At 41.9% G+C, this 252,085-nt stretch overlaps 5 protein-coding genes and 1 pseudogene across 25 annotated transcripts; 3 read left to right on the forward strand and 3 right to left on the reverse strand.

The window, feature by feature from the left end:
* Positions 1–23,025: 23,025 nt before the first annotated feature.
* On the reverse strand, positions 23,026–25,030 carry LOC112244909 (annotated as a pseudogene).
* A 1,087-nt stretch (positions 25,031–26,117) lies between these two features.
* Positions 26,118–31,091, reverse strand: LOC112244914 (C-C chemokine receptor type 4-like). Its single transcript, XM_024412804.2, has 2 exons — positions 30,963–31,091; positions 26,118–27,803 (listed from the first exon to the last, which is right to left on the reverse strand). The coding sequence occupies exon 2, from the start codon at positions 27,797–27,799 to the stop codon at positions 26,753–26,755; it is 1,047 nt and encodes a 348-aa protein (XP_024268572.1). The 5' UTR covers positions 27,800–27,803; positions 30,963–31,091; the 3' UTR covers positions 26,118–26,752.
* Positions 31,092–33,733: 2,642 nt separating this feature from the next.
* On the reverse strand, positions 33,734–46,614 carry LOC112228351 (C-C chemokine receptor type 5). Of its 2 annotated transcripts, none has more exons than XM_024393612.2 (2): positions 46,505–46,614; positions 33,734–35,205 (listed from the first exon to the last, which is right to left on the reverse strand). In XM_024393612.2, exon 2 carries the CDS (start codon positions 35,195–35,197, stop codon positions 34,136–34,138), a length of 1,062 nt encoding a protein of 353 aa, XP_024249380.1. In that variant the 5' UTR covers positions 35,198–35,205; positions 46,505–46,614; the 3' UTR covers positions 33,734–34,135. The 2 variants fall into 2 exon arrangements, with proteins under 2 accessions (XP_024249380.1, XP_024249371.1); XM_024393603.2 differs by lacking the exon at positions 46,505–46,614 and adding an exon at positions 38,660–38,809.
* On the forward strand, positions 42,527–105,058 carry LOC112228312 (protein cordon-bleu). Of its 9 annotated transcripts, XM_024393547.2 has the most exons (17): positions 42,527–43,017; positions 43,380–43,539; positions 64,545–64,760; positions 67,783–67,993; positions 69,858–70,086; positions 71,007–71,051; positions 71,642–71,730; positions 72,198–72,275; positions 76,428–76,601; positions 89,873–90,455; positions 95,261–95,416; positions 98,426–98,732; positions 99,516–99,637; positions 99,812–101,730; positions 101,858–101,977; positions 102,595–102,876; positions 103,397–105,058. In XM_024393547.2, exons 3-17 carry the CDS (start codon positions 64,552–64,554, stop codon positions 103,478–103,480), a joined length of 4,608 nt encoding a protein of 1,535 aa, XP_024249315.1. In that variant the 5' UTR covers positions 42,527–43,017; positions 43,380–43,539; positions 64,545–64,551; the 3' UTR covers positions 103,481–105,058. The 9 variants fall into 9 exon arrangements, with proteins under 9 accessions (XP_024249315.1, XP_024249288.1, XP_024249358.1 ...); XM_024393520.2 differs by lacking the exon at positions 43,380–43,539; XM_024393555.2 differs by lacking the exons at positions 42,527–43,017; positions 43,380–43,539 and adding an exon at positions 50,839–50,955.
* Positions 105,059–116,566: 11,508 nt separating this feature from the next.
* On the forward strand, positions 116,567–213,636 carry LOC112228363 (growth factor receptor-bound protein 10). Of its 11 annotated transcripts, none has more exons than XM_042310562.1 (20): positions 116,568–116,733; positions 117,535–117,618; positions 140,950–141,070; positions 141,338–141,397; positions 143,118–143,191; positions 152,560–152,656; positions 179,588–179,846; positions 181,298–181,430; positions 198,414–198,570; positions 201,709–201,824; positions 202,333–202,407; positions 203,736–203,873; positions 204,200–204,310; positions 207,287–207,382; positions 207,628–207,702; positions 208,009–208,125; positions 208,464–208,530; positions 208,645–208,732; positions 208,919–209,012; positions 209,200–213,636. In XM_042310562.1, exons 5-20 carry the CDS (start codon positions 143,189–143,191, stop codon positions 209,344–209,346), a joined length of 1,773 nt encoding a protein of 590 aa, XP_042166496.1. In that variant the 5' UTR covers positions 116,568–116,733; positions 117,535–117,618; positions 140,950–141,070; positions 141,338–141,397; positions 143,118–143,188; the 3' UTR covers positions 209,347–213,636. The 11 variants fall into 11 exon arrangements, with proteins under 11 accessions (XP_042166489.1, XP_042166496.1, XP_042166501.1 ...); XM_042310567.1 differs by having other exon boundaries at positions 152,563–152,656; XM_042310564.1 differs by lacking the exon at positions 141,338–141,397.
* A 1,675-nt stretch (positions 213,637–215,311) lies between these two features.
* On the forward strand, positions 215,312–237,133 carry LOC112228375 (aromatic-L-amino-acid decarboxylase). 2 transcript variants are annotated; one of them, XM_024393645.2, is made up of 15 exons: positions 215,312–215,507; positions 220,727–220,934; positions 222,013–222,126; positions 222,482–222,601; positions 224,767–224,901; positions 226,978–227,127; positions 227,458–227,524; positions 227,696–227,790; positions 228,574–228,641; positions 229,844–229,919; position 230,146; positions 230,968–230,987; positions 231,161–231,259; positions 234,148–234,249; positions 236,105–237,133. In XM_024393645.2, the coding sequence occupies exons 2-15, from the start codon at positions 220,734–220,736 to the stop codon at positions 236,303–236,305; spliced, it is 1,449 nt and encodes a 482-aa protein (XP_024249413.1). In that variant the 5' UTR covers positions 215,312–215,507; positions 220,727–220,733; the 3' UTR covers positions 236,306–237,133. The 2 variants fall into 2 exon arrangements, 1 of the variants encoding a protein (XP_024249413.1); XR_006080584.1 differs by lacking the exon at position 230,146 and having other exon boundaries at positions 229,844–229,915; positions 236,105–236,143.
* The last annotated feature ends 14,952 nt before the right edge of the window (positions 237,134–252,085 follow it).

A 252,085-nucleotide genomic window follows, 5' to 3' on the forward strand; every position in this document is an offset into this window, starting at 1 on the left:
GACAGTTTCCCTTGGACCTTTCCAACAGATGGTTTCCATAGGACAAGCAGTTTCCCTTTCGACATAATCTCCTCTACCTCTAAACACCATCATTGCACAAAGAATGAGTCCATGCAACGTTTATGTGACTTGTTAATCAAATGTTACTTCTGAACTTATTTAGGCCTGCCATAACAAAGGGGTTGAAAACTTTGACTCAAGACATTTCAGCTTTTCATTTTCTATTAATTTGTAAAAATTTCTAAAACAGAATTCCACTTTGACATTATAAAGGTATTGTGTGTGTAGACCAGTGACACAAAATCTCAATTGAATCTATATTAAATTCAGGCTGAAAAAGTCAGGTGTTGTGAAGGCACTGCATGTGGTGCGGACTTACCTAAATCTAACCTTATAATCATATCTGAGATAAACATGGTTGATAACATTATTGTTTGACAGTTGTAGTTGTTGGAATAGGACGTGTGAATAGTGTCCACAATAACTGGATGTTTCTCATCAGAATCAGATCTCTGTCGGTGATTAACAAGATATGAGAAAGAGTGGGTGTCTGAGTGGGTGTCTGTGATCTTATCTCCAAGGTGCAGGCGTTGTGCAGTCAATTTGCACCAAATATTATTCATTCAAATAACTAAACTGTTCTTTCCCCACCCTCTATTTCAACAGGCACTTCAAACCAAGGTCATTCCTGATTTTTAGAATGATTTTTAGAATGATTACCGATTCATGTAGGTGTGATGTAATGTACGTTTCCCTTTCAGACCACTCGGACTTAACTGTGATGTTTGATGCCGGAAAAGATCATAGATGTTAACCACATCCTTGGATTTGGCTGTTAAGGTCAAGTCATTTTTGTATTAAGTTTTTTAAAAACTCAGCAGCTGTCAATGAACTATTCATGTCCAAAATCATCATCATTATGAATTGATCTTCAATTATATGTTTCGTTCAGTTAACGTTGCTTATCTTGAAAAAAAGGAAATTTAACTCAATATTCTTGTAGCAATTTATCAAGTGTGGATGTTTTTTAAGTTGTACATTTGAAGGTTGTTTAGGGACAGGTTCTGTGTTTGTATTTAACTGAGTTATGGCACATGTTCTTATCAGGTGTGAAATCAACAGAGCTGTTTTTAGAGCGAAAGTAGCAGCTGCTTTGCATGCAACCACAGCTACTGAGCCATCGTGAGCAAGCTCAGGTTATCTTCAGAGATTTTATCTCAGTAGGTAGGCCGAATCCTGTTTTCAATGTTCATGCACTCACACGCACACACTGGCTTCCCCACTAGAGGGCATACTGAGCTGGTGTTTAATAAGTGCATCATGACAGTTCTGAACCTTGTGTCAGTCAATTACAGCAAGACGCTCTGGATGCTAACAACATATGGAAATCTTTATCATGTTGTATAGTTGCTGACCATGACCGAAATATATATAAATAAATAAACAAATCAAAATATATTTTATATTTCAGATTCTTCAAAGTAGCCACCATTGCCTTGATGACAGCTAAAATCAAATATATTTTGATTTGTTTAACACATTTTTGGTTACTACATGATTCCATATGTGTTATTTTACAGTTTTGATGTCTTCACTATTATTCTACAAATTGTCAAAATAAAGAAAAACTCTTGAGTAGGTGTGTCCAAACCTTTGACTGCTATTGTAAGTATTCAGACTAGGTCGACCGATTATGATTTTTCAACGCTGATACCGATACCGATTACAGCCAGAGGACTGAACACCCCTCATTGTCTGGTTCCGCTCTAGGTTTCTTCCTAGGTTCTGGCCTTTCTAGGGAGTTTTTCCTAGTCACCGTGCCTCTACACTTGCATTGCTTGCTGTTTGGGGTTTTAGGCTGGGTTTCTGTACAGCACTTTGAGATATCAGCTGATGTAAGAAGGGCTTTATAAATATATTTGATTTGATTTGATTATTGGTAATTGATTTTTAAAATATATATACAGTTGAAGTTGGAAGTTTACATACACCTTAGCCAAATACAGTTAAACTCAGTTTTTCACAATTCCTGACATTTAATCCTAGTAAACATTCCCTGTCTTAGGCCAGAATCACCACTTTATTTTAAGAATGTGAAATGTCAGAATAATAGTAGAGAGAATGATTTATTTCAGCTTTTATTTCTTTCATCACATTCCCAGTGGGTCAGAAGTTTACATACACTCAATTAGTATTTGATAGCATTGCCTTTAAATTGTTTCACTTGGGTCTTGGGATTGAGGTCAGGGCTTTGTGATGGTCACTCCAATACCTTGACTTTGTTGTCCTTAAGCCATTTTGCCACAACTTTGGAAGTATGCTTGGGGTCATTGTCCATTTGGAAGACCCATTTGCGACCAAGCGTTAACTTCCTGACTGATGTCTTGAGATGTTGCTTCAATATAGCCACATAATTTTCTTTCCTCATGATGCCATCTATTTTGTGAAGTGCACCAGTCCCTCCTGCAGCAAAGCACCCCCACAACATGATATTTTCAAGGTTGGAATGGTGTTCTTCGGCTTGCAAGCTTCCCCCTTTTTCCTCCAAACATAACGATGGTCTTTATGGCCAAACAGTTCTATTTTTGTTTCACCAGACCAGAGGACATTTCTCCAAAAAGTACAATCTTTGTCCCCATGTGCAGTTGCAAACCGTAGACTAGCTTTTTTATGGCGGTTTTGGAGCAGTGGCTTCTTCCTTGCTGAGCGGCCTTTCATGTTATGTCGATATAGGACTTGTTTTACTATGGATATAGATACTTTTGTACCTGTTTCCTCCAGCATTGTCACAAGGTCCTTTGCTGTTGTTCTGGGATTCATTTGCACTTTTCATGCCAAAGTGCGTTCATTTCTAGGAGACAGAACGCGTCTCCTTCCTGAGCGGTATGATGGCTGAGGTTTATACTTGCGTACTAAATCAAATTCAAATAAAATTTTATTTGTCACATACACATGGTTAGCAGATGTTAATGCGAGTGTAGCGAAATGCTTGTGCGAGTGTAGCGAAATGCTTGTGGCTATTGTTTGTACAGATGAACGTGGTACCTTCAGGCGTTTGGAAATTCCTCTCAAGTATGGACCAGACTTGTGGAGGTCTATAATTTTTTTCTGAGGTCTTGGCTGATTTCTTTTGATTTTCCCATGATGTCAAGCAAAGAGGCACTGAGTTTGAAGGTAGGCCTTGAAATACATCCACAGGTACACCTCCAAATTACTCAAATGATGTCAATTAGCCTTTCAGAAGCTTCTAAAGCTATGACATCATTTTCTGGAATTTTCCACGCTGTTTAAAGGTACTGTCAACTTAGTGTATGTAAACTTCTGACCCACTAGAATTGTGATACAGTGAATTATAAGTGAAATAATATGTCTGTAAACAATTTTTGGAAAAATGATGTGTCATGCACAAAGTAGATGTCCTAACCGACTTGTCAAAACTATAGTTTGTTAACAATAAATTTGTGGAGTGGTTGAAAAACTAGTTTTAATGACTCCTACCTAAGTGTTTGTAAACTTCCGACTTCAACTGTATATATATACGTAATAATGACAATTACAACAATACTGAATGAACAATGAACACTTTTATTTTGAACTTAATATAATACATAAATAAAATCTATTTAGTCTCAAATAAATAATGAAACATGCTGAATTTTTTTTAAATAATGCAAAAACACATTGTTGGAGAAGAAAGTAAAAGTGCAATATGTGCCATGTAAAAAAGCTAATGTTTAATTTCCTTGCACAGAACATATGAAAGCTAGTGGTTCAATATTCCCAGTTCTTCAACATTCCCAGTTAAGTTTTAGGTTGTAGTTATTATAGGAATTATGACATGTTGACTATTTCTCTCTATACCTTACGTATTTCATATACCTTTGACTATTGGATGGTATAATAGGCACTTTAGTATTGCCAGCCTAATCTCAGGAGTTGATAGGCTTGAAGTCAAACAGCGCTGTGATTCAAGCATTGCTAAGAGCTGCGGGCAAACGCAGTGAAGTTTAAATGAATACTTACGAGCCTGCTGCTGCCTACCACCTCTCAGTCAGACTGGTCTATCAAATATCAAATCATAGACTTAAATATAATATAATAAACACTGAAATACGAGCCTTTGGTCATTAATATGGTAAAATCCAGAAACTATAATTTTGAAAACAAAACATTTATTCTTTCAGCGAAGTACAGAACCATTCCGTATTTTATCGAATTGGTGGCAACCTAATGTCTAAATAATGCTGTTACAATGCACAACCTTCAATGTTATGTCATAATTATGTAAAATTCTGGAAAATTAGTTTGCAACGAGCCAGGCGGCCCAAACTGTTGCATATATCCTGACTCTGCGTGCAATGAACGCAAGAGAAGTGACACAATTTCCCTAGTTAATATTGCTTGCTAACATGAATTTCTGTTAACTAAATACAGTGCCTTGCGAAAGTATTCGGCCCCCTTGAACTTTGCGACCTTTTGCCACATTTCAGGCTTCAAACATAAAGATATAAAACTGTATTTTTTTGTGAAGAATCAACAACAAGTGGGACACAATCATGAAGTGGAACGACATTTATTGGATATTTCAAACTTTTTTAACAAATCAAAAACTGAAAAATTGGGCGTGCAAAATTATTCAGCCCCTTTACTTTATTTTTTCAATTTTTTACATTGTAGAATAATAGTGAAGACATCAACACTATGAAATAACATGTATGAAATCATGTAGTAATCATGTAGTAACCAAAAAAGTGTAAACAAATCAAAATAGATTTTAGATTCTTCAAAGTAGCCACCCTTTGCCTTGATGACAGCTTTGCACAGTCTTGGCATTCTCTCAACCAGCTTCACCTGGAATGCACCTGGAATGCTTTTGCAACAGTCTTGAAGGTGTTACCACATATGCTGAGCACTTGTTGGCTGCTTTTCATTCACTCTGCGGTCCAACTCATCCCAAACCATCTCAATTGAGTTGAGGTTGAGTGATTGTGGAGGCCAGGTCATCTGATGCAGAACTCCATTCCTCTCCATTACTCCCCATTACTCTGCAAACCAGATGGGATGGCGTATCGCTGCAGAATACTGTGGTAGCCATGCTGGTTAAGTGTGCCTTGAATTCTAAATAAATCACTAACAGTGTCACCAGCAAAGCACCATCACACCTCCTCCTCCATGCTTCACGGTTTGGAACCACACATCATCCGTTCACCTACTCTGCGTCTCACAAGGACACGGCGGTTGGAACCAAAAATCTCAAATTTTGACTCATCAGACTAAAAGACAGATTTCCACCAGTCTAATGTCCATTGCTCATGTTTCTTGGCCCAAGCAAGTCTCTTCTTCTTATTGGTGTCCTTTAGTGGTGGTTTCTTTGCAGCAATTCGTCCATGAAGGCCTGATTCACGCAGTCTCCTCTGAACAGTTGATGTTGAGATGTGTCTGTTACTTGGGCTTAAATTTCTGAGGCTGGTAGCTCTAATGAACTTATCTTCTGCAGCACAGGTAACTCTGGTTTTTCCTTTCCTGTGGCAGTCCTCATGAGAGACAGTTTCATCATAGCGCTTGATGGTTTTTGCGACTGCACTTCAATAAACTTTAAAAGCTTCGCACACCCCTTCTTTCTTGCCCTCCTACACGTATGCATATTCACCCTCCTTCACTCTCCCATTCATATGCAGACACATATACCCACTCACACCCTCTTTCCCACACACACACACACACACATCCATAGAACAATTATGACAATTATTGACTTACATGCTTTATTTCCTCTTTTATACTGTCTTTTCGTTGTCCATGTCAGTCATTGGCATCGGCTAATTTTAGCATTACTTCCTATAGAAGAACAGTTACTTCCTATAGAATAACAGTTACTTGGGGACAATAGAGTCGAGATTGTATTGATGGGAGGGGGAAGGAATGTTGTCTCAATTTACTATGAACTGGTCTTGGGCATCGCTGTATGTAGCCTAGTGTGCTTATCCGTTTTATCCGCTTCTGCCTCTCCTCAGTGCACTGAGCTCTCTTTCAACTGGAAATGTTTCCTACAATTGTTAAGGGTTTCATCAGCACGTGTGAACTCCATTATCTGTGTTCTCTTCCATACCCGCAGTACTGTTGGGAATCGGAGTTGAGAGTTAATTCATTTCTACTCCAGTGACTGTCTGATCGGAATGAATTACTGGCGGTTTTCCCTCAGCCTAGCAGACAGGTCCCAGACTAATAGAATGGACTGCTGGCGGTTTTCCCTCAGCCTAGCAGACAGGTCCCAGACTAATAGAATGAACTGCTGGTGGTTTTCCCTCAGCCTAGCAGACAGGTCCCAGACTAATAGAATGGACTGCTGGCGGTTTTCCCTCAGCCTAGCAGACAGGTCCCAGACTAATAGAATGGACTGCTGGCGGTTTTCCCTCAGCCTAGCAGACAGGTCCCAGACTAATAGAATGGACTGCTGGCGGTTTTCCCTCAGCCTAGCAGACAGGTCCCAGACTAATAGAATGGACTGCTGGCGGTTTTCCCTCAGCCTAGCAGACAGGTCCCAGACTAATAGAATGGACTGCTGGCGGTTTTCCCTCAGCCTAGCAGACAGGTCCCAGACTAATAGAATGGACTGCTGGCGGTTTTCCCTCAGCCTAGCAGACAGGTCCCAGACTAATAGAATGGACTGCTGGCGGTTTTCCCTCAGCCTAGCAGACAGGTCCCAGACTAATAGAATGGACAGATTCTGGACCTTAATCTCCTTTCCCCCTGTGCCCTCAGAATGTTGACTTTGATTTAAGATGACCATGCGAGGGTGTTTAGCGTTCTTCTGCTTCACGCTGATCCGATGGCATCACTGAAGATCCTGCGGTGATCCGTCCACGCCAAGCAGCTCCGACATCAGTTTGATCACATCCCCTTTTTCCTCGTCCTCCGATAAGGACAGTATTGTCATATGATTTTGTCTCGATCTGTTTTCTAGCTGAGCCAGTTAATGTTCTGAAGTTTAGACCTTTGTTTCCAGAAGGACAATGTTGTTGTCTTGTTCATCCATGCGCCCTCCATACATGACTGACAAGAGACTCTCCTTTCAAACAAATCTAGTTTTCAACAACATATTGTAGCAGTTTGTTTGTTTTGGTGAGCATTGAAAGCATTTTTCCCCTGGATATCATTCAGCAGTTCATTGCTCTCGATTTTAAAGGCTTAATTTAAACTGTTGTCTGGATTCTACATATTATCATGGTTTTGACGGTAGAAAACGGAGCAATTATCTCCCAATGTGTCCCATCTGTACGTGAATGCGCCAAAAGCCACACAAATTTAAAATGCAATGATATACAACCGATAAAATAAAAACATTGTGTGCCCACTCCCATATCGTGTCATGTTGTCTTTCATTGTGATTGTAACACATATACAGGTAGACCAGAGAAGACACATCACTGATTGGCAATTGACTGGCAACCTTAGAAGCACCTGCTGCTCACTGGTTGTTCATATACAAAAGTTGTTCCTGATTTTAAAAAAATGTTTACCTACACACCAAAGAAGGCTGTTAACCCAAAACATCTTTGTATGCTATCCTGATTCAGTAAAATGTTCTTAATTTTTAATAAGTCATCTTTATGCGGCATACTTTTGAATGCGGACCCATCACAATTTTTTTCCTTATCTGATGCTTTTTAGTGAAATGTAAATGTAAATGTAAAATTCTAGATTTGTCCTTTGTCGGTTAGGGTTCTTTGTTTGTTATCTGTAATTACATTAGCAGTGTCAGAGCATGACCTTCCCATAGATTTAAAAGCTCTGCCTGCAATTAGCTCTTTTTGAAACCAGTTCAGTAATGCTGCTTATTGCAAAACTGTGTAACAATGTTTATTTGGCACAATCCTCTGGCTTTGTGTTCCTTTATTTTCATTATCTATATTCAGCTTACACAAAACCGTCTGGCTGGCTCAACCCAAAAAATGTACCTTGTTGTCAATGATATTGTCATATGTGCGAAGTTGTAGTTTTATATCGCCAAGCAGGCCTGTCAACAGGAAGAGGTGAACAGCTATGTATCTGTGTGTGTTTAGGTCACTGGGCTGATTTAGACTGTAGCTACAGTCCTTGTAGTAGGTGAGCCTATTCTAACAGATCTAAGTATACCAAAGGACAGTTAATAATTTCTTCCTTTCAGGGCCAGTCCAGGCATAAGCTACATCAGCGGTCGCTTAGGGACCAAGGCCGCTAGGGGGCCCACGGCCATATATATATATATAGCATTCAGAAAGCGTCACATCTGACAAAACCTGGCACCCTCCCTACGGTAAAACATGGTCGTGGCAGCATCATGCTGTGGGGATGTTTCCAGCGGCATGGACTGGGAGATAGGATCAGTCAGGGTCGAGGGAAAAATGAACGAAGCAAAGTACAGAGAGATCCTTGATGAAAAGCTGCACCAGACCACTCAGGTTTAATCGTTCCCTTCCTGCCACAGCTTGGGGTGAAGGTTCACCTTCCAAGAGGACAATGACCCTAAGCACACAACCAAGGCAACGCAGGAGTTGCTTCGGGACAAGTCTCAATGTCCTTGAGTGGCCCAGCCAGACTAGAACCCGATTGAACATCTCTGGAGAGACCTGAAAATAGCTGTGCAGCAACGCTCCCTATCCAACCTGACAGTGCTTGAGAGGATCTGCAGAGAAGAATGGGAGAAACTCCCCAAATACAGATGTGCCAAGCTTGTAGTGTCTTACCCAAGAAGACTCAAGGCTGTAATCGCTGCCAAAGTGCTTCAACAAAGCACTGAGTAAAGGGTCTGAATATTTATTTAAGTTTTAGATTTTTAAAGCATTTGCCAAAAAAAAAAGCTTTGCTTTGTCATTATGGGGTATTGTGTGTAGATTGATGAAGAAAAACCCACAATTTAAGCCACTTTAGAATAAGGCTGTAACGTAACAAAATGTGGGAAAAGTCAAGGGGTCTGAGAGAGAATACAGTAGACGGCACACAGGACATCCTGACAGGAAGTTCTCACGTGCTCTAGGGAGTGCCCATATATGGGCATCCTGTTGTTCGGTTCTCACACTTTAGAGTGAGTGTTAATTTAAGCATATAGTGCATCTGTTCCTTTGAAGCTGTCATGATGATTGAGGTGTAGGGACCTTGTTGAACTGGGGGATGTGTTTGAACATTTCAAAGAGTATGGTCCCCACCCTGTTGTAGTGACCTTAGGGCTGTTGTCTATGAAACAGGAATGTCCGGGGGTATTGGGGGGCAGACGCATTATAAATAAACCCCAGAACACCACAAGCGACCATGATGAACCCCAGAACACTAAACAAGAAATTTAAAATAAATCCAGAACATTAAACAGCAAATTAAACATGTCTCCTAGGCCAATTGTAGATGTACTTTGTGCCTCGTGTCAAAAACACAATGACAAAAACATGGAGGACATTTTGTGTGAGGCCCCTGAATATTTTAAAGAGTTTTGAATATGAGCGATGGACATACATGTGTGGGTTACATATTCCAACCGGAGGATTCAACTGTGAAGATTTTCACAGACAGCGGTCACAGCCCCCTTTATCAAACAGAACCCGGGGGTTTTTCTGAGAGAATGGCTTAAGATACGGCTAGCACTATGTCAGATCGAACATTCCCTGAGTGATACATCTATGCCCCGGCTACGCATTGGAAGAGAATGTGTGCGGGCGCAATGATTTCAAGGCCATAAGAATCTCTTCATTGGTGTAAAGCCCCGACTCCAAAGTGACAATTTTAGCATGGGCCCAATATGATAGTTCAAATGCTACAAAATCAGTTAGTTAATATGTATTTTCCAAAGCTTGCAAGGATGTGAATTATTTTATGCCTGTCTTTAGCTTTAAGTGGGGCGATTATCATATATTCCTGGCCCTGATGAAACAGCTGGACAATCTTCTCCAAAATCGTGAACAATTACGCCGCTGGGCGCTTCTATCCTTAAGACATACCCAGGGTCTAAAGGCAACACGTTTGATCTATCCAGGGAATGAAAACTTACGGAACATGGAGTGTGCGGGATATCTTGTGAGCAAGAGAGCCTGTCCTGACGACGGTGAATTAGAGACAGATGGGTGTCTGGGCTAACCCTATAGCCTCCCCTTTTTCTGGAAGAAAGGAATAGTAATTTTTTTTAAACTAATTATAGCATGTTTTAAAAGGTCTGCACTAAATATTTAGAATTAAATAAAGGGTTTTAAAATTGTATCTCACCTTTTAACGAAAGTCTTTTCTCTGAGAAAATGTTTCAGGAAAGACGCGTGTGTGTGTTTCAAAACAATGGGATTTTCAGAAGGGGTGTGTCTGCAGTTTTAAAAACAATGTTTTTTTTATATGAATACATTCTTTACTACAACAGACAGTTATAAATATAAGCATTTAAAGGGTATTAAAGTGTAGTACTGTGCTGTAATAATATATACAGTGGGGCAAAAAAGTATTTAGTCAGCCACCAATTGTGCAAGTTCTCCCCCTTAAAAAGATGAGAGAGGCCTGTAATTTTCATCATAGGTACACTTCAACTATGACAGACAAAATAAGAAAGAAATTCCAGAAAATCACATTGTAGGATTTTTTATGAATTTATTTGCAAATTATGGTGGAAAATAAGTATTTGGTCACCTACAAACAAGCAAGATTTCTGGCTCTCACAGATCTGTAACTTCTTCTTTAAGAAGCTCCTCTGTCCTCCACTCGTTACCTGTATTAATGGCACCTGTTTGAACTTGTTATCAGTATAAACGACACCTGTCCACAACCTCAAACAGTCACTATGGCCAAGACCAAAGAGCTGTCAAAGGACACCAGAAACAAAATTGTAGACCTGCACCAGGCTGGGAAGACTGAATCTGAAATAGGTAAGCAGCTTGGTTTGAATAAATCAACTGTGGGAGCAAATATTTGGAAATGGAAGACATACAAGACCACTGATAATCTCCCTCGATCTGGGGCTCCACGCAAGATCTCACCCCGTGGGGTCAAAATGATCACAAGAACGGTGAGCAAAAATCCCAGAACCACACAGGGGGACCTAGTGAATGACCTGCAGAGAGCTGGGACCAAAGTAACAAAGCCTACCATCAGTAACGCACTACGCCGCCAGGGACTCAAATACTGCAGTACTAGACAAGTCCCCCTGCTTAAGCCAGTAAATGTCCAGGCCCGTCTGAAGTTTGCTAGAGAGCATTTGGATGATCCAGAAGAAGATTGGGAGAATGTCATATGGTCAGATGAAACCAAAATAGAACTTTTTGGTAAAAACTCAACTCGTCATGTTTGGAGGACAAAGAATGCTGAGTTGCAACCAAAGAACACCATACCTACTGTGAAGCATGGGGGTGGAAACATCATGCTTTGGGGCTGTTTTTCTGCAAAGGGACCAGGACGACTGATCCGTGTAAAGGAAAGAATGAATGGGGCCATGTATCGTGAGATTTTGAGTGAAAACCTCCTTCCATCAGCAAGGGCATTGAAGATGAAACGTGGCTGGGTCTTTCAGCATGACAATGATCCCAAACACACCGCCCGGGCAACAAAGGAGTGGCTTCGTAAGAAGCATTTCAAGGTCCTGGAGTGCCCTAGCCAGTCTCCAGATCTCAACCCCATAGAAAATCTTTGGAGGGAGTTGAAAGTCCGTGTTGCCCAGCAACAGCCCCAAAACATCACTGTTCTAGAGGAGATCTGCATGGAGGAATGGGCCAAAATACCAGCAACAGTGTGTGAAAACCTTGTGAAGACTTACAGAAAACATTTGACCTCTGTCATTGCCAACAAAGGGTATATAACAAAGTATTGAGATAAACTTTTGTTATTGACCAAATACTTATTTTCCACCATAATTTGCAAATAAATTCATTAAAAATCCTACAATGTGATTTTCTGGATTTTTTTTCTTATTTTGTCTGTCATAGTTGAAGTGTACCTATGATGAAAATTACAGGCCTCTCTCATCTTTGTAAGTGGGAGAACCTGCACAATTGGTGGCTGACTAAATACTTTTTTGCCCCACTGTATGTATATCAGATGTATAACAATTTTTGTGCATGTGTATAAAAACATTCTGGGTTTGTTATATATTGCGCTGTAAAATAGTTTGTACTAATTATAGCATGTTTTAAAATGTCTGTACTAAATAGTTAGAATTACATAAAGGGTTTTAAAATTGTATCTCACCTTTAAAACCTGGAATATCCGTCTCTCTCTCTCTCCCAGTGTCTCAGAAAAAGGCTTTCAGGAAAGACGTGTGTGTGTGCATATGCGTGTGGGCGTGTGTGTTTCAAAAACAATGTTTTTTTCCGGGGGTGTGTGTCTAAGTGTGTGCATGTCTCTGCAGGGGTGTTTGAAACAATGTTGGCACTATCGTGTCATTAGCACATAAGCCTCTAAAATCAGACTTTATTTCCCCCCCCGAGGATGTGGGGGCTCAAAAGTCAAACCCCACAACCAGAATAGAATAGGTCTAGACAACCCCCTAGGGTTTTAAAACAATGTTTTTTTCTAACCAATACCGGTACTCACGGTTCATTATGCATACTGGGTGTCTCTAAAAACAGCAGGTGTTACTTCCCCCGAGGATGTAGGAAGCAAAAGGCAATCCCACCATCCCGGCATAGAATAGGTCTAGACAACCCACTAAGCCTTAGCAAAGTTTTTTTTTAAATCAATACCGGTACTATCGGTTCATTTTGCATACAGGATGTCTCCAAAAAAAAACACTAAACATAATTAATTCCATACATTCTCAGTCTGTCAGGACACAGCGGCCCATCTGAAAACGATTTCCCTGCGTTTCTGCAAGCCTATACACATGGAGAATTTTGAAGGTGAGGTTGTGAAAATAATATATTCAATTTTGGGTGCGTTTGGTATTTTCTGGGAATTGTTTGGTATTACGAAATTACTGCACTGTTGGGAACTATCTCTCTCTCTAATATTAAAACGTTGGTATATATGTTTTTACAGATATTCTAAAACGGGTGGACATCGAATTTTCAGGTATGTATTTAAGTCAATTGCATGTATTTTTACAAGTTAAAATGTATATATTTCATATAAATATATGTTAATATTATCAATCATCTATAGGATACCCAACATTTACCCAGTTGCTACCTGGAATAATTTATTTGGATAATCCAACATTAGATGAGAAATCCGAGGTTCAACCCGAGACCGCATCTTCTTAACGCAGCCCGTCCCCATCAAGCTATTTTCCACGTAATGTCACACCCTGACCTTAGTATTCTTTGTTTTCTTTATTATTTTGGTTAGGTCAGGGTGTGACATGGGTGATGTATGTGTTTTTGTTCCTGTCTAGGGGTTTTGTATGTCTATGGGTGTTACTATTTTAGGTGTTATGTATGTCTATAGTTGCCTAGATTGGTTCTCAATTAGAAGCAGCTGTTTATCGTTGTCTCTGATTGGGAACCATATTTAGGCTGCTATATTCCTTGGGAAATTTGTGGGTTGTTGTGTGTGTCTGTCTGTCTTCACATCACGCTGCGCCTTACTCTCCTCCATTCAACGAACATGACACGTAAGTCCAAAAATAAAATCCATAATATTTATACATTAAAAACAAAGTGTGTACCCTATTTTAAAATATAATCTTGTGTTTACAGAGGACAGCCGAAATGTTTTTAAATGCAAAAACAAGCGCTTAAAAACCCTTTATGTAACATGGATCATTCCAGAATACCACAAGAACACACATGCTTAATTAACCAAATGAATGAGACAGGGCCAACATCACCCATAATTCTGACAGATGAAAACCTGTTATCGCAAATCCCAGCAGAACTCATATCCTTAATTAATCAAATGAATGAGACAGGGCTGACAGATGAAAACCAGTTATCGCAGATCCCGGTAGAACTCATATCCTTAATTAACCAAATTAATGAGAGCACAAGATCTTCACACCAGCCCACACACACACACACACCACCTTTAACTCCCATGTCTGAGGAGTCTGAGCAACAATACAATGTTTTTGAGGAATTGGAAAATTGTGTAATAAATCAGTGGCAATGGTATTGATAGAAGTGTTCAGGTTGTGTACCGAAATAAATTCAGCAATACAGAGATTCGACAGTTATTTTAATTTCACATGGATGATTCAGGACCTTGATTATGCTGTTTTTTATGTGATGTTGGATACTCTGAGCAAACTTTTAGAGAGTGCAGCAGATTTAGCCGAACCTCGTGATGTCTTACAGCTTGAAATTTGTGGAGATAACATGCAAAACACTGTCTCTTGTTTTACCCAATGGCGCAGCAGATCTTGAACAATTTATAGACCTGGTGGAATGACTTGTTCAATCTAATTTATCCATCATAGCTGATAGAACCCTCGAGCTCGTAGTGCAAATCGTACATCAACCCCTGGGTGGAGCGGGTCAGAGAAGTAAACTTGATAGTCTCATGCAATCAGAAATTATAAACAATAAAAGGGCATATCTCATAAACGTTCACAATCCTGGTAATCAGTTTTGCTTTGCAATAGGCCTAGCACATTTACTCAACCCTGGATGTGCTAATCTAGAGGCTTTACAAAAGGCTAGGGAGCTCCCAAATTCCGTGGGTCTAGGTATACGGGATGCTGTGGCTTTCTCTGACATAGTCAAATTTGAAAAATTTCTGAACATCAAGATTGTGGTTTTGTACCACAGTAGAGCTAATGCAGCTTTCTTGAAATTCCAAAACAAACCACAACCTCATCCTCAGATTCTGTACTTTTATGCGCAAAACACCCATTATTATGCTATTACCAACTTCACAGAGTTTTTAGGAGCGCCATGTGTGTCCATGTCATACAGGCTACACCCGAAACGGGGGGCACTCTTGTCGTTATAACTGTTTAGTATGTCTGGATGAAACATGTCCGATGCAACCCTTAAACCTAACACCTTGTGCGGATTGTCACCGCACATGTCGTTCGGCCTACTGCTACAAAAAACACACAATTGAAACATGGCACCTCAAGGCATGTAAATCTGTAAGCAGTTGTGACATCAACAAGAAATATCCAAATGCCACTGCAATTACAACCTTAAAATAGACAGCCCTACACCTAATGTGTGTGGAATCATACATTGCCCAATCTGTAAAGGGTCTTTGAAAAGCAGAGACACTGAAGTGGTTCAAGAAGTGCCACACGAGTGTTATATTCAGCCTTTGGCTGAAGATGAACATTCAGAGAAATATGTGTTTTATGATTTTGAGACTAATCAGCAATCAGGGGTTAATTTTGCCTATTTTTGTATCTACCATGACTTTCAAGGGTGAAAAGTGGTCGGCAGAGGGGCCCAATTGTGCACTACTCTTTCTAAAACCCTTCAGAAAACCCCAGTACAGAAACTTCACGTTTATAGCTCACAATCTTCTTTTGAACCCCCTGATACAACAAGGCGTTGCACCCAGTATCATAGCGCAAGGTAGTAAAATCTTGTGTTTTGTAGACCCCGCCTTCAACCAGCGATACATTGACAGTTTAAGTTTCTTACCCATGAGATTGGCTCAAATGCCTGAGGACTTGGGTTTTGAAAACTCTGTGAAAGGTTGGTTCCCTCATTTCTTCACATCTGAGAAGAATCTACATTATATTGGATCTTATCCCAGCCCCGAAATGTACGGTGTGATCAAATGTCTCCCAAAGAGCGAAAGATTCCTGACATGGTATGAGACATGTCATAGCACCTTTGATTTCCATAAAGAGATGGAGTCAAACTGTGACAATGATGTGGTTATACTTCATGAAGAATGCCTCAGATTCAGAGAAGAGGTCATCAAAGGTGCAGGCATTGACCCCTGGAGTTGTACAACTATTGCATCGGCATGAATGAAAACCTATCGTACACACTTTTTACCTCCAGCATCTATAGCTATTCCATCTCCTGACAACTACCGACGCCAATTCAAGTCATACTCTAGCGGGTCTATTCAATGGTTGGAGTACTTAGCCCTGGATAAAAACATTTTTATTCAACATGCTTTGAAAAGTGGGGAGAAGCTGTTTGGGCCGTATCACGTAGATGGATACACACCGATTGACGGTGTTGAGACAGTGTGAGTACAACGGGTGTTTCTTCCACGGTTGTAAATCTTGCTTTGTGCCCCAGGCCATGTGTGTCCTAACCCAAAATACTTTTTGGGATATGTACCAGGAGTTCCAAGACAAATTGGAATCTTTACAGGCTACTTATGCGTTGAAAGTGAATGTGATGTGGGAGCATGAGTGTACCGAAGTCAAAAAGTCTGATCCTCATGTTTGAGCTTACCAATGCTTTGACATTACTGTATGTAGCGCAACCCGATGAGACAATAGGATATGTAGATTTTACAACCCTTTATCTTCATGCAATGAGTTCCTCCTGCTATCCTATGCGGCATCCTGAAATTATTCACTGTGACTTTGACTTACCCCAAAACTATTTTGGTCTGATCAAGGCAACTGTTTACCCGCCCCGGGGTTTGTTTCTGCTGGTGTTGCCTTACAAGGGAACTCAAGGAAAACTTTTCTTTCCCCTTTGTCACACCTGCAGCGAAAACAACGACCAGAAAATGTCTTGTGATCATTCAGATCAAGAAAGAGCCCTGACAGGTGTATGGGTCATAGTTGAATTCTCTAAGGCTCTAGAGAAGGGGAATCGTGTGGCCGAAATCTTTGAAGTGTGGAACTTTTCCAGGAAATCAGACACTCTTTTTAAAGAGTACATCAAGACCTTCTTGAGATGCAAGCAAATGGCTTCAGGCTATCCTGCATCGGTCATAGATCAAGAGAGCAAAGACAAGTACATACAAGGTATACGTCTTGACCCTGACAGAATAGAGGTCAACAAAGCCAAAAGAAATCTGTCAATTGTACTTAAACTCACTTTGGGGCAAACTTTCCCAGAGAAGCAATATGCTAACAACGTTGATCATTAAAGACCCCGAATAATTTTTGGAATTAGTTTTTTCAGACCAATACGAAATTTCACATTTTTCATTCTTGAGTCAAGACATTGCCCTGGTGCAATGGAGATGTAACAAGAAGTGGGTTCTACCCCTGGGTAATGTAAATGTGTTTCTTGCAGCATTTACCACTGGCTATGGTCGACTTGAACTGTACACGCTCATGGAACAGTTGCAGAGGCGTGTTCTTTATCATGACACAGACTCTGTGGTCTATGTAAGCAAACCGGGTGATTGGAACCCCCCCTCTTAGCAACTATCTGGGTGGTTTAACAAGTGAACTCGAAGATGGTGACCATATCACAGAGTGGTCCTCCTGTGGTCCCAAAAGCTATGCTTTTAGGACTAAAGACAAGCACGTGGTGTTTAAAGCCAAAGGCGTGACTCAAAACTATGAAAATGCCCCACGTGTAAACTTGGAATCAATCAAACGCTTGGTCGAGGGGTTAATAAACGACCGGAATAATGAATTGGACATTTTGAGCTCCTACAAATAGATTGTTTCCATCTAAGGAATGCCCCACTTACTAAAACATTCCGGTTAGTCTATGACAAGGGATTGCTTTTACCTGACGGGACCACATTGCTCTTTGGCTACTGACTTAGGTTACAAGCCCCAGTGTGTCTTAAAGCTTAAGATATAATGGCTGCTGTAGAAGGTTTTGACCCCAGGTTGCAACTACTGTTTTCGGCCTTAATCGTAGGCCCATCCAATAGTGGTAAAACTTGTTTTGTAAAAAGTATTTTAGAGAATTATTAATGTGTTATCCCAGAAACCTGACAATATTGTGTGGTGTTATTCATGTTATCAACCTTTGTATGATGAGCTGTTGAAGAAAATAAAAATCAAGTTTGCTGAAGGAATACTCACATCCCTGTGTTTTTATGAGGTGGTAAAACTTCAATCTGCTGCTTTTGGACGATATGCTATTTGCAGGTAGCGAACATCCTGAAATTGCACGAGCTTTGACCCAATATACTCATCATAGAAACCTGTCCTTGCTTTACTTGGTGCAGAATGTGTTTCACCAAGGTAAAAATAGCCATACCATTAGTTTGAACGCCAATTACATGGTTTTGTTCAAAAACCCTAGAGACAAACTACAAATAAACACTCCAGCTCAGCAGATGTAAAAAAATCCTACTTTATGGAGAGCTATGAGGATGCTACTAACGCGCCATTTATTTAATTGTGGATTTAAAATCAGATACTCCTGAACACCTGAGGCTCTGAACAGGCTTGTTTCCGTGGGAGTGGCCGGCGGTTTACATTCCTAAAAAGTAACCGCTATGTCTCTGCATTTAAAAAGAAACCTGTCGCTCTTGAGAAGCCTAGTTGGAACTACACCTAAAGAACGGAAGGCCATCTTGGGTCACGGTTCTTCAAATCTCATATTATCCCTATGTGAGATTACTTTGAATCTTCTCAAAGGACGCATTCCACTCACCCTGACCCAATTAAAAAATTTGAGACAAAAGACCGCGATCAAACTCTTTGCCAATAAAAGGGTCAGTCTTCAAAAGAAAAGACATAAGATACAACAGTCTGTGGGTTTTCTTCTACCTTTACTAAGTATAGCCGTGCCCTTCATCACCAGCCTTCTTGCTGCCAGACGTGGGGTTGAACACAGAGTGTGATGGCAAATAAAATGTACTTGGTGCCTCAACAAGAGTTGGATAGACTTAAACAGCAATTACAGGGTCCTGAAAATATCAGACAAACAGCAGGAAATGACTTGGATATGGTCATGAAGGATATTTTGAACCAAAAAGGATTGAACCCCTATGATAAGGTCCAAAAATACACCTCTTGCAAAGGTATTTGGCCTTGGTAAAACAAGGTGAGAGAGAGACCAATCATTTATCGCTTTCCCAACTGGACCCTTTAAAAGATGACGCGCCTAGAGAGCCACGCCCCTGTAATGCCTGGACCGGCAATCTTACCGGTTGAAGATCAAATGCCTGTTGAAGATAACGTTATGCATGACATGTTGACACATGTTCCGGTATGTATCAGGAAAAACGTTAGATACATTATGAACAAGATAAAAGACTCAAAGGGGGCTGCTACTTGGAATGACAAAGGAGAGTTTATCTTTCAGGGTGCTGTTGTCAAGGGTTCTCATAGGATGGACTTGGTTAAAAGTACCACAGCAGCCCACAAGGTTGCTGATGACAGACCTTCCGGGTGGCTTCAGTTTCTTAAGGCCCTGGCAATCCTCAACATTCCCCTCACGGGGATACCAAACAATAAGCTTCGTCAACAGATTCAAACTTTAAAACAAAAACCTTCAACGAGCTACAGCACCACTAAAGATGTTCTAACAACCCCTCCCCCCTTTGGAAGGGCTGATGATAACTCATTTACACCCCTGAACGTCTCCGGACCTTTTCCTAATCATGATCTCTCTGGGTGGTTAGACTTTTGAATGACTTTTGAATGACTATGATTAAAATCAATACATTTTATTTGAAAAATGATACAATTTAACATTTGTGACATTCTTGAAACATTTGATGTGAGCATACGCCTTGATTACAGGGTCTTAAAGGACACATACTTGAACACTTTTTGTATTTTCTAACAAAACAATCATTACTTCTTAAATCATCATTATAAAGAGACAAAACATCTTCAAAAGAAACTCCACGGGCTCTTTGGCATAGGTAGAATACATAACCTTTCCACTACGTGTGGTCAACACTATCGTGTACTTGTTTGATGCTGTAGTAGATCTTTGATCTATTTTTGGTCAAAAACGGTTTAATATATTTGGGGAAATGTGAAAATCCGGGGGGAAAGCCGTAGGAATCAAAAGAAGTTGAGATTTTTCTTCCTCCTTCGTCTTCTAATGTCACAGCTAGCCAATGTATTTAACACACACACATGGACGCAGCGGTCAAAGGCACTGCATCTCAGCGCAAGAGGTGTCACTACAGTCCTGTGACACCCGGCATGTGTTTAGGATGGGTATTGACAATTTCAAAAATCCCCAGCATAAAAAAAAACTTTAATTTTCAACACTTCAATGCAGAGTATGTAGCTCTCTGTCGGGACGGACGTCAGGTCCCTGCTTTCCAACTGCAATTTAATAACAACATATCTGTAGAATCTATTCCTGGCTACTGGGAGGCATCTAAAATATCTCTCTCTACCTATTGTCAGAAATGATTTTGCAGAGGGTTACACATTCTATGCTTATCACCTGATGATGACACCTCAGGAAATCTGTCTGTGGTGTCCTAAGGTCACCTCAGGCAGGAAATCTGTTTCCGTACACCTTAAGCCTGCACAGTCAGCATGATTGTTTATGCATGCTCTGATTCACTCTTGGAAGTGAATGCCCGAAGTGGATTATTATTAATCAAGAATCGTTGAGCAAAGACATGAATACCCAAGAGCTAGAAGATCTCATGAGCCGCTTGATTGGAAAACAATTTTGCGGAGTGTGGGCTTGTGATGAATTACCTATTGAGAAATGACAGGAGTGACTATTGTAGTAATCATGGCCGAATACCGACCGGGCATGCAGGGCACTTGTCCAAGGGCTCTGACCTCCAGGGGGCCCCGATATTTTTTCTTAGTCATTCTCACTCAGATATCATATTAGCATGGCATAAGTCATTACAAAATGTGTAGAATTGCAGGACATTTGCTTTAAAATGCACTTTTCTTCTCTCTTCCATATGGCAAAGTGAGTAGAATTTCAAGAAATGTGTTATAAAATTGCAACGTTTTCTTTCTGCCCAATGGCAAAATAGCAGAAGTTGCAACATTTTCTTCACACACCATGGCAGAATGTGTAGAATTGCATGAAATTAACTTTTTTTAAAAATGGCTCCATGTTTTGGGGGCCACTTAAATGTTTTGTTGTGAGGTTTGGGGACTTGCAACTAAGTCTCGCTTAGGCCTCCCAACATGCTAGAGCCAGCCCTGTATTGTTTTGTTGGTTTAAGGCTGGTGTGTGCTTCTGTGCAGAGTGCTGTTTTAAGTATTAAATATCATAGCGGGTAAAGTAGACAAATGTGTTATAATCTAAATGTCTTCTGCATCCCCATTATAATGATCAATATAAAACATGTTACAATACTGCAGTGAATCACAATAGGATTACATTTTGTGTACACATTGTAAGGCACCAGCAGTGTCACTCTTTGTGGTGAGATAAGTTGCTAACAGAAGTAAGAGATATTGGTCTGTGGTGGCACCATCATCACCACCGACTCTCTTCTCTGTATACATCAATGAGGTCGCTCTTGCTGCTGGTGAGTCTCTGATCCACCTCTACGCAGACGACACCATTCTGTATACTTCCGGCCCTTCTTTGGACACTGTGTTAACAACCCTCCAGGCAAGCTTCAATGCCATACAACTCTCCTTCCGTGGCCTCCAATTGCTCTTAAATACAAGTAAAACTAAATGCATGCTCTTCAACCGATCGCTACCTGCACCTACCCGCCTGTCCAACATCACTACTCTGGACGGCTCTGACTTGGACAATACGTGGACAACTACAAATACTTAGGTGTCTGGTTAGACTGTAAACTCTCCTTCCAGACCCATATCAAACATCTCCAATCCAAAGTTAAATCTAGAATTGGCTTCCTATTTCGCAACAAAGCATCCTTCACTCATGCTGCCAAACATACCCTTGTAAAACTGACCATCCTACCAATCCTCGACTTTGGCGACGTCATTTACAAAATAGCCTCCAATACCCTACTCAACAATTGGATGCAGTCTATCACAGTGCAATCCGTTTTGTCACCAAAGCCCCATATACTACCCACCATTGCGACCTGTACGCTCTCGTTGGCTGGCCCTCGCTTCATACTCGTCGCCAAACCCACTGGCTCCATGTCATCTACAAGACCCTGCTAGGTAAAGTCCCCCCTTATCTCAGCTCGCTGGTCACCATAGCATCTCCCACCTGTAGCACACGCTCCAGCAGGTATATCGCTCTAGTCACCCCCAAAACCAATTCTTTCTTTGGCCGCCTCTCCTTCCAGTTCTCTGCTGCCAATGACTGGAACGAACTACAAAAATCTCTGAAACTGGAAACACTTATCTCCCTCACTAGCTTTAAGCACCAACTGTCAGAGCAGCTCACAGATTACTGCACCTGTACATAGCCCACCTATAATTTAGCCCAAACAACTACCTCTTTCCCAACTGTATTTAATTTTAATTAATTTATTTATTTTGCTCCTTTGCACCCCATTATTTTTATTTCTACTTTGCACATTCTTCCATTGCAAAACTACCATTCCAGTGTTTTACTTGCTATATTGTATTTACTTTGTCACCATGGCCTTTTTTGCCTTTACCTCCCTTCTCACCTCATTTGCTCACATTGTATATAGACTTGTTTATACTGTATTATTGACTGTATGTTTGTTTTACTCCATGTGTAACTCTGTGTCGTTGTATCTGTCGAACTGCTTTGCTTTATCTTGGCCAGGTCGCAATTGTAAATGAGAACTTGTTCTCAACTTGCCTACCTGGTTAAATAAAGGTAAAATAAATAAATAAATAAATAAAAATTCACATTTTCTAGCACTGACACATGGGAACATAGAGAAAACATCCAGGTCACTGAGTATATCTTGATTACATTATCTTGGAAGTACTTTAATTTGAATAATTTGCCTCATGCAGGAGGGGATGAAGTTACTGTGATACATTTATTTACATAGAATAAAAAGTATTACTGTATTTACATATGTGTGCTAGCAGATACCTTTTAAAAGAAAAGATAACTTTGCAAAATGTGCCAAAAACTTCAAATAGACATATGATACTAGAGACAAAACGCTATACAAAGGGAAATGAAATGGTTTGTGAAATTTATGATTGGGTTGATTTCTGTAAAATTCAACGCCCTGATGGGAAACTGAGTTGAGTGCCAATTTCCTGACTTCGCCATGCACCTGGATCAGAGCCTATTATTTTCGGATGATTGTATTTGACACTGGATTTGGTATTTACATATGTATTGGAATGAACAGTACATGTGATGTCAGATGTATTTGTCTTTACAGTTAAGTTTCTGTTCACACGGCAGTAGACCTCTCATCCACGCTGGTGGTTTGTGAGTAAATAGATCCTGTCCTCGAGGCTCTGAAGTCCCGGGGCAGGTAGTACTTCATGAACTGACACATCCTGCAGGGAGCCTTGTTTATCAGTCTTATGAGAGGCCTTCTAAACTTTTGCCCCACAAAAACACAGAGGATGGGATTCAGGCAGCTATGGGAGTAGGCCATGGCCTCTGTGATCTGTAGAGTGAGTCTGATGGCTTTGCTACTCTCACAGCTTGCGTAGACCTCACTTAACTCCAAGGCCTTGAAAAATGACGTCATGTTGTACGGAGTCCAGCAGCAGAATAAACACCACAACCACAATGAGAATGAGTCAGAAGGCTGCTCAGTACTCCATCCTCCAAAAAGCAGGCCATCAATCTGTGTGTAGCAGAACCCCATGATGACGAGGGGGATTAGCAGACCAAGTGTGTTCATTTTGAAAAGGGCAAAAAATCCCCAAGAGTGTCCATCATAGACAGGGTGACAATTTTCTTTCTCATTGTTTTTCTCCACTTTAAGAAACAGAACCTCAGGAAACGAGGCCAGGAATCCAGCCAGCCAGGTCACGACGACAGCAATGGCCCCATACTTCCGTGTTCTGGCTCTCATGGCGTAAACAGCATGGACCTGTCCACACTCATCAGGGTGATGAAGAAGATGCCACTGTAGAAGCCAAGGTGGTAGGTGCTGAGGACCACTTTGCACATGATGTCACCAAACACCCACTGGTGTCTAGCGTGGTGGGCCAAGAAAGGCAAGGAGCAGACCAGGAGCAGGTCAGCCAAGTCCACGTTCAGGAGACACATGTCGGTCATGCTACGTAGTCTCACCCCCAGCAGCATGACCCACATGACCAGAACGTTCCCCAGAAACCCCAGGGTAAAGAAGAGAGAGTACATCACTGGCAGGATGCTGGCTCCGTGTGCCTTGTACTTGCAAATGCCATCGTCTTTGTTATTGTAGTCATATGTGGTACTTCAAATGTGTCTGCAAAATGTGTGCTGTAAAAGATCAGACTATGAGAATGAACCAAGCACCAATGATAAGAATGAACATTCTTAAAGACACAATCTGAAAGTTGTGCTTATTATCAAAATGTGGTCCACCAACAGCAATATTTACAGTACAATGGAGTAAATGCACATAGAAATAAAGTACTATGAGAAATATTTCATTTTTAAAAAACATGATTGGACGTTTGGGGCAGAAATATTGTAACACCAATTGCACTCTTTCCTCAAAATGAGTGTTTCTAAAAGTCAAGACATGTTAGACCTTAACTTACCCATATGCATAACTGGATGAGTTCTCATATGCATAACTGGATGAGTTCTCATATGCATAACTGGATGAGTTCTCATATGCATAACTGGATGAGTTCTCATATGCATAACTGGATGAGTTCTCATATGCATAACTGGATGAGTTCTCATATGCATAACTGGATGAGTTCTCATATGCATAACTGGATGAGTTCTCATATGCATAACTGGATGAGTTCTCATATGCATAACTGGATGAGTTCTCATATGCATAACTGGATGAGTTCTCATATGCATAACTGGATGAGTTCCCATATGCATAACTGGATGAGTTCTCATATGCATAACTGGATGAGTTCTCATATGCGTAACTGGATGAGTTCTCATATGCGTAACTGGATGAGTTCTCATATGCGTAACTGGATGAATTCCCATTCTCAACCCTCACAGAGCTGAAGGGAATGGTTGTGGTGTTCCCCCTGAAATTCATTACCAATGATTTGAGCTTCTCAATTACAGGCGCATGTATCAATGGCCCATTTTGTACAGCATAAAATATGACATTACATTATTTACAGCAATGATGTAATTATTATAAGTTATGATAAATGTATTAATTGATGATACTATTAATATTCAAATAGTGCTATTTGTAAAATAAAAAATATAAAGTCCCACCCTGCCGTGGTGTGAACAGGATATCCAGTGATTTTCATCCCTGAAATAAAATGTAACAAATGACCACTGAAATTGTTTTGATTATTCATTGCTAATTACAGGATTGCAATTCATTTTATGAAAGTTGCTTACAAAGTTATGTAAAAAAATACATATTTTTAAATAACTTGAATGTTATTAGGCTGAAGTCTGCAGAGACACTATGTTGAAGATTCAAGATACTGTACATCACTATGCACAGCAGAGTAACTTTTGCAAAGCATCCTGAAGCCAACCCTCACATACAGTAAGCATAATATACTCACTGTTAATCTGGGTTGAGTTGTCTGTCTGAGGGTTATACACTCTGGTGTGACAGTAGTTCTGGGGCCTGCAGGGACTCGTAACAAGGTGGGCTATTAAGGGAACCTACGTCTGTTGGGAACCTACGTTCTCCAACAGATGTCTTTGGTGGGGGTGGTGTGGGGGTAAATGTGGCCAAACTCTACTGCTATGCTGAGTGCAGATTTAAATCCAAACGGAATGCATTTGTACCTGCACATCCCTGTGCATCATGAATGCTTGGACCACTACAGGAAGCTGGAGGAATCCATGCTGCAGGTTTAGTTTATGGAACACTGTAGACCCTTTTTTAAGATCATGAATGTATTATCTTATTTGAACAGAGGAGTGCCGCTTCTCCCAAAGGCTTGATCTGTGCTGCAAACATGTTCACCACCAAGCAGGATATCCTGTAGATGATGCGAACTCATAGAGCTGCTCAAACAACTAACTTTACTGCGAAGTGGTTAGCTGAAGACTGAATGCATTTTGCGGCCTGACTTAGAGATGCATTAGTTCTAGCATCATTGCTAGCATTCAATTGTCTAAATATGTTGACTGCTGATATAATTCTTGTCTTTGAACAATTGAAATAAATTCTATGATGACTAGATTGATATGTGAGTTTTCTGGATCAAAACAATTCTAAGTAAACCTACTGTAAAGAAGATTTGAACCTACTGTTGTAGCAGGATTGTTGTCTGTCTCATCTTTGAATTTAGCATCTTCAACTGAATAAAATAGCAAACTGGAGTGTAGGGGTGTACAGCAGCAGCATAAAATGACAACACAATGCTGAACAAATATGTTTGAGCACAACAAAATTCACAGGTTGATTTATTGAGAAAACTCTCCAGAAAGGAACACAAATGCCTACTCAGCCAACAAAAGTTCAAAATAATCCAAAAGGTAAAATTCTTGCCTCGAAGTCCAAGTTCAAGTTAATACCAAAACACGTCCTCAATCACAGGACGGTCAAAATTCTACCAAAATAATATTTGGCCAGAAAATGTAGCCAATGAGTAGCCAGATAGCCACTGGCCATCCAGTAGCAGTCCTCTGGCCACAACCCTGCACATGGTTGTGTTTTAATGTTATAACAAAAATGTGTGCATACAATAAGAATAAAAGTTGAGATAATCTCTATGCAAAACATATTGATATTATGCTGTAGCAAAATGTTGTGCAGGCCTGTACTGTACATGAAATACATACATGTGTAATCAAAACATAAACAGCCCATCACCCTTAAACAAATAGTCAGAGCTCATCAAAATACATTTAAAGTTAAATATTATACAGTTACACTTAATTTAAATGCAAGTCAGTGTTCAGAAGAATACTTCATTATTCCATACAAACAGAAATTGGTCTTCTGCTCAATGAAAAGGTGTCAAACAGGTTTTCAGCAGTGGAAGTATTGTCTGTCAGCAGTACAATCACACAGCTGTGTTAGAAGTCTCGTTTTCTGATCCTCTGCTGCTCACCATTGCATGTTTGCTGAGCTTCTTACACAGCGGATATCTAGAGAGCACAGTGCCCAAACACTTTCTGAATTTCTCTCCTACAAAAGCGTAGATGACTGGGTTGACACAGCAGTGAGCCAGAGCTATGGTCTCTGTCACCTCCATAGCTTTATCAAGCTGTGTTGAAGCCTCACAGCTATTCCCAATGTCAAACATCTGAAGGGTCTGGAGGAAAACCACAACGTTGTAAGGGACCCAGGAGACTACAAACACACCCACGATGGCGAATATCAGTTTCATGGCCCTGTCTTTTTTGGAGTTCCTTAACCTCTGTAGTACAGTGAGAATACTGATGTAACAAAAGACCACTATGGGCAGACATAGGACGAGCCCCACTCCGTTTTCACCAAAGTTCCGTAACAACTTCCATGTCTTCTCTGTGTCCTCTGGGTAAATCCGCTGGCAACTTGAACCACTGTCCTCGTCATCCTCCCACACTTCTGCTGCGAAGATAGCTTCAGGGAGAGCAGCGCCGATGGACGCTACCCAGACGATGATGCTCGCCAGCGCTCCGTAGCGCAGCGTCCTGGCCCTCATGGCGGCCACGGCGTGAACGATGGCCAGGTAGCGATCCACACTCATCAGGGTCACAAACAGGATGCTGCTGTAGAAGCCCACCTGGTAGACACCAGCCATGATCTTACACGGACTGTCCCCTACAAACTCATGACCCTGGGCGTGGTAGGCCCAGAGAGGCAGAGAGAGGGCGAGGAGCAGGTCAGATAGGGCTAGGTTCAGCAGACAGATGTCTGTCATTGTCTTCAGTTTCATGTACTTGAGGAGGACCCAGAGCACCAGACAGTTGCCTGTCAGACCCAGGGTGAACACCAGGTAGAAGAGAATGGGCTGGTAGTTGGACCCTTGGGTTAGACTGGTGCCAGTGCTACAGGGGCTGTTCATGTTGCCATAGTAGTCATCGCCACTGTAACCATCTGTGCTGGTGGCCTCGGTTGTATTCATCTTACTGAGGAAAAAAGGATGGTGTGAATTGTTAGTTAACAATCAATGCTGTATTGTGTGCATCCCATTGTCATGGCCCTAGTAGTAATTTAATAGGATCTCTATGTTATAAACCCTCAAAGTTCCAGAATGGGGTTAAAATGGCAGCCATATTGGTCAAGGAGACATCAGTCTAATTGGAATGAATGGCAGTAGAGGCATAATCCTGATTTTACATATGTGGAAATGTGATATCAGAAACGCATGTTCTAGGCATGTGATATTAGAAATGTGTAATATATATATTGTCAACCTAAAATATGAGCATATAATTATAAATGTAGTTTATACGGGTTTTATGTCAAGTTTCTGTATAAATTGCCTCTAAAATACACTGAGACCAGCCACCCGGACGGCTGATGAAACTGAGGAGTATTTCTGTCTGTAATAAAGCCCTTTTGTAAAAAAACTCATTCTGATTGGCAGGGCCTGGCTCCCCAGTGGGTGGTCCTGGCTCCCAAGTGGGTGGGCCTATGCCCTCTAAGGCCCACCCATGGTTGCACCCCTGCCTAGTCATGTGAAATCCATTATTTCAATTGACTGATTTCCTTATATGAACTTTAACTCAGTAGAACCATTGAAGTTGTTGCATGTTGCGTCTATCTTTTTGTTCAGTATGTATGTTAACAGACCATAAATGTCACTATAGAGGGTGGTGCGGAAAGCCCAGTACATCACTGGGGCCGAGCTCCCTGCCATCCAGGACCTCAATATGAGGCAATGTGAAAGGAAGGCCCAGAAAATGGTTAGACTCCAGCCACCCAAGCCATAGACTCTTCTCTCTCCTTTCGGCACACCAAGTGGTACCGGAGCAACAAGTCTGACAGCAACAGGCTCCGGAACAGCTTCTATCCCCCAAGCCATAAGACTGCTAAATAGCTAACAAAATGGCTACACAGACTATTTGCATTGACTCTTTTATTTTATTTACATTTTTGCACTGACTCTACACACTCACTCACACACACTCACACTGACCCGCCAACACAAGCACACACACCATTTGCTCAAACACACATATAACACGCACACACATTCATACCCACTCTATACACATGCACACAAATCAAATCAAATCAAATGTATTTATATAGCCCTTCGTACATCAGCTGATATCTCAAAGTGCTGTACAGAAACCCAGCCTAAAACCCCAAACAGCAAGCAATGCAGGTGTAGAAGCACGGTGGCTAGGAAAAACTCCCTAGAAAAGGACACACACTCACATAAAATCGTCATATACACTGCTGCTCCTCTGTTTATCATATATCCTGATGCCTAGTCACCTTACCCCGATACATACATGTATGTACCTCTACCACTCCAGTATACCTGCACATTGTATACTGTATATGGTATTGGCTCTGACCCTGTCTATAGCTTACTTACTTTCTCTTGTTCTTCTTATTTCTATTTCTAGTGTGTTTTTGTTCTACTTTACTTCATGTTATAGTACTACTGGTATCAATTACTGCGTTGTTGGGAAATAGCTTGCAAGAAAGGCATTTCACTGTACTTGTGCACGTGACAATAAAACTTGAAACAGTTTTTGTTTTCTTGGAAAGCTAGGAGTGCTATTATACGATACCATATCTGTACTTGTTGCATTTACAACTTGTCGCATTTACAACTTGTCTAAGTCCTATCATTAATTGATATCAGCCAGTGTATGGCTGTGTATTGACTGCATTGTTTGAATGGAATTTGAAAAATGTATGGAATCATTCCTCTAAAACTGTCTGGCTAGCTAGCTAACAAACAAACAAACATACAGTGCAGAAACATTCTTCAAATTCATTATTTTACACAATACCTTATCCACCCTGACCAAAATGACTGACTTTTATCCCATTATTTGAAGGTTAATGTTCATTCTAGTATTCTACTTCCTAATTCTATGCCTTTTTTTCTGAATGGTTACCTGCACACTGCCGAGATTATAAAAGCATATGTTACTTCAAATATTAATTTGTCACTCAACCCCCTACTTACACCATTATGGCATCATACTTGTATTACTTAATACTTTAGCAACATGTAATCTATCAGTTTCCACGGTAACTGTGTTTTAACTAATGATTATTTAAAATAAATTACAATGCTTTCAAATGAATCACAGTGTCACACCCTGACCTGAGAGAGCCTTTTTATGTCTCTATTTTGGTTTGGTCAGGGTGTGATTTGGGTGGGCATTCTATGTTTTGTTTTCTATGTTTCTTGATTTCTATGTTTTGGCCGGGTATGGTTCTCAATCAATCAATCAATCAATCAATCAATCAATCAATCAATCAATCAATCAATCAATCAGCTGTCTATCGTTGTCTCTGATTGGGAATCATACTTAGGTAGCCCTTTGTCCTTCCTTTTTGTGTGGGTAGTTAACTTTGTTAAGTTTCTTTTAAAATAAAATAAAATGTACGCTCACCACTCTGCACTTTGGTCTACTTCCAATGACACCCGTGACACAGAGTGTAATGATAAACTTTAAAACATTATGATGACTGATATGAAGATATATGTGTCATTCGAAACAACCTGTGGGAATTAACCTACTCTACATACTTGATGGAGATTACAAAGAAACAGCCCCTTATAATACATCTTCGGAAATCTTATGTCGTACAACAAGGCATTTATTACTGTCGTTGTCAAGGTTATGTAAGCTGAAGACTGACATTTGTTTGGTTCAAAGAACAACAGCTACAAAGCCTTGACACACTCATTGTTAATTTTAAAAGTTATTACCCCGTAGGGCCATATTAATGTACTAATACAATGTGTTCTTTAAAAAATATATATCTAAAAATTAAACATAACATTTTCAAAACCATACTTTTTCCCTCAGAATGTATGTATTGACAGATCCCAAAAAATGATTCAAGCACAGAACTGTAAATGGATCTAAAGACTATTTCTACATGCTCTTTAATCCTAACCCGAATCAAACCACAACCCATATGATCTCACACATCACCAACCACCACCACCTGCTAAATACTGACACCCCCTATTGACAGACCCCATTTTGTAGTTCCTGTGAGGCTAACACCCCTTCAGACTTTCTGTGCCTGCGTTGGCTGTATGTCTATAAGCAGGCTATGATGAAGTGAAAATGTATGTTATTTACCCCAGTCTCTTCTTTTCTGATGTACAGATTGAATGCTGTAACCCTCCCTCTGGTGATAACGTGTGTGCTGGTTGAAACAGTGTGGCCGGGAAACTACTCTTAGGTTTTGTCTACTCTATTCTTTTGTACCAATGACTGCAACTTTTTTCTAGTAAGGTGTGCTCTAGATAACTATATCTTTGCATTGCTGCATTGAGCAGGCTGAGGTGTGAATGTGGGTTTCCTGTAATGGCCCTCTAACTAAATGTCTGGGAATGAGTGTGGGTGAGGGAAACATCACCAAACATACAGATATCTGTCACGCATGTAGATGCTGCTTTGATCTGCTTTTCAGATGGAAAGATAGAACTGAAAAATGAATAGAGTACATAACATTTTAAAAGGTGCATTCTGTAACATTCATACATGGAAGTAGTCCTTGTGTGGGTTATGTCTGTAGTAGTAGAAGGAGGTTGAGGTTTAGAGAGGTAGGCTGGTAACCGAATGGTTGCCGGTTTGAATCTCAGGGCTGATGGGGAAATCTGGTGGGAGTGTGCCAGCAACCACAGAGTTGCTGACATCAGAACCTCATGTGCCGCCTGTTGCCGTTGTGCCCTTGAGCAAGTCACTTAATCTTTTACACGATTTAATGGCACTGCTCTGGGCTTTTTCCAGCCTCTTGTGCTTATCTTACAATAGTTTGCTTCCATATTGGATGAGATTTGACAATATGCGTTTCCTAGAAAGTTCTACAAAGCTATTTACTGTATGTAGAACTTTCTGGCACACTCCCACCAGATTTCCCCATCAGCCCTGAGATTCAAACCGGCAACCGTTCGGTTACCAGCCTACCTCTCTAAACCTCAACCTCCTTCTACTACTACAGACATAACCCACACAAGGACTACGAGAAGTAGCGGGCCGTTTACTTCCTTGACACTTCTGAGTCTCACTTCCTTATTTCATGTAAGCTATGTCAAGGCTATGTTCCTGTGTCGTTTTGGTGTGAAGTGATGTCTCTCTGTGCATGTAGATCAAGCTGAATAAGTCAACATCAAGTAAAAGGTACAGCGGGGAAATGTCACCATACAAGACTTTATTGATATTTTCTAAATGCCCGTTACATACAGAATTACCGTATACCATTAACAAACTGTCAAAAGTGTGGTTTGAAATAAAAAAGAAACATGTTATTGAAAAGAATGAAGACAAGGTAATCACAAATCCTATACAGTCATGTATACGGTATATAGTACGTAACATAACATTGTTAAGTGGCAGTGGTTTCATGCCACATACTATTGTGTTGTCTATTTACAAACCAGCAGTCTCAGCTTTTTTATTTGTCTATATTTTTTAAACAGACAGCAGTGTAGTGACACATTTTAGTCCCCCCCCCCCAAAAAAAAAACGCAGCGTAGCTTTGTGGTTAGCTTGTTAAAAAGCAGATACCCCATTCAGGTTTTTGTCACATTCTTAGATGAAAAAAACCTGTAATATACAAATATAACTAACTATATGTACAGTGCATTTGGAAAGTATTCAGACCCCTAGACTTTTTCCAAATTTTGTTACATTACAGTCTTATTCTAAAATTGATTCAATAGTTTTTCCCCCTCATCAATCTACACACAATACCCAAGAATGATAAAGCAAAAACTGCTTTTTATTGCAACAAAATACTAAAAGAAATGAAATATCACATTTACATAAGTATTCAGACCCTTTACTCAGTACTTTGTTGAAGAACCTTTGGCAGCGATTACAGCCTAGAGTCTTCTTGGGTATGACGCTATAAGCTTGGCACACCTGTATTTGGGGAGTTTTTCTCATTCTTCTCTGAAGATCCTCTCAAACTCTGTCAGGTTGGATGTGGAGCGTTGCTGCATAGCTATTTTCAGGTCTATCCAGAGATGTTCAATCGGGTTAGAGTCCGGGTTCTGGCTGGGCCACTGATGGACATTCAGAGACTTGTCCTGAAGCCACGCCTGCATTTTCTTGGCTGTGTACTTGGGGTTGTTGTCCTGTTGGAAGGTGAACCTTTGCCCCAGTCTGAGGTCCTGAGCGCTCTGGAGCAGGTACTCATCAAGGATCTCTCTGTACTCCGTTCATCTTTCCCTTGATCCTGACCAGTCTCCCAGTCTCTGCCACTGAAAAACATCCCCACAGCATGATGCCGCCACTACCATGTTTCACTGTAGGAATGGTGCCAGGTTTCCTCCAGACGTGACGCTTGGCATTCAGGTCAAAGAATTCAATCTTGGATTCATCAGACCAGAGAATGTTGTTTCTCATGGTCTGAGAGTCTGTCAGGTGCCTTTTACTGAGGAGTGGCTTCTGTCTGGCCACTCTACCATAAAGACCTGATTGGCAGAGTGCTGTAGAGATGGTTGTCCTTCTGGAAGGTTCTTCCATCTCCACATAGGAACTCTGGAGCTCTGTCAGAGTGACAATCGGATTCTTGGTCACCTCTCTGACCAAGGCCCTTCTCCCTCGATTGCTCAGTTTGGCCAGGCGGCCAGCTCTAGGAAAAGTCTTGGTGGTTCCAAAGTTCTATTTAAGAATGATGGAGCCACTGTTTTCTTGGGGAACCTTCAATGTTGCAGAACTGTTTTGGTACCCTTCCCCAGATCTGTACCTTGGCACAATCCTGTCCGACCTCATGGCTTGGTTTTTGCTCTGACATGCACTGTCAAATGTGGGACCTTATATAGACAGGTGTGTGCCTTTCCAAATCATGTCGTACCAATTGAATTTACCACAGGGGGACTCCAACCAAGATGTAGAAACATCTCAAGGGTGATCAACGGAAACAGGATGCACCTGAGCTCAATTTCGAGCAAAAGGTCTGACTACTTATGTAAATAAGGAAAGGAAAGGGGTCTGAATACTTTCTGAATGCACTGTACATATTGTCAATTTTTGTAACTTTTTTCACACTTCACACAATACCACATGAGGACTCAACTAACACTCTTTAAAGGTATCTATCAACAAAGGAATTGGAGCATGTAAAGATACAAAAGAGCAACTGATAACTACTGTATCTACTGTAAGCATAGATTCACAGCTAGGGTGGCCACACTTTCAAAGAAATCCTCCTTACATTTGTTTGTAGTTTTTCCTTGCATCTTTTACTGTCTTTTCCCTTCTCAAAGTTTGTATATTTGAATTGTGCTTGTATACAAGTCAATCTACATCAATCTTGTAGATGTTATTTCAGAAGACCTGGAATAGACTGAGCTTTTTCGTTCAGACAACTCACTAATATTAGGCCTGGAGAAGCACATTGGCATCCATTTTCTTAGTAACTTCAGGACAAGACTCATGAATTTCTGCCCTACAAAGGCATAGATGATCGGATTCAAACAACAGTGTGTGAACGCTATCACCTCTGTCCACTGCATTGCCAGGTCTATGTTCTTGTGAGTTGTACAGTCCCCAAAATAGCTTTGTTCCTCCAGATAACGCAGGAGAATGACCACATTGTATGGGGTCCAAAAGCAGAAAAAGACCACTACTATGATGATTATCAGTTTGATGGCTTTGTGCTTTTTGGTGGTTTTGATATTGACTAACATCGGAACGATTCTGCAATAGCAGATCACCATGACGGAGAGAGGGAGAAGTAGACCCAAGACATTCATCTCTAAATAAGAAACCTGGCGCCACATGCTACCGTCTGGATACTCTGGTTTACATGTTGTAAGCCCAGACTCATTATTTACTTTTGTGAAGATGATTGTAGGCAGAGAGGCACAGAGACTGAGAGCCCACATGAGCAGAGACAGAGTGACCCCTACTCTGACAGATCTGAGCCTGGCCATTTTGTGAGAGTGGACTATGACCACATAGCGATCCACTGTCAAGATCACCATGAAGAAGATGCTGCCATAAAACCCCAGCATGTACAGTCCGGTTACCAGTCGGCACATAAAGTCCCCCAGGAGCCACTCGGCTGCGGTGGCATAGTGGGACCAGAAAGGCAGGGAGATGACGAAGAAAAGGTCAGACAGAGCCAGATTGAGGAGACAGAGGTCTGTCATGCTTCTGGTCCTCCTAAACTTCACCAGGACATAGACCACCAGGCCGTTACCGATGACGCCCACGATGAAGACCAGGCTGTAGAATGTAGGCAGAAACACCCGTCCAAACGCCTTCACATTGGCATTGTTGCATGGCTGGCCCTCTGATGTATCTAACCCTTCTCCATCATCGTAGTAGGCAGAATAGTTATAATCTGTTGTTGGCTCCATATCCTTGTCTGTAGAAAGACAGAAATAGTATTGTTATTAGTCAAGGTGGTGTGCTTTCATTCAAAATCAACCTGAATTGTCATAGTGGCAATCTGCAGTTGCAAATAAATCTGCAAACAATCTGCAAAAAATAAAAAAGGAGCCACCCTGCCACTGTTTGGTTAAACAGCTGAGGGATGGGGCTGGACAAATGGAACCTACTAATTATAATAATCATTTTGGGGAAGGTGCTTATACTTGTCCTGTTACACACTTGTGGGAATTTACTTGTTCATCTTTGTAATGGAAATGTGTTTCTTGCATATGAAGTTGGGGCGGCAGGTAGCCTAGTGGTTAGAGCGTTGGACTAGTAACAGGAAGGTTGTAAGATCAAATCCCTGAGCTGACAAGGAAGAAATCTGTTATTCTACCCCTGAACAAGGCAGTTAACCCACTGTTCCTAGTCCATCATTGAAAATTAGAAGTTGTTCTTAACTGACTTGCCTAGTTAAATAAAGGTAAAAAAAAAAAAATCCTGACACACACAGGGAGTGGAGTCACGGCCAGGGTTCAACATTGTCCAGGGCCCCTGGAGCGATTGGGGTTAAGTGCCTTGCGCAAGGGCACTGTAATAGATTCTTAACCTTGTTGGCTCCATATACATACTGTAGCTATGGATGCAAGGACCATCCATGAGATCAATATTATAGTTTAAGCTATACTGTGTTTGTTTACAATTACATTGTTTACAAACAATGGAGTGAAACAATCTTATATTTTAGATTTCTATTGGTGTACAACAGCTTATATGAATGATAAATTATACTCTTTACAAATCAATGGTTATATATCATTAATTTAAATGTAAAAACAATCACACATTCCCCCTTTAAATTGTTCCTTTGAAATATTATCGCTGTACTGAATATTCATCAAAACAAACAAAACAAACACAAGTGTCATGCCCATTGGCAGCACAGGGGCACATGCCCTCTTTCCCGTTCCCTCAGATTTGTCCTGTTTTATGAAAAATGCAAGCAATTTTTTTGTTAATTTTCTTTGTTTGTTTTTCTGTAATACTACTAGCCACCTAGCAATTTTATGAAGTTGGGTTTAGCTAGTCCGGATAGGTTCCCAACCTCATAACTAGCTACCAAGAAGCCATTTCTGCCTATCAATCAGGTTAGAGTAGCTTGTCTAACTATCTTAGCTGGCATGTCTTCTGGCAAGGTTGGTACAGTGCCTTGCGAAAGTATTCGGCCCCCTTGAACTTTGCGACCTTTTGCCACATTTCAGGCTTCAAACATAAAGATATAAAACTGTATTTTTTTGTGAAGAATCAACAACATGTGGGACACAATCATGAAGTGGTACGACATTTATTGGATATTTCAAACTTTTTTAATAAATCAAAAACTGAAAAATTGGGCGTGCAAAATTATTCAGCCCCTTTACTTTCAGTGCAGCAAACTCTCTCCAGAAGTTCAGTGAGGATCTCTGAATGATCCAATGTTCACCTAAATGACTAATGATGATAAATACAATCCACCTGTGTGTAATCAAGTCTCCGTATAAATGCACCTGCACTGTGATAGTCTCAGAGGTCCGTTAAAAGTGCAGAGAGCATCATGAAGAACAAGGAACACACCAGGCAGGTCCGAGATACTGTTGTGAAGAAGTTTAAAGCCGGATTTGGATACAAAAATATTTCCCAAGCTTTAAACATCCCAAAGAGCACTGTGCGAGCGATAATATTGAAATGGAAGGAGTATCAGACCACTGCAAATCTACCAAGACCTGGCCGTCCCTCTAAACTTTCAGCTCATACAAGGAGAAGACTGATCAGAGATGCAGCCAAGAGGCCCATGATCACTCTGGATGAACTGCAGAGATCTACAGCTGAGGTGGGAGACTCTGTCCATAGGACAACAATCAGTCGTATATTGCACAAATCTGGCCTTTATGGAAGAGTGGCAAGAAAGCCATTTCTTAAAGATATCCATAAAAAGTGTTGTTTAAAGTTTGCCACAAGCCACCTGGGAGACACACCAAACATGTGGAAGAAGGTGCTCTGGTCAGATGAAACCAAAATGGAACTTTTTGGCAACAATGCAAAACGTTATGTTTGGCGTAAAAGCAACACAGCTCATCACCCTGAACACACCATCCCCACTGTCAAACATGGTGGTGGCAGCATCATGGTTTGGGCCTGCTTTTCTTCAGCAGGGACAGGGAAGATGGTTAAAATTGATGGGAAGATGGATGGAGCCAAATACAGGACCATTCTGGAAGAAAACCTGATGGAGGCTGCAAAAGACCTGAGACTGGGACGGAGATTTGTCTTCCAACAAGACAATGATCCAAAACATAAAGCAAAATCTACAATGGAATGGTTCAAAAATAAACATATCCAGGTGTTAGAATGGCCAAGTCAAAGTCCAGACCTGAATCCAATCGAGAATCTGTGGAAAGAACTGAAAACTGCTGTTCACAAATGCTCTCATCCAACCTCACTGAGCTCGAGCTGTTTTGCAAGGAGGAATGGGAAAAAATTTTAGTCTCTCGATGTGCAAAACTGATAGAGACATACCCCAAGCGACTTACAGCTGTAATCGCAGCAAAAGGTGGCGCTACAAAGTATTAACTTAAGGGGGCTGAATAATTTTGCACGCCCAATTTTTCAGTTTTTGATTTGTTAAAAAAGTTTGAAATATCCAATAAATGTCGTTCCACTTCATGATTGTGTCCCACTTGTTGTTGATTCTTCACAAAAAAATACAGCTTTATATCTTTATGTTTGAAACCTGAAATGTGGCAAAAGGTCGCAAAGTTCAAGGGGGCCGAATACTTTCGCAAGGCACTGTAGATTACTAAATGTACTGAATAAGACTCACATTAATTTACAGATTTTACCCAGATTTTAGCAGAGAAGCATATTTAGTTTGTTATACAGGCTGATTATACAGATTATGGGGCTGCTCTGACACCTTCAGGTGCTTATAGGTGTTCACTACACCGTCAAAGAAATCTAGAAAGTCATAGCCAGGGCTCTCCAACCCTGTTCCTGGAGAGCTACTGTAGGAGAGCTACTGTTGGTTTTCACTCCAATCCTAATCCAGGGCACCTGATTCTAATAATTAGCCGGTGGATAAACTGAATTAGGTTAGTTACAACTAGGGTTGTATTGAAAACCTAAAGGAGGGTAGCTCTCCAGGAACAGAGTTGGAGAGTCCTGTAAGTAGTCTATAATTCATATTATATATATTAACAAAAGTGTATTTAAATTGGGGCACAAATTGAGTACGGTAATCCAACGGCTATCTTTTTTAAACTCTATTCATCACTTCAAGTAATTATGTAATTTTTGTTCATGTTTTAATGCTTAAAATGTCACAAGCATAAATAATTGTTGTGTTACCTCTTAGAAATAGATATAGATTTATATCTTCAATAGGTTTCTAGATGTTGACAAAAAGTACTCACCAGGTATAATTAATGATCAATTAGCTCTTTGGTGTTTCTTCTCTAAGTCTCTTGAAGATGAATGTATTGTCCTGATGTACAATAGCCTATATTACTGCTGCTGCATCCCACCTCCCTTAGAAGGAGGTACTGTGAAAGTATTATAGTGAAGTTGGGTTTGTTTCATGCTGGTAATTTTAGACTCTGAGGTTTGGTTGTACACTGTTAGAAAAAAAGGTGCTATCTAGTACAGAAAGGGTTCATCGGCTGTCCCCATTGGAGAACCCTTTTTGATTCCAGGTAGAACCCTTTTTGTTCCAGGTAGAACCTTTTTATGTTCCATGTAGAAAACTTTCCATATAGGGTTATAAATGGAATTCAAAAGAGTTCTACCTGAAACCAAAAAGAGTTCCACCTGGAACCAAAATAACGTTATCCTATGTGGACTGCCAAAACACTTTTGGAACTCTTTTTTTCTAAGAGTGTAGTCTTTTGAACGTCAAAGTCAACACATGTCCTGATATGATCACAAGCAAACATGATCTGTTTGTCAGAGAGTAGAGCATGCACTTGTGGGACAAATGGTGTGGAGAGACCCAGAGCCATAGATAGAGATACAGTATATGGCGCTGGAGCAAACCCTCCACCCCAATTTGTCTCTTTTTTTATGTAATATATTCAAAAAAATATAATATGATTTAATTCCATACATTTTACATGATATGGGGAAAAAAAGTCAGCATGAGGCACACCATGAAGAGTGAAATACAGCGAAGTAGCCTTTTTATGTAGCAGTAGAGACTGTATGTAGCCCTTCCTGCAGTCATGATCGAGTGGCCTCATGGGTGAAATGTTATTAAAAAGTTTTATAAATACATAATTAATAAACATTTAAAAATGTAAACACAGAAAATCCGGTGTTTCTATGTCAAATTATTATATTTCAGTCCTCTGTGAAGTATATAAAGTGGAATATTGGGATGCAAACTCTAAATTATAGACACTTCAACTCTATATTTGTATTTTTGTATTTATTATGGATCCCCACCAGCAAAAGGAAGGCATGTCATACCATTTTAAACATTACAATACATTCACAGGTTTCACAACACACCGTGTGCCCTCAGGCCCCTACTCCACCACTACCACATATCTACAGTACTAAATCCATGTGTATGTACAGTGTGTATGTATAGTGCGTATGTTATTGTGCGTGTGTATGCATGTGTCTGTGCCAATGTTTGTGTTGCTTCACAGTCCCCGCTGTTCCATAAGTTGTTTTTTAATCAGTTTTTTAAAATAGAATATTCCTGCTTGCATCAGTTACTTGATGTGGAATAGAGTTCCATGTAATCATGGCTCTATGTAGTACTGTGTGCCTCCCATAGTCTGTTCTGGACTTGGTGACTGTGAAGAGACCGCTTGTGGCATGTCTTGTGGGGTATGCATGGGTGTCCGAGCTGTGTGCCAGTAGTTTAGACAGACAGCTCGGTGCATTCAACATGTCAATACCTCTCATAAATACAAGTAGTGATGAAGTCAATCGCTCCTCCACTTTCAGCCAAGAGAGATTGACATGCATATTATTAATATTAGTTCTCTGTGTACACATCCCAGGGCCAGCCGTGCTGCCCTGTTCTGAGTCAATTGCAATTTTCCTAAGTCCTTTTTTGTGGCACCTGACCACACGACTGAACAGTAGTCAAGGTGAGACAAAACTTGTACCTGTAGGATCTGCCTTGATGATAGTGTTGTTAAGAAGGGGGAGCATCACTTTATTATAGACAGACTTCTCCCCCATCTTAGCTACTACTGCATCAATATGTTTTGACCATGACAGTTTACAATCCAGGGTTACTCCAAGCAGTTTAGTCATCTCAACTTGCTCAATTTCCACATGATTTATTACAAGATTTAATTGAGGTTTGGGGTTTAGTGTGTGTTTTGTTCCAAATACAATGCTTTTTTTTTTGCCACCCACTGAAACTAACTGCAGCTTTTTGTTGAGTGTTGCAGTCACGTGGAATCACACTATTATCTGATTTGAAGTCACACAGTGACCTCCTGTGGGCAGAGTTTGTGACAACTTCATCACTATTCATTAATAACAGTATGATAATTACACCATACATGTTGTTAAGTGAACATGATTTCGTGCAATCCTCAAACAAATCGATCCATATCTGATCTGAAGAATAAAATCATTCCATCATCTTTGTGCAAAGTATCTAACACTAGAATTACATTATTATAAAGTTAGAAATATATTTTCAGTTTCTGTTCATTTGAGTTTTTTTATTTGAACAGTGAAATATCAATGTTCTCTAGATATTATTTTAAATGTAACCATTGCAACCGTTGCAGAAATATTGCAAAGAAGAAGTATTTTGTTGACACAGCTTCCAAAACGGGATATGACGTCAAGCATTTCATTAACTGTAAAACCACTCATGTCATCCACAGTGCAAGGTGTTCTACATTGGACGGACAAAGAGACGCCTTCAAGACCGCTTAGCGGAACACAAGTACGCCATACGGGTAGGCAATGAAGACTACCCCATGGCAAGGCACGACATGACAAGCTATGGGTATTGATCATGATCCGGCCTCAATTAGAAAAGGGGACCGTCTTAAACAGTTAAACCAAAAGGAAAGTTTTTGAATTTACAAACCACAGGCCACTAAATACCCTGGTTTAAATGAAGATATGGATTTACAAACCACAGGCCACTAAGTACCCTGGTTTAACTGAAGATATGGATTTACAAACCACAGGCCACTAAGTACCCTGGTTTAACTGAAGATATGGATTTACAAACCACAGGCCACTAAATACCCTGGTTTAAATGAAGATATGGATTTACAAACCACAGGCCACTAAGTACCCTGGTTTAACTGAAGATATGGATTTACAAACCACAGGCCACTAAATACCCTGGTTTAAATGAAGATATGGATTTACAAACCACAGGCCACTAAATACCCTGGTTTAAATGAAGATATGGATTTACAAACTACAGGCCACTAAATATCCTGGTTTAAATGAAGATATGGATTTACAAACCACAGGCCACTAAATACCCTGGTTTAAATGAAGATATGGATTTACAAACCACAGGCCACTAAATACCCTGGTTTAAATGAAGATATGGATTTACAAACCACAGGCCACTAAATACCCTGGTTTAAATGAAGATATGGATTTCTCACCCTTCCTGTAGGGTCGTGATAGGACCATTTGCTGTCATCTAGTGGACATTTTTCTCAATTGCCCTCAGCTATGTTTAGACTGCTGTTGTTCATGTTTGCTGTGTTCTAGTGTACTATGGAATATATTGCCTCCTTATTCTTGACACTTCTCCCAGTCATATTTAAGGTTAGAACTACCTTTCTAGGCATTCTGATAGTTCTAGCTTGGAGTTGAATTTTTTGATAACATAGCTACACTATTTCACTTTTTAATGTGCATAGTATTGCTTACTAGGTGTGTACAATCCATTTTGTGACCACTCCCTCTTCAAATTAGGGCTAATTGAAAAAGCTGTTCAAAAGAGGACATTGTATTATTTTTTTGTACTCCCTGACCATGACCAGGCCATGCAGCCGAAACGCATCGGATTTTTAAAAACCTTGTTTCTATTGAACATGCCATACAAATAAAGGAATTGTAATTAATTATATGAAGAGTGCTTTGGTGATCCTTTCTTTTTTGTTCTCTAGATATTCTTGAATGATCAGCAATTTGTGTAATGTACAGTAAGTGGGCTGTTTGTGGTGCGCAAAGAAAGGGGCGGGGTTTAAGTGAATAAGTTATTGCAAGGGATGCTGGGATCCAGGGTTTAAATTCAAATAGTTGGATTTTCAGTATGATGAAACTGAGTTTTATGGTATGGGCAACTATGACTTCTTCATTATCGATGCGTTCGCTTAACTCAATAGAAATAACCTTTTAATTAATATGCTCACCATGCCCAGATAGTGACACTTTACAGCCTGCCTACGAAATGGACTCATTCTTTCCACAGTATTACATTAAATTATTCCCAATTTACACCTTTATAGTAGCATAGTTTTATTAAATCGAGGTATAAACAGCGATCAAAACGTGAATGTGTTTTAAGTTAAATGTGGCTCTCAATAAATATACATATATTTTTTTATGAAAACTGTCGCGTTGTGTGCGTCCCAGTCCTACCGCTCGCTCGCCTTCTGGAGCTGGCAGTGAATTCCCAATGAGCATGATTGACGTTAGAGTGCTGACGAAGGCGGGTTTGGACTAGAACAGGGACAACAGGCATATACACGGATTATTCCAAAATCGCTTTGCAATTACCTGCTGTGAGAATATGAAAATGAATTGAAACAATGTTTGAGTCGACGTAAGTACACTATTCTACCTATCACATCCTGAAAGATTATGTGGTTACTTTGTGTCTCTGCGCTGCGACTTTTTGTTGTGTAGACAACTGTTACTATGTTGCAGGACTTTAGTCTGTCAAATTTCAGCAGTCACTTTTGTATGGACCAGTAAATCCTATTTTGCAATTGATGTGAAACTAATGTGTAATTCTTATTTTTAAATAGCCTAGCCTACTGACATTTTGTTTACTGTATTGTCGCCTAGAAGTAATCAAACAATTCTCAACTATTGTTTCATTAGAAAAATAGCACCCATATTTTGTTTAAGAATTATAAAATAACACTTTTGTTTTATCGGTTATTTGGATATCAATGGGCTTAGATATCAGTAGAGCTTTGGTGTCCTTGATGACAGGACAAAAGGAAAATATTGAGGATAGCCAAGCATTTACCATTGAAGTTGGATATTAGCAAAAACAGTCAGTGCCACATGCAGAAGTGGACTTTGGAGAGGTCAACACAGCCACAAAACCTCCAATAGGGTAAGTGAGGAATTTGAGGTTTCTAATAACTGTTGTTTGTCTTTCCCATTCCAAATATGTATGTGAATAAGTATTGTGTTTGAATAACTGTTTAAACAATCAAATTATCATAATATTGAGGAATGGTGATCAACTTGGTCATAAGGTCACTTGACACAAGAGAAAAATGGAGAAAGCCTATTTTCCACCTAGCAGGCCTTTGAGTTGCATGAAGCTCATTTGTGATCGGACAGTCAGTCTTTTTTCACCTTTATTTAACTAGGCAAGTCATTTAAGAACACTCTTATTTTCAATGACAGCCTAGGAACAGTGGGTTAACTGCCTTGTTCAGGGGAAGAACAACAGATTTATACATTGTTAGCTCAGGGATTTGATCTTGCAGTTGCAACCTTTCGGTTACTAGTCCAGGGCTCTAACCACTAGGCTACCTGCCGCCCCCGTTTTACATTCTTACTGTAGCTCTGTCAAATATATACTGAACAAAAATATAAATGCAACATGCAATGAAACATGGGACCAACACTTTGCATGTTGCATTTATGTTTTTGTTCAGTGTGTGTACATACATACATACATACATACATACATACATACATACATACATACATACATACATACATACATACATACATACATACATACATACACACACTAACGTTCAAAAGTTTGGGGGCACTTAGAAATGTCCTTGTTTTCCATTAAATTAGTTGCAAAATGAATAGGAAATATAGTCAAGATGTTGACAAGGTTATAAATAATGATTTATAGTTGAAATAATAATTGTCCTTCAAACTTTGCTTTCGTCAAAGAATCCTCCATTTGCAGCAATTACAGCCTTGCAGACCTTTGGCATTCTAGTTGTCAATTTGTTGAGGTAATCTGAAGAGATTTCACCCATTCTTCATGAAGCACCTCTCACAAGTTGGATTGTCTTGATGGGCACTTCTTAAGTACCATACGGTCAAGCTGCTCCCACAGCTCAATAGGGTTGAGATCCGGTGACTGTGCTGGCGACTCCATTATAGACAGAATACCAGCTGACTGCTTCTTCCCTAAATAGTTATTGCATAGATTGGAGCTGTGCTTTGGCTCATTGTTCTGTTGTAGGAGGAAATTGGCTCCAATTAAGCGCCGTCCACAGGGTATGGCGTTGCAAAATGGAGTGATAGTCTTCCTTCTTCAAGATCCCTTTACAAATCTCTGTACCCTGTACAAATCTCCCACTTTACTATCACCAAAGCACCCCCAGACCATCACATTGCCTCCACCATGCTTGACAGATTGTGTCAAGCACTCCTTTTCATTTTTTCTGCATCTCACAAATGTTCTTCTTTGTGATCCGAGAACCCCAAACTTAGATTTGTCTGTCCATAACACTTCTTACCAATCTTCCTCTGTCTAGTGTCTGTTTTTTTGCCCATCTTAATCTTTTCTTTTTATTGGACAGTCTGAGATATGGCTTTTTCGTTGCCATTCTGCCTAGAATGCCAGCATCCCGGAGTCGCCTCTTCACTGTTGACGTTGAGACTGGTGTTTTGCACTAGACACTCTAATGTACTTGTCATCTTGCTCATCTGTGCACCGGGGCCTCCCACTCCTCTTTCTATTCTGGTTAGAGACAGTTTGAGCTGTTCTGTGAAGGGATTAGTACACTGCGTTGTACAAGATCTTCAGTTTCTTGTCAATTTCTCGCATGGAATAGCCTTTATTTCTCAGAACAGTTTCAGAAGAAAGTTCTTTGTTTCTGGCCATTTTGTGCCTGTAATCAAACCCACAAATGCTGATGCTCCAGATACTCAACTGTCACATCTGCTCCTGCAACGCCCTCTACTGCTTATCCTGTGTCTCCTTGACCTGCCGCCACTCCTCCAGTACTCTCTCCCTCTGTGTGTGTGTGTGTGTGTGTGTGTGTGTGTGTGGAGACAGGTGTGCTGGAGTCAGAGCAGATCCCCACCAGCTGCAACCTGTTCCATAATCAAGACCTCTACATATACTCAGCCCTGCCACTTCCAGATTGTAATCTCTGCTCATTCTGCCCGCGCTGACTCTGGTCCCTGTCTCCAGTCCCACGTCTTGTCATTCTGCTACTCTGTTCTTGATTCCCCACTCCACTACTACCTTGGATTCCCTCCGGACCTGCTTACCCTGTCTCAAACCCTCTCGATCCAGCCTCAGCCTCCGCATCTGTTTTCCAGCAACCTGCCGGAGCTTCCCCTGACCTGCACTCCACCCCCCCGTGTTTCAATAAATACCTTGGTTACGTCATCCAGTCTCCTCATCTGAGTCTGCTCTTGGGTTCCTCTGTTCCACAACTAGTCTAAAGAAGGCCAGTGTTAATGCTTCTTTAATCAGAATAACAGTTTTCAGCTGTGGTAACATAATTGCAAAAGGGTTTTCTAATGATCAATTAGCCTTTTTAAAATAATAAACTTGGATTAGCTAACACAACGTGCCATTGGAACACAGGAGTGATGGTTGCTGATAATGGGACTCTGTACACCTATGTAGATATTCCATAAGAAATCTGTCATTTTCAGCTACAATAGTCATTTACAATATTAACAATGTCCACACTGTATTTCTGATCAATTTGATGTTATTTTAATGGACAAAAATGTGCTTTTCTTTCAAAAACAAGGACATTTCTAAGTGACCCCAAACTTTTGAACGTGTGTATATGTATATATGAGGCTATACTGTTACCTTTGTTGTTGTTGACTCCATATGCTGCAGCTCCTTCCCATTTGGTGAAGGCAACACAAAACATAATCTCTAAAACTGCTGTGCTGCACTTTCAATCTATCCTAATCTACACAATTACATCATACAGTGTAATGCAAATCTTCTTACAGATGTAAATCGGACACTTCAGTACTGGGCTTGTTGTATAGTTATTATTCTATATATTTTTGTGCAGAAACACGTTCTATCCTTCAGACGTCATAATGTGGTAGAATCTATTTACCTGTGTTGTTGTGGGAGGCTGATGTCCACAACCCTTATTACCTGCAAGTAAACCAAATCCTTTGTATTTTGCACCCATGGTCCTGCATCTCCTCCACCCCGCTGAAGGCTTTTATATAATCACCTCCTATGACATGTTGCAGAAAGCACATGATGAATAGTGGTTATTTAAAGACAGCAGTTGCTGAACATTCCTCTCTGCTCTGCCTGTCCCTCTGGAGACCAATGGTGCCATTTCCTTGGTTGTTCCCATTGACTGAACATTTTTCAAATCTGTTTTTCAAGTGATCACTGGCCAAGAAAAGCAGTAGTTGGGTTGTTCCATCGATTAGGTGCCTTTTGAGTAGTGTAACTTGGCAAAAACATGTATATATTTTTTTGACAACATTTATTTTCTGTCGTGAAGAGCACGTGTTTTTTTTAATAAAGTTGAACGTTTTCCCAACTTAGGGATAGGCGTCGCGTCAACGGGATAGTTGTAAATCATGCAGTGCCGTGTGTCACGAGCGCAGATTTTATAGAAAAAACAAATGTCGGTACATATGTCTTATATCAGCTGAAAGCTGAAATTATTGTTAATATAACTACGCTGTCCAATTTACAGTAGCTATTACTGCGAAAAAAAATGCCATGCTATTGTTTGAGGAGAGCTCCTAACAACAAAACACTTTTTTCACCGCGATGGGTTTGATAAATTCACCTCCTGAAGGTGAAATGTGTACTTACATTCTGAAATCTTGCTCTGATTTATCATCCAAAGGGTCCCAGAGATAACATGAAGTGTTGTTTTGTTAGATAAAATCCTTTTTCATATCCTAAAAAGGTCCATATAGCATGCACAATCGATTTTGTGTTTCCACTTATTCAATTTGCAAAGAAAGGAATCTGTGAAAATCTAACCGTAAATGTTGTTTCAACCTGTCAAATCACATTCGTATTTATTCCTCAGAGATCCTAGTACGTAACCAGACTTCACTATATCATTAGGGGTGTAGTATATCCTATAGGACACTAAATTTGGTCAGAGAGCGGCACCTTCATAGCACCCAATGACATCGGCGGTCTTCACTTGATTGGTGCTTATTTGACAAAGTTACAGTCAATCGGGGTCAAACGAAGCTAGCTAGATGGCCAATGAGCAGGGAAACCCTGTATCTGTCGCAAAATGTAGCCGCTAACCTTGTGCGACAGCAAGCCTTTTCCTTTTGGACAAAAAGTTATAAGAATATGGAGAGTTGTGAAAACTGGGTGTTTTGCAAATGTTGAACTTATAATATGGCTACTAATACTGGAAAAGCTAATTCAAAGTCCAAGTATACAGATTTGACGATATTCTTCCAGAAGAATGTAAATGTCTCCTTCACGATTTGCCCGAATGTACCTATGTGACTGCACACTAAATGTCAAGTAGTTTGCTCATACTTCAAGTTATCCGTCTGAAACTTTGCACATACACTGCTGCTGTCTTGTGGACACCATCGGAATTACAAGCAGAGTGATGGCTAGAACTGTTGCATTTCAAGGATGCTGGTAGGAAAAAAACGGTTGTATTTTTTTCTACCAGATCTATTGTGTTATATTCTCCTACATTCAATTCACATTTCCACAAACTTCAGTGTTTCCTTTCAAATCATACCCAGAATATGCATATCCTTGCTTCAGGGCCTGAGCTACAGGCAGTTAGATTTGGGTATATCATTTTAGGTGAAAATTGAAAAAAAGGGGGCTATCCCTAAGAAGTTTAAAATAAAGAAATTACTATCACTGATGCTCCCACATGACATTTTTGGCTGATACCGATATCTAATATTTTCCTTGCCAAAAAACCCGAAACCTTCCGGTTACTAGTCCAACACTCTAACCACTAGGCTACCCTGCCGCCCTGATTTAATATAACAGGTTTTTCAAGTTCAATATTTGTGCACAATTACTTATTTTGCGTCCCTTTCATATTTAAATAAAATATGAAAGGGACACAAAAGGCACTCATTTTGGGGAACGACTCACTTATTGGATTGATAATAATTTTTTCCCAATGGAACATGTCAAAGGTAGCACCTTTAGCTGTTGGTAAAATGGTTCTCTTTAGATTTACTATGACAACTGCCATTTGTTAGGGTGTTCTACTTTTGTCAGCTAATGTCATCACAGAGGCATTAACAGCTTTATTTTACATGGCAAGAACAAGAAGGAAGGTTTAAAGGGAAACGCAGCCCGTAAAACACTCACAGGGATGGAAGAATGTACCAAATGGCACCCTATTCCCTATAGAGTATAGTGCACTACTTATGGCTGGGCGATATGGCAAATAAATTATCACGATATCTATATATTTTTTCATTCGATAACGATAATTAACACGATATTAATCAAATAATGTTTAAAAGGTGCATATCTGCTTCAAACTCAAGAATGTCTGAACAAACCGTGGTTAGAGCATTGGGCCAGTAACCGAAAGGTTTCTAGATCGAATCCCTGAGCTGACAAGGTTGTTGTTGTTCTACCCCTGAACAAGGCAGTTAACCCACTGTTCCCCGATAGGCCGTCATTGTAAGTAAGAAGCTGTTATTAACTGACTTGCCTAGTTAAATAAAGATAATTTAAAAAAGTTATGTGAGCTACACATACAATTATACTTGAAAGAAAATTGTTCCATGTTTGCGGCCAGGGAGCAGGTACAGTTGAAGTTGGAAGTTTACATACACCTGAGCCAAATACATTTAAACTCAGTTTTTCACAATTCCTGACATTCAATCCTAGTAAAAATTCCCTGTTTTAGGTCAGTTAGGATCACCACCTTATTTTAAGAATGTGAAATGTCAGAATAATAGTAGAGAGAATGATTTATTTAAGCTTTTATTTCTTTCATCACATTCCCAGTGGGTCAGAAGTTTACATACACTCAATTAGTATTTGGTAGCATTGCCTTTAAATTGGGTCAAACGTTTTGGGTAGCCTTCCACAAGCTTCCCACAATACGTTGGGTGAATTTTGGACCATTCCTCCTGACAGAGTCAGGTTTGTAAGTCTCCTTGCTCGCACACACTTTTTCAGTTCTGCTCACAAATGTTCTATAGGTTTGAGGTCAGGGCTTTGTGATGGCCAATCCAGTACCTTGACTTTGTTGTCCTTAAACCATTTTGCCAGAACTTTGGAAGTATGCTTGGGGTTATTGTCCATTTGGAAGACCCATTTGCGACCAAGCTTTAACTTCCTGACTGATGTCTTGAGATGTTGCTTCAATATATCCACATCATATTCTTGCCTCATGATGCCATCTATTTTGTGAAGTGCAGCAAAGCACCCCCACAACATGATGCTGCCTTTCCCCGTGCTTCCCCGTGTTCTTTGGCTTGGAAGCTTCCCCCTTTTTCCTCCAAACATAACAATGGTCTTTATGGTCATTTTAGTTTCATCAGACCAGAGGATATTTCTCCAAAAAGTACGATCTTTGTCTGGCTTTTTTTATGGCGGTTTTGGAGCAGTGGCTTCTTCCTTGCTGAGCGGCCATTCAGGTTATGTCAATATAGGACTCGTTTTACTGTGGATATAGATACATTTGTACCTGTTTCCTCCAGCATCTTCACAAGGTCCTTTGCTGCTGTTCTGGGAATGATTTGAAATTTTCGCACCAAAGTATGTTCATCTCTAGGAGACAGAACGCATCTCCTTCCTGAGCGGTATGACGGCTGCGTGGTCCCATGGTGTTTATACTTGCGTACTATTGTTTGTACAGATGAACGTGGTACCTTCAGGCGTTTGTAAATTGCTCCCAAGGATGAACCAGACATGTGGAGGTCTACAATTCTTTTTCTGAGGTCTTGGCTGATTTCTTTTGATTTTCCCATGATGTCAAGCAAAGAGGCACTGAATTTGAAGGTAGGCCTTGAAATACATCCACAGGTACACCTCCAATTGACTCAAATGATGTCAATTAACCTATCAGAAGCTTCTAAAGCCATGACATCATTTTCTGGAATTTTGCAAGATGTTTAAAGGCACAGTCAACTTAGTGTATGTGAACTTCTGACCCACTTGAATTATGATTCCGTGAAATAATCTGTAAACAATTGTTGGAAAAATTACTTGTGTCATGCATAAAGTAGATGTCTTAACTTGCAAAAACTACAGTTTGTTAACAAGAAATGTAAAAGTGTATGTAAACTTCTGACTTCAACTCTACCTGGGGTCAATTAAATTGATAAGCCTCTTGAAACCTTCTTTTTCGACTGTGCAAATTGGTAGCATGTCCTTAGCAATGCAATGCATAATAGCATTTGTGATGTCTTTGTCTTTTCGATGTTTGATTGTAGGGCATAAACACTGTGTTGACTGCTTCGGGCAAACATCCCTAGATTGGCTGGTGCTTGAGGGGAGTTTATCAATACCGTTGCGCAAACTCAAACTTCCTGCATGTTCCAAAGAGTGACTTTGCTTCAGATGTTGAAAAAGGTTTGTCGTATTACCGGACTTCGTAGCCACCTGTCTACGGCACAATTTACACCGAACATTGTTCTGCTCTTCTGTCGGACTTCAAAATGCCAAACCACTTCCAAATTACTGAAACAGTTTAACCCTTTTTATCAATAGTTTCTTCGTTGTAAGCTGCTCCTTCTCTATGGCATCACGGACACTGTTTTCACCTACATCACTAATTTTTCGTGGTTAATTGTGGCTACTCCCTCACTCGAGATGCTATGTGTTTTTTTGTGGGCATATACCTCTCCATGTGCATATTGTCACTTCTCTGCACATTCCTGCTGCGTCACAGAGGTGAAATGGACTGCTGTACCTAATTATTCTATATCGACATTATCGAAAATGAATCTAAATGTTTTATATCGTTATTGCGGGAAGTAATTACCTCCAATAATTATTGCTATTGATTTATCGCCCAGCCCTATTTTGACCTATGGTCCCTGTCAAGGGACTAGGGTGCCATTTGGGACACAGTCCACTTCTGAGGAGATGAAATGCTCATTTTTGATACCTGGGTGACTAGATTTTGAAATCTGAGCAGGCAATTTTAGTGGAGGCTACTAAAGCACGATGTGGTTTCAAAGTGATGAAGGACTTTACCAAATGAAGCCCTGTAAAGGCCAGACAGGCAGATAACTGGCAGTCTGTAATTCATGTCTGAAGCTGTGTATGGACCCTGGTCAAAAGTAGTACACTACATAGGGATTAGAGTGCCACTTGGGACAACTTTCAGACACCCTGAGACGCCAGCCTTTTTAGCTTAGCTAGCCCAGAGAGCCTTGCTCTTCCTAGCCCTGCTCTGCTTTACTGTGCTATAGGACGTTATCGGGAGTTCAACCCTGATCACAACAGTATGTGTTTAATTTTATGTATATTTATTTTGCATATTATCATGTTGAAGATGACACAATTGCAAAATAGTCCCACTTACTATTTCGGTGAGTTTCAACCATGTGGATACTCCCTGTATATTGTGGCATACAGTTACAGTATAACTGCTCTGGAGTTGGCTTAAGTTTATTTGTTTCTCTGTTGTGTGAATTGGAGTATTGTGTGTGTTTTAGGGGCTATGAGCAGTTCCAGTCCCAGGTCTAAAAGGCTAAAGTGTACAGACCTAGGCCAACAGTCTTAATTAGCAGTGTGTGTGTGTGTGTGTTTACTACTGTAAATGCCTGGGCCTGGTGTTGTTGTCTGAGCTAAGGGACCATCTATAAGCATGTAGTAATGGGTCTCAGCCCAAATTGTCTCCAGATTGACGTGGGGTTTAGTTTAGGGCTCCCAGTTTCATTTGCCTGCCTCACAAAAGAGTTTGGTGCAATATAGCCTGGAAAATGCAGAATTCCTCAGTTGCATGCAGCTGTAATACCCAATGAACTATCTATTATTGCTTGTAAACATTTGAAATTTGAAATAGATGTTCATATTTTTTACCGTATGAAGTATATTACAGTCTGTATTTTAACATGTCCTTTTGCTCAAATGCTTTAGTGGCTTTTTGTTGTGGCAGAGTGACTACTCGCAGTGCCTGTTTTGAGTTTACAGTCGATTATATGGACCAAAGATCATCTAAAATAATAAGCCACTGTGCATCTTCACTTTGATTTCACCCTTTGACTGTCAACCATTTATTGTCTTATCACTATGTTGTCCATGCTTCTCTGTCTGTTCCCTGGTAATGTTACCTAAAATACACTCCCCATTAGCAGTAGAGAGTGTTGTCCTTAAGCACCAGCTACACTCCTGCTTGTCTCCCCAGACCAGACGGGCCTCAGACCAGCTTCAGAGACACACCCAGTGCAGTGGGTTGTATTTTTGGTCAGGTTCAAGTCTTAAAGCTTGTGGTCCATTAACATTTTGCTCACTAAGCAGTCCCCTGGCCCACCCTCATTTCCCTTACTTACATTTGTGTGTACAGATGTAGGATCTTAATTTGATCACCCTGTTGCAGGGGGACATTTAAAACATTTTTGTTTCCTTGAAGTTTTAAAAGTCTTCTCAAGTTTGTAATTTCCTCTTTGAAATGTCAGACTTGATTTTCCCTTACGAAATGTGTGTCAACTCCTACAAAAATGTTAATTCATTATAATCCACATAATAATTCACATTTCCTGTTGCTGCGGGATTATTTTCCTGCTGTAGCATACTGGCTCATTTATACTTTAGGTGTATCCCTGAAACTATAACCTGGACGTTTATATTGAGATGGTTTGAGGACAGGCATTTCTATTTGTTTTTCAAGAGAAGATCATTTTAAGCTTTTTGCAAGATGACAGAGAAGTGATGTATTGTTGGCGGTGGTATATGGCTGGAAATAACTATTCCTGTTTTACTGGCAATCGGGTTTTAAATGACCTGACTGCCTGGCACTAGTCTTTATAAATAGTTCTGACTGCCACCACACGCAGCAGATGAATTACTTCCATGGACTCTTCAGTGCACATGCTGTGTTGGGACCTGACCGATCTAGTTTTACTATTGTTTACGCAGTTACGACTTGTTTACGCAGTTTTGAAGAGAATATGTTTCAACTTATTGGTAGGTAACATTATAATCATGTACACACACACGCATACCAATTTAGGGAATTGATTGCTTTTAAATGTTATGTAGGTTATTGTAGTCAAGAGGGCAACATTTTTTAAGTGAGTCATTACTCTACAGCAGTCTGCTGACTAGTTGCAGTGTGCTCTAGTGAATGGTGGACATGAGGGGCTGTTTCAACACAAGTTGAGCACTAAGCTACAAGACCTATTTTAGGCCACTGTCAGACTGTGTAGTCTGAGGATTGTGTGGTAGGTGGGTTTGTGGTGAAGACTGATCTGTGTCGTGGTCAAAAGTTTTGAGAATGACGCATTCATTTCCACAAAGTTTGCTGCTTCAGTGTCTTTAGATATTTTTGTCAGATGTTACTATGGAATCGTGAAGTATAATTACAAGCATTTCATATGTGTCAAAGGCTTTTATTGACAATTACATGAAGTTGATGCATAGAGTCAATATTTGCAGTGTTGACCCTTCTTTTTCAAGACCTCTGCAATCCGCCCTGGCATGCTGTCAATTAACTTCTGGGCCACATCCTGACTGATGGGAGCCCATTCTTGCATAATCAATGCTTTGAGTTTGTGGGTTTTTGTTTGTTCACCCGCCTCTTGAGGATTGACCACAAGTTCTCATTGAGATTAAGGTCTGGGGAGTTTCCTGGCCATGGGCCTAAAATATCAATGTTTTGTTCCCTGAGCCACTTAGTTATCACTTTTGCCTTATGGCAACGTGCTCCATCATGCTGGAAAAGGCATTGTTCATCACCAAACTGTTCCTGGATGGTTGGGAGAAGTTGCACTCGTTCTTTATTCATGGCTGTGTTCTTAGGCAAAATTGTGAGTGAACCCACTTCCTTGGCTGAGAAGCAACCCCACACATGAATGGTCTCCGGATGCTTTACTGTTGGCATGACACAGGACTGATGGTAGCGCTCAACTTGTCTTCTCCGGACAGGCTTTTTTCCGGATGCCCCAAACAATCGGAAAGGGGATTCATCAGAGAAAATGACTTTACCCCAGTATTCAGCAGTCCAATCCCTGTACTTTTTGCAGAATATGGTGTTTTTCCTGGAGAGAAGTGGCTTCTTTGCTGCCCTTCTTGACACCAGGCCATCCTCAAAGTCTTCGCCTCACTGTGTGTGCAGATGCACTTACACCTGCCTGCTGCCATTCCTGAGCAAGGTCTGTACTGGTGGTGCCCCGATCCCGCAGCTGAATCAACTTTAGGAGATGGTCCTGGCACTTGCTGGACATTCTTGGCCTCCCTGAAGCCTTCTTCACAACAATTGAACCGCTCTCCTTGAAGTTCTTGATGATCCGATAAATGGTTGATTTAGGTGCAATCTTACTGGCAGCAATATCCTTGCCTGTGAAGCCCTTTTTGTGCATAGCAATGATGACGGCACGTGTTTACTTGCAGGTAACCATGGTTGACAGAGGACGAACAATGATTCCAAGCACCACCCTCCTTTTGAAGCTTCCAGTCTGTTATTCGAACTCAATCAGCATGACCGAGTGATCTCCAGCCTTGTCCTCTTCAATACTCAATACCTGTGTTAATGAGAGAATCACTGACATGATGTCAGCTGGTCCTTTTGTGGCAGGGCTGAAATGCAGTGGAAATGGTGTTGGGGGATTCAGTTCATTTGCATGGCAAAGAGGGACTTTGCAATTCATCTGATCATTCTTCATTACATTCTGGAGTATATGCAATTTGCCATCATACAAACTGAGGCAGCAGACTTTGTGAAAATTAATATTTGTGTCATTCTCAACTTTTGGCCACGACTCTACAGTACAGTTGAGACAAGCCCCCAAATATTAGGTTAGGTGTGGTAGTAATCTTGAGTTCATTAATGGCCATGTTCTTATATTGGCTGGTTTTGATGGTTGTGATTGTTATTTCACCTGCACAGTCACACTGTGGATGGCTGAGTCTGAGTAAGAGGAAGAGCAGCTGTTGGTTCTAGTGATGCTTTAGGTTATCATACGGTGATGCTAGTACGGACACTAGTTTTCCACTGTTTGCTATTTCCCCTTTCACACCTTTACTGCAGTAGCCTCTCCTTATTTAACAAATACCATAATCATATGTTAGTCTCATTCTGTTACTGGAAGTGTCTATGGCTAAAAGAGGAGTGGTATAATATTGTTTCTCTGAGTCCTTCCCTGCAGCAGAGCTTTGTTAATTGAGGGAGCTGCTTAGGGAGTATGGAACAAACTAATTGTTATTTCCTGCTGTTCTGTTCCCTCCCTCCCCAGTCCCCGGTGCTCAGTGCTCTACTCACCGTCTTGTGGGATAATACCCTCCACCAGGGATGGTTTCACACACACAGCAGCTGGTCTAGAGGGCCAGGTTATACAGCATAATCCTGGTCTGCATCTCAAATGGCACACTATTCCCTATATAGTGCTCTACTTTTGACCATGGCCCATAGGGCTCTGGTCAAAAGTAGTGCACTATATACTGTAGGGATGCAGATCTGGTGTATAGGGTAGGCTATACAGTATAGGCTTCTCTTGTTTGCACTGGCATGTGCAATCCTCGTAGATTAGGTTCTGTCTGGGATTGAGAGGGACTGAATCCTGTCCAGATACACGTGGAACACGGTCTCTATTAAAGGGGACAGGTCTTCTCATGACATGGGTCATGGCTAAGTGAGAGTTGTTAGTCTAAGACCATGGTCTGAAGCGGTCAGTGGATTAGAGCAGAGACTTAGTCTGCTTCCCAAATGGCAACCTATTCTCTACATAGTGCCCTACTTTTGATCAAAGCCCTATGGATCCTGGTCAAAAGTTGTGCACTATATAGAAATAGGGGCCCTTTGGGACACAGATGTATCTGCAGTAATATGGGATGCTAAAGAAATTACCCTATTAACTCAGCACTGCACCATCTGGCTTCAGAGGCTTTGTTTGGTCCACTCAGCCATGTGTCTTATCAGTAAACTAGTTTACTATAGTTGTATGTATTTGTTGTGTCAATAGCCTACTTCTGAAATGACTTCAGAACACTGCTGGTGCTCTGGTGTTTGCTCTATTTAATAGTTGCATTAAGACATTCCTGAGTTACTTTGAAGTGAGGATGCTTTGTCATTATTTGTTCGCTAGGTAGGCGGCATGCATACACACAAACAGTGTTATATAGCACCTAAAAGGGCTCTTCGGGGTGTCCCCATAGGAGAACCCTTTGAAGAACCCTTTTTGGTTCCGGGTTTGAACCCTTTTGGGTTCCATGTAAAACCCTACCCACAGAGGTTTTTACATGGAACCCAAAGGATCCTACCTGGAACCAAAAAAACAGCCAATGAACCCTGTTTTCTAAGAGTGTTTAGTTGAAGTGAATATGTTGGCTGTTTTTTCCTGTGGCTGTAATTACTTATGCGATGTCTCACCACTAGTCATACATAGACCAGGCAGCCCTAATCACCAACCAGTCAGGAGCAGATGACCAGGCCTAGGCACCTAGCTTACATGTCTCTGACTGCTGTGAAGGGAAGAGGGGTGGTGTCTGATTTTGTTACAGTGCGACAAGTGGTGCCTCTGCCTCTCCCTTAGGTGGATGTCAGAGAGAACGGCAGCCCAGAGATGCTCTTTTCTTATTCATGTATCTCTCTCTTACTGCCAATGAGTAATTGATCCCAGAAGGTACCTGTGTTAGAGCAAGAGGAGCTGAGTTCACTTGTTCCCCCAGAGATGTGGTTACAGTCAGTATAGTCCTGTCCCTCCCAGAACCAGCAGCTTTGGAACAGTCCAAGGCTAGCAGAGCCGGAGTATTCTGAGCATGGTGTGTGGGTGTGTAATGATAGAGCATGGCATTTGGGAAGAGGCTGTGGGGGGGCGGGGCGGGGCAAGAAGTGTCTGATGTTGGAGTACTCTGGACTGCAACGGAATATACCCTGTTACACCCTCTACATATTCTACAACCAAAACACCCACATTACCCTCCATAGTGACTCACCAGCTATCATTGTCCTAAAGGGTTCATGTTTTAAATCTATACGCAACAAAAATAATACACCCCAAAAAACTTGAGACACCACGAACCATGACCTAAACATAATGAAAACCGCAAGGCAAATAAACTCAGCAAAAAAAAGAAATGTCCCTATTTCAGGACCCTGTCTTTCAAAGATAATTTGTAAAAATCCAAATAACTTAATAATTAATGAACATGCACCTGTGGAACGGTTGTTAAGACACTAACAGCTTATAGATGGTAGGCAATTAAGGTCACAGTTATGAAAACTTAGGACACTAAAGAGGCCTTTTTACTGGCTCTGAAAAACACCAAAAGAATGATGCCCATGGTCCCTGCTCATCTGTGTGAACATGCCTTAGGCATGCTGCAAGGAGGCATGAGGACTGCAGATGTGGCCAGTAAATTGCAATGTCCGTACTGTGAGACGCCTAAGACGGCGCTACAACTGCCCGAGTTAGACCAGGAACGCACATCCCTCCATCAGTGCTCAGACTGTCCGCAATAGGCTGAGAGAGGCTGGACTGAGGGCTTTTAGGCCTGTTGTAAGACATCACCGGCAGCAACGTCGCCTATGGGCACAGACCCACCGTCGCTGGACCAGACACTGACGAGTCACGGTTTTGTCTCACCGGGGGTGATTGTCGGATTCACTTTTATCGTCGATGGAATGAGCGTTATACCGAGGCCTGTACTCTGGAGCGGGATCGATTTGGAGGTGGCGGGTCCATCATGGTCTTGGGCGGTGTATCACAGCATCATCGGACTGAGCTTGTTGTCATTGCAGGCAATCTCCATGCTGTGCGTTACAGGGAAGGCATCCTCCTCCCTCATGTGGTACCCTTCCTGCAGGCTCATCCTGACATGACCCTCCAGCATGACAATGCCACTAGCCATACTGCTCATTCTGTGCGTGATTTCCTGCAAGACAGGAATATCAGTGTTCTGCCATGGCCAGCGAAGAGCCCCGATCTCAATCCCATTGAGCACGTCTGGGACCTGTTGGATCAAAGGGTGAGGGCTAGGGCCTTTCCCCCCAGAAATGTCCAGGAACTTGCAGGTGCCTTGGTGGGAGAGTGGGGATACATCTCACAGCAAGAACTGGCAAATCTGGTGCAGTCCATGAGGAGGAGATGCACTGCAGTACTTAATGCAGCTGGTGGCCACACCAGATACTGACTGTTCCTTTTTGATTTTGACCCCCCTTTTGTTCAGGGACACATTATTACATTTCTGTTGGTCACATGTCTGTGGAACTTGTTCAGTTTATGTCTCATTTGTTGAACCTTATGTTCATACAAATATTTACACATGTTAAGTTTGCTGAAAATAAACGCAGTTGACAGTGAAAGTTTAGATGAAAATATTAATTGGCTTATGTTTTCATTTTAAAACCAATACAACCATCATCTACTTCTTGGTACATTATTATACAGATTTGACTTTAGGCTACCTGTTGGTGTTTTCCGTGTTACTGTTCTCAGAGAACTGTGTTTTGTATTGTAGTAGAGCCAAATAGAGTTTTAAATGGACACTTCAGAGAATTCACTGGCCAGGTTGTTATCCTCAGAAAGCCAATGAAGTCCTTGCCATCTCAGCAATAAAATAGGGTGGGCTTTAGTCTACCCTTCGAAGTTTGTAATTTGAGAGTGGGGGCATATGCTGAATTAGGAAGCTGCATGCTCTTAGTAACTGCAAACAAATGCCTTTGTGGAGCTCAAATGTCCCCTAGATGCATGTGGGTCATTCACTTTTTGCAGCATATGTCATAAATACCCAGCTGCCACCAAATAGAGAGCAAGTCTCTCTCTCCTAGTGGTGTAAATATAGGTTGCTATGAGAACACCATGGCTCCCAGAGAGCATGCTGCCATTGTTGCTCTGAGGAGTGGCTGAGGGTATTCACTGGCTGTCCTCTGCTCAATAAGGGGGAAACTCAAGTGACAACCGACAAGAATAGCATTGGTTCTAACGTGTGGAAGGGTTAAAGAGCTTCTTAAGGTAGTGTTTTCCCTATATTATTTTAGCAGAGGTAAAAATTTTCTCAATTGTTGCAACCGCTGCAAAAAATATGATGTAATTTAATATACAGTACCAGTCAAAAGTTTGGACACACCTACTCATTCCAGGGTTTTCTTTATCTCTACTATTTTCTACATTGTAGAATTACAGTGAAGACATCAAGACTATGAATAACACATATGGAATGATGTAGTAACCAAAAAAGTGTTAAACAAATTAAAATATATTTGAGATTCTTCAAAGTAGCCACCCTTTGCCTTGATGGAAGCTTTGCACACTCTTGGCATTATCTCAACCAGCTTCACTTGGTTTTGATGGCTTCACTATTATTCTACAATGTTGAAAATAGTACAAATAAACAAAGACCCTTTAAGTAGGTGTGTCCAAACTTTTGACGTGTGTGTGTGTGTGTGTGTGCGCGTGTGTGTGTGTGTGTGTGTGTATTAGTTAAAACATGTTTTGTACTTTTTACCCCTTTTTCGTGGTATCCAATTGGTAGTTAGTCTTGTCCCATTAATTTCCATATAGACTCGGTAGAGGCGAAGGTCGAGAGCCATGCGTCCTCCGAAACACGACCCTGCCTAGCTGCACTGCATCTTGACACACTGCTCGCTTAACCCAGAAGCTAGCCACACCAATGTGCCTCCACAGGAGTCGCTAGAGCACGGTGGGACAAGGACATCCCGGCAGGCCAAACCCTCCTCTAACCCGGACGATGCTGGGCCAGTTGTGCCCCGCCTCATCGGTCTCCCGGTCGCAGCCAGCTGCGACACAGCCTGGGATCGAACCCAGGTCTGTAGTGACTCCTCAAGCACTGTGATGCAGTGCCTTAGACCGCTGTGCCACTCAGGAGACTTTATATATATTTCTGCCGCGATTCTGCCGAGTTTTTAAATACATGTAGATCGTCGTCTCAATTACTGGAAGTCTATGGGAACGCTAGTAGCAATCCAGTCTATCATTGATGTGTGCTGACAGTCTCTCTTTCTCTCAGCACTTGGACACCTTCCAAATGAAGGCAGTTTTTTTCCCTCAGTCCTTAATCAATAGCTAGTCTGTTGTGGAATTAAAAGATCCCAAATGAGATGGCCAAAGATTTCTAAAACCAGATCAAGCTGCTTTAGCAGACAATAGGCACAATGGGGTGGACTACATAATTACCCAAAGAAGTAATTTATTTCCTGATATTTACTTGTTTATTCTCCTCTGTCCCTTCATATTATTATTAATACATTTTTAAATCAAATGTTCAATGTATATATTTTGATCAGAACTTTCATATTATTGTATGCTAAGAAAGCACTAATGTCAGGAAATAGATTATTAAGATTTTCCTTTATCTTACACACAGTACACAAATAGCAGTATGTTCCAATAGGATCCTAGTTCATATGTAGTATAGTATGTAGTTACTAATAATATGCAGGTATTTCATATGCTAATTATGGTCAGTAAAATAAATGTCTGTTGGAGTGAAATGGGTCACTTTTGTTTTATTACTCCGTAGTATGCCTAAATTCACAATTCCTACTTTTTAGAGAATAGTGCACCCATTGTTTGGGGCTAATCCCATTGTGTTGCATAGAACGGGCCATGACAGGTGTTCCAAATGGCACACTATCCACTTTATACTGCACTACTTTAGATTGTCCAGGGCCTATAGAGCTCTGCTCAAAAGTGATGCACCATGTAAAGATTAGGGTGCCATTTGGGATGCAGCTAGTGTTTCCCCTACCTTCAACTTCTAAAATGACAGGTCGTCATTGTGCGCGTCTCTCTTCATCAGGTCTAAACAGTCTCCTGCTTCTAATACACTACAGTCCCAAACTCTACTAACATATTCCACTATTTTAATAAGACCCAGGGAAGGAAGGAATATTTATATTTCCAGAATTATTTTGGCAGGATAACTTATGAACCTCATACTGTACAAGCTCTTATCAGTCTTTCCTTGCAGAGTTAGCCAGTGAGTTGTATCTCCCACTGACTCACTGCTCACTGAGAGCATTATTGATATGAACTTGAGCCTGTGGCAGAAAGAGCACAGAGGGGTTGACTTATTCTATCTGGATAGTTGCCTAGAGGGGAGCAGAGCCTTATTTGGGCCTTGGAATGTGAACAGTCCCATGCACACAGAGACTAATCTTGTAATCAGTCTAACACAACACCAGGGTAACAAATTGCCAGGTTATAGAAGTAGTATCTATTCACTGGTTAGCTAGATACCCTACAGCTACTGCAGTTCCTGTGCTGTGGGGCTTGTTGTGATGCTTACACACTCCCACTGGGTCTAAACAGCTAGGTTAGGTTTATAGCAGTAGTAGGCCACTCCTCTCAACACCTAGCTGGTTTGTTAGTCACTGGCTACTCCCTACTGTAGTCCCCTGTGCTGTACTGTTGGGGGATGTTGTTGACCATATCATAGTTACACTATCTCTGACAATCCCTACTGCAATGTAATCCTACAATAATTACAGCTGTATGTCTTTTTGGGTAAGTCTCTAAGAGCTTTGCACATCTGGACTGTACAATACTTGCCCATTATTCTTTAAAACATTATTCAAATTGCCTGTTGAAAATGGCTGTCTAACAATCATCAAGTCTTGCTATAGATTTCCAAGCTGATTTAAGTCAAAACTAACCGGGGTCACTCGGTTACATACAATGTTGTCGTGGTATGCAACTCCAGTGTAGATTTGGGCTACTCCTTGCCAATGACAAGCATACCCATAACATGATGCAGCCACCACCATATTTGAAAATATGAAGAGTGGTACTCAGTGACGTGTTGGATTTGCCCCAAGCATTACGCTTTGTATTCGGGACAAAAAGTTCATTTATTTGCTCAAAGGGATGTTACATTAAAAAAAAAAATTTTTACACCTCTACCAAACTGTGTCCTTCTTTGCTAGGCATTGAAAAACCTACCTTGTCTTTGTGATTTGTGTCTGTGCTTGAAATTCATTACTCGATTGAGGGACCTTACAGATATGAAATTAAGTTGAACCAACATGGAATAGACACTGAATTGACATTTGTGCCCTGTGGAAAGTTAGAAGTTATAAATCGTCCTCAGATTCTCATCAGATCATCCAAGAAACCTCCAAGGTAACTAGCTAGCTAGCTTGTAATCCTGAAAGTATAGCCAACCCTATTATAATTGTTAGCTAAGATACAGTAACGTTACGTTATTATTTTGGGGGTTAATATAGAATTGGCTGGTGATATCACTGAGCTCAAAGATAAAATGAAACTGTCCTCGATTTACAGCTGAGTTTCAAAGGAAGAGAACAATTACATTTTCATGCATTTTGGATTACAATGTCCTTTTAAAAAGTCACTAGAAGTGACCTTCTCACAGTCGTTCAACAAAATCTTGTATGTGTTTCCATTGGATTTTGTGTTCGGTTAAAAAAATATCTTGGGTTGATTCCTTTCATAACTGGCCAATGAAGTGGAGAGAGCAGACTGAGTGGTTCTGTGAAAGGTCCATTTGTAACCCAGTCACTGATTATCACTGAGGAAGCTGCACTTACCGCCCAGCTCAGTAACGGAGTTTCCTTCTCTCTTTGGGAGACTCTCTCTTTGCCCGAAAAGGTTCTTTGTGTGTGTGTGTGTGTGTGTGTGTGTGTGTGTGTGTGTGTGTGTGTGTGTTGGCTGACTCAATGGGTCCTGGGCTGGAGACAAGGACACACTAAGATCTGTCTTGAGCAGAGATGTGCAAGTTGTTGCCCCAATTTCAAACACACAGGTGCAGTGTCTACCTGACCCATTCATATTGGTATACCACACTACACTGGTTTTGATCATGAAGTTCTTTTCATTTAATCGCCCTCTCTGTAGTGTTTGGAACAATTTTATTTCAATGGTTCAATTGCTCTGTGGCGGTGTATGGATGCCGGACTTAGTTATTAATAATTAACTTAGGTGAGGTTAGAGTCTAAGCACAGTGGTTTGTTGAATGTTCACATGCATGCCTACTCTCCACCTTCAAAGAACAAGGTGTCTTCAAGGCTCCTAGAAGAGACCTTTTCCCTGTAGTCCTTGGGAAGGATTTATAAACATAAACACGGACTGATATACAGAACGCTTAATCAAAAGCCCAAGGACTGACTTGACGTGAGTGGTGCAGATTTATCTCATACTGTTGTTTGCTCAGTAGGGAGAAAGTGTGTAGCTATTCAACATACCTATAAGGGAAAAAGCATGAATCATTGTAAACTGTATATTATAGTCAAGATAATGGTGTGTGCTGAGACAAAGCTACAATTTCTTCCTCTGACATGTGTCAAATACTGTACATAGTCAGGTATAGTGAAAGTTAGGACCACTAATGATTTACATCATCTTCTCTCAAAGTCCTGCCATCAGTGCAGTTAGCGGTATGTATTTTGGTGCAGTGTAGCGGTGCTATATCTGTACTGTATAAAATAATTGTTCTATTTATTTGCACACAAGAAACTACAAAACAATATGATAAAAGTTTAAAAGGCAAATGAAAAGAGCATGTGCAGGAGGGGTTAAAAACCCAAAGGCTTGTGGAGCACCTCTTTTAAAAAAAAAAAGTATTTAAAACAAGATAACTGCGTTAAGTTTTTATAATAATGAACAAATCATGATAATGAAATTCCTTGGTGTCAGATTTGAATGGAACATCACATCAACACGGACCATTGTGACCCTGACAACCAATAAACAACCTTTACATATCTGGAGACAGACTTGCTTTTAAGTGATCTCTCTGAAAGACAACTTGCCATTCAAGTTGCCTCTTATGTTTGTTGTCACCTATCCCAGCGCAAAACGGCAAAGTAGTGCGAAATCTTGTCTATTCTATTTCGCTTTCACCATGATGACCAGACTGCCTTTTCTGGGAGAAAACATTAATTTCTCTAGGTTGCCACAATCAGGCCAATCTGCAAATGACAATTTTGCTCTAAAATATCTGATTGTAAAACTAATCTTAACCAAAATCTTAGCCATACCCCTAACCTTATGCCTTAACCTCTGTCTGTCCCCCAGGAAGAGGATGAAGTCCCGAGCCCCTCCTCCGCCCCCGGCCCCCGAGCCCGCCCCCAGGAGAATCTTCCGTAACGCCGTGCCTGATGGGGGAGGCTCAGCGCAGGGCAGTACGGGCAGCATGGTGATGGACACCAAGGAGAACATGATGAGGACCAGCGTAGACCTCCATATCACTCTGCCTCAAGGCTACCAGACCAGCAGCACAGTGGACGGCAGGTGAGAGGCAACACACGCACACACCAACACACACACACACACACACGTCACATATGCACACGTACACATTACCCCTTCGACCCTCAATTCACAGATTCTGTTATGTATGTGGATGTGGCCCTGTTTGGTATCTGATCAGAGAGGCCTTTTCAAGGTTCCCTCAGTGGCCCAGAATCAGTATGTGAGAAGCTGACCTGCCAGAGCCTCTCTGGCCTTAATGAGGGTCTCTCGCTCTTTCTGCTGGAGCAGTGAGTGAATCAGACCAGGCCATCCAGGACTCCAGCCCTCATGCAGAAAACAAGACAAGGGCCTCTGTTAATGCTGTTAATGAGTGGCATGTGAGAGTTTCTAAAAGTATTTTTTTTTTGTGAACCAATATTGGACAGTGGTCCCAGGTCTGTCTGAAGTCTTGCCAACTGCTCTGGACAGAAAAAAAACAGATCTGGGATCAGGCTCATACAGTGGTCGTCATCTCTCTCACTTGGGGCCGTCTTTTCCATTGCCTTTTACTCCGAGTGATGCTCTTTGCCAAGTAATTTGGGTAACACTTCATTTGGATAGTCCATCTTTAGACTATCAGTAACATTTCAACTAGCTATCTTTACTAAACAAAAATATAAACACAACATGTAAAGTGTGGGTCCCATGTTTCATGGGAAGAAATAAAATTAACATTTCTAATACGAACAAAAAGCTTATTACTTTCAAATTTAATGCACAAATTTGTTTACATTACTGTTACTGAACATTTCTCCTTTGCCAAGATAATCCATCCACCTGACAGGTGTGGCATATGAAGAAGCTGATGCTGGGGACAATAAAAGGTCACTCCAGAATGTACAGTTTTATCACCCAATACAATGTCTCAAGCTTTGAGGGAGAGTGCAATTGGCATACTGACTGCAGGAATTTCCACCAGAGCTGTTGCCAGAGAATGTTTATTTCTCTACCATAAGCCACCTCCAATATCGTTTGAGAGAATTTGACAGTAAGTCCAACCGGCCTCACAACCGCAGACCACATGTAACCACGCCTGTCCAGGACCTCCACATCCGGCTTCTTCACCTGCGGGATGGTCTATGACGAGCCACCCGGACAGCTGATGAGACTGTGGGTTTCATTTATTTGATTTAACTAGGAAAGTCAGTTAAGAACAAATTCTTATTTACAATTGAAGGCCTACCCCGGCCAAACCCTAACCCGGACGACGCTGGGCCAATTGTGTGCCGCCTTATGAGACTCCCAATCACGGCCAGTTGTGATACAGCCTGGAATCATGCCAGGGTCTGTAGTGACTCCTCTATCACTGAGATGCAGAGCCTTAGACCGCTGCGCCACTTGGGAGCTCCTTTCGTTTGCACAAACAAAGAATTTCAGCACAAACTGTAAGAAAGCGCCTCGGGGAAGCTCATCTGCGTGCTTGTCATCCTCACCAGGGTCTTGACCTGACTGGTTTTCTGATCCACATCCATTTCCTTATATGAACTGTAACTCAGTAAAATATTTTAAATTGTTGCATGTTGCATTTATATTTTTGTTCAGTATAGATTCACATGTTACTGAGCACAAATCACATCTCTAGCACTGACCTTGAACCTTATCTTAACCCTAAACTTAACCCTTATTCTTAACCTTACCCTAACCTTAGCATACAGTTGCTTATCAACAGATGGTCACACTATCTGTAGAGCATTTACAGATGGAAAAACTGGACAATCCAAATGAAGTGTGTGTAACCGTCATTTGATTTATGGGAAATCAGTTTGGCTGTCTAAGTGCATGATAAAGCCCATGGGAGTTTCATCCAGGTGTCATAAATGTCTTGTAATCACCTGGTTCATGTGTGCAGGAAGCAGTCAGACAACACCCTCTCCATTATGGTGTGTAAGGTTTTTGTCACACTGTTTTCATTATGTTAGGGAATATGTGTCAATGTGTTGTGTTTCCAGTGTCTTGTCAAAGCCTCATTTGCTAGCTAGATATGTTATTCTAAGAAGAAAGTTGTAGTATAAATGAATACATTGTTATTTTCAAATGAACCGTAACTCCCCATCCTACAGCTAATGTGTACTGCATTATGATGCAGTTGTAAGACTTGTGATGAGCAACCTTTGCCCTGGTATTTGTGTTGGTTGTTCAGAGCAGCCCTTTAGCACTTTGGTCATATGAGCAGTCTTCTCCCAGCAGGCAGTAGAAAGCATCCTTGAGTTTCTCTCTGTCCTGGATTGACAGTTACCCTTTGACACCTCGTCAGTTGATGTTCTGTATTACATGACAGTTCATATGATGCTCAAAAACAGAACATTGTATCAGGATTTATTAAGACATTCTACATTCTCAAGTGAAGGATTTGGGACACTGGCCAGTCGGGCTAGTAGACTGCAATTTTTACTAGCCCAGGTTACATTCTTCTAGACAAATTTGTGACATTTGATATTTGAAATCCAAAATGTCTCTTGCCTGATGGGCTAGTTTGGCACATTTTCTACTAGCCCCATGTGCAAAGTACTAGCCTCAGGCTAGCTTAATTTCCATCCCTGCATACATATATTATAGGTAGATCAGATGGGTCATTTATTGTCAATTGACTAAGGCTAGATTTCCTATCTGTAATTCATTTAAGTTTCTAAAACGTCACTAAGTTCAGATCATTAAATCAGCCTTTTATGTACCAATTTGCAGGCTTATCTAATGCTGTAAGCCGAGCGGCATGAGTGCCTGCCTTTGCATCACCCAGTGTAATTACAGCTAAAGGAGGTAACCCTATCTGTCAGTCAAGTCACATCCCAAACGGCACCCTATTCCCTATATAGTGCACTACTTTTGACCAGAACCCATAGCGGTCTTGTCAAAAGTAGTGGTCCTTGGTCAAAGAAGTGTTCTAACTAGGGAATAGGGACTTACCTTGGTCTACTTTGTCCCGCTCCGCTCTACTCTACTCTGACGAGCCTATGACTCTACCTTCACCTGGCTTCCTGTCTGTGACTCAGCCTGGCTTCCTGTGCTGCATTTACCTCTGCAGCAAAGCGCTCATGGACCTGTTGGTGGATCTGTGCAGCCGGTACCACCTGAACCCAGCCTATCACACCCTGGAGCTGCTGTCCAGCGAGGGCCTGTCCCTCGCCTTCAAACCCAACAGCCTGCTGGGATCCCTGGACGTTGTTGCCATAAGCATCAGGGAGAAAGTGTTGCAGGACAAAGTGGTGCGGAAACCTCCGCCTAAAGTGCCAGAGGTGAGTACCTACTGATCCTGACCCTGATATAGAGGTGTGTGTGTGTGTTTGTTTGTTACTGAGGATATGTAGCTGCATTGTGATTGAATAAGCAATTAGCTGTGTTTTATTGTAGCCTGATCCATAGTTTTTCTCTGTTTAGTCTTCCATGAATGCACATGTATGTAGCACTTCATGAAGTTATTGGAAACGAGTTTGTTCTGGTCTGGGCCTTTTGCTGTTGTTGTAGTGCACAGGTGGGTATCGTTGACTGTTTTTGGGATACAATGAAAAAGATGTTTTCAGCATTCATTGAACCTAACCTTTGACACCTGGGAAAGGTGATGTATGAATCTCTATGTAACCATTGCGATCGCCCTTCTTTACCTTTTGACACTAAATTGTTGCAGCAGGAAAGGCCACAAAACCTCGAAAGGGCTCATGCAAAGGTAGGCAGCAGGTGTTATAGAGCCAGTCTCTAAATCAGTGGGAGTATTACCGGCTCTCGGTGGCTGATTGAGTGTCTTCTCGCTCTGTCTCCAGTGTCTCCTACCTACCTACCTACCTAGCATGTGAATTTTTCATGAGAGCCTTACCTTTAGTTACCATGCATTATTTCTACTCTACTCTCAGGCCTCACTGGCCCTGGTGGCCCTGCTCCCCCTATCTCCCTTTGACCTCCCTTTGGCTGATGGTCATAGTCTGACACTATTTCACTCTGAGTCATCAAAACTGTGTGTAACACTTTACTTAAAACCAACTGGTATAATGCCTTATGATGTGCTTGTAATGCATTTTATGACTTGTAATAAGCATGTACAGTATAACCCCCCCCTTTGAAACTGAGTGGTGTAAATTTAAGTAAGCATACATAATAATCTATTGATTTCGATGTATGGATTTTTATGTATTCCACTAATGTGATAAATTGTTGCCTAAAAATATGCTTTGATTCTTTTTATAAGTTGCCTCAGTAAAGTATTAGCAAAGAGCCACACACAAAAACAGTTGTGCTTGTGATTGTTACACACTCTTGACTGGTAAGTGGTTGACATGATGTTTTCAAAAGGAGAGTCTTGAAGTCTGTACATTGTGTACTGGTGTGTGACTGTCATGGACTCCGTGATAACAGTATCTTTGTGGTATGTCCCAAATGGCACCCTACTTCCTATATAGTGCACTACTTATAGTGCACTACCAGATCCCTATGGGACCTTGTTAAAAGTAGTGCACTATATAGGGAATTGTGTGCGATTTGGGATGCAAGCTGTGTTCTTCATAACAACCACCTCAACCCTCTTAGTGCTTCTTGCACTGTTGTTATGATCCCTCTCTATGGGTACACCAAACACCCTGGGACTGACCAGTCATTGGCTGCCCACACACAGGCCCTCTCTGTCAGGCCTCGACTTGGCTCCCAGCCTCAGTTACCTCAAAGTGCTAGTCTTGAATGACCCCCAGTCCCACCCCCCTCCCCTAGGTCTGTCAACAAATGTCTACATTCTAAGGGAAAAGCTGAAAGTAAAGCATAACCTCTTTTAAGTGAGGTGGAGTGAAGTTTTTAGTTAATCATGGTTTATCCCACGAGTCTGACCCACCTTTTGTCTCTCCCTCTCTCTCAATATTTTCCATGCTAGTTTTTCCCATTGGATGTGTACTGCTGAGACCTTTTACTTTCAAGTCCCATTTAATTACTGGACTTAGACCTGGGTTCAAATTGTATATTTTTGAGTGTTTGATTGAGCCTGCCTGAAGTGCCAGATCGGCATGATTGCAGACAAGCTCAAGGTCAAACGAATACTATTTGAATCTAGGATGTTCTCTAATGCTCTCTAATACTGTACCCATCCATTGGCACTAAAGTCACTCTGTCTTCCCTGTAAAGAAAACGGTGCGTCTGGTGGTGAACTACCACAGGAGCCAGAAGGCGGTGGTGAGGGTGAGTCCCCTGGTGCCCCTGGAGAGCCTGGTCCCAGCCATCTGTGAGAAGTGTGAGTTTGACCCGTCCCATGTTCTGCTGCTGAAGGACAATGTCAGCAACCACGAGCTGGAGCTGGACAAGTGTCTGAGTGAGCTAGGCATCAGAGAGCTGTACGTACTGGACCAGACTCTTGGTAAATAAACCACCTTATACCCACATCTCCCTCTACCTCTTCCTGTAGAATGGTGACACATTTCTTGCCAACTCCTATGGTCATCCTATGGTCATTGGTACGACAATGATTATAGGAGTTGACAAGACAGCACAAACAGATCTGGGACCAGGCTACTCCACATCCTCACATGATACCTACAGTGTTAGCCTGGTCCCAGATCAAATCAAGTTTGTAATGTTAAGGAGTTGACATTGTAGCAGAAACAGATCTGAGATCAGGCTAACTGTACCAACCTATCTCTGTTAACAAACTGTTACTGTTCCTCTTATTCTTCTCAACCTATTTAATCGTATATTTAATTTGAGCTCTCTCCGTTGTTTTCTGTCACACTTTTAAACTCTGATTGCATCTATAATCAGCACTCACACATGAGATTGTTTTGAATCAAAGTAACATGCATTACTTTCTTACTGCAGCTAGCTACATCTGTGCCTGTAATGTTTACATGGAGTGTAATTCAGTCTGGGCCAGTTCATTTTATCAGGGTGGTGCTGCAGAATAAATAATAAGTGAGCTTATGTTTACATATTTGGTTAAATGAGCTTCGATAAGCACATTGCTTCCAGGGTGTGTACTCTGCCCCCTATGACTCTGCCCTTAGAGAGGCAATATAGACGGTTAGTCATTAGAACACTACCTACAAAGCCTAGTGAGACGTACTGATGCTCGAGTTAAACTAGAGACAGTTGTCAAACACCATAGTCAGTGTTGTTGGTAGTTTCACTGTTTCCATCTTTTCTGTTAGGGCGGGTGGGGGATTGCATTGCCAAGGACATCGGAAATGCTGCATAGTTTTGATAAAGAGAGAATCTTTTATAGTTAAGGATGGTCTGCATTGTTACGGGCCCTTAATGTTGAAATCCTGTGATTATTTCCAGTTCGTCAACCTAAAATGGCTTCTGCACCTGCTCTAAATTACTCAGGTATTGCATACTGTCTGTATGCTGCTGTATGCTGCTTATTGTTCCCATCCACAATGCTGTAGTGACATTACCTGTAGCTTAACAGTCACTTGTACAGTCACATTAACCCCGTTTTGCCGTTCCTTTTCTCCTCGTAGGACAAGCTCGCTTGTTTTGTTTGTTTGTTTGTTTGTTTTACGTATCTTAAATCAAATATAAGATACAGTCAATGTTATTTCCCTTTCCTTCTGGCTTACAGTGTGTTATGACTGTTTGTTAGATTTATTTTCAGAGGTTGAGGAATAGATGAACTGTCATATTGGAAAAGTTTAGTTGCAGTGCCATCTACTGTTGAAACTGCCTGATTGTAGAAAGAGGCTTGAGTGTGTGTGTTTATGGAGAATGCTTTTTGTTGTATGCATGGGTTAAACTTTTAATAACTGACATGGCTTGCGTAATGTGGTTTAGTAGTATAGTTCTAGCTGTGGTTTATTTCATTCCATTGGTTAATGAATGAACTGCATGAATGAAAGCCTATATTGTTAGCTCAGTGAGCCAACCCTTTCATTTCGGAGTGAACTGAAACCTATTGTCTGTCCATTCATTGTTAGAATACTTCCGTTCCAACACCTCAAGTGTCGGGGGGGCCGAGAAGAAAGGCCTGCTCGGATTCTTAAAGTTCAACAGAAGGAAATCAAAGGTAAGACGGCACAGTTCGCTTGTGTTCCAACAGAGTGACATTTAGCCCATTGGCTTGGCTAACTTAGCACCATAATACCATCTAGAGAATACTACAAGGCACCATGCATAGGCTACTCACTAAGAGTGTGTGTCTGCAGATCAAGTTGACTTTAAACTGCTGACTTACTACTACTATATGTTGAAATGCAGGAAAAGGAAGCATATTTTTTCTGTTTTTGATTGGAATAATTTGGTACTTAAATCTTCTACTTAAATAGCTACTGTTATTCTTGAGCTCAACATGATGGCTTTCCATAAAAAAATATTAGTCTTATAGATTTGACTGTCCCTGTGGAAAGGGTTTTTTAACCCTAGAGCTGTAGGAGTACTGCTATCATCTGTCAAATAACTCAAATAACTGCATGTCATGCTTGTATTGTAGTTGCATTCTGATGTATTGCATGTTAGATGTACATTCCATTTCAGACTGAAGAACAGTCACCTACTATGGACATGGATGGTCTTGATAATAATATTATTCAAAATACTGAAAAACACTACAATGTAAGTACTACTAACCCTCCTCTCCTCCTCCTCCTGAAATGTCTGGGTGTGGTAATTGACATCTTGCATTATATTTTCTTTCAATACTCCAATCTCATTCAATAAGTGCAATCGCATTCATTTTGCAGGAAGATAAATTATGCTTTTGAGTTCTATTCTCTTGTAGATGTTCCAAAACCCACCACCTTGCAACAGATAGTGTTTTATACCCCACAAAAATTAAAACACATGAGCTCAACTTTGGTTTTCTTTTCAGTAGGGTTGCAAAATTCCCATAACATTCCCAAAACCCCCAGTTTTTCCAGAAATCCTGGTTCTACAATTCCAAGAATCAGTTGGGAATAAGCAGGAAATCCAACTAGGATTTCTGGAAAACCTAGGAATTTTGGGAAAGCTACCATTTATTTTGCAACCCTACTTTTCAGCCTGTGCCTCCTCCTCTTGATATAGCTGATTTCATGAGAGCTGTTCTGCGTATGTACCACTAGAGGGCAGACTTGACAAGCTGATCCCATGTCTTCTAAATTACAGTCTTGAATTATTGCTTAATCTTTGATCAGCTTTACTCAGTGACACACATAATGCATTTAATAGTACATTTGTAATACAATAGTAGTTATAGCAGTAGGGCCGGTTTCTTGGGAATAGTTTTGTGCATGTGTGCTAAAACATTATATTAGAGCAAACATTGAACAGGCTATCTGTTTGGAAGGTAATTTAATCAGTTTTATACAATTACAGAGGAATCTATTACAGGCAGCCATCTGGGATACCCCTCAAATCAATATGGGTATTTTATTGGATTTCCCATAAGACCTTGGTGGATCTCTCCTGCTCATTTGAGTCAAGCCCCAGGGCGCGCACGCACACACACACACACACCCTCTGTGTCCTTAGTGATTATGTTACATCATCATACTGTACCTGGCTACATTTACTCTGATATCTGGATACCATTATTGGCCGAACAGATGGAAAGATTTGTTGAGGACTGTTCATAACAAAGACTGAAGTAGAACAGAATTGCATCTATGATACAGTGTACAGTCCTGCATTGGACAAACTGATGGACCGATATGTTGAAGACTGTGTACATTGTGTATGATCTAAAGGAATGAAAATGAAATGGATTTTTAATTTTTTTTTTATTGTATAGAATGATACTATTTCAGATCACATTTTATCCTTGGAGAGGACAATAAGGGCGTGTTGCTGCCTCTAAATCATCATAGATGTTTGGTTCTATCTGTCTCTACTCCACTTAAAATGCATTTCCACCTTGGATATGCATGAGTGATAGGCATTGTGGTTAGCTTTCAGATTTCCTCCAGCATGGAATTAAAGATGTTCAGGTGAACTTTTCCCAAACCTTAATAACAAAGAAAGGTCCAATAGCTTTTTTGACTCTGGTCTGTAAATGATTTAATGTTATATACATTCTGTTCCAACAGCTGAGTACAGCAACAGCACGGATCCCAATTCAAAGTTACCGTAGTCTCTCCCTAAATTCGGAACGTGTGTTCGTGTTTCATAATTGAACATGCAGTGGATGTACTGAGGGACTCTCAGAGAGCCGGAATATTAACAGTTTAGCCACACTCCTCCCTCAAATACACAGGCATTGAGCATGTTGCTCTACCAAGGAGAGGAGTTAACATCGAGATCCTACTACTACAAAGGGAAGCTTACTGGATATCCTATCTAAAAACATTGACCCCACGTGGTCTGAATATTGACTTTGATCTCAGGCCCTTCTTATGAACAATTCTCTCTTTTATGAACAAGTCGTATAATTGTATATATTCTTTCTACAGCTTATCAGCATACACCTAATATGTTCCCGCTGTTGATGATGATGCTTATTATGCATTAAGGTTGAACCAAAATATTACATGTAAAAAATACAAATGAAATCAGAAACAATTAAATATGTTAAATTGAATTAAACAATAATTTATGTTGATGCTAATATTGTTTGCAATATTCAATTATGTTTGCATATGATAACAATAGCATAATATATTTAATATGCCATAAACTACTGTTTTTTAACAGTTTCACTCAATTCATCTAATTAACATATTCATTATGACACACCCCTCACTACTGTCATTGGTTGCACTGTTTGTCTACATAACCTGGTTCAAGTATTCATGACATTACACTGAAGAAGGCACAGTGATGCAGAAACGTTGGTGATTTACCCAATAAATGACTGGGAGTTTATATATGGAGTGTGAGTTATTTTTATAGTTTATTCGCCGTTAGTCAGCACCTCCACACAAAATAATTTTTCTGGGTGTGTGCCAGCTCATGTTTTTTATTGGGTCTTTCATAATTGAACATGCCGTGGATGTACTGAGGGACTCTGTGAGCTGGAATATTAACAGTTTAGCCACTCTCACTTTCATGTGAGAAGGTCTCCATGAACACATTAGCGCAGTGTGAAAAGTTCATCAGGGGAGGAGAGGGTTGGCCGCTGGCCAAGAATCCCTCCCCAGTCCCTGCTGAACGCTGTCTGATTTCTAAAAATGCATTTCGGGCCCTTTCTCTCTAGTGGCATGGGATCAACCGGCAGAAGATTGAGGCTTTGGATTTACTGGAATATTTGCATGTATATGTACAGTAGCCTATATATAGGCAGCATCCAACAAAAGGGAATAGAGTAAAGTTGACTAATGCACTGTGTAGAGTATGCCATGGCATCTATCCTTGGGATGCAATTATGCCCATGTATGAATCATGTGGTTCTCTGTAGCTCAGTTGGTAGAGCATGGCGCTTGCTATGCCAAGAGAGTGGGTTTGATTCCTGGGACCAGCCATACGTAAAACATATGCAAGCATGACTGTAAGTCTCTTTGGATGAAAGCATCTGCTAGATGTTATATTATTTAGTCAGGAAGATCTAGTAGGTGGGAGAGGCACGTGTCTTAAGATAAGAGAAGATCAAAGTTAAACAGGATGTGAAGGTCATAAAGATGAATGGTGTAGACTTAGTTGATCCAGGCTCTGTTTTCTTAGAGCGGGGCAGCAGTAAATCTACTGCAGGATTCTAAGACTCCAGCTAGGTTTTTGTTACATACATATTTTTCTCTTTGCTCTACATTACTGTATAGTAGCTCTGTCTGCTTTTCCAAGCTTATGCAATATGCAAGCATTTGGCAACTCACATCTCCCTCAAAGCCACACTGCCTCTCCTTAGTAGACTAGAATAGTTTGATTGCGTTTGCCTGGTGTAATGGAACCAATGAAATAGTCCCAAAAGTTCAAACACTGCCCACCTGGCACTCCAGGCAGACTCAATCAAATTATGATAAATATTTGAAAGAAAACAAATACTATTTATGCCCAGGTCTGAATAACTTTTGAGTGCTTTTCTCTCCCTCCTGCACATTTTCCATTCATTCTCCCCACTGTGAGAAGTGCTTGGTTCACTGATTACCTCTAATGACTAGAACTTAATGTTTTAGTCATTTAAACTTTTTTTCATGACTACTTTGATCCTCTGCCCAGGAATGGTCTGAAATGCTGTGTCATTTTGACCTAATACGCTTTCCTTTCTTTTCTTTAAACCACCCCACTATCGTTTATAGATGTATATCTTTGTTCCTAGTTGTGCTACAGTACAAAGATACAGAAGCTTAGGACGTTTCAGATAGCCTGTACCCAGATCTGTTTGTGCTGTCTTGCCAACTCCTTTTTATGATCACTTGGCACGACATTGACAGTAGGAGTTGGAAAGGCAGTGCTAACAGATCTGGGACCAGGCTAAGTTTCAGATGCTTAGGAAAGCCTTTGATCATTCTTTGATCATCCCCCATTGCTCAGCAGCATCCCTCTCAGACAGACAGATGGTGTATTAGCGAGGCGAAGTAGCTACGGAATGGTAATAAAGCTGACTGCAGCTGTCACAACTGTCACAAAGCATCCTGATTCAGCAGGGATCTGAGAGCCTCCTCTTGCAGACTAGACTGTTGTTTCTTGGAGACAGACCCAACCCTAAGTTTTGCTTTAGCTTAATGTACCACTGCAATAACAGGCCATGATGAAGCTCTGCAGATATTTTACATTCAGTCCTTGGCCCTTGTTAGTCGGAGTCCCCAATGTGCGTGTGCGTGTATTTCTATATTCTCTCTCTCCCTCCTCCTCCAGGGCCTGTCCACGGTGTCCATCGTGCCCTGTGTGGAGGCGCGGCCCAGCACCCTGGGCCAGTCCCAGTCCGTCATGAACATCTCCAGGATGTCCCCCAGGATAGAGCTTAAGAAGAGGAGGGCCCCCCCGGCCCCCACACCCTGCCAGGGCTGCTACACACTGGAGGCCTACCAGGTGAGAGGGCAACACACACACACACACACACACACACACACACACACACACACACACACACACACACTTCAGGTCATGGTGACCTGTGTTTATATCAATTATTGCAACATTGGCTAAACATTTCCTTTAATCTCCTTGTGTTATTTGTGGATCTAATAGCAATAGTGGTAGTGTTATTTCTCTTCTCGTGGTGTTTTTGTGGGAAATGTTTTTTTTTCACCATGTTTTGTTGGCTCTAATGGGCTTCTCTCCTCGTTGGAGCGAATGGGGTTTGTCTGGAACTGTGTGTTGTGGTCATAGTGACCGTTACTAACAGGAACACACTGCTTAATCTGTGAAATGGATTACATTGTAAATGCCACCCTATTCCCTATATAGTGTACTACTTTTTACCAGGGTCTATAGTGCTCTGGTTAAAAATAGTGCACTATGTAGGGAATAGAGTGCCATTTGGACACCGACTCCTGTTGAGAAGCATAAGGTGTCCACACAGTATTCTGTGTACTACTCACGCTGTTCTTCCAATCAGGATTTAATTTGGGTTTATGTTGTCGTGGCTCCCAGGTTTTTTTTCTCTTTTTCTCTGTCTGTTATTATACCCTTTTATAGCGACAATTGATATCCTTTCAGACAATTCAATTAAGAGCCACATCAGAAGCGTTCAGTATTGTTTCCCTGACTACAATAAACGCAGCTGATTGATGTGCAGTTGTGTTGTTTTTATGCAGTCTTTTATGGTAGGGTAGCTAGATGTGTTTTCTTTTTCTAAATGTCTTGGTAAATCATGGTATTTAATGAACTTTAACATACTTTTTTAGGGTAGAGTGGTCTGCACGCAGGCAGCCAGGTTGCATGCAGGCAGCTCGAGATTATTTGATTGACAAGTAAAATGCCTGTTCAGTGGTGCATTGAAGCTATCTTGAGAAGGTTTTCGTGTCGGCATTTAAAAAGCCATAGCGTACCGTTACAGACAAACAAACATGCTGTAGCCGAGGTGCTTTCAAGGCGCCACATTCCATATGTCTGAAAAGGGTATTAGACACTGTTCAGAAACACCACACTGATGACGTCTTTATCAGTCCGTTCACCCAGAGATAAGCAACACTAGCTGGGCCGTGACTCGCTAGCACGGATGAGACAAAGCGTTGTGTTTGGAAGATGGCTGGCTGCATGTTGAGGCACATGGGCCCGATGTACCCTTTTGTGAGGGTTAGACGAGGACAGAGAGATCAGATGAGGACAGAGTGCCTGAGGGACGGGATGGCTGCTCTTAGGTCTCCTTTCCATGAGCCTGAGCTACTGGTAGGATGGCTAGTGTTGTAGTGATGACAATCTGTTCCCCTGCGGTATGACTACACTCTATATAGCAAAAGGTGCTATGTAGAACCTAAAAGGGTTATTTGGCTGTACCCATAGGAGAACCTTCTGAAGAACCCTTTTTGGTTCCAGGTAGAATCCTTTTGGTTCCAAAAAGGGTTCTCCCAGTCAAAACCAACTTTTTTTTCTAAGAATGTTAAGCTCGGAATTACCAGAGACCTCACGATACGATATTATCACGATGCTTAAGTGCCGATACAATATGTATTGCGACTCTAATGATTGGATATGTATTGCAATTCAATACTGTAATTTTAGATCAAATCATTGTTCCATATATAATGCTCACCATATGTCTGCTGCAGAGGGACAAGAGAGAGACACGAGAAAACAAGTTTTGATCAGTCATGGAAATAAAGGAGCTGAAAACAAATTGGCTTCCAATTTAAAAAATAAGATGGAGAACAAGGTATGGAGAAAAGACTGGAGATTTGGTGCAGGTACATCCAACTAGCACAAAAATAATATTGCGATATTGTCAAAAACAATATATCATCAAAAATAACATCCGTTTGGTAACTGTATCAACCCCCCCTCCCATCACTAGTTATAACCCTCTATTGATCTCAGTACAGTATCAATTTACAATCAATAGTCAAGCTCAAGGCCTTATTCAATCAAATAGCCAACTGGGTTTATCTGGGGTCAAGACAAAAAAAATGTGTACATCCCAAATTGCACCCTATTCCCTTTATAGTGCACTTTAAAGGGAATATGGTGCAATTTGGTACTCTATACATCTAACATGTTGTGCTGAAGGAGTGTTTAAAGCCTTTATTAGGCAATTAGCTGACATTATGATTTGGACAGGAGTAGGCTAACATGTTGACGATACGGCACATGCACGTGTGCGACGTTGCGCGCATGTTGATTTTGTCCACCCACACTGGACGCGATCAGGACACGCAGGTTGAAATATCAAAAACTCTGAACCAACTAAATTAATTTGGAGACAGGTTGAAAAGCATTAAACATTGATGTCAATTTAACTAGCTAGCTTGCTGTTGCTAGCTAATTTGTCCTGGGATATAAACATTAGGTTGTTATTTTATCTGAAATGCACAAGGTCCTCTACTCTGACAATTAATCCACAGATAAAAGGGTAAAAGTGTGTTTCTAGTAATCTCTCCTCCTTCAGGCTTCCTCTTCTTTTTTGGACTTTATATGGTGGTTGGCAACCAACTTTAATGTGCATTACCACCACCAACTGCACTGGAGTGTGGACCTCAGTTCATTTTTCAATCACCCATGTTCAATCACCCACACATATGCTCCTAAAAACCAATGAGATGGGAGAGGCGGGACTTGCAGCACATCACACGTCACAAATGGAACCAAGTTTTATTTTAGCGCCTGGCTACGCAGACGCCCATTGACACGCGTGAACATTGTAGCTGCAATGATTGCAGCGCTTGTACATGTGGCGCGAGCGATGTGGTCAGCATGTAAGAGGTCATGTTTAGAATGCCTTCTGTGACATGGCCTAGCCTGTCATCCTGAGCTGTCCGCTTCAGGGTTTGGTAATAGGTTTTACGCAGGCAGGCAGGCACACTTGTGTAAGCCTGTTTGGCATGCTGGAAAGGTAGCATCAGACTCAGGCTTATGCAACAGTAGTCTCTAGTGACAGACAGACTGTTAACGTAAACGCTGGTTTTGGTTCTGAGATTGCAGTAATAATGCAGCAGTGGATGAGGTGTGTTTTGGTGGCACAATATCAAATATGTATAAGTGGGGTGTTGTGTTTCCAGAGGCAGACAGGCATGAAATCAGCTTGACAGGCTCTTTATGCCAATGTTACTGTACATAGTCAGAGCACAGGTGAGGTTGAGGGTTCAACAAACGAGACAAAAGTTTGCTGTAAAAAAAATGGAATAATTTCAACAACTTTCTCTTGGATGAGATGGCATTAATGAACTCAAAAAATCAAATCAAATGTATTTGTCACATACACATGGTTAGCAGATGTTAATGCGAGTGTAGCGAAATGCTTGTGCTTCTATTTCTGACAATGCAGTAATAACCAACGAGTAATCTAACCTAACAATGCCAAAACTACTACCTTATACACACAAGTGTAAAGGGATAAAGAATATGTACATAAAGATATGAATGAGTGATGGTACAGAACAGCATAGGCAAGATGCAGTAGATGGTATTGAGTACAGTATATACATTTGAGATGAGTAATGTAGGGTATGTAAACAAAGTGGCATAGTTTAAAGTGGCTAGTGATACATGTATTACATAAAGATGCAGTAGATGATATAGCGTACAGTATATACATATACATATGAGATGAATAATGTAGGGTATGTAAACATATTAAGTAGCATTGTTTAAAGTGACTAGTGATATATTTTACATCAATTCCCATTATTAAAGTGGCTGGAGTTGTGTCAGTGTGTTGGCAGCAGCCACTCAATGTTAGTGGTGGCTATTTAACAGTGTGATGGCCTTGAGATAGAAGCTGTTTTTCAGTCTCTCGGTCCCAGCTCTGATGCACCTGTACGGACCTCGCCTTCTGGATGATAGCGGGGTGAACAGGCAGTGGCTTGGGTGGTTGTTGTCCTTGATGATCTTTATGGCCTTCCTGTGACATTGGGTGGTGTAGGTGTCCTGGAGGGCAGGTAGTTTGCCCCCCCCGGTGATGCGTTGTGCAGACCTCACTACCCTCTGGAGAGCCTTACGGTTGTGGGCGGAGCAGTTGCCGTACCAGGCGGTGATACAGCCCGACAGGATGCTCTCGATTGTGCATCTGTAGAAGTTTGTGAGTGCTTATGGTGACAAGCCAAATTTCTTCAGCCTCCTGAGGTTGAAGAGTCGCTGCTGCGCCTTCTTCACGATGCTGTCTGTGTGGTTGGACCAATTCAGTTTGTCTGTGATGTGTACGCCGAGGAACTTAACTTACTACCCTCTACACTACTGTCCCATTGATGTGGATAGAGGGGTGATCCCTCTGCTGTTTCCTGAAGTCCACAATCATCTCCTTTGTTTTGTTGACGTTGAGTGTGAGGTTATTTTCCTTACACCACACTCCGAGGGCCCTCACCTCCTCCCTGTAGGCCGTCTCGTCGTTGTTGGTAATCAAGCCTACCACTGTAGTGTCGTCCGCAAACTTGATGATTGAGTTGGAGGCGTGCATGGCCACGCAGTCGTGGGTGAACAGGGAGTACAGGAGAGGGCTCAGAACGCATCCTTGTGGGGCCCCAGTGTTGAAGCGGGGTGGAGATGTTGTTACCTACCCTCACCACCTGGGGGCGGCCCGTCAGGAAGTCCAGTACCCAGTTGCACAGGGCGGGGTCGAGACCCAGGGTCTCGAGCTTGATGACGAGTTTGGAGGGTACTATGGTGTTAAATGTTGAGCTGTAGTCGATGAACAGCATTCTCACATAGGTATTCCTCTTGTACAGATGGGTTAGGGCAGTGTGCAGTGTGGTTGAGATTGCATCATCTGTGGATCTATTTGGGCGGTAAGCAAATTGGTGAGGGTCTAAGGTGTCAGGTAGGGTGGAGGTGATATGGTCCTTGACTAGTCTCTCAAAGCACTTCATGATGACGGAAGTGAGTGCTACGGGGCGGTAGTCGTTTAGCTCAGTTACCTTAGCTTTCTTGGGAACAGGAACAGTGGTGGCCCTCTTGAAGCATGTGGGAACAGCAGACTGGGATAAGGATTGATTGAATATGTCCGTAAACACACCAGCCAGCTGGTCTGCGCATGCTCTGAGGGCGTGGCTGGGTATGCCGTCTGGGCCTGCAGCCTTGCGAGGGTTAACACGTTTAAATGTTTTACTCACGTCGGCTGCAGGGAAGGAGAGTCCGCATGTTTTGGTTGCGGGCCGTGTCAGTGGCACTGTATTGTCCTCAAAGCGGGCAAAAAAAACCTCGGAAGACCACTGAAAGGGAAGGGGGTTAGGTTAGAATAGTGATTGGTCTAAGAGACTTGGAGCCTACTGTAGGAACACAGTGTTGTACATGATCATTATAGTCAGTACACGCTCAACACATTTCTAATAGACATATATGGTTCCCTTTTTGGTGGCTTCAATCTGCTCACTCCAGGGTAGAGTTGCAAAATTCCAGTAACTTTCCAAAATAGCCAGGTTTTCCCAGAAATCCTAGTTGGAGAATTCCAGATTCCTTGCTCCTTTTTTTCTCTCCTGATGCTGGGAATCTTCCAACCAGGATTTCTGGGAAATCTGGGAATCTTGGGAAAGTAACCAGAATTTTCCAATCCTACTGTAAGGAGTGTTTATTCTTCTATGAATCTCGGTAGTTGACCTGATCTGTTCTCAAGTATTTAAATCAACGGTACAAATGTCATGGAGCCTACTGAATATCCTCTGTTTTTCTCTGCAGCATGGCTCTTAGTGATGTTGATGTATCGACTCCTGGCTTTGCTTTCAGGGTGGACCTGCCAAGCAGCCCCTGAGCAGTACAGTCTGAGGCAGCATCCCTATTGGTCCTGGTCAAAAGTAGTGCACTATATAAGGAATATGGTACCATTTGGGACGTAACCTCAGACTCCATCCCATCAGGGGGATAGCTGGCAGCACAGGCTAAGTGTGATTGATTGAGATGGCTAGCATTACCTGCATAAACCATTCCTTAGGGAGATGTCATAATTTGAACCAAGAGGGGTTTAGTCTTTCATAGCAATCCGTCATTGGCTTTTTGTACTGCAGCGATTTTAATCCACTTTAATGTAGCCTACCGTTTTAATCTGTTTTAGCAAGATACAAGTTGTCTGTTTACAATTTTGCAAGGTTTGGATATTTCTACATTGGGCTGATGGTACCATTCTCAGTAATAGTTGTGGTCCTTTTATTTATTTTTATTGAATTTGTGGGGAATCCTCCATGAAGGTTTTAATCAGTAGTGTTTTAAAATGTTCCACATTCTGTAAGGTCACACTTTTTGAAGGTCACACATGATTCCTTTAAGAGGAAGCTTGTGATCTGAGTCATATGTTTGCAATCCCTCAGTTAGGCCTACATGATTGCTACACAAGTAAACCATGTGGCTGCAGAACACTTTGAGTTAGAGTGAGAATGGTTGGTGTGGAAGCCTTAACTTACTCAACGCCTCTCTGAATTGGACTATTCAAGGGGCCTACCTTGGTTTTTCCACCCATCTGCTGACAACCTCTATTTCCTTTGTAAATTATATTCTATCACTTAAGGCCATGCAGTTTATTTTAGGTTGTGTTGTTTCACTTCATGCAAACTTGCTAGTGTATGTATTAGGCAACACTGGGGATGTTTCAGTGGGACAGTGGGATTTAAAATAAGTGGCAAACAGAAGCATGGGCAGCTCTAATAGTTTTGAGTGCAGATTTAGGGTGTGTCCCATATGGCACCCCATTCCCTATATAGTACACTACTTTTGACCAGAGCCCTGGTCAAAAGTAGGGCACTATATAGGGAAGTGTTTCCCAACCCTGGTTCTCGAGTACCCCCAACAGTACACACTTTTTATTGTAACCCTGGACAAGCACACCGGATTCAACTTGTCAAATAATCATCAAGACCTCAATGAGTTGAATGAAGTGTGTTTGTACAGGGCTAAAATGAAAAAGTGTTCTGTTGGGGGTACTTGAGAACCAGGGTTGGGAAACACTGATATAGGGGATAGGGTTCCATTTGGGAGTCTCTCTGTCATGCTCCTTTCCTCTTTCCTAAGGAAGAAAACTTTGTGTTCTCAGGAACAAAGGAAGAGGCCCCTAATGCCAAAACAAACAGCCCACTGGAACTGTGTAGTCTACCATCTCTCTCTCTGTGTGTGTGTGTGTGTGTGTGTGTGTGTGTGTGTGTGTGTGTGTGTGTGTGTGTGTGTGTGTGTGTGTGTGTGTGTGTGTGTGTGTGTGTGTGTGTGTGTGTGTGTGTGTGTGTGTGTGTGTGTGTGTGTGTGTGTGTGTGTGTGTGTGTGTGTGTCAATATAATGAAGTAGTGGTGGCGTCTTCTCACAGAGATGTTGTGGGGAATGTTGTTTTTTCACCATGTTATGTTGGCTCTAATGAGCTTCTCTCCTCCTGTTGGAGATAATGGGGCTTGTTTGGAGCTGTGTTTTGTGTTTCTGTTCACATTTAAATCATTATTATTTCCAAATCTCAGTCTCACAGTTAAGTTTTTGAAATAATTGTTTTGTATCTAAAAGAAAGACAAAAAACCTATCGTTGTTGTGGTTTTATGTTGGAATGTAATCTTAACTTTAGCAGACAAAGTAATATCCAGCACTGATAAAGATATAATGGAATATTTTCACTACAGTTGGCAGAGTAGTCCATTCTTTGTCTACAGTGGTACATTGGCTCTCTATTTGAAGTGGACTTATGCGATGAGCACTGATATACTTTTACTTTCAAATGGGTGTATGTGTGTGCATGTACTTGTGTGCACGTACTTGCAGATGTGTGTGTGTAAGCAAGCGTGCCCGTTTTTCTGTGTGTGTGTGGTCTGACCATAAAGAGACTTCTAAATTCACTGTGCCAGCTCTGGAGTGGTGTGCTGTGTTGAGTAATTCAAAAGCTGGAGCTTTGGCAGCCAGGGGACTGAGCCTGCATCCCCCTATTCACGTAATAGTGCACTACATTTGACCAGGGCCCATAGAGCTTTAGTCTAACGTAGTGCACTATGGGTCCCATTTGGGACATAGACCAAGTCAACCATTAAGGAGTGAGCTAGCATTCCTGCAGGATTAGGGGGTAGAAAAGCTATAGAAATATTTGACTGAATGACAGCATTGAATGGCAGCACATCAGTGTATAGTCAATGTGATTTGATACAGTCTGTGATATAGAGTCAGTAGAGCTGGGAGATGGGTTGTGCAAGTGGTAGGTAGGCAAGTCTGACTGGGTGAGAGAGTGCACAGCAGTTTGGGCATGGCTCATGGAAAATCACCTCAGGCTCGAAATTGTGATGAAAGTAGCAACAAGCCATAAATGATTTGTCAAAACGTTTTTAAATGTATCCCTTGAACGTGGTTGAAGTAAGTCAGAATGTCCTTTTTTATTTTTATATTCTAAGAAAAGGCATGTGGTGTTTCTCTGGGATTGAGTCATTGTGGTTGGAACGCTGTGTTACTTACTGCCCGCCACCTTGCACTTCTTTACAGAGGTAGAGTTGCGTAAACTCCCTGAACTGTGTATGCACCTCCACCAACTCCACCATCACACCACCGTTCATACTTGTCGGTCTCTGGCATACCATAGCATGTGGGGCAAAGTTGAAGCTGTAATGGAGGACTGACTGGGATATGAAGATGGATGTGCGTGTGTGAGTACGTATGTGTGCATGACCATGTGGGTGCACGTGTGTGACTGATTGGCTGCTCTTCAGAGTGAAAGACAATACAGTGCAGCTGAACGAAGCGACGGCGTCCTCTCACAGGCTGTAATCAGGCCATTCTCTATGAATGCTCCATACTACAGTTGTACTAGAGTGTAAACATACCAAGGGAATTGATTGTGTTGCTCAGCTATGGATTACTGTTTAAAGTGGCTGAGTGGTGTGCTTTGGGATTTAGAGGAGCCAATTTAAGTCTGGGGAACATGTACATAAGATTGGCCAAATGGAGACCAAAGCCTCCCTTGCTTAGTATATTTAATAACCCTGCATGGCAATGGTTTAGCTCCCGTCTAAATCTGATATATATGTTGGAAGCATAACGCCTGCAATATAAACCATTTGCACACACACTTTAGAGAGTGATGAATATTTCTCATTGGACCATACATTTACTGGATAGTTTTGAGACAGTGAGTTGTGTCAGGTCAACTTTGTGGATCTAATGGAGCGTGTAAGATGAGGAAGCATGGGGAGTTAGTCTGTCAGTGGTCGAGTGAATAGTAATACCAGGGTAATGGCTGTCTGTCTCTGCCATGAAGATAGAGGGCTCTGGATGACTACTTTACAATGGAGGTAGCATGGGCAGCCCCAGGGCTGTCACAGAGGATGCCATTTGGAAGGATAGAACGTGTGCTGTCTTTCCAGATCTATGGTCTCTGTACTGGAGGCCTGGGTCATTGAGTTCATAAACAGCTCACCAGTTGACATGCAGACAGATGACAGTAGTAGTACAGATGGTTTGTAGCAGGGGGGGGGACAATTTGTCAAAGAGCGACGGAAGCGCTGATCCATTTCATTCACATTTGAGGTACATTTTTTACTTCACCTTTGTACCATATTTGCACACGTTGCACACACACAAATAGAGTTGAGGCTGATGAAAATATATGGTAATTTTGTTCTTTACGAACTTGATCGGTGCTGTCACACACATTTAAATATTTAGACATCAAAGTTCACCCTTGCGTAGATGATATGTGCAACCATAGAAAAGGTGAGGAACGCCTTTGTGAAGAGGTTTATGCACTCCCGACCCCAACTCATGCCAACACCTTTTTGTTCAATGTAAGGCTTTAGGTCACACACATTACGGTCAAATAGGATTCCCATGCAATGGTTTGAAGTACCCGCCAAACACAGTTGGAAGTGTTTTTATGTCCATGCCTCCAGGATCAGAGAACAGGTTGAGGTACAGGGATCACACATTGTTTTGTTGTATAAGGAAGCAATAATATCCCTTTCAGTAGGAGCATACGACGCAATGGGGCTGCCCATGCTGTGCTGTCTTTCCAGATCTATGGTCTCTCTACTGGAGTTCATAAACAGCTCACCAGTTGACATGCAGACAGATGACAGTAGTAGTGGTAGTACAGATAGTTTGTAGCAGGGGGAAAATTTGTTGAAGATATAAGGAGGTGTTGACCCATTTTAATTAGGTCTGGGAATTGCCAGGGACCTCATGATACGTTATTATCACGATACGTAGGTGCCGATACGATATGTATTGCAATTCTGACTGTGGTTGCAGAATTTATCACAACATCATGATTCTATAGTATTGCAATTTGATATTGCGAATTGATGTTCACTATGTCTGCTGCAGAGAGACAAGAGAGCATGAGAAAATGTTTTTATCAGGCATGGAAATAAAAGTGCTGAAAACATGTTGACTCACTATTTAAAAAGAAGATGGAGAACAAGCTATAGGATGAAAAATACCGGCGTTTTGGCGCAGGTACAGCCGACTATTGCAAGCTAACGCTACCTAGCAAAAAATAAATAAATATATATACATATATTTATATATATACACACATACATACATATATATATATATATACACACATACATACATACACACACACACTACCATTCAAAAGTTTGGGTTCACTTAGAAATGTCCTTGTTTTTGAAAGAAAAGGACATTTTTGGTCCATTTAAAATAACATCATATTGATCAGAAATACAGTGTAGACATTGTTAATGTTGTAAATGACTATTGTAGCTGGAAACGTCTGATTTTTAATGGAATATCTACATAGGCGTACAGAGGCCCACAATCAGCAACCATCACTCCTGTGTTCCAATTGCACGTCGTGTTAGCTAATCCAGGTTTATCAATTTAAAAGGCTATTTGATCATTAAAAATCCCTTTTGCCATTATGTTAGCACAGCTGAAAACTGTTGTCCTGATTAAAGAAGCAATAAAACGGACCTACTTTAGACTAGGTGAGTATCTGGAGCATCAACATTCGTGGGTTCAATTACAGGCTCAAAATGGCCAGAAACAAAGAACTTTATTCTGAAATTTGTCAGTCTATTCTTGTTTTGAGAAATGAAGGCTATTCCATGCGAGAAATTGCCAAGAAACTGAAGATCTCATACAAAGCTGTGTACTACTCCCGTCACAGAACAGTGCAAACGGGCCCTAACCAGAATAGAAAGAGGAGAGGGAGGTCCCAGTGCACAACTGAGCAAGAGGACAAGTACATTAGAGTGTCTAGTTTGAGAAACAGACGCCTCACAAGTCCTCAACTGGCAGCTTCATTAAATAGTATCCTCAAAACACCCGTCTCAACATCAACAGTGAAGAGGCGACTCCGGGATGCTGGCCTTCTAGGCAGATTGGTGTGGTTGGCTTCCGGGTTAAGTGGGGCATTGTGTCCAGAACAATGTGGCTTGGTTGGGTTATGTTTCAGAGGATGCACGGCTCTTGACCTTCGCCTCTCCCGAGTCCATACGGGAGTTGCAGCAATGAGACAAGACTGTAACTACCAATTGGATACCACGAAAAATGTATGTAATGTGTTGTATTGGATTTGTCCCAAACATAACATTTTGTATTCAGGGCAGAAAGTTAATGACTATTTTAGAATTGAAGTTTTAATGTTGCTTTGCCACATTTTCTGCCGTATTACTTTATTGCCTTGTTGAAATCAGGATGCATGTTATGAAATATATGTACTCTGTAATGGCTTCCTTCTTTTCAACCTGTGAACTAGAACAGTATTGTGGAGTAACTACAATGTTGTTTATCCATCCTCAGTTTTCTCCTATCACAACTATTTTGAGATGAGGCTTATGCGCCCAAACTCACACAACACCTTTTTTGATCAATGTAAAGCTTTAGGTCACGCACAACATTACGGTCAAATAAGATTCACAGGCAACAAAGAAAACACCAGGTAATAAAAAACCTATGGGTCATGTTCAATTCTGATCTAAGTTTCGATTCACACATTAAGAATGTGACCAAAATAGCTTTTTACCACCTGAGGAACATTGCTAAAGGTGCGACCGTTTCTATCTCAGGCTGATACAGAGAGACTCATCCATACTTTTGTTACAAGCAGCTTGATTACTGTAATGCTCTCCTGTCTGGTCTGGCCAATAAAGTCACTGGTCAACTGCAAAACATACAGAATGCTGCAACATGGGTACTGCCCAAGACCAGACGGAGAGCCCACATAACACCCATTTTAAAGTCTCTGCCTCTGAGTTTTAGAATTCATTTTAATATTGTTCTATTGGTTTTTAAATCAATCCATGATTGTGCACCTCGGTACATGTCAGACATGCTTTTGAGTTATCTATCCAGTAGGTCCCTCAGGTCCTCTGGCACTGGCCTTTTAACTATCCCAAAGCCTAGGACCAAGATGCATAGAGAGGCAGCCTTTAGTTACTATGCCACCAGCCTCTGGAATAGCCTGATAGAGAACATGAGGTGGGCTGAAACTGTGGACATATTTAAAAGAGATCTTAAAACACACCTTAAACACACCTTTTCCTTAGGATGCTTTTTTAAGTGTTTCAGTTTTTATTGTTCTTTAGTTTCTATCCACTTATGTTTGTTGTGTAGTAAATATTTGTTTTTATTTTCATAGTTTTTTATTTATGTTTTTTCCTGTGAAGCGCCCTGTGTTGCAGTCATGTCTGAAATGTGCTATATAAATAAAGCTTGAATTGATTTGATTCCCATGAAAAGATTTGAAATGGCTACCAAAAATGTTTGAAAGTGTTTTTATGTTCATGCCTCAAGGATCAGAGGATATGTTGAGATTAAATGAGTCACACATTGTTTTGTTGTATAAGGCAGCAATAATATGTAACTTTTTGGCTGACCTGACCAAATTCACATAGAAATGTTAGTTATGTCATTCTCATTGAAAGCAAGTATAATAAGCATTTGATCTGTTCTATGTGCTCTTTCCATGCTTCCCATTCTTAAGTTTTTTTTTTGCATCTTTCACTTTGGGTTTTGTACACCAGCTTCAAACTGCTGGAAATACAATATTTTTGGTTATGGAAAAGATATTTCACATCGGTTTAGATAGTACAATGATTGCCTGTTTTGTAACATAAATTGAAATTAGGTGAACTATTAGAATTTTAGCAACCAGGAAATGGCGGCGCAATTTTGCACGGTGCACCTTTTAATAATGATAATGAGCAGTGAAGATGTCCAAGAATAAATTATTTATAGGGTATATTGTCACGGCTAGGGGGAGTTAAGCCCATGACTCATTCTCTCTCTCTCTCGCTCTCTCTCAGGGGGCTCCTGACTCAGAGAGTACACTGAGGAAGAGGAAGGCCCCGGCACCCCCTCCTACCCCTGCTACCTCTGTCACCCCAGCTCCTAGCACCCCAGCACCTCTCACCTCTGTCCAGATGGCCCCCTCTCCCTCCCCAGCCCCCAGCTCGCCTACCCCCAGCTTGCCTGCAGAGGAGGACTCTGGCTCTGAGCTGAGCAATGGGTCTGTCTACAGCAGTAGCAGTAGTGGGGTCGCCGCCGGCACCTCTGTCGCTGACACCTCAATGGCCGACTCTGATTCCGCCTCTAGCAGGGCTGATGTGTCCAAGCCCGGCCCTGATTCCACCCCCATCAACATTGCTGCCATGGCTGACTCCTCCCAAGATTCCGCCCCCAGGAAGGTTGACACCGGCCCCAGGAGCAAGACTATGGTCAATGTCGCCCCTACCAGCAAGATTGAAAAGGTTGACTCCGCCCCCAGGAGCAGCACTGCCAAGCCCACCCCCGACTCGTCCCGCAGCAACACACCGGAGGAGACCAGAGGAGAGTCTGCTCTTGGCCTGAAACTAGACGAGAAAGAGAACAACAGACACAGTGCCATGGGTCAGTATCATCAGTACACATATAGTCAATGTAAAGAGGCTGATTGAGTTCTCTCCCGTCAACCCGCAGGCTGTTCCAGTCAGTGTTCAGAGGTAGATGAAGGGACAGAACGTGCTTTGCACCATGTTGAGCACTGACTCACAAGATGTTTGTCATAGCAGTCATATAACAGTGTAACAACCCTGGCCTAGGTAGGCTCCTTAATGATCTCACCCAATTGGTTTAACCCAATTGGAGAACACCCTCAAGGATTGCTTCCACTTTTCACTATAATGGGTTCCCCTGAACCTGAACTGAGTCACTGGTGGTAGACATGATACCTGTACAGTCATTTAGCCAGTAGGGACCCAAGGCAGCATAAACTTTTTTTTAAACTATGTCACAGGACAGGAGTTGGCCGGGATTGCAGTGCTGCAGATTTGATTGAATGCCTTACGTTTTGTACAATCTTTCCTTAGTAAACCAGGTGAAATAGCATTGCTATTAGGCTCGCTATTCCTATTGATGCACTGTACTGTAGAATATGACATTTCTCCAGCCTAAAATAATCACTGTCCTACCTAATCTAACAAGGGAACAACATGCACAAGACTGGAGTTATATCGATTGCTTTACCCTCCATGTCTTTTCTTGAAACTAGTTGAAGTGGACCAGATTTATTTAGCTTGGAGAGGATGAGAGAGGTTGAGGGATGAAGTGTTTAGTGCAGTGGACGCACTTAAAGCAGACAGCTCTGGGGAGTTGATTTATAGACCTGGGTGTGCCTCCCTCCCCTCTGCTACTCCCAAGACACTATGCAGAACAAATAGACTTCTGCTGGGAAGACCCTGTCAGATCCACAGACCTTTCTAATAGACTTCTGCTGGGAAGACCCTGTCAGATCCACAGACCTTTCTAATAGACTTCTGCTGGGAAGACCCTGTCAGATCCACAGACCTTTCTAATAGACTTCTGCTGGGAAGACTCTGTCAGATCCACAGACCTTTCTAATAGACTTCTGCTGGGAAGACCCTGTCAGATCCACAGACCTTTCTAATAGACTTCTGCTGGGAAGACCCTGTCAGATCCACAGACCTTTCTAATAGACTTCTGCTGGGAAGACCCTGTCAGATCCACAGACCTTTCTAATAGACTTCTGCTGGGAAGACCCTGTCAGACCCACAGACCTTTCTAATAGACTGTCAGACCGACAGACATCTATTGCTCACAAGGCAGAACAACTAGACTTCCCCAAAACATAACAAAACAAATCATTATGTTCTGATCTGAAGTTGTATATTTATGGGTTGTACATCATCGGTTGTACAGTCTGTAAAATAAATAGATGACATGCATCAATTAGGGATGATGTACTACAGGGATTTTAGATGTTTCCCCTTATTTAACCCCTGTGGGCTAAAGATAATCATTGTTTATGTTCTATAATGTATGTGAGCGCAGTTGTTTCCTGCCTCTCCAACTGTGTGGAGAGAAAGAACCTCAGATATCTCTCTACTCTCTCACATGGCACACTGCTCCTCTGTGCTCTTTTCCTCTTTTCTTCTGTTCTCTTTTCGTCTGTACTCTTGTCCTCTTTTCGTCTGTTCTCGCTCTCGCTCTGCTTTGCTTCTTCTCTCTCACATCATAGTGAAAAAAATAGGTGGTTTTTCGATCGTTGATTCTCATCTTAAAATACATTTTCTGTCTGGAAAAAAACTGAGATTTCAACTCACTCAATTGGGGCTGTTTCATTCAATCCACCACCCACCCATTGTGTGTGTGTGTGTGTGTGTGTGTGTGTGTGTGTGTGTGTGCGTGTCCCCTCAGTGTTTTTAAAGGGCCTGCAGATCATCTGTTAGCCTCTGAAGGGTGTGTTTCTTACCCCACGTCTTACGTTATCTTCAGTGCTGACAATAGGGAATCTCTCATCTTAATCTGCTGTGTGCGTTTAAGTCCCGTAGCTAGGTACATATTTTTGTGGCGCTAGCTGTCACACCTGGAACACAGTCAATCATCTAAAGGGGCTGAGGCACAGAGTCAGTCACTCCAACGGCCAGCTCTACTCCTTGCAGTCCATCAGCTGCTGAGTAAGGGATGCGTGAGGCATACGTTGACATATTGCTCACATCGCTCAGCACTGGCTGCCATTACATCAGCCTGTTACTGGTTTTATCCCAAATGGCACCCTATTCCCTTATAAGGCACTATTTATGACAAGAGCCCTATGGGCCCAGGTCAAAAGTAGTGCACTATATAGGTAATAGGGTGCTATTTAGGACCAACACAGAGTTACACTCCCGTGGCAGGCCGTTCAGCTCCAGTCCACCCTTTGCCATCAGTATTTCTGTCAGATTTATCTGAATGTTTCTGAGTTTACTGCCGCTGTGTGCTCATACTATGTATGTGATCACTGATATGAGTCAAAGCAGACTCCCTTTTAATATGGAAATCCAAGATGACAATATTCTGAAAATCTATAGTTGACTAATTGTGATTATACACTTCTACATAAAACACCAGATATGGAGATTCTTGTTTTGTCAAGTTACCTACTGTTCTGAAACCCCCTGGATGTTTCGATTGATGCAACAGTCAGCATTTGAGCTGGCCACACTGTTTTTTCACAGAGACATTTTGCACAAACACAGTCCTTACAAAGTTATGTCCTAAATGTGACCCGTTTATTTTTGATGCAATGTTCAGACATTCACAGAAGTAGCGACAGCATAACACAATCATGCAAACCGGAACATGTAGGCTACATTAGTCCTAGTGCTAACAGAGGAAAGATTTGACGTAACACAAGCAGTCATATTTAGATAACAGAAACCACAATGTGAATTGGAATGCCCTAGAAATAACCATTTACAATTCATCACATAAAGGGTGAGCTCACCATTGATCTAAATAATTGAGTAAAACGCTTTCTAAAAATCTAATGTAATCCAACGATGGGTAGTGTGTGCACGCCACACTGTTTTGTTTTTTTTCGCGTCAACCAAAGATAATAAGAGGAGGCAAGATGAGTTTGGTCTGTTTGCAGTATGCATGTTGAAGGGGTCATGTTGTCTACGATCATTCACTTCCCTTCATTCAATTCCAGAAGTTTACTCAAAAGATTTGTGAACCATTCCTTCTCCTCATTATAACATATTTTGTCTGACAGATGTTTACGTGACACCCAGAATGCATTGTATAATGTCAACAAACATGGCATCACACATAGCTGGCAAATAGCTTAGCATTAGCTCATCATAATCAGTACAACCTTCAAAAAAGTATTTTACACACATCAAAGGTGTCCATTACAATCTATGCAATAATCGGAATGCATTACTTGTCACCAATACTTAAAAACATGAATAAAACTGTAAATACATTATGCTCAATACATACATACTGTATTTATTTTTAATTGTACCTTTATTTAACCAGGCAAGTCAGTTAACAAATTCTTATTTTCAATGACGGCCTAGGAACAGTGGGTTAACTGCCTGTTCAGGGGCAGGACGACAGATTTGTACATTGTCAGCTTGGGGGTTTGAACTCGCAACCTTCCGGTTATTAGTCCAACGCTCTAACCACTAGGCTACTAGGCTGCAGTAGAAAAGACAACACGATATACAGAAATCAAGGCACTTACTTTGATAGGAACGCACACATGTCCAAAGTTATTATTTGTAAGGAAAACAACAATGAAGGCAATGCGAGCGCCAGCCAGGAAATGTGCCAGGGGGAAATAGTTTGTGTAAGACTGCGCAAATATCTGCATATTTGATCTGTGGAAACACTGGGGAGGTGCTTGGGCTCTCCTCGAAGAGAGAGGTTTGTCCGGCTCAGTAAAGCCTCAAACATAAATTGTCTGCTACAGTGAAATGGGCTACTTTTATGTGAATTAATGAGGCGGCGGAACACACCTCAACTCAAACTGTTGTTAGAAAATCATTTGAAATTGACAAGTTGAAACAGCCTATAGATAATTAGCAGGCAGTGTGGGTTAACTGTCCTGTTGCGCATCAATCATATTTTGGAACAGTGCATTCTAACGTCGGGTGCATAACAAATCAGATATTTGGAACTCACGGGTGAAAATGTTAAAACTGCAACATTTTCTCTCAGCCTCATGGCAAAATGTGAACAACAGCATGAGATTAGCTATCAAGCAGCAACATTTTTCTCTGACCCATGACAAAAAGTGTGGAATTGCAGGAAATTAGCTTTAGAATTGCAACATATTCTCAGACTCATGACAAAATGTGTAGAATAGCTTTACAAAACGTGTTGAAATGCAGGAAGTTAGCTGTTTTCCTAAAAAACGAATCCGTTTTTCTAAAACGGGCCCCAAATGGGGTAGTCCGGCCCTGGCCTGGAGTGTTTTGTGAAGCTCCATTTCTATCTCCCTTAGCTGGAGTCTGGGGTATAGAGTCTGATGTGATCTCTGCTCTGCTCTGTTTAAGGGGCTCTGATTAGAGACTCTGATCAGCAAGCAACACAATTGCCACTGAGAAGCTTCCCTTCAAGCGAGTAGCTTTACTGTACTTTCCCCACATACATTAAGCATTATAAGCAGCTTTCAGTAATTTGTTAATGTAGCCATTCATTGATTGCCTTGTGTATTTTGTTTATTGTTTAATGTTTTCAAAAAAAGTAACTTCATTCTGCACAGTATGATGAACAAAGGCAATATTATTTTTAACAGTTGTATTTCCTGTTTTATTTTATTTGAATGATCATACAGAACTTGTGTTTTTCAATGAAACTTTCTCAAGCCGATTGATTTCCCCCATTCTAACACCCAGTGTTGCTGCATCCTTCCTTTTCTTTAGGTGCTGAGCATCCAGTGCCACTTAAACCTCTGCGAACCCCAGTACGGGAGCTCCCCCAGTTAGTCATCCCCTCACCAGAGCCGTACCCTCCCCCTCCCTCAGACCCAGACTCCCCCGATGCCTCACCAGAGAACCACATGGAGGAGGCCCCTCAGTGTAGGTCTTTCATCCCAGCTGACCTCTACTATTGGGCTGCCTTTCCCTCCGGCAGCCAGCCACTCTCCTTCCAACCTTCATGTCTTCCTCTAACTCCTCTCCTTTTTCAGTGCTGCTTCCCTCCCTGAACTTCATAGTTGTTCTTGAATGTCCCGCGTGGCTCAGTTGGTAGAGCATGGTGCTTGCAATGCCAAGGTTGTGGGTTTGAGTCCCAGAGGGGACCAGTACCATGTACTGTAAGTTGCTCTGGTTCAGAACTTCTGCTAAATGACTAACATGTTGAAATCAATCTCTGTGTGTATCACAGTTTTCCCTCTTAATGTGTAGTCCAGCTCATGTGGACATTCTATCCAGGCTTTCCACGTGGTTCATCTCCTTTGCAGTCAGTTAAACAGTTATGAGGCTGCCTTTATAACAGACAGGCTGATAGGCAAGCTGAGCCCAATGCTGAAAGTCAGTTGTGACAGTAAAGTTCCTTGTATCCCAAATGGTACCCTATTCTCTATATAATGCTCTTATTTTGACTAGGGCCTATAGGGCTCTGTTCAAAAGTAATGCACTATATAGGGAATAGTGTGGCATTTAAGACGCAACGTTAATCAACCTGTGAGGTTTTCATCCCATGTTTTTTTTTTTATCTCCTGCTGTCTGTAAAGGGCTGTGATTTATGTTTCTGTTGTCAGGCTGCGATAGCGGCAACTTCTTTCTCCAGGGCTCCAGAACACCTTTATCTATCCTGTCCTAGTTCTATCTTATGTCTTCTTTTCCCTCTCTCTGCCTCTCCCCTCCACAGTCTACTGCTGTGCCCCTGTCCGTTTCCCGTTCTCCAAGCCTCGGTGAACAGACAGACAGACTTCTCTGGCCTGCCGTCCTCTCACTGTCTTCCTCTCCTCCCTCGCTTCTTCTACACCTTCGTCTCTTCCTGCTGGACCTCTGCTCCTTCCATCCTTCTTATTCTGTTCTTAGAACTGCCCCTTGAACTGACTTTCTTTCCCATCTCTGCGCTTTCAAATCCCTCTTGTGGAATGGGGCTTCCTTTTCCTTGTGTTTGTGGCTTGTTTTTATAAATGTCTGTATATACAGTATAAACTATAAGCCGTTTTGTATTTCAGCTAGTTATACAGTGGTTGGTACAGTAGAGAACTAAGAGGAGATTGATGTGTGAGGGCTGATGGGGACAGGAATGTGTGTGTTCAGTAGGCTGTTTAAGTGCAGATGAGATAGCCATACATGTATTGAGCGTGGAGTGATTGATGGAGACATTTTGAAATGAGGGTATAAGGAAAGTCATACGATATCTCCAAATCAATGATTTGATGGTGGTGGTATAGATTTCTATATTATTGCTTAGTGTTTGTAATGGTTAGTATCTAGAAACCAGGCTGTTTTTTCTCTGCATGCTGATTGGTTGTCTCCATTAAGGAGTGACCAATAAATCAATTACACTTTTTATGTGGAGGGTTCATCCTTTGTTTGAGATGAACTCCTGGGACATTAGTTAGTATTAGTGGGTTTGTGAGAAGCAGCTTCACTGCGACAACATATCAGTGGTGAGAAGTTATGATAGCTATATAGAAGACACTCTTGTTTACATGTTTTTAGCTTTTAAGTTGGATGTGTGAGTGAGTGAAATAAATAACTATTCTGTATTGGCCTATCCAGATATTCAGCCCTCCTTTAAGTGCCTTTGTCAATATCAGCATTTATATGGGTTTTTAATTGTGTTATATTGTACAAAAAAGCACTTTAAAAACATGTTTATCATCACAAGTGCAAAATTAGCATGATAGATCATTGACATCAAGGATTTCCTTGAAATGGACAAGCATGAAAACATTAATATTTTATCATTTCATTTAACATTAAAGACTTTAAAGACCACTTGTTTATTGAGGCCATGAGGAAATTATTTGTGATTGGGATTTTGTTCTGTGTGTGCTGGTAATGTGGCTTAGTCTGTTTCAGTATGTTGTGGAAAGAGAGATGATAGATGTCTATGACTGGATGTGGGTGAGATTGTTACTGGCACAGAGAGAGAGTTACTGCCAGAGTGTCTTGACTTGGTTTGTGCATGGTTTGGGTTTATGTGATGGGAGCAAGCATGAGTTCATGTTTGTGTAAGATTTTGTTTTGGATAGGGATATGCTGTGCATGTGCTTGAGGTTGTGTGCGAGAGTGTTTTTGGCTGTTTTGGGTAAAGTCAGTGTGTGTCTGGTGATTAGGGAGAGTGTGTGTGTGCTGGCTGTGGTCGCAGCTGGCATGACTAAGCCAGTGCTGGGAAAGGGTTGGGAAGGCCACTGTGAGTCACTGGATCTCCAGGAACAGGCTCTCTTCACCATTACAGCTCTGCCTGAAGTTGACAGGCCCAGCTCTCTCTCACTCACTCACTCACTCACTCACTCACTCACTCACTCACTCACTCACATATTGGAGCCAAGGTCACTCAGGGGTTAGGGGGCTTTAAATCATCTCTCTAACAACTTCTCAGTGATGTGCTCTGCATGCTGGCTGGATAATACTGTAAACCTAAGAAATGGAATATACATTAATGCTCCTGCTTTTGGCTTGATGATAAGTGAGACGTTATACAATCTAAATGTTTTGCTCCAAAGCCAAGTGGGAGACCATTGGACTACGGTATATGATGCAACATGTCAATATCGTTCATGGGAAATACTGAGTACAGGATCATAAGGTTTAAGCCTGCCCATCAGCGTAGAGGTTTCATTGAGCCACAAGTGTGTGTGTGTGTGTGTCTCCGAATGTATGTCTAGCTAACATTGTATAATAATATTTCTCTCACTCTTCCCCTTCACTGCATCCCTCCTTTTTCATGCACATGTTGTTGCTGTGAACTGTTCTTCTCAATAGACCACAGATACCATTAACTATATTAGCTTATTTCGATTCATTATACAGCTTTCTTCTGTCAGTCGATAATACTGATAATAATACTGATGATTGTTGTTGATGATGATCATGTCTACCACCCCTCTACCCGGACCCCAGCTTGGCTGCACTCTCAGCAGCTCTCTGTGGCAGGACCCCAGACCCCAGACACAGAGGAAGAGGAGACTTTATCTATGGGCAGCAGTGGCAGCTTCCAGGATCAGGGCTATGCAGCCTCCGAGGGCATGGCTGAGGACTCTGGCCTGGTCAGCTCCCCCTCGGCCTCCGACACCACTCACCCTACCTCCCCTGACAGGAGCCTCTCCCTGGACTCTTCTGGCTCCTCTCACCCCATGATCCATCCCCTCACCAAGGACTGTTCTAGTGATAGTGATGAGGGCTGTGCCACGTGGGGCTCCAGACACAGGTACTCTAACTGTATTGCCACTCACCTGCTCTGCTCACTGCGTTATCATGGCAATGTTCAGGGTGCACACTTTCAATTATTCATTCTTAGTTATCCTACCCGTATGCACTTACTACTACTAGTTGCAGACCCTAGCTAAAGCTGCTTTTCTCATTGGAAGGTTACCTAGTCTTAGATGGCCCAGTCAACCAACGAGTCAGATCCTCCCTATGATTTACCTACTCCCTCCTCGCTCCCAGTTCTCAGTTCTGCCTCGCGTCTCTCACTAATTAGTCAGCTATCTCACGTCTCGCACGTTTCTGCACCGGCTTGTTTTTAAAGGCCTGTTTTACTGCGCCAACAGTGCTTCTTGACTGAGTCACTGCAGTCAACATGTGTTGAAGCTAAGGGGCTACCTTCCAAAGTCTGCAGCGTCACTTAAATCTGCTGGCCTCTAAAGTGAGGGCTCTGGGGTTTTTCTCAGGAAAATAGGCTCTACCTAGTATGCAGGAGGAGGGTTCTCTTTGGCTTGGCCAAGAAGAGCAGGGATATAACCCCCATGCCTTTTTTAGTTTAGAAAATAAACACATGAATAAAACAGAGGAATGCTCAGTGGACATCTTGAACTAAGTGTGAAAGAAATATAAACTCAAACACAAGTACTATGAATAAATATTTCAAGGGCAGCAGACTCCACCATCATCTAAATGTAACTTTCACATTTTTGAGTTAACTTGAGTTCTCCTTTTATGCTACCTGCAGAACAGTTCAAAACGTAACTTGTATTACCCCCTCCTCCCTTAGACACAGCAGTGATATCAGCCACAACGACAAAGCAGGCAAAACAAAGGACATCTATGACGAGGGCCCAGAGCTCACCGCTCAGCTCAACCAGACTCTGGCTGATCTGGATGCTGATCTAGCAAGTGAGCTTTCAGTAGAACACAAATTCAAAGAGAACATGTTTTATTGTCCATCAAATGCACATTAATGACATCCTGGAAACCACAATGTATGCACAGGACCAAAATAAATATTTGTTGTATAGTCAGTAAGGAGGCCGGCTAACACATGTATTTTCATTTGTCCATGTCACATAGATGCGGTTTCAGTGCAAGAGCACCCCTACGTGATGTCCACTGAGAGCAATGATATCCCAGTGTCTGTGGTGGATATGGAGGTCCCAGTCACAGCCATAGATGAAGTCCTGGAGGACTACGAGACACCGAGCATGACGCATCACCAAGCCACACTAATGAGTAGCTCTCAAACAACAGACAATAAAGACCTGAACCACAGTCATCATCATTCAAGTGTTGGTGGCATACAGAACATAAACAACAACGCCTGTACGTCTAACGGCTCCAGCAAAGTCAGCTCTGCTCAACCACAGCCCGCGCAGCGCCTCAAATCACCAGGGAAGAAGCTTGCCAATGGCACCACGGGGAAAGACCATACAGCAGTGGTCACTAAGACTAAAGTAGACGTTCAAAGATGGGAGTCCACTGAGGGAGCTGAGAGGAAAGCCTCACCTGTCAACAGCTCTCTCGCTGTCCCGAAGAGCCATTCCAAGTCCTCTGAGGAAGAGGTTCCTACCTATAGAGGTCACACTGCCTCACAGTCACAAATTAATATCACCTGTAGCCCAGTCTCTCGATTCGGTATGAAGACATTCACCATCGTTCCTCCCAAGCCATTAGTTGCAACCCAGCCTCAGAAGCCAGCAGAGGCCACGGCCACTCTGACAGCAGGTGCCATTAGAATTGACGATCAGGGTAACATGGTCAAAGTAGCCATTTCCCGAAACAAGTTTGGCGGTTCCTCTGAGTCTGGAATCAACAAAGATGACTCCGTCTCACCACTCCTGGGGAAAGCCAAAGCCTTCTGGACCTCCACGAAGAAGCAGGACACTTCTGCACCTTCGGTCCCCACTAGTAGAGGGCCTGTCCCTTTCACAAAGACCCAAAGCCCAGAGCCTGAGGTCCCTAAAACCACCCCACGGGTCGTAGCCTCTGACCCACCTGCAGCCAAGGCAACACCTAAGGCCTCTGAACCTGTAGCCAAGATGACACCGAAGGAAACATGCAAAGGTGTTGAGGTAACAAAGGACGTCTCACAGGAAGCAGAGGGCAAGGCCCCAGTTCCAGTTTCAGAGATGCCTGTGCAGCAGCAGCAGCCTATGAAATTCAACACTGGTATTCTCCAAGATCAGAAAAGAAACCTTTCTTTCCTCAAGCCGTCCAGGAGAACATCCAGTCAGTACGTAGCTTCTGCCATTGCTAAATACGCTGTGAAGCCCACCATGGCCAAAGCTGACAACATCCAAGAAGTAACAGCAGAGTTGTCTGTCCCCGTGAGAAAGCCACCTGGCAGTTACGGCTATCAGAAAGAGGGTCGATCCTTTCATGTAAATCCACAGCGGTCCTCTGGTACATCTACTACAGTGAAGAAGGAGAGCAGCTCTGGGTCTGGATCCTATCACGCCGGTGCTAAATGTTACCCTGACTACCTCTCAGCAGAGAAACAGGTAGTCTCTGGTGAGTCGACGCAAGGAGTGGACCGGAGTGGTTATAGGAGCAGTTCTACCCTGCAAGGTGGAGGAGGGAGCTCCAAGTCACTGGACTCTGATACAGTGGCCAATAACAATAAGCAGCATGGGTCCAACAGTCCCAGTCCCAGACAGCAGACACCGATTACACCCCCACCACCAGCACCACAATCCGCCACTAAACAGGTACCTGCCATCTCCAAGCCCTCGCAGGGTCCACCACCTGCACAGAGCAGATCAAAGACAGTAGGTCCAAAAGGTAATCCAGCCCTGGCAAAGAAGCCTGAACCACCGCGATTGGCTGCAGCTGCTGACAGCAACGACCTCCCAGAGCCCCAGCAGGTCAGTCTGTTTGGGCCGGTGAAGAAGTTCAAGCCTGTGATCATGAAGTCGGTCCAGATGGACACGTCGCTACACACCACTCTGATGTCAGCCATCCAGTGTGGGGATGGGAAGGAGAGGCTCAGAAAGGTGAGATAGAAAGACCGTCACGCTAACTTCACAAAGATCACTGTTTGTTTTGTTTTTTAAGTGGAAGTCTACAGCTACTTATAGGTGTAATGTAGGGATTTGGTTTCTATTTTCCCTGTCGGACTAGATATCGGACTCAAGTGCAAGCAGCACTTTGAAGAAATCGTCCTTCGTTGAGGAAGAGAATGAGCGATGTGCGCTACTGGCAGCCATTAGAGGCCAAAGTAACTCTGCAGGACTAAGGAAGGTAAGCTATAGCCAAGAGCCAGACGGGGTTTTGCATTGGTTTTGCATTGTCTTGACGTAGCACAGGGGATCTGTTGCATGCCACTGAATAGCTCATTTCAGGAGAACAAGCAGCACTATGTTTATTATATATGTGTCTATTTGCGTTCCTCTTGAATGTGATGTGGTTTGTTTTCATGTAAGGACCATGGTGAAATGAGAGGAGGAAATGTGTAGTTGTGAGGGAGGCCCAATGTGGTGAGCTCTAGAATGTTCCTGCCCAGCTCACCAGCAGGAATCTCAGAAATGTGCATTACTAAATCAGGTTCTCAGGGCAATAACGTGGAATTTAGGTTTGATAAAAAAGAATGGAATGTTTGATGGGAGTTCTTGATTCTATTCCTTAGCTACCTGTTAAATTCAGTTGGTGGAGCTAAAGTAGATCCAGGCTAGCGACAGCTTAACTTAGAGCAAAGCTGTTTGAAATGCCTTTTAACCTTTGTTTTGCTGCCTAGTAAACCACTGGGGTTAACAAGGTATAAGAGGGACGTTGAGTGTGTGCGTGCGTGCATGTGGAAGCAGCCGTCAAGTGGGTCTATGTATCTGGACTGCCATTGTTCCCCTCTCTACGCTCCACAGACCATATCCCAGGCTGCAGAGGAGCTTGACAAGTTCAGGAAGACTGAGGAGGAGAACAGAGCTCTGTGTGATGCCTTCCCTGCCATGCCTCCCCTTCCTCCATTTGTGCCTCCGCCACCTCCACCCCCCTCTATGCTCCCTCCTCCTCCTGCCCCTCCCTCCACTCAGCCCAAGCCCACAATGATGGGGGAGCCCCCGGGGGCTGGGGGGAATCCCGCTCTGGCCCGGGATGCAATGCTGGAGGCCATCCGATCTGGCTCTGCAGCTGAGCGCCTGAAGAAGGTAGAGTATCTTCTGTACTGCAGGATACCACACTAACAATACATTAGCAACTCCACAAAAGAGGGAGACTGTTATTGGGAGCGAGTTTAGTCATCAAGTTACAGGTTGTCAATTCCACGTTTTCAGATAGAGCAAATGGAGGTGATCATAAATGACCTTTTATGCATGCACTCACATGGGAACTCACCAGCCAGGCGACTACCTACCATTTCTCACCTAGTATTACCTTGTCTTTTGTTGCAACATGTCTGTGACGGAGCAAACAACTACTGGGAAACATTCTGTGCTAGCTGGAGACCAAGATTCCATCACGTATTTCCACAGTCTGTGGGGCTGTGCAGCTTGAGCAATGTATTGTTCCGTTAGATTAACCAATGAGACAAATACAATAACACTTCCATTCTTCACAAAATAGTCTACTTCTTGCATGATCTGAACTCTTAACTTTAACTCAATGTCAGGCATTTTTTAATTGGTACAAAAATAACACTGGTTTTCATGTTTCATCTATTTTATTCAGGTCAATGCCCCCACAAAAACAGTCCAAGTGAACGGTAGACTTGGTACTATACAAGCAGCATCATCGCTCTCACAAGGACAATAAAGAATCTTCCAGAATGATTCCAGAACATCTTGCAGACTGATTAGAATCATCATAGGCAGCCAAATAATATATGTTATCTTTCACCTTATTTATCATTGTCCTTATGTATATGTATCCAGTTATTTGTACTTTAATAGTTGCAATAATTGGAAAGATTAATCAATGTACAAAAGCATGTGCCAATAATTTTTGTTGCTTTGGAATATTTATTAGCTGCTCTTGCTGATGATAATAATCTTAGGAAATAATTTTTGTTCTTTTATTTTTTTAAACCTTTTAATACTTGTCCACATGGAATTGATGCCTCATGCTGTCTTACTGTCAGTGTTATATTTGATTATTACATATTATATATTCCATGTCGTAGGATGCAGTGGATCAGACTCCTTGATATATTGCAATGAGTAACAACGGCCAAGGATGACAAAATTTGGCTCCAAGGGACTCTCCTCTCCAGGTGGTGGGTGATTAGGTATGTATCCTAAATAGTACACTACTTTTGACCAAAGTCCTATGGGCCCTGGACAAAAGTAGTGCACTATATAAGGAATAGGGTACCATTTCGAACGCATTCTAGTTTATTTTGCAAAGCTCTGGGTATTTAGATCTCGTCTATGCTGTTGTTCAACCTTTACATGTTTTTATTCTTTGATTTATAATGCCTCTTAATATATTTATTTTAATCTTCAGAGAAAAGATTACTAACATATCCTTTCTTGACATTACAAAATCATTTTTGAAGCATTTCTGTTTGTGTAACTATTGGTGAATAATATCACCATGACTTAGTAAAATAGTTTACTAATCAATATATATATGAGTAACGAACAAGCGGTATGGGCTTTTACTCCATTTTCAGGAAAAAAGTCTGACTATTTGCTATGATTTTATTGTTTATTTAATCACAAACTGTTCTATGTTGTTTGCTGATCTGGTGTGCAGTACTGTACATGAGCTTGTCTCTCTAGGTGTTTTGTGGCATTACTATTGTAGTTGAAAGAAAGCAAAAGTGAATATTATAATATTTTATAAATGAAATACTATCAATATTGATCAGAACGACTATGATAGACTTAAAGGGCCACCCAGTGTAAAGCATGAAAATAGGGACCACGAGATTCTAGACTGGTCTGTCAAAAGATCTATTCATAGGTTGTCCAGTTCCTTAAAATTCAGTTTAGATGTTTACTTATGTTCTAGATCAGGGGTATTCAACTCTTACCCTACGAGGTCTGGAGACTGCTGGTTTTCTGTGTTACCTGATAATGAACTGCACCCACCTAGTGTCCCAGGTCTAAATCAGTCACTGATTAGAGAGGAACAATGGGAAAAAAACAAAGGAACTGTCTTTGAGGTCCTGAGTTGAGTTTGAGGCTAGAATGTTGTATATTTTGTAAACTACAGATCAATTATTACATGAATAAACTGTTGTTAAAATTGGAAATTAAACAGAATAATATGAATCCAATCAAATTGAGTTTTATAAGCTGTTGCTTTTTTGTGTTTTTGGAAGAATTTCACATTTTATTTGATCTGCAATTTTTTCATTTTTTTCAATAAATGATTTTTGTGACCATGCAACAGTTTTTTTCTTCTGTACATTGATCATGAATACTGTCTGAAGGTGCTCTTGAAATTACACTGTAGCTATAATGTAAGTACAGTGTAACTACTTGCAGTAACCCTAATCCAATCTAGGATTGGGGTTGCACATTTTGGGGAATATTCAGAGGTGAAAAGTTTCTGTGGGAATTAACGGGAATATATTGGAATTAACAGAAATATATGCTAATTAATAGTATAATATATTTATCATATCATATGGAGACAAACATAAACCTTATTATAAGTATACATAATTGCAAATGATTAAATCCTTCCAAAAGAAATGTAAATAACTAATTTGAACTTGAATTAAATCAGTTGTCTCTTCACAAGGGATGAATTCACTGACCAACAAAAGAAAGGGAATATTGAATGGCATCTCCCCAAAACGTTTTCAACATTCATCTAGAAACGAAAGCTTTGGTTGTCTTCCTCTCAGGCTTCCATGTCTTCTCCCTGGACCTCCTCAATGTCCACCTCTTGAACATCAGACTCTGAGGCCTCATCTTCACTGTCATTTTCCAAACTTGTTGAGGATGGCTCGTTGTCAGGCTCATAAAAACTCAAATTTGCCTGGATGGCCAACAATTTTTCAACCCTTGTATTGGTCAGCCTGTTGCGTGCTTTGGTGTGTGTGTGTTCCCAAAAAGGACCAGTTGCTCTCTGAGGTGACTGATGTTGGTGGGATTTGGAGGAGGATGGAGGCAACAGGGGAAAGAGCCTTAGATCCACAAAGTCCCTTCCACCAGGTGGCTGATGAGATATGTTGGCACGACTTCCATATTGCATCTCCATCCCAAATGCCTTGCTTGGAAGTGTACTTCGCCAGACTGCCAAGAACCTTGCCCTCATCCAGGCCAAGGTGGCGAAACATGGTAGTGATGACACCATAGACCTTGTTGATCTCTTGCAAGCATACTTGGGGTCCAACATGTACACTGCGGCGTGTATGGGCTTCAGGCAGAAGTCTTCACGCTTTTAATGTATTTCAGAACTGCAGTTTCCTCTGCTTGAAGCAACAGTGAAGTGGGCAGGGCAGTACGGATTTCTTCTCTTACATCTGCAAGCAGCGTCTGAACTTCAGACAAGATGGCATCGTCTCCCTCAATCCGTGCAATGGCAACTGCTATAGTTTTCAGGAGTTTCAGGCTGCTTACCACTGTCTCCCAAAATGCATCATCGAGGAGGATCCTCTTGATGGGGCTGTCCATATCGGCAGACTGTGATATGGCCATTTCTTGGAGAGACTCTTTCCCCTCCAGGAGACTGTCAAACATGATGACAACACTACCCCAACGTGTGTTATTGGACAGCTTCAATGTGGTGCTCTTATTCTTCTCACTTTGCTTGGTGAGGTAGATTGCTGCTAAAGCTTGAAATACCTAACCATTTCCTTGGCTCTCTTGTAGAGTGTATCCATAGTTTTCAGTGCCATGATGTGCTTGAGGAACAGATTCAATGCATGAGCAGCACAACCAATGGGTGTGATGTGAGGGTAGGACTCCTCCACTTTAGACCAAGCAGCCTTGATGTTCACAGCATTGTCTGTCACCAGTGCAAATTCCTTCTGTGGTCCAAGGTCATTAATGACTGCCTTCAGCTCATCTGCAATGTAGAGACCGGTGTGTCTGTTGTCCCATGTCTGTGGTCATGTAGAATACTGGTTGAGGGATGGAGATGATGTACTTAATTATTCATTGCCCACGAACATTCGACCACCCATCAGAGATGATTGCAATACAGTCTGCTTTCTCTATGATTTACTTGACCTTCACTTGAACTCTGTTGAACTCTGCAACCAGCAAATGAGTAGATAAAGCATGTCTGGTTGGAGGGGTGTATGCTGGGCAAAGAACATTCTGAAATCTCTTCCAATACACATTGCCTGTGAGCATCAGAGGTGAACCAGTTGCATACACAGCTCGAGCAAGACATTCATCAGCATTTCTCTGACTACGTTCCTCCATTGAGTCAAAAAACATCTGATTCTAGGAGGACCATGAGCTGTTGTTATCGATAAGGTATCTGATTCATCATTTTCACCTCGAATAGAAGTAGAGGGACTTTTGTCAGAGGTTGCTTGATGTGAGTGCTGAGAGAACTTTATGCACTTGGTCAGATGATTCTGCATCTTTGTTGCATTCTTCACATATGATTTGGCACAGTATTTGCAAATGTACACAGCTTTTCCGTGAAATGGAAAAGTCTCCACACATCAGATAGTGTTCGTGGCATTTTCCTGTAAAGAAAAAGTACAATTCCATGTACAGATAAATAGATAAGCAGTTAGATTAAACAACACCTTTTTAAGATAAATGTTTTAAAATGAAACGTATGGAAACAGTTGAATTAACACTCCTCAGATAGCAGGCTCAATCAAGCTAAAACCCACATGGTTTTAGCAAAAAAATTAGCAAAAACTAACAGAAATTGTTAAGTTAGAAAGGATTTAAACACACTTTGCTGTAGGCTACTACATACTAGTTAACAAAAAATATATATGTCATATAAAATGAACTTCCGGCGCCGACAGAGATGGCCGCCTCGCTTCGCGTTCCTAGGAAACTATGCAGTTTTTAGTTTTTTTACGTGTTATTTCTTACATTAGTACCCCAGGTCATCTTAGGTTTCATTACATACAGTCGAGAAGAACTACTGAATATAAGATCAGCGTCAACTCACCATCAGTACGACCAAGAATATGTTTTTCGCGACGCGGATCCTGTGTTCTGCCTTACAAAAAGGACAACGGAGTGGATCCCATGCAGCGACCCAAAAAAACGACTCCGAAAAAGAGGGAAACGAGGTGGTCTTGTCGTCAGACTCCGGAGACGGGCACACCGTGCACCACTCCCTAGCATTCTTCTTGCCAATGTCCAGTCTCTTGACAACAAGGTTGATGAAATCCGAGCAAGGGTAGCATTCCAGAGGGACATCAGAGACTGTAACGTTCTTTGCTTCACGGAAACATGGCTCACTGGAGAGACGCTATCCGAGGCGGTGCAGCCAGCGGGTTTCTCCACGCATCGCGCCGACAGAAACAAACATCTTTCTGGTAAGAAGAGGGGCGGGGGCGTATGCCTTATGGCCAACGAGACATGGTGTGATGAAAGAAACATGCAGGAACTCAAATCCTTCTGTTCACTTGATTTAGAATTCCTCACAATCAAATGTAAACAGCAACCAGGGGTGGAAAGACCTTGGATCATTGTTACTCTAACTTCCGCAACGCATATAAGGCCCTGCCCCGCCCACCTTTCGGAAAAGCTGACCATGACTCCATTTTGTTGATCCCTGCCTACAGACAGAAACTAAAACAAGAGGCTCCCACGCTGAGGTCTGTCCAACGCTGGTCCGACCAAGCTGACTCCACACTCCAAGACTGCTTCCATCACGTGGACTGGGATATGTTTTGTATTGCGTCAGATAACAATATTGACGAATATGCTGATTCGGTGTGCGAGTTCATTAGAACGTGCGTTGAAGATGTCGTTCCCATAGCAACGATTAAAACATTCCCTAACCAGAAACCGTGGATTGATGGCAGCATTCGCGTGAAACTGAAAGCGCGATCCACTGCTTTTAATCAGGGCAAGGTGTCTGGTAACATGACCGAATACAAACAGTGCAGCTATTCCCTCCGCAAGGCTATCAAACAAGCTAAGCGTCAGTACAGAGACAAAGTAGAATCTCAATTCAACGGCTCAGACACAAGAGGCATGTGGCAGGGTCTACAGTCAATCATGGACTACAGGAAGAAATCCAGCCCAGTCACGGACCAGGATGTCTTGCTCCCAGGCAGACTAAATAACTTTTTTGCCCGCTTTGAGGACAATACAGTGCCACTGACACGGCCTGCAACGAAAACATGCGGTCTCTCCTTCACTGCAGCCGAGGTGTGTAAGACATTTAAACGTGTTAACCCTCGCAAGGCTGCAGGCCCAGACGGCTTCCCCAGTCGCGCCCTCAGAGCATGCGCAGACCAGCTGGCCGGTGTGTTTACGGACATATTCAATCAATCCCTATACCAGTCTGCTGTTCCCACATGCTTCAAGAGGGCCACCATTGTTCCTGTTCCCAAGAAAGCTAAGGTAACTGAGCTAAACGACTACCGCCCCGTAGCACTCACTTCCGTCATCATGAAGTGCTTTGAGAGACTAGTCAAGGACCATATCACCTCCACCCTACCTGACACCCTAGACCCACTCCAATTTGCTTACCGCCCAAATAGATCCACAGACGATGCAATCTCAACCACACTGCACACTGCCCTAACCCATCTGGACAAGAGGAATACCTATGTGAGAATGCTGTTCATCGACTACAGCTCGGCATTCAACACCATAGTACCCTCCAAGCTCGTCATCAAGCTCGAGACCCTGGGTCTCGACCCCGCCCTGTGCAACTGGGTACTGGACTTCCTGACGGGCCGCCCCCAGGTGGTGAGGGCAGGCAACAACATCTCCTCCCCGCTGATCCTCAACACTGGGGCCCCACAAGGGTGCGTTCTGAGCCCTATCCTGTACTCCCTGTTCACCCTCGACTGCGTGGCCACGCACGCCTCCAACTCAATCATCAAGTTTGCGGACGACACAACAGTGGTAGGCTTGATTACCAACAACGACGAGACGGCCTACAGGGAGGAGGTGAGGGCCATCGGAGTGTGGTGTCAGGAAAATAACCTCACACTCAACGTCAACAAAACTAAGGAGATGATTGTGGACTTCAGGAAACAGCAGAGGGAACACCCCCCTATCCACATCGATGGAACAGTAGTGGAGAGGGTAGCAAGTTTTAAGTTCCTCAGCATACACATCACAGACAAACTGAATTGGTCCACTCACACAGACAGCATCGTGAAGAAGGCGCAGCAGCGCCTCTTCAACCTCAGGAGGCTGAAGAAATTAGGCTTGTCACCAAAAGCACTCACAAACTTCTACCGATGCACAATCGAGAGCATCCTGGTGGGCTGTATCACCGCCTGGTACGGCAACTGCTCCGCCCTCAACCGTAAGGCTCTCCAGAGGGTAGTGAGGTCTGCACAACGCATCACCGGAGGCAAACTACCTGCCCTCCAGGACACCTACACCACCTGATGTTACAGGAAGGCCATAAAGATCATCAAGGACATCAACCACCCGAGCCACTGCCTGTTCACCCCGCTGTCATCTAGAAGGCGAGGTCAGTACAGGTGCATCAAAGCTGGGACCGAGTGACTGAAAAACAGCTTCTATCTCAAGGCCATCAGACTGTTAAACAGCCACCACTAACATTGAGTGGCTGCTGCCAACACACTGACACTGACTCAACTCCAGCCACTTTAATAATGGGAATTGATGGGAAATGATGTAAATATATCACTAGACACTTTAAACAATGCTACCTTATATAATGTTACTTACCCTACATTATTCATCTCATATGCATACGTATATACTGTACTCTATATCATCGACTGCATCCTTATGTAAGACATGTATCACTAGCCACTTTAACTATGCCACTTTGTTTACATACTCATCTCAAATGTATATACTGTACTCGATATCATCTACTGTATCTTGTCTATGCTGCTCTGTACCATCACTCATTCATATATCCTTATGTACATATTCTTTATCCCCTTACACTGTGTATAAGACAGTTTTGGAATTGTTAGTTAGATTACTTGTTGGTTATTACTGCATTGTCGGAACTAGAAGCACAAGCATTTCGCTACACTCGCATTAACATCTGCTAACCATGTGTATGTGACAAATAAAATTCGATTTGATTTGAAATATATTTACCCCACCCAGTATTGCATTCAAAACTTACCAGAAAGCATGTAGTCCTTGGCTCAGACAGTGTAGTAGTGTGGGCTCAATAGCATCTCATTAGTGTGCAAGATCTTGAGAATCAGCTGAACATGTGATGGAAGAGTGCACTGCACATGTGATGGAAGAATGCACTGTGCATGCAGAGGGTTGCAATTCCATTGAACTGGGGATAGTTTAACCAAAATATGTCACAACAACTAGAATTGTCTTATGTGTATCCCACAAAAAAGTACTGTTATAAGTAAACTTTTTAAAATGAATTTAAGCAAAATTCCCCAAATTCCAGGGCTTAACTTCCCATGGAACATTTCCGTAAATTTACAAGAAAGTTTCCGACCCTTTGCAACCCTAATCCTAAATACAGTGTAAGTACAATGTAACAATGAGTTTGAACTCTGAACTCTGCAGGGGAACATTGTGTGTATATGTACAGTTGAAGTCGGAAGTTTACATACACCTTAGCCAAATACATTTAAACTCAGTTTTTCACAATTCCTGACATTTAATCCTAGTACAAATTCCCTGTTTTAGGTCACTTAGGATCACCACTTTTGTTTTCAGATTTCAGCTTTTATTTCTTTCATCTCATTCCCAGTGGGTCAGAAGTTTACATACACTCAATTAGTATTTAGTAGCAATTGCCTTTAAATTGTTGAACTTGGGTCAAACATTTCGGGTAGCCTTCCATAAGCTTCCCACAATAAGTTGGGTGAATTTTGGCCCATTCCTCCTGACAGAGCTGTTGTAACTGAGTCAGGTTTGTAGGCCTCCTTGCTCGCAGACACTTTTTCAGTTCTGCCCACACATTTTCTATAGGATTGAGGTCAGGACTTTGTGATGGCCACTCCAATACCTTGACTTTGTTGCCCGTAAGCCATTTTGCCACAACTTTGGAAGTATGCTTGGGGTCATTGTCCATTTGGAAGACCCATTTGCGACCAAGCTTTAACTTCCTGACTGATGTCTTGAGATGTTGCTTCAATATATCCAGATAATTTTCCATCCTCATGAAGCCATCTAGTTTGAAGTGCACCAGTCCCTCCTGCAGCAAAGCACCCCCACAACATGATGCTGCCACCCCTGTGCTTCACAGTTGGGATGGTGTTCTTCGGCTTGCAAGCCTCCCCCTTTTTCCTCCAAACATAATGATGGCCATTATGGCCAAACAGTTCTATTTTTGTTTCATCAGACCAGAGGACATTTCTCCAAAAAGTACCATCTTTGTCCCCATGTGCAGTTGCAAACCATAGTCTGGGCTTTTTAATGGTGGTTTTGGAGCAGTGGCTTCTTCCTTGCTGAGTGGCCTTTCAGGTTATGTCGATATAGGACTTGTTTTACTGTGGATATAGATACTTTTATTATACCTGTTTCCTCCAGAATCTTCACATGGTCCTTTGCTGTTGTTCTGGGATTCATTTGCACTTTTTGCACCATAGTACGTTCATCTCTAGGAGACAGAACTCGTCTCCTTACTGAGCGGTATAATGGCTGCGTGGTCCCATGGTGTTTATACTTGCGTACTATTGTTTGTACAGATGAACATGGTATCTTCAGGCGTTTGTAAATTGCTCCCAAGGATGAACCAGACATGTGGTCTACAATTTTTTTTTCTGAGGTCTTGGCTGATTTCTTTTGATTTTCCCATGATGTCAAGCAAAGAGGCACTGAGTTTGAAGGTATGTCTTGAAATACATCCACAGGTACACCACGAATTGACTCAAATTATGTCTATGAGCCTATCAGAAGCTTCTAAAGCCATGCCATCATTTTATGGAATTTTTCAAGCTGTTTAAAGGCACAGTCAACTTAGTGTATGTAAACATTTGACCCACTGGAATTGTGATACAGTGAATTATAAGTGAAATAATCTGTCTGTAAACAATTGTTGGAAAAATGACTTGTGTCATGCACAAAGTAGATGCCCTAACCGACTTGCAAAACTATAGTTTGTTAACAAGAAATTTGTGGAGTGGTTGTGAAATGAGTTTTAATGACCCCAACCTAAGTGTATGTAAACTTCCGACTTCAACTGTATGTATTGATCATTTGGTAGTGTAGCAAGCTCTTGAGTCATGGTGCAGCTAATCTAACATGCAGTAGATGTGTTTCTCATTTGGTTGTTGGCTGTGGTTATTGTTGTCCTTTTGAAATCTGGAAGCCAAACAGACCTCTTTCTTATGATGCCACCAGGCTTACATGTTGTTTTGAGAGGATTGCCACATCAGAGCTCTCCCAACTATTCCAAGCTACTTTGAACCATGACTCATCATATGGACATAACTGACATGTAACTTTACCTAAACTGTATTCCCTGACCCTACGTTTAGGTTTCCCCAAAAATCCTATACATGGCCTCCTGGGCCCTAACCTTTCAACGTTTGCAGATCTGAACAGTCTTGATAGGTATAATCAGGGTAGTGGTGGTTTATTACACTATATTGATTCCATCTTACAGATCTACACAGTTAGGGCCAAGGGGAATGGGTTAGTGAGAGAACTGAGATCGACAATGGGACCACAATGTCCCCTCGCTTCAGCTTCACAGGCTCCCTGCTATGCCTTGCCTGATCGATCTCTCAAAGGCCGGGCAGGCCCACAAAAAGTAGGTGATCTGGGGATTGTTTTTCTGTGTCTGCCATGCGATCCAGATTTCACTATCTACAGAGAGAGAAATGTTTCCCAAATGGCACCCTATTCCCTGTATAGTAAACTACTACCCTATGGGCCCTGGTTAAAAGTAGTGCTCTGTAAACGGAATAGGGTGTAATTTGGGACGCTGCCAGAGAGTGTAATCCTCTCCACACTGTAGGTCTGTAAATTCCTGCTGACCCACAGGCCCTCTGTCGGTCAGAATTCCTGCTCATTTGTGGCCATTCTATCTTACGAAACGAACTGCAGAAAGACAGAGTGCTTGGTTGGTTCCAAGCCAACCGCCGCCACAACCTTTTAATGCAGAAAAACAAATCTCTTTCTAAATCAAGACTTACTGGCAGCTCATGACACAGCATAGAAGAAGGTAGTGGTTAACTCACAGCATTCATGGTTGAGAAGGATGATGGCTATCAATACTTTGTTTTAACACCATTTCCATGTGTTACTTTTGCAAATAAGATTCCTGCAATATCACATTTTATTTATCACGTACACAGTTTTCATCAGGTATCAAATTTGCAGCGAAATGCCTGAACATCCTTGTAATTAAAAACTTGGGAAGAGCAAATGCAACCATGTTCACATCAGCCTCGCTCCCAAGATTGGCCAAAGTGAAAGCCTGTGACAGAGGTTATGTTCACATGGGCCTAATGCATGAATAATGTTACAGGGAGGAGATCTGATCCAAGGTGTGACTTGATGTTGTATGTGTACAATGCCCTTTTATATTGTGGGGTGTTTGGCAGGGTCGCCACTGTTGTTCTCTTCACCCAGACACTGCAGGTCCGGGACGGGTCCTTTGTCTTCCCCGCCCCGTCATTAGGCAGGCTCAACTGGGGAAAGTTCCAGACTTACAAACTTTTGCACTACAGACTCTTTTAATTATTTCCAATTTTTTGAGTTCATGCAGTAAATCATATTTTAGGTGTCTTACTAGAATAATCAGATTGATAAATCACATATTGTGGCATATTAATAGCACAATGGCCACATTTGCATAATTATATGAAGGAAATTATACTCACCACAAAGGTTAGTGCGGTAACATGTAACCCCCGTAGGCCTATTGCATGTAACCCCTGTAGGCCTATTGCAACACAGTGCTTGGAGGAGGAAATACCAAAACACTGCATAGGAGTAGGGAAAGGTAACTCCAGAGCATTGAACTCTTGATTAAACTTTTATGCAACGGGGCCAATAGGAGATTATGAAATTGAAAAACAACTGTACATTTTGTAGTGTACCCCAAAAGCCTACAGTTCCATATGATTTTATGTAATTCTATGGTGTATGCTTACTTCCGGACTCATTGATTTACAGTAGCTTGATGTAATAATGATATATGCCTTTTAGCAGACGCTTTTATCCAAAGAGGCTACAGTTCTGTGTGCATACATTTTTACATATGTGTGGTCCAGGGAATCAAACCCACAACCCTAGTGGTGCAAGCGCCACACTCTACCAACTGAGCCATACAGGACCACTATGTAAGTATCATATAGATTTACAGTTTGAAAAGCTACAAAATAGTGACACAATGGACCGAAATAAGGTTAGGCCAAAGGGCTAGAACTGAAATAAAACCTGAGCAATACTGTCAACTTTCCAGGGTCCCTGCTCCACTTCTTAGCACCCAAATGCTTACTCCAGGCTGAGACCTGAGACCCCGGGGCCTGATTTACATGGGAACGAGCATGGGGCTGTATCTACTGATTTTGGGAGAAGTTTGCTGTGGAAGTGTCTATTTTTGCAGCTGCGTGCTATGTCTGCAGACAGGACTTTTCAGCATGTCTCTCTCCCCCTCCCCCCCTTCACACACACACATTACATATTAATGTTTTGAAATGTATGTCAATTGTAAAGTATTTTATCAATAAAGTATGTTTCGTTATGTGTCGTATCCCAGTAAGACTAGCTGTCGCCATTGGCATCGGCTAATGGGGATCTAAATAACTCATCTCTCTCAATTCAAGGGACTTTATTGGCATGGGAAACATATGTCTATATTGCCAAAGCAAGTGAAATAGATAATACACAAAAGTGAAGTAAAAATACAAATACTCTCTCTCTCTCTCTCTCGCTCTCTCTCTCTCTCTCTCAATTCAATGGTCTTTAACATTGCCAAAGCAAGTAAAGTAGATAATATACAAAAGTGAAATAAACAATACAAATTATCAGTAAAAATTACACTCACCGAAGTTCCAAAATAATAAAGACATATATATATATACACTGTGGTAACGATGTGCAAATGGTTAAAGTACATAAGGGAAAATAAATAAACATAAATATAGGTTGTATTTACAATGGTGTTTGTTCTTTACTGGTTGCCCTTTTCTTGTGGCAACAGGTCACAAATCTTGCTGCTATGATGGCACACTGGTATTACCCCAGTAGATATGGGAGTTTATCAAAATCAGGTTTGTTTTCAAATTCTTTGTTGATCTGTAATCTGAGGGAAATATGTGTCTCTAATGTGATCATGAGGTTAGGAAGTGCAGCTCAGTTCCACCTAATTCTGTGGGCAGTGTGCACATAGCCTGTCTTCTCTTGAAAGCCAGGCCTCTCTACGGCGGCCTTTCTCAATAGCAAGGCTATTGACAAACTCACTGAGTCTGTACATAGTCAAAGCTTTCCTTACGTTTGGGTCAGTCACAGTGGTCAGGTATTCTGCCACTGTGTACTCTCTGTTAATCTGTACTTTAAAAAAAACTCCACTGTTGGTTACTGGTTCATAAGTAAGCATTTCTCTGTACCATCTACACCTGTTGTATTCGGCGCATGTTAATTTTTTCCAATGTGTTAATTCTATTCAATGTGTCAAGTAATTATATTTTTGTTTTCTCATGATTTGTTTGTGTTTGTGAACAGAGCCCCAGGACAAGCTCTCTCTCTCTCTGTTCAGTTGATGGGTCTACTGAATTTTCCTCTCGATCTCAGAGACGTGAGGCGATGTGGGCGGAGTCAGCCAAGAGGGGAGGGAGGAGTTGTTTCGTGTGTGTTGAGGAGTCAGCTGAGAAATAAACTGCTAGCTGCTTGTCCTCATCGGGAATGTTGACCACTGGAGCGTCTTGAGTAAGAAAAGCAAAGCTGTTGCGCTAGCAACAGTCTTCCCATCCCAAGTGCAAGGCTGTCTGATTGCTCTTGTTTGATTTGCTTCAGAGGCCTGTCAATAAGGTGAGTGTATTATTCCAATATCAAGGGAGTCTTGTGTTATTTGAAATATGGTGTATTTGTATGCATCTTTCTTGACTTTCTAGAGCACAGCAAGCAAAGTTTAGTGTAGCTAGCTGGCTAGTGCCTCTGGATGTAAACTGCTGTCGGTGAGACTGGAACACAGCGCAGCGTGGCTAGTAGCGTGAGGCTCTGTCTTTCACGAAAGTGTGAGGAGGGTTTGGATGTGGATAGCTGTTAAGACTTGTTTTGCAAATTAGTGTAATTTGTTGTCTAAAACAGGTTAACATTGTTAATCACAAATGTGACAGTTACTAAATAACCTGAGCTTAATATAGCCACATGACTACCCAGCGCTATCGGGACTGCATGCAGGCAGATAAACTGTGTTCGTGTAGGGACAAGGTTGGAAGAATTATGATCTCCTGTATTGGGGCAACTAAAGCTTACTAAACTACTATAGTTGGGTAGTTAAAAGTACCAATCCAGAGGGGTATCAATAAGTTATCCAGCTAACTTTGATTAAAACGAAACTAACTTGATTTTCTGGTTCATTAAGAAATGTGTTTTTGGTTGCTGAGTCAATTAGACCATGCCCATTTCAAGCGTATATATATATATATATATATATATATATATATATATATATTTCAGAATATTTATTTCAGAATATTTAGCCAATTAAGTTAGCTGGCTCATTGATCCAGTTTTGTAGTATACCCCTCTGATAGGCCTCAATATATAAACACGATTTGGTGTGTCGTCTCGGCTTTCTGACTGTTTACTGTGCTGGCTTGTTTACAGATATTGCATAGCTGCTGACTATCCAACTACCAACCAGGCGCAGGCCCTGCCTGTCCTATACGTCCTACCATTTTCACCGGTCCGGTTAGTCTTATCCCATGGCTTCATTTGCTTTGGGGGTGGGGTGAAAGGCGTTTTTCCAGGCAGCTAGCTACTCGTGTACAGAACCTTGGATGGTGGTTGGCTTCTACAACCCCTTTCTATACAGTATACTTATAGTAGGCTTATTCAGAGGCTAAGTATTTCAAATCTAACAGGATGGGACATCAGGGATGGATTTTGGCAGGGATGTTATAAAATAAAACGAATGTTATGCTGTAGATGTGATATGTGATCATATTAGTAATCCAAATCAACATATTTGTTTGACTTAATGCTGATCCAGCAGTGTACTACTGTACAGCTCATCTAAGAACTGTAGTTGGTGAGAACCATAATAATATATAGATTAATCATAATGGCATAGTACGTTTTGGGAACAATCCCTATCCCCTTCCACTAAACTACATTTTTATTATACCTTTAAAATGCCATTACTAATGTAGGCCTACTATGTAACATGTTAATACAGCATTCTTACTACTTGTGTAATTACAGCATCACTACACTGGTATAACAGCAACTTAATAGAAATTGTTACTAATATAAAGTGTTACCAACTCGTTTTAAATTCACACCCTCTGCTACAATCTAGCTATTTCAAGTCTGTGCTCTGTAAGCGACTGACATGATGGGGCATGAGTTTAGGAGGCCGAAGACAGACAGCTAGCTCAGAGCTGCTGAGCTCACATATTTTACATATGCAACCTGTCTTGCCATGGCGGTTCAAGTCTCTTCTCTGGAAGAGTCTGACTAACAAATGGCTTTGTTGGATCATATCCTATTGGCATTTCATTTGTTCTACCAATCTATTCCATTCATCATACAAGCCGTTCATTCAGTGAATGTAGGCAGGCCTATTAGCTTGTTGGTTTAGTTAATTATCGGGATGGAAAGTGAAAGGGATAGGCCAAGTTCACTCAAATTACAAATTCCCTTTTTGAGAGCTGTCCAAACTTTCAATCTGAAGAGGCCTTGCAGACATATAAATTGTACTTCCACATACATTTTATATTATTATTATGTTCTCTGTCATAGTGGTGATCTCTCTCACCCAGGCCCTAGCATTCCATTCGGCCTTGCGCCAGTTTGCAGTCGTATAACACTCGCTATTCAGTGCCAATACCCCCTTATTGATGGCTGGTCATGGCACTTTTTCCTGAAGTCTGGGATGCAGAGTCAGAGTTTTGGCCTAAATCAATGACACCAATTACTAGGTTATGTCCTATTATTGCCCAAGTTATTTCTCTCATCAGTTATGAGCACAGCTAATGTTGACACACCTCCTGTAAATTAGAGTAACTCATTTCAAACAGAATTTTGGTCTGTGGGTGTGGCGGTAGGTGCTGTTTGGAAACAGGTAGCTGAATCATGTAAAAAACTGGACATTATAGGCTAGGCCTGCTTCTCTTGTGTAGATAGGTGTCAATGGTTGTACAAAGCAACAAAATACTTCCGAAGAACCCCAAGGCTTGTAGATGAAAAAGGTTGTAATGCCTTTGTTAGATTACTTGGCAGCAGGACAAGATGAAAAAGCTTTGCAGGCAGCTAGAGAAGCCTTAGTTTGTCTGTGTCACTTACCTTTCATTTAAATGTAATCATTTTTATCTAGCTACCTCAGTTATAGCTAAGTAATTACATTCTGCTTACTAAAGTAGTCTGTAATTGATTTACAGAAGGGCAACTTAATATATTTTAGCTTACTGGTCCTATAAATACTTGCCATCATCCACCCATGATTACCCAGAAGGCAGAATGATGCAATGATTGTCTAACCAACCAACCACAGCACGGTGGATTCAATTTCTCAATGTCTGGAGCTGGTCCAAATCTGTTTGAAACCTGAGAAGCAGGAATGCTGTATTTTCTAAAGCAGGTAACTGAACACCCCTGCTAGTTTGTTTGTGTGCAGGAAGAACAGAGAGAGTGGTGCAGAATGATGGCGATGTTCCAGAAAATGTCACTCAGCCTCTACGAGCTGGGATCTGTGCTGTAAAATCTAAAACAAACCAGGGTTAGTGGGCTTGGCGAGATGTATTCATGAAAACAAAAAGGATTTTGAGTGACATTCTTTACCGGTGAAACTTCAGAACAATAGAGGCATTTTGTGCTCTTGAATGTTATCGCTGTGCCTGGACATCATTAGTATTTTCTTCTCAGAGTTTAATGGTTCATTTGGATTTATCTGTACATCGTTTCTCATATTGTCAGTATATATTACACCAAACCTATAAGTGATGAGCACTTGGAGAAATCTATTTCAATGATTTATAACATACAGTATGTAGGGCCCTATAAAATATGGGTTGCGGACAATGCGAATGGAATCACAGAATCCAGATATTAAAACGGAATTCAACAATATACATTTATTGTTGAACTTCGTAGGAAATCAACTAAATGTATTTAACCTACAGGAAAATGCATTAATTTGCTCAAGTTAATCATAAGACATGAACAAAATGCATACGTAGCAAGGTTTCCATCCAGTTGGAACAGATTTTCATGCAAATATTCTAAAATAAAAACAACATGTGCGTTTTCCCACCAGAGATGGGTTTCCATCAAATTGAACTGTTAGCTGGCAGATACAGTGGGGGTAGGTAGGTTAGAATGACATTTAGGGCAAAATATCATGTTGTATTTGTCAAATGGCAACCAAGCATCAAGCTCATCAGCCTAATAAACTGCATGCTTTCCCCAAGTCATAGTGGGAGGACCACATAACATATCATCACGTGACTCCAAGTTCTCTTCGATATGATGGTTATTATAGCAATAAAGACGTTTCCACCACCATTTCTCGCATAATACATTTTACCGACACAAAAAGTTCCCATATTGTATTTTGCTTTGTCAACATTTGGAAAGTTTAACAACAAATGTGCTTTTTCCATCAGGTCTGTTTATCCGACATGTACTCTACTCACATAAAAAGGTTTGATAGAAACCTGGTTAGTGACTTGTACTTTGCTGCAACTTTCTGAAATGGCACAGGAATGCCCCTGTCGGTGTGTGTGCGATATGTCCATTTGTCTAGTCTACACTTTGTGTAGCTGTTAGCAATAATGCTAATGATAGTCAGTAGATGGAAAGGCTTTCCCAAAAACCTTATCAGTTAACTACAAAGCCTACGCCCACCTGGCAGAATGATATCATGATTATTTGCATCAATCCAGCTGCCATTTCTTTTGCAAACTGCTTTGTTTTGTAAAATCAAAATCACACAAGCGCAACAGAAACACCGCTAACCAAACAATGGTCTCTGTCTGGTGTGCACTTGAATTGAAGGGTAACTACACACAATATTCTACATTTCTTAGACTTTTCCCAGACCTCCAAAGTGGTCTCCTGATGTGATGTAGCCCTTTACACTCGTACCGTATACAGGTTGAAAATGGCAGATTTGGGCACTGATGAACAACTACATTTGAACGCAGTGGCTGTACAGTAACAAGCTATACATGATCTCAATGGTTTACTGCAATTCTACACATAATCTGCAAACTGTTCACTTTCAATTGCTACCATGGATATGCATATGCTTTTCATATTTCTTCTGGAACAAACATTTCAATTTAGCCATATCCATGAAAGGCCAATTCCCATGAGTGTAAAGGGTTTAGCATTGTTGTGGACTTAGAACATCCTATTTTGTGGTGATTTTGAGAGTGAAAACCTTTTTGTTGTTGTTGGAAAAACCGAAACCTAGAAAAACAAAACTGAGAAATTTTAATTTGGGGGAAAAACTAAATGCAATTGGGCACAAAATACACCATATGTTATAAGGCCCTACTATCATAAGGATAGGGGGTTTCTGGTCAAATTAAGTTTGTTTAGGGGGGTTTATGTTGAAAATGACTAAGACCATAGATACAGCAAGCCTATTCCTCCTTTTCTCTTCTAGCCTCATGAAGCCTAAATTCCCCATTGTTATACCATGTTTATTACATAACTCAATGTAGGCTATTCAATGTTAGTTAGAAACTCTCATATGTCCAGATGATCAGTCTGATCCATTGTACAGTAGCCTAAATAATCATTTATTCTACTTACACTTCTTGATCTTATTTAAACTTTTTGAATAACAGGTCCCTTAGATGAAAGCTTGAGTTCTTAGTTGAATAAAAACTAAAATAGCCTAGCCATAGCCCACCCTGGCAGAAGGCTTGTGCACAAACATAACATCTCCCTCCCGTCCAAGCCATTCATTATGCACATTGCATAAGGTCATTTCTCCCAGCCGGCCCAATGAAATCCTCATCCAATTAGCGATTGTCCATGTCTCCCAAAGCCTTTCTCAGACTTCTGCTGTTCAAGCCCTCCACGATGACATCAGGCTCTCTCTTATAACCTTCTTTACGCTGCTGGCCCGAAATAATGAAGCTGCCATTTAATGAAGAATCAATATGTGAAACAAGCACATCTACTGAGGTGTAACAATCTGAACCATCCACTGATAAAATAGTCAGCCATGACAGAGAATTAAAACCTGTGCTGTACTACAGATAGTCAGAAGAAACTTATTGGAGAAGTAGGTACTTATTTATGCTCTTCAGTCTTTTCATATGCATTCATTTGCTTATTACTTCAAACTACTACAATTTTCAACTATGCTCAATTGCTTGTATTGTCTATGGATTACTGTGTAATTGCTATTAGATTACTGTGTATTGTGCAATTTTACAGATTTAAAGGGATGATTTACTCCTCTCAGGACCCTTATCAAGTTGTGGAATCTGGCTGGATTTTCTTATCTAGTCTACCATGCACAACAAATGAAATGTTGCAAAAATACTTGCATTCCAGTAGTTATCATCCTTTCAAGACACGTCTCTCAGCAAACTGCAAACTGTTTTCTTAGTTCATTTGACATATCCTTTGAGTGCTTCTACCTTAAAAACAGGCTACATTGTCACCTTACTGTAGAGAGGCAGGCAGTCCCAAACCAAAATCTTCCTTAAATGATGAATTTTGCATGACGGTGCGCCTTCCAGCGACATTGGACTGCTCTGTTCTGGCTTGACTTCAGATTTCTAAATGGTGTTCCATGTACAGCTTGAAATACTGCTGGAAAATACAAGGCTACATCTCTTCTTCAGTTGTTTGCTCCTAAACCTCTTGTCATTTGCCCTGATCAATGTGGACATGATGATGTAGGTTAGTGATAAGACAGATGCCCAGGAACCCTAAAGAACAGCATCTTGTACACTGTCTGGCGCTTCCTACCATTGCAGCCGTCTCCTCAATCCTGAGTCTGTGCATGTGAGTGTCAGTTGGATGTTACATATGTCATTTAGGTGTGAGAATGAAACAATGGGGTCTTGGGAGGGAGGAGGTATGTTCAGTTGAGATTCACACGCTGCTCTTGCAACCGTCACTGCATGGAGGCGGGACATTTTTTAAAACTGTGTGAGCTCTTGTTGGCGTTTGGATGGGTCATAATGTGGCCCTCAATAGGGCTGGCACAATTACCATGTAATAGTGTAACTGACGATTATGGATGAAGACCTTCACGAAAATAAAATAAACGTCATAACCGTTTAAATTATGATTATTATTGCAGTGCATTCGGATTACAGTGCATTCAGATTACAGTGCATTCGTAAAGAATTCAGTATTCAGATCCCTTGACTTTTAATAAAAAATGGAAATATCACATTTTATTTAAGTATTCAGACCCTTTACTCAGTACTTTGTTGAAGCACCTTTGGCAGCGATTACAGCCTCTGGTCTTCTTGGGTATGACGCTACAAGCTTGGCACACCTGCCTTTGGGGAATTTCTCCCATTCTTCTCCGCAGATACTCTCATGCTCTGTCAGGTTGGATGGATAATGTTGCTGCACAGCTATTTTCAGGTCTCTCCAGGGATGTCTGATTGGGTTCAAGTCCGGGCTCGGGCTGGGCCACTCAAGGACATTGAGACTTGCGGTTGTTGTCCTGTTGGAAGGTGAACCTTTGCCCCAGTCTGTGGTCCTGAGCGCTCTGGAGCAGGTTTTCATGAAGAATCTCTCTGTACTTTGCTCCATTCATCTTTCCTTCGATCCTGACTAGTCTCCCAGTCCCTGCCGCAGAAAAACATCCCAACCGCATGATGCTGCCACCACCATTCTTCACCATAGGGATGGTGCCAGGTTTCTTTCAGATGTGATGCTTGGCATTCAAGCCAAATAGTTCAAACTTGGTTTCATCAGACCAGAGAATCTTGTTCCTCATGGTCTGAGTCATTTAGGTGCTTTTTGGAAAACTCAAAGCGGGCTGTCATGTGCCTTTTACTGAGGAGTGGCTTCCGTCTACCATCTGGAAGCTACTCCCTTCTCCACAGAGAAAGTCTGGAACTCTTTCAGAGTGACTATTGGGTTCTTGGTCACCTCCCTGACCAAGGCCCATCTCCTCCGATTGCTTAGTTTGGCCGGGCTGCCAGCTTGGTGGTTCCAAAATGATGGAGGCCACTGTGTTCTTGGGGATCTTCAATGCTGCCGACAATTTTTGGTGTCCTTCCCCAATCCTGTCTCAGAGCTCTGCGGACAGTCCCTTTGACCTCATGGCTTGGATTTTGCTCTGACATGCACAGTCAACCGTGGGACTTAATATAGACCGGTGTGTGTCTTTCCATGTCCAATCAATTGATTCTACCACAGGTAGACTCCAAGTTGTAGAAACATCTCAAGGATGATCAAGGGAAACAGGATGCACCTGAGCTCAATTTCGAGTCTCATAGTAAAGTATCTGAATACTTATGTAAATAAGGTATTTCTGTTTTTATTTGAAATAAATTTGCAAAAATGTCTAAAAACCTGTTTTCCCTTTGTCCTTCAAATAAAATAAAATAAAAAGTTATTTGTCACTTGCGCCGAATACAACATGTGTAGACCTTACCGTGAAATGCTTACTTACAAGTTCTTAACCAACAGTGCATTTTAAGAAAGAGTTAAGAAAATATTTACCAAATAAACTAAAGTAAAAAAAATATAAAAAGTAACACAATAAAATAACAATAACAAGGCTATATATATAGGGGGTACCGGTACTGAGTCGATGTGCGGGGGTACAGGTTAGTTGAGGTAATTTGTACATGTAGGTAGGGGTGAAGTGACTATGCATATATAAATAACAGTGAGTAGCAGTAGTGTACAAAACAAATGGGGGGATGTCAATGTAAATAGTCCAGTGGCCATTTGATTAATTATTCAGCAGTCTTATGGCTTGGGGGTGGAAGCTGTTAAGGAGCCTTTTGGTCTTAGACTTGATGCTCCGGTACCGCTTGCCGTGTGGTAGCAGAGAAAACAGTCTATGACTTCGGTGACTGGAGTCTCTGACAATTTTGGGGGTTTTCCTCTGACACCGCCTGGTATATAGGTCCTGGATGGCAGGAAACTAGGCCCCAGTGGTGTATTGGGTCATACACACTACCCACTGTAGCGCCTTGCGGTCAGATGCCGAGCAGTTGCCATACCAGGTGATGATGCATCCTGTCAGGATGCTCTCGGTGGTGCAGCTGTAGAACTTTTTGTCCTCGCACCACTCTGCCAGGTCTCTGACCTCCTCCCTATAGGCTGTTTCATCGTTGTCGGTGACCACTGTTGTGTCGTCAGAAAACTTAATGATGGTGTTGGAGTCGTGTTTGGCCACGCAGTCTTGGGTGAACAGGGAGTATGGGAAGGGGACTAAGTACACACCCCTGAGGGGCTCTGGCCGCAGTCCCAGCTCCCCTCCCCAGACCCAGCATCTCCAGCCTAGTCCCAGCCCCAGCCCAACCCCTCAAGCCCCAGATTCCCTGTAGCTTCAGCCCAGCTCCCCTCCCATGCAGCTCAGTTCCCCAGCCCCAGCCCCAGCCCTCTTCCAGCCCAGCTCCAGCTCCCGTTTCCCTCATAGCCCAAGCAGCTCAGCTCCACAGCTGAACAGGCCAGAGCTGCACATTCCAATGCCCCGGCCCGCACACTGCCCGAGGGCCTTCTTTCATCACCACTCTTTGGCCTACAAATCAGTGCATACCATTCAGGGCATTGCTCTTTTTTTATCCAATAGCCTATGTGGAAAGAATTTGCTCCCAGCATTCCAGAGGCCTGCAGTGAGCTTCATCCAGCGATCATGTGGTGTGGTATGGAGGGGATGATCTGCAAGCAGGCAGGCGGTGTGGCAGGTAGGCAGTGTAGCAGGCTGGCAGTGTGGCAGGTAGGCAGTGTAGCAGGCAGGTAGTGTAGTAGGTTGGTATGCAGACAGTAAGGCAGGCAGGCAACGTAACAGCCTGCAAAACCGGGTCTCACATGCTCAGGTGGAAGCTGGCCTTACTTATGCTCTTTAAGGCACAATCTGGGATATGTCCTGCTGTTCAATCAGTGGGCTGTAACACAGATTGTGGCTTTAAGGTGGCCAGAATGCAGTGTCGCGTAGTTTACTGTTTGTTCAACTTACAGTGAAGCTTTTTGTTTTCTTTGGAGAAACAATGCCACTAGAAGATTGTCACACTCTTGAGGGTTACCACCCAGCATGTGGCTTTCAATGCGTAGTAGTATTAATCCTTTATCCTTTGATGGACCTTGAGGACACCATTATTCTTTGCATTTGAGAACCAAGCCCTATCAGTGGTTGTGCTTGAGCTGTTTTTCAAGACAGAACGACAGAGTTAGGCTATTTCATATAAATGTTTCTTTAAAAAAAGAAGACATGAAAGCATTTCAACTTAAATTGATCTTCAGTTTGATCATAGTCACACTATTTTTGTCCAAATGCTTAGACTGTAAGAGACACCTGTGAGGTGTTTACACATCTAGGCCTAAATGCCTATTTCAAAGTTTTCCCAACGTCCACAGGCCTACCTCACAGATCTCAGGCAGTATGCATAGTGCTGTAAACGTACTGGGTAGTAATGACTAGACTGACTTGTGTACGAGTCTGCTGCACAGGTTGCTGTTATGATTCTGGATGGCCAGAACTATAAATAGCCCTACTATTTTGAAGTGTGCCCCAATTTGGAAGGGAGGGGAATGTATAGCCCTGTGAATGCTATGCAGTTGGGCAGTGTGAGGAGAGGAGGGAACACAGGCAGGTCCCAGAGAACCCAACCCACCAACTCCATTTACAAGGAAATATTTGGCAGCCTGAGCCATAAGAAGTTTATAGATTTCTGCTTTACTTCAATTATTTGGCCCAGAAAGATGAGGTTAAAAGTTTAGTGTTTCCCACCCACACTGTATTTAATGGAATGTGGGCCTATTCAAGAGAATGTGTTAGCAGTTTTCTACTTCCATGAAGTTTAGGCACTTGTTTAGGACTTGTTTAGGACCATATATATATTTTACATTCAATTTGCTCAAGTATCTATTTTAAACTGTTCTGTTTACCCTATGTTAAGTTTAGCCTTATGTTATGCATATCATTATGTTTGTAGTTGATGGAGGCCTTTGTACATATTTTTTTACCTTGATGTTTGAGGCCTATAGGCTATTTGATACCAGTGTAGGTCTTAATGAAACTATTTGGTGTCCCATTCCTTCATTCAGTCCGTGTTAATGGAAGCAATGATGTTGACGACACTGTTTGTAAATCTGTGCTCGATTAAGATGCTTGTTAACCAAGAGAGATTCCATCATGCATGGAATCACAGCCACTGACTGACCAATCAGTTAGTGTGGTAGCTAAAGTCTCCTTAACGCCCATCTCTGGTCGCAGCCTGGGCCTTAAAACCAGCAGCGCAATGCAAAAGAGGAGATCTCTTCTCTTCAGGGAAATGTTGGTTCACTTTCAATTAGGCTTTACTTTAAATAGCCAGCGCTCATGGTGATCCCAAGCCTAGGCTTTGCCTCTGTTCTGGTGCGAATCACTGCAGGATATTAAAGCTTTCCCCTCACAGTGTAAGCACACATTAAGTTCTTACTGTATTGTACCAGGCAAAGCAAGCCATCCCAACACTGTATGAATGTCAATGTGTGGTTGAAATCTAGAACGTAAAGAATCAGCACACATGAACTTGTTACTGTACCGTAATGACCAAGCAAAGCAAGCCATCCCAGAGCCTGCCACAGTAGGACTACTGCATAGTTCCAATTAGAGGTCGACCGATTTACTGATTTAAATCGGCCAATTTATATATATATATTTGTAATAATGACAATAACAACAATACTGAATGTACACTTGTATTTTAACTTAATATAATACATAAATAAAATCAATTTAGTCTCAAATAAATAATGAAACATGTTCAATTTGGTTTAAATAATGCAAAAACAAAGTGATGGAAAGGAAAGTAAAAGTGCAATATGTGCCATGTAAAAAAGCTAACGTTTAAGTTCCTTGCTCAGAACATATGAAAGCTGGTGGTTCCTTTTAACATGAGTCTTCAATATTCCCAGGTGAGAAGTTTTAGGTTGTAGTTATTATAGGACTATTTCTCTCTATACCATTTGTATTTCACATACCTTTGACTATTGGATGTTCTTATAGGCACTATAGTATTGCCAGCCTAATCTCGGGAGTTGATAGGCTTGAACAGCGCAATGCTTGAAGCACAGCGAAGAGCTGCTGGCAAATGCAGGAAAGTGCTTTTTGAATGAATGCTTACGAGCCTGCTGCTGCCTACCACCGCTCAGTCAGACTGCTTTATCAAATATCAAATCATAGACTTAATTATAATATAATAACACACAGAAATACGAACCTTAGGTCATTAATATGGCCAAATCTGGAAACTATAATTTCGAAAACAAAGCATTTATTCTTTCAGTGAAATACAGAACCGTTCCGTATTTTATCTAACGGGTGGCATCCCAAAGTGTAAATATTGCTTTTACATTGCAGAACCTTCAATGTTATGTCTTAATTATGTACAATTCTGCCAAATTAATTACGGTCTTTCTTAGGAAGAAATGGTCTTCACACAGTTCGCAACGAGCCAGGCGGCCCAAACTGCTGCATATACCCTGACTCTGCTTGCACAGAACAAGAGAAGAGCAAGAGAAGTGACACAATTTTCCTAGTTAAAAGAAATTCATGTTAGCAGGCAATATTAACTAAATGTGCAGGTTTAAAAATATTTACTTGTGTATTGATTTTAAGAAAGGCATGGATGTTTATGGTTAGGTACGCATTGGTGCAACAACAGTGCTTTTTTCACAAATGCATCATCCGTTTGGCGAAGTAGGCTGTGATTCGATGATAAATTAACAGGCACCACATCGATTATATGCAACGCAGGACAAGCTGGATAAACTAGTAATATCAAAACCATGTGTAGTTATCTAGTGATTATGTTAAGTTTGATTGTTTTTTAAAAGATACGTTTAATGCTAGCTAGCAACTTACCTTGGCTCCTTGCTGCACTCACGTAACAGGTAGTCAGCCTGCCATGCACTCTCCACGTGGAGCGCAATGTAATCGGCCATAATCGGTGTCCAAAAATGACGATTACCGATTGTTATGAAAACAAAATCGGCCCTAATTAATCGGCCATTCCGATTAATCGATTGACCTCTAGTTCCAATATAGCACATGAAGAATGAATCCCAATGAAATGCATGCAGTCAGCTCTCATCATAACATCAAGGACCAAGTACAGTCGAGTAGTTATGTTGTTGATAGGTGCCCCTTTTCCACCGTATGTTAAGATGACATTGATTGTCACAACATAGTTGTACCGTCACGTACAGTATAGACCTACCGTTGTTCTCTAGCTCAGTGTGACTAGACAGGCAAAGACAACAGAACAAGTTAACTGCAAGAGAAACATGAGCATAGCCCGAGGAATAGACCTCAAACCTCTGACTGCACCCCTCCCTCCCACCCTGGCATGGAGAAATGTTGACTTGAAATCCCACAAGCAGACAGAGGAAATTTGTCTTGTTGAATAAGAGCCCACTGGAGAAGGAGAACCCCTTACTTTAATAGTTAAGGCTAAAAGTTAGCATGCTCTCTCTCTCTCTCCGCTCTCACACGGCTGTAATAATTAAGCCTAGCTGTGATGAAGATGTCCATTGTTAAGGCTCGGTTTGAAGTTACATTCTTCGTTCACGCAAGCTTGAGCAACAATCTCTCTAATTAGTACAGATGCGTACAGTACCAGTGGCACACGGTGCTCTAAAGTCCCCAGCCTTTCTAGTTGATCTATGCTTTGGGGCTAATTGCTCCGTTAAGGTCACAGTTAATCATATTTCACTTTTCTGTTCAAGTGGAATGAGTGAAATCAAAGGCCCTTTACCCCCCCCACACACACAGAATTACTTTGATTCTGAAAAGGAATGATTAAACATAGGTATATGTTTTTGTCAATTTGTCCAATTATGGCAAGTAACCCCCAAGGCACTTGTCATAAGAGCACACTAGAATGTTCTGATTTTATTCATGGAGGAAAGCCCTTCCAGCCATATCTCACAGCAAATAGTGTTTATCACACATAGTGTGCCTCTCCTCTCAGACCAGCTTTATGATGAGGGCTTTACTGTTAAGTGTCATAGGTGAAGGGCAAGAGATCAATGTTTCTTCTTTTCTCAAGATCACCCGTACAGTACAGTATGAATTATAAATCCGTGGGGCTATACACACAGACCGGGACTGAGACACACATAGCAGTTCAAAGTGCGGTGCGTACACACAGAGCACACACACAGAGGACACACACCCACACACTAATTACAAGTGAGCCCATTCAGTGGTTCTATTGATCCAAGTGCCAAGCTCTTTATTGTAGATAAACTCATGAGTGGATCATTATTTGCATGTTAAAAACTTTGTTCATGCTGTCCTTTCTCAACAAATTGGAAACTAAGACAGTTGCTCAGAACTTTTAATGTAATTTATGTCCAATCAGCTTTTTGTATTTTGTGGATAATTCATATTTTGTTATCAGGTTTGGCGGACTGTAATGCTGAAATTACACAGTTATTTAATTCTGAGGAACTTGGAGGAACTGTTGTAAACTCTAAATCATTGTTTGGGATACAACAATATTTTAATTTAAATGTTTGCCTAGTGGAAGTTTGCTTTGACTATGGCGATGATGTATGTCCAAGAAATCTCTGCTACCTCACCCTACTAAGTCTGTTTCTCTAAGGTTTTCTATGTAAGTCAGAACCCGGGGAGAAGATTTTGCGACGTTCGTTTGTCAATCTCAGAGAGAGGCAGCATGAGGAAAAAAGCTCTTTGAATCTGCCCATTACTTTTCTGTTGAAACTAGTGGCAGGGGCCTCCGCGACCCAGCGGAACAGACATCTTTTTCAAGGAACACAAACTGTTCAGTTAGTTCCACTCAGCATCAAGGCCTGGGCCTGCCTGGCTCTAGTTCTCTATCCGATGAGAGTGGAAGGCAGAACTGGTACTGAATGAAAATGCTGTGCTACTGTATTTCCCCTGCTGATAAATTAACAGCAGATACCTACTAACAAAAGGAGGTCTCTCTTGTCTCTGACGATGGTCCACATGATCTATGGCCACCATGACATCCTTCAGGGGGCTTCCTCTAATTTTGTTGTGGAGCAGGAAAGAGTAGGAGTGGTGCTTCTTCTGGCTGTGAAACTTTTACTTTCTTATGTAACCAGGCAGGGCCATGGGACGGGAAATAGCACTGTAACAGTACCAGGCAACCTGAAAATCCTGAGAATTCCTGAAAATAGTCCATTACTACATGGCATGGGACAGTCTAGGCTTACTGCAACTCCAAACACAGATTAATAGCCTGATAGAAGTATTTCTGAAATATCATCAAAAGGGTCTCACTCAGAGCCATCTACATTGAGTGTACAAAACATTAGGAACACCTGCTCTTTCCATGACAAACTGACCAGGTGAAAGCTATGATCCCTTATTGATGTCACTTGTTAAATCCACTTCAATCAGTATAGATCAGTGGTTCCCAAACTTTTTATAGTCCCGTACCCCTTCAAACATTCAACCTCCAGCTGCGTACCCCCTCTAGAACCAGGGTCAGCGCACTCTCAAATGTTGTTTTTTGCCATCATTGTAAGCCTGCCACACAAACAGTATACAATACATTTATTGAACATAAGATTGAGTGTGAATGTTTGTCACAACCCAGCTCTTGGGAAGTGACAAAGAGCTATTTTATGACCAGGGCACAAATAATAATATAGTAATAATTGGGGATGCGCGATATATCGGTGAACATATTGGATGTCTAGTTTAACGCTGATGTGCAAAACCGATGTCAAAGCTGACGCGCATACCTATATAACGTACATGATGTAATGACGCCACATAAAATGTTGCTCTATACATGCAACACAGCATTCCTTAACTAGCCCACAATGTCTGCTGTGTGGATTGAGTGTCAACAAGTCGAGCAGTCATTTGAAAGAACACATTTCAGCGAGACAACTCAAAGGCGAGATCCATTAAAGCCAAGATAATCGAATTCATTGCCCTTGACAATCAACCGTTCTCCGTCGTGAGTGATGTTGGCTTTCGTCGACTGGTCGAGCACCGGTACACACTAACATGTAGTGTTTGTATATTTGTCAGATGTTGCCCTGCCGGAGTTACACAGTAGATGCGTCACTCTATTAGCGTCACGAAATACATACTACGGAACGCCGTTTGGGTCTTTGCGTGTCAAAAAAGATACAGTAGCACTTAGAAAAAAGATGTGTTTACATTACTGCGTTGGTAATAAAGCGTCATTTGTTTGACCGCAACTTCTGGGGTAGCAAGCTTTAGCTTGGTATTTAGCTAGCACCAATACAATCAGCCTGAAAACAATGACCAGTAGAAACTGCAGTGATTTTCATTATTCTTAGCAATGATTTAGGAATCCTTGTATTAGCTAGGTTGCCACTTGTTGTTCGCCTATTGAAATTGAACTTCAGTTCATGAAAATAAATAGCTAGCCAGCTACTTAACCCTGTTGCCCAAAGCCAACGTTATAAGCAGCCAGCTAGCTTCATCTGGCTAGTGAGGCTCAACCGGACTATGTGTTGTGAAGCTAGCCACAATAAGGATTAGGCATAATAGTGGAATTTGCGTTTTGCCTTCAAAAGAAAAGTATGTCATTGACAATGATGCAAATGAATAGAAATAGTAGAATTATGCCATACTTATATATTTTGAAGGCAAACCGCAAAGTCCATTATTGTGGCTAATCCTTATTGTGGCTAGCTTCACATAGATCGGTCTGACCACCGTTATTTTAGATGATGACACCTAGCTATATAGTTAGCTATCTAACTATAGCTACTGAAACAGATTGGCATTTTTGGGGAAGAACATTGTTTGCATCCATCAGCTAGCTAGCTTTTTTCAAATGATCAGCACTGTAGGTGCGCGATACAACTTTACCAGCATCATAGCATACGTATCGATGAATCGTTGTGACATATGACATACAGGTGATAGTGTAATCAATGTGTAATAACTATGTAAAAAAATGTATGAACGCGTTAAATTATTATTTGACGTGTAGTCATATTCAGGTCCTGATTGGTCAACAAGCTTATTTGACGTGTTAAATAGTATAATTTTTGACACACAAAGACCCAAACAGCGTTCCATAGAAATCCTGGTTGAGAATGAAATGACTGAACAAATGAACAATGAAACAGCACAGCAAGTAAGTGAAAGAAATAGGTTTTGGTTATGTTTTACTGGTAATGGGGACATACAGTGGGGAGAACAAGTATTTGATACACTGCCGATTTTGCAGGTTTTCCTACTTACAAAGCATGTAGAGGTCTGTAATTTTTTTCATATGTACACTTCAACTGTGAGAGACGGAATCTAAAACAAAAATCCAGAAAATCACATTGTATGATTTTTAAGTAATTAATTTGCATTTTATTGCATGACATAAGTATTTGATCACCTACCAACCAGTAAGAATTCCAGCTCTCACAGACCTGTTAGTTTTTCTTTAAGAAGCCCTCCTGTTCTCCACTCATTACATGTATTAACTGCACCTGTTTGAACTCGTTACCTGTATAAAAGACACCTGCCCACACACTCAATCAAACAGACTCCAACCTCTCCACAATGGCCAAGACCAGAGAGCTGTGTAAGGACATCAGGGATAAAATTGTAGACCTGCACAAGGCTGGGATGGGCTACAGGACAATAGGCAAGCAGCTTGGTGAGAAGGCAACAGCTGTTGGCGCAATTATAAAAAAATGGAATTAGTTCAAGATGACGGTCAATCACCCTCGGTCTTTGGCTCCATGCAAGATCTCACCTCGTGGGGCATCAATGATCATGAGGAAGGTGAGGGATCAGCCCAGAACTACACGGCAGGACCTGGTCAATGACCTGAAGAGAGCTGGGACCACAGTCTAAAAAAAATACATTAGTAACACACTACGCCGTCATGGATTAAAATCCTGTAGCGCACGCAAGGTCCCCCTGCTCAAGCCAACACATGTCCAGCCCGTCTGAAGTTTGCCAATGACCATCTGGATGATCTAGAGGAGGAATGGGAGAAGGTCATGAGGTCTGATGAGACAAAAATAGATATTTTTGGTCTAAACTCCACTCGCTGTGTTTGGAGGAAGAAGAAGGATGAGTACAACCCCAAGAACACCATCCCAACCGTGAAGCATGGAGGTGGAAACATCATTCTTTGGGGATGCTTTTCTGCAAAGGGGACAGGACGACTGCACCGTATTGAGGGGAGGATGGATGGGGCCATGTATCGCAAGATCTTGGCCAACAACCTCCTTCCCTCAGTAAGAACATTGAAGATGGGTTGTGGCTGGGTCTTCCAGCATGGCAACGACTCGAAACACACAGCCAGGGCAACTAAGGAGTGGCTCCGTAAGAAGCATCTCAAGGTCCTGGAGTGGCCTAGCCAGTCTTCAGACCTGAACCCAATAGAAAATCTTTGGAGGGAACTGAAAGTCCGTATTGCCCAGCGGCAGCCCCGAAACGTGAAGGATCTGGAGACAGTCTGTATGGAGGAGTGGGCCAAAATCCCTGCTGCAGTGTGTGCAAACCTGGTCAAGAACTACAGGAAACATAAGTTCTCTGTAATTGCAAACAAAGGTTTCTGTTCCAAATATTAAGTTCTGCTTTTCTGATGTATCAAATACTTATGTCATGCAATAAAATGCAAATTAATTTCTTAAAAATCATACAATGTGATTTTCTGGATTTTTGTTTTAGATTCCGTCTCTCACAGTTGAAGTGTACCTATGATAAAAATTACAAACCTCTTGTAAGTAGGAAAACCTGCAAAATCGGCAGTGTATCAAATACTTGTTCTCCCCACTGTACGTAAATACAAAAAAAATAACTTTTTGGTGTGTGTGTTGTGTAACCTTTTATTTAACAAGTCAGTTAAGAACACATTTTTATTTACATTGATGGCCTACCCCGGCCAAACCCTGACGACGCTGGGCCAATTGTGCGCGGTCCTATGGGACTCCCAATCACGGCCGGATGTGGTACAGCCTGGATTTGAACCAGGGACTCTAGTGACTCCTCTTGCACTGAGATGCAGTGCCTTAGACCGCTGCGTCCATGTGTGTGTCTTAACTATTTAACTATACTAGTATGCTTAGAAGTCCGCTAAAATGTTAAATATCAGATATCGGTATCAACCAAAAATGTCATATCTGTGCATCACTAATAATAATCAATAATTTTGCTCTTTATTTAGCCATCTTACATATAAAACCATATTTGATCATAACAAAATGTGAATAACTCACCACAGGTTAATCAGAAGGGTGTGCTTGAAAGGATGCACATAACTCTGCAATGTTGGGTTGTATTGGAGAGAGTCTCAGTCTTAAATCATTTTCCACACACAGTCTGTGCCTGTATTTAGTTTTCATGCTTGTGAGGGCCGAGAATCCACTCTCACATAGGTACGTGGTTGCAATTTTCACAGAACCGCTTGATGCAATTTTGATAAGGCTCTCTTGTTCAGATACTGGTAAGTGGACTGGAGGCAGGGCATGAAAGGGATAACGGATCCAGTTGTTTGTGTCGTCCGTTTCGGGAAAGTACTTTTCGGGAAAGTACCCAGCTCACTCAGGTGCTTCGCTATATCACATTTGACATTGTCTGTAACCTTGAGTTCATTTGCACACAAAAACATCATACAGTAATGGAAAGACCTGTGTGTCGTCCTTGTTAATGCAGACAGAAAAGAGCTCCAACTTCTTAATCATAGCCTCAATTTTCTGCCGCACATTGAATATACAGTTGAAATGAGAAGTACATACACCGTAGCCAAATATTTTAAACTCAGTTTTTCACAATTCCAGGCATTTAATCCTTGAAAAAATTCCCTGTTTTTAGGTCAGTTAGGATCACCACTTTATTTTAAGAATGTGAAATGTCAGAATAATAGTATAGAGAATTATTTATTTCAGCTTTCATCACATTCCCAGTGGGTCAGAAGTTTACATACACTCAATTTGTATTTTGTAGCATTGCCTTTAAATTGTTTAACTTGGGTCAAACGTTTCGGGTAGCCTTCCACAAGCTTCCCACAATAAGTTGGGTGAATTTTGGCCCATTCCTCCTGACAGAGCTGGTATAACTGACTCAGTTTTGTAGGCCTCTTTGCTCGCACACAGTTTTTAAGTTTTGCCCACAAATTTTCTAAAGGATTGAGGTTAGGGCTTTGAGATGGCCACTCCAATACCTTGACTTTGTTGTCCTTAAGCCATTTTGCCACAACGTTGAAAGAATGCTTGGGGTCATTGTCCATTTGGAAGACCTATTTGCAACCAAGGTTTAACTTCCTGACTGATGTCTTGAGATATTGCTTCAATATATCCACATCATTTTCTTTCCTCATGATGCCATCTATTTTGTGAAGTGCACCAGTCCCTCCTGCAGCAAAGCACCCCCACAACATGATGCTGCCACCCCAGTGCTTCACGGTTGGGATGGTTTTCTTCGGCTTGCAAGCCTCCCCCTTTTTCCTCCAAACATGACGATGGTCATTATGGCCAAACAGTTCTATTTTTGTTTCATCAGACCAGAGGACATTTCTCCAGAAAGTATGATCTTTGTCCCCATGTGCAGTAGCAAACCGTAGTCTGTCTTTTTTATGGCGGTTATGGAGCAATGGCTTTTTCCTTGCTGAGCGGCCTTTCAGGTTATTTCGATATAGGACACATTTTACTGTGGATATAGATACTTTTGTACCTGTTTCTTCCAGCATATTCACAATGTCCTTTGCTGTTGTTCTGGGATTGATTTGCACTTTTCGCACCAAATTACATTAATCTCTAGGAGACAGAACGCATCTCCTTCCAGAACGGTATGATGGCTGTTTGGTCCCATGGTGTTTATACTTGCGTACTATTGTTTGTACAGATGAACGTGGTATCTTCAGGCATTTGTAAATTGATGAACCAGGCTTGTGGAGGAACCAGGCTTGTGGAGGTCTACAATTTGTTTTCTGAGGTCTTGGCTGATTTCTTTCGATTTTCCCATGATGTCAAGCAAAGAGGCACTGAGTTTGAAGGTAGGCCTTGAAATACATCCACAGGTACACCTCCAATTGATTCAAATGATGTAAATTAGCCTATCAGAAGCTTCTAAAGCCAATGTTGTAAAAGCATTACATGATTGCTGCCCATATCACTGCATAATGCAGAAAATACACAAGAGTTCAGGGGCCTTGCTTTAACAAAGTTAACCATTTTCACTCGTGTCCAAATCTTCTTTCAAGTTGTCAGGCATTCCCTTGGCAGCAAGAGATTCTTGGTGGATGCTGCAGTGTACTCAAGTGGCGTTGGGAGCAACTGCTTGAACGCGTGTTACCACGCCACTATGTCGCCCTGTCATGGCTTTTGTGCCATCAGTACAGATACCAACACATCTTGACCAGCAAAGTCCATTTGATGTCACAAAATATCCTCTCATGTCCTGGTTTCCAGTGGTTTGCAGAAGAGGATGTCTTCTTTAATTGACCCCCCCATAAACGTAAAGGACATATACCAGGCCAGTGACGTCTGTTGACTCCAGCTGTAACGCATATAATTCACTGGCTTGTGTGCGAAGCAGTAATTGTTTCAAAACATCTCCTGCCATGTCACTGATGCTTGAAACAGTTTTGTTTGATGAAGGCATTGTCTGTATAGTTTTTTTGGCCTTTTCCCCCAGCATTGTCCCAGCCATATCCGCGGCAGCGGGAAGAATTAAGTCCTCCACAATAGTATGGGGCTTGCCTGTCCTAGCCATTCAGTAACTCACCATATAAGACGCTTCTAGCCCCTTCTTCTTAATGGTATCTGTTGCTTTTATTCATGACTTACTACTTGAAAGTCGTCTTTATTCTCAAAACTCCTGTGGTTTATTGTTCAAATTGTCATCTTTCATTTCTAAATGTCTGCGCAAGAGTGAAGGTTTCCCATGAGAGAGTAACGGTTAATGTGATTGGATGTTAATTATTTGACTAGGCTACCTGTATTTGACATTGTGTTGTTATTTCGCTGAACACTAGATGGTAAAATTTTATTTTTGGCAGTGAAACGAGGCTATTTAGGCGAGAGAAAAAAACTCACCCAAATATATAGCCCCAATGGAAAATATAAATGTTAGACAGGTTAAAGAAGGATTTTTAAGCCTTGCTTCAATTGAGACATACATTTAACATGTAACAGATTTAAGTGCCTTTGACTGCAATTCTGCTGCGTTTTTCACGCTTAACAGTTTCCTGTGTTTATCAAGAATGGCCCACCACCCAAAGGACATCCGGCCAACTTGCCACAACTGTGGGGACCATTGGAGTCAACATGGGCCAGCATCCCTGTGGAACGCTTTCAACACGTTGTAGTCCATACCCCGACGAATTGAGGCTGTTCTTAGGGCAAAAGGGGGTGCAACTCAATATTAGGAAGGTGTTCCTAAAGTTTTGTCCTCCCAGTGTATATGTCCAAACTCGTAAAATCTATGGTTCTGGTCTAACTGTACATGTATGAAAACGTTTTGTAAGGTAATTGTGGTTTGAGTTGGCGGGGAAACTCCTAAAGGGCATTCAGCTCCATTCAGTGAGAAACTGTGCTAGGCCTAAGCCTGCAGATGACTGTGTCATGTAAATGGCCTGTATTTCAGGGGAAATATTTACAAGTGTTTGTATTTTTACATGTTGGCTTTCAATAGGTTAATAGGATACTGCCTTTAAGATGTTCAAATATACCAAAGGTCCAACTTGTTGTTGAATTTTCTCCTGTCTTGACCCAGGGATTGGATGAGGCTTTAGCTACATGTCAACACTCACAGGAAGCACCAGCAAAGTATTGGCTGTAGGGCTTGGAATAACAGCATCATTGTGCCAGTTGCTGTTTCTGTTTCTCATACGTTTTAAAATGTGATCTTGTCTGACTGACCAGGATTCTCAGACAGTGGTTGCAGCAAAATACTTCATAATCTGATCTGCACCAATTTTTACCTTTTGTATCTGTTTTCATCTGGGTTCTAATGATCAACACCACCAACCAGGCCGGGTGATAAAGGTGGTCAATTGTAGTCTATAAACCTCTTGAGAATGATTAGAAAAGCCACATAAAAGCTTTTTTGAGTGAGGATGTTCACTGTAGGTTTAATTTCCACACACCACATGAGTACAGTAGTTTCAACTTAGAACTTTTGAACAATCATACCAGAGCCTTTAACTAAGACCTGAGTTGTTTGCTGCTAGAAGCTGTTCACTGTTTAGGCTAGTGTTTACTGACCTGTAGAACTACACTCAGCAAAAAAAGAAATGTCCCTTTTTCAGGACCCTGTCTTTCAAAGATAATTCGTAAAAATCCAAATAACTTCACAGATCTTCATTGTAAAGGGTTTAAACACTGTTTCCCATGCTTGTTCAATGAACCACACACAAGTAATGAACATGCACCTGTGGAACGGTCGTTAAGATACTAACAGCTTACAGACGATAGGCAATTAACTTAGGACACTAAAGAGGCCTTTCTACTGACTCTGAAAACCAAAAGACAGATGCCCAGGGTCCCTGCTCATCTGCGTGAACATGCCTTAGGAGGCATGTGCTGCAAGGAGGCATGAGGACTGCAGATGTGGCCAGGGGAATAAATTGCAATGTCCGTACTGTGAGACGCCTAAGGCAGCACTACAGGGTGACAGAACAGACAGCTGATCGTCCTCGCAGTGGCAGACCACATGTAAGAACACCTGCACAGGCTCGGTACATCCGAACATCACATCTGCAGGACAGGTACAGGATGGCAACAACAACTGCCCGAGTTCAACCAGGAACGCACAATCCCTCCATCAGTGCTCAGATTGTCCATTATAGGCTGAGAGAGGCTGGACTGAGGGCTTGTAGGCCTTGTTGTAAGGCAGGTCCTCACCAGACATCACCGGCAACAACGTCGCCCATGGGCATAAACCCACCGTCGCTGGACCAGACAGGACTGGCAAAAAGTGATCTCCACTGACGAGTCATGGTTTTGTCTCACCAGCGGAGATGGTCGGATTCACGTTATCGTCGAAGGAATGAGCGTTACACCGAGGCCTGTGCTCTGAGCTTGTTGTCATTGCAGGCAATCTCAACACTGTGCGTTACAGGGAAGACATCCTCCTCCCTCATGTGGTACTCTTCCTGCAGGCTCATCCTGACATGACCCTCCAGCATGACAATGCCATCAGCCATACTGCTCGTTCTGTGAGTGATTTCCTGCAAGACAGGAATATCAGTGTTCTGCCATGGCCAGCGAAGAGCCTGCATCTCAATCCCATTGAGCACGTCTGGGACCTGTTGGATCGGAGGGTGAGGGCTAGGGACATTCCCCCTCAAAATGTCCGGGAACTTGCAGGTAAGGTGCCTTGGCGGAAGAGTGGGGTAACATCTCACAGCAAGAACTGGCAAATCCGATGCAGTCCATGAGGAGGAGATGCACTACTTAATGCAGCTGGTAGTACTTAATGTAGCTGGTGGACACACCAGATACTGACTGTTACTTTTGATTTTTACCCCCCTCCTTTGTTCAGGGACACATTATTCCATTTCTGTTAGTCACATGTCTGTGGAACTTGTTCAGTTTATGTCTCAGTTGTTGAATCTTGTTATGTTCATACAAATATTTACACATGTTAAGTTTGCTGAAAATAATGCAGTCGACAGTGAGAGGACGTTTCTTTTTTTGCTGAGTTTATGTGGGTTAAGATGTGCTCTGCTATATTAGTTTCCACTGTTCTGAAGCATTTTAGTTTAATTAACGTTGGTCATGAAGCTACACACTGAAGAAGGATGTTAACCCAAAACGTATGTGTATGCTATCCTTGATGCAAGTAAAAATAATTGTAAAAGATCATCAATAACTTTTTTACTGTGGATGCTTTAGCTACATTTTTGCATGTGTAGTTTCATTAATCTCTCCTGTTTTCTTTTACAGGTTCCTGCACCATCTATCAAAAGTGAATGGGAAAACCCGAAGAACAGAGATTGAGAAATAGCTCCATAGCATGGCTGTGGCCGGATGTCCAGATTATTTTCTACACCATCCAAATTATAAGGTAAATAATGCATGTCTTTTACTAGACGTTGTGTACAATCTGTATTTCAGTACATTGACCTCTTTGTCTTTGTTCTTGAGTGTTCATCTGTAGATTTCAAATGTTTTAATATGCCAGAGATATCAATTCATTTGGAATAGCAATTACGAATGTTACAATTGCTCTCATTTACTACTGTGATGTTTTCTGTTAAAACCTTTGGCTTAGACCATAGCTAACCACACCATCTATAAGACCTAGCTTCAAAAATGATTTGTTTTCTTTCAGTAACTTTGAGCGTTTACTTGAGCCTGGCTGCAGTGCCAGTTGGGCGGGGTTTTCACTTTTGTGAGTATTCCATTGGTACTTTTTCACAAGGCAAGTTCAAGCAAGCACAACTAAAGTGTTAAAAACATACCAGGTCTGCCATATTTTATAAGCTCTTTATTAGCTGTGGTAATATTATAGTGTTTGCTGAAGCAGCACCATTTGGGATTTGTAACTCTTATTTACACAAGTCATAAACGTAAAAATAAAAATAATAAAACGCTCTATATGCATCTAACATATGGAACTGTATATAAAACTATACATGGAGTGGTTAGGAAAAGACTGTTTGAACACTCCCAGTTCCCCTGCTATAAGCCCTCCCTCACCCCAGAGCCAGAGCTGAGGGAAGGTGGGAGAGGGAAGTAAAAACCAGAGCCCCACTCTCTCAGCTGGGCTGTAACAAAAAAAAACTTTCTGTGAATGTACCTGTCATGGCCAATAGATTTAGTGGCAGAGCATGAATGAAAACAGAAGAGCCAATGAATGGCAGTGGCATGGACGCACATTCCTTTGGGCTGAATACATCGATGGTGATTCACATGGTGCCTGGTCCAGCATGGAGAATCTGGACCCGACGTAAGACCGTCAGCAGTGGTCTCAATCAACGGATTAAGCGGATTATTTTAACCTTTTTGTTTTTACATTGTCTGTTTCCACGTGCAGCAGTTCAACCCCAGTCCAGTGGGAAATAGACTATCAATCAGCCTGGTCACCCGCCCTGTAGAGGAGAGTTCAACCCATCCAGCCCTAAAGGGCCATTTAGGAAGCCTGTGCTGTGGGGATTTTAGCTTGTAATCCACCACCCACCCTCTCCCTTGGGCTTTCATTGTGGTTAAGGCTAAAGAATAGAATATGAATAGGCTATGTCCACTTTTCCAGTATAAGACACACTCGTTTAGTCCTGCAGCTAAACACAAAGTATCTCAACTAGCTTAACAGTTCCTAGAAATAGCTAGCCTATGCATCTGAACTCTTCCTCGATGGGCTCATTCACACTGTCAGTTTTTTAATTGGTAAATAATGGGCAGAAACAGCTTCTTTATCCTGGGGTTATATAACTAGTAAATGTTATGGGATTCTGGGCTCAGCTCCAAGGCGGTGTTGGAGAGAGAGCGAGAGAGAGCTGGGTGAACTGACTGGAGGTTTGCCACAGCACTCCAAGGTTGGACTATTGAACTGGATTTTATATGGATGGAATTGTCTCAGTTTTTTGTACTTTCAATTAGAGCTGGGGGATATGGACCAAAATCCATGTCGCAATAAATTGCATGAATTGATGCAATAACGATAAATAGAACTCTACATTTTTTTTATCCTTTAAACTACTACTAGTTTGATGGATATTGTCCCATTAAAAATCACCCATATTAGGAAACGTATTTCATTTCAAACTTCACATTTAGTAGTATAGTAGTATAGGCTACTTACAGTAATGAACGATATCAGCAGAAGAGATGGATCATTTCCGGTTTATCGTCCCAGCTCTACTTTCAATTAAACACTGTGTGAAAGGTCAGGTGTTTGTAGTCCTGTTATGAGTTTGTGCTTATGGTCTGGGATGCCAGTGAAGGAGAATTGTATATTCTGAGTCATGTTCATTAGTCACCAAACAGAAGAAAATGGTCAGAAACAGGGAGGGTCTGGACACAAACGTTTAATTTTCTGTTGTAAAAAGTTTTCAAGTGTTTTACGTTGCGTGCCCTAATGAACAGAAGTCTGGTTTTTCTTTGTTTGGTAGATCTGGAGGGTCGCATCATGTTTCCGTGTTGGGTCAGTCAGTGATGGATCGATAGACTTCTGTCATCAAAGATGGTACAGTATATAATAGTGCAGTACATACAGTGGGGTCTGAAATTATTGACACCCTTGATAAAGATGAGCAAAAATGACTGTTAAAAATAAATAATTAAAATACTAAACTATATTGTAGGGGGAAATGATATTATATAATACTAATACGATTGCTCAAATAAGAAGATTTTGTTAACAAATAATAATTTTGACACCCCTAAAGATTATTCTAAATAAAGTAGCAATGACTACATCAAGCTTGTGACACAAAGTTGTTGGATACATTTGCAGTTTATTTTGGTTGTGTTTCAGATCATTTTGTGCCCAATAGAAATTAATGGTAAATAATGTATTGTTTAATTTTGGAGGCACTTTTATTGCAAATAAGAATAGAAAATGTTTCTAAACACTTCTACATTAATGTGGATGCTACCATGATTACGGATAATCCTGAATGAATTGTGAATAATGATGAGTGATAAAGTTACAGAAGGTCAAAAATCACAGCTTGACGTAGTCATTGCGTGCTAGGAATATGGGACCAAATACAACACGTTTGACTACTTTATTTGTAAGAATCTTTAGGGGTGTCAAACATTTTGACCCCATAATCGATGACTTGTTAAACAAAATCTCTTTCTCTGAGCAATTGAATTAGTATAAAATAATAAAATGTCCCCATTTTTTGGAACATACAATGTAGCTCAGTATTTAAATTATTTATTTTCTATTATTTTATTTGATCATCTTTATCAAGGGTGCCAATAATTTGGGACCCCACTGTAATTGATGTAGGCCACCGTGTAGGGTTCTGATCTTTAACAGTTCATGGACACATGGATTGCTGCGTTCTCGCTCTTGGTTTGCTTCTAATAGGTCTTTGGGTCACAGTGTCTGTCGAGTTAACTTTATTGATCCCCAGAGGGGTGACTGGGTTTTGCCACCAGCGGCAGACATACAAAGCCAGTGAGACAGTTACGTGAAGGTTCACTGGCAGTGCCAGACATACAAAGCCAGTGAGACAGTTACGTGAAGGTTCACTGGCGGTGCCAGACATACAAAGCCAGTGGGACAGTTACGTGAAGGTTCACTGGCGGTGCCAGACATACAAAGCCAGTGAGACAGTTACGTGAAGGTTCACTGGCGGTGCCAGACATACAAAGCCAGTGAGACAGTTACGTGAGGGTTCACTGGCGGTGCCAGACATACAAAGCCAGTGAGACAGTTACGTGAGGGTTCACTGGCGGTGCCAGACATACAAAGCCAGTGAGACAGTTACGTGAGGGTTCACTGGCGGTGCCAGACATACAAAGCCAGTGAGACAGTTACGTGAGGGTTCACTGGCGGTGCCAGACATACAAAGCCAGTGAGACAGTTACGTGAGGGTTCACTGGCGGTGCCAGACATTTTTCACCGGGGAAGTTTTTTTAAAGGAAGGACTGTCCAGCCAGCGATCCCAGTTGATTGGTGTTTATTCTGACCATAGACCCAAGGAACCACATTAGATGGCTGTAGATTTGTGATTCCTCGCTTGCATGTCAATATCAGACGGGGTATTTTGTAATCAAACATCATAATAACAAAACAAAAAAACAATAAATATAAGTACCTGACAATAGACACAAGGAAGCACATTAGATGTGCAGGACAATTGTATGTTGATGCTTGTAGAGTTGTGATTTGTCTGTTAGCATGGAAATAACGTACCGTTACAATTAGAGCACGCTAGCTAACTCGCTCTTACAGCAAATACATACAAAAGCACATCCCAGGATGCCCCCAATATCTAACAGGCACCGTACACATTTATACATCAAGACATGTACGTAATGAACTCGTACACATTGTAAATATGGAAATAGAATAAAGTATTTCAGGACGTGACCTACCAATTGCCTGTCAATATCAGACTGGGAAGAATTTACGTTCGTGATCTCCCCCTATCTGAAAGCATAACCAATGGTATAGTAACTTATCGATATGTAAATTCAACCAACCAATGGGAATACATAAACATTGAATACATATTTCTGCAGTGTCAAGTGGAAACATAACCAACCCTGTTACACAAGCAAAATACACTTGACTTCAATACATCCTCAAAAACGTTCATAATGTTACCTGAGAAGATCCTATATACGAGGGGATACATTCCACAGCTTACTATTATTGTAGCCAGGCTGCCTTGCTAGATACTAGCTAATTTTTACAACTCTGCAACAAGTCAAGTGCAACAATTTTGAAACTGTCTGTCTGTTGGTCATACGTTCTCCATGGTGATCTCTCTGCTCTTGTCCGCCTGTAACCGCTGTCCTAGTAAACAGTCCAACCTGGTCTCTCAGAAGGTGAAATGCTTTTACAGGTTGAGGAGCCTAATATGATAGTAGAAACAAGACCATAGGTCCATCACAGCCTAATCCAGCCTTCCAGGAATCTAAACGCAGACCATCTCCTGTGCATGAGGCGCTTTGAGGGTGCTTCACACCGTTAATCATGTTATAGAGGTCAAAGCCACAGAGCCGCTCTGACTATTGTAACATATGTCCCCTACTCGAAAACAGCCATTGCAATGAGGTTCGTAAATATCTAATAATGAACCATCGGACTATGGCTGCTACACAGCTGTGGACTTAGTATTGATCTCAGAAGTCTGTGTGAAATAGTATTGTGGTTAGTTTAATGTTTTAGTGTACTGAATAGACTAGGCATATTCCTTGGAAACAGAGGTTGGCCTACTTGCTAAAGTAGTTTCCATTTGTCAAGATGGCTTACTGTTTCAGTCTATACTGACTGTAAAATGTAAATAGGATTCCGTGCAGGCCTAAACTCTGAAGAAAATAAGTGACATTTAAAGATGCACTATGCAGAAATTGCTCCGCCATTTCCTGGTTGCTACAAAGGGTACCACTTTACTTGACACCCAGCATCATAACACGGTCATAACCATGTCATAACAGCTGACATAACTTGTTAATATGGTCATAACACTGTCATGACACATATTTAGACCTGTTGTGACATATATTGTGTTATTTTTTGGCCTGTTATGACACCTACATACAGTGTGTCAAAACCTACCACACAAGGCAAAACATTCCATTACACCATAACTTACATGTCAACATTATGTTTATGCTATATATATATATATTTTTTTAAATTGACAATTAAAATGAAGTGATTGTAATTGTGCACATATTGATGTCAGACATGCACCTACACCAATGCTGTGTTGCTGATGACTGGAATGAATACAGCAGCAGATTTCAGGAGCAGGACAAGACACCCTCTTTTTGACTGATATACGGGCATGTACGGCATTATTATGATGTTCATAATGCTTCTTGACAGTGTCATAAAATGTATTTTCTTAGTCCAGTTGACCCAGGATGGCCATAATGCTTCTTGACAGTGTCATAAAATGTATTTTCTTAGTCCAGTTGACCCAGGATGGCCATAATGCTTCTTGACAGTGTCACAAAATGTATTTTCTTAGTCCAGTTGACCCAGGATGGCCATAATGCTTCTTGACAGTGTCATAAAATGTATTTTCTTAGTCCAGTTGACCCAGGATGGCCATAATGCTTCTTGACAGTGTTATTAAAAATATGATGAGAAAGCATGACTGTAAAGAATTCATTACAACAACTAAGGATTTAAGAAACAAACTTTCAAACGAAAGGAAACTTCTTGAAAGGGAAAAACTAATTTGAATAAAGGTGGGTTTTGACACTTTTATGTAGGTGTCATAACCAGCCATAAAATAATGCAATATATGTCACAACAGGTGTAAATATGTGTCATGACAGTGTTATTGTTTTTTCTTTATTTAACTAGGCAAGTCAGTTAAGAACAAATTCTTGTTTTCAATGACGGCCTAGGAACAGTGGGTTAACTGCCTGTTCAGGGGCAGAACGACTGATTTGTACCTTGTCAGCTGGGGGATTCAAACTTGAAACCTTTAAGTTACTAGTCCAACGCTCTAACCACTAGGCTACCCTGCCGTCCCATATTATGACCATATTAAGACAGGTTATGACAAGTTATGTCAGTTATGACCGTGTCAAGTAAAGTGTTACCAAAATGGTAATAGTTTGCCTAATTTCAGTTTATGTGACAAAACAAGCAAGTATAGTGTAGATAATCATTGTACCATCTAAACTGCTGTGAAATATATTTGTACACTGTACAAAACTAAATTAAGACACAAAAACTCAATTTAAGCAAGGGATGCATAGAAATAGTGCACGTAGATCTGCCGCTTCTTAGACTTGCTTTCAATGAGGATGATATATCTATAACTCACATTTCTATGTGAATTCGGTCAGGTCGCCCAAAAAGTGACATACTGCAGCTTTAAACAATTCAAAGAATTTAACTGCCTAGAATACGATTACAAGGAAAATCTTTATGGAAATGACATGTTAAATACAAGTTTGGCAATGTGAAGCAGCACATTTTAACATTGCTCATATAAGCATGAGTCCAAGTTCTGCAGAGAGAAATATATATGTAGGTTAGCTCAAGGTTTATCATTCGGTAGGCAGCTATGTTGACTCTGTTTGTGTCCCGAATGGCCTCCTATCCCCCATGTAGTGCACTACTTTTGACCAGGGCCCATAGGGCTCTGGTCAAAATAAGTGCACTACGTAGTGAATATCATGCCATTTGGGACACAGGCTCTGGCTTCACGCTGCTGTAGCCATTAAAGCTGATCTTATTCCCTGAAACACATCAGTCTTTGCAGAGCAGTACATTTTTCGCCTTGAGTTTTATAGGTGTTTTCAGAGTGAATGAAGTGGGGATTTTTCTGGCAGGAGCATATGGTTTTCTGTTCCTGGAAGTCAAGCTTTCTTGTTCTGGTTTTTCTTGGAAGTAAATAGGGAGATTCAAAAATCTGGTTCTTTTACTTTATTTTTGAGACACTGACCGAAAGGAAAGGTTTGGGTTGAGCTGCGTTTGTTGAATTAGGATGCATTTTAGGCATGTAGTGGGTTACATGACAAATGTGCCCTGACTTGTAAAAGAGGGTCAGTGTTTCAAAGCCTCTCTCTCTCTCTACTAGAGAAACCCCAGAGGAAACCGTAGGCTTATCTACATAAACATACAGCAATAAAATCTGCTATTTAAATTGGTATTTGACTTTACCATGATGTTGCAGGGCTAAGTATCCTACTGAATTAGGCTACTAGACTAGGCGTTTGACGTCATCTAGCAGTAGAGTAGGCCATTTCACCCTAGCCTCTAATCCACAATAGATCCATGCACTTGTATTTAGGTTAGCATGCAATGACATGTAACTCTATGACAATTGGACCACTTATTGTTTTTATTCAGGAGAGTTAAACAATGTGACTTTTGAACGTAATAGAATGACCAATGGAAGTTCAAGGTGGGAGAAAATGTGACCTTTTCTGGAATGTGAGGTAGCATTTAAATGATCCTTAGTGTGAGGATTATGCTGGGTTTATAGAGAGCTAAACATTTAGGAAATGCCTCATGAAAGTTATTAATGCACTATGCAACACCACAACATCAGTTATTGAGGAAAGTGAACCAGTGTTGAGTATTATGAATATGCCTACCAGAATAGAGCCTAGGCCTAAACATGAATAGGCCCCGACTTGTTCAGTGAGGTAGCCCTGCATGTGGAAAGAGGCAGTGTTTATTTTATATTGTAGTGGGTGTACTGGGTGTGTTAGTGCCGGACGATGGCAATACAGGAATGACTTACAGTAGCCTACTGTATGTACTTAACAGCTGTTAGGCTAGTCTATATCCACCCATTACTGTGGAAACAAATAATAGGCCACGCCTACTCTCATTCTCGTTCTCTCACTCTGTGTGTCTCCAAAGAGACAGCACAGTGTGGAAAGTCCAAATTGAACTCTTGATCTTTTTACTTAATTATGTAGGCTAATAAGGAACTCAAATTGCTCTCAGGGTGTTTAAGAACATTCTATTCTAACAGAATAGCCTTGACGAGGACTGTCAGCAAATCAATCGTTTTTATCACACACAACACAACAGTTATTTTTTAATCCCAAAGCATAGTGCTTCTTCTTAGCAACGCCCCATGAAGGACCCATGTGTGATTATTGTGTCAGGCACTCCCCTTTCAACACCGCAACCCTAACATTCGTCTTGTCTTGACCTTGTTCAAACCCCTAACCTCAGCCTGAACCATACCACTGTCCCTGTTCTTAACCCTTAACCCTGACCTTATCTTGGAACGTACCTTAGTCCTGGTCCCATATTTGCCTTATATCTGCCCCTTTTTATAAACCTGACCCCAACTTTACTATGACCCCTCTCTATGCACTAACCCTAGCCTACGTTTGAGTTTGTGGCAGAGTAGATCATAGAAAAATCTGAATTATTTCTATGGTGTAGAATGTAGGTGGCCATGTTTTGAGATAGCAATACTAAAACCATGTGTTGTAGTTGTTCTTTATCTACCACTCTAAACCCAACATATAGTGGTTAGGTCAATAGCTTCTTCTCGGAGTGTCTGAATTGAGCAGGTGTTCGTTTCCAACCCCATGTTAATATAGAGTAGTAATACTGTTGGAAGACTTGGCTGAGAAGAATTATCCTGTGGAAGCCAACAAAACGTTGTCCTAGTCCTATTAAAACCTTTCGGAGCATGATACCAGCGTGCAGATTTGAGATTTGGGTGGGGCTCACTGGAGCTGAACCCTGGGCTCGCTGGGACTGGCATACATGGTTGGCCCCATCCCAGTAAGAATGTCACTGGCTTCAGCCATTTGGGGGGTGGGAGTCAGTCGGGGCTGGGTGGGTGGGATCAGTCACGCTCTGGTAGCTGGACCTTTAGCCCTGTCTAGTCTGGTGGTGTCGACCATGTCCAGACACTTTGCACTGGGATTAGTTTGGAGTCAGGGGGACGAGACTGGAGAGGGCCACCACTATACTGCTGCTGCTTTTTCTCAGTGAGTTGATTTAGATCGTATTAAAAACCGGTTTGAGTTTGAAGGGTTATTATTACGCGGCCTAACTAAGATTGTGTAGAGTTTATTTATTGAATTGGGCTCCTTGAAGTTGTGAATCATACTTACCGAGGGTCGACCATGAAAACCGGTGTTCAAAATTATGAAAGAATGTTCGAGCCTCTTCAATTTCACAACAAAACCATTTTATAAATCATATTACCTCTCTCACTGAGGCATTATAACAGCTACAGCTTTTTCTGCCGTATCAAAAGAGGTCTTGGTGGGTGGGTGTGGGTGTGTGCGTGCGTGCGTGCGTGCGTGTGAGAGCATCCTAGCAAGCCAAACACAGAAGTCCACCACAGTACATTCTGTTCCCGTGGCATGCTGTGAGTGCTCCAATCAGTGCTGGCATTATGGATCTCCCACACTTATTTTGTAGTGATTTATTATTCTTTTAATTGTTTTTGTCCAAGAAGACACAGTGTTCTCTGGGAGCATGTGTTTCTGTGGGAAGCCCTGTAATCGTGAGTTCTCTGCTACTCGCTGTTTAGGCCTACATCTGAGGCAGGACAAAGCAATAAAGAAAACAACTTGCCTTGCTATAAAGAAAACAACTAGCCTTGCTATAAAGAAAACAACTAGCCTTGCTATAAAGAAAACAACTAGCCTTGCTATAAAGAAAACAACTAGCCTTGCTATAAAGAAAACAACTAGCCTTGCTATAAAGAAAACAACTAGCCTTGCTATAAAGAAAACAACTAGCCTATCTACCGAACAACTAAACACTGGGGAGAACTCTGAACATTGGCTGTCAACGCTGTGGTTCACCCTGCCGATCGCTTTTCACACCTGTACTATCTCCTCTGGACACCGTTCTACTGAACACATTCTATGGTTCTACTGAACACATTCAATGCCTGGATTAATATCCTATAGACTGAAAAACGAGTCCTTCTGCTGTGGACTAACAGGGAAAGCAGACCGGACAAATTTTGTGCGCAAGTGTTACAATATAAATGAACGTGTCCATGTTATTCACTCATTTTATCCATGCACATCAACGAGTGCCTGTGTTACCGAATGCTAAAATATGCGCAGCAATCTTCTCATTGGTTTTCACAAGCATACAAAGCATACATGCTTGAAAGATGAAAGAGGAGAGTTAATCAATGATAACTAACTAAAAACTAACTAGGCTTCCCCTTTTATTTGTGGATTAATCATCGGAGAATATAAACACACGATTTTGTATGACTCCTGATCAAAACTTTACAAAGATCAAGCAAAAAAAGGACCATATGCATTTTAGGTTAAATAACAACCCCAATGTTCATCTCCTAGGACCAACTAGCTAGCAATAGCTTACTGCCACAGTAACTGCTTTCTAGGCCTCGACTGAAGACTACAGCTTACTGCCACAGTAACTGCTTCCTAGGCCTCGACTGAAGACAACAGCTTACTGCCACAGTAACTGCTTCCTAGGCCTCGACTGAAGACAACAGCTTACTGCCACAGTAACTGCTTCCTAGGCCTCGACTGAAGACAACAGCTTACTGCCACAGTAACTGCTTCCTAGGCCTCGACTGAAGACAACAGCTTACTGCCACAGTAACTGCTTCCTAGGCCTCGACTGAAGACAAGAGCTTACTGCCACAGTATCTGCTTCCTAGGCCTTGACTGAAGACAACTGCTTACTGCCACAGTTACTGGGAGGCTCCCGAGTGGCGCAGTGGTCTAATGTACTGCATCTCAGTGCTAGAGGCTGTGATTGGGAGTCCTATAGGGCGGTGCACAATTGGCCCAGCATTGTCTGGGTTTGACCGGGGTAGGCCGTCATTGTAAATAAGAATTTGTTCTTAACTGTCTTGCCTAGTTAAATAAAAACAGCTTCCTAGGCCTTGACTGAAGACAACAGTTTACTGCAACAGTAACTGCTTCCAAGCCCTTGAATGAAGACAACTGCTTACTGCAACAGTAACTGCTACCTAGGCCTTGACTGAAGACAGCTTAGTATGTAGTCTTCTTACTCAATCCAGAAGCTGGTTCTAGTTCATTAGTCTCTTTGCCATAATCTCATATCCAGCCTAAAACATGGGGTGGTTGGGTGGAAGAAGAGGCAACTTGGTATGTTGCCTCTTCATGGTAGTGCCCCGCGCTGCTCTGAGGGGATGCTCTGGTTTAGAAAGGCAGGAGGAGAGCCAAGTATAGGCCTGTACACATACACGCGCGCTTGGGCATACACGCACTGCAATGTGATTGTGTTGTTTTTTTAACCTCATGATTGACCAGATTGATACTGCATACAATACGGTCTTAACCAAATGAATGTTCCTCTGCATGTTAGACTAGATTGACAAAGACAAACCCAGTGTTATGATGTGATGCTGAAGTTGTGAATAAACGCTTTTGGCATGACTGCTATGTTGGCTTTTTTCTCAGCAGGACAATGTAGACCGAGCCTCCAATCACAGACCAGCAGATCTAATTGGGCCGAGTTTCCAGAAGTCAACCAATCGGAACTCTCCAAACCATCAAGGTTGGTGTTCTTAGAATGTCAGTACTTAGAAATTGGCAATATTGGAAATATTCATTTGGTAATTGTGTCACTGCTCAAATTATTTGACAGATGTAGACTAGTTATATGGTGTAAGTGTTGATGGTCTGTCAGTACATTTCCAGAAGTAGGATGTAACATATTTGAGGCTGCATAATTGACCTCAGAAAACAAAGACAACTGTTTAATAATAATAATCACAGTTTTTTGCTCTGAGAATACTAACGTCACTAACAAGATTATGTTCTGAAATGCAGCCTATTTGTATTGGAATTGCAGCTTCAGACGATCCTTATCACATTGTTAATTCTCAGATCCGAGATTTGTGCTTCTCATTTTCTGTATTACAGTTTAATTGTGTGTGTGTGTGTGTGTGTGTGTGTGTGTGTGTGTGTGTCTTCAGTGTTTGTGTGTGCATGCGCGCACGCTTTGATATGGATGGGGGGGTTACTATTGATGCATTTTATGGCAGAGGGCTCCGTTGCTCATTAAATTCAGATTAGGATGTATATTCTGGGGCTCTTCCGCTGTAAACATTTCAGCAGTTCAAAGGGGGATTTGTAAAGACATGGGGTGCCATTATAATTAAGCTTTCAATCTAATTGTGCTATACAAATTTCATCCATGATAATCGGAGCATGAGATTTACGCACACTATTGCCCCAGCATGGGATGTAAAGCTTGAAGGTTTTTGAACTGTCTGGTAGTGGATGAGAAAGCTTGGTGCTGTCGTGGAAATAAATGGAGCAGAAATTAGATTTGTAATTTCTTTACTGTCAAGGGAGAGCACTGCATTGGAATTTATGACTGGGAAAACAGATAATAATTTTCACAGTGACTCAAAATGCCAAGTGATCTATAATAATATGAGAGTTTGGGTAAAAAAAAAGAATGCTAGAAAAGAATGCTTTGTAAAAAATATATTTGCCACAAAATGTTTAATATGTGCGAAGACCTCCCTCCCTCCATTATATGAAGATCAGATTGAGGGAATAAATTAATTAATGCATTGATAACCATTGTATACTTGAAAGGCAATTGTTCATTGTTTAGACCGTTGAAACTATACATTTCAACATTGGTCAATATTATTTACCTTTGTTAAAACCAGTTAAAGCGAGGTGTCCCTCTCAGTGTCCGCCAACCCCCCCCGTTCAGCTGAAACCGTGGCGCAGGCAATGCAAAAATATTCTTAGAAATATTTAACCTCCACACATTAACAAGTCCAATACCTCAAATGAAAGATAAACACCTTGTTCATCTACCCAGCATGTCAGATTTTTTTAATGTTTTACGGCGAAAACACACCACATATTTATATTAGACCACCACCGAAACAAAGACAAGAGGCAGCCATTTTGTCCCAGAAAATATAAAATTATAAAAGCAGGATAAAAAAATAAATCATTCACTAACCTTTTGAAAATCTTCATCAGATGACAGTAATAGGACATGTTACACAGTACATTTATGTTTTTTCCAATAATATGCCATTTATATCCATAAATCTCCATTTACATTGACTTCATGTTCAGAAAATACTCAAAAATGTCCGGAGAAATTATAGATAGTGCCGCCAGATAACATAAATAGACATCATAAACTTTGACTAAATATACATGTTCTACATATAGTTAGAAAGATGCTTCTTAATGCAACCGCTGTGTTACATTTATTTTTAACGTTACAGAATTAGTTCACTATGTAATAATCTGAGATGGCGCTCAGACGTAAGCAATATTTCTCCGCTATGTTTGGAGTCAACAGAAATACAAAATTACAACATAAATATTCCCTTACCTTTGATGGTCTTCGATCAGAATGTAGTGGAAGGAGTCATACTTACCCAATACATCGTTTTGTTTCACTTCGTGTGCCTTTATAGTAGCATATGCTATGAGTTCCAGCTGAAATGCATCCAAAATTACTTCTGGTCCCGAACAGTTGCGCATCAAAACTTCAAAATTACATATTATATGTCGACTAAACTGGTCAAACTAAGTGCCGAATCAAGCTTTAGGATGTTCTAAACGTACAAAACCATTCTCAAATCTATCGGACAATCTTGCTTCTTCTCAGGCATAATGGAACAAAGGAAGGTCTGCTCCAAAAGCGCGCTCTGGTCACCTTGTATTTTCTCGCGACACTCAGTCTTTTGCCTACCAAAGGGTCAAAACTCGCGGGATTTGCACAATTAAACACAGTACTGAATGAGGACATCTAGTGGAAGACATAGAAAGTGTCTCCAGATCCATAGCTGGTTGGGAAGGGTGGGGGCGATGACGTCAAAGTTGCCCCAAGTTTCAGGCTTCCAAAAATAGTTTGGGAGATTGCCTGCCCTGTGAGTTCTGCTATAGTTACAGACATAATTCAAACGGTTTTAGAAGCTTTAGAGTGTTTTCTATCCAATAATTATTATTATTAATTATTATATGCATATATTAGCAATTTTGGACAGATTTTTTTCAGTTTACTATGGGCACGCAATTCATCCAAAGGGGGCAGTATTCTGCCTAGCCCTAACAAGTTTTAACGCATTGTCTAATATCCATATAGGGATGGGCATTTACATTTTAAATTTTTTTTATTGTTCGAGTATCAAATAAAACACAAACAATATCTTTAGTACACAAGGCCCACACTGGAAAACAAATGTGTGAATTTACAGTTGAAGTCGGAAGTTTACATACACTCGGTTTTTACAAACTATAGTTTTGGCAAGTCGGTTAGGACATCTACTGTGTGCATGACACAAGTAATTTTTCAAACAATTGTTTACAGACAGATTATTTCACTTATAAATCACTTTATCACAATTCCAGTAAGTCAGAAGTTTACATACACTAAGTTTACTGTGCCTTTAAACAGCTTGGAAAATTCCAGAAAATGTCTTGGCTTTAGAAGCTTCTGAAAGGCTAATTTACATAATTTGAGTCAATTGGAGGTGTGTACCTGTGGATGTATTTCAAGGCCTACCTTCAAACTCAGTGCCTCTTTGCTTGACATCATGGGAAAATCTAAAGAAATCAGCCAAGACATGAGAAAAACTATTGTAGACCTCCACAAGTCTGGTTCATCCTTGGGAGCAATTTCCAAACGCCTGAAGGTACCACGTTCATCTGTAGAAACAATAGTACGCAAGTATAAACACCATGGGACCACGCAGCCGTCATACCACTCAGGAAGGAGATGTGTTCTGTCTCCTAGAGATGAACGTACTTTGGTGCGAAAGGTTAAAATCAATCACAGAACAACAGCAAAGGACCCTGTGAAGATGCTGGAGGAAACAGGTACAAATGTATCTTTTTCCACAGTAAAACGAGTTCTATATCGACATAACCTGAAAGGCCGCTCAGCAAGGAAGAAGCCACTGCTCCATAACCGCCATAAAAAAGACAGACTACGGTTTGCAACTGCACATGGGGACAAAGATTTTACTGTTTGGAGAAATGTCCTCTGGTCTGATGAAACAAAAATAGAACTGTTTGGCCATAAAGACCATCATTATGTTTGGTGGAAAAAGGGGGAGGCTTGCAAGCCGAAGAACACCATCCCAACCTTGAAGCACGGGGTGGCAGCATCATGTTGTTGGGTGCTTTGCTGCAGAAGGGACTGGTACACTTCACAAAATAGATGGCATCATGAGGGGGGGAAATTATGTGGATAGATTGAAGCAACATCTCAAGACATCAGTCAGGAAGTTAAAGCTTGGTCGCAAATGTGTCTTCCAAATGGACAATGACACCAAGCAAGGAGGCCTACAAATCCGACTCAGTTACACCAGCTCTGTCAGGAGGAATGGGCCACAATTCACCCAACTTATTGTGGAAAACTTGTGGAAGGCTACCCAAAACGTTTGACCCAAGTTAAATAATTTAAAGGCAATGATAACAAATACTAATTGAGTGTATGTAAACTTCTGGAAATGTGATGAAAGAAATAAAAGCTTAAATAAATCATTCTTTCTACTATTATTCTGACATTTCACATTCTTAAAATAAAGTGGTGATCCTAACTCACCTAAGACAGGGAATTCTTACTAGGATTAAATGTCAGGAATTGTGAAAAACTGAGTTTAAATGTATGTGTAACATACAGTGTCGAATTTATCAAAACGATTACAGATAAAAAGTTGTAATTGCTAAATTGCCCCATATACAGTACCAGTCAAGTTTGGACACACCTACTTTTTTTTATATAAAAAAAAACTATTTTCTACATTGTAGAATAATATTGAAGACATCAAAACTATGAAATAACACATATGGAATAATCTGGTAACCACAAAAGTGTTAAACAAACCAAACTATATTTTAGATCCTTCAAAGTAGCCACATTTTGCCTTGACAGTTTTGCACACTCTTGGCATTCTCTCAACCAGCTTCACCTGGAATGCTTTTCCAACAGTCTTGAAGGAGTTCCCACATATGCTGAGCACTTGTTGGCTGCTTTTCCTTCGCTCTGCGGTCTAACTCATCCCAAACCATCTCAATTGGGTTGAGGTTGGGTGATTGTGGAGGCCAGGTCATCTGATGCAGCACTCCATCACTCTCCTTCTTGGTCAATTAGCCCTTACACAGCCTGGAGGTGTGTTGGGTCATTGTCCAGTTGAAAGTAAATGATACCCACTTACGCAAACCAGATGGGATGGCATATCGCTGCATAATGCTGTGGTAGCCAAGTGTGCCTGGAATTCTAAATGAATCACAGACAGTGTCACCAGCAATGCACCATCACACCTCCTCCAAGCTTCACGGTGGAAACCACACATGCAGAGATCATCCGTTCACCTACCCTGCATCTCACAAAGACACGGCGGTTGGAACAAATTGTTGAAGGAATTTTAATTCCTCTGTTTTAATTCCCAATTAAAATTAAACACTCTGTCAATTCATAAGGATTTGTAAGACCCTTATTTTATAGGAATGGACAGAGTCCCGGTCTTAAAGTCAAGTAACAGCCTTTATTCAAGATAGTACTGAGTACAGACACATTTTACCACAGGTTATAAACTGAAAATGACGTCAGCGTTTTCGAAATGTTCCGTCTCTTCTTGACACTGGTAGAAAGGCTCTATAGCTCTCAAGCCTTCCCTCCTCGCCTAGAGCCAAGGTCAGTCAGTGTAGATAAGCATTCTAGACCGTCTGGAGATAGTTCATTCATTTGTACCAAGGAACAGACCGTCATTGTTCTAAACTCTTGACTACATTATATTCAATACTGGGAGCAAGAGAGAAAATTCATACATGTACAGTAACATAATAGTATTCGGATTAGTCAGTCCTGATTGAAATGTATACATAATTAGTCATCATTGGTAAAAATTCCCTTAACATATCCACCCTTTGATTAAATATTATACATCCAATCACACATGGTAGTTATATTGTAATATTAAAAAGCCCATTTCTATTTTTATTAGAGATATTTCTTGTCATCAAAACATCACCTAAACATAACCCAACACTTGCATTCGCCATAATTGTTTTCTCAGGCCTACATCAGAATCATAACTCTTCTTATCAGGATTTTCGTTACAATCTTCATAAAAAAACGGTCTATTATTGAAACGGGATACAACCTAGCCTCCCTAAACATCAAAAAATGGTCTCTTCAAACATAAATTCCCCTCAACTGAAGGATCCAGATTCGTCCACTTGTCCTGTAGACATACAATCAGCACTCCGCGGGTCAGAATCTGGAATCCCCTGGTACCTCACCATCTATTGTCATCGATTTCTCCAGAGTCCTGGAAATAAGACCTCATACACAGGGAATTAGACAACAGCCCCATAAAACTAAACAGTCACACAGGTGAATGTAGCCCATAATACCGAACATACTATCAAACCCAATTAGTCAGAGAAGTATCCACCCCAGAGTTTTCTGCCAACCCGTGAGCCAGGGTGGTCAAACCAGCTGAGGCTTCGGGCACTGATTCGTCCGGAGCTGTGTTATTTGGGATGTAAGCACAAACATGGTCCTGATAATCACGCATACTTCTCCCTTTTCAGCCAATAACATATCTAATGCAATTCTATTCTGCCAAGCCATCAGGCTGGTTGCTTCAGTCTGTTCTGCAAAACCTTTAATAGCATCTCTGATATACTTGTTAAAGCTCTGTTGATTATCTTAAATATAATTAATCCAGTCCACGTTCTTATTGAGAGTAGACCACCCGGAAATACTTAACTCTAATCCTGCTAGGATCTGATTTCTTGCTTTGAACTCATCTAGCACCCCCGTGGAACCCCAATGTTATCAATGTATACTTTGTCATCAAGAGACCCGGATGGAGTAGCTGTTTTCTCCCATTTGGCTAAACTTCATGTCTTGGTGTTGAATGAATGTGAAAGGCATTCCCAAATGTACAAGGGAGCATAATCCTGTCCAATCTGTCGGTAAAACCTCGCCCTGACATAATTTCCCAAGAGTACTGTACCGGGCCAAACGGTAATAATCTCCTCCAGTCACTGTAAAGGGAGGAAGTTTTGATTTAAGGGGAATCTGGGGATATAAATAGTGCAATCAATACAACTGTCATTATCTGGCATTCCTGCTTTCGTGAACAGCTTTACCATACCGGCCTAAACTCCTCTACCCAGAACCGTACTAGGGTGTCGACCAAGATCTGGTCATATCCATACCACAACCCTAGATCCTCCTTCATTTCTGTTTAAAGGGTTAGGCGTATCTTTATGCGTATCCTGATTACAATCAAAAACTCTCACCTTCACTATACCTTCTTCCATACTGGGTGAGTGGATTCATATAGCCCTCTCTCTTCAAATGAGCTATGACCTGTCCACGTGTCCACGATCAATATGGGAACCTGCACCGATATAATGGCTCAGAGTCCTAGACTGCCATGTAGTTAGAGACTCCATTTTGGTCTACATAAAACTCCATTGAGAGATCCTTCCCAACCTCTACTCTAACTTCCTGTCTACCCAGATCTAGGGATCTCTTATGCTTATTTTGGAACAAAATCCTCATCGTCTAAACCATGGGTCAAATTACCACTCTCCGCATACTCAAGTAGGACGTGCTGTATCCGGAATATGTCACCCACGATAAGACAGCTCAGACGAACAGCTTCAATGTGAAGCCCCACCCTCTCCCTGAGAACACATCACTAGCAAGAGCCAGACACATCTTCACTTCTATGAACAAAAACAGGGGTGATAGGACAGGTAGGATTACTTCATTCGAGAGATGGCCCCCGGAATTCTGTTAATTCCAGTTCTCCTCTCGAACACTGTTTATTGTTCGACAGTGTCATTGTATCTTACCCTCCCGCCGTGTGATATGAATCCGGGTAGCTCTTTCAGCTAGCTGTCACCAGGAGTCCTTGGTATGGTCCCCCAACAAGCCTCTGGGACTGGATTGAGTGACTTCACCTGTAGTTCACCTGTAATGCATAAATTCCTGGACATACAGGCTTGGTTAACAAACAGTTTCTCATATGTTTTATCTGATTATATCTTTAACTTATATGCCTATTTGTTAGCTAAAACTTTTTTTTAAATTATTAGTTTCTTATCCAATAGGCCACTAACTTACCCACCCCCCTTTTTGATACCTGGCTCTGCCCAGGTAACAACCTTATATACCCTAAATAATGACTTAGGTAGGATTAGTAAATTATCCTTATTTCATGACATTATCATGTATGTCCAATTCTCCCTTGGGCATCCATTCATCCCAATCCTGTATCAATTCTCTGTCCAGTGTCTTATCTAGTTTAAGAAGTATCTGTGCTATTTATATATGTTCTTAAATATATATATTTACCGATTTAAACAGTAATTCCTTTCTCTCCTATCTCTCAAAATGCCACTAAGCGTCTCACTGTTTGACTATCTAAAATCATTGATTTTTAGAAAAAACATGTCTATAAGTTGCCATCTCTAAAGTCCTTACAATAATCCTAAATCACCACAGATGTCCTATATTCCTGTTAAATTTAATAATATTTAAAAGACCTCCTAATGGTTAACCAGAGCCTGAACAAATGCTAACCATATCGAAATCCTTCCTACACTTTACAAGCTCTTTCCTTCAGGGATCCTCAGTATTCTCTCTGACAATAACATGAATTTAATATATGTTGCATAGTGTGGAATACCTTATCTACAGTAATTTATCACCCCTATTTATTCTCAATGATAAATAGAACTATTTTCTGTTGTAATATCAAATCCATAATAGCCAATTCAAAAACTTCACAGCTAATATTGTAAATCAGCTTCAGTGATTCAAACAATAATTCTAAACCCCAAACTAAAACTCCATTATAACTAATTTACCTTAAAATTAGTAACCCAATTCATTATACAAATGGCTCTCCCCCGGGGCTGATCAGAGCCCAAAAGATAGCCACGATAAGGTCATACTACCCTTTTATAGTCATGTTCCATACCATATTAGACATATTAAAGAACCCTTTATAAAGATAAGGCTGACTACTGCCCCCTTTGGAGGAATTGCGTGCCCATAGTAAACAGAAAGAAAATCTGTCAAAAATTGCTAATATATGCATATAATAATAATTATTGAATAGAAAACACTCTAAAGCTTCTAAAACCGTTCAAATTATGTCTGTATGTAAAGCAGAACTCTCAGGGCAGCCATTCTCCCAAACTCTCTCTTGCCATCATGAAAGTTGGGCCAACTTTGACGTCATCGCCCCACCCTTCCCAACCAGCTACGGATCTGGGAACAGTTCCTATCTCTTCAGCGCGATGTCCCCTTTCAGTGGGGCCTCTCATTGTGAGAATCGCGCGCTCCCTCGAGTTTTGGGGGGCTGAAACCTCCGGGTCACACGAAAATACATGTACTTTCATGCGCGCGTCGGGTCCGGAGCTCTCTTTCTTCCAGGATTGACCAAACGATGTAGGTTTGTCTGTTCGAGCTAAGGATTGTTTTGCACGTTTAGAACATGCTAAAGTTTGATTCTGCACTTAGTTTGACCAGTATAGTCGACATATAATATGTAATTTTGAAGTTTAGATGCGCATCCACTAGAATTTTGGCTGCATTTCAACCGGAATTTGTCATGTTTGATAACCTAAAGACACAGACTTGAAAACCAAACGCAGTTTTTGGTAAGTATAACTCCTTCCACGTCTTCTGATCGAAGAACATCAAAGGTAAGGGAATATTTATGTGTTAATTATGGGTTTCTGTGGACTCCGAGATAGAGGAGACATAATGCTAATTTCTGAGCGCCGTCTCATATTATAGCCTAGTGAACGAATTCTGTAACGTTAAAAATAAATGTAACACAGCGGTTGCATTAAGAAGAAGTGTATCTTTCTAACTATATGTAGAACATGTATATTTAGTCAAAGTTTATGATGTGTATTGCTTGTTATCTGACGTTATCTGCCGGGGCTATCATCATTTCTCAGGACATTTGAGTAGCATTTTTTGAACATGGCGTCATTGTAAACAGAGATTTATGGATATAAATTGCATATTATTGAAAAAAACATAAATGTACTGTGTAACATGTCCTATTACTGTCATCTGATGAAGATTTTCAAAAGTTTAGTGAATTATTTTTCTTTTAATCCTGCGGTTGTTGATTGCATATTTTGTTCAACATGGCTATTCAAATTAGCTGTGTCTTTGGTGGTGGTTTGACAAAAATATGTGCTATGTTTTCGCCGTAAAACATTTTAGAAATCTGCTGGCTAGATGAACAAGGTGTTTATCTTTCATTTGAGCTATTGGACTTGTTAATGTGTGGAGGTTAAATATTTCTAAGAATATTTTTGCGTTCCATGCGACACGTTCCAGCTGAACGTGGGAGGGGTCGTTCCCAAAAGGGAACCCTAACCCGTCAACAGGTTAAAACCTCTTAAGCCGACCCCCTACTTTTTCGAACATTCTGTTAAAAATCGCGCAACATTTTGGCGTCCTGCTACTCATGCCAGGAATATAGTATATGCATATGATTAGTATGTGTGTATAGAAAACACTCTAACGTTTCTAAAACTGGTTAAATCACGGCTGTGACTATAACAGAACGTCTGTTTCATCGAAAAGCGCAGGAAAATCTGAACACTGGAGATGGAAAAAAATATCCATGCGCCACTTCAACCCATTGTTAAAGGTGAACCGTATTAAATGAGGCCGAGGTTGCAGTACCTACAGCTTCCACAGGATGTATAGAGTCTTCTCATTTGATTCTGATTTGATTCTTGGTAGATCCGACCAAAGGGAACCGATTCCCTCCGACCACCAACTTGATGCATTGTCTCAGTGTTTTTCCGGACATTTTTTCCAGACGACCAGCTATCGAATTTACATCGCCTGCTGATGATTTTTATAGCTTATTAACGTGTAGTAATACCTAAAGTTGCATTAGAAAGGTATTTCGAAGTGTTTTGTGAAAGTTTATCGTCGACTTTTTAACTTTTAAAAAATGACGTTACGTTATGAAACGCTATTTTTTTCCGTTTATCACACAGTTTTCATAGATCGATATCTAGGCTATATATGGACCGATTTAATCGAAAAAAAAGACCCAGTATTGATTATGGGACATCAAGGAGTGCCAACAAAGAAGATGGTCAAAGGTAATGAATGTTTTATATTTTATTGTGCGGTTTGTGTAGCGCCGACTATGCTAATTCTTTTGTTTACATCCCCTACGGGTCTTTTGGGGTGTTACATGCTATCAGATAATAGCTTCTCATGCTTTCGCCGAAAAGCATTTTAAAAATCTGACTTGGTGCCTGGATTCACAACGAGTGTAGCTTTAATTCAATACCAAGCATGTGTATTTTAATGAACGTTTGCGTTTTAACTAATACTATTAGCGTTTAGCGTAGCGCATTTGCATTTCCAGAGCTCTAGTTGGGACGTCTGCGTCTCAAGTAGGATGAAGAGGTTAATGGATAATCAAGACTTCCAGACCTTTTTCAATTTGGTCGTTTATGGCCGCTATCTCCCCCCATTCTCCTCAAGATTATAATCCCAGGAAACTTCTGAAAGTGAGACACAACACGCCTAACTAACATTCACTATGCTACTTCGATTCAGAAACTCAATAAGTGAACTATAACTAAACCTAATGATAATTCCCATTTGACTCAAATCATTAATCATAAGTTTTAAACATCGTCTACGTATATGTTTACTTAAATGAACATGCTACCCTTAGATACAATGAACCTGATAACATTATTATCCAATGTATTACTTTTTCCCTCTGCCGCAAATGTCGTACATTTCTCAGTGTAAGAAATCCGTAATTTAATCCCAGATATTTAATAAAAATGCATTCGCATTCTACCCATGGCTCCTTTAATTGACTTGTTTTAGATAACTCCCATCCGTCCCGGAATAAAGAATCCTACTTAAACACACCAGAACACAATGTTTAACTAAGTTAAATCAAACCCTAAAATTGACCATAACCAGTAAACAAATAAACAAACCACTTTTATCAGCAAAAAACAAACTATACGAAAACTCACTACTATAATGCTTCAGATGGCAAAATTACTCAGACTCATGTTTACATCTGTTAGTTCCTCAAGAGAAAAACAACAACTTGCCCCTGTTACGGATGTCTACGTATCAGGGGAAAAGCTCAAATAACCAAATTCAACCTAGCTAATTTCCCGAAACATATGCAGTTATGTTTTTCTATAGAGGTTGCTTTTCAACTTTAAATACCCTAACATGGTTCCACACAATTGAAACAGTGCTCAAATTCACTGGTGTTACATAAACAATCAAACCTGGAATCGACAATCATCAGAATCCATTATCAAAGATGTTTTACGATTCAGACATCCAGTCTCCCTCTCCCATAGCCTAATCCAATCCAAATAAACGCCACAAATCGTATGATGCCCACCTAGCGTATCAGCTGCTAGTTTTTAGCATCTTTCCTGACTATCCTGGCGACTCTCGAATTACTTTCAAAAATGTATTTTGTAATTTTTGTCAACTTCTGAAAAGTGACTCAAAACACTAATGCACACATTTTCCTTCTAAAAGACAAAATTTTTCTCTGTTACCCCCCCAGTCACAACATAATTTCCGTGGTGACCAAAAGTGCTTTGCGAGTGATGTCATCAACAAGCCCTCAACCTCGGCTCAATCCGTAACGACTTTCAATGAATTGTAAATAATTGTTGTTCGATAAACCAAACCTAATTTATCACATCTGTTCAAATCTTGAATTATAATTTACAACACCAACCAATATCTCTAAATTCGCTAATTTTATAAAACATTTCGATGGACATAAATCGTAATTGTCTTTTCGTTGTTTAGAATTCATTTTGATTTAAATAACTGTCTCGTCTTTGACTTAGCATTTTAATTACGACTCTATTCCCAATACGTTATTCACTTGTCTAATTAAAACTCATATGTGAGTGTACCCCTTTAAAATACCTTGTCTCAGGGAACAGGGAAATCCCCTTAACCCAAACTTTTACTACAACAACGAAACCTAATAATTCTGATTCTGATAATCCCTTCACATCATTTGTTTTAAATCTCTCGATGTTTCATGTAACTCATTCAGTCTATCTTCAAATTGTCGTCCCAAAATATTTTATACACTGCCATACACTCAAACCACTGTGATAAACGTGCACTGTCCCTTTAAGATAAGACATTTTATTTGTTCCCCGCAATGAGAACAGATAATGAAAACAGACAATGTTTAGAATACGTTACTTTTTGTTCGAATTCACTGGCGTTACCTAACCAAAAATCAATACTTGGGAAAACAATCACAACTTTTTACGATTAAACTATTCTTACCTATTTTATAGTCCAAAGCGTTGCACTATATAGCCCCATTGAGTGTCTAGCAATTCCATTGCTGGCTGTAGCATCTTTCCAGACTATCTTTACGATATTTCTCCTTTTTTTTAAAATGTATTTGGAACTTTTAGACACTTTTGAAAAGTAACTCTAAGCTATAATGCACACATTTTCCCTCTAAATGCCACAACCCCTCTTCTCTGTTTAAACTTGAGGAACGATGTTGTTCAAAGTGAAACGACGATGCAAATCTGCCTGCCTCTGTAAAATATATATTCTCTATTCAGATTGAGTTCAGTTTGAAATTCTAATCAACAGAGTAAAACCAACCAAACTTCTCAACTTTCTATAACCTAACATTTAAACGTACCATGTTTTGTGCTAAATTTATCGTATGTCAGTCGATACATAAAGCGCTATGACACCCGGATAGCATGAAATTGTATCGTATCTCTCCGTTATTCCCTACATTTAACTTTAGGTGACTTTCTCTTCTATGATACATTTATTTAAATACGACTCCCATCTCAATACATTATTCCACCAGATAATTTTGGGCAAAATAGCGTATTACATCGAAATTGTCTCGCCATTATTTTTAATGCCTTCTTTTTTCAATTCAATCTAAAACACATTTTAACGTTTCAGTTCACATTTTATACAAACACTGGCGACCGTATTTTTCAGGCAAAACATGCAAATGGGGAATTACAATCTAAAATCAATTTTAGTCTATCGGTTTCAAAGCTGAAATACTGTACCTTGGTGTCCCACTATTAAAATGATTGTGTTTCCCCGCCAATAATTATATTATTATAATTGTCTGTAGTCGCAAAACATCGACACCGGGAATTCCCAGAAAATCGTCCTAATTTAAAACCCTTCCTGGCTATATTAGTAATATCAGCTTCCATTCAGGTTCTTGGTCTGAGTCAGATTTTGGACGCCTCCCTTCCATTCTCTTTGTTCTCCTATAACGGTGATCTCCCGCTAGTTTCCGACACTTCTTTTGAGGAATTTCTAAACATCCTTACCGTTACTTAGCTATGGTATTTAATCACTTATCTATGCCTTTCTATATTTAATTTTACCTTCTAATGTTCGTGTATTTCTATGAATCTGCAATTTACCGTTACTAAATCACTTTTGTTCCTTTTCTGTCTGACTATGTGTGTCTCTTTTATGGAAATCTTATCAATAGCTTTGACTTTTGAATCAGATATTACGTCTTACCTTACAACTATAAGCCCAGGGGTTGTAAATCCCTAGTTAATCTATTATTTTCCGGTTGTGTTAGAGGGCTTTTAAAGAACGCTAATAATCGTTATCTCACGCCACTATTTGTCCGGCTTCCCTCGCGCATGGAACCTCCTGTCTATAGATTTGGCTTTTATCCCATTCCTTTAGATTTTGGTTCCCTCTCCTCCTTATTTGTATATTTCAGTAGTATTTGTTGAATCGGAACAATGCTCAATACTGCCACAATTCAAATGACCATTCCAGTTATCTTGCGCATTCCCTTCCTGTCTCCCCACGCCCAGTATTTGTACAAGATCACCGTCCTATCCCCCAGCACTTAATCAATATCCCGTCTTAATCTCGGGCGGATGTGCCTCTCATGATTAAGTTTAGTTTATTTATGGTAGTGCACATTACCACAGGTTATTTTCAAACCTGCTCAGTGTATATCGGTTATACAAAACCCAGTGTATGTTGGTCATACAAAACCCTGTGGGAATAGCAAAGCTCCCATTATTGATGAATTCTGAAAATTTTAGAACATCAATCAAAGAACTCAAATCCCCCCAGAATCGAGAATAATGGCTACTGACCTGCTGCCGACTGGGAAAAGCACTGTTCGTTTGGATCTGTCACCGTACCTGTCATCTGGGTTAAACACCGGCCTGTTTTTAACCTCAATCCAGAAGCCAGGTCTTTTTAAAATTGTATAACGTGCACGATTTTTCCGGCGTACGACCTCCAGATGGCAGGGACGGATTTTTAGATCCCGCCTTCGGGACCAATTGTTGAAGGAATTTTAATTCCTCTGTTTTAATTCCCAATTAAAATTAAACACTCTGTCAATTCATAAGGATTTGTAAGACCCTTATTTTATAGGAATGGACAGAGTCCCGGTCTTAAAGTCAAGTAACAGCCTTTATTCAAGAGAGTACTGAGTACATACACATTTTACCACAGGTTATAAACTGAAAATGACGTCAGCGTTTTCTAAATGTTCCGTCTCTTCTTGACACTGGTAGAAAGGCTCTATAGCTCTCAAGCCTGACCTCCTCGCCTCGAGCCAAGGTCAGTCAGTGTAGATAAGCATGCTAGACAGTCTGGAGATAGTTCATTCATTTGTACCAAGGAACAGACCGTCATTGTTCTAAACTCTTGACTACATTATATTCAATACTGGGAGCAAGAGAGAAAATTCATACATGTACAGTAACATAATAGTATTCGGATTAGTCAGTCCTGATTGAAATGTATACATAATTAGTCATCATTGATAAAAATTCCCTTAACACAAATTATCTTACATTTGGACTCATCAGACCAAAGGACAGATTTCCACCGGTCTAATGTCCATTGCTCGTGTTTCTTGGTCCAAGCAAGTCTCTTCTTGTTATTGGTGTCCTTTAGTAGTTGTTTCTTTGCAACAATTTGACCAAGAAGGCCTGATTCACAGAGTCTCTGAACAGTTGATGTTGGGATGTTTCTGTTACTTGAACTCTGAAGCATTTATTTGGGTTGCGATTTATGAGGCTGGTAACTCTAATGAACTTATCCTCTGCGTCAGAGGTAACTCTGGGTCTTCCTTTCCTGTGAGGGTCCTTATGAGAGCCAGTTTCATCATAGCGCTTGATGGTTTTTGCGACTGCACTTGAAGAAACTTTAAAATTTCTTGAAATGTTCAGTGTTGACTGACCTTCATGTCTTTAAGTAATGATGGACAGCCCTTTCTCTTTGCTTATTTGAGCTGTTCTTGCCAAAGACTTAGCCCTATTTGGTAAAATACCATCTTCTGTATACCACCCCTACCTTGTCACAACACAACTGATTGGCTCAAAAGCATTAAGAAGGAAAAATTTCCACAAATGTACTTTTAACAAGGCACATCTGTTAATTGAAATGCATTCCAGGTGACTACCTCATGAAGCTGGTTGAGAGAATGCCAAGAGTGTGCAAAGCTGTCATCAAGGCAAAGGTGGCTACTTTAAAGAGTCATCTCAAATATGTATATGGTAGGCTCGTGTCACTGGGCAACTCGCGGCTGTGCTTCCCTTTGTAGTTTGTAATAGTTTGCAAGCCCTGCCACATTCGACGAGCGTCGGAGCCAGTGTAGTATGATTCCGTCTTAGCCCTGTATTGACGCTTTGCCTGTTTGATGGTTCGTCGCAAGGCATTGAGGGAATTCTTGTAAGCTTCCGGGTTAGCGTCTTGCACCTTGAAAGCGGCAGCTCTACACTTCGCTCAGTGCGAATGTTGCCTGTAATCCATGGCTTCTGGTTGGGGTATTACGTACTGTCACTGTGGGGATGACGTCCTCGATGCACTTATTGATAAAGCCAGTGACTGATGTGGTTGATTCCTCAATATCATCGGAAGAATCCCGGAACATGTTCCAGTCTGTGACAGCAAAACAGTCCTGTAGTTTAGCATCTGCTTCATCTGACCATGTTTTTATAGACCGAGTCACTGGTGCTTCCTGCTTTAATTTTTGCTTGTAAGCAGGAATCAGGAGGGTAGAGTTGTGGTCACATTTACCAAATGGAGGACTAGGGAGAACTTTGTACGCGTCTCTGTGTGGAGTACAGCTGATCTAGAATTTTTTCCCTCTGGTTGCACATTTAACATGTTGATAGAGATTTGGTAGAACTGATTTAAGTTTCCCTGCATTAAAGTCTCCGGCCACTAGGAGTGCCGCCTCTGGGTGAGTGGTTTGCTTATTTCCTTATACAGTTGACTGAGTACGGCCTTAGTGTCTGCATCTGTTTGTGGTGGTAAATAAACAGCCACGAAAAGTATAGCTGAGAACTCTCTAGGCAAGTAGTGTGGCCTGCAATTTATCACAATATACTCTACTTCAGGCGAGCAAAATCTAGAGACTTCCTGAGATTACGTGCACCAGCTGTTGTTTACAAATATGCACAGACCCCCCCGTCCCCCCGTCTTTCCGGAGTGTGCTGTTCTATCCTGCCGGTGCAGCATATATCCCGCTAGCTGAATATCCATGTCATCATTCAGCCACGATTCCTTGAAACATAGGATATTACAGTTTTTGATGTCCCGTTGGTAGGATATTCGTGATCGTACCTCGTCTAATTTATTGTCCAATGATTGCACATTGGCGAGTAATATTGACGGTAACGGCAGCTTTCCCACTCGCCTTCTGTGGGTCCTGATGAGGCATCCGGCTCTTCGTCCTCTGTACCTGCGTCGCTTCCTCTTGCGAATAACTGGGATGTCGGCCCTGCAGGGTGTTTGGAGAATATCATGTGAGTCTTGCTTGTTGTTGAAAAAAATCTTTGTCTAATCCGAGTTGAGTGATCGCTGTCCTGATATCCAGAAGCTCTTTTCTGCCATAAGATACGGTTGCAGAAACATTATGTACAAAATAAGTTACAAATAACGCGGAAAACACTCCACATAATAGCACAATTGGTTGGGCGCCCGTAAAACTACTGACATTTTTTCCTGCGCCAGTTCTTTCTCAGAAAGAAAAAAGAAAAGGAAAAACTGGCGCAGGAAAAAATGTCAGTAGTTTTACGGGCGCCCAACCAATTGTGCTATTATGTGGAGGGTTTTCCGCGTTATTTGTAACTTATTTTGTACATATATATAGCAGGGAATTCATAAACATTGACAAACAATTCACACCATGATATAAATGAAATAGCACAATTTGGCGGAAGAGTGTGCATGGAGAGAGACGTGCCTAACGCTTTGTTGCCACACAGTATTAGAATATTTTTTTTGCCTCTGTTTAGAGATCAAGTTTTGACATCAGTTCCAGTATTTGAGTACTCAATTACTCATGCTCATCCCTAAATCCATAGCACAATGTTTATGACATCAAAGCTCATACATATTTCTGGAACATATTTCTGGTGTTATGACATTGTTGTAGTGCTATAATCCTCTGTGAAATTCCGATCTCTTTTTCCACAAAACCCACACTTGTGTTTATAGGATTTTAATAGAGCTGAGGGCTAAGACCTACTTTGTGTGTTTGTCATAAACCTCATTGGTGCTTAGGCAGAAAGAACAAGTCTTTTGTTGGAACGGCACCCTGAATAATTTGATATTTCAGGAATGAGAAGGATTTCGCAGATAATTAAGTACGTTTGTAGCGAGAATTAGGCCGAAATGAGGTGAATGATTATTTGGGTTTTGTGCTGGCACTGTGTGTGTGGGGGTGTATCATGGTGTTGTGCTGTTAATGGGACTAAAGGTTTTAAGTCTCTGGTGTGGTAGTTTTGCCATCATTTCTTGTGTCCTATTTACCAGTCCAGTAGTAGTCTAGTATTCGTTGCCTTTGCAGTCTGCCTTTCGTTCAGTGTTGTTGCTTTAACTATTTGACTTACTATTTCCTTTGTTCATACATAGGCTACACTGAAGGCCAGGTGTGGTCTGGTCACTGAAGGGTTAATATGAGATCTTTATCAAACAGAACTGTGGTATGTATGCAGTGAATAATGTGTTTGGGCTCCATTCTTAAAGAAACCTCATGGGACGCTCCCCTTCAAAATGATTGGTTCCTCCTCTCGCTCCCATACATTCCCATGAGTGGGTCTGGGCAGGTGGGAGAGAGATTAGCAGGAGATATCAGATAAACACTGCTGCCTACATCCCAAATGACACCCTATTTCCCATTTAGTGCACTACTTTTGACCGGAGCCTTATGGGCACTGCTCTGGTCAAAAGTAGTGTACCATTTAGGGGATAAAGTGACCTGTGGCCCGTCTAAAGTAGTGCACTATAAGGATAGGGTGCCATTTGGGACATAGCTACTGCTGCTGCTACCCTGGCTAGGCTGTTTGTGAGCAGCAGGATCTCATCCTCATTCTCCACCCACTTGCTCACTCCCCACTCCCTGTCATGGATTGAACAATGGTGGGCACTCCCTCTCCAGCCAATCTTTACACCAATGCAATGCTTTAAAATCCTTGACGGGGATTGTGCAAGTTCACACTTTGGGAGAAGTGTGGAGAGTCGCGATGCAGCCTTCAGCTATTGCAAAAGGAGATAAGTCAGGGTGGAGTGCAGGAGGCTGGGTTACGTCCCAAATGGCACCCTATTCCCTATGTAATGCCCTATAGGGCTCATAAGGCTCTGGTCAAAAGTAGTGCACTATTAAGGGAATAGAGAGCCATTTGGGACTGAATATGGAGGACATACATAGCTATAGGCTGAGGCTGAATCTCAGGGTCCCCTCAGCAGGGTTGTTGTGATCCAGACACGGCAGGCCCAGGGAGGGGTTTAGGCTAGGCCTGGCAAGGCATTCTTCTCTAGGTCCCACCCCCCACCACAAACACTTCATTTGGATTTATTTCTTTCTCTCACTTCTATGAGGCCTTAACAACATCAACTTAGTGAATAATGTTAAAAGGGCCAGAAATAATTAGACACCTGTGATAATCTGAAGTACCCAAAATGGCCACTAGATGTCTTGTGATAGTTTACATAAAATCCTTGAAAGATACCAACATTCTGGTAGTTTACTGGTAAACTTAGAAAGCTTGCAGTAATATACTCTCCTTTTGCGCATAGGGCTGTACTCAAAATGGCACCCTCTTCCCTATATAGTGTACTACTTTTGACCAGAGCCCTATGGACCATAGTGTGCCATTTGGGACGAACAAGACTGATTGCAGGTTGGATGGGGAGCATCACTGCACAGCTATTTTCAGGTTTCTCCAGAGATGTTTGATTGGGTTCAAGTCTGGGCTCTGGCTGGGCCACTCAAGGACATTCAGAGATTTGTCCCGACGCCACTTATACGTTGTCTTGGCTGTGTGCTTAGGGCCGTTGTCCTGTTGGAAGGTGAACCTTCGCTCTAGTCTGAGGTCCTGAGCACTCTGGAGCAGGCTTTCATCAAGGATTTCTCTGTACTTTGCACCGTTCATCTTTCAGGCCAATGAGTTCAATCTTGCTTCTCATGTTCTGAGAGTCCTTTAGGTGCCTTTTGGCAAACTCCAAACAGGCAGTCATGTGCCTTTTACTGAGGACTGTCTTCTGTCAGGTCACTCTACCATAAAGGCCTGATTGTTGGAGTGCTGCAGAGATGGTTGTCCTTCTGAAAGGTTCTTCCATCTCCACATAGGAACTCTGGAGCTCTGTCAGAGTGACCATTGGGTTCTTGGTCACCTCCCTGACCTAGGCCCTTCTCCCCTGATTGCTCAGTTTGGCCAGGCGGCCAGCTCTAGGAAGAGTCTTGGTGGTTCCAAACTTCTTCCCTTTCAGAATGATGGAGGCCACCGTGTTCTTGGGGACTTTCAATGCTGCATACATTTTTTGGTACCCTTCCCTGTGCTTTGACACAATCCTGTCTCGGAGCTCTACGGACAATTCCTTCGACCTCATGGCTTGATTTTTCCTTTGACATGCACTGTCAACTGTGGGACCTTATATAGACAGGTGTGTGAGCCTCCAAATCATGTCCAGTCAATTGAATTTACCTCAGGTGAACTCCAATCAAGTTGTAGAAACATATTAAGGATGATCCATGGAAACAGGATGCACCTGAGCTCAATTTTGAGTCTCATAGCAAAGAGTCTGAATACTCATGTAAGTAAGGTATTTCTGTTTTAAATTTTTTATAAATTTGCAAAAATGGGGTATTGTGTGTAGATTGATGAGGATTTATATTTATTCAATCAATTTTAGAGTAAGGCTGTAATGTAACAAAATGTGGAAAAAGGGAAGGGTTCTGAATAAATTCAGAATGCACTGTATGTTTGGAACATCAAATCGCAATCAATTTGCCATATCGAATCACAATACATATAGAATCAGCACTTAAGTATTGTGATCATATCATATTGTGAGGTCCCTGGCAATTCCCAGCCCTAGCTTATACTACTTAATATCTTTCAAATGATGTGTTTGTTATTTAATAGTTTTAACATATGTATGATCACATATTATATGATCAATTGTAGATGTGGTAAGGCCAGTGTCCTTTGTGCCTCACTTGGTAGAGCATGGCGCTTGCAATGACAGGGTTGTGGGTTCAATTCCCACAGGGGACCAGTATGAAAATGTATGCACTCACTACTGTAAATTGCTTTGGATGAAAGTGTCTGCTAAATGACAAAAAAATGTAATGTAAAAAGATAATTAGACATCTGAGATAATTAGAGACCTGTGATAATCTGAAGTGCACAGCCACTAGATGTCTTGTGATTGATTACATAAAATCCTTGAAAGATACTAACATTCTGGTAGTTTACTGGTAAACAGTAATATAACCTACGGCTGAAGCATAGGGCTGTACTCCAAATGGCATCCTCTTCCCTATATAGTGTACTACTTTTTACCAGAGCCCTATGGGCCATAGGGTGCCATTTGGGGCTAACAAGACTGATGGAAGTGTGGGTGTATCTGCCCCAGCCCCAAACCCAGGCAGGCACAGTTGCTAGGTAATACATCCTATCAATGGTTCCAATGCGCTCCAATAATACACTTTCTAGTTGAGAAGTTAACTTGTATTTCAAGTATCAAAGTCCTGTTCCAAAAGTTATTTCTTTAGGGAGGCAGGTACCATAGTGGTTAGAGCTTTGGGCCAATAACTGGTAAGGTTGCTGGATTGAATCCCCGAGCTGACAAGGTTCAAATCTGTCATTCTTCCTCTGAACAAGACAGTTAACCCGGTAGGCCGTCATTGTAAATAAGAATTTGTTCTTAACTGACTTGCCTAGTTAAATAAAGGTTAAAACAAATTATGCTTTGTTGAGAGTCATAGGCCCTGGCTTGTAGCCCTGGCTGGTGCTCAGGTTTTGATGAAATCTGGAACAGGCAATATCCAATCACGCATTCCTCAGATGAAAGACGTGATGAGGAGGGTGGTTCTTTTGAGATTATGGTAGCTGATGTAAATTAAATACGCTGATTTAAACTGATTAAGTGTTCCCCAAGAACAGGCTCTTCTGCTCATTCTGATTGGGCTTTGTCAGAGTGACCATTTTTGTTTTTTGTATTGTGACCATTATTGTTTTTTGTACAATTCTGATTGGGCCACTGTCCTCAGTGTGTGTGGTGGCACTCCGTATTGTCCCAGTATCGTCCTAGTCACTGTAGAACCACCCTGTACAGTTAAGACTGTATCTGTGTGAACCGTGAAAGAATGGGTCCACTGATTCCTTTCACGTGGGCCATTTTTCCCTGTGTTGTCTTCCTATCGTCCGGTCTCCTCGTCACATCCCAAGGACGCTGTGCCATTTCCCGACTTCCAGCCATGCCAGCTCCCCTCTGTTTTCTACACATTTGAATGCTAATTGACAGTGGCTGGTTAGAGGGACTGGGATACGTTGTCAACACATCACTTTCATCAAAGTACTTTTTGATTTGTTATCCCGAACTCCTGATAAGAGCAACTAAACTATCACACATATTATTTCCCTTTAGTTTAGCAGGTGTGTGTGTAGCAGCAGTACATTGGGAAAGGGCAGGGGGGAAATTTGGTTGAGACGATGCCACTCATAATTAATTCAGATAGGAAGATTATAATGAATACATACATTACTGAGTGGTTGTAAAGAAAAGCCATAAGGAATTTGGTCCATATAATGGTCTGCTAAGCATTGGAAACATCCCAAACAGCTTTTATGGAGTCATCACCAGGGCTTGCCAGCCTTTTCCCTTTTACAAATTAATAATAGACAGTGAAAAGGGAAGCATCGGCTGTTGAAGCAGACAATCTGGAATGGTGAGAGAGAGTGGGGGAACCATTCCGTCGCGATGCAGGGCTTTATGCTAACCGCTACGCCCCGCCACCTGCCAGCCCCGGTTTGGCCCCTACAGTACTGACAAAGTGTGTGTCCCAACTGGCACCCTATTGCCTAGGTAATGCACCCTATTTCCTATGTAGTGCTCTACTTTTGACCAGAGCCCTATGGCTATTATATTATTTTATACAAATAATTATTGTTTTTTGTACAATTAGATTTTTTTTTTGACAATACAAAACATACACATACAAACGACAGCATTCAAACACACACAAACATCATCCTTCACCGACCCACCTGCTCACACCCCCATCTCCAGAGCCCACATCACTCTCTGCCACATGGCCTCAGACTTGCACCATTTTGTTTCTCTCTGTCGCCCACACACTTTCAACATTTAGACAATAAGCATTTGACCTTTCCATTCTGTTAACAATTGAGGATTGGTTGATTTCCAGTTTTAAGTGTACATTTTTTCAAGATGATTGACGATGAAAGTATTGTCCAACCCATTGGGTATCCCACTGCACCCTCATATTCCATGTCTTGAAATATGCAGCCAGACGGATTAAAAGTACTTTTATATTGTAATAGTTCTGACAGCCAACTTTCTAACTCCACCTATAACTTTATGAAGGCATGGATTACTGAGTCATTATTAGTTTTATACTTAAGACATGACTCTGTGACTCTGCCATTGTGGTGTAGAATTTGGGAATGTTGTCTCTTGTATAATAAATTCTATACTTTAGTTTATACTGGATTAAGCATACATTTTTGTTAACTGTAATTCCGTTAGTTACGTTCCAACATTCCCTCCATCTTATACCAATATCTGTTATTTTTAAGTCATGGTTTTAATAGTTTACCTTTTTTTCTAAGAGGCTAATATATTCTAATGTATTATTCAGCCATATCAAAATAAGCCTGAAACCTGAACGAGGTGTTCTCAGTCCAAAATGTAAATTCTGACGATTGATTTAATCAGAGTGTGAGACAACTGCTCTTAATAAGGTATTCAGCGTTCAGATTGCATGACAGCCATTTAAGGAAATTGAACAGCACCCTCTCTCTCTTTCTCCTTGCCTCTGCATGAGACGGATCTCTAGACTAGCGAGACAATTTTATGTCAGGTTAGTGTTAGCCACTGGCACTGGAGGGAGTTGTATAATTCCTTTTCCTAGAATTCCTTTTCCTGGTAGATCTCACTGCAAGACCAGATGTAATCGTGGTCACAACATCATTTAGACAGTCCAGTCTCTCTAGCCTAATTCAGGGACTACTTGAAATGTAAAAAATATGCATCATTTGAGAAAACATGAGCAGGTGCCCTATAACAGACATTAATGGAAGTTATTATTAGATATTATAAGCTGGGTGGTTCGAGCCCTGAATGCTGATTGACTGACAGCTGTGGTATATCAGACCGTATACCACATGAATGACAAAACATTTATTTTTACTACTAATTTATTTTTACTACTAATTACGTTGGTAACCAGTTTATAATAGCAATAAGGCACCTCGGTTTTGTGGTATATAGCCAATATACCACGGCTAAGTGCTGTATCCAGGCACTTGTCGTGCTAAGAACATCCCTTAGGCATGGTATATTGGCTATATACCACACCCCCTCGTGCCTTATTGCTTAAGTGTCTAAACCTTCATCTACCTTCTGACGGACCAGACCTTCTACTCCTGACCTTGGCTCTATTCCAGACAGACTTCTATTAGCCTTGTGCTCCTCTAGCATCTGCTGTTCCTGAACTCGAGCATCCTGTTCCTGAACTCGAGCATCCTGTTCCTGAACTCGAGCATCCTGTTCCTGAACTCGAGCATCCTGTTCCTGAACTCGAGCATCCTGTTCCTGAACTCGAGCATCCTGTTCCTGAACTCGAGCATCCTGTTCCTGAACTCGAGCATCCTGTTCCTGAACTCGAGCATCCTGTTCCTCATGCTTCATAACCATCCTGTCACTGGCTGTGCTTGTCTTGTTAATAATAATATTACATGGGACTTATACAGTCTTTTCAACGACCCAAAGTCTCTGAAAGGTCGCTTGTTGTCCATATGCTTCATCCTCATCCTGTCGCTTTCCATCCCATCTTAACCTTCAATCCCTGGCTCTGCTAGCCTTGTCCATGTGCTTCCTCCCCATTCCATTCTTGGCTTTGCCTGTTGTCCCATCCTGTCTCTGTCTGGGATTTCCTTGTTGTCCTCGTGCTCCAGAGCCAAAGGTAATTGATGAACGCTGCTGTCTGCTCTCATGGTATTTGAAGAGTGTCTAATTTATGGCAGTAATATTGTAGGGCCAGGCCTGCTGTGACTGTTGCTTGTTTGATGGACATAAATAAAGATGTTTATGTCCCTAAAACCTCTGCCAAGCTTCACTAGTGCAATTTTTCTATTTTCTAAACACAGTGTCAAAGACAAATAATCCTGACCCTGTTGGGTGTGTGTGAGTCTGTGTGTGCATGAGTTTTTACCTGTCACGGTTCTAGCTAATAAATTGGGCCATAAGCTTATTGTTGACAATCTAGTTTGGCTATTATCCAACCACGCCCCCAAATATCTTGATCGGATTGGATCTTCGTTCTAGAGTTTCACCCCCACATGTAACGGTATGTAGACAACATGCCTGACTACTTAGGTGTAAGTAACTAAATGTTATCTTGTTAGAAAACACATGAATACTATTCACCTAACACAAAGCTATTTTAGACCGTACAGTACACTTCTGTAGCCTACATGTGTCTTTAACTCTCCAGGATCTTGTAGAGAAGGGGCTTACCTCACTGACTATTAATACTGACAGATTAGGCACCTGTGATACAGCTGGTTAGGGGACACCTTTTCAGGAAAGGTTCCTCAAAAGGCATAGGTTAGTCCGCCTGTCTGTCAGCTGCAGCTCTGTATGAGGGGTGGGGGGTAGCAACTGCATCACTGGGTCAGCATAGGTTGTGGGGAGATACTGGGGACTGTTCTCAATGGCTCATTATTTGTTTGAATATTAGGCTATAGTTACATGCTTTACATTTGAAAATGCGTACAATGGTTCATTATGAAGGAATTATAAGATTTGGGTCGAAAAGCGTTCAGAGTATTAATGTATTTTAATACTATTTAGGCTTTCAAATCCATAGTATGCAAATCGATGCCATGATGTAACATTTAGAAAATGTGGTGTGCCCTATTGCACATGCTATGAATTTCACCATTCAAAGTGATTGATTAAAACCACAACAGAATAAATGAATGAAGAATTGTGTTGGTCTTTCTACTTACCCCTGCCCAGCCAAGTAACAATAGCATACAGTGCAGAACATTCTAATTGCCAAAGTGGACATCCAAAGCCCCGAATTGCACAGTAGAGTTTGAGCAGCATCTAGTGGTGAAATAGGTAACTGCAGTATAGCAATGGTGAATAAAGGGAAACTTAAGAAAATATCAGTAGTTTTCTATTACTGGCTGTTCATTGTCTCAAGAGATAATGATTATTAGGAGATGACATGCCCTGCAGACACTCCCCCACAGTAATAAAACGAACGTCCCAAATGGCACCCTATTCCCTACCTTGTGAAATATATAGGGAATAGGGCGCCATTTGGGACATAACTCTGAACTGTCAAAACTTCCATCCACCATTGACTCACTGGGAGTGATCTCTGTGCCTCTTAACCAATGGCCTGGTTTGATCTCTTACCCTGAGGCCAGTAGTGATTATGCTGAAGGATGGGAGTATTGAGACTACAGGTCTCGGCTTGTTCTCTAGTCTTCCCCAGAGATACAGAGAGCCTTGATAACATGAACATGTAGTTAACGTAGGGAGTGTTTCAACAGGTGAATTAGCTTCACTGCCTGACAGGTTGGTAATGATGATTAAGCTATGTCATGTTAGGGTTTTTGTGTGTGTGCAGCTACACTGCAAAACTGGTTGGTGATGACAGGTGTGCATGAAGTATTGAGAGAAGTAGATTCTTACACATGTAACCTACATGCAGGAATAAAGCACATGAACAGTAGAGGTCAACCTGGTGCCGTAGAGATTTTTGGGATGTGCATATGATATAACACACATACACACACGCACTTTGTGTCTGTCTCTGAATATCACACACACAGACTCTCTGTCTCCTGTCTCTCCCTCCTCCTCCTACAGAAGATGATGTGGACCTGGAGGCGCTGGTGAATGACATGAACTCCTCGTTCGAGAGCCTGTACTCCACATGCAGCAGCGTGCAGTCTGAGTCGGTTCCCCTCCTGCAGCACAACGGCCAGGTGCATGTGCACCGCAACCACCACCGCAGTGCCCCCATGCCCCCCCACACCCACACCTCCACCAGCGAGCTGCAGCACAGCCCCACCTCCCCCAAACAGAGACTCCGACGCTCCCAGCCCATGCACATCCTCGCCGTCAGGTATGTCTACTGTGTTGGCACGAACACACACACACACACGCACACACACACACACACACACACACACACACACACACACACACACACACACACACACACACACACACACACACACACAGCACTTACTGGACACAGTTGTGTGTATGGCATGCTGTTGGTGAGCACCCACACACAACACACCCACACCTGATAGATAAAAGTCCTCTATCAATCAATCAAATGTATTTATAAAGCCCTTCTTACATCAGCTGATGTCACAAAGTGCTGTACAGAAACAAGGGACCATGTTCTCATGGTCCATCTAAACAATGTACATCTAAACAAGGGACCATGTTCTCAGTATGCTCTGTGAGGACAGGTATATGTGCTTATTATAGTTCATAGTTTTGCCTATCTGCAATCTCTGTGTGACCCATTCTCCCCGTCACTTTCCCCTTGTCCTAACATAGCATAGCAGAGGGGGAGACCAAGTTAAAATTCTCTTTAATTCTAGAAACCGGGTGTCAACTACTCCCATAAGCTGAGAGGAACTTTTATTCACCTCTGGTCTTAATGAAATCTAAAATGGTCTGTCAGAGTTATAGCATCCATTATTTTGGATCCCTAGAGAAAGGTTGGCACTGGCTGGTAATGAGATGTATCGTTGGTGCATTCTGTCAGATTGAAATGATACGGTTCAGTTTATTATTCAGTCCTGACCTCCGAATAGCACCCTGCTCCTGCCTCACATGGAACTGCATCAAACACTTCTCCTTTTGAACTCCCCTCCCCGCCTGGGTTTGGAGAAAGTGTAGAGAGATGCTAATGATGGCTATCTGCCTGGCTGCTGCAGTTCACTTCAGATGCTAGTCATCTGATAAAGCCAAGCCAACCTCTAGTCTCTTTCTGATTGACAGTCAGGGGTTGCATCCCAAATGGCATCATATTCCCTACATAGTGTACTACTTTTGACCAGAGCCCAATAATCCCTGGTCAAAAGTAATGCACTATAATTTGAATAATAGGATGCCATTGGGGGCACAGCCCTAGTCGGTTTCTTATTTACAGGCAGACAGTGAAGGAACAGGCTGTTGCTCTTGCAGCAGGTCATGAAATGGGCACTTTCCTCTAGAAACTGCATGAAATAATGGTTTGATGAATATTGCATGTAATTAGTAGCTCCTCAAACGCTGGCAGTCTTCCTGTGGTGTGGCAGAAAGAATCAGCTCACAGTGCAGTGATCTGAGAGTAATGGGCATGAGGCCCCGGCTCGACAGCAGTCTCACTCGCTGTGAAACCGTGGATTATTCATTATTCATACTCAGCCACAAAGCATTGGGTTTATATTAGGGGAGACTGTCCTCGTGCTCTCATGATCTGCATTCATCTACTAAATAACAGCTTTTTCAGTCTGTCTTTGTGTGTCTGTCTCCCACTTTGTTAATGTCCTCCCTGAATGTTGTGATTCTCAGGAGACTGCAGGAAGAGGAGCAGCAGCTCCGGACGTCCTCTCTGCCAGCCATCCCCAACCCCTTTCCCGAGCTCTCCGGCTCTCCTGTCCTCAGCCCTGGGTCCTTACCTCCGTGTCAGCCCTCAGGCACATACGTAAGTCAAAGACCCTTCTCTTCACTCCTTACTATGATAGCTTAGCTAACCATGAAGATTGTTCTTGAAAATGGCCACTAAAGTATGGTGTCGTACATCCTACAGTACCACAGCAGTTTGGTTTATTTCTCCCACAGTCATTATCTCTCATCAGAATCAGTGGCGGGTTGCCTCTGCTGAATTGTTGCCGCCACTCCAAAATACAGTACCAGTCAAAAGTTTGGACACACCTACTCATTCAAGGGTTTTTCTTTATTTGTACTATTTTCTGCATTGTAGAGTAATAAAAAGATATCAAAACAATAAAAAGACATCAAAACTATGAAATAACACATGGAATCATGTAGTAACCAAAAACGTGTTTAGTCAATCAAAATATATTTAGATTCTTCAAAGTAGCCACCCTTTGCCTTAATTTCACCTTTGCACACTCTTGGCATTCTCTCAACCAGCTTCATGAGGTAGTCACCTGGAATGCATTTAAATTAACAGGTTTGCCTTGTTAAAAGTTAATTTGTGGGATTTATTTCCTTCTTAATGCGTTTGAGCCAATCAGTTGAGTTGTGACAAGGTAGGGGTGGGATACAGAAGATGTTTGGTAAAAGACCAAGTCCATATTATGGCAAGAACAGCTAAAATAAGTATAAAGAGAAACGACAGTCCATAATTACTTTAAGTCATGAAGGTTAGTCAATCTGGAACATTTCCATAACTTTGAAAGATTCTTCAAGTGCAGTCGTAAAAACCGTCAAGCGCAATATTAAAACTGTCTTTCATGAGAACCGCCACAGGAAAGGAAGACACAGAGTTACCTCTGCTGCAGAGGATAAGTAAGTTCATTAGTGTTAACTGCACCTTAGATTGTAGCCCAAATAAATGCTTCACAGAGTTCCAGTAACAGACACATCTCAACATCAACTTTTCAGAGGAGATTGTGTGAATCAGGCCTTCATGGTCGAATTGCTGCTAAGAAAACACTACTGAAGGACACCGTTAAGAAGAACATAATTGCTTGGGCCAAGAAATACGAGCAATGGACATTAGACTGTTGAAAATCTGTCCTTTGGTCTGATTATTTTAGATTTTTGGTTCCAACCGCCGTGTCTTTGTGAGACACAGAGTAGGTGAACAGATTCTCTGCATGTGTGGTTCCCACCGTGAAGCAAGGAGGAGGAGGTGTGGGGGTGCTTTGCTGGTGACTGTGATTTATTTAGAATTCAAGGCACACTTAACCAGTATGGCTATGGCTGGTGTAAGGGCTATTTGACCAAGAATGAAGGTGATGGAGTGCTGCATTAGATGACCTGGCCTCCACAATCACCCGACTTCAACCCAATTGAAATGGTTTGGGATAAGTTTGACCACAGAGTGAAGGAAAAGCAGCCAACAAGTGCTCAGTATATGTGGGAACTTCTTCAAGACTATTGGGACGGCAGGGTAGCCCAGTGGTTAGAGTGTTGGACTAGTAACTGAAAGGTTGCAAGTTCAAATCCCCGAGCTGACAAGGTACAAATCTGTCGTTCTGCCCCTGAACAGGCAGTTAACCCACTGTTCCTAGGCCGTCATTGAAAATAAGAATTTGTTCTTAACTGACTTGCCTAGTTAAATAAAGGTTTAAAAAAATTATTGGAAAAGCATTCCTCCTGAAGCTCGATGACAGAATGCCAAGAGTGTGCAAAGCTGTCATCAAGGCAAAGGGTGGCTACTTTGAAGAATATATTTTGTATTTGTTTAACATGTTTTTTGTTACTACATTATTCCATAGTTTTGATGTCTTCACTATTATTCTACAATATGGAAAATAGTACAAGAAAAACCCTTGAATGAGTAGTTGTGTCCACACTTCTGACTGGTACTGTAACGGCTGTTGGTGGAAGAAGGTGAGGACCAAAGCGCAACGTGTTCAGTGTCAATAAAATAACATGAACACTAAATACAAAAATAACAAAGGGAATAACCGAAACAGTTCTGTCTGGTGCAGAGACAAAAACAGAAAACAACTACCCACAAAAACCCAGTGGGAAAAAGCTACCTAAGTATGGTTCTCAATCAGAGACAACGATAGACTCTGATTGAGAACCACACCCGGCCAAACAACAAAGAAATACACAACATAGAAAATGAACATAGAATGCCCACCCTAGTCACACCCTGGCCTAACCAAAATAGAGAATAAAATCCTCTCTATGGCCAGGGCGTGACAGGTACTGTATATGTTTTTTAGTTTTATTAAAAACACATTTTCAGGATGTTAAAAAGTTTTCAGTGTAAACTTAAATGACTAAAACCAGATATAAAGTATGTAGAAAAGATAATGGAGCTATATGTTTTTAAATAAGATCATCTTTGAGAACTACAATCACCAAAATAAAAACTAGACAGGGAGAATCTAAAATTCAAAAAATGGCATGGGTTCCAATAGATTTTTAAAAGAATGTTTGAGTCACTCAGATAACATAAGAACACGACATAAGCCATGGCAAAATGTGTAGAATTGCAGGAAACTAGCTTTAAAACTGCAACATCTTGTTTCTGCGGCCAAGAGAACAGCCTTTAAATGTTCGGTTGGGGACCATGCCATTGCCAACGCCCACTACCCCCCCTTAGTTGAAAGAAATGGGAAGGATGCGGTGAACTCTTTCCTGGAAGAGAGTCACTCTTAGTCATTACTATAGCAGAGCCAAGATTACTGTAAAAGGGATGTATATTTCGAATAAATATGTCCCTGGCTAATCCTGACTTGACTTTTATGGCACTGGGGATCAGAGCCTGTATTAGCAGACCCTGGGTTCAAAGTGTATTCATTTTCTTTTCAAATACTTTCAGCTGCTTGATAGAGCTTGCCTGGTTCAATGGAACCCGTGGAAAATGCAAGCCCCGCCAATCTGGCACTGCAGACAGGCTCAATGAAAGTATTTGACAGAAGACGCATAATATTTGAACCCAGGCCTGGTCTGTAAGAACTGGCAGCATGAGCTGTAGTCTGTAGATGCAGGGAGATGGAAAATAAGCATATATTTATTTGGTTCTATGTACCTTTGGCTAGAACATGCAGTGTTTGTAAAGCAGTTCTAAAGCATGTTTTTCCGGCTTGTGATTGGCCCACTATACTGAGATAAAGACATGTTGCCTAAAAACCTTTGCAGTGTGTGTGAGGCTGAGGGTCGTAGAGATGAGCCCTGCTCCACAGCTGGCTCTGCTTTTCTCTCCCAGCATGCAGTGTCTGCCCTCTAGAATCGGCTCTGTCTGTACGTCCATCTTTCTGCCTTCCTGCCTGCCTGCATGCCGACCCTGGAGGCCTGGCTGGCTGGCGGAGTAGGGCCGGGGAGAAGTTTAGCTGTTTACAGAATTTTCCAACCTCTGGGCGCTTTCTGACAGGCTCCCATTCCTCTTCCCCAGCCCCCGCGCATTGGAGGCATGCGAACGCTGTGCTGCCGGCAGGCCTGTCAGGGATCACTGCGCAATGTGTTACACGATGCCTATATGATTTTCATGTGCCTCCCCCCAAAGTATCAGTCAATGACCTATCTCTCTCTCTCTCGCTCTCTCTGTGTCTCACCCCAGCTGTGCTCTTAAATGGTAGTGTTAACAAATAACTGACTTGTTTCGTTCTGGACGGACGGATGTTCACTGGCTGGTTTTGACAACCCTGGTGGCGTAGGGTCTTTCATGATCTGTTAACTGGGCTGAAGATGGCGGGTCTTGACCAACCAGTAGTCACTATACTAACTGATCCTGATGCTGCCCCCTGACTGACCTGGCCACCCTGTCCCTAGTGTTGTGTCTTCAACTGATCTGGACACAATGATCTCTGTAATTAGTGGACGTATGCTGATCTGATGTGAGTTGTCCATGGGTTGGCATTGGTTGGACAGAAGCTGCAGATCAGAATGTGCTGTCTGTACCTTGAGCGCCCTCCGTCCCAGTCCTGTCTGTCATGTCTGCTCTGTAGTAAGTCAGCAGTCCTAAGAGGCAGCAGGATGGATGCGAACCACATAACTGGCTCTCACAGCACAGCGTCCAAGGGCTTCCATCACCATGCAGTCAGACTCTGGGTTCTAGCCCATACCACACACCATTAGGGACAAGTCTAAGCACGCCAGCGACACCGCATGTGACGCAACTGTGCTGCAGCCCTATTACTGGGTTAATAAACTGCACTGTCATGCCTGGTGCCTAGTCCTCCTTAGCTTAGCCTCCTTTCTGTTTCTATTAGACTGTTGTTATGTTGACACACCGGTGACACAGGTTCACCTCCCGCTCCCATCCCCTCCCTCCGCCTCTTCCCTTGTGTACAACACTTTATCCTTTTAAATGTTTCTGTGAACTCAGCAGCTGGCACGCACGCTCAAAGGAGAAGAGGAGTAGGAGTGTGTGGAGAGAGAGATGAGCAATATGGTTAATAGCCTCTGAGCTCCTTACTGTAGCGATGCATATTTACACATGGTGAGGTAAGAGGCTTGGAAAAGCAGCCACTCAGTCAGTTAGTGAGTGGCATTGGCGGCATAGTGGGAGAACTAGACATTGGTGGCATAGTGGGAGAACGTGACATTGGTGACATAGAGGGTGAACTTGACATTGGTGGCATAGTGGGAGAACGTGACATTGGTGGCATAGTGGGAGAACGTGACATTGGTGACATAGAGGGTGAACTTGACATTGGTGACATAGAGGGTGAACTTGACATTGGTGGCATAGAGGGTGAACTTGACATTGGTGGCATAGAGGGTGAACTTGACATTGGTGGCATAGAGGGTGAACTTGACATTGGTGACATAGAGGGTGAACTTGACATTGGTGGCATAGTGGGTGAACTTGACATTGGTGACATAGTGGGTGAACTTGACATTGGTGGCATAGTGGGTGAACTTGACATTGGTGGCATAGTGGGAGAACTAGACATTGGTGGCATAGTGGGAGAACTTGACATTGGCGGCATAGTGGGAGAACTAGACATTGGTGACATAGAGGGTGAACTTGATATTGGTGGAGTAGTGGGTGAACTTGACATTGGTGGCATAGTGGGAGAACTTGACATTGGTGGAGTAGTGGGTGAACTTGACATTGGTGGCATAGTGGGTGAACTTGACATTGGTGGCATAGTGGGAGAACTTGATATTGGTTGCGTAGTGGGTGAACTTGACATTGGTGGCATAGTGGGAGAAATTGACAGTGGTGGCATAGTGGGTGAACTTGATATTTGTGGCATAGTGGGTGAACTTGACATTGGTGGCATAGTGGGAGAACTTGACATTGGTGGCATAGTGGGTGAACTTGATATTGGTGGAGTAGTGGGAGAACTTGACATTGGTGGCATAGTGGGTGAACGTGACATTGGTGGCATAGTGGGTGAACTTGATATTGGTGGAGTAGTGGGAGAACTTGACATTGGTGGCATAGTGGGAGAACTTGACATTGGTGGCATAGTGGGTGAACTTGATATTGGTGGAGTAGTGGGAGAACTTGACATTGGTGGCATAGTGGGTGAACTTGACAATGCGAAAGGAGTCTCCACTTGATGTCATCCACATTGCTTGGATTCACATGAACAGTAAGGGCTGTGTATGGAATGTAATAATTGGCTAATTAGAACATAGAATGAATATAATGTGCATAATTGTAAATGTTGTAAATTCCATGGCAGAGCATATGAGGCCACTCATCAATGTCACAGTAAACTCACTACATGTTAGTAGGGATGTGCAGCATTCTATCACCTGAGCATCATACTTGGCTGCTGGGGATTCAGGAATGCCCGAGTTTGGGTCAGAGTTCATCTTTTTCCACTGTAAATAAAATGTTGGTATTTTGCTGATGTTGGCTCGTCTGAGTGTTTAGGTTAATTGCGTTGGAACACAATTTCAGGTTAATGTGTTCTGCAGCGCTGAGTTGGAGATCAAAGTGACCAGTGCCAGAAATGTGCTGCCTTGCTTCTAGACTAGAGGGAGTCTGTTTTAACAGGCTCTTAAACCACACCAAGAGTGAAGCAGCACATCCCAGATCCCACAGCGGGCTGACTTAGTGGACAGGCCAAATGGCACCCTGTTTCCTATATAGTGCACTACTTTTGATCAGGGCCCATAGAAATAAAAGTTGTGCACTATGTAGGGAATAGTCCCATTTAGAGTCCCATTTAGAACTTAGGCAAAGTATCATGTAATCACGGCCCATAATTGTTCAGAGCCCCGTGTATGGAAGCAATGCATGCTTATTGTTTCTCCTTCCCAAAGAATGTTCCCAAATGGAACATAGAAGGATTACATGGGACCAGTCAGCACTTGGCGTTCTGTGCTGCTGCTGGGAGAGAACATTCTTCCTGCAACTGCTTGTAGGACTTTCAGCTGGCTCGGCTCTGACTAGATCTTTCTCAACCTCCCAAAGAGAATTGTTTGGGTTCAATTTAATTAATTGAGGCACGTTGCAGGCAGAGGTACTGGAGAGGAGAGGCTGCTGTACTGTAGCTGAGTATCTAATGACATTGCGTGGGTGAAGTAAGCATGCTGTTCACTTGCAGGTCTTAAATTGGTGCCTGCATACGTGCGTGTGTGTACGTGTGTCCGCAAAGCCAGCGTATCTGTGTGTATCTATGTGTTGCACGCTGACTGGCAGCACTCTTGAGATACAAATTGCAACTGTGTTGTTAACAAATGCTTGTTGGTGGCGTGCCAGGGAGCTTGTGGTTTATTCTGGAACATCTCATGTGTCAGGCCATATTTAACCCTCCACTTACCCAGCAAGACAAGCCTCGACCTGCTGCTTGGATTACTTGGCCAGTGCAGCAGTCACTCAGTGACAAATATCTGTGACTGTTTAATCAACAGCCCTGGCTTGTCCTGCTTTGTGTGTTAAGTTCTGGGGAACTGAGAGACGCTATGCTACGCTATATTAGGCTAGGCAAAGGGTATTTAAATCTTACCCGAGGTCCGGACTACTGCTTCAGCCAAACGCTATGCCACGTCTATGGATGTAAATTTATTTTCTGCAATGAGTCCCTCCCCGTTCGTCTCTGATTGGTCCAGAAACCGATCGGTTGGGCCTGAGCCAGAACACGGTTTGTAAATTCGTAATTGGCTTTGATACTCTGATTGGTTAGAGATGATCCAATCGATGATGACATTGTTTTTTTGTAACGCTCCTCGTCACCACAAACTATTTAAATGATGACAGTCTCAGACTAAAGTATGTAGCAAACGACAGAGCAGCGGAATACTTTAGTGTGAGTTGTCAAGCTAGACTACTGCTGGTTTTCTGTTCTATGTACCTGATAATTAATTGCACCAACATGGTGTCCCAGGTTTAAATCAGTCCCAGATTAGGGGGGAAGAATGATATGCTTTAAAGTCCAGATATGAATTTGAGGGGGCTAGGCTATGCTAGACCATGCTAGTATAGGCTATGCTAACTGCTATGATGTAAGCTTACCTGGACAAACTCTCTGGCTGTGGTCCCACATTGGGAGAAGGACATTAAGGTCCCTCACTCTGTACACTGAGCCTGCCAGGTCACAGATGAAACTAAGTAACAAACCTATTTTCTATGTGCTGATGAGGTCAAATGGTCAACATGTATGTACAGGCGATGTTGGGTCACTCACAGGCAAGCGCTAACTCAACTTCTATGAGGGAAGTTGACAAAAAAGTGGATTTTTTTCATGCTGCTAAATGCCTTGGTTGATTTGTGCTGTTCTTTTCTTTATTACGGAAAAAAGAATGGAAGGTTATAGGTCGACACCTTCATGTTCCTTTGTGTTTTATGTCTCTTATTTTGAGACTGCTAGACGATACCCTGGTTAGCCGTGTCATGTTAGCTTTACAAGCCATAACCATTCCCTCACTTAGTACAGGCCTGTTCATTACTATAGCACAGGGATCATCAACTAGATTCAACCGTGGGTCGATTTTTTTTCTCATCACTAAGCTACGGACCCTGGGACTGAACACCTCCCTCTGCAACAGGATCCTAGACTTCCTGACGGGTCGCCCGAGGGGGTGAGGGGAGACAACACATCTGCCACACTAACCCTCAACACGTGGCCCCTCAGGGGTGTGTGCTTAGTCCCCTCCTGGACTCTCTGTTCACCTATGATTGTGTGTCCACGCATGACTTGCAACATTATCACTAAGTTTGCCGACACGACGGTGGTAGGCTTGATCACCGACAATGATGAGACAGCCTATAGGAATGCAACAACCTCTCCCTCAACATCAGGAAGACAAAGGAGCTGACCGTGGAGAGCCGAGCACGCCCCCCGTTCGCCCCCGCTGTAGTAGAGCGGGTCGAGAGCTTCAAGTTCCTCTGTGTCCACATCACTAAGGATCTATCATGATCCAAACACACCAACACAGTTGTGAAGATGGCACGACAACGCCTCTTCCCCTCAGGAGGCTGAAAAGATTTGGCATGGGCTCTCAGATCCTCAAAAAGTTCTGCAACTGCACCATTGAGAGCATCTTGACTGGCTGCATCACCGCTTGGTATGGCAACTGCTTGGCATCCGACCGGAAGGCGCTACAGAGGGTAGTGCATACTGCCCAGTACATCACTGGTGCTGAGCTCCCTGCCATCCAGGACCTCTATACCAGGCAGTATCAGAGGAAGGCCCTAAAAACTGTCAGTCCGGGTATCATTTGGTTAACAATTGAACTATCTACATTGACCCTTTTTGCACTAAATGGTTTGATTGACATATACTGCTGCTACTGTTTACTATCTGCATATGCCACAGTTTTAGTCTGATAAAATTATACAATAGCCATCTATATATAGTGTGTGTTTAGCCTATATTGAACGTGTGAGAAAAGAGCAGTTGATTCATCATTGCATGACTTTACTGGAGGGAATGTGAACTGCCCTGCTCTGTGTCCAGGATGGAAGCTTGACAGGGTGGAATGTGTTGCTGCAAGCTGTTAGTTCATCTGGCCCGAGTAGAGTGTCTCAGCGGGCCCGCAAAGCTTCAGCTGGACTCATGTAGGTCATGGAGACTGCATGGAATCCTCCACTGCAGGGCAGAGCAGGCCTCTCTCCCTCACAACTCTCTTGCTCTCTAAACTGAGAAGAGGACAGCTTCTCTCACTCTCAACTCTCACTCTCAACTTTCTGCTTTTCTTGTCTCTCTTCCTCCCTCTCTCTCAACTCTATCTCTCTCTGCCTCTCCCTCAACTCTCTCTCATACAGGAAAGTAGGACAGCTCAGATTTCTCTCAAGTGGAACTTGTGTTCACAGAGAGAGGAGGGAAAAGAGAGGGTGAAAGAAAGGGGGAGAGAGTGAGAGATGGAGATACAAGGAAAGTGCTTTCTGTAAACAGGAAAAAAGAGATGCAACAATACTCCCATACTCTCAGCATATACATTCAATTAATCTCTAACTTGTTCAATTTTGAAAAGGCAACCATTGGAGGAAATGCAGAAAGACAACTGGCTTAATTCAAATAGCAGTAATGACTGTACGTCCATAGTAGAGAGCAGAGCAGCGCCATTGGAATGGGGCCTGATCTCGCCTTCTCTCCAGAAACACCTAATTATACTGGAACACAATGTACAGCTATGTTAAATCTCTGAAATCAAATCTCTCTCACCGTTTCTCAGCACTCACCTTTAATTTAATAAACTGATTATGCTGCTGACTTCTTGTATTGTAGTAGGCCTTTACCAGAGCAGAGCATTATTGAGTCTGAGTGAGCTGGTTCCGTGTGTGTGTGTGTGTGTGTGTGTGTGTCTGTGTGCCACCACCAGCAGCTAGCTGGCCTTTGCCTGGCCTTACAGCTTGGGTGAACAGTGCAAGTAGAAGTACAGTGAGTGCAGCTTGCGGGCGGCTGGTTTTATTGTGTAGTCAAAATTGAATGATGTCATCCTTTTGTGAGTGCCCATTGGCAGTCCCTGAGTCCCGTTAGGGGACAATGATCTGCGGTGCGGTGGCCTGAAAGGGTGCTACCCAGGCCCCTGCTGTGCAATTAACCAGTCTGCTCCTATTGGAGAAATATTTGGCTCCTCTCTGGATTGATCTCAGTAGGGAGCCGCAGAGAAAGATCTCGGCCATTCAAAGGGAATTGTTGGGGTTGGAGGCAGGGGCCGATGGGATGTGTGTGGCAGGGAGGAGGTATGGGAGCTCCAGGCTCTGCTCAGGGGGGATTCTTCCCAGAGGAATGCACAGAGCTGATGGATCAGCCTCTATTTGATCTATATATAGACACCAACCGTGGGTCTTTTTGCTTGTGGTTTGTTCTGGTGGCTAAGGAACTGAGGGATTGTTTGGTTTTGGGGGTGGGTTCCATAATGGTAGCTTGTTGAGTTTTAGTTAATGAGTCAAGTTATTCTGCATTTTTGGAACATATGCTGATATCTGGAACCACCAGAAAAAAAAATGAAATGTGTACAGTTAGTCATATATTATAACTTATTATAACCTAAACTTTGTTTTCCAAAGAGAGTAGTTTTTTCATCATGCCCTTTGAGCCAATAGACTGACTGTCTTTGACTGGGCTGCCCTGTACTGTACTCTGTACTCCCATGGCTAACTGTTGTTATATCAATGGGATATGGTTGAGCTGGGTGGTTTGCATGTTCGATGGGGATGAGTAGTCACTGTGGCCTAGATGTTAACCATAGTATGGCGTTAGTTCATCCACATCTCTCCACTTCTGAAAGTATAAAAGTACTGTTTTAACTGGCCCCAGCATCTGCTAAATACACTGCTAAACGTGCATGATCAAATGGATTTATATAGCCCTTTGTACTGATATCTCAAAGTGCTGTACAGAAACCCAGCCTAAAACCCCAAACAGCATGCAATGCAGGTGAAGAAGTGCGGTAGCTAGGAAAAACTCCCTAGAAAGGCCCAAACCTAGAAAGAAACCAGGCAATTTTATTTTACCTTTATTTAACTAGGCAAGTCAGTTATTAAGAACATTCTTATTTTCAATGACGGCCTAGTGGGTTAACTGCCTGTTCGGGGGCAGAACGACAGATTTGTACCTTGTCAGCTCGGGGGTTTGAACTTGCAACCTTCCGGTTACTAGTTCAACACTCTAACCACGAGGCTACCCTGCCGCTCTGGCTATGAGGGGTGGACAGTCCTCTTCTGGCTGTGCCGGGTGGAGATTATAACAGAACATGGCCAAGATGTTCAAATGTTCATAAATGACCAGCTTGGTCAAATAATAATAATCACAGTAGTTGTCGAGGGTGCAGCAAGTCATCACCTCAGGAGTAAATGTCAGTTGGCTTTTCATAGCCAATCATTAAGAGTATCTCTACCACTCCTGCTGTCTCTAGAGAGTTGAAAACAGCAGGTCTGGGACAGGTAGCACGTCCAGTGAACAGGTCAGGGTTCCATAGCCGCAGGCAGAACAATTGAAACTGGAGCAGCAGCACGGCCAGGTGGACTGGGGACAGCAAGGAGTCATCATGCCAGGTAGTCCTGAGGCATGGTCCTAGGGCTCAGGTCCTCCGAGAGAGAGAAAGAAAGAGAGAAAGAGAGAATTAGATAGAGCATACTTAAATTCACACAGGACACCGGATAAGACAGGAGAAGTACTCCAGATTTAACAAACTGACCCTAGCCCCCCGACACATAAACTACTGCAGCATAAATACTGGAGGCTGAGACAGGAGGGGTCAGGAGACACTGTGGCACCATCCGATGATACCCCCAGACAGCGCCAAACAGGAAGGATATAACCCCACCCACTTTGCCAAAGCACAGCCCTCACACCACTAGAGGGATATCTTCAACCACCAACTTACCATCCTGAGACAAGGATAGTACTTCAAAACCTTCCAAATCATCCGTATTATATATTCTGTCGTTTTATTGTTCTGTACCTAGCTCACTAACTGCGTGGGATGGAGAGTGCATTGTACATGACTTGGTATTGTGCATCTGAAAGCCCCCATTTTAGTCCTTGGCCAAAGTTCTGGTCATTTTTCTTCTATAGTGAGCCTGGATAAATCCCCTCTTTGGGGGTGCTTAATTTGACAACAAGGATTGGTTCATGTCCACCTCATGAGTCAGCAGTATTTACGTAGTCTTCCCTTTACAGGCCGACTCAGCCCAGCACTTCCCCCCGGGCGAGCAGACTGCAGGCAGCGAGTGCATCTCAGGACATGACAAGCTCCTCTGAAAGTCTATTGTCTTTATTCCACAAGGTTTTGTCTCACATTCTCATTAGTGGATGTCAATGGCCACTGCAGTTCAGAGACCACACAGTACATTTGGCTTCATTAAAGAGGTACTTGTAAACGGGACTGGTTTGTTGGTGGGTTGCAGAGAGGGGGCGAGACCACCGCTCAGTCGACCGCTAGCCAACACGGTTTAATCAATGGCGGTTCTTTTGGGGGATCAGAGAGTCGAGCCACTACTTTAGGTTTTGGTGTTTAATAATTTAGGGAGATAATGGAGTTAGCCTACAGAGAAGCACTAGATTTAGAATCGCCTCCTTAGAGATTTAATTGAACTCAGGTTTTTCTTATGTATAAGATTTAAGGTATTCAATTGTAAGTCCGGGAAGATACCAGTATCACGATACTCGTCAGTGTCGTGGCAAGGGAACAAAATACAAACTTCCTTAGAAAAACAGCCCTAATGTTGGAAACAAAGCTATAGCACACAATGTATTACATACAGCAGGATTTCAAAGATCCAAATAGTTTGGTCTGGTTCGTGTTTTCATTTTTGCCATGGAAATATTGAGATACTGGTATCGTCACAGCCCTATTCAATTGGTTCCACCACTTATTCTTTGCCTCTTATGTCATAGCCAATAAAATGTTGTTATATCGCCTGGTACAGTAGGCTATATTAAATATAAAATGCCTCTCAAAGAGATCAGGTCAGATGTTTCCATCAGAAGAATTACTCATAGAAATAGAATGAACAGAATAGTATTGGAACCTCTAACTTTGGCAATTTCACTGGTAAACTCATGGGTGCACTATGTTCTACGTATTCTAATTATATGGAATGACCACTACTACCCCACTGTAGCCTGCTTACTGAAGACCCCAATTGCCTGAGTCCCAAATGGCACCATTTACAGTACTTAGCATGGTAAAACCTATTCAGTGGTGACCCTCTATATTACTTCACTATTCCTTTCCGGTGTGGGATATAAGTAGAGAGGACCTGATGTCACCACAACCTTATAGATTTATACTGCAGTCCATATTATACCGACCCTAAGAGGCTAGTAACCAGTATTGACCAGTAATCTAGAGTTTTTAACACAATCCCTGATGTAAATGTTGTGCTTTTAATGCACTTGTAATGTGTGTGTGAGAGTGGCTGAAGCGTGACATTGCATGTGTGTGTGTGTGTTTATGAGAGAATGAGAGTGGCTGAAGAGGGACATTGCCTGTGTGTGTGTGTGTAGCTTGGGGCTCTCAGCAGCTTGTCCCTGGGTAATTACATCACAAGTCCTGAGTCATCCTGGAGGCCCACCACTGAATGAGAATAGTGTTCAGAAAGAACCGGAAGACAACCCAGCTCGCTCTCTCTCCCTCCCCCTCCCTCTTTCTCTCTCTCCCTGTCTTTCTCTTTCCTTCTCTGCCTCTCTCTCTCTCCCTCCCCCTCCCTCTTTCTCTCTCTCCCTGTCTTTCTCTTTCCTTCTCTGCCTCTCTCTTTCTCTCTTCCCCTTCCTCCCTTTCATTTTCCCTCTCTTTCTCCCCTCCCTCCATCCCTCTCACTCTTTCTTCCCCCCTCTCTCTTTATCACCTCACACACAAGGAATTCTTTTCTCTTTTAGAAAAAAGAAGTGGAGTAGGTCAAGGAAGTGTGCCGTGTCTCCTCAGTCCTCATCACTCACTTGAATGTCTTTCTGTTCCTTTCATCACATTGGGATGCAATGTTGGATTGAAACATTTTCCACTTAGAGGTTGAGAGGTTATGTTCCTGCTCTTGTTCGGTTAAGTTAGGACCATGTGCTCCAATTCTCTACCCCCTGAAGTGTGTACTTGTTGACTCCTCTGCACACATGTCAAAGCACGTGACTCCTCTCCTCATAATATCCAGTACAGTATGTATTCTAGGATAATAATACGATGTAACAGTGATGTAATAGGCGTAGTGGTGTAGTACTGGTTGTGCTATCTCATTCCACATAAGGAGTGTTAGCTGCTGGCAGTGGTAGTGTGTCCTGTTGTGGTACAGCATGGTAGGTATGTGACATGGGGTTTTCCCCACTGATTCACCAGGCAGGCCAGTAGTGAGGTAGTGATAAGTCAATGAGGAGAGGGGTGTGGCTGCAGTGACAACTGGAAGCCTAGTATAGTGGCATGTACACTACACATAGCCCTACTACTACTTACTACTATCACATAACATTCTTTTGTCTCTTCTTTTCTCTCTCTTTCTTGTTCTCTCTCCCACCTCTCTCACTATTGTCTGTCTCTGTGTATCTGCTCTCTTTCTCCTTCACTATTTCTCTCCCTCCCCTCTCCCTCGCTCTTTCACTATCTCTTCCTCTACTTATCTGTCTCTTTCTTTTCCTCCATCTATCTCTCATATTTCACTATCTTTTCCCCTCTCTACTTGTCCGTCTCTTTCTTCTGTCGCACCCTCTCTCTCACGATTCAATTTCAATTTAAGGGGCTTTATTGGCATGGGACTCTTTCTCTAGCTCTCTCCTCCCCTGCCATAGCCCAACTCTCTTTAAGGCTTTATGATGCTTTCAAGACAACTGGAAACCCTGAAAAAAAATCGAGGTTGAATCGTAACGTCAGTGATCTTCAGGTCGGCAAGTCGGAGCTCTAGGAAGAGGCCTGAGTTCCCGACTTGGAATTCCCAGTTGTCTTGAATGCACTGAAGTCGGAAGTCAGAGATTTCCCAGTTTCGAGTTCCCTGTTGTTTTGAACATGGCAATAGTAGTGAAACCCTAAATCATCCTCCCTGGCCACTATGGCTGCTTCCTGCTTCCTACACTGGAAGGAAGGGAACTGTTATTTAAGACCTCCCATTATCCTCCTTCTCCCTTCAGCATAGTGTTTGTATATAGATATTGACCCAATGAGATGTGAGGATGTTGAAAGGACATTGGCTAAATGTCTACTCCAGACGGGGTGGGGCAGAGCCTTTGTCAGTCCAGTCAGTGGGGTATTAAGTATCTAAAACAAAACAAAAGGGGGTGGGGGGCGAGCCGAATAGTGAACACACTAAGTTTCCGGGTATTGTTCTTTTGAGAGAAAGAATGTTGGCATGAAGCTATAGACTCGAGGAGGCCAACGAGAAGTTCAAGTACTCAGGTTTGTTTCATTTAGCCCGTAATGAGCCTTGCGCTGTCGTGAGAGAGATTTCTGACTGCAAAGTTCAAAGCTGAGCCACAGATAGAAAAAAGAAAAGAAACAAGCCCTCACTTGAAACTTCAGAACATGTTGGGAGGTTAAAACGAAGGCTTCTTTCGCTCTGCCCCACACCCCTCTTAATAAATGATCATTTTCACTTTTACTCAAAAAGATTCTGAAAGCTATTCAGAGCTGCAGCCTGATAAAGTTGACTGTGTCTGTGCATGACTGTGCGTCTGTGTATGTGAGTCTGTGTGTGCGTGTAAGAGAGAGAGAGAGAGAGGTTGTGTGAGTCTGTGAGTGTTTGTCTGTGTGGGAATGATTACATCAGCCTGAGCGAGCCCTATGATTGGTTAAGGAAGTGTGGTTTGATTCACTACCTAAAAGCCCATGGCTGTAACCCTTTGTGAGGGATGCAGAGGGAAGTTGTCAGCTAGCCGGACTGGAAATAGTGCCATCTGCTTGCTTTGTCCTGCACTAGGCAGAGGAGAGGAGATTATGTGACAGGTCCCATAACAGGCAGTCGCTGACAGAGAGTAAGGAACTGTGCTGTACTACAGTCTTTTTTTCGACCAAGTTGTGGAGAGGGTTGTTCATCTGTGTGTGTTCTGTGCGGAGGCAGCTCACTCCAAAAATGCCATCGTGCTCTCCGGACTGCTGCCTATTACAGGCCGTAGAGGTAAGCTTTTAGAGACATATTTAACCGCTTTTCCCCTTTTCTCTGAAGTCTGATATAGGTTAGCTGAGATGAGGGTCAAAGTATACGCTATAAAGTTCGAAGATAATTTGTATTTTTTTAAAAGATATGACGAGCAAGGAGGGAATATTGGAGAGGCTCAGAATGAATCGAAGCCCCCTTGAAAGGAGGAATTGTTTTTTCCTTTCCTGTCGAAAGAAGATGTGATCTGTTGTAAGGCTTTGAATTTGTTGAAGCTGGAGAAGGGAATGAGAATGTATTTTTATAAGACATCATGTTCAAAGTGTGCGTACTGTAGCCTAAGTGGGAAAGCTAAGAAAGCTAAATTCCTACTAAAATCTCCTTGGGAGAACCAGAGGAAATAGGATCTGTGCTCAGGCGGGGATTTATCAGGGTTTTATCCATTGTTTCTATTAATGCACTATATTCCTCTATACAGTATCTTTCTATATAGTATATTTCAGTATCTTTCTATACAGTATCTTGTTCTATACTGTATCGTTCTATACACTATTTTTCTATACATTATATTTCTATACAGTATCTTTCTATACCGTGTCTTTCTATACAGTATATTTCTATACCGTGTCTTTCTATACAGTATATTTCTATACAGTGTCTTTCTATGCATTATCTTTGTGCCTAATTCTGTCAGTGGATAATCTCTATGAAAACAGGTGGTGTGGATTGAAGGACTAAAACAGTCCCCTTAGTATTTAAGCTTGAAGTATGATTCTGATGAGTGTCACATTTATGTTTTTATGACCTATATTTTCCCACAAACCGCTGCCAGTGAGAATGGATTGTATATGTCTCGTATGCTCATCAAACACGCATGGTTATGAATCAAAGTAAATTAGCTCTTGGTACTATATTGCAAATGCTTTCTATGTAAAACTATGCCTGTCTACGCCTGAACTATGCGCCTCATCTATCTGAATTATGTCTGTCTGCCTACGAGGTTGTGTCTGGGAATAGTTCTAACATGAAAGGGCCTTTTCATTCCTCTTTTAGATTATAAACATTTTCAGCGAGGACGGCATGGGGAAAGTAGTGGAAATACCAGCCGACATGACTGCAAGAGATCTTTGCCAGCTCCTCGTGTACAAAAGCCATTGTGTGGACGACAACAGTTGGGCACTTGTTGAGCATCACCCTCTCCTCGGACTAGGTAAGTGGCAACCTGATGTGCTGGATGGGTGGGCTGGTGGGCAGGCTGGCTGGCAGGACATAGCCTAGCGCTCCCTCCCCCCTCTGCCCTCGCTCTGTGAGAAGCCAACTGGATAATGAACATGTTCTCCTGCTCATGTTAAAGTCAACAGAGGTCTCATTATGGAAACCAAGAGTCATCATAAATAATAGATAGCCTATATCTATAGCCTATATTTTCTCTTGTATATCATTATTTTGGTTAACAGTCGTTAGCTGCCTGTCCGCGCCTGCTCTTAGTCTTTTAGACGGTTTCAGAGTCTGGTGTATATGGCACCTTATATAGTGCACTGCTTTTGACCAGAGCGCTATGGGCCCTGTTAGAGGAAGTTCACTATGTAGGGAATAGGGTGCCATTTGAGATGCAGTCTGAGACAACGGGAACCCCCCTGACATCACTCTCCCAAACCGTAGTTTGTTACCGTACCTGAGAATGGACATACGGTCACTTACAGTTGGAGATAAGAATGTACCATAATAATAATATGTAATAATATGATAGTAATATGATAATAATATGGTAAGAGATGTTCTTTATTATCTAATTCTAGACCAGGAGTAGCGATCACTGGATCATACAGGTACCTTGCCCTGTCTAGTTACTGTATATCTAGTCACCCCCATGCTAGTCAACATCTGTACGGGGACTTTACTTTGGGCTTATACCATAGCTGAACAGGATAACGCTCGTCTCACTGAATGTTAGATTCATTGAAATTAGGTTGTGTAAGTCAAGACGTGGAATGCTTAATGTGGCGGCATTGCAGTGATTTGTTAAGAGTTCTGAGAAACTGAATGCTCCAAACTTCAACCCCCTAAGGAACGAGCAATTATAAAACACAAGTTGTGTCTGGGCTTATATCTTCATTATAGCAGATGGGTAAAATGAAAGTACTGTATTTCTGGGAACGTTTAGGGCTAAACACTGAAATGTAGGCTACCCAATATGTACGCACAACATAAAGGGTAACAATTACATGCAGTATTATTTTCAGTAATTATTTAGGTTTTATACAGTGGGGAGAACAAGTATTTGATACACTGCCGAATTTGCAGGTTTCCCTACTACTAGCATGTAGAGGTCTGTAATTTTTATCATAGGTACACTTCAACTGTGAGAGACGGAATCTAAAACAAAAATCCAGAAAATCACATTGTATGATTTTTAAGTAATCAATTTGCATTTTATTGCATGACATAAGTATTTCATTTCATATGATCTGTTCTGATTGGTTTGGTGTCAGTGCTGCCAAAACCGTGCTAAGTATAGTAGGGATAACCAGTATTTATTTTACCTTTATTTAACTAGGCAAGTCAGTTAAGAACAAATTCTTATTTTCAATGACAGCCTAGGAACAGTGGGTTAACTACCTGTTCAGGGGCAGAACGACAGATTTGTACCTTGTCAGCTCGGGGATTTGAACTTGCAACCTTTCAGTTACTAGTCCAACACTCTAACCACTAGGCTACCCTGCCGCCCCATTAAGTATAACTTCATCCCTCTACAATGGCAAAATTCTACAGACTTTTGTGCATCTCAAATGGCACTTTTTTTCTTACAGTGAACTACAAGGCACTATATTGCACTATAAGGTGCCATTTGTACGCAACCTCCATTCATTGTAAAAGGAACCAGGGCTGATCTGACCTTTAGAAGCTGCCTGAATGGAGCTAGGGCAGGCTCTCTATGGTGAGTCCAGTCCACTAGAGGCAAGGCAAGGTCACTCTTCCTAATTGCTCCTTAATCTGACCAGGCTTGTCCAGATGGGCCTTGTTGTATAAGAATGACATCCAGCCAATTAGATATGTTGCTTTCCCAACCTTGCTCCCAATCCCCTCACTAAGGAGGAAACTAGGAAAGACAGGGAGACACACAGATCCAAAATGGAGACGGGGTCCCTGACTCCCTGGTATGAAGAAGGCTAACGCGTCTGTCATTACTGAATCATCTCTTCTCTTCAGAATGGGTCAGGAGATAGTTGAAAGACAACCTCACAATCAGTGGGGGTGTTTCCTTAGAGAAAGAAAGAGAGAGAGAGAGCGAGAGAAGGCCACTGTCAGTCATCGGGTGAATAGAATAGCTGATAAGAATAATGGCCAATGACCCTCCCTCAGCTTCCCCCACAAAGGGTTACAACCTCTACAGGCTTTAAGCTAGTGAGTCAGGGGCTTGACTGACTCATGGTCAGAGAGGAAGTGACTCACCAAAGAGCCTCAGTAAAGGCAAGGTAGAGGAGGTACTGGATTGGCTCTCCATTTCTTGGGATATAAGTGGACTGGAATCCAACCAGGTTGCAACATCAGCATGAAACTACACACATATTTTCTGAAAACATCCACATTGTCTATTTCCTCTTTCTCTCTCTCTTAATGAGTGAGAGAATCTTACTGCTTGTCCAAGAAAGCCTGGGCCCTTCCTCCCCAGTCCCCAGTGTCTCCTTTCCTGCTGCCAAAATCTATTTAGGAATCCTGCTTCCACAGTTGGATGTGAAACATGTGTTCCTGAGAGAGAGCAGGGGCCAGGCAGGGTCAGTGGTCCAGGCAGACAGCAGGGCCTGTATAGCATAGCCCCACTAATTGTTTGAGAGAGGGGGGAGTGCATGTATGCTCAAGACATTGACAGGATGGGGGGGAGAGGAATATAGCAGGGTTGGGGTCAATTCCAGTCATTTCAGAAAGTAAACCAAATTCCAATTCCAAATGTTCATCTTTGAAAAGCAGTGAAAATAATTGGAATTGGAATTTCAGTGTACTTCCTGAATTGACTGGAATTGAAATGGAACTGACCCCAACCCTGGAATATAGTAAGAACATGCTGATTTGTCTGCAAGTTTTGGATAAGATAAGGGGTGTGTGGGTTGGAGGGTTAGGGAGAGGGGGTGGGCAGAGTAGGCGGGGAGTGGGTTATGGGTGAGGAGGGGTGTGTGTGTGTGGGGGTGGGGTTCATAGGCTGAACTGCTTATTCTTTCATCGTTTGCCTTATACACGCAATGTTCAGGAAATTAAAATGAAAACTTTTTAAGGTTAAATACATGCGATATTGTGTCCTTATTGTAGGCTTCCATTTGGTAACTAGCTCATTCTCTCTCTCTCTCGACAGAGAGGTGCTTGGAGGACCATGAGCTAGTGGTACAAGTGCAGGCATCCATGACCAGCGAGGGCAGATTTCTGTTCAGGAAGAACTATGCCAAATATGAATTCTTCAGAAATCCCTTGGTAGGTTGTTTTTTTGTTCATTTGTTTCCAAAGAATCCCAGAGCTCGCATGCAGAGTTTTTCCTTGTCCTATTTATATTCTCTACATGTGGAAACGGTTACATCAAGCTAAACAGCCTGGATGTTATTTTTTGTTTACAAGCAATGCATTTCTTAAATGAGTGGCGAATGTTTGGTTGTGAAAAAAATCATCCTTCCCTCACTGTATAGTAATGTACCCACTCACACTCAAAAAAATAAACAGATTGTGATAACACTGTTAGACTGGTGGCTATAACTGTCCTGGACTCAGAAAGGCTAAACCAGGGTCTGGGAAACTGTCCCTAAACGTACTTATTTAAGAAACAGGTTGAAACTAGATTGAAAAATGATGACACAAATGTTATTGTTTAATGTTTTTCTTCATTTTCATTTGGGAAAAGGGATTAATTGAATGTCTCTTGGCGTTCCACCTCCATCCTTCTGATTTTCCTTTAACCCACAACCTTCCCTTTCTCACTTACCAACAGAATTTCTTTCCTGAGCATATGGTTGCATGGTGCCAGGAAACAAATGGTGCAATCCCACCATCTCAACTTTTACAGGTATGTACCGTAGAACCATAAAGACTCCACTGCCTCAGCATACTGCGTACTTCAGTCTTTGTTGTGTACTGTACTATGTCTGATCTCATCTTTGACCTCCTTGTGCATGTCTTGTCAGAGAACAGACTGTAACACTTGATGTTCTGTTGACATACGAGTGTCTCTGCACACGCAGGCCAGGTGTGCCTAACAGAAAGACAAACAGACAGACAGATATTACAGCTTCTGAAGGGAAGCAACTGTGAGAGGAGAGTAAAGGAACGTACTGAATGTTATAGCACAGCGCATCAGGCCAACATCCTCCTATTCTGCACCAGGCAGCACAGCGTAGATGCATGGTGCCTTTAAAGACCTGAGCCTCTAATGGAATGAAGTTTACATGTTCAGCCTGCAAATGTAGCAGTGTGACAAAGCGTTATTAAAAGGGCCATGACTGGAATCCATCCACTATGGCAGAAAGCTTTTAAAATGATGCCATCCCTGACATGGTGAGTTTTAAGGAGCAGGCTGGGGGCGGTTCCAGGAATCCAGTCGGAATCAAATCAGGTCAGATCATAAACAGTGGATCACTTAAAGGTGCGCTGCTCACAAATTCTAATAGTTAGCCTACTTTCAGTCATTGTGTAGAGAATCAGTGTTCCGTCTAAACCGCCGTGAAATATATTTTCCATAACCAAAAATATTGTATTTTTAGCTATTTGAAGCTGGTGTACAAAGCCAGAAGTAAAAGACGCAAAAGCAGAACTTAAGAACGGGAAGCATAGAAATGGCACACATAAAACACATCTACCGCTTCTTAGACTTGCTTTCAATGAGAATGTCAGATCCTTAACTCGCATTTCTATGTCAATTTGGTCATCGAAAAGTGGCATATTGCAGCTTTAATTAGTATCTTGTCAGGTCAGGAGACAGTGTCTGAATGTGGCAGAGAGAGTTCTGTATTCTGCAGGGCATGTTAAAACCAGTAGGTGCTTATCTTATCGCTCCACTCAGTTCTTGGAACAATTTGCTGTCAGAATCATAACTCCTTGTTGAATTGTCTGTCTCTACAGTGTGTATGTGTCTTGGTTAATACTGTAGTGTGTATGTGTCTTGGTTAATACTGTTACGCAAGACAGAACATCTGTCTGAACATTTCTCTCCCATGTTTAAGGTGGCTCATAAAAATTGGTATCACAAGAATGCCAAGACTGTTCGTTATATAAATGTTTGTTTTCTGGCTAGGAAGGAAGGCGGTGGAGGTTTATTTCTCCGAGCCCCATGAAAATGAGGATATTTGATGATGATAGCTGTGTGCTAAAGCCTTCTTCTCTCTCTCCTTCTCTCAGAATTTCTTGAACTCCAGCAGTTGTCCTGAGATCCAGGGCTTTTTATACGTGAAAGAGATGGGCAGGAAATCCTGGAAGAAGCTATACATGTTCCTTAGACGCTCAGGACTTTACTTTTCTACAAAAGGAACGTCAAAGGTACATGGCCATTCTCTCTTCTACGGTAGGCTTAGTACATTAACTGTTAGAATTAGGCTTGTATTGCCGAATCCCTTAGCCAATATCCCACATTTAAACTGCGCTAGTAAATAGCCTACAAAGTCTAATACTTTAGTTGTTAGTTAAGAGGCTGCTTGCCTCAATCATCAGTGTACATACTTGCTGCTCAGAGATGCCTGCCTTTTCTATGTCCCATACAACCACACAAGCTGCTATTGATTTGAGTGGAGCTCTGCTCTCTGTTACCTCCAGGCTTAAGTTTCTTTGTGATGAAATGACATCGGTTATTGATTTATCCTCCACAGGAGCCCAGGCATTTACAGTTACTAGCAGACCTGGAGGACAGCACTGTCTTCACAGTAACAACAGGCAAGAAGCTACACAGTGCGCCAACAGACTACGAGTTCTGTATAAAGGTACGTTCAAGAGAAAGAAAGGCCTCTGCACTTGAGACATTGCAAGTCATTCAGATGCTCATATGTTGTCTATTATTCCGCTGTCTTCTATGGAGGACAAGCCGTCTCCTATTACAGTTATTGAACAGTGTCGTGTCTAGACTGTGGCTGCTTCCCAAATGGTGCACTATAGAGGGAATAGGTTGCCATTTGGTAAGCATCCTGTATCTTGCTGAGACATGCCTGACAAGAGGCAGGCCTCGCTGCCATTGTGTGCTCTGTGTTGACCCACTTTCTGGCTATATAATAAATGGATAGAGAATGAAACTAAAATCCAACAAAATCCTATTTTATTCTGCAACATGATCAGGGTTGGAAAGGTTCCTTTCTAAATGATTGGGCTCATCAGTAAAATAAATAAATGCTGCTCTCATGGAATGGCATGCTTTGAGCACTCCCAAAAATTGCTATTTGCGTGTAAAAAATGTATGCCATATTTACATTTTTTGTTGGTGACACTTTGGTATCTGGATAATATGCAGCTGTTTAAGTCTATCTAATTGTGTGAGTTTTATCATGTATCCATTAGGCCCATGGACATTTTGAATCATCACAGATTAGATTGAGCAATAAAAGCCCCACTCATGGTCTTCTTAAATGAAGCTTGTTTTTGACAGTATGGAGCACAATACCACAGAGGAGTTTAGAAGGGAGCAACTCAAACTTTTATTCCATAGGCTGGGATCCGCACTATGCAGCTGTTGAGGGAGTGCATTTTTTCACTCACTGTCAAACTGGTTGAAAAAAACAATGATTTATAGGCAGCTTAAACTTCTTATATTCAACCATTATTGAGTTAAAATACACATATACATTTGTGAACAGCCATCCACAACAACCACAATCCGTAATGAACAAATAGCTAAAAGAGAGAGCAGCAGTGTGATTCACATCAATGTGCTATGTACAATGCCTTGCAAAAGTATTCATCCCCCTGGGTGTTTTTCCTATTTTTGTTGCATTACAACCTGTAATGTAAATAGATTTTTATTTGGATTTCATGTAATGGACATACACAAAATAGTCCAAATTGGTGAAGTGAAATTTTAAATAATTACTTGTTTCAAAAAATAAAAACCCGGATAAGTGGTGTGTACATATGTATTCACCCCCTTTAATATGAAGCCCCTAAATAAGATCGGGTGCAACCAATTACCTTCAGAAGTCACATAATAAGTTAAATAAATTCCACCTGTGTGCAATCTAAGTGTCACATGAGTCGATATACACCTGTTCCGAAAGGCCCCCAGAATCTGCAACACCACTAAGCAAGCGACACCATGAAGACCAAGGAGCTCTCCAAACAGGTCAGGGACAAAGTTGTGGAGAAGTACAGATCAGGGTTGGGTTATAAATAGATATCTGAAACATTGAACATCCCACAGAGCAGCATAAAATCCATTATTAAAAAATGGAAAGAATATGGCACCAGAACAAACCTGCCAAGAGAAGGCCACCCACCAAAACTCACGGACCAGGCAAGGAGGGCATTAATCAGAGAGGCAACAAAGAGACCAAAGATAACCCTGAAGGAGCTGCGAAGCTCCACAGTGGAGTTTGGAGTATCTGTCCATAGGATCACTTTCAGCCATACACTCCACAGAGCTGGGCTTTACAGAAGAGTGGCCAGAAAAAAAGCCATTGTTTAAAGAAGTAAATAAACAAACACGTTTGGTGTTTGCCAAAAGGCATATGGAAGACGGTACTCTGGTCAGATGAGACTAAAATGTAGCTTTTTGGCCATCAATGAAAACGCTATGTCTGGTGCAAACCCAACACCTCTCATCACCCCGAGAACTCCATCCCCACAGTGAAGCATGGTGGTGGCAGCATCATCGGCAGGGACTGGGAAACTGGTCAGAATTGAAGGGATGATGGATGGTGCTAAATACAGGGAGATTATTGAGGGAAACCTGCTTCAGTCTTCCAGAGATTTGAGACTGGGACAGAGATTCAACTTCCAGCAGGACAATGACCCTAAGCACACCGCTAAAGCAACACTTTAGTGGTTTAAGGGGAAACATTTAAATGTCTTGGAATGGCCTAGTCAAAGCCCAGACCTCAATCCAATTGAGAATCTGTGGTATGACTTAAAGATTGCTGTACACCAGCGGAACCCATCCAACTTGAAGGAGCTGGAGCAGTTTTGCCTTGAAGAATGGGCAAAAATCCCATTGGCAAGATGTGCCAAGCTTATAGAGACATACCCCAAGAGACTTGCAGAGACTTCAGTTTTTTTTGTCTTATTTCTTGTTTGTTTCACAATAAAAAATATTTTGCATCTTCAAAGTGGTAGGCATGTTGTGTAAATCAAATGACACAAACCCCCCAAAAATCTATTTTAAGACAACAAAATAGGAAAAATGCCACGGGGGATAAATACTTTCGCAAGCCACTGTAGATATCAATAATATGTGATATCCGTATTGCCCATAGGCTACACCACTGCTGTCGTCTTTACCTCCAAGCATTTATTCAAGTTGGATAATCTTTGGACTGTAGCCTACAAAAGCCCATTCCTGCTCTTTTCCCTTAAACCTTCTAAACGCATTTGGTGTGTCATCATAGTGGTATCAGACTTGCTCAGGCAGAACAACTTTAACGTGCGCCTTTTTCAATGCTGATTTAAATGTCATTGAGACAACAGAAAGGTATCAAAGAATTTCTGAATTTCAAAGTAATCCTAGAAGTAATCATCTAGTTTTTCAAAAGTATCTGTAATCTGATTACAACATTTTTGCTTGTAACGTAATGGTTTACAGTTTTTTCTCTCTTTTTTTCCTCACCAACCCTGAACAAGATCAACTATCATCTCATGGGATATGTCAGTGTACGAGGGAGGAGTGTTTTAGTACAACCATACTGTCTGAATGGTTGTTTCTAATGATGAGGTGTTTGTTTGGTCTCTCTAATTGGTTGTTGTGTGTTAATTGACAGCCAAACAAGAGGACTGAGCTGAAAGAGTTGAGGATGTTGTGTACTGAAGACGAACAGAGCAGAACGTCCTGGATGACAGCCTTCAGACTCTTCAAGGTACCAATTCCATGGCAACAAGCCCTCAATACACTGCAAAGTAGTGCCTCAGTTATACCAGAGGGTTGTATCCGATGCAAGTTCACTTCACATGGGTTGTTGTGAGAGTCACTTATACCATGCTAATTTGAATACTATCTATCTTTATGAATTTTATGAATATTTTGGAAGGTTTGCTTTTCTTTGGGTGAAGTCAACCAATAGCTAACTTTTTAATTTGTGGATACTTTCATTATTCTTCACAGTATGGAATAGTCCTCTATCAGAACTACAAGATTCCTCAGCAGAGAAAAACTCTGTCACACTTTTCAACACCAGTGGTAAGCCTCTCCTTTTAGCTCCTTACTGCCACCATGCCAGCCAAACTGTTGTTAACATCCAGACTCTTTCTCGGTTGTCTTTCCTTGACTCTTTGTGTCCTCTATTCGGTGATTCGAACCAGCGACCTTTCGGTTACTGGCCCAGCACCCTTAACCACTAGGTTACCTGTTCAGTGCATTTTGAGAAGGAAGTGAGGAGAGAGGAGGACTTCAATGACAGACAATTGAGGAAGAGCCCTAGTACTGTAACAGGGCATTTTCTACATTGGAAGTGTATTGACATTGGCACTGTTTGTCTCCCTCTAGCGGAGTGTGTCTGAGAATTCTCTGGTTGCCATGGATTTCTCAGGAAGGATAGGCAGGGTGATCGACAATCCTTTGGAGGCCCAGAGCGCTGCCATGGAGGAGGGTTATGCCTGGAGGGTGGGTCTCTTTCTACAACGCTACTACAATGTTACTATTCCAATGGTTCTACAACAATAATGCAACCTTACTACAACGTAGCTACGTTACAGCAATGTTATTACAACCTGTCCACAATTCGACTACAACGTTATTAAGATATTACAATATGACCTTATGGTCAGAAAGAAAACGTACTGCTGTTGGTGATTTAGAAATAATCTGAGCAAGAGTACAACAACTTTTCTTTGAGTCATGCTTGTCACAAAGCTATCATGCTATCCGTCACGCAGCTGTACCAATGGAGTAAGAGCCTTTTATTAACAAACTAATCCATGTTTGTTTGTTCTGTATCTCAGAAGAGAAGTCAACGGATGAACATTCTAGGTAGTCCCAGTCCACTACATCCCTGTTTATTAAGCTCAGGTAATTCAACAACATAAATTCTCACAATCCCTCTGTTATTTGAGTTGGCTACATTCTGTGTAGATAAATGCCTTGTTCCTGTCCTAAAGCTCTCCTTTCCTCTTCCACGTCCAGTTATTCACAGAACACAGCTGTGGTTCCATGGGCGGATAACGCGAGAAGAGTCCCATCGGATGATCCACCAACAAGGCCAGGTGGACGGGTAAGACTCCTCAGTCTCTGCAACCACACAGCCAACCTGTTATTTAATTGGGATTTATTTGGTTATTAAAGTGTTGCATCTTCAGAATGCCCAGCCCACATGCCAATGTATGTTGGATTTAAATTTGTAAATTTGACCGACATTGAAGTTTTCACCAAAGACTGATTTTCCCCCTTTTGTGCTCAGGTTGTTTCTGTTGAGAGACAGTCAAAGCAACCCAAAGGCCTTTGTCCTCACACTGTGCCATCATCAGAAAATCAAGCATTTCCAGATCTTACCGGTAAGTGAGCTTTATCTTGCCTCTGGGCTTTTCTCTCCTTGACCTTCCCATCTCTCACAATAATAAAGCTAGGCACACTAGAACACCAAGTAAAACAGTCAACAATTTTATGGAGTAAAGTCACTTTTGTTGTTCATTACTTCCTCTTGTTCTCACCTGACTGTTGTCTCTATGGTCCGTCCTGCAGTGTGAAGAGGACGGCCAGATCTTCTTCAGCCTTGACGACGGGTCCACCAAATTCACCGACCTGATCCAGCTGGTGGAGTTCTACCAGCTCAACAGAGGAGTCCTGCCTTGTAAACTCAAGCACCCCTGCACCCTCGTAGCCTTATGACCCCTGACCTATGACTTGACCGGACTCTGCCTAAAAACAAACTCAAGACTTTTTCTTTAGGAGAAGCTAAAGTGATGAACTCATGTTGTTCTTGATGTGTCATGAGCTGCCAGAGACTGCGGATGGAACAGGACGGAGTGGTTGGGGGGTTAGGATGGACTCTAGTGGACTTCAGTGACCTCTGTGTTCCGGAAGGAAGGAGGAGATAAAGAAGCAAAAATAAAAGCAAAAAGCTGCACCACGTTGTTATTAACTCTTATAAAAAACAAAAACATTTTCAATTTTGTATTCATAGTCACCAATAAGCTCTGATCCACTGACACGGTTTAGTGACAGTTTATGAGATCAAAGGAGTTTTTATTTTCCTTGTACAATCATCAGGACTTTGTTTAGTCTGGGCCACTTTTTTACATAATGAAAGTATTTTTTTTGTTACAAATCATCTATACTACAACCTTTTTCTGAAAAGCTGATTGTTTTCTAGTTTGGCGCTTGTGAAACTGGGAACAGACCTTTCCACACTGACTGAAGAAGAATTCCTCTACCGTCTCGTTCTTCTCGTTACCAACAATGGCAAATCCCTCCTGTATTGGAGGGATGGATGGACAATCTGATATTCGGAAAAAGAACATCACAAGACAGATCACGAGGCCAGCTGTCTCTTTCAAGCTGTGGGAAAGGAAAGGCTGGACCTGGTAATTTAGGATGGAGCTGAAGGATACTCAAGGACTACACAGGATCCATTCATTCCACTCTCATAGGACTTTTCTTCATTTCTTTCTTTCTTTGGTGACCTCACAGGCGTTTGTATTCATGACATTTTAGTACTGCATCAAATGTGTTCTTAGTCCGTTTTAGTTTCTTATCAGTAGTCTGGAGCATATAGATTTCTAACAGTCACACAACAACAACTAAATCACTACATCCAGTTCAGTGTTAAATCAATCCATCATCAGCTCCACCATCCGGTGTTCCACATGAACTTCCCCCCCAAAATATAAACTACTACAGGTATTCATTCACTCCCCGTCTCATCCACTCATTTAAGTCCATGTAATAGATAGCTGTTGTGGTCCACGCTGCTAGCCTAGTCCTATACCTTGTGCTATAACCAACCCATCTATTGTTGGCTACAGTACGTATTCAGAATGATACTAGGCTACCATGCTGCTCTTCAGGTGATAACAAGCAACATAACAGCTCAGCTCTTGGGCCTCTCTTGGTGTCAACACAATAATAAAGCTATATGTAAAACATTGGAAAGCATATGGCCATCTTGTGGACTAATTCCATGTTGTAAGCACTCTGAAGACATGGTTATGATTATATGAGTAAAATCTAACAGGCCACTGGGGCGGGAGGGTGCCACAGTTTTCTTTTAAACCTACCTGTTTGCGTTCCCTCCGTCAGAACACAGGGAAATATAACCACTACACCAACCTCTTGTGATCCACTAGAGGGATCTGACTAGCTCAGAGTTGACGTGTACAGTCCAAGGTCGGTCTGTCTGTTGTGCTGTCTGTAGAATGCAACTGGAATCAATCGACTCATCTGCTAGGAGGACCCATCTTCTTAATCCAAGGGTGCATCGCAAATGGCACCGTATTCTCTACATAGTGCATTACCTTACTTTTGACTAGGGCCCATAAGCCTTTGGTCAAAAGTAGTGCACTATATCGGGAATAGAGTGCCATTTGGGATCCACCCCAAGTCCATTCATTTTAGACTTGTTGCTTTTCTTTTCTATGATGTGATTGAATGATTGTTTTTAGAACAGACACTGTGAAGCCCTAGTAATGGATGATACCCTGAAGTGGAAGGGTTTTTACTGTCCAGCCTCGTCCAAGGTTGCAGTGAACACACAGATTTGTAAAGATGTTTTTACCTGTAACGCAACATTAAGAAAGAGCCATCTTTTTATTGTATTTATAGTGTCTTAAGCTGGATAGATTCAGATACAGAATATTAGCCACACTATCTACAAGTTCTGCACAATGACATTTCAAAAAATAAGATGCAAGGACTCAATCATTTCAAGTATTGTTTTGCAAATGTATTTATTTACCTGGATGTGAGTGATTACTTGAAATGTAGCTCTTTTCTCAGTGCTGTTCGTTACTGTTTTATCATTACCATGGAATGATTGAACCGCGTAATTATTACATAGCATCTATTACAAAGCCTATAATTAATTTCTTGCTTTTTATGTTTGAACACTCAAACTATTTTATCACCAACACTTACTATGAAGTAACATTCAAGTGGTGTTCCCTAATGTCATGGTTTTCATTCCAAATTGGTGTCAGTAGAAAAATTGTGGGGAATAATAGTCACTAATATTTCAGTCACAGTGCGTTTCACATCGATATTCAGTTTAATGCCTTTCTCTCACACATTCTTCTACATTTAGGAAATCTTTTCACATGAACCTCTCAATAATATTTCAAACACACAGGTTGAAGAAGATTACATGTATTTTTTTTTATACATATTTAAACATTTGACATCTTCTTAAGTGTGACTTTCACTGATAATGTCAATCAAATTCATTTCATATCTAGATATTTAATTCATGAGTTGATTTTCAAATACACACTGTTTTTTGAGCTGTCCGTTCAGTTGCTCTGTCCCATTTCATTACAGTTAGTTGTCTTCCATTTTACAGAGCTTTCACTCTTTAAACTTTGCGTTAATCAGAACTTTGTTTCTTGTGTCAGAAGTGAAGCTATACCTTTACAATACTTGGTGTACAATACGTTAAATGGCCAAGTCTTTTCCACAGCATAGTGTGTATTATCCAATTAGAGAGGCTTGGATGTGATGGCACCACTAGATGCCCACTGCAGTACCTTTTTCCATGGAATTTTGAGAGTAACTTCAGAGCTACACTTCACTGTTTATTGGGTGTGACCAGAGCCATGAATATATAATATATGTTAATGTATGGCTCTGGGTGTGGAATCATTTTGACTATACAATGAGCAGGTTAGGTGCCAAAGCTGCTTACTTATCCTTTGCTAAATTCGGTCAAAACGTCAGACAATATATCTTCCCATTGGTCATAATGATTTCAGTAGAAATCAGTTAGAATTGCCTCCTCCGGTGGTAATCTTAGCTGTACAATGTAATATGCAACTCATGTAAAAGTTGTGTATTGAATCAATGTACCATATTAGCATATGAAACCATGTAGATGCAACACTGTATTTAGGTTACAGATCACTATTATTACCGCATTGGCTTACTCTTAACTACTTATGAAATGAAGAAACTTGATTTATTTTTATCATTTGGTTTAATGTGCATATCGAGTTTATTTCTTAAATGTTTGTCATGTAAAAACCTCTTCACAAATGTCTGTAATATTGAAATGTTGCTGGTATGGAACTGGAGTTGGCTTGGGCATACAGTGTACATCTTTTCATAGTTCCTGCAAGTCATCCTAAGCTACTCAGACATCACTGACTTCTCAACACTAACTGTTTAGGCCTGTTAGATACAGATAGGTGTTTTTTGTATTCTCTCACATAGTGTCTTGCTATGAACTAGAATGTTACTAGTGACATTGACTCACCTGCAAAGTAGTGAACTGATGAAAGTGAATTGAGTAAATGTACTTTTTTATTTTCAGAGAAATGAATGTAACTGGGTTGCTCAGGGTTGACATGGAGCCTGTTGAAAACTGGTCATATCGTCAGACCAGTGACATTTTGTATGTGCGATGTTGTGGAGTTCTGTTGATCAACTTGGGGTTAATAGTATTTCACCAAATCATTTTTTCTTTAGTAAGTAGTTTGGCCTTTATGATGTTCTTTCAGAATAGTAGTAGTTTCTCCCAAACAGTAGTACAGCACAGGTGTCCTCTTTTCTCTTGTGTAAGTCTGTTTGTCCCAAGAAGCCTAAAATGCAGCAGGTGCCTCTGATGACCTTTTTCTCTGCACTAAACCAGAGCTGACTTTGGACCGTTCATGGGAACCTTTTCCAGTGATCGATAATGACTCTTGTGCTTTGCATATATTGTCACAATGCAAGATACAAAGGAGTAAAGCAAATATATATAGATCTATATAAATATAAACCATTATGTATTTCAGGGAATGCAAAAAAACAAGAACCTGTATCTCTTTTTAAGAGAAAGATCCTGTATTCATACTGTGCTTTGCTTTGATCTGTAAATAGCTGAATGGCTTATATCTCTTAATTGTAACCTTTTCAGGTATTTTTGTACAAATAAGGGACTGATATGTTCTGTTTATTGTAATTAGAATAAAACATTAATACATTGTTATTAATTTAAGCAGTGATGGTATTGTCTTGGTAGAGAAGTTTGACCTTTTTCCTCATTACTCAATTACCTTGAGTCCTAATCCAGGTAATTACAAATGCATTTAAATCACTGTATTCTATTTGCAATTCATTCTGTTTCTTTTGAAAACAAATGGTAATTATTATAGATGGCATTACAATTCCACTGCATCTTACCATGAGTTTAGTTATATATTTTCATCTAGCTATCATAAATGTCTGCTTGAAATGTTCAACTGTACATTGGGTTATACTTCACCCTGTTTTCCCACTAGATGGCAGACAACCACTACAAATACCGAATCAAATACTCTACTTAAATGGGAAATCATCCATTGAAACAATAGCAAAGCATATACCCCGCATTATGTTTTGGTAAAAAGCTGTGGGATTGGGCTGGAGTAACCACTCTCAAATTCATAGACAGAGATATGGATGCAAGGACTGAGCATCCATGATATCAAAATGATAGTTTTAATCATGTTTTGAAGCCATGTAGTTTGTTTACATTTTATTTGTTCACAAACATTGGAGTAAATCAAGCTTATATTTTGGGTTCTGATGGGGTACGGCAGTTGAACTAAGCTTATGAGGCATGTATAAGCTATATTCTTCAAGACTCAGTGGGAAACTACATATTCATTTATAAGTCCAAAAATGGATTGCCCCTTTTGCTCGATACAGACCTAATGCTGCATTAATAGCATGTTGTGAAGTCGTAAATACAAGCATAGAACTGTAAAGAAAAATCCACTTGACCGTCCCTCCAACTGGTAATTACTATGAAACTGTTCTGTTATCCCTGAGCTCCGACTTCTCCCATGCTGAACTCTGACGTAACCTACTAAGGAAATTACCTCAATAAACAGAATTGTTGGAAGTAAAATTAAACAAAATATTAGTTATAAAAATAAATCTATTAATATGGTTGGTGAACACTATAATTTGTTTGCGAGCACTATCTGTATGTTTTGTCTATGGTTGATGCAGTTCAAGGGGGTTTAATGCATCTAACTCATATGTACAACTTCACAAATGGTAATTACCACCTTGCCACTTGGTTATGAAAGCAGCATTAGAATGGAGCAATCATCCAGGCCCCATAAGAGGATGTAGATAAAACAACATCCTGGTTATGCAGATGAGAATTGAGATGTATAATTTTATCTTGCTTAAGATCTTTCGTCAGATTGACATCTGTGTTTTTAAGCATTGGTATATCCAGGGGATGCATAACCATATGTATTTTGGAACTATTTTTAGCTTGTTAACAATGGGTTGAGTCTCAAATATTATCCCTGGAGGCATAAATGTCAACATAGTTCTCACATTTGAGTTAAGAGTTAAATCAATAAACCAACCTCAATCAAATATCAACCAAAAATGTATACCTAAAATGAGTTATAACAAGGTTTATAAGTAGTTTGTAAATGTAAAATTAGTAGTTTATAAGTCTGTAATAAACAGTTATACTGCATTTGTTGAAATTATGTTTGTCAGTTAGCTGCTTGCCAAAACCCAAGATTATCAGGCTTTACTGGTAAGTGGTAATACTAACAGTAATATAGGTTAACAATAGTAGTTATAATAGTGCCATTCAACAGGTAGCTGTGTGCTAAGCCTCTGTCAATCAGACTGTGTGGAAAGTGATTTGGATCTCATTAACTCCTTGTGAAATCGGCCCTTCCTGCCTGTGCACACTGCCTTGGCCCGGAGCCACACTCCCATTGGCTGGCTGTGGGGGCCACTGGGCAGATAAAAGAGCCGTGCTCGCCGCTCCTGATGTACACCACTCACTGCTGCGGTGTGTGAAGACTGAAAGAGAGGAGGACCCGACCACGGCTGTGCTAGACAACGTGAGTACACCCACCGCCAACCACCCACCTCTCTATTATTCTTCGGGTTTATCAGGACTGCAGGTCTCCACCGGGCTTCAGAATACATGCACACCAGGGGCTGTAGCAAATTTCTCAGAGTAGGAGTGCTGATCTATGATTAGTCATTATGATCAGAGTTCTTCTGTCCAGTGTCTGTCTGTGTTCTTTTGCCCATTAATCTTTTATTTTTATTGGCCATCTGAGATGGCTTTTTCTTTGCAACTCTGCCTAGGAGGCCAGCATCCCGGAGTCGCCTCTTCACTTTTGACGTTGAGACTGGTGTTTTGCGGGTACTATTTAATGAAGCTGCCAGTTGAGGACTCGTGAGGCGTCTGTTTCTCAAACTAGACACACTAATGTACTTGTCCTCTTGCTCAGTTGTGCACTGGGGCCTCCCACTCTTTTTATTCTGGTTTGAGCCAGTTTGCGCTGTTCTGTGAAGGGAGTAGTACACAGCATTATGAAATGTTCAGTTTCTTGGCAATTTCTCGCATTGAATAGCCTTCATTTCTCAGAACAAGAATAGACTGACGAGCTATTTTTTTTTCTGTCCATTTTGAGCCTGTAATCGAACCCATGCTGATGCTCCAGATACTCAACTAGTTTAAAGAAGGCCAGTTGTATTGCTTCTTTAATCAGTAATCAGAACAGTTTTCAGCTGTGCTAACATAATTGCAAAAGGGTTTTCTAATGATCAATTAGCCTTTTAAAATGATAAACTTGGATTCCCTAACACGACGTGCCCTTGGAACACAGGAGTGATGGTTGCTGATAAGCCTCTGAAATTCCATTAAAAATCTGCTGTTTCTAGCTACAATAGTCATTTACAACAATAACAATGTCTAGACTGTATTTCTGATCAATTTGTTATTTTAAATGGACAAAAAGTGCTTTTCTTTCAAAAACAAGGACATTAAGTGACCTGCAACCTTTTGAAAGGTAGTCTATATAAAACATTTAGTGCAGCAGATATAGAGTGGCAAGAAAAAGTATGTGAACCCTTTGGAATTACCTGGATTTCTGCACAAATTAGTTTTAAAAAGTGATCTTCATCTAAGTCACAACCATAGACAGTCTGCTTAAACTAATAACACACAAATTGTATTTTTGTTGTCTATATTGAATATAACATTTAAACATTCACTGTGTAGGTTGGAAAAGTATGTGAACCCCTAGGCTAATGACTTTCCAAAAGCTAATTGGAGTCGAGTCAGCTAACCTGGAGTCTAATCAATGAAACAAGATTGGATATTTTGGTGAGAGCGGTTTTTACAAAATCAGAGTTTGCTATTCACAAGAAGCATTGCCTGATGTGAAAAGAGATCTCAGAAGACCTAAGATTAAGAATTGTTGACTTGCATAAAGCTGGAAAGGGTTACAAAAGTATCGCAAAGCCTTGATGTTCATCAGTCCACGGTAAGACAAATTGCCTGTAAATGGAGAAGGTACAGCACTGTTGCTACTCTCCCTAGGAGTGGTCGTCCTGCAAAGAGGACTACGAGAGAACAGTGCAGAATGCTCAATGAGGTTAAGAAGAATCCTAGAGTATCAGCTAAAGACTTGGGACATGCTAATATCTCTGACGAGTCTACTATACGTAAAACACTAAAGAAGAATGGTGTTCATGGGAGGACCTCACAGAAGAAGCCACTGCTATCCAAAAAAACATTGCTGCATGTCTGAAGTTTGCAAAAGAGCACCTGTATGTTCCACAGCACTTCTGGCAAAATATTCTGTGGACAGATTAAACTAAAGTTGAGTTGTTTGGAAGGAACACAACACTATTTGTGGAGGTAAAAAGGTACAGCACACCAACATCAAAACCTCATCCCAACTGTAAAGTATGGTGGAGAGAGCATCATGGTTTGGGGCTGCTTTGCTGCCTCAGTGCCTGGACAGCTCGCTATCAACAGAAATGAATTCCCAAGTTTATCAAGACATTTTGCAGGAAAATGTTAAGCTGTCTCTCCATCAGTTGAAGCTCAACAGAAGTTGGGTGATCCAACAGGATCGGTCAATAATGAAGTCCTTTTCAAAACTCTTCACAGTCTGCATTACCAACATGCATCTTGGCCTAACAGTTAAACTCACTCAAAACACATAATGTTTCAAAATAAGCTTGTTCAACCATAACTGGCAACAATTCTCACTCAGAAAGCCTACATTGTCACTCATAACACACTGACCTAAAAAACACTAACAGGGAGCATTACATAAATGAACTTCTCTTTGAAGTTTGAATGATTTTTCACAGAAATCAGTTTCATTATATAATAAGAACACCTTTTCACTTTGACTGTCCTAAAATATATGTAACAAGAATGAATCAAATACAATTTGCTTCAATTTCTACAGGGCGGGGTTCAGACCCAGGGCCCTGAGCTTATTGATGAGCTTGGAGGGCATTACTGTGTTGAAGGCTGAGCTGTAGTCAATGAACAGCATTCTTACATAGGTATTCCTCTTGTACAGGTGGGATAGGGCGATGTGCAGTGCAATGGCGATTGCGTCAGCTGTGGATCTGTTGGGGAGGTATGCAAATTGGTTTTAGGTTGTCAGGTAAGATGCAGGTGATATGGTCCTTAACTAGCCGTTCAAAACAATTTAATGATTACAGAAGTGAGTGCTACAGGGCAATAGTAATTTAGTTCAGTTACCTTCACTTTCTTGGGTACAGGGACAATGGTGGACATCTTGAAGCAAGTGGGGACAACAGACTGGGATAGTTAGAGATTGAATATGTCCGTAAACACTCTAGCCAGCTGGTCTGCACATACTCTGAGGACATGGCTTGGGATGCCATCTGGGCCGGCAGCCTTGCGAGGGTTAAAACACTTAAATGTCTATACACCGCTCTCGTTGTAAAATCAATTTAGAAATCTAATATTCAATTATTGCACCCACACTTCTTGCACGTGCCAACGAGCATCTGCGTTGCCAAGGACTCTACGGAATCCAAACCGAATGCGCGTGCGCCATCGTGCATACATGTATGTTGTCCCCCTACACCAAACGCGATCACGACACGCAGGTTAAAATATCAAAACAAACTCTGAACCAATTACATTCATTTGGGGACAGGTCAAAAAGCATTAAACATGTATGACAATTTAGCTAGTTAGCTTGCACTTGCTAGCTAACGTTAATTTGTCCTATTTAGCTAGCTTGCTGTTGCTAGCTAATTTGTCCTGGGATAGAAACATTGAGTTGTTATTTTACCTGAAATGCACTCCGACAACGAATCCACACATAAAACGGCCAACCGAATCGTTTCTAGTCATCGCTCTTATTCCAGGCTTTATCATCTTTGAACTTATATGGTGACCGCATCTAAACATTCATTGTATTACCACCACAACCGGCAACAAAGTTCGCCTTTCAATCACCCACGTGGGTATAACCAATGAGGAGATGGCACGTGGATACCTGCTTCTATAAACCAATGATGAATGAGATGGGAGAGGCAGGACTTGCAGCACGATCTGCGTCAGAAATAGAACTGAGTTATATTTTACATGCTGACCAGACCGGACACGTCGCGTGCGCGAGCGTCGCAAATTAAATGTAGAAATCCATATTATTCAATTATTGCACCCACACTGCTAGCGCGCCAACGAGCGTCTCCGACACCAAGGGCTAAAATAGAACTCATTCCTATTTCTGAAGTCATGCATCTCCCATCTCCTCATTGGTTTATAGAAGCAGGTACCCACGTGCCATCCCCTCATTGGTTATACCCACGTGGGTGACTGAAATACGAACTGTTTTGCGGGTAGTTGTGGTAATAAAATTAAAGTTTAGATGCGATCACCATTATAAGTTAAACGATGAAAAAGCCTGGAAGGAGAAGAGATGACTCGAAACGATTCGATTGGCCGTTTTTTTGTCGGAGTAGAGGTTCTTGTGCATTTCAGGTAAAATAACAACTCAATGATTATGTCCCAGGACAAATTAGCTAGCAACAGCAAGCTAGCTAAATAGGACAAATTAGCTAGCAAGTGCAAACTAACTAGCTAAATTGCCGTAAATGAACCTCTTGAGTGTAGGGGGCAGTATTCTGATGTTTGGATAAAAAACATACCCAAATTAAACGGCCTATTTCTCAGGTCTAGAATCTAGAATATGCATATAATTGTCAGATTAGGCTAGAAAACACTCTAAAGTTTCCAAAACGGTCAAAATATTGTCTGTGAGTATAACAGAACTGATATTGCAGGTGAGAACCTGAGGAAAATCCAACCAGGAAGTGGCCTCTATTTTGAAAGTTCCATAGCCTGCCTTTGCTCCATTTAAAGGGATATCAACCAGATTCCCTTTCCTATGGCTTCCCCATGGTGTGAACAGTCTTTAGACGTAGTTGCAGGCTTTTATTTTGAAAAATCAGCGAGAAAGATCACACATTGTATGGCTGGGTGCCAGCAGCGTTTTGTATGCGCAACAGCTTGTAGCAGCCATTTTCTCTCTCTCTCCTATAGAATAAGCTACATTCCCGGTTGATATATTATCGATTATATATTGTAAAATCAACCTGAGGATTGATTATAAAAAAACGTTTGTAATGTTTCTACGAACATTACGGATACTATTTGGAATTTTCGTCTGTGATGTCGTGACCGCTCGAGCCTGTGGATTTCTGAATATAACGCGCCAACCAAATGGAGGTATTTTGGATATAAAAATAATCTTTATGGAACAAAAGCAACATTTATTGTGTAACTGGGAGTCTTGTGAGTGCAAACATCCGAAGATCATCAAATGTCAGTGATTTAATTTATTGCTTTTCTGACTTTCGTGACCAATCTACTTGGCTGCTAGCTGTTTGTAATATTTTGCCTACTGAGAGAGAGATGTCCTTACATAAATGCTTGGTATGCTTTCGCCGAAAAGCTTTATTGAAATCTGACACGCCAGGTGGATTAACAACAAGCTAAGCACAATGGCTGGTTTGGGTTCTGTGTACTCACATAAGCCACGGAGATCGGGAGCACAAAGTCTTCGTGAGTGGCAGGGGCCCACGTCGGCAGCTCAGTGTTGATTTCCTCAAAGCAGGGCGAAGAAGGTGTTTAGTTTGTCTGGAAGCAAGGTGTCGTTGTCATAATGTGGCTTGCTAAATCGTGTGTGTGCGTGCAATCAGTATTACGTTTGTAGGACTGTTATTGAAGGTTGGGACGATGAAGTGGGATATTTGTCTGTTCCAGTTGTACAATGGACGCTACAGAGTTCCGGAGGAGAGGGAAGGAGATGGTAGACCTGATAGCAGATTACCTGGAGAACATAGAGCAGAGGACGGTGTACCCCGACGTGGAGCCTGGGTACCTGCGGTCCCTCATCCCTGAGGAGGCCCCAGAGGAGCCTGACACCTACGAGGACGTGGTCAAAGACGTTGAGAGGGTCATCATGCCTGGGGTAGGCGGCCAAGATGATTATATTATTATAGATGAGGTGACTATTGATTGAAGGCTGATTACAGCTGTAACATAATGGTAAAACTTTACTTGAAGGTGGCATACATAAGGTATTCATAACTTGCTATAGGTCAGGTACTCTGTTATTGGAGATCCGCTTTCTCCCAGATTTCATCAGTGAAAAGTTAACCATTAAATATGAATGCATTGATGACACCAATGGGCTGTTTACCCAGTGGCTTCCGGCTGCATTGAACATGAGATCATGAGAACATACACAACACTCAATGCACACAGTCACTAACCGCTAAGTTATGGGGGAGGCATTATCACAATATCTGTATCAACTTCTGGTCTGTTGACTGTTGTTTAGTGATCATTCAGAAGATGTACAGTAAGGAGTTTCAGTGTTGAACGTTTTGTTAACGAGACAGTGTTCCGTTGTACTGAGAAATCAGTTCACGAAAGCTCACATTAACTGTATATGACACGTATCAGCCATGTAGTTGTTTTTGCAAATGGTTGTAGAATTCCCTGCATTCTGTGGCCTTTCACATGGCAAAGTTGAAAGACTTTAAATAAATGGCTAACCTCACATCAATAATCTCACCACCAGAGAAACAAACCAGTTTCAATCTATCTACTCCCAACCCAAACGCTTTCCTTAGCTGTAACATGAAAGCTGTTTTTCCATTGTCAATCTGACCCTCTAAAACATTTTTTTCTTTACCACCTCTGCTTTTAACAGTGTTGAATAAGCCCGGTTAGTCTAATGAATGACTCACCATGCGAAAGCATGTAAGGGAGACAGACAGGGACACTGGCAGCCTCTAGCTTGGTGCCCCAAACACGCACAAGACTGGAATTCAGCCTGGAACAGTTTAACTGCCATGCTCAAGGGCTAGAGCACTTTAGGGGTTAAGTGCCTTGATCAAGGGCTCAGTGGCACCATGGCAAGGCATGGTATTTAGCAGGATTTTGATACTAGCAAACCTCAGATTTACTCTGTCAGGTTACACCTAGGATTCGAACCAGACTGACCTCTAGGCTACCTGACACGACTCTTCCTCTGTGTTTAGGTGACCCACTGGCACAGCCCGTACTTCTATGCCTACTTCCCCACGGCGAACTCCTTCCCGGCCATGCTGGCAGACATGCTGTCTGGAGCTATTGGTTGCATCGGATTCTCCTGGGTATGTATGACCTTGTCATCTGTTTCTGTCATCCTCTCTTTTTCTTTTGAATGTGATTTGAACAGTATCAACATTTTAAGACAAAGGGATAGTTCACCCACATTACAAAATTACATGTTGGCTTCCTTTTACCCTGTAAGCAGTTTATGGACAAGGTATGACAGCAATCCATGTTTTGGTTAAGATTCCATAGCACTGTTTCCAAATATTAACGTTTTAGCATTTGTGGCACAAATTCAATTCATTGATGTGAAAAATGCTAATATCGGTCCTTGTCCAAATGGTGTGGAAACCTGCCAGCCCGGCGTGTACAGAGCTGTGTGTTGACCCTGTCTCTAACCCCACGTTACTGTAGGCTGCCAGCCCAGCTTGTACAGAGCTGGAGACAGTCATGATGGACTGGCTGGGGAAGATGCTCAAGCTGCCAGAAGACTTCATCGCCGGGACACACGGACAAGGAGGAGGCGTCATCCAGGTATGGTAAAACTACCCACCATTTCTTTGGGGTAAGACGATGCATTGCTTTTATTTCCACAGTTGTATTGCTACATTGCCACAACATACTTTCAAATACATTTACAACTCAATTAATTCATTTAAATGAAAAATGTAGTCGGATATTTGTCGTAGTCGTATTTCAAGTAAGAATATCGAAGAACAATATAAATCTAATATTTGTACAGAACACATGGTATTCACAGTAGGGTCAAAACCGGATTTACAGCCCCTGCCACTTTGCCTTCTAAAACAATGCAGATGTTAGAAAAATAGGAAAAGCAATTGACTACTCATGATTCTGTCACTGCCAGCAATTTGTCTGTCATATATGTTTTGGTTATTGTTTGCCTCACAACACCAGATAAACAGCAGGAAATTGCCTTTTAATATGTCAGTCAAAGATGGGCGTGTGTGTTTTGGGGTTGTGGGTACTTATTTCGTGTGGTAAAGTGTTCATTAATTGTTGTGGATACAGCAGTGCAGCTGAGGTGACTGTCTCAGCCAGGGATGAGATAGGAGAGGTGGCTTAGGCATGAGAGAGAAGGCTGACAGATAATTTAATGGCCCTCTATTGAATCCATCGAGGATCATTGCTCATCCTAGGGGTGTTTTGTTTGTGGCTGGGGTTTTAAGTGCGCTTCACTATGGCAAAAAGTAGGCCTCCTCTCACTTGTTGCTAGCCTTATGAGAGCTGTGACAAATTGCCATCTCACCTGATGCATCATGTTCAGATGAGCATTTGAAAGAGTATGAGAGCAGTTTTATCAAACAGAAGCTAATGAGTGAGATTTGCATTTATGATTGTGAGTGAAATTATTATACTGAAAAATCAAATCACATGCATCCTAAACAACAGGTGTGGACTACTGAAATGCTTACTTACGGGCCCTTCCCAACAAAGCAGAGAGAAAGAAAATAGAGAAATAATGGAAAAGTTAAACATGTCATAATAGATACATAATGAGTAATGATAACTTGTCTATATACAAGGACTACCAGTACCTAGTGGATGTGCAGGGGTATGAGGTAATTAAAGTGCAGTGCATTCGAAATGTATTCAGACCCCTTCACTTTTTCCACATTTTATTACGTTACAGCCTTATTCTAAAATGCATTAAATTGAATATGTTTCTCATCAATCTACACACAATACCCTATCATGACAAAGTGAAAACAAGTTTTAGAAGGAAGAAGAAACAAAACAGTTGACAGTGCATATCCAAGCCATGAGGTCGAAAGAATTGTCTGTAGAGCTCCTAGACAGGATAGTGTCGAGGCACAGATCTGGGGAAGGGTACAGAAATATCTGCAGCATTGAAGGTCCGCAAGAACACAGTAGCCTCCATCATTCTTGAATGGAAAAATGATGGAGGCCACCTCCCCCTTTGGCATGGGTCCTCAGATCCTCAAAAGGTTTTACAGCTGCACCATTGAGAGCATCCTGACGGGTTGTATCACTGCCTGGTATGGCAACTGGTCGGCCTCTGACCGCAAGGCACTATAGAGGGTATTGCGTACGGCCCAGTACATCACCGGGGCCAAGCTTCCTGCCATCCAGGACCTATATAGCAGGTTTTGGGGTTAAAAATTGTCCAAGACTTCAGCCACCCTAGTCATAGAATTTTCTCTCTGCTACCGCACGGCAAGTGGTACCAGTGCGCCAAGTCTAGGTCCAAGAGGCTTCTAAACAGCTTCTACCCCCAAGCCATAAGACTCCTGAACATCTAATCAAATGGCTACCCAGACTATTTCCAGTACTCTCTTATCATCTATGCATAGTCACTTTAATAACTTTACTTACATGTACATATTGCCTCAATTATCTTGACACCAGTGCCCCCGCACAATTGTTATTTTACTGCTGCTCTTTAATTATTTGTTACTTTTATCTCTTGTTTTTTTTAGTTATTTTCTTAACTGCTTTTTTGGTTAAGTGAATGTGCATATGACTAGCCTCCGCAAAGAACAAGAGCTATTTGAAAACCATCAGGTTTATGTGGAGCAAATTTGACATGTGAAGTCTGTTTTTTATAGAACGTGGGACCTGCCTAAGACCATAGAGGATGTACATGTTGCAAGGCCTACTGGTTTGACTGAAGTCATAGAAACTCACCCCACTTACATTCGTCTGTCTTTCTGTAGGGTACGGCCAGTGAGGCAACTCTTGTGGCTCTCCTAGCTGCCCGCTGCAGGGCGGTCAGAATGATCCTGGCCAGTGACCCACAACGTCCAGAGACTGGCATTAACTCCAAACTGGTGGCCTACTCCTCCGACCAGGTCAGGTTTCTACTCTTGCTCTTATTAATCCTACTCCTACCCTGAACAGGTCAGGTCACAAAACCAGATGAGCACTATAGAGCACTTTAACCCAATCAGTCCCGCCGTAATGCAGGTGCGTTTTGCAGTACAGTATATACTGTACTCTATAGCATCTACTGCATCTTGCCTATGCTGTTCTGTACCACTCATTCATATCTTTATGTACATATTCTTTATCCCTTTACACTTGTGTGTATAAGGCAGTAGTTTTGGAATTGTTAGGTTAGATTACTCGTTGGTTATTACTGCATTGTCGGAACTAGAAGCACAAGCATTTCGCTACACTTGCATTAACATCTGCTAACGATGTGTATGTGACAAATAAATTTGATTCGATTTTTTAAAACTTATTTACCAATAGATAGAGGGAATAATTTAAAAAATAATTAAGTATATATATATATATATATATATATATATGTATATATAATAAACAAATGTTTTTTTTTTCGCTTTATAGTTTTGGGTATTAGTTCCTCTTTCTATTGTTTAATATAATATACAGTGCATTCGGAAAGTATTCAGACCCCTTCACTTTTTCCACATTTTGTTAAGTTACAGCCTTAATCTAAAATGGATTAAATAAATGTTTTCCCTCATAAATCTAAACATCTACACCCCATAATGACAAAGCGAAAACAGGTTTTTAGAAATGTTTGCAAATGTAATTCGTTTATTTTTTTTACAGAAGTAAAGAACACTTTGGCCTGAATGCTAAGTGTCACACCGTTCAGCTGGGTATCGGGGTCAGCCCGCAGGAAACCGGCCCACCACAAGGAGTCACTAGAATGCGATGAACCAATTAAATCCCCATCAGCCAAAACCTCCGCTAACCCAGACGATGCTGGGCCAATTGTGTGCCGGTCTATGGGACTACCGGCCACGGCTGGTTGTGGCACAGCCCGGGAATGAACCCGGATCTGTAGTAATGCCTCTAGCACTTGTGTTTCAATGGGCCACTAGGCTATAAATAGGAGGTAAGTGCAATGGTTAGGTCACTCTGAGGAAGACTTCAGCTTGACGTTGAAACGACAGTCACCTGTTTGCATCCTCTACAATGGATTAAAGTGAGCTAAAATAAATCAATCTTGTGTGCTCCAACTCCTTTTTGCCTTGAATTAGTCCTTTTGTAAGTTTTTCTTGGTAAAACTTTCTCGTGATATGGGTCTGTTTGTGTTGGAGGAATTAATTTCCTATATGTTCAATTAAAACATTCTGTCCGTTTCTAAGAATTTGTAAGATACTTATTTGCATAAAATGGACAGAGACCAGTCTCATAATTAATCAGTAGCGTTTATTTTCGAGAGCTCTGGTCATAATACAATGTACATTGGTTTATATACCTCTGACGATAGCTCCATTCGTTTCTAACAAGGAACAGAAAGTCCTTGTACTAATTCTTGACGAAAACTACACACATTACATTCAGTATTAATGATTATAATAAGATTCAGACATCCATACAGTAACATAGGAGTATTCTGTTTAGTTATAGTTCTGATTTAAATGTATACATAATTTAGTCATTTTTTTCATTAAAATCCCTTAACAGTTTGTCAGGCAGCACAGTCATGCTAGCTCTGATCTGTTGACCTGAGCAGCATGGGATTAGGTTAAGGCTTTGCCCCGAGGACAACACTGGCCTTTATGGGGAAGAGGATAACAGCCCTTTTCTCCAGGAGTGACGTTACACACAGTACAACTGGTCCTTTAACGTCTTACTTGATGGACGGACTACAAACATTATTTCATCTTTGGGTGAATGTACAGTACTATATGCCGAGATAGATTGGTTTAAAATAAGCCAGATCATGCTAATAGGTTAAGTCTGGTGGCCGAGACAATGTTGGCTGTCTTTTAAGTCACCAAAATCACTGTCTTTCTTTGGCTATCTTGGGAGCTCTACTCTCTTTGGTTGGACGTTGTTCACCATCTTGAAGTGACCTACATGTTTATCATCTGCTCTGTTTGGGTTGTGACAGTTGGCTATCTTGAAGTCACTTGTGTTAACTCTACTCTATTCTCTTTGAACAGGCTCATTGCTCGGTGGAACGAGCAGGTATGATTGCCGGAGTGAGGATGAAGAAGATTCCGACGGAGCAGTCAGACAAGTATGCTGTCCAGGGAGAGACCCTCCGGAGAATGATACAGGAAGACAAGGCTGCAGGACTCATCCCCTTCTACGTAAGAACAGAACACACTCATCCCCTTTTACGTCAGAACAGAACGCACTCATCCCCTTCTACGTCAGAACAGAACGCACTCATCCCCTTCTACGTCAGAACAGAACGCACTCATCCCCTTCTTTGGAAGTCAGAACACACGTCCATTTACATGTACAAGCATTGAGGCGGCAGATTGGCACTTAGAATAGACACATTCATTTTCCCCTTATTATAAAGAATATGCCACATGTTGTCCAAGACAACAGTCAAACAGAAATAACCAATAGTCCAATACAGTCCACAAACACATTCTTATGAATATCATGTTGATTTTTGTCCTTTCATTTAGTTCTGTGCTACTCTTGGGACCACTCCCTCATGTGCATTTGATCACATTACTGAACTTGGGCCCATATGTAAGTATGATTCTCAAAGCATTATTAACATACTCCTAAAGGCTGTCTATTAGCACCGACATGTGGTTGTAGACTGATAAAGACATAGGAATCTACTGTACAGCCATGTCTCAGGACCAGCTTTGTATGTTTCTGTACTACTGGTTCTACACATTTGTATTTTTGTCTCAGGTAATGCAGAGAAAATCTGGATGCACATTGATGCTGCATATGCTGGGAGTTCCTTTATCTGTCCTGAATTCAGACCCCTGTTGAACGGCATTGAGGTTAGAAACCACACACTTCCAGTTAAATTGCCAGTGAACATACTTGTATTTTACACCCATTATAATTTGTGTTTGATAATAACTTAAATTAACTGTCAAGAGGGAAGCGTGCTAGAATAAGTAATATACCCAATAATCCGTTGGAAATTAGAACAGCATCCGTTGGCCTTTTGGATAGCATGCGTCTTCAACCGAACAGAGCCGAGTGGAGTGACACACTGAGAGCACAGATAAGGCTAAAGTAATTTCCTCAGGCATCATCAGACCTTTAGATAAAACCCTGCTGCTCTCCTCGTCAAGAAATATCACTGTTTATTAGCGACACAAGTTCAAACAATGTTGGGGGGTGGGAGACAGTGATGTAGTAGAGGAGGTGGGAACGCGCGCGCACACAAACACACACACACCTGAATGGCAGGGGGGCAGACACACCGGCTCCCTCTGCAGCTGAGGCTGGTTGCTAGGATATGATGATAGGCAGGCTCATGCATCTGTCAGCATGGTAACAACTGGGCACGAGCCCCTCTGATTAATATTGTCTCTTATTGCTGCCTGCTTTTATTGCGTCTGTGAAGGCAGGTGGGAAGGATATGGTGATAGGCCAGCTGCAGTCAGTGCAAACCTGGTGATGGCAGCAAGGGGCTTTGACAAATCAAATATATTCTAAGACCACGGTTTTCCTAAAATTAAATGGGAAAAAATGGCTTGTGTATTAAGACGGTGACCTGTACACTTATGTCAAAATCAGCTGATTTGATTGGCTGACTCTTTTATCCCTTTCAGTTTGCAGACTCTTTCAATTTCAATGCACACAAATGGCTGTTGGTCAACTTTGACTGCTCTACAATGTGGTAAGTTATCAAGTGATTGACAGTCAGCCTTTGTAGAAACATTGTTTTATTATTGAACAGGTTTTTTTATCTGACCAGGGGGACAGTCTGTAAGATTCCCTGCTGGTCATTTAAATAAAATCATACAACAATCATACAAGTAAAATACAAGTAAAATCTTTATTTGTATAATCTATATTTTTCACTTTGCTTTTGTATGACCCCTTAGTTTATTTTCTGTTCTATGGGGAGAGGGGAGCGGCTTCAGCATGGTTTTTAATATTGATTCAAATCTAAACTACTTTCTGAGCTCAGCACTACACTGTGCAACTGTATACGTGTCTATAACCTAAAATCTAAGGCTGTACTATTCTCCCCATCCTTAGTTACACTGTTGCTTAATGTGGCTATTGTCTACACTACTCTACCGACATAACAAAGTCACCTCCAGAAGCACTATCTAGACACCTAAAGCATTTTTTAAACAGAGTGGGAGTGAATAGGCATCCCATCTGCCCTCTCTCATCACCCCACAAACAACCCCAACATTTCTTGTTGATAGAACGCTCAATGCCCTCTTCCATCCCTGGTGAGTTGCCATGACAAAGTCAGTTAACAAAGAAAATGACTTATGTAAGGAGAAACTTATGTAGTCTGCTCAGAAATAGCTGTGCTTTTTTATGACGCTATAGTGTATTTTAATAACTGTAATACAGTTAAAATGACTTGTAGCATCTCAGTTTATGAATGTTATTATTGGTTTATAACAGTTTAACAATACAGCTGAATCTGTAACTGACAGACCCTGGTCTCACTTATGATCTTATGTCTTGTTTCTTGCTCAACTGATTGTGAAAACAGAATTTAACTCATTTTCAGAGACAAAATCTAGAGCACAAGTTGTGCCAAGTCATTGTTTACAAAAACATAATTTATGCTGCTATGTCATCCCCTGTAGGGTGTCCCTTTAGATCATTGTCACTTTACAATACAACTTTATTGTTCAATATAAGTTAGCAAAAAGAGAATATACTTCAATAAAATAGATTATAATTTACTTCAATACTGTGTGTCTTTTGTAAGACTTAATGTAGCACTGAACACCTGTATGTGGGGGAGCAGTTTTCTTTCTTAAAAAGCCTTGCCCTTTAGCCTACCCTTATGTTTTCTGTGGGAGCTCTCATAGGGTAAGAGTGTTTAAGTGTTTCAGTGTCTGTCCATAGGGTGAAGAAAAGATCTGATCTCATTGGGGCCTTCAAGATGGATCCTCTATACCTGAAACATGATCATCAAGAGTCAGTAGATCTTTTTGCACTGACAATAGTCTGTATTGACATGACTTTTTTTGTGTTATTTCCAACCTATTAGGTTTAAATGTGGTAAATCTAGCAATAGCCTCATCAGCCTATTTACAGTATAGTGGTTTAATTTGATCAAGTGCAGATGATGTCTGGAGTCCCTGTAATGTAATGGGATGTGAATGGTGTTAGTGTGAGAGCCCAGTATATCACATCAAGGATCTGAGGGTCTGTCGGCCTGCTCACCTCACAATCCTGTTGGCTTTAGGCTTGCTAATAAACCCAAGGTGGATAAACTAATACTCACCACCACAGCCCCATGTTTTATATGGCTTGTGTGTGTGTGTGTGTGTGTGTGTGTACTGTAGTTGTACCATATGTTTGTGTGTACTTGTTTTAGAGAGTAAATACAATAAGGCGTCCAAACGCTGACCTAATAACACGCAATATGTCACTCTAAAACAATCCAATTCAATTACCGATGTCCCTCACGTCCTCCCCACAAAACATTTGCACTGTAATAGTCCACTAATGGTCATGTTGCATCGCGGCCTACCAGTGTTAGCCAGTGACAGAGTGTCACCCATCTTAGATGCAGATGTATTCTCCCAATTGGAACCCTATTCCTTAGATTGTGCACTACTTTGTCCAGGGCACCAAAGGACTGTACAAAGTGCACTATGTAGGGAATAGGATGCCATTTGGGACGCAGTTCAACACAACACTGAAGCCTCCTCCTCCTTAATTGGACTGACAGAAAGACAAAAGACTGGCCGACCTCTCCTCACAGAGAAGGCTGCTCACAGTAAGGCCACTGCTTCCCCAGTTCCAGCTCAATGAAATTACAGGTTATTACCACTGCAACAGGGCTTTTCTACTGTATGTGGAGAGAGAGGGCGAGAGATCTGTTTATTATCTACTACACTTGCTTTGGGAAGGGAGAGAGAGAATAAAGGTCAGCGATGGTAACAACATTCAATAATATGTTAATAATTCAAATGTTGGCTGTGAATTGCTAGTAGTATAATTACTCATCTGTTTATTCACAGGACTGATCACAGATTACAGGGTAAGTTATCTATTATCATTATATTCTGTCTATGTGTAAGTGGCACTGGATGTCATATATCAGAGTTCACTCTGTTTGCTCCACTAACCCTAACCCACTTATCCCTCTCTGCCTCATCCTATCTCCCCCTCTACCTCCCCCTACCGCACCCTATCTCCCCCTGTACCTCACAGCACTGGCAGATTCCACTGGGCCGAAGGTTCCGCTCTCTCAAGATGTGGTTTGTGTTCCGAATGTATGGGCTCAAAGGCCTTCAGGACTACATCCGTAAGGTAACCGCAAAGCACAGAAACAGCTCAGGTTCCCTTCCTCTGTATCGGTCTGTCAATCAAATCAGCCTGGTCTGTGCCTGTCTAGCTCTATCAGTAAACAGCAACACAAGGCCTTCAGCCATACTGCATTCATCTACTGTCTTTATTAGATTGAAAAACTCCAGTAAAGCGGAGACTGCTCGGCATCTGACAGTAAGGCGCTACAGAGGGTAGTACGAATGGCCCAGTACATCACTGGGGTCAAGCTACCTGCCATCCAGAACCTATATAATAGGCGGTGTCGGAGGAAGGCCCAGAAAATGGTCAGACTCGCGCGGTACCGGAGCGCCAAGTCTAGGACCAAAAGGTTCCTCAACAGCTTCTACCCCTAAGCCATTAGACTGCTGAACAATCCATAAAAAATCGCCACCGGACAATTTACGTTGACCCCCCCTCTTGTACACTGCTGCTACTTGTTGTTTGTTACCTATGCATAGTCACTTCGCCCCCACTTACATGTACAGATTACCTCAACTAGTCTGTACCCCTGCACACTGACTCTGTATTGGTGCCCCCTGTATATAGCTTCGTTGAGGAGTGTTACTTTTTATTTTATCCTGCTTGGTAAATATATTTTTTTCTTCTTGAACTGCACTGTTGATTAAGGGCTTCTAAGTAAGAATTTCACGGTAAAGTCTACATTTGTTGTATTCGGCGCATGTGGCAAATAAAGTTTGATTTGACATGTTTGTAATCAATTATATGTAGGCTACAGTTGTCTTTTTACAAAACAGTGCTATTCAACAAGTTGACCATTGCCTACTATAGGTCAGATGACAGAAATGGGTCTTTTCCTATCATCTTGGTACAGCAGCATACAGTTTCTGAATAGACATACGAACACTAAGTGAATTATTATAGTGGACACACGGACCATTAAACCTCATAGTGGTGGTGACCTACTGGCTGGGAATGAGGAAGTGGAGTGCTCAGCTAATAATCAGTTAGGACCAGAGTTTTGGCCTCATTAATGACTGAGTTGGCATTGGAGTTATTACTAATAGTCCTGTCCTGGCAGTTCTCACTCAGACTTTGGTTACAAATACTGTACATCATGATGTACTACTGTGTAATTGTGATTACATGCAATGATACACGTTTCAATTCTCATTAAGCATTTAATGCCACACACTGGGTACTTTGATTAGTGAATGGATTACATGTTTGATCCTGTGGTGAATAAGATTTTGAACAGGATGAGCTGGAATAGGAATAGGACATTAGCTTTGAGCATTCCCTCCAAGGAAGGTTGGACAGTTTGACTATTTCATGGTTATTTTCTTCCGATTTCAAACATAGACTGACCTAGCCCAAAGGCCGGCAGATGGCGATATTGAATTATTTCATTTTATCGTCCAAAGGGAATCTATGCAACCGTACATTTGTATCCCCTGTGGACTGGTTTGTGCATAAAATATTCTCCATTCAGGCTGCAAAGGCATCACTTTGCTTCTTAACTTGATTTAATTGTGAGAAGGCATACAACAACTGGGAAAATATGCATACTTACTTTATGAAACACCATTTTCCACCAGAAGAGTGGCTAATTGCAATTCCCGGATGTTGCGTATCGCGTTCAGCCAATCAGGTTGCAGCAGACCATTGGTCTGAACGCTGTACGCAATGTCAGGAAGTAGCATTAGCCACCATTTTGTCACCACTAAATCAAGTTAAGGAGGAAATCGATGCCTTTGTAGCCCACATGGAGAATGTTTTATGTACGAACTTGTCCACTGTGGATACAAATGTATAGCCGGCTGAATACTGTAGATCCTCTTTGGACAGTAAGCTGAAATGACTCAATATTGCCATCTGCCAGCCTTTGGGCTAATACTGACCGTTTTATGACTAGATTCATTGTCAAAGAGCTTGTGCATTAATTTCCATACTGAGATATACATGGTTCCATGGGCATACTAAACAACAATGCATTTTCTGTTAGATTCAGAAAGTTGTATGGTTAGGGCCATGTGCTTTAATGTTTATCTAGTATTTTCACTCATCAAACAGTTGTCATCACATTAACCCTTTGGTTGAGAATGGAGCCCTTCTCAAGGGTGAATGAACATTAAAGACAATGTAGCTACTATTGCTGAAAAAAAATGTGTATTACAACAAAAATTTGAATTAATATTTTACCAGGGTGTCACCTAGTGTCCATATCAAGAAGTTCACCTTAACCCATTTCCATCTGCAGCACCTCAGACTGCTGTCTGCAGTGGTGTAAGGTACTTAAGCAAAAATGCTTTAAAGTACTACTTAAGTAGTTTTTGGGGGTACCTGTACTCTACTTTACTATTTATATTTTTGACAACTTTAACTCCACTACATTCCTAAAAAAAACATTTTTACTTTTTACTCCATAAATTTGACTTGACACCCAAAGGTACTCATTACATTTTGAATGCTTTTAGCAGGACAGGAAAATGGTCTAATTCATTCACTTCAAGAGAAAATCCCTGGTCATACCTACTGCATCTGATCTGGCTGAGTCACTAAACACAAATGCTTTGTTTGTAAATTATGTCTGAGTGTTGGAGTGTGCCCCTGGCTCTCCGTTAAAAAAAATTAAAAACAAGAAAATCGTGCCGTCTTGTTTGCTTAAAGGAATTTGAAATTATTTATACTTTTAATACTTAAGTATATTTTAGCAATTACATTTACCTTTGATACGTAAGTATATTTAAAACCAACTACTTTTTTACTTTTACTCAAGTAGGATTTTACTAGGTGACTTACTTTTCTATTAAGGTATATTTACTTTTACTCAAATATAACAATTGGGTACTTTTTCAACCACTGGCTGTCTGAGTATGAATGAATGACTGACTGTCTCTCTGCCTTCATAGCATGTGGAGTTGGCCAAAGAGTTTGAGAGCCTGGTTCGCGCTGACCAGCGCTTTGAGATCAGTGCAGACGTCGTGTTAGGGCTGGTCTGCTTTAGACTAAAGGTAAGACAATTCAACCAACTGTGAATGTTAGTTCAGCACATGATCATTGAACGTTCAACAGACGTAAACTATCTTTGGACTGGAGTAGACTAAAACTATTTATTGTTAGGTCTATGGTATATACACTGCTCAAAAAAATAAAGGGAACACTAAAATAACACATCCTAGATCTGAATGAATGAAATATTCTTATTAAGTACTTTTTTCTTTACATAGTTGAATGTGCTGACAACAAAATCATACAAAAATTATCAATGGAAATCAAATGTATCAACCCATGGAGGTCTGGATTTGGAGTCACACTCAAAATTAAAGTGGAAAACCACACTACAGGCTGATCCAACTTTGATGTAATGTCCTTAAAACAAGTCAAAATGAGGCTCCGTAGTGTGTGTGTGGCCTCCACGTGCCTGTATGACCTCCCTACAACGCCTGGGCATGCTCCTGATGAGCATCCGCCAACTCCTGGACAGTCTGTGGTACAACGTGGCGTTGGTGGATGGAGCGAGACATGATGTCCCAGATGTGCTCAATTGGATTCAGGTCTGGGGTACGGGCGGGCCAGTCCATAGCATCAATGCCTTCCTCTTGCAGGAACTGCTGACACACTCCAGCCACATGAGCCCTAGCATTGTCTTGCATTAGGAGGAACCCAGGGCCAACCGCACCAGCATATGGTCTCACAAGGGGTCTGAGGATCTCATCTCGGTAGCTAATGGCAGTCAGGCTACCTCTGGCGAGCACATGGAAATGCCACCCCATACCATGACTGACCCACCACCAAACCGGTCATGGTGGAGGATGTTGCAGGCAGCAGAACGTTCTCCACGGCGTCTCCAGACTGTCACGTCTGTCACATGTGCTCAGTGTGAACCTGCTTTCATCTGTGAAGAGCACAGGGCGCCAGTGGCGAATTTGCCAATCTTGATGTTCTCTGGCAAATGAAAAACGTCCTGCACGGTGTTGGGCTGTAAGCACAACCCCCACCTGTGGACGTCGGGCCCTCATACCACCCTCATGGAGTCTGTTTCTGACCGTTTGAGCAGACACATGCACATTTGTGGCCTGCTGGAGGTCATTTTGCAGGGCTCTGGCAGTGCTCCTCCTTGCACAAAGGCGGAGGTAGCGGTCCTGCTGCTGGCTTATAGGCCTCCTTCACGTCTCCTGATGTACTGGCCTGTCTCCTGGTAGCGCCTCCATGCTCTGGACACTACGCTGACGCAGCAAACCTTCTTGCCACAGCTCGCATTGATGTGTCATCCTGGATGAGCTGCACTACCTGAGCCACTTGTGTGGGTTGTAGACTCCGTCTCATGCTACCACTAGAGTGAAAGCACCGCCAGCATTCAAAAGTGACCAAAACATTAGCCAGGAAGCATAGGAACTGAGAAGTGGTCTGTGGTCCCCATCTGCAGAACCCCTCCTTTATTGGGGTGTCTTGCTAATTGCCTATAATTTCCACCTGTTGTCTTTTCCATTTGCACAACAGCATGTGAAATTTATTGTCAATCAATGTTGCTTCCTAAGTGGACAGTTTGATTTCACAGAAGTGTGATTGACTTGGAGTTACATTGTGTTGTTTAAGTGTTCCCTTTATTTTTTTGAGCAGTGTAGTTTTAGTTTACATTTTGGAACCTATGCTTCTTATGCATTGTTCACATTGCCTGCCGGCATCCATTTTTATTTTATTTTTTTAAACGTATTAGACTATTGTAACATCCCAAATGGCACACTATTACCTATATAGTGCCCTTCTTTTTACCAGGGCCCTATGGCCATATAGGGAATAGGGTGCACTATATAGGTAATAGATTGTATCCTAAATAGCACCCCATCTAACCTTTCCTCCTGAAAGGGTTCCAACGAGGTGAATGAGACCTTGCTGAAGAGGCTCAACAATGGCAGGAAGATCCACCTGGTGCCGTGCCTGCTGTCTGGTCAGTTTGTGCTGCGCTTCGCCCTCTGCGCCCGCACCACCGAGTCACGTCACATCCGCGAGGCCTGGCAACTCATCACACAGCTGGCCGAAGAGGTCATGCAGGAGCTGCCCCACTGACCATCCACATGGACTAGACAGGCTGGGTTGGTCCTGGAGCTGTATGTATCAAGCAGTATTTCAGAGTTAGAGTGCATGTCTAGGATCAGGTCCCCCCTGTCCCTTCATTATAATTTAAAAGGCTAAACTGATCTTAGAAACTGATCTTAGATCAGCACTCCTACTCTGAGATGCTTGATGAATAAGGGCCCTAACCCCACCTGACCATGGCCGGTATTCAAAAAGCGTCTCAGAGTAGGAGTTTCCATGTTATCTCATTCCTTATGAAGTAAAAGGCTAAACTGATCCTAGTTCAGCACGGTTTGATGCCTACTCTGAGATGCTACAGGCCTGGATCTCACTCAGTGGAGGCTCCTGAGGGGAGGACGGCTCATAATAATGGCTGAAACGGAGGGACTGGAATGGCATCAAACCATGCGTTTGACGTATTTGATACCATTCCACTGACTCCAATACCAGTCATTACCACGAGCCCATCCTCCCCAATTGAGGTGGCACCAACTTCCTGTGATCTCATTGTGTTTAAATCATCAGCAAATTGCAGCCCTTTCTCTCTGCTGTTTGATCCCATGTGTGTATTTATATGTGTGGTTGTATGTGAATCAATGAATTTGTGTGGGTGCGCGTGACTAAATTAAAGGTGCTTTTTGGGTGAAGCAAATCATATCCAGATGTTAAGGTTTTACCTGATAAGTTACTGTAGTGTAGGGTTTACTGACAATACACAAGCATGTGTTCTATGTAAAACCAGACTGACTGAGTTCTGCTGTGGAGCCCCAGAGTTCTGCTCTGACTCTACACCAGTGTGCTAAATAAATGAGAGAGGCTGTTTTGTCCCCTCTCAACCAACTGTTATGTTATGGCACCATTATACACCATTTTGGTATGTTTTGGCACCATTATACAGTAAGAATTGGCACCATTATACAGAGATATAAAAGACATTGTATGTTTTGGCACCATTATACAGTAAGAAGAGATATAAAAGACTAACCTTTTAGTCTTGCTGTTTGAATTGACTTCCAAGGTTTGAGCTGTTCACTGTTTTAATGAAGACAAAAAAATACAAAAATGAACAGCATGTTGAGATTATGCCAAAGAGAGAGACAGGTATCGTATGCCAGAGACACAGGTATCGTATGCCAGAGACACGGGTATCGTATGCCAGAGACACAGGTATCGTATGCCAGAGTTGGGGCCATTCCCATTTAAATTCAGTCAATTCTGAAAATAAACTAAAATTCCAAATCCAAAATGTTCTCCTAGAGAAGCATTGAGAAAAATGTAATTCCATAATCGACTAAATTAAAAAGGAATTGACCCCAACCCTGGTTCATAACCAGCTTTGTCTTGAACATCATAATAGCCCATGAGACAAATAAGAGCTCTTATGGGAGCATCAGTTAAAACACTTACAGTAGGCCTTTGCCCTGAAGTGCATGAATAAAATATTCAGACAACAGTTAATGTCTCAGTTGATTTGAAGAGACACAAAAACAATATGTACCTAGCTTCACTTAATGCCCTCAGCAGTAGTAGTGAGCCAAGGAGGAATTGACTTGAGAGGGTCTCTCCTTAAGCTAATATGAATGAGTTTCAAATGTGTGCTTTACTGTATGCACATCATATGGTTCTGTTGGACTGTTGGATAAACAAACCAGTTGAATTGGATTAGACCTTTAAGCTGTGAATCCCAGCATGTCAGAGTCACTCAAAATAAATTAAGAGATAAAATATCTCTCACTGGTTTGATTCACAAGTCAAGTGTGCCTTCTGAATGAGGAATGGAGGGGTGTATGTGTAGAATATGTGTAGTGGTCTCTATTTGTCTCTTTTGTGTCTTTACTTGAGATAACCAGCACTGGGCTGACCGCTTCAGTCAACACTAGGGGGAAATTGCATTGTACGCTTGATCAGCTTTTACCTGGCAATAAGCTGGTAGTGCAATCCTATGTTTTTTGAAGTGTAGATGTATTCTTTTATAGGCATTGAGTGGCTTTGTGGCTTCCTGCTGCTTGTCTGCCTTGTGGCATCATTGTACGGTCCTCTTTACACAACAAAATAAATGTGTTTGCAATGTGTGTTTGAGTATGTCATACTTTCACATTGGTCCATTGGTACTATTTAAAACTCAATCAGCACTATCAGATCATACCATTCAAATACATTGTCTTTAGGAGTTTGTGTGACGCCCATGCAAACCACTAGATGGAAGCATTGTCACAGTCCAGTGAGGGTTGGAGCAGTAAAAATGAGATGGATATTTCACTGGATGTACACATGTGAGAGGAAGCCCACTGGTCAGCAGTGGGAGAAAATGGAACGAGATGGATTTTGGGTGACAATGCACATTTTCTCATCCATTAATCATTTGATCTCAATACTGTTTTCTGTTCCCAAAACTAGAATGTGTTATCAACAGAGTGGACTAAGTTGTTTAGAAGGAATGCAAATGTTGAATTGAGTTATTGCACACTTCACAGAGGAGGCAATCCCTAATGGAAATATACAGATGCATGTGAGAACACGCCAATACTTCTGGTAGTTGTAACGGCCGTTGGTGGTGGAAGAAGAGGACCAACGTGCAGCGTGGTATGTGTCCATATTTATTAAATGAACACGGAAATAACAAAACTAACAAAGAGAACGACCGAAAACAGTTCTGGCTGGTGCAGACACACAACAGGAAACAATCACCCACAACTAAAGGGTGAAAACAGACTACCTAAGTATGGTTCTCAATCAGGGACAACGATAGACAGCTGCCGCTGATTGAGAACCATACCAGGACAAACACAGAAATCCCAAATCATAGAAAAACGAACATACTGCCCACCCCAACTCACGTCCTGACCATACTAAAACAAAGACAAAACAAAGGAACTAAGGTCAGAACGTGACAGTAGTATACTAATTATAACATATACAGTGCCTTCGGAGAGTGTTCAGACCCCTTGACTTTTTCCACATTTTGTTAAGTTACAGCCTTATTCTAAAATTGATTAAATTAACAATTTTCCTCAGCAAACTACACACAATAACCCATAATGACAAAGCGAAAACAGTTTTTTTGAAATGTTGCAAATATTAAAAACAGAAATACCTTATTTACATCATTTTACAGACCCTCGAAATTGAGCTCAGTTGTTTCCATTGATCATCCTTGATGTTTTTACAACTTGATTGGAGTCCACCTGTGGTCAATTTAATTGATTGGACATGACTTGGAAAGGCACACACCTGTCTATATAAGGTCACACAGTTGACACTTCATGTCAGAGCAAAAACCAAGCCATGAGGTCGAAGAAATTGTCCGTAGAGCTCTGAGATAAGATTGTGTCGAGGCAGAGATATGGGGAAGGGTACCAAAACATTTATGCATCACTGAATGTCCCCAAGAACACAGTGGCCTCCATCATTCTTAAATGGAAGACGTTTGGAACCACCAAGACTCTTCCTAGAGCTGGCTGCCCGACCAAACTGAGCAATCGGGGGAGAAGGACCTTGGTCAGGGAGGTGACCAAGAACCCTATGGTCACTCTGACAGAGCTCCAGAGTTCCACTGTGGAGATGGGAGAACCTTCCAGAAGGACAACCATCTCTGCAGCACGACACCAATCAGACCTTTATGGAAGATTGGCCAGACGGAAGCCACTCCTCAGGAGTTTGCCAAAAGGCACGTAAAGGACTCTCAGACCATGAGAAACAAGATTCTCTGGTCTGATAAAACCAAGATTGAACTCTTTGGCCTGAATGCCAAGCATCACGTCTGGAGATAACCTGGCACCATCCCTACGGTGAAGAATGGTGGTGGCAGCATCATGCTGTGAAGATGTTTTTCAGCAGCAGTGACTGGGAGACTAGTCAGAATCGAGGCAAATATGAACGAAGCAAAGTTCAGAGAGATCCTTGATAAAAAACAGTTCCAGAGCACTCAGAACCTCAGACTGGGGGCGAAGGTTCACCTTCCAACAGGACAACGTCCCTAGGCACAAAGCCAAGACAACGCAGGAGTTGCTACGGGACAAGTCCTTGAGTGACCCAGCCAGAGCCCGGACTTGAACCTGATCGAACATCTCTGGAGAGACCTGAAAGTAGCATTGCAGCAACGCTCCTCATCCAACCTGCCAGAGCTTGATAGGATCTTCAGAGAAGAATGGGAGAAACTCCTCAAATACAGGTGTGCCAAGCTTGTAGCATCATACTCAAGAAGACTCGATGCTGTAAACACTGCCAAAGGTGCATCAACAAAGTACTGAGTAAAGGGTCTGAATACTTATGTAAATGTGATATTTCAGTTTTTATTTTTGAATACATTTGCAAAAATGTCTAAACCTGTTTTTGCTTTGTCATTATGGGGTATTGTGTGTAGATTGAGGAGAAAAAAATATTTAAGCTATTTTGGAATAAGGCTGCAACCTAACAAAATGTGGAAAAAGTAAAGTGGTCTGAATACTTTCTGAATGTAAAGGTGTCTGTTTGTAGCTGGTGAGATGAGTCAGGCGCAGGACAGCAGATATGAGTAATAACATATTTTACTCAAAAATTCAAACATAACAAGTAATATACATGGCCACACAATACGGACCACAATACAACAAACAATCACTCACAAATACAACATGTAGAACAGGGGGTTAAGAAAAGTGGATCGGCGGTGGCTAGAAAGCAGGTGACGTCGACCGCCGAACGCCACCCGAACAAGGAGAGGGACGGACCTCGGCGGAAGTCGTGACACCGAAGGCACTGTACATGTAAACAGGAGTAATACTGACTAATAGCAAGATAAATATATACATTTTAATGGTAATCAATAATCAAAGAATGGCAGTGTAATGCTGGTAATAAATTGACTCAATAATCATATTAGCAACAGCGTAGGTGTAAGGGGGTGTAAGTGTGTGCCGTCAGTTATGTGTGAGGTTGTATGTGTGTATGTGAGTGTGTGTGAGTAGCAGTGACAGTGAAGGTGTGTGTTTGAGTGGGTAGAGACCTGCGGATGGGCATAGAGTCAGTGTGGACAGTCTGAGGGAGAGCAGTAATTGTTAGCCATTTTAACAGTCTTATGGTCTGGGGATAGAAGCTGTTTAGGAGCCTGTTGGTCTGAGCCTTGATCCACCATTACCGCCTGCCGGACGGGAGCATGGAGAACAGTCCATGTCTCGGTCGGGCCTTTCTCAGACACCGCCTGGCATGTACTGTATGTCCTGGATTGCTGGGAGCTCGTCCCCACTGATGCGTGGGCCGTCTGCACCACCCTCTGTAGGGCCTTTCGGTCGAGGGCTGTGCAGTTGCCATACCAGACAGTGATACAACCAGAATGCTCTTTCCTGTGGTCCATGATCAGCTCCTTGGTCTTAATGGCGTTGAGAGAGTTTGTTGTCCTGGCACCACACTGCCAGCTCTATGACCTCCTCCCTTAGTGAAACAGAAAGCCCATGTGTGTGTGCAGGAAGTTAAAACTGCAAGTGATTGATGCAGATGTAAGTTGCTCACTGTCACGGATCCCCCCATACTGATGCTCATTCTGTTCACCAGTTCCGGAGGACTATGTCACCGGCTTTCTAGTCTGATTACACACACCTGGTTCCCATTTCCCCTGACTAGTATGTTATATATGTGCTCTCTGTTCCCTCTGTCTTTGTCGGTTATTGTTCCCATGTCCGTTGGTGGAGTGAATACCTATGCATTAGTGCAGCTGTAATGCTGTACCCTATATATATATTGTGTATTACGGGTATCATTCCGTGTCGGTCAATGAGGTTTACCCACACTCTTTTGTCTGGGTACAGCCCAATATCTTTGTATACGTGTTTGTTTTGGGTGTATTAAAATCCCCTATTGTGTATTCCTGCGCCTGTCTCCAAAATCCTTCATACATAATAACCGACCCGCAAAATGGAGACTGCAGGAAAGACTGCGCTACCGACCATTGTAGGGACAGTACAGCACCACGAGGACTGTTTCTCCAGACTCGGTATCGCCATGAACAGTGTGCTGGCAACCATCCTGTGCTTGGAGGGAAGTGTGCAGTCCGTCCAGTCTCCAGCACCGATTCCGGTACCAGCTCCCACACCATAACCTACCACCTTTCCATCGGAGCCCGTCCGTGGAATACCCCTGTCCCTCCCGGAGCGCTTTGACGGTGCACCAGCAAGATGCAAGGGGTTCCTTCTACAATGCGACCTGTACCTCGCTGAAGAGACAGGTTTGCCACCGTCATCTTGGCACTGACTGGATAGGCTCTGGACTGGGGTGCTGCGGTCTGGGAGACGGGCGGACCCGAGGTCGAGTCCTACGAGCGCTTCACCCTCCTCTTCCGCTCGATGTTTGATCATCCTGTGGAAGGCCGGGAGGAGGGTGAGCGTCTACTCCGACTATGCCAGGGATCTAGGACCGCTTTGGAGTTCTTCCTGGAGTACCGGATCATCGTGGCCTCCACCAGATGGAACGAGTTGGTTCTGGTCACCATTTACCACCAGGTACAGCTGGAGTTAGCCTGCCGTGATGACAACCTGTAATTCGACCAGCTCATCAGCATGGCCGGTTGGACAACCTCCTGCGGTCCCCGAAGAAGACCTGTGCGGAATTCGGAGCCAGAGCTGATGGAGGTGGGCTCGGCACGTTTGCCCGAGGCAGAGCACAGGAGAAGGAGTAATCTTAGCCTCCGCTTCTATTGTGGAGAAAGGGGTAATTTCTCTCCGACCCGCTCTCTATCCACTAGGAGGCGAGGAGGTAACAAGCCATGGAATTCTCTTGCGCCAACCCAGGTAGAAGGCAAGGTCTCCTCTCCTTGTCTGTCAAATCAACCAGTGTGTTTTCCCGTTAAATTCCCTGAGTACCCTAGCCCTTCACTCCAGTTAGCTCTGATTGATTCCGGAGCTGCCAGGAATCTCTTAGCGCACTGGCCACTGTATTATGCATTCCTTTGGTTCCCCTACAGTCACCCATTCCAGTTCGAGCCCTGGATAATCGTCCAATAGGGACAGGGCTCATACATCACATTACTGTTCCGGTTTCTTTGCTGACCCATGACACTCATTCAGAACAGATCACTTTCTTGATCATAGACACTCTCACGCACCCCATTGTTTTAGGTCTCTCCTGGTTGACTTTGCATAACCCGGTTATTTCCTGGTCTGAGAGGAGACTGCTAGGTTGGTCGCAGGAGTATTAGGGTAGGTGTCTCGCGGTGTCTGTCAACAACACCACGGTGGTAAGTCCGGACTGTGCTCCTCAAGTGGATTTACCAGAGGAGTACCAGGATCTGCACCGGGTTTTCTCAAAGACCCAGGCTACACGCCTGCCTCCCCATTGCCCCTGGGACTGTGCCATTGACCTGTTGTCTGGCGCAGCCCTCCCGAGAGGACATGTCTATCCCCTCTCCTATGCGGAGACCGAGGCCATGGAGAACTATGTACAGGAGAGTCTCCAGCAGAGTTTTATCCGCCCCTTTTAGTCACCAGCCTCCTCAAGCTTCTTTTTTGTCAAGAAGAAAGATGGGGGACTGCGCCACTGCACTGATTATCGAACACTGAACAAGGCCACCGTCAAGTTCAGCTATCTTTTACCCTCATCCCAACCATCATCAAACAAATGCACGGGGCGCAGTACTTCACGAAGCTGGACTTTAGGAGCGCCTACAATCTGGTGCGCATTCGTGCAGGCTTTGAATGAAAGACTGCTTTTTCCACGACCACGGGTCATAACGAGTATCTCGTAATGCCCTTTGGCCTGTCTAATGCTCCTTCAACCTTCCAGGCCTTCATCAACGAGGTGTTTCGGGACATGCTGGGACGCGGCCTAGTGATCTATATAGACAACATCTTGGTCTATACATGTGTCCAGCATGTCTTGTTGGTCATGTCTGTGCTGAGAAGATTGTTGGAGCATGACCTAAATTTTAAACAAGAGAAATATTTGTTTTTCCAGCGGTCCGTGTCCTTTTTGGGCTGTCTCAACGCCACGGAGGGAGTGGAGATGGAGGAGCAATGCATCAGTACAGTCAGATCATGGCCCATCCCCACCTTGGTGAAAGCAGTCCAGCGATTCCTTGCGTTCGCCAACGATTTCCAGGGGTTTATTCGGGGCTTCAGCACGGTGGTCGCACCTCTTACCTCCCTGTTGAGAGGAGGTCCCCAGCAGCTTCGTTGGACGGCGTAGGCGGAGAGGGCGTTCGAGACGCTGAAAGCACGTTTCGCCACTGCTCCCGTGTTGGCACATCCCGACACCTCACTCCCCTTCATTGTCGAGGTGGATGCCTCCGAAGTAGGAATTGGGGCAGTGCTGTCCCAGCATACCGGAGCCCCTCCAAAGCTGCGGCCCTGCGCTTTCTACTCCAAGCAGCTGAGCCCCGCCCAGAGGAACTATGATGTAGGGGACCAGGAACTCTTGGCGGTCAAGAAGGCTCTGAAGGCGTGGAGGCACTGGATTGAGGGGTCCAAACACCCTTTCCCGGTGTGGACGGACCACCGCAACCTGGAGCACATCAGGGCAGCAAAGAGGCTAAATCTGAGAGGCCAGGTGGGCTCTATTCTTCGCCAGGTTCCACTTCACAATTTCCTATAGGCCAGGCTCAAAGAATATGAAGGCAGATGCCCTGTCTCCCCTCTATGACGCAGAGGAGAGGCAGGGAGAGGAGACCAACATCATCCCTCCGTGCCTCATCATCGCGCCAGTGGTATGGGATGTGGACGCCAACATATACAGCATGCCCTGCGTACGGAACCCGCACCTGCAGAGTGCCTGTAAAACCGCGCCTACGTTCCCACAGGTGTGTGGGACCGCCTCCTTTCCTGGGCGCACACGGCGCCTTTGTCGGGTCATCCTTGGATAGGCCGTGCCATCGCCTGTCTTACGGAGAAGTACTGGCCACCTTGGCTAGGGATATCCGGGTTTAAGTCTCTTCCTGCTCCATCTGTGCTCAGTCTAAGACACCCAGGCACCTCCTTTATGGAAAGCTCCATTCCCTGCCGGTTCTACAACAACCCTGGTCTCACCTCTCGTGGGCTTTGTCACTGACCTTCCCCACTCTAAGGGAACACCACCATTCTTGTCGTTGTGGGACGGTTTTCCAAAGCTTGTCGCCTCCTCCCCTGCCTGGGCTTCCGTCGACCATGCAAACCGCGGAGGCTCTTTTTATACACCTCTTCCGGCACTATGGGATCCCGGAGGATATTGTGTCAGATCGTGGCCTTCAATTCACCTCACAGGTATGGAAGGCGTTTTCCTGAGGGTCACGGTCAGTCTCACCTCTGGGTATCGGTCTCAAGCAAATGGGCAGGTGGAGAGGGTCAACCAGGAGGTGGACAGGTTCCTGCGGTGTTACTGTCAGGATCGGCAGGGGAGTGGACAGAGTTTCTACCTTGGATGGAGTATGCACAGGATTCCCTCCGCCACTCCTCCACTAACCTCACACCTTTCCAGTGTGTGTTGGGGTATCAGCTGGACCTGGCACCTTGGCATCTGAGCCAGATCGAGGCTCCTGCGGTGGATGAGTGAAATCGGCACAAGGAACAGCCCGACCTCCACCACAGTGAGGTGCCTGTTTTCTTCCCAGGCGACCGGGTCTGGCTCTCCACCCTCCACCTGCCCCTCCACCTGCCCTGCCGGAAGCTGAGCCCGCGGTTTGTGGAACCCCGTTCCCCTAGCGGAACTCCCCCGCAACAGCCAGTGAAAGTGCAGGACGCCAAATTCAAAACAACAAAGATCTCATAATTAAAATTCCTCAAGCATTCAAGTATTTTACACCATTTAAAAGATACAATTCTCGTTAATCCAGCCACAGTGTCTGATTTCAAAAAGGATTTACAGCGAAAGCACCACAAATGATTGATAGGTCACCACCAAGCCACAGAAAAACAGCCATTTTTTCCAGCCAAAGAGAGGAGTCTCAAAAAGCAGAAATAGAGATAAAATTAATCACTAACCTTTGATGATCTTCATCAGACGACACTCATAGGACTTCATGTCACACAATACATGTATGCTTTGTTTGATAAAGTTCATATTTATATTTAAAAAATCTTAGTTTACATTGGCGCGTTACGTTCAGTAGTTCTAAAACATGCGGTGATATTGCAGAGAGCCACATCAATTTACAGAAATTCTCATAATAAACATTGATAAAGATACGACTATTATACATGGAACTTTAGATAAACTTCTCCTTAATGCAACCGCTGTGCCAGATTTTTAAAAACTTTACGGAGAAAGCAAACCATGCAATAATCTGAGTACAGCGTTTAGACAACAAAGCAGCCAAAAAGATACCAGCCATATTGGGTAGTCAACATAACTCAGAAATAGCATTTTAAATATTCACTTACCTTTGATGATCTTCATCAGAATGCACTCCCAGGAATCCCAGTTCCACCATAAATGTTTGATTTGTTCGATAATGTTCATCAGTTATGTCTAAATTCTTCTTTTGTTAGGGCATTTGGTAAACAAATCCAAAAGCGCGTTCAGGTCGCACCGAACGTCGGACAAAAAGTTCAAAAAGTTATGTTAAAGCCCGTAGAAACATGCCAAACTAAGTATGGAATCAATCTTTAGGATGTTTTTAACATACTGTAAAACGTCATTAATGTTCCAACCAGACAATTCCTTTGTCTGTACAAATGAAGTGGAAGGTAGCTACACGGACTTTCTTCAATGGGGGTTGAGTTGAAAAGCTACAAACCTTGAGAGTGTTTTCTATCCAAATGTACTAATGATATGCATATTTTAGCTTTTATGGCTGAGTAGCAGGCAGCTTAATTTGGGGCCGTTTTTCATCCAAGCTACCCAATACTGCCCCCTACCCCAAAGAAGTTAAAGTCCTGAGGAGGGTTAATGAGGTAATGTACCGTTTACAACTCCCTGTTGATTACTGCATTAACCCAATGGGGGGGGGGTACTGTCAGGGATTCCTCGGTAATTATGCTCATTCTGTTCACCAGTTCTGGAGGTCTACCTCACTGGCGTTCTAGGCTTCACTGAGTGGGATTCATTATCATAAACCCCAGACGGTCTTGTCTGAATACACACTAGAGGTCGACCGATAATGATTTTTCAACACCGATACCGATTATTGGACCAAAAAAAGCTGATACCAATTAATTGGCCGATTTAAAAAAAAAAATGTAAAAAATTAAAGAAGTTTTATTTGTAATAATGACAATTACAACAACTGAATACAACTGAATGAACACTTATTTTAACTTAATATAATACATCAATAAAAATCCATTTAGCCTCAAGTAAATAATGAAACATGTTCAATTTGGTTTAAATAATGCAAAAACAAAGTGTTGGAGAAGTAGGGTAGCCTAGTGGTTAGAGCGTTGGACTAGTAACCGGAAGGTTGCAAGTTCAAATCCCCGACCTGACAAGGAACAAATCTGTCGTTCTGCCCCTGAACAGGCAGTTAACCCACTGTTCCTAGGCCATCATTGAAAATAAGAATTAGTTCTTAACTGACTCGCTTAGTTAAAATAAAGGTAAAATAAAAAGGTGCAATATGTGCCATGTAAAAAAGCTAACGTTTGAGTTCCTTGCTCAGAACATGAGAACATATGAAAGTTGGTGGTTCCTTTTAACATGAAACTTCAATATTCCAAGGTAAGAGGTTTTAGCTTGTATTTATAGGACTATTTCTCTCTATACCATTTGTATTTCATATACCTTTGACTATTGGATGTTCTTATAGGCACTATAGTATTGCCAGTGTAACGGTATAGCTTCCGTCCCTCTCCTCGCCCCTACCTGGGCTCGAACCAGGAGCACATCGACAACAGCCACACTCGAAGCAGCGTTACCCCTCCCTCACCAAAGCCGCGGCCCATGCCAGAGCAAGGGGAAAAACTACTCCAAGTCTCAGAGCGAGTGACGTTTGAAACGCTATTAGTGTGCACCCTGCTAACTAGCTAGCCATTTCACATCGGTTACACCAGCCATTAGGCTGATAGGCTTGAAGTCATAAACAACGCTGTGCTTGCGAAGAGCTGCTGGCAAAACCGCTCAGTCAGACCGCTCTATCAAATATCAAATCATGGACTTAATTATAATATAATAACACACAGAAATACGAGCCTTAGGTCATTAATATGGTCGAATCCAGAAACGATCATTTCGAAAACAAAACGTTTATTATTTCAGTGAAATACGGAACCGTTTGGTATTTTATCTAAAGGGTGGAATCCCAAAGTCGAAATATTCTTGTTACATTGCACAACCTTCAATGTTATGTCATAATTACGTACAATTCTGGCAAATTAGTTCGCTTTGAGCCAGGCCGCCCAAACTGTTGCATATACCCTGACTCTGCGTGCAATGAACATAAGAGATGTGACACAATTTCACCTGGTTAATATTGCCTGCTAACCTGGATTTCTTTTAGCTAAATATGCAGGTTTAAAAATATTTACTTCTGTGTATTGATTTTAAGAAAACCATTGGTGTTTATGGTTAGGTACAGTCATCAAACGATTGTGCTTTTTTCGCAAATGCGCTTTTGTTAAATCATCCCCCAGAGTTGCATCGATTATATGCAACGCAGGACACGCTAGATAAACTAGTAATATCATCAACCATGTGTAGTTATAACTAGTGATTATGATTGATTGATTGTTTTTTATAAGATAAGTTTAATGCTAGCTAGCAACTTACCTTGGCTTCTACTGCATTTGCGTAATAGGCAGGCTCCTCGTGGAGTGCAACAAGAGGCAGGTGGTTAGAGTGTTGGACTATTTAGCTGTAAGTTTACAAGAATGGATCCCCTGAGCTGACAAGGTAAAAATCTGTCGTTCTGCCCCTGAACAAAGAAGTTAACCCACCGTTCCTAGGCCGTCATTGAAAATAAGAATGTGCTCTTAACTGAGTTGCTTAGTTAAATAAAGTTATAAAAAAATATATTTAAAAAATGTGTCCCTGAACAAAGGGGGGGTCAAAATCAAAAGTAACAGTCAGTATCTGGTGTGGCCACCAGCGGCATTAAGTACTGCAGTGCATCTCCTCCTCATGGACTGCATCAGACTTGCCAGTTCTTGCTGTGAGATGTTACCCCACTCTTCCACCAAGGCACTTTAACCTGCAAGTTCCTGGACATTTTGGTGGGGAATGTCCCTAGCCCTCACCCTCCGATCCAACAGGTCCCAGACGTGCTCAATGGGATTGAGATCTGGGCTCTTCACTGGCCATGGCAGAACACTGACATTCCTGTCTTGCAGGAAATCATGCACAAAAACAAGCTATATGGCTGGTGACATTGTCATGCTGGAGGGTCATGTCATGATGAGCCTGCAGGAAGGGTACCACATGAGGGAGGAGGATGTCTTCCCTGTAACGGACAGCGTTGAGATTGCCTGCAATGACAACATGCTCAGTCCGATGATGCTGTGACACACCGCCCCAGACCATGACGGACCCTCCACCTCCAAATCGATCACGCTCCAGAGTACAGGCCTCTGTGTAAAGCTCATTCCTTTGACGATAAATGTGAATCCGACCATCACCCCTGGTGAGACAAAACCGTGACTCATCAGTGAAGAGCACTTTTTGCCAATCTTGTCTGGCCCAGCGATGGTGGGTTTGTGCCCATAAGCGACGTTGTTGCCGGTGATGTCTGGTGAGGACCTGCCTTACAACAGGCCTTCAAGCCCTCAGTCCAGCCTCTCTCAGCCTATAGTGGACAGTCTGAGCACTGATGGAGGGATTGTGAGTTCTTGGTGTAACTCACGCAGTTGTTGTTGCCATCCTGTACCTGTCCCGCGGGTGTGATGTTCGGAAAAACAAGATCTTTTGTTTGGGTACAGCCCAGTGTTTTTGTATAAGTGTTTGTTTTGGGTGTATTAATAAAAACCCCTATTGTGTATTCCTGCGCCTGTCTCCAAAATCCTTTACATCAGCGTGACACCCATAGCCTTCCAGCAACCACAAAGTTGTATTAAAAACTATTCCCAATCGCAATTCTCCCTGTAGTCCATCGTGGCCATTTCCCTATTAGACATTGTTAATTGGGAGAAGACTAGATAGATAATGTGTTTCGACACTGTCATAGACCCGAATGGGAAATCACTGCAAGTCATAAGAAGCTAATCTAATTTACAGTCATAGCTATATCTGAGAACCAGCGTATCCTGTTTCAGAGCTTGCGTGTAATGCTTGTGTTGAACTGTGCTTTGATTGCCATAGTACCACATTGAAATGAGATTAGCACAAAGTGCCCCAGTAATTTAATGCTAAAGAAGGTTAGTATTTCACAACTTTACATACAAAGCCTATTACCTATGTACATGTACTAAAATATTAAATCTGTTAGAATCAAACAGGCTTCACCTCAGGTTTTCAAATGCATCATCTACACATGTGGGACCTTAGCAGCATACTTTCAGATGACTGATTGTATTTAACAGAAGAAAACTGTTCAAATGGGGGTAGATGTCTAGTGGATATCAGACCTAGGTTCAAATAGTACTTGAAACCTTTAAAATACTTAAACTGTGTTCGACTGATCTTGCCTGGCATAATGGAATCATTAAAATCAATGGAATAGTCCTGAATTCACAAACATCTCCTATTTGGCACTCCAGGTAGCCTCAACCAAACTATCAAAGTATGTGAAATCTTTTAAATATTATTTGAACCCATGTCTGGAGGATATCATGGATGGAATGTGGGCCTACTCTAAACAAACTATTTTCTGAGTAATTCCACATTTCTGAGTAGTTTGGTACTTCATGGAATATACAGTTCCCTTTTCTTGTGATACATTGAACTGCTGGCTATCCAATGCTCCTCTAATAAGACTGTCTTTGTATTAGGAGAGACAAATACTGTATGATCTGTCTCTTCTCAAATGATCCTCTTTGATTAGCTTGTCCTTCTGTTGGACTTGCACGTCATTTTCTTTTGTGGCTCCTGACAGTCACCCAACCGAGGATCCAAGAGCTTTCTGATCAGGCCACAAGCAAGACCACATACTATTCACGCTAGTGTCATCTCCGAGTGGGGAGTTTAATGCACTGAGATCATTGGGTTCAATGTTATGAATTTTTGTGTCTATTCAGATGTCGTAATGCAGTCGTTCATGTAGCGAGGTTGATGCTGATGAACTGAAATGGAAGAATTTGAATAAAAAGGTTGATGGAAAGCCCTGTTATTGTAACGGCTTTCTTCCTGGAAGGAGAGGCGGACCAAAACGCAGCATGGTTAGGGTTAAACATCTTTAATAAAGACGAATACAGAGAAAACTCTACAAATATACAAAACAATAAATGTGAAAACCGAAAACAGTCCTATGTGGTGAAACAAACACAGACACGGAAATAACCACCCACAAATACCAACACAAAACAGGCTACCTAAATATGGTTCCCAATCAGAGACTGACTAACACCTGCCTCTGATTGAGAACCATATCAGGCCAAACATAGAAATAGACAAACCAGACACACAACATAGAATGCCCACCCAGCTCACGTCCTGACCAACACTAAAACAAGGAAAACACACAAGAACTATGGTCAGAACGTGACAGTTATGAAAACAATGCATGGAACATTTTATAGTTGCAATGCGATCAAAACAGTTGTTCCAAAAAGTCAATCACAGATGTTCTCAATAGATATTGTTGCAATATACGTTGCATTTCAGAGTGCAACGTTTTTATGCTTGCATTGCATGCATTGTTTACTGCAGGCATTTCCATAGGTAGAGCTTGTATTAAAATTGTAAGACAACACTTACGTTTGGGTTAACATTTTGAACAACTATGATAAAACAACTGCAAAAAACGTC

The sequence above is a fragment of the Oncorhynchus tshawytscha genome, linkage group LG03, assembly GCF_018296145.1.
Source record: "Oncorhynchus tshawytscha isolate Ot180627B linkage group LG03, Otsh_v2.0, whole genome shotgun sequence".
NCBI classification, from domain to species: Eukaryota; Metazoa; Chordata; class Actinopteri; order Salmoniformes; family Salmonidae; genus Oncorhynchus; species Oncorhynchus tshawytscha.

Excerpts from the sequence above, each read along its gene's own strand:
- LOC112228351 (XM_024393612.2), bottom strand. The coding sequence starts at position 35,197 with ATGGAGCCAACAACAGATTATAACTATTCTGCCTACTACGATGATGGA.
- LOC112228312 (XM_024393520.2), top strand. Across the intron at positions 64,761-67,782 it reads AGCAGCACAGTGGACGGCAG|CAAAGCGCTCATGGACCTGT; the intron begins GTGAGAGGCAAC and ends TTACCTCTGCAG. Across the intron at positions 102,877-103,396 it reads CAGCTGAGCGCCTGAAGAAG|GTCAATGCCCCCACAAAAAC; the intron begins GTAGAGTATCTT and ends TATTTTATTCAG.
- LOC112228363 (XM_042310555.1), top strand. The coding sequence starts at position 141,020 with ATGGCTGTGGCCGGATGTCCAGATTATTTTCTACACCATCCAAATTAT. Across the intron at positions 208,126-208,463 it reads AGGAGGGTTATGCCTGGAGG|AAGAGAAGTCAACGGATGAA; the intron begins GTGGGTCTCTTT and ends TCTGTATCTCAG. Across the intron at positions 209,013-209,199 it reads AGCATTTCCAGATCTTACCG|TGTGAAGAGGACGGCCAGAT; the intron begins GTAAGTGAGCTT and ends TCCGTCCTGCAG.
- LOC112244914 (XM_024412804.2), bottom strand. The coding sequence starts at position 27,799 with ATGAATACAACCGAGGCCACCAGCACAGATGGTTACAGTGGCGATGAC.
- LOC112228375 (XM_024393645.2), top strand. The coding sequence starts at position 220,734 with ATGGACGCTACAGAGTTCCGGAGGAGAGGGAAGGAGATGGTAGACCTG. Across the intron at positions 222,127-222,481 it reads GTTGCATCGGATTCTCCTGG|GCTGCCAGCCCAGCTTGTAC; the intron begins GTATGTATGACC and ends ACGTTACTGTAG. Across the intron at positions 231,260-234,147 it reads TTCAGGACTACATCCGTAAG|CATGTGGAGTTGGCCAAAGA; the intron begins GTAACCGCAAAG and ends CTGCCTTCATAG.